Here is a 204,631-nt window from a genome sequence, read left to right on the forward strand (position 1 = left end):
TGAGCCACTCTTGTTGATAGACATTGAAGTCCCCCACCCAGAACACATTCTGCACCCTTGTCACCCTCAGTGCTTCCTCCAAGTGTTCAGCATGGAGGAGCACTGATTCATCAAGCTGAGGGAGGGAGGTACATGGTAATCAGCAGGAGGTTTCCTTACCCATGTTTGGCCTGATGCCATGAGACTTCATTCAATTGTAAAAATGTCGATGACTTTCAGGGCTATTTCTTCCTGACTGTCATCACCTCTGGTGGGTCTGGCCCGCTGATGGGACAGGTCATACACAGGCAGGGTCCTAGGAAGGCAGTTTAATTCAGTGGGGTGCGATATGCACCAGGATGTAACACCAGACATAAAACAAAAAGTGAACAAAGGATTGTGAGAGTCAGTGTAAGAAATAGTAACAAATTGGGTGGGGAGAGAGTAAGAGGAAATACAATAAAGCCTAAATATCATTTACAATGCATGTATGTAAACCAGAAAGCATAGTAAATAAGGTTGGTGGGCTGTAGGCACAAATAGCAATAATGGAGTACTGGCTCAGGACTGGGTACTAAATAATCTTGGATAGGAGGTGTTTCAGGAAGGAACGAAAGGAGGAGGGGTGGAAGTGTTTATTAAGGAGGGGGTGGTTGTATTTATGAAGAAGAATATTACAGGGCATGGGAGAGAGGATGTTCTGGGGGGATTAAGGACAAAATATATTTAGTTAGAGCGAAGAAACAATAGAGGCACCATTATTAAGTTAATATAGATCTCCAACTAGTGGAAAAAATCTAGAGGAGCAAATGCACCTGGAAATGACAGGGGGTGACAAAAGCTATGATATAGTGATAAGGGCGGATGGCTTCAGTTATCTTTAAAAGACTCAGATAATATTGATGCAAAAGACAGAGAGAGAGAGGAATGAGTTCCTAGAGCATGTTGGAGATTTTGTTTTGATCAGTAGGTTTCCAGCCCATTGAGGAAAGGAAAGCTGGAGCTGCTTCTGGGCACTGAGGTGGGTCCAATGGATCAAGTGTCAGTCGGGCAACATTTAGGTAATGCTGATCATTGTATCATAAGGTTTCCATTTTTTATGGAAAAAACAAAGAGCAATCAAGAGTAAAAATACTTCATTAGGTAATTTCAGCAGGATGAGGAGGGATCTAGCCCAAGTAATCCAATCAAAAGAATCAAAAGATTCCCATGAGGGAGAGAGGCAGGGCACCCAAAGTAAGGACTTCCTGAATGATGATAGAGTGTAAGATGAAACAGAAAAGGACAGGTATATGGCAGGTGTTAGTTTGATAATTTTTCACAATTGAAAACCAGGTTGAAATAGAAAGTTGTGGGGGAAATGAAAAAGAAAATAAGAGTGGTAAAGAGAAAGTATAAGAGACTGTCAGCTAAAATAAAAATGAATCCATAAGTCTTCTATAGGCACATAAATAGTAAAAAGAGTGTTTTATATCTGTCTTTGCCAAGGAAGCAGATGTTAACAAAGTCACAGTGAAATAGGAGAGAGCTGAGAAACTGGAAAGGCTAAAAATTGATAAAGAGGGGGGAATAAGGATTGAAATTGCAGAGATATTGAACACAATATTCCAAACTTTGTTGGAGGCTGTGTCACAGAGCTGAGGAATTGAGAATGTTTCAGTCGTGTTCTAAAACTGATGTCAGGGTAAACTCAGAAACTGCTGGTCAGTCAGTTTAACCTTGGTTTTGGGGGATTTTTTTAAATTCGGGACAAAAATTGCAGAACTCGCTGCCCACGGGTCTGGTGGAATCGAAAACAAACAAAAATTTCAAAAGGAATTTGGAGGAGTACTTGAAGGAAATAAACATGAGGACATGAGGGCTGTGGCGGTGGGGGGTGGGGGGGGGTGGGGGGGAGGTAGCATGGCGGGGCAGTTAGTGAGACTAATTGGAATGCTCTGAGGAGAGTGGAATGGCATCGGTGGGCTGAATGGCCTTCTTCTGTGCCATAAATGCAAACAACTCTATTGCTCTTCCCCTCAAGAGGAAACATTCTCTCTGTATCCTCTTGATCAAAACCTTTCGTAATTTTAAAGGCCTCTATTAGGTCACCCCTCAGCCTTCTTTTTTCAAGAGAAAAGAGACCCAGCCTGTCAATCCTTTCCTGATGTGTATACCCAGGCATTTCTGCTATTGCCCTTGTAAATCTTTCCCACGCCCTCTCTGGTGCCTCTATATCCTTGTTATAATGTGATGGCCAGAACTGCACTTGTTCTCTAAGTGTGACATAGGCAAGGTTTGATACAGGTTTAGCATAACTTCCCTACCTTTCAATTCTAATTCTCAAGAAATAAAGACTAGTGGTTGGTTTCCTATTTTATGACCTTGCTCACCTGTGGGGCAACTTTTAGTGAAAGGTGTATTTGTACTCCGAGATCCCTTCGTTCCTCTACCCCACCAAGACTTGCATCTTCCAGGTGCTAAATTTTATTTAATTAATTCATGGGATGTGAGTGTCGCCGGCTAGGCCAGCATTTATTGCCCATCCCTAGTTGTCTTTGAGGAGGTGGTGGTGAGCTGCCTTCTTGAACTGCTGCAGTCCATGTGGTGTAGGTACACCCACAGTACTAGTTAGGGAGGGAGTTCCAGTATTTTGACCCAGCGACAGTAAAGGAACAGCAATATATTTCCAAATCAGGATGGTGAGTGACTTGGAGGGGAACTTCCAGGTGGTGTTGTTCCCATGTGTCTGCTGCCCTTGTCCTTCTAGGGGGTAGTAGTCGTGAGTGACCTCCCTTCTCTTCCTATCAAAATGTATGACTTTATATTTATCTGTGTTGTGTTTCATTTGTCAAAGTTGAAGGATGAGCATGATTCCGTGAGGAACAGCATGTTCAGAAAGGTTCCCTCCTGGACTTCAAGAAAATGCTCACAATCATGCTCACTAATTTATTCAGGTGTGACAAGGCACACAATTCTCACCCAACATTTTAACCAGCGCCTTTACATCGAAGCAGATAACAATAACAACACGACTACATTAATCACACTGATTAAATAGGGAATTCAAGAAATCCATAGAGGTCAGGTCGGAAGTGGAGTCTGGGGCTGAGGGTGAGGTGAGGGGCTGAAGGCGAGGTGAAGGGCTGAGGGCAAGGTCAAGGGCTGAGAACGAGGCGAGGGGCTGAGGGCGAGGTGAGGGGCTAAGGGCGAGGTGAGGGGCTGAGGGCGAGGTGAGGAGCTGAGGGCAAGATGAGGGGCTGAGGGCGAGGTGAGGGTTTTGTATCAAGCTTGGTTTTACAGTGATGTTGAGTTGCCTATATGGTTGGGACTGAGGGTTAAGTAAAAGAAGAGGTTCTGGTCTGTCGGTGAGGGTGAAACTCCCACCAAGTGAGAGGGGGTGTGGATGAATGTTGGGGTTAAGCAGGGGATGAGTATGAATTCAGGATTTAATGTGGAATAATATTAAGTTAAGGTTTGTTTGGAGGAGCTGAGTGTGTGGTGTGGAGGATAACTGATGGAATGATCAGCACTAGCACGAAGGGCGAATTGAGAGCCAGGGTTGGGAATGGATGGGTCAATGGTTGTGGTCATAGAATACAGGTTTGAATGGTGTGGGGCTTACGGTAGGACAGGATAGATCTGAACGGTGTAGCTGGGGATGGAATGGAGTGGGATTTGGGAATTGATCTGAGATTTATGAAGGGTTTGATCTGGGATTTGGGAAGAATTTGATCTGGGATTTGGGAAGGATTTGATCTGGGATTTGGGGATGATTTGATCTGGGATTTGGGAATTGATCTGGGATTTGGGAAGTGTTTGATCTGGGATTTGGGAAGGATTTGATTGGGATTTGGGAATTGCTATGGCATTTGGGAAGGATTTGATCTGGGATTTGGGATGGATTTGCTGGTTAAGAGATTTAGATGGGCTTGGTGTTTAGCATGAGGTCAGAGGTCAGAGTGGAGCTCTCTCAACCTCTGCTTTGCCACTGTTACTGAAATTTATTTTGTGGACTTGTCTCCTCACACAGGAACATTGAACAGACAGGGACTAAATTAATTCAAAACTCAAAACAAAACCAGGAGGAAAACAGCATTGCTGGAAATACTCAGCAGGCCAGGCAGCATCTGCAGAGAGAGAAACAGTGTTCATGTTTCAGATTGTGACCTTTCAGGTTCTGATAAAAGGTATGTTAAGCTATAGAGAAATAACTTGTAGTAACTTTGTTTTTCTCCCCATAGACACTGCCAGACCTGCTGAACATTTCCAGCATTTTCTGTTTTTATTTCAGATTTCCAGCATCTGCAGTATTTTACAAGAAAGACATTTTAACGCCACAAGTTGAACTGAGACTGGAAGAATTGTTTCCTGAAGTCATGCTGAGGTCTGAATGAAGCATTAAAATTTCCCAAAATCAAACAAACATTCAAAAAGGTCTCCTGTTCACTGAACCTACAGCTCAACACGTCAGCTGCTAGATTGTCAGACAGCGAAACCCGATAGATTTGAGTCAGATATCAGTTAAACTCCCTGACTCAGGGAAACAATCACAAGTCAGACTGAGTGGGGCCTCTAGAACATCGATGTGTCTGTCACCTGGGTTACCACCTGAACACTGTCCAGAACTGGCTCTTCAATCACCCACTGGGAGTGATCTGACCCTCAGGCAGGTCGAGTCAATCAGTCAGTTGCTCCTCAAAGTATTTTTTTCTGAGTTTCTGTCATTCCACCTTTGGAATCCACAGCTCTTGACTAATGATTGAATAAAGAAGGAATTTTGCGTGTTGTCCTTGTCACACGTAGCCAGGTTTCACAGCTGACCGTCTGCAGTTCGGACAACCCCTGCTTCCACTGCTTTGTATACATCTGGAACAGGAAGACTCATTATTAGAAGCAGCCTGATTACCTTCGACTCCCCTGTTAGTCAAGAATCTATCTACCTCAGCCTAAAAAATATTCAATGGCCCAGCCTCCACTGTTCTCCGGGGAAGAGAGTTCCAAAGATTCGCAATCCTCTAAGAGAAAAAACTCTCCTCATCTCTGTCTTAAATCGGAGACCTGTTATTTTTTACCTATGTCCCCTAGATCTAGTCCCTCCCACAAGGGGAAACATCCTTTCAGCATCCACACTGTCAAGCCCCTATCCACACTGTCAAGCCCCCTCAGGATCTTATATGTTTCAACAAGATCCTCTCTCATTCTTCTTAACTCCAATGGGTACAGGCCCAACCTGTCCAACCTTTCCTCATAAGACAAATCCCTTCATCCCAGGAATCAGCCGAGTGAACCTTCTCTGAACTGTTTCTGATGCATTTATATCCTTTCTTAAGTAAGGAGACCAAAACTGTACACAGCGCTCCAGATGTGGTCTCACCAAGGCCCTGTACAGCTGCAGTAAAACTTCACTACTTTTATTTTCCCTTCCCCTTGCAATAAACAATGTTCCACCTGCCTTTCTAATCACTTGCTGTATCTGCATGCTGACTTTTCCTGATTCATGTACCAGGACATCCAGGTCCCTCTGTATCTCAAAGTTCCACAATCTCTCCCCATTTAAATAATATCCTGCTTTTCTATTCTTCCTGCCAAAGTGGACAACTTCACATTTTCCCACATTACATTCCATCTGTCAAATTTTTGCCCACTCACTTAACCTGTCTATACCCCTCTGCAGACTCTCTACCTCCTCTTCACAACTTACTTTCCGACCTAACTTTGTGTCATCAGCAAATTTAGCAACCATACATTCACTCCCTTCATCCAAATCATTGATATAGATTGTAAATAGTTGAGGACTCAACACTGATCCCTGTGGAGTTCCACTAGTCTCATCTTGCCAACCAGAAAAAGACCCACTTATCCCTACTCTCTGCTCCCTGTTAGCTAACCAATCCTCTACCAGATACTAACCATCACAGAGACAGAGAGAGAGAGTACTGACCCTCTGACAGTGCAGCACTTCCTCAGTACTGACCCTCCAACAGTGCAGCACTCCCTCAGTACTAACCCTCTGACAATGCAGCACTCCATCAGTACTAACCCTCTGACAGTGCAGTGCTCACTCAGTACTGACACTCCGACAGTGCAGCAGTCCCTCAGTACTGAACATCTGAGAATGCAGCGCTGCCTCAGTACTGACAGTCTGACTGTGTTGCACTCCCTCAGTACTGACCCTCCAGTAGTGCAGCACTCCCTCAGTACTCACACTCTGACAGTGCAACGTTACTACAGTGCATGCTCACTCAGTAGTGACCCTCCAACAGTGCTGTGCTGCCCAATACTGCACTGAAATGCCTGAATGCCTGGCTGAAATGTGTGCTGAAGTCACGTTGGGAGTCTGGACATTTGACTCAGTGTATACAACCTGACCATGCATTGCCAAGGAATTCTGACCGTTAATTCCTGTTCCTCCAATCTTGCTTACTTACTTTAGATGAAAGAGATGGGAACATGGCAGTGCCTGGAGTTGTGAGTTCTTATCTCCAATCGAATCTCCACACATCCCACAGTATAACTCCATGTCTTCCATACACTCGTGGAATTTGACAACGTGCTCCCGGAGAAGTTGCTGGGAGCCCTTTGTGCGATAGATTGTCTCACTCAAACAGTGTGCCTTCAGCATGTACAACTGGAGGGAGAGGGCACAGAAAACAGGCTAGAGCAGGAAGAGAAAACAGAAACAGTCACACACACACGCCAGACATACACACACATGCCAGACACACACACATGCCAGACACATACACACACACACCGGATACACACATACAGCAGGCACACACACACATGCCAGACACACACACATGCATCAGTCACACACAAACATGCCAGACACACACACACACCAGACACACACACACACAGCAGGCACACACACACGCATCAGACACACACACACACAAACCCATATACACACACACACACACACACACATCGTTGTCAAAAATATTGGGTATAGTAGAATCGTGATTATGGTTTGGATTTTCAGAGTCGTGGTGTCTGTGCATCTTTAAATATGGCGGATGGGATCTGGATCCTGAAGTCCCGCCTCCATTTCTGGAAGATCTAATTTTTCTAAGGGGGAATGGGGCAGAGCATGGCTCACATATGAGGGACACTTGAACTTAGCAGGGGAATTTGAACTCAACTGCTGGGTTTTTGCCTTATACTGTAGTGAGGGAGTCACAAAGTTATGGAGGAGGCATAATGCTTGTGAAAAGTGGATAAGGTATGTAGAACTGTCAAGCTATTTAAATCCTTAACACTTTAAAAAATGATAAAAGCCTGAGTTGGAGTTTAGGAAACTCAAGCTGTGAAATTATTTCAATATCCAGCCCTTTAAATATTTGGGAAATATTCGCCTGCCTGTGTCACTGAGAATTGAAAAAAGATCTGTTCTAGCAGTTACAATAACTGTTTGTTGACAATACCCCAAGGGCTGTCATTACATCATAATTCATGGTTGACTGCTTTCCATATCTATAATTATCACAGCAAGTGGGTTGCAAGTTCATAGTTTGGTTGACAGCTCAAAGACTTTATTGAAGAATTAGATGTTTTTAATGTGGGGTTTATGAATAGAAGCCTGTCTGTTTTCAGAAAGGATTAAGTGCTTAAGGAGCTTTTAATGTATTGAATAGCCTTTCATGAGTGAGAGTGAAAGCTATAATACATATTTAGATCTTTATCTTATTTGGTCTCAACATGGCTCCTGAGGCTTGTCCTTGATGGATTCTGGGTGAGTTAAGGGTCATGGGCATGATCTGACATGGATGGGGCATGGGGAGAGAGGGTTGATGGAGTGTGAGGGGTGAGGGCTAGGTGGCTTAACATTTAATTAAACAACTGGGACGAAGTTCCAGAGAAGCAAGGTTGGCCTTTTGTAGAGCCCACTCAGCACTTGGCAGACTCTGTGCTGTGCTATCATTATAGTATTATAAGCTATCATTATCACAGTAGGGGATTTGTAAAGTCACAGTTTGATTGACAGCTCAAAGAGGTTTTTAAAGCATTAGATGTCTTTGATATGTGGCTAAGAATACAAATCTGTTTGTTTTGATACAGGATTACATACATGAGGGGATTTAAATATTTTGAATGGGTTTTAATGAGTGCGAGTGTTTTTAATATACAGTGAACTTTTATAAAAAATATTTAGAACTTTATTTCATTTCATCTCAGCATGGCTCCTGAAGTCTGCCCATGATGGATACTGGATCAGTTGGCATGGAGGTTGTTAGGGGAAAAGGGTGGTGGCATTAAGGGGATTATAAGCTGGCATTAGGATGGCTATAAGGGGTCATGACAGGTGGGTGAAGAGGTGTGTTGAAATGGAGAGTATGAGAGTCATTGGGCTGGGTAGAAGGCCTGGGTTGGCATGAGTTCACATGTATTGGCAGGGGGGGTGGGTGGGGGTGTGAGGATGTGATGGTGAGGGCTAGCAGGTGTGATGTTTAATAAAACAACTGGGACAAAGTTCCAGAGAACCAAAGTGAACCTTATAAACGGCCTGCCTCAGCACTTGGCAGCCCCTGTGATTGCCTCTGATCAGGAGGCATGGTGGGCCCGGCTCCATTCCGAATCCACCCAGCCACCCCCACAACAAAAATCCCACCATTCGGGACACCTCTTCCCAAGTTGTGTGCAGTGAGCCAGGAAATTTCCTGATTCTTGCTGCCCAACTCAGGAGTGCAATCACAAGCGCAATCTGATTATTTGATCATAGAGTGTTAGGCCCTTGCTGTGGTATTCGGTATCACTCGCTCTGGTATCCAGTATCACTCAATCTGGTATTCGGTGTCACTCGCTCTGGTATCCGGTGTCACTCGCTCTGGTATCCGGTGTCACTCGCTCTGGTGTTCGGTGTCACTCGCTCTGGTATCCGGTGTCACTCGTTCTGGTATTCGGCGTCACTCACTCTGGTATTCGGTGTCGCTCGCTCTGGTATTCGGTGTCACTCGCTCTGGTATTCAGTATCCCTCGCTCTGGTATTCGGTATCGCTCACTCGGGTATTCGGTATCGTTCGCTCCAGTATTCAATATCACTCGCTCTGGTATTCGGTGTCACTCACTCTGGTATTCAGTATCCCTCGCTCTGGTATTCGGTATCGCTCACTCGGGTATTCGGTGTCGCTCACTCAGGTATTCGGTATCACTCGCTCCGGTATTCGGTATCGTTCGCTCCAGTATTCGATATCACTCGCTCTGGTATTCGGTGTCACTCGCTCTGGTATTCGGTATTACAAGGTTCCTCATGTCCCTATTTGGTAAACAATTCACCATGGAAACTGACTGCAAACCATTGGAAATGATTTGGCACAAGCCACTGGTGAGTGCACCACCCAGACTAAAAGCTTTTGATAAAATACCAGGCTATGACTTCGATGTCCATTACAGACCTGGGAGCAAAACGGTCATTCAGATGCACTGAGCAGGTTACACAATCTTAAAAAACTGCAGACATCTCGCTAGAGCCACAAATAGATGATGTAGACATTTATGTAGAAGATATACTCAATGTCAATCTGATGGGTTTTGGTTAACACAAATGCAGCCAACTTCATGAGGAAACAGCTAATGACCCATGACTGAAGGCATCATGGACAGTTGGTGTAGAATGTTGGCCTGATACGATATGAGACGCGCCTGACACTCTTGCTGTTTTTGGGCATACGAGGTGAACAAGGTATTTCACGAGGTGTGATTTTCAAGGTAAAACAGGTGCTGGCACCTGAAGCTCTTCAGATTGTCACAGTTACACCAGGGGCATATGGGCAGAGAGCGAACAAGGTGCCTGGGAAGGTATATACTGTGATTTGGCCAGGGAGCAACAACAACATCAAGAAGACAGTGAGGATGTGTGAAGCATGTCAGAGACACCAGTCACATCAACACAAAGAACCTTTACACCCTCACCAAGTTCCATCGTCCCCTTGGTCTAAAATCACAACAGATTTATTCACTATCCATGGTGATGACTTTCTCCTAGTCCCTGACCACTTTTCCAAGTTTCCAATCATCAGACAATCGAAGGATATCTCCAGTGCATCCGTGGCAGACACAATGAGTTCAAATTTCTTCTGAAGGGATCATATCAGATAATGGGCCTCAATATACTGGCAGACCTTTTAGGGACACCTGTGAAAAATGGGATATAAACCATGTGACAGCCTCGCCACACTATCCCAGATCCAATGGTCTCGTTGAGCAAACGCTTCACACTGTTATATCATTAAACATAAAGATCTCTATATCACCATGTTGTATTTAGGAGCAATGCCTTTAGACATCGGCTTACTGTCACCAGCAGAAATCATGTTCCGAAGGCAGATTAGGACAACCTTGCCAAGCCATCAACCTGTCCCGTTTCTCAGAGATACAGGAGAAACTTCTCAAAACAAGGGAGAAGGAACACTGTGTACAACCGACATGTAGGCGTGGAACTGCCTAGTCTGCATGTAGGACAAAACGTGCAAGTCATACATCCTACCCAGGGAACTTGGTGGTCTGCAGGAGTATCCAAAGTGTGCAATGAGCAAATGGAGTACAATATGGGGAAGTGTGAAATTATTCACTTTGGTTGAAAGAACAGAAAAGCACAATTTTTTTTAAAGGTGAGAGGGTCCCTGTGACATGAGAACAACTCCAACACCATATGTTCAAAACTTAATCCTTACTGCTAGTTTTAAAAATGGACTTTATGCCGAACCAAAAAGATGTCTGCTACAAATCACTTGACCACAGGGTTGCCCCTTTGTCTTAGAACTATCACCAGGAGTTTCAAGAACAAAACAATTCTTTGCTCAGCTTCTAGAATCTCACACTTCATTGTACAGAGTGCTTGTGATCACAAAGACCGAGAGGCTCGCACATCTAATGTTGTTTCATCTAGAGTGCTGCTAACAGACTCATTTCACACCTGAGATTGTCCAGATCCACTTCCAAGGGAACCACAGGGATGTGATTTACATCTGAGAAACTCACCCTGCTAGTGGAGTCAGTGCATCTGCCTAGACAATGGCTTTCCAAACATCAGACCCAACAACTAATGACTAGGAAGTTATCAGTCCTGAAATCAAAGCCAATTCCAGACACTGGATAAACATCCCTTTTTGAAGCCATTATGGACAAGGAAGGCCACATGGCTCCAGTGACCATTTTGAAATCCCTATATGCCATTGAGAACAGGTCAGCCTGCTGTAATGTCCAGCTAGGGAACCACCAAGAAACAGGCCCCTCCAAGCAGAGCACGAGCCTATACCTCAAAACCTGTCTCCGCTGGAAGATTTCATAGCAGTGCCTACAGAACTGACCCAGTCGCTGCTTTATCTTGGAGTCAACACCAATTGAAAAGCGAATACAACAACTTCAGTCTTCAGCCAGCTGAACTCAACACCTATGTGAAAGAATTCCTCATTGGATCCTGACTCTGGAAATCATATAAGCTAATATTCATTTCTGTGGTTCTTGTACTTTTTCTGTCCATAGTTTATACCCCCGCCTCAAACTTTACTGTGTGTGAGTGTGTGTGCTTGGAGTAGGGCATTGCAAACACTCCTTCCCCTGGGTTTTGAATGTGGAAAAATAAACTAACTTTCTGACTTACCAGAGTACAATGTAGGAAAATGTGAAATTGTCCATTTTGGCAGGAAGAATGATTATTATCCAAATGGTGAGAGATTACAGAGCTCTGAGATTCAGAGGGATCTGGGTGTCTGAGTGCATGAATCACAAAAGACTAATATGCAGGTACAGCAAGTAATTAGGAAAGTCAATTGAATGTTATCATTTATTGTGAGGGGAATTGAATACAAAAGTAGGGAGGTTATGCTTCAGTTGTACAGGGCACTAGTGAGACCACATCTGGAGTATTGTGTACAGTATTGGTCTCCTTATGTAAGGAAGGATGTAAATGCATCGGAACCAGTTCAGAGAAAGTTTGCTAGACTAATACCAGGAATGGGTGGGTTGTTTTATGAGGAAAGGTTGGACAGGTTCGGCTTGTATCCGCTGGAGTTTACAAGAGTAAGAGGCGACTTGATTGAAACCTTTAAGATCCTGAGGGTTCTTGACAGGGTGCATGTGGAGAGGATGTTTCCTTTTGTGGAAGAATCTAGAACTAGGGGTCACATTTAAAAATAAGGGGTCGCCCATTTAAGATAGAGATGAGAAATATTTTTCTCTGAGTGCTGTGAGGCTTGAGAACTCTCGTCCTCAGAACTCAATAGAGTCTTTGAATATTTTTAAGGCAGGGCTAGATAGACTCTTGATAAGCAAGGGAGTGAAAGGTAATCGGGGTAGGTGAGAATGTGGAGTTGAGGTTACATTCAGATCCGCCATGATCAGATTGAATGGAGGAGCAGGCTTGAGAGGCCTATTCCTGCTCCTAGTTTGTATGTTCTAATGTATGTTAATCCTAACTTGAGTTGCTGCAGGTTATTAGTAAATTGAGGATTGGGAAACCATGCCACCAGATACTTCAAACATAATTCAAAACACCTTCTGCTTACAGGCAGGTGGTGAGAGGAAATTGATACAGTTTGCCTGCCTCTCCCCTATCCGTGACGCTTGTAAATGTTGATGTTCAAAGAGACTTGAGTGGGCTCAGATAAGGGATGCAATGAGTCAGCATGCAGGTGCAGCAAGCAATGAGGAAGGCAAATGGCACGTTGACCTTTATTGCAAGGGGTTTGGAGTACAAGAATAAGGAAGTCTTGCTGCAGTTGTACTGGGTTTTGGTAAGACTGCACCTGGAATACGGTGCTCAGTTTTGGTCTCCATGTTTAAGAAAGGATACACTTGCATTGGAGGTGGTACAGCAAAGGTTCATTAGTTTGGTTCCTGGGATAAGGGGGTTGGCCTATGATGAGAGGCTGAGGAAATTGGGCCTATATTCTTGGAGTTTAGAAGAATGAGAGGCGATCTTTTTGAAAGTGACAATATTCTGAGATGGTCTGATCGGGTAGATGCTGAGAGATTCTTTCTGCTGGTCGGGGAATCAAAAACACGGGGGTACAGTCTCAGGATGAGGGGACAATCACTTAGGACTGAGATGAGGAGAAATTTCTTCACTCAAAGGGTTGTGAATCTTTGGAAATCTCTACCCAAGAGGGCTGTGGATGCTCCATCATTGAATACTGTCAAGGCTGGGATAGACATCTTATAGTGCTGACTTTGTCTGCACAGGAGTGCTGCTTTGGGCTGCAGTAGAGTGCTTAAGTTGGAATTTGGTGACTGAGGGAGTTTGGTGAGGAGGGAAAGAAGTGATCCTTTGAGTACTGTTAATACAGTCGGGTAAGTATTTACTACTTTAATCGCTTGTAGTTTTTAAGGTCTTATTTTGAGGTTCATCGTTTGTAAGTGCTATATTCTTTAACAACAAGGAGCAGGGAAGAAGGGCCCGAGGGTAATTGATATTATTTGATATTAAGTATCTTCCAAAAGGTTTAACTTAACTTAAAGGGGTAAGTCATGGCAGGGGAGCTCAAAGCTGTGGTGTGCTCCTCCTGCTCTATGTGGGAATCCAGGAACATTTTCAGTTCCTGCGGCCAGCATGTGAGCAGGAAGTGTCTCCAGCTGCAGCTCCTGGAAGCCTGGGTTTCGGAGCTGGAGTGGCAGCTGGGGACAATGTGGAGCATCCATGAGGCAGAAAGTATCGTGGATAGCATGTACAGAAAGGTGGTCACACCGCAGGCTAAGAGTCCACAGGCAGGAATGGAATGGGTGACCACCAGGCAGATCAAGAGGACTAGCCAGGCAATGCAGGAATCTCCTGTGCCAATCCCCTGCAAAACAGATATACCACTTTGGATACTGTTGGGGGGAAATGGTCTCCCGGGGAAAGCAGCAACAGCCACATTCGTTGCACCACGGTTGGCTCGGCTGCACAGGGGAGGAGTAAAATGTGTGGGAATGCAATAGTTATAGGGGGTTCAATTGTAAGGGGAATAGATAGGCGTTTCAGTGGCCGCAAATGAGACTCCAGGATGGTATGTTGCCTCCCTGGTGCTCGGGTCAAGGATGTCTCAGAGTGGCTAGAGGACATTCTGAAGGGGGAAGATGAACAGCCAGTGGTCATGGTACACATTGGTACAAACAACAGAGGTAAAAAAAAAGGGATGAGGTCCTAAAAGCAGAATATAGGGAGTTAGGAAATAAGTTGAAAAGTAGGACCTCAAAGGTAATGATCTCACAGTGCCATGTGTTAGTCAGAGTAGAAATATCAGGATATCGGATGAATACGTGGCTGAAGAGATGGTGTGAGGGGGTGCGTTTCAGATTCCTGGGACATTGGGACCGGTTCTGGGGGAGGTGGGACCAATACAAACTGGACGGGTTACACCTGGGCAGGACCGGGACTGATGTCCTAGGGGGAATATTTGCTAGAGTGGTTGGGGAGGGTTTAAACTAAAATGGCAGGGGGATGGGAACCTATGCAAGGAGTCAGAGGAAGGGGAATCAATGACAAGAACAAAAGACAGAAAGGGGAATAAGAAAAGTGATAGGCAGAGAAATCAAGGGCAAGAATCAAACAGGGCCTCAGTGAAAAATAGTGGGAACGGGACAAGTAATGTTAAAAAAACAAGCCTTAAAGCTTTGTGTCTTAATGCAAGGAGCATTCACAATAAAGTGGATGAATTAAATAGCAAATAGACGTAAACAGTTATGATATAGTTGGGATTACGGAGACATGGCTGCAGGGTGCCCAGGGATGGGAACTGAACATTCAGGAGTATTCAGTATTAGGAAGGACAGACAAAAAGGAAATGGCGGTGGAGTGTATTGCTGGTTAAAGAGGAAATTAACACAATATTGAGGAAAGATATTAGCTCCGACGATGTAGAATCTGTATGGGTCGAACTGAGAAACACTAAGGGGCAAAAAAGCATTAGTGGGAGTAGTATATAGGTCCCCAAACTGTAGTGGTGATGTCGGGGATGGCATCAAACAGGAAATTAGAGACGCATATAATAAAGGAACATTTGTAATTATGGGTAATTATAATTAATCTGCATATAGATTGGACAAATCAAATTAGTAACAATACTGTAGAGGAGGAATTCCTGGAGTGTATACGGGATATTTTTCTGGACCAATACATTGAAGAACCAACTAGAGAACAGGCCACCCTCGACTGGGTATCGTGTAATGAGAAAGGAATAATTGGCAATCTAGTTGTGCAAGGCCCCTTGGGGATGAGCCACCATAATATGATAGAGTTCTTCATCAAGATGGAGAGTGATGTGGTTGATTCTGAGACTAGGGTCCTGAATCTTAATAAAGGAAGTTACGATGGTATGAGGCGTGAGTTGTGGCTATGATGGATTGGGAAACATTACTTAAAGAGATGACGGTGGATAGGCAATGGCAAACATTCAAAGAGCACATGGGTGAACTGCAACAATTGTTTATTCCTGTCTAGCACAAAAGTAAAGCAGGAAAGATGGCCAAACCATGGCTTACAAGGGAAATTAGAGATAGTATTAGATCCAAGGAAGAGGCATACAAATTGGCCAGAAAAAACAACAGACCTGAGGATTGGGAGCAGTTTAGAATTCAGCAAAGGAGGACCAAAGGATTGATTAAGAAGGGGAAAACAGAGTAGGAGAGCAAGCTTGCAGGGAACATAAAAACTGATTGTAAAAGTGTCTCTAGGTATGTGAAGAGAAAAAGATTAGTGAAAACAAATGTAGGTCCCTTACAGTCAGAATTAGGGGAATTTATAATGGGGAACAAAGAAATGGCTGACCAAATAAATACATACTTTGGTTCTGTCTTCACAAAGGAGAACACAAATAACATACCAGAAATGTTGGGGAACACAGGGTTTAATGAGAGGGAGGAACTGAAAGAAATCAATATTAGTAGGAAAATGGTGTTGGAGAAATTGATGGGACTGAAGGCTGATAAATCCCCAGGGCCTGATAATCTACATCCCAGAGCACTTAAGGAAGTGGCCTTAGAAATAGTGGATGCATTGATGGTCATCTTCTGAGATTTTATAGACCCTGGAACAGTTCCTACAGATTGGAGGGTAGCTAATGTAACCCCACTATTTAAAAAGGGAGGTAGAGAGAAAACAGGGAATTATAGACCAGTCAGCCTGACGTCGGAAGTGGGGAAAATTCTAGAGTCCATTATAAAAGATGTAATAGCTGAGCACTTGGAAAACAGTGGCAGAATCGGACAGAGTCAGCATGGATTTACGAAAGGGAAATCATGCTTGACAAATCCACTGGAATTTTTCGAGCATGTGACTAGTAGAGTTGATGAGGGGGAGCCAGTGGATGTGGTTTATTTGGACTTTCAGAAGGGTTTCGACGAAGTCCCACATAAGAGATTAGCGTGTAAAAGTAAAGCGCATGGGATTGGTTGTAGTGTATTGAGATGGATAGAAAACTGTTTGGCAGACAGGAAACAAAGAGTAGGAATAAATGGGTCTTTTTCTGAATAGCAGGCAGTGACTAGTGGGGTACCACAGGGATCGGTGCTGGGAACCCAGCTATTCACAAAATATATTAATGATTTAGAAGAGGGAGCTAAATGTAATATCTTCAAATTTGCAGATGACACAAAGCTCGGTGGGAGGGTGCGCTGTGAGGAGGATGCAGAGATGCTTCTGTGTGATTTGGACAAGCTGAATGAGTGGGCGAATGCATGGCAGATGCAGTATAATGTGGATAAATTTTGGTAGCAAAAACAGGATGGCAGATTATTATCTGAATAGCTATAATTTGAGAGAGGGGAATGTGCAACGAGACCTGGGTGTCCTTGTACACCAGTTACTGAAGGTAAGCAAGCAGGTGCAGCAGGCGGTAAAGAAGGCAAATGGTATGTTGGACTTCATAGCGAGAGGATTTGAGTACAGGAGCAGGGATGACTTGCTGCAATTGTACAGGGCCTTGGTAAGACCACACCTGGAATATTGTGTGCAGTTTAGGTCTTCTTATCTGAGGAAGGATGTACTTGCTATAGAGGGAGTGCAGCGAAGGTTTACCTGACTGATTCCTGGTGGTGGGACTGACATATGAGGAGAGATTGAGTCGGTTAGGATTATATTCGCTGGAGTTCAGAAGAATGAGGGGGTTCTCATAGAAACCTATAAAATTCAAACAGGACTAGAAAGGGTAGATGCAGGAAGGATGTTCCCGATGGTGGGGGAGTCCAGAACCAGGGGTCACAGTGTGAGATATGGGGTAGACCATTTAGGACTGAGAAGAGGAGACATTTCTTCACCCAGAGAGTGGTGAGCCTATGGAATTCGCTGCCACAGAAAGTAGTTGAGACCAAAACATTGTATGTTTTCAATAAGGAGTTAGATATAGCTCTTGATGCGAAAGGGATCAAAGGATAGGGGGAGAAAGCGGGAGCAGGCTATTGAGTTGAATGATCAGACATGATCATGATGAAAGGCGGAGCAGGCTCGAAGGGCTGAATGGCCTACTCCTACTCCTATTTTCTGTGTTGCTATGTTTCTATGACAGATTTTTGGTCCTTCAGGCAATTAAGGGATATGGGCGGGAAAGTGCAGTTGAAACCCAAGGTCAACCAAGAGGGTAGGGAGCAGGCTCGATGGGCTGAGTGGTCTGGTCCTGCTCCTCTGATCCTGTGAAACTCCCACACAGCCGACACTGCCCACCCCGTCATGCACCCGACACTGCCCCCACAGTCGCACACGACACTGCCCCCATAACCGCACCTGACACTGTCCCCACACTCGTACCAACACTGCCCACCCCCTCACACCCGACACTGCCCATACCCCCGCACCCGACACTGACCCCACACTTGCACCTGACACTGCCCATCCCCACACTATCCTGACAGTGCCCACACCCACACTCTCCTGCCACTGCCCACCCCCACACTCTCCCGACACTGCCCAACCCCTCATGCACATGACACTGCCCAACCCATCACACCCGACACTGCCCACCCACTCACGCACACGACACTGCCCACTCCCTCACTCACCCGACACTGCCCACCACCTCACACACGACACTGCCCACCCACTCACGTACCCGACACTGCCCACCCCCTCACTCACACGACACTGCCCACCCACTCACGCACCGGACACTGCCCACCCCCTCACACTCACGATACTGCCCACCCACTCACGCACCGGATACTGCCCACCCCCTCACTCACCCGACACTGCCGAACCCCTCACTCACCCGACACTGCCCACCCCCTCACTCACCCGACACTGCCCAACTACTCACTCACCCGACACTGCTCCCAGACTCGCACCCGACACTGACCAACACCTTAATCACCCGACACTGCCCACCCACTCACTCACCCGACACTGCCCCCAGACTCGCACCCGACACTGCCCAACCCCTTACTCACCCGACACTGCCCACCCCCACACGCACCCGTAACTGCCCACCCCCTCACTCACCCGACACTGCCCACCCCCTCACTCACCCGACACTGCCCACCCCCTTACTCACCCGACACTGTCCACCCACTCACTCACCCGTCGCTTCCTACTCCCTCACTCACCTGACACTTCCCACTCCCTCACTCACCTGACACTTCCCACCCCCTCACTCACCTGACACTTCCCACCCCCTCACTCACCCGACACTTCCCACTCCCTCACTCACCTGACACTTCCCACCCACACACTCAACCGAAACTGCCCAGCCCCTCACACTCCCGACACTGCCCACCCTCTCGTTCACCCGACACTGCCCAACCCCTAACTCACCCAACACTGCCCACCCCCTCACTCACCCGAAACTGCCCACTCCCTCACGCACCCGAAACTGCCCACCCACTCACTCACCCGAAACTGCCCACCCCCTCACGCACCCGACACTGCCCACTCCCTCACACTCCCGACACTGCCCACCCACTTACTCACCCGACACTGCCCACCCACTCACTCACCCGACACTGCCCCCAGACTCGCACCCGACACTGCCCCACCCCTCATGCACTCGACACTGACCCCAGACTCGCAGCCGACACTGCCCTCAGACTCGCACCCGACACTGCCCATCCACTCACACTCCCGACACTGCCCACCCACTCACTCATCTGACACTGACCCCAGACCCGCAGCCGACACTGCCCCCAGACTCGCACCCGACACAGCCCATCCACTCACACTCCCGACACTGCCCACCCACTCACTCACCCGACACTGCCCATACCGTCACTCACCCGACACTGCCCACCCCCACTCACCCGACACCGCCCACCCCCTCACTCACCCGACACTGCCCATACCGTCACTCACCCGACACTGCCCACCCCCTCACGCTCTCGACACTGCCCCCACACTCGTACCACCGACACTACTCATCCCCTCACACACCCGACACTGCCAACCCACTCACTCACCCGACACTGCCCACCCCCTCACACATCCGACACTGCCAAGCCACTCACTCACCCGACACTGCCCCCAGACTCGTACCACCGACACTACTCATCCCCTCACACACCCGACACTGCCAACCCACTCACTCACCCGACACTGCCCACCCCCTCACACATCCGACACTGCCAAGCCACTCACTCACCCGACACTGACCCCAGACTCGCACCCAACACTGCCCCCAGACTCGCGCCCGACACTGCCCAACCCCTGACTAACCCAACACTGCCAACCCACTCACGCACTCATCACTGCCCACCCCCTCACGCACCCGTAACTGCCCCCACACTCGTACACCCGACACTGTCCACCCCCTCACTCACCCGACAGTGCCCACCCCCTCACTCACCTGACACTGCCCGCACCCTCAAGCACGCAACACTGCCCAACCTCTCACTCACCCGACACTGACCACCTCCTCACTCACCCAACACTGCCCACCCCCTCATACTCCCGGCACGGCCCACCCCCTCACGCACCCGGCACTGCCCACCCCCTCACTCAGCCGACACTGCCCAACCCCTCACTCAGTCGACACAGCCCACCCCCTCACACTCCCGAAACTGCACACCCCCTCACGCACCCGACACTGACCAACCCCTCACTCAGCCGACACTGCCCAGCCCCTCACACACCCGACACTGCCCACCCTCCCATTCACCCGACACTGCCCAACCACTCACACACCCGACACTGCCCAACCCCTCACACACCCGACACTGCCCACCCTCCCATTCACCCGACACTGCCCAACCCCTCACACACCCGACACTGCACACCCCCTCACGCACCCGACATTGCCCAGCCCCTCACAATCCCGACACTGCCCACCCTCCCATTCACCCGACACTGCCCAACCCCTCACACACCCGACACTGCCCACCCCCTCACACACCCGACACTGCCCACCCCCTCTCGCACTCGACACTGCCCAGCCCCTCACACTCCCGCCACTGCCCACCCTCCGATTCACCCGACACTGCCCACACCCTCACACTGCCCCCAGACACGCACCCGACACTGCCCACCCACTCACTCAGCTGACACTGCCCCCAGATTCACACCCAACACTGCCCACAACCTTATTCACCCGACACTGCCCAGCCCCTCATGCACCCGACACTGCCCACCCACTCACTCACCCGACACTGCCCCCAGACTCACACCCGACACTGCCCCCAGACTCGGTCCCGACACTGCCCACCCACTCACTCACTCACCCGACACTGACCACCCACTCACTCACCCGACACTGCCCACCCACTCACTCACTCACCCGACACTGCCCACCCACTCACTCACACGACACTGCCCACCCCGTCACGCACTCGACACTGCCCACCCCCTGACGCACTCGACACTGCCCACACCCTCATTCACCCGTCAATGCCCACCCCCTCAAGAACCCGACACTGCCCACACCCTCACGCACCCCACACTGCCCACCCCCTTACTCACCTGACACTGGCCACCCACTCACTCACCCGACACTGCTCAACCCCACACTCACCCGACACTGCCCACCCCCTCACGCTCCTGACACTGCCCACCCCCTCACATGCCCGAAACTGCCCACACCCTCACTCACCCGACACTGCCCAACCCCTCACTCACCCTACACTGCCCAACCCCTCACTCACCCTACACTGCCCACCGCCCCACGCATCCGACACTGCCCATGCCTTCACACACCCGACACTGCCCACCCCCTCACATTCCCGACACTATCCACCCTCTCATTCATCTGACACTGCTCACCCCCTCACTCACCCGACACTGCCCACCCCCTCATGCTCCTGACACTGCCCACCCTCTCACATGCCCGAAACTGCCCACCCCCTCACTCCCCCGACACTGCCCACCCCCTCACTCCCACGACACTGCCCACCCCCTCACTCCCCCGACACTGCCCACCCCCTCACACTCCTGACACTGCCCACCCTCTCACATGCCCGAAACTGCAAACACCCTCACACACCCGACACTGCCCAACCCCTCACGCACCCGACAATGCCCACCCTCCCATTCACCCGACACTGCCCAACCCCTCACTCACCCGACACTGCTCAACCCCTCACTCACCCGACACTGCACACCCCCTCACGCACCCGACATTGCCCAGCCCCTCACAATCCCGACACTGCCCACCCTCCCATTCACCCGACACTGCCCAACCCCTCACACACCCGACACTGCCCACCCCCTCACACACCCGACACTGCCCACCCCCTCTCGCACTCGACACTGCCCAGCCCCTCACACTCCCGCCACTGCCCACCCTCCGATTCACCCGACACTGCCCACACCCTCACACTGCCCCCAGACACGCACCCGACACTGCCCACCCACTCACTCAGCTGACACTGCCCCCAGATTCGCACCCAACACTGCCCACAACCTTATTCACCCGACACTGCCCAGCCCCTCATGCACCCGACACTGCCCACCCACTCATTCACCCGACACTGCCCCCAGACTCGCACCCGACACTGCCCCCAGACTCGGTCCCGACACTGCCCACCCACTCACTCACTCACCCGACACTGACCACCCACTCACTCACCCGACACTGACCCCAGACTTGCACCCGACACTGCTCCCAGACTCGCACCCGACACTGTCCACCCCCTCATGCACCCGACACTGCCCACCCACTCATTCACCCGACACTGCCCCCAGACTCGCACCCGACACTGCCCCCAGACTCGGTCCCGACACTGCCCACCCACTCACTCACTCACCCGACACTGCCCACCCACTCAATCACCCGACACTGACCCCAGACTTGCACCCGACACTGCTCCCAGACTCGCACCCGACACTGTCCACCCCCTCAGGCACCCGACACTGCCCACCCCATCATTCACCCGACACTGCCCACCCACTCACTCACACGACACTGCCCACCCCGTCACGCACTCGACACTGCCCACCCCCTGACGCACTCGACACTGCCCACACCCTCATTCACCCGTCAATGCCCACCCCAAGAACCCGACACTGCCCACACCCTCACGCACCCCACACTGCCCACCCCCTTACTCACCTGACACTGGCCACCCACTCACTCACCCGACACTGCCCAACCCCACACTCACCCGACACTGCCCACCCCCTCACGCTCCTGACACTGCCCACCCCCTCACATGCCCGAAACTGCCCACACCCTCACTCACCCGACACTGCCCAACCCCTCACTCACCCTACACTGCCCACCCACTCAGTCACCCGACACTGCCCACCGCCCCACGCATCCGACACTGCCCATGCCTTCACACACCCGACACTGCCCACCCCCTCACATTCCCGACACTGTCCACCCTCTCATTCATCTGACACTGCTCACCCCCTCACTCACCCGACACTGCCCACCCCCTCATGCTCCTGACACTGCCCACCCCCTCACATGCCCGAAACTGCCCACCCCCTGACTCCCCCGACACTGCCCACCCCCTCACACTCCTGACACTGCCCACCCTCTCACATGCCCGAAACTGCAAACACCCTCACTCACCCGACACTGCCCAACCCCTCACGCACCCGACACTGCCCACCCACTCAGTCACCCGACACTGCCCACCCCCTCACACACCCGACACTGCCCACCCCCTCACACACCCGACACTGCCCAACCCCTCACGCACCCGACACTGCCCACCCCCTCACATTCCCGACACTGTCCACCCTCTCATTCATCTGACACTGCCCACCCCCTCACAATCCCGAAACTGCCCACCCACTCACTCACCCGACACTGCCCCCAGACTCGCAACCGACACTGCCCACCCCCTTTCTCACCCGTCACTGCCCACCCCCTCACGTGCTCGACACTGCCCACCCCCTCACACTCCCGACACTGCCCACCCCCTCACACACACGACACTGCCCACACCCTCACTCACCCGACATTGCCCACTCCCTCACACACCCAACACTGCCCAAACCCTCACACACTCGACACTGCCCACCCCCTCACACACCCGACACTGCCCACCCCCTCACACACCCATTACTGCCCACCCTCTCACTCACCCGACACTGCCCACCCCCTCACACACCCATTACTGCCCACCCTCTCACTCACCCGACACTGCCCACCCCCTCACTCACCCGACACTATCCACCCAGTTATACTCCCGACACTGCCCTCACACTGCTGACACTGCCCACCACCTCACGCACCTGACACTGCCTACCCCCTCACTCACCCTACACTGCCCACCCCCTCACTCACCCGACACTGCCCACCCCCTCACACACCCATTACTGCCCACCCTCTCACTCACCCGACACTGCCCACCCCCTCACTCACCCGACACTATCCACCCAGTTATACTCCCGACACTGCCCTCACACTGCTGACACTGCCCACCCCCTCACGCACCTGACACTGCCTACCCCCTCACTCACCCTACACTGCCCACCCCCTCATATTGCTGACACTGCCCACCCCCTCACATGCCCGAAACTGCCCACACCCTCACTCACCCGACACTGCCCACCCCCCCACTCACCCGACACTGCCCAACCCCTCACTCATCCGACACTGCCCACCCCCTCACTCACCCGACACTGCCCACCCCCTCACGCACCTGACACTGCCTACCCACTCACTCACCCTACACTGCCCACCCCCTCATACTGCTGACACTGCCCACCCCCTCACACACCTGACACTGCCTACCCACTCACTCACCCTACACTGCCCACCCCCTCATACTGCTGACACTGCCCACCCCCTCACATGCCCGAAACTGCCCACACCCTCACTCACCCGACACTGCCCACCCCCCCACTCACCCGACACTGCCCAACCCCTCACTCATCCGACACTGCCCACCCCCTCACTCACCCGACACTGCCCCCAGACTCGCCCCCGACACAGCCCACACCTTCGCACACCCAACACTGCCGACCCCCTCATTCGCACGACACTGCTCACACCATCATTCACCCGACACTGCCCACCCCCTCACACACCCGACACTGCCCACCCCCCCACTCACCCGACACTGCCCACCCCCTCATACTCCCGACATTGCCCACCCCCTCAAGCACCCGACACTGCTCGCCCCCTCACTCACCCGACACTGCCCACCCTCTCACTCACCCGACACTGCCAACCAATCACTCACCCGACACTGCCCACCTACTCACGCACCCGAGACTGCCCACCCCCTTACTCACCCGACGCTGCCCACCCTCTCACTCACCGACACTGCCCACCCCCTCACTCACCCGACACAGCCCACCCACTCACTCACCCGACACTGTCCACCCCCTTATACCCCCGACACTTCCCACCCCCTCACGCACCTGACACTGCCCACCCCCTCACTCATCCGACACTGCCCACACACTCAGTAACCCGACACTGCCGACCGCCCCATGCATCCGACACTGCCCACCCCCTCACACACCCGCATTGCCCATGCCCTCACACACCCGACACTGCCCACATCCTCACGCACCCGACACTGCCCACCCCCTCACACACCCGACACTGCCCACCCTCTCATTAATCGGACACTGCCCACCCCCTCACACTCCCGACACTGCCCACCCACTCATTCACCCGACACTGCCCACCCGCTCATACACCCGACACTCCCCACCCACTCACTCACCCGACGCTGCCCCCAGACTCACACCCGACACTGTCCAACCCCTTACTCACCCGACACTGCCAACCCCCTCACGCACCCGACACTGCCCACCCCCTCACTCCCCCGACACTGCCCACCCCCTCACACTCCTGACACTGCCCACCTCTCACATGCCCGAAACTGCCCACACCCTCACTCACCCGACACTGCCCAACCCCTCATTCACCCGACACTGCCCACCCACTCAGTCACCCGACACTGTCCACCCCCTCACACACCCGACACTGCCCACCCACTCACTCACCCGACACTGCCCACCCACTCACTCACCCGACACTGCCCCCAGACTCGCACCCGACACTGCCCAACCCCATACTCACCCTACACTGCCCAACCCCTCACTCACGCGTCACTGCCCACCCACTCATGCACCCAACACCGCCCACCCCCTCATTCACCCAACACTGACCCCAGACTCGCCCCGACACTGCCCAACCCCTTACTCACCCGACACTGCCCACCCCCACACGCACCCGTAACTGCCCACCCCCTCACTCACCCGACACTGCCCACCCCCTCACTCACCCGACACTGCCCACCCACTCACACACCTGGCACTACCCACCCCCTCACTCACCCGTCGCTTCCTACTCCCTCACTCACCTGACACTTCCCACTCCCTCACTCACCTGACACTTCCCACCCCCTCACTCACCCGACACTGCCCACCCCCTCACTCAACTGATACTTCCCACCCCCTCACTCACCTGACAATTCCCACCCACACACTCACCCGAAACTGCCCAGCCCCTCACACTCCCGACACTGCCCACCCTCTCGTTCACCCGACACTGCCCAACCCCTAACTCACCCAACACTGCCCAACCCCTCACTCACCCGAAACTGCCCACCCACTCACTCACCCGAAACTGCCCACCCACTCACTCACCCGACACTGCCCCCAGACTCGCACCCGACACTCCCCCACCCCTCACGCACTCGACACTGACCCCAGACCCGCAGCCGACACTGCCTTCAGACTCGGACCCGACACTGCCCATCCACTCACACTCCCGACACTGCCCACCCACTCACTCACCCAACACTGACCCCAGACCCGCAGCCGACACTGCCCCCAGACTCGCACCCGACACAGCCCATCCACTCACACTCCCGACACTGCCCACACACTCACTCACCCGACACTGCCCATACCGTCACTCACCCGACACTGCGCACACCCTCACGCACTCAACACTGCCCTCCGCCTCACTCACCCGACACTGCCCACCCCGTCACTCACCCGACACTGTCCACCCCCTCACTCACCCGACACTGCCCATACCGTCACTCACCCGACACTGCCCACCCCCTCACGCACTCGACACTGCCCCCACACTCGTACCACCGACACTACTCATCCCCTCACACACCCGACACTGCCAACCCACTCACTCACCCGACACTGCCCACAGACTCGCACCCGACACTGCCAACCCACTCACTCACCCGACACTGCCCACAGACTCGCGCCCGACACTGCCCAACCCCTGACTAACCCAACACTGCCAACCCACTCACGCACTAATCACTGCCCACCCCCTCACGCACCCGTAACTGCCCCCACACTCATACACCCAACACTGCCCACCCCCTCACTCACCCGACAGTGCCCACCCCCTCACTCACCTGACACTGCCCGCAACCTCACTCACCCGACCATGCCCACCCCCTCATGTACCCGAGACTGCCCACCCCTCACTCAACCGACACTGCCCACCCACTTACTCACCTGACACTGCCCAGCCCCTCACGCACTCGACACTGCCCACCCCCTCACTCACCCGACACTGCCCAACCCCACACTCACCCGACCCTGCCCATACCCTCACTCACCCGACGCTGCCCACCCACTCACGCACCCGACACCGCCCACCCACTCACTCACCCGACACTGCCCCCAGACTCGCTCCCGACACTGCCCATGCCCTCACACACCCGACACTGCCCACCTCCTCACGCACCCGACACTGCCCACCTCCTCACACACTCGACACTGCCCACCCCCTCACGCACCCGACACTGCCCATCTCCTCACACACCCGACACTGCCCACCCCCTCACACACCCGACAATGCCAACCTCCTCACACACCGACACTGCCCACCCACTCATGCACCCGACCATGCCCACCCCCTCACACTCCCGACTCTGCCCACTGTCTCATTCATCTGACACTGCCCACACCCTCACACTCCCGACACTGCCCACCCACTCACTCACCCGACACTGCCTCCAGACTCGCAGCCGACACTGACCCCAGACTCGCACCCGACACTGACCCCAGACTCGCACCCGACACTGCCCAACACCTTTCTCACCCGACACTGCCAACCCCCTCATGCACCCACCACTGCCCACCCCCTCACTCACCCGACACTGCCCACCCCCTCACTCACCCACCACTGCCCACCCCCTCACTCACCCGACACTGCCAACCCACTCACACACCCGACACTGCCCACCCCCTCACGCACTCGACACTGCCCACCCCCTCACACTCCCCACACTGCCTACCCCCTCACACACCCGACACTGCCCACCCCCTCACACACTCGACACTGCCCACCCCCTCATACACCTGACACTGCCCAGCCCCTCACACTTCCGATACTGCCCACCCCCTCACACTCCCGATACTGCCCACCCCCTCACACACCCGACACTGCCCACCCCCTCACACACTCGACACTGCCCACCCCCTCATACACCTGACACTGCCCAGCCCCTCACACTTCCGATACAGCCCACCCCCTCACACTCCCGATACTGCCCACCCCCTCACACACCCGACACTTCCCAACCCCTCACACTCCCGACACTGCCCAGCCCCTCACACAACCACTGACCAGCCCCTCACACACCCTACACTGCCCACCCCCTCATTCACCCGGAACTGCCCACACCCTCACACACCCAACACTGCCCACCACCCCACGCACCCGACACTGCCCACCCACTCACTCACCCGACACTACACACCCACTCACTCACCCGACACTGCCGACCCCCTCACACACATGACACCGCCAACCCATCCACTCACCCGACACTGCCCACAGACTCCCACTGGACACTGCCCCCAGACACGCACCCGACACTGCCCACCCACTCACTCACCCGACACTGCCCACCCGCTCACACACCTGACACTGCCAACCTATACTCACTCACCCGTAACTAACCCCAGACTTGCAGCCGACACTGCCCCCAGACTCGCACCCGACACTGCCCAACCCCACACTCACCCGACACTGCCAACCCCCTCACGCACCCGACACTGTCCCACCCCTCACTCACCCGACACTGCCCACCCCCTCACGCTCCTGACACTGCCCACCCCCTCACATGCCCAAAACTGCCCACACCCTCACTCACCCGACACTGCCCAACCCCTCACTCACCCGACACTGCCCACCCACTCAGTCACCCGACACTGCCCACCGCCCCACGCATCCGACACTGCCCATGCCTTCACACACCCGACACTGCCCACCCCCTCACATTCCCGACACTGTCCACCCTCTCATTCATCTGACACTGCTCACCCCCTCACATGCCCGAAACTGCCCACCCCCTCACTCCCCCGACACTGCCCACCCCCTCACACACCCGAAACTGCCCACCCCCTCATGCTCCTGACACTGCCCACCCCCTCACATGCCCGAAACTGCCCACCCCCTCACTCCCCCGACACTGCCCACCCCCTCACACTCCTGACACTGCCCACCCTCTCACATGCCCGAAACTGCAAACACCCTCACACACCCGACACTGCCCAACCCCTCACGCACCCGACACCCCCCCCCCCTCACAATCCCGCAACTGCCCACCCACTCACTCACCCGACACTGCCCCCAGACTCGCAACCGACACGCCCACCCCCTTTCTCACCCGTCACTGCCCACCCCCTCACACTCCCGACACTGCCCACCCCCTCACACACACGACACTGCCCACACCCTCACTCACCCGACATTGCCCACACCCTCACACACCCACCACTGCCCACCCCCTCACTCACCCGACACTGCCAACCCCCTCACGCACTCGACACTGCCAACCCCCTCACGCTCCCACCACTGCCCACCCCCTCACTCACCCGACACTGCCTACCCCCTCACACTACCCACACCGCCTCCCCCCTCACACACCCGACACTGCCAACCCCCTCACGCACTCGACACTGCCCACCCCCTCACACTCCCCACACTGCCTACCCCCTCACACTTCCGATACTGCCCACCCCCTCACACTCCCGACACTGCCCACCTCCTCACACACCCGACACTTCCCAACCCCTCACACTCCCGACACTGCCCAGCCCCTCACACAACCACTGACCAGCCCCTCACACACCCTACACTGCCCACCCCCTCATTCACCCGGAACTGCCCACACCCTCACACACCCAACACTGCCCACCACCCCACGCACCCGACACTGCCCACCCCCTCACACACACGACACTGCCCACACCCTCACTCACCCGACATTGCCCACACCCTCACACACCCACCACTGCCCACCCCCTCACTCACCCGACACTGCCAACCCCCTCACGCACTCGACACTGCCAACCCCCTCACGCTCCCACCACTGCCCACCCCCTCACTCACCCGACACTGCCTACCCCCTCACACTACCCACACTGCCTACCCCCTCACACACCCGACACTGCCCACCCCCTCACACTCCCCACACTGCCTCCCCCTCACACACCCGACACTGCCCACCCCCTCACACTCCCCACACTGCCTCCCCCCTCACACACCCGACACTGCCAACCCCCTCACGCACTCGACACTGCCCACCCCCTCACACTCCCCACACTGCCTACCCCCTCACACACCCGACACTGCCCACCCCCTCACACACTCGACACTGCCCACCCCCTCATACACCTGACACTGCCCAGCCCCTCACACTTCCGATACTGCCCACCCCCTCACACTCCCGATACTGCCCACCCCCTCACACACCCGACACTTCCCAACCCCTCACACTCCCGACACTGCCCAGCCCCTCACACAACCACTGACCAGCCCCTCACACACCCTACACTGCCCACCCCCTCATTCACCCGGAACTGCCCACACCCTCACACACCCAACACTGCCCACCACCCCACGCACCCGACACTGCCCACCCCCTCACTCACACGACACTGCCCAACCCCACTCACACCCGTCACTGCCCAACCACTCACTCACCCGACACTACACACCCACTCACTCACCCGACACTGCCGACCCCCTCACACAGTCGACACTGCCAACCCCCTCACGCTCCCACCACTGCCCACCCCCTCACTCACCCGACACTGCCTACCCCCTCACACTACCCACACTGCCTACCCCCTCACACACCCGACACTGCCCACCCCCTCACACTCCCCACACTGCCTCCCCCTCACACACCCGACACTGCCAACCCCCTCACGCACTCGACACTGCCCACCCCCTCACACTCCCCACACTGCCTACCCCCTCACACACCCGACACTGCCCACCCCCTCACACGCTCGACACTGCCCGCCCCCTCATACACCTGACACTGCCCAGCCCCTCACACTTCCGATACTGCCCACCCCCTCACACTCCCGACACTGCCCACCCCCTCACACACATGACACCGCCAACCCATCCACTCACCCGACACTGCCCACAGACTCCCACTGGACACTGCCCCCAGACACGCACCCGACACTGCCCACCCACTCACCCGACACTGCCCACCCGCTCACACACCTGACACTGCCAACCTATACTCACTCACCCGTAACTAACCCCAGACTTGCAGCCGACACTGCCCCCAGACTCGCACCCGACACTGCCCAACCCCACACTCACCCGACACTGCCAACCCCCTCACGCACCCGACACTGTCCAACCCCTCACTCACCCGACACTGCCCACCCCCTCACGCTCCTGACACTGCCCACCCCCTCACATGCCCAAAACTGCCCACACCCTCACTCACCCGACACTGCCCACCCACTCAGTCACCCGACACTGCCCACCGCCCCACGCATCCGACACTGCCCATGCCTTCACACACCCGACACTGCCCACCCCCTCACATTCCCGACACTGTCCACCCTCTCATTCATCTGACACTGCTCACCCCCTCACATGCCCGAAACTGCCCACCCCCTCACTCCCCCGACACTGCCCACCCCCTCACACTCCTGACACTGCCCACCCTCTCACATGCCCGAAACTGCAAACACCCTCACTCTCCCGACACTGCCCACCCCCTCACGCTCCTGACACTGCCCACCCCCTCACATGCCCGAAACTGCCCACACCCTCACACACCCGACACTGCCCAACCCCTCACGCACCCGACACTGCCCACCCCCTCACATTCCCGACACTGTCCACCCTCTCATTCATCTGACACTGCTCACCACCTCACAATCCCGAAACTGCCCACCCACTCACTCACCCGACACTGCCCACCCACTCACTCACCCGACACTGCCCCCAGACTCGCAACCGACACGCCCACCCCCTTTCTCACCCGTCACTGCCCACCCCCTCACGCGCTCGACACTGCCCACCCCCTCACACTCCCGACACTGCCCACCCCCTCACACACACGACATTGCCCACACCCTCACACACCCACCACTGCCCACCCCCTCACTCACCCGACACTGCCAACCCCCTCACGCACCCGACACTGCCCACCCCCTCACACACACGACACTGCCCACACCCTCACTCACCCGACATTGCCCACACCCTCACACACCCACCACTGCCCACCCCCTCACTCACCCGACACTGCCAACCCCCTCACGCACTCGACACTGCCAACCCCCTCACGCTCCCACCACTGCCCACCCCCTCACTCACCCGACACTGCCTACCCCCTCACACTACCCACACTGCCTACCCCCTCACACACCCGACACTGCCCACCCCCTCACACTCCCCACACTGCCTCCCCCCTCACACACCCGACACTGCCAACCCCCTCACGCACTCGACACTGCCCACCCCCTCACACACCCGACACTGCCCACCCCCTCACACACTCGACACTGCCCACCCCCTCATACACCTGACACTTCCCAACCCCTCACACTCCCGACACTGCCCAGCCCCTCACACAACCACTGACCAGCCCCTCACACACCCTACACTGCCCACCCCCTCATTCACCCGGAACTGCCCACACCCTCACACACCCAACACTGCCCACCACCCCACGCACCCGACACTGCCCACCCCCTCACTCACACGACACTGCCCAACCCCACTCACACCCGTCACTGCCCAACCACTCACTCACCCGACACTACACACCCACTCACTCACCCGACACTGCCGACCCCCTCACACAGTCGACACTGCCAACCCCCTCACGCTCCCACCACTGCCCACCCCCTCACTCACCCGACACTGCCTACCCCCTCACACTACCCACACTGCCTACCCCCTCACACACCCGACACTGCCCACCCCCTCACACTCCCCACACTGCCTCCCCCTCACACACCCGACACTGCCAACCCCCTCACGCACTCGACACTGCCCACCCCCTCACACTCCCCACACTGCCTACCCCCTCACACACCCGACACTGCCCACCCCCTCACACGCTCGACACTGCCCGCCCCCTCATACACCTGACACTGCCCAGCCCCTCACACTTCCGATACTGCCCACCCCCTCACACTCCCGACACTGCCCACCCCCTCACACACCCGACACTGCCGACCCCCTCACACACATGACACCGCCAACCCATCCACTCACCCGACACTGCCCACAGACTCCCACTGGACACTGCCCCCAGACACGCACCCGACACTGCCCACCCACTCACTCACCCGACACTGCCCACCCGCTCACACACCTGACACTGCCAACCTATACTCACTCACCCGTAACTAACCCCAGACTTGCAGCCGACACTGCCCCCAGACTCGCACCCGACACTGCCCAACCCCACACTCACCCGACACTGCCAACCCCCTCACGCACCCGACACTGTCCCACCCCTCACTCACCCGACACTGCCCACCCCCTCACGCTCCTGACACTGCCCACCCCCTCACATGCCCAAAACTGCCCACACCCTCACTCACCCGACACTGCCCAACCCCTCACTCACCCGACACTGCCCACCCACTCAGTCACCCGACACTGCCCACCGCCCCACGCATCCGACACTGCCCATGCCTTCACACACCCGACACTGCCCACCCCCTCACATTCCCGACACTGTCCACCCTCTCATTCATCTGACACTGCTCACCCCCTCACATGCCCGAAACTGCCCACCCCCTCACTCCCCCGACACTGCCCACCCCCTCACACTCCTGACACTGCCCACCCTCTCACATGCCCGAAACTGCAAACACCCTCACTCACCCGACACTGCCCAACCCCTCACGCACCCGACACTGCCCACCCCCTCACTCTCCCGACACTGCCCACCCCCTCACGCTCCTGACACTGCCCACCCCCTCACATGCCCGAAACTGCCCACACCCTCACACACCCGACACTGCCCAACCCCTCACGCACCCGACACTGCCAACCCCCTCACATTCCCGACACTGTCCACCCTCTCATTCATCTGACACTGCTCACCACCTCACAATCCCGAAACTGCCCACCCACTCACTCACCCGACACTGCCCACCCACTCACTCACCCGACACTGCCCCCAGACTCGCAACCGACACGCCCACCCCCTTTCTCACCCGTCACTGCCCACCCCCTCACGCGCTCGACACTGCCCACCCCCTCACACTCCCGACACTGCCCACCCCCTCACACACACGACACTGCCCACACCCTCACACACCCAACACTGCCCAAACCCTCACACACTCGACACTGCCCACCCCCTCACACACCCGACACTGCCCACCCCCTCACAGACCCGTTACTGCCCACCCCCTCACTCACACGACACTGCCCCCAGCCTCGCACCCGACACTGCCCAACCCCTTACTCACCTGACACTGCCCACACTCTCACTCACCCGACACTGCCCAACCCCTCACTCACCCGACACTATCCACCCAGTTATACTCCCGACACTGCCCTCACACTGCTGAGACTGCCCACCACCTCACGCACCTGACACTGCCTACCCCCTCACTCACCCTACACTGCCCACCCCCTCACACTGCTGACACTGCCCACCCCCTCACATGCCCGAAACTGCCCACACCCTCACTCACCCGACACTGCCCACCACCCCACTCACCCGACACTGCCCAACCCCTCACTCATCCGACACTGCCCACCCCCTCACACACCCGACAGTGCCCACCCCCTCACTCACCCTACACTGCCCACCCCCTCACACTGCTGACACTGCCCACCCCCTCACATGCCCGAAACTGCCCACACCCTCACTCACCCGACACTGCCCACCCCCCCACTCACCCGACACTGCCCAACCCCTCACTCACCTTACACTGCACACCCACTCACTCACCCGACACTGCACACCCACTCACTCACCCGACACTGCTGACCCCCTCACACACACGACACTGCCAACCCATTCACTCACCCGACACTGCCCACAGACTCACACCCGACACTGCCCCCAGACCCGCACCCGACACTGCCCACCCACTCACTCACCCGACATTGCCCACGCCCTCACACACCTGACACTGCCAACCAACTCACTCACCCGTAACTAACCCCTGACTCGCACCCGACACTGCCCAACCCCACACTCACCCAACACTGCCCATACCCTCACTCATCCGTTACTGCCCACCCCCTCACTCACACAACACTGCCCCCAGCCTCGCACCCGACACTGCCCAACCCCTTACTCACCTGACGCTGCCCACCCTCTCACTCACCCGACACTGCCCACCCACTCACTCACCCGAAACTGCCCACCCCCTCACGCACCCGAAACTGCCCACCCACTCACTCACCCAACACTGCCCCCAGACTCGCACCCGACACTCCCCCACCCCTCACGCACTCGACACTGACCCCAGACCCGCAGCCGACACTGCCCTCAGACTCGGACCCGACACTGCCCATCCACGCACACTCCCGACACTGCCCACCCACTCACTCACCCAACACTGACCCCAGACCCGCAGCCGACACTGCCCCCAGACTCGCACCCGACACAGCCCATCCACTCACACTCCCGACACTGCCCACCCACTCACTCACCCGACACTGCCCATACCGTCACTCACCCGACACTGCGCACACCCTCACGCACTCAACACTGCCCTCCGCCTCACTCACCCGACACTGCCCACCCCGTCACTCACCCGACACTGTCCACCCCCTCACTCACCCGACACTGCCCATACCGTCACTCACCCGACACTGCCCACCCCCTCACACATCCGACACTGCCAAGCCACTCACTCACCCGACACTGCCCCCAGACTCGCACCCGACACTGCCCCCAGACTCGCGCCCGACACTGCCCAACCCCTGACTAACCCAACACTGCCAACCCACTCACGCACTAATCACTGCCCACCCCCTCACGCACCCGTAACTGCCCCCACGCTCGTACACCCGACACTGCCCACCCCCTCACTCACCCGACAGTGCCCACCCCCTCACTCACCTGACACTGCCCGCAACCTCACTCACCCGACACTGCCCACCCCCCACGTACCCGAGACTGCCCACCCCCTCACTCAACCGACACTGCCCACCCACTTACTCACCCGACACTGCCCAGCCCCTCACGCACTCGACACTGCCCACCCCCTCACTCACCCGACACTGCCCACCCCCTCACTCACCCGACACTGCCCACTCCCTCACACACCCGACACTGCCCACCCCTCACACACCCGACACTGCCCAATCTCTCACACACTCGACACTGCCCACCCCATCACACACCCGACACTGCCAACTGCCTCACTCACCCGACACTACCCACCCACTCACTCACCCGACACTGGACATCCCCTCACGCACCCGACACTGCTGACCCCCTCACACTCCCGACACTGCCAACCCACTCACTCACCCGACACTGCCCACAGACTCGCACGCGACACTGCCCACCCACTCACACACCTGGCACTGCCAACCCACTCACTCACCCGTAACTGACCCCAGACTCGTAGCCGACACTGCCCCCAGACTCGCACCCGACACTGCCCAACCTCACACTCACCCGACACTGCCCATACCCTCACTCACCCGACACTGCCCACCCACTCACGCACCCGACACTGCCCCCAGACTCGCTCCCGACACTGCCCATGCCCTCATGCACCCGACAATGCCCACCCCCTCACGCACCCGACACTGCCCATCTCCTCACACACCCGACACTGCCCACCCCCTCACACACCCGACACTGCCCACCTCCTCACACACTCGACACTGCCCCCAGACTCGCACCCGACACTGCCCAACCTCACACTCACCCGACACTGCCCATACCCTCACTCACCCGACACTGCCCACCCACTCACTCACCCGACACTGCCCCCAGACTCGCTCCCGACACTGCCCATGCCCTCACGCACCCGACAATGCCCACCCCCTCACGCACCCGACACTGCCCATCTCCTCACACACCCGACACTGCCCACCCCCTCACACACCCGACACTGCCCACCTCCTCACACACCCGACACTGCCCACCCCCTCACGCACCCGACACTGCCCATCTCCTCACACACCCGACACTGCCCACCCCCTCACACACCCGACAATGCCCACCCCCTCACTCACCCGACATTGCCCACGCACTCATGCACCCGACAATGCCAACCTCCTCACACACCGACACTGCCCACCCACTCATGCACCCGACAATGCCCACCCCCTCACACTCCCGACTCTGCCCACTGTCTCATTCATCTGACACTGCCCACCACCTCACACTCCCGACACTGCCCACCCACTCACTCACCCGACACTGACCCCAGACTCGCACCCGACACTGCCCAACACCTTTCTCACCCGACACTGCCAACCCCCTCATGCACCCACCACTGCCCACCCCCTCACTCACCCGACACTGCCCACCCACTCAGTCACCCGACACTGCCCACCGCCCCACGCATCCGACACTGCCCACCCCCTCACACACCCGACACTGCCCACGCCCTCACGCACCCGACACTGCCCACCCTCTCATTCATCTGACACTGCTGACCCCCTCACAATCCCGAAACTGCCCACCCCCTTTCTCACCCGTCACTGCCCACCCCCCCACGCGCTCGACACTGCCCACCCCCTCACACTCCCGACACTGCCCACCCCCTCACACACACGACACTGCCCACACCCTCACTCACCCGACATTGCCCACACCCTCACACACCCAACACTGCCCAAACCCTCACACACTCGACACTGCCCACCCCCTCACACACCCGACACTGCCCACGCCCTCACACACCCGTTACTGCCCACCCCCTCACTCACACGACACTGCCCCCAGCCTCGCACCCGACACTGCCCAACCCCTTACTCACCTGACGCTGCCCACACTCTCACTCACCCGACACTGCCCAACCCCTCACTCACCCGACACTATCCACCCAGTTATACTCCCGACACTGCCCTCACACTGCTGAGACTGCCCACCACCTCACGCACCTGACACTGCCTACCCCCTCACTCACCCTACACTGCCCACCCCCTCATACTGCTGACACTGCCCACCCCCTCACATGCCCGAAACTGCCCACACCCTCACTCACCCGACACTGCCCACCCCCCCACTCACCCGACACTGCCCAACCCCTCACTCATCCGACACTGCCCACCCCCTCACTCACCCGACACTATCCACCCAGTTATACTCCTGACACAGCCCACCCCCTCACTCACCCTACACTGCCCACCCCCTCACGCACCTGACACTGCCTACCCCCTCACTCACCCTACATTGCCCACCCCCTCACACTGCTGACACTGCCCACCCCCTCACACACCCGACACTGTCCAACCCCTCACTCATCCGACACTTCCCACCCCCTCACACTCCCGACACTGCCCACCCCCTCACACACCCGACACTGCCCACCCCCTCACACTCCTGATACTGCCCACCCCCTCACACTCCCAACACTGCCCACCCCCTCACACTCCCGACACTGCCCACCCCCACACACACCCGACACTGCCCACCCCCTCACACTCCTGAGACTGACCACCCCCTCACACTCCCGACACTGCCCACCCCCTCACACTCCCGACACTGCCCACCCCCTCACACACCCGACACTGCCCACCCCCTCACACTCCCGACACTGCCCACCCCCTCACAATCCCGACACTGCCCACCCACTCACTCACCCGACACTGCCCACCCACTCACTCACCCGACACTGCCGACCCACTCACACACACGACACTGCCACCCCACTCACTCACCCGACACTGCCCACCCCCTCACACACCTGACACTGCCAACCCACTCACTCACTCGTAACTAACCCCAGACTCGCAGCCGACACTGACCCCAGACTCGCAGCCGACACTGCCCAACCCCACACTCACCCTACACTGCCCACCCCCTCACTCACCCGTCACTGCCCACCCACTCATGCACCCAACACCGCCCACCCCCTCATTCACCCGACACTGCCCAACCCCATACTCACCCTACACTGCCCACCCCCTCACTCACGCGTCACTGCCCACCCACTCATGCACCCAACACCGCCCACCCCCTCATTCACCCAACACTGACCCCAGACTCGCCCCCGACACAGCCCATGCCCTCAAACACCCGACATTGCCCACCCCTCACTCGCACGACACTTCCCAACTACTCACTCACCCGACACTGCTCCCAGACTCGCACCCGACACTGACCAACACCTTAATCACCCGACACTGCCCACCCACTCACTCACCCGACACTGCCCCCAGACTCGCACCCGACACTGCCCAACCCCTTACTCACCCGACACTGCCCACCCCCACACGCGCCCGTAACTGCCCACCCCCTCACTCACCCGACACTGCCCACCCCCTCACTCACCCGACACTGCCCACCCCCTCACTCACCCGACACTGCCCACCCCCTCACTCACCCGACACTGCCCACCCACTCACACACCTGGCACTACCCACCCCCTCACTCACCCGACACTGCCCACTCCCTTACACACCTGACACTTCCCCCCCCTCACTCACCCGACACTGCCCACCCCCTCACATGCCCGAAACTGCCCACACCCTCACTCACCCGACACTGCCCACCCCCTCACACACCCGACACTGCCCACCCCCTCACACTCCCGACACTGTCCAACCCCTCACTCATCCGACACTTCCCACCCCCTCACACTCCCGACACTGCCCACCCCCTCACACTCCCGACACTGCCCACCCCCTCACACTCCCGACACTGCCCACCCCCTCACACTCCCGACACTGCCCACCCCCTCACACTCCCGACACTGCCCACCCCCTCACACTCCCGACACTGCCCACCCACTCACTCACCCGACACTGCCCACCCCCTCACACTCCCGACACTGCCCACCCCCTCACACTCCCGACACTGCCCACCCCCTCACACTCCCGACACTGCCCACCCACTCACTCACCCGACACTGCCCACCCCCTCACACTCCCGACACTGCCCACCCCCTCACACTCCCGACACTGCCCACCCCCTCACTCACCCGACACTGCCCAACCCCATACTCACCCTACACTGCCCACCCCCTCACTCACGCGTCACTGCCCACCCACTCATGCACCCAACACCGCCCACCCCCTCATTCACCCAACACTGACCCCAGACTCGCCCCCGACACAGCCCATGCCCTCAAACACCCGACATTGCCCACCCCTCACTCGCACGACACTTCCCAACTACTCACTCACCCGACACTGCTCCCAGACTCGCACCCGACACTGACCAACACCTTAATCACCCGACACTGCCCACCCACTCACTCACCCGACACTGCCCCCAGACTCGCACCCGACACTGCCCAACCCCTTACTCACCCGACACTGCCCACCCCCACACGCACCCGTAACTGCCCACCCCCTCACTCACCCGACACTGCCCACCCCCTCACTCGCACGACACTGCCCAACTACTCACTCACCCGACACTGCCCAACCCCTTACTCACCCGACACTGCCCACCCCCACACGCACCCGTAACTGCCCACCCCCTCACTCACCCGACACTGCCCACCCCCTCACTCACCCGACACTGCCCACCCCCTCACTCACCCGTCACTTCCCACTCCCTTACACACCTGACACTTCCCCCCCCTCACTCACCCGACACTGCCCACCCCCTCACTCACTCGACACTGCCCACCCCCTCACTCACCTGACACCTGCCCAACCCCTAACTCACCCAACACTGCCCACCCACACACTCACCCGAAACTGCCCAGCCCCTCACACTCCTGACACTGCCCACCCTCTCGTTCACCCGACACTGCCCAACCCCTAACTCACCCAACACTGCCCACCCCTTCACTCACCCGAAACTGCCCACCCACTCACTCACCCGAAACTGCCCACCCCCTCACGCACCCGACACTGCCCACTCCCGCACACTCCCGACACTGCCCACCCACTTACTCACCCGACACTGCCCACCCACTCACTCACCCGACACTGCCCACCCACTTACTCACCCGACACTGCCCACCCACTCACTCACCCGACACTGCCCCCAGACTCGCACCCGACACTGCCCCCAGACTCGCACCCGACACTGCCCAACCCCTCACGCACTCGACACTGACCCCAGACCTGCAGCCGACACTGCCCTCAGACTCGCACCCGACACTGCCCATCCACTCACACTCCCGACACTGCCCACCCACTCACTCACCCGACACTGCCCCCAGACTCGCACCCGACACTGCCCCCAGACTCGGTCCCGACACTGCCCACCCACTCACTCACCCGAAACTGCCCAGCCCCTCACACTCCCGACACTGCCCACCCTCCCATTCACCCGACACTGCCCACACCCTCACACTCCCGACACTGCCCACCCACTCACTCAGCCGACACTGCCCCCAGATTCGCACCCGACACTGCCCACAACCTTACTCACCCGACACTGCCCAGCCCCTCATGCACCCGACACTGACCACCCACTCACTCACACGACACTGCCCACCCACTCACTCACCTGACACTGCCCACCCACTCACTCACCCGACACTGCCCCCAGACTCGCACCCGACACTGCCCCTAGACTCGGTCCCGACACTGCCCACCCACTCACTCACTCACCCGACACTGACCACCCACTCACTCACCCGACACTGCCCACCCACTCACTCACCCGACACTGCCAACCCACTCAAACACCCGACACTGACCCTAGACTTGCACCCGACACTGCTCCCAGACTCGCACCCGACACTGTCCACCCCCTCAGGCACCCGACACTGCCCACCCCATCATTCACCCGACACTGCCCACCCACTCACTCACACGACACTGCCCACCCCGTCACGCACTCGACACTGCCCACCCCGTCACGGACTCGACACTGCCCACACCCTCATTCACCCATCAATGCCCACCCCCTCAAGAACCCGACACTGCCCACACCCTCACGCACCCCACACTGCCCACCCCCTTACTCACCTGAAACTGGCCACCCGCTCACGCACTCGACACTGCCCACCCACTTACTCACCCAACACTGCCCACCCACTTACTCACCCGACACTGCCCAGCCCCTCTCGCACCCGACACTGCCCACCCCCTCACATACCCGAGACTGCCCACCCCCTCACTCAACCGACACTGCCCACCCACTCACTCAGCCGACACTGCCCCCAGATTCGCACCCGACACTGCCCACAACCTTACTCACCCGACACTGCCCAGCCCCTCATGCACCCGACACTGACCACCCACTCACTCACACGACACTGCCCATCCACTCACTCACCCGACACTGCCCACCCACTCACTCACCCGACACTGCCCACCCACTCACTCACCCGACACTGCCCACCACCTCACGCACCCGACACTGCCCCTAGACTCGGTCCCGACACTGCCCACCCACTCACTCACTCACCCGACACTGACCACCCACTCACTAACCCGACACTGCCCACCCCCTCACTCACCCGACACTGCCCACCCACTCACTCACCCGACACTGCCCCCAAACTCGCACTCGACACTGCCCCCAGACTCGGTCCCGACACTGCCCACCCACTCACTCACTCACCCGACACTGACCACCCACTCACTCACCCGACACTGCCCACCCACTCACTCACCCGACACTGCCAACCCACTCAATCACCCGACACTGACCCTAGACTTGCACCCGACACTGCTCCCAGACTCGCACCCGACACTGCCCAACACCTTTCTCACCCGACACTGCCCAACCCCTCACACTCCCCACACTGCCTACCCCCTCACACACCCGACACAGCCCACCCCCTCACACACTCGACACTGCCCACCCCCTCATACACCTGACACTGCCCACCCCCTCACACTTCCGATACTGCCCACCCCCTCACACTCCCGACACTGCTCACCCCCTCACACACCCGACACTTCCCAACCCCTCACACTCCCGACACTGCCCACCCCCTCATTCGCTCGACACTGTCCCCAGACTCGCCCTCGACACAGCCCACCCCCTCACTCACCCGACACTGCCCACCCCCTCATTCATTCGACACTGCCCCCAGACTCGCCCTCGACACAGCCCACCCCCTCACTCACCCGACACTGCCCACCCCCTCATTCACTCGACACTGCCCCCAGACTCGCACCCGACACTGCCCCCAGACTCGCACCCGTCACTGCCCAACCCCTTACTCACCCGACACTGCCCACTGCCTTTCCCACCCGTCACTGCCCACCGCCTTTCCCATCTGACACTGCCCAACCACTCATGCACCCAACACTGCCCACCCACTGACTCACCCGACACTGCCCAACCCCTCACTCACCCGACACTGCCCACCCCCTCACGCACCCGACACTGCCCACCACCTCACTCACCTGACACTGCCCACCACCTCACAAACCCGACACTGCCCACACCCTCGCTCACCCGACACTGCCCACCCCCTCACACACCCGACCGTGCCCAACCCCTCACACACCCGACACTGCCCCAGACTCGCTCCCGACACTACCCACCCCCTCTCTCACCTGACACTGCCCATCCACTCACACACCCGACGCTGCCCACACCCTCACTCACCCGACACTGCCCACCCCCTCTCTCACCTGACACTGCCCATCCACTCACACACCCGACACTACCCACCCCCTCTCTCACCTGACACTGCCCATCCACTCACACACCCGACGCTGCCCACACCCTCACTCACCCGACACTGCCCTCCCCCTCACACACCCGACGCTGCCCATACCCTCACTCACCCGACACTGCCCACCCCCTCACACACCCGACACTGCCCACACCCTCACACACCCGACGCTGCCCACACCCTCACTCACCCGACACTGCCCACCCCCTCACACACCCGACCGTGCCCAACCCCTCACACACCCGACACTGCCCCAGACTCGCTCCCGACACTACCCACCCCCTCTCTCACCTGACACTGCCCATCCACTCACTCACCCGACACTGCTCACCCGCTCACTCACCCGACACTGCCCATCCACTCACACTCCCAACACTGCCCACCCCTTCACCCAACCTAAACTGCCCACCGCCTCACGCACCCGACACTGCCCACCCCGTCACACACCCGACACTGCCCACCCCCTCACATACCCGACACTGCCCACCACCTCACACTCCCGACACTGCCCACCCCCTCACTCAGCCGACACTGCGCGCCCCCTCACTCACACGACACTGCCCACTCCCTCACAAACCCGACACTGCCCACCCCCTCACACACCCGACACTGCCCACTCCCTCACAAACCCGACACTGCCCACCCCCTCACACACCCGACACTGCCCACTCCCTCACACACCCGACACTGCCCACCCCCTCACACACCCGACACTGCCCACCCCCTCACACACCCGACACTGCCCACTCCCTCACACACCCGACACTGCCCACCCCCTCACACACCCGACACTGCCCACTCCCTCACACACCCAACACTGCCCACTCCCTCACACACCCGACACTGCCCACCCCCTCACACACCCGACACTGCCCACTCCCTCACAAACCCGACACTGCCCACCCCCTCACACACCCGACACTGCCCACCCCCTCACTCACATGACACTGCCCACTCCCTCACACACCCGACACTGCCCACCCCCTCACTCACACGACACTGCCCATTCCCTCACAAACCGAAATTTCCGACCCGCTCACACTCCCGACACTGCCCAGCCCCTCACTCACACAACACTGCCCACCCCCTCCCGCACCCGACACTTCCCCCACACTCGCACCCGACACTGTCCACCCCATCTCGCACCCTACACTTCCCCCACACTCGCACCCGACACTGCCCACCCCCTTCCGCACCCGACACTTCCCCCACACTTGCACCCGACACTGTCCACCCCCTCTCGCACCCTACACTTCCCCCACACTCGCTCCCGACACTGCACATCCCCTCCCGCATCGGACTCTGCCCCCAGACTCGCACCCAAAACTGCCCACCCCCTGACTCAACCGACACTGCCCACCCCCTCACACACCCGACACTGCACCCCCCTCACACTCCCGACACGGCCCACCCCCTCACACCCGACACTGCCCATCCAGTCACTCACCCGACACTGCCCCCAGACTCGCACATGACACTGCCCCCAGACTCGCACCCGACACTGCCCAACCCCTCACGCATCCGACACTGCCCCCACACTCGTACCCCCAACACTGCCCACTCCGTCACTCACCTGTCACTGCACAGCCCCTGACGCACTCGACACGGCCCGCCCACTCATGCTCATTGCCCCCACACTCGTACCCCCGACACTACCCACCCCCTCTCTCACCTGACACTGCCAACCCACTCACTCACCCGACACTGCCCATCCACTCACTCACCCGACACTGCCCATCCACTCACTCACCCGACACTGCCCATCCACTCACTCACCCGACACTGCCCATCCACTCACTCACCCGACACTGCCCATCCACTCACTCACCCGACACTGCCCATCCACTCACTCAACCGACACTGCCCACCCACTCAATCACCAGACACTGCCCATCCACTCACTCACCCGACACTGCCCATCCACTCACTCACCCGACACTGCCCATCCACTCACTCACTCGACACTGCCCATCCACTCACTCACCCGACACAGCCCATCCACTCACACTCCCGACACTGCCCACCCACTCACTCACCTGACACTGCCCATCCACTCACTCACCCGACACTGCCCATCCACTCACCCACCCGACACTGCCCATCCACTCACTCACCCGACAATGCCCATCCACTCACTCACCCGACACTGCCCATCCACTCACACTCCCGACACTGCCCATCCACTCACTCACCCGACACTGCTCACTCGCTCACTCACCCGACACTGCCCACCCCCTCACACACCCGACACTGCCCACCCTCTCACACACCCGACACTGCCCACCCCCTCACACTCCCGACACTGCCCACCCCCTCACACACCCAACACTGCTCACCCCCTCAAACACCCGACACTGCCCACCCTCTCACTCACCCGACACTGCCCGCCCCCTCACTCACACGACACTGCCCACTCCCTCACAAACCCGACACTGCCCACCCCTCACACACCCGACACTGCCCACTCCCTCACAAACCCTACACTGCCCACACCCTCACACACCCGACACTGCCCACCCCCTCAGCCGACACTGCCCACTCCCTCACAAACCCTACACTGCCCACCCCCTCACACACCCGACACTGCCCACCCCCTCACACACCCGACACTGCCCACTCCCTCACACACCCGACACTGCCCACCCCCTCAGCCGACACTGCCCGCCCCCTCACTCACACGACACTGCCCACTCCCTCACAAACCGAAATTTCCCACCCGCTCACACACCCGACACTGCCCACCCCCTCCCGCACCCGACACTTCCCCCACACTCGCACCCGACACTGCCCACCCCCTCTCACACCCTACACTTCCCCCACACTCGCACCCGACACAGCCCACCCCCTCTCGCACCCTACACTTCCCCCACACTTGCACCCGACACTGCCCATCCCCTCTCGCACCCTACACTTACCCCACACTCGCACCCGACACTGCCCATCCCCTCTCGCACCCTACACTTCCCCCACACTCGCACCCGAAACTGCACATCCCCTCCCGCACCCGACTCTGCCCCCAGACTCGCACCCGAAACGCCCCACCCCCTGACTCACCCGACACTGCCCACCCCCTCACACACCCGACACTGCACCCCCCTCACACTCCCGACACGGCCCAGCCCCTCACACTCCCGACACGGCCCAGCCCCTCACTCTCCCAACACGGCCCACCCCCTCACACCCGACACTGCCCCCAGACTCGCAGCCAACACTGCCCCCAGACTCGCTCCAGACACTGCCCACCCACTGACTCACCCGACACTGCCCACCCCCTCACTCACCCGACACTGCCAACCCACTCAATCACCAGACACTGCCCACCCCCTCACTCACCCGACACTGCCAACCCCCTCACTCACCCGACACTGCCCGCCCCCTCACTCACCCGACACTGCCAACCCCCTCACTCACCCGACACTGCCAACCCCCTCACTCACCCGACACTGCCCACCCACTGACTCACCCGACACTGCCCACCCCCTCACTCACCCGACACTGCCAACCCACTCAATCACCAGACACTGCCCACTCCCTCACTCACCCGACACTGCCAACCCCTCACTCACCCGACACTGGCCACCCACTCACTCACCCGACACTGCCCCCAGACTCGCACATGACACTGCCCCCAGACTCGCACCCGACACTGCCCAACCCCTCACGCATCCGACACTGCCCCCACACTCGTACCCCCAACACTGCCCACCCCCTCACTCACCTGTCACTGCACAGCCCCTGACGCACTCGACACGGCCCACCCACTCACGCTCGCGACATTGCCCCCACACTCGTACCCCCGACACTACCCACCCCCTCTCTCACCTGACACTGCCAACCCACTCACTCACCCGACACTGCCCATCCACTCACTCACCCGACACTGCCCTTCCACTCACTCACCCAACACTGCCCACCCACTCACTCACCCGACACTGCCCATCCACTCACTTACCCGACACTGCCCATCCACTCACTCACCCGACACTGCCCATCCACTCACTCACCCGACACTGCCCATCCACTCACTCACCCGACACTGCCCACCCACTCACTCACCCAACACTGCCCATCCACTCACTCACCCGACACTGCCCATCCACTCACACTCCCGACACTGCCCATCCACTCACTCACCCGACACTGCCCATCCACTCACTCACCCGACACTGTCCATCCACTCACTCACCCGACACTGCCCATCCACTCACTCACCCAACACTGCCCACCCCCTCACACACCCGACACTGCCCACCACCTCACACACTCGACACTGCCCACCCCCTCACACACCCGACACTGCCCACCCCCTCACAAACCCGGCACTGCCCACCCCCTCACTCACCCGACACTGCCCACCCCCTCACACTCCCGACACTGCCCACGCACTCATGCACCCGACACTGCCCCCACACTCGCACCCAACACTGCCCACCCCGTCACACTCCCAACAGTGCCCAACCCCTCACTCCCCCGACACTACCCCCAGACTCGCACCAGACACTGCCCACCCCCTCACTCACCCGACACTGCCCACCCGACACTGCCTACTCCCTCACTCACCTGACACTGCCCGCCCACTCACTCATCCGACACTGCCCACCCCCTGAAACGCCCGACACTGCCCACCCCCTCACTCACCTGACATTGCCCATCCCCTCACTCACCCGACACTGCCCACCCAGCCTCACACACTCGACACTACCCCCACACTCGCACCCGACAGTGCCCACCCCCTCACATTCCGGACAATGCCCAACCCCTCACTCCCCCGACACTACCTCCAGACTTGCACCCGACACTGCCCACCCCGTCACACACCCGACACTGCCTCCAGACTCACACCCGACACTGCCCAACCACTCACACAACCGACACTGCCTCCAGACTTGCACCCGACACTGCCCACACCCTCACACACCCGACACTGCCTCCAGACTTGCACCCGACACTGCCCACCCCCTCACACACCTGACACTGCCTCCAGACTTGCACCCGACACTGCCCACACCCTCACACACCCGACACTGCCTCCAGACTTGCACCCGACACTGCCCACCCCCTCACACACCTGACACTGCCTCCAGACTTGCACCCGACACTGCCCACACCCTCACACACCCGACACTACCTCCAGACTTGCACCCGACACTGCCCACCCCCTCACACACCCGACACTGCCCAACCCTTCACTCGGCAGACTCTGCCTCCAGACTTGCACCCGACACTGCCAACCCCCTCACACCCCGACACTGCCCACCCCCTCACACCCCGACACTGCCCACCCCCTCACACCCCGACACTGCCCACCCCCTCACACCCCGACACTGCCCACCCCCTCACACACCCGACACTGCCCACCCCCTCACACACCCGACACTGCCCACCCCCTCACATCCCGACACTGCCCACCCCCTCACACACCCGACACTGGCCACCCCCTCACGCACCCGACACTGCCCACCCCCTCAAGCACCCGACTCTGCCAACCCCCTCACACACCCGACACTGCCAACCCCCTCACACACCCGACACTGCCCACCCCCTCACTCGGCAGACTCTGCCTCCAGACTCACACCCGACACTGCCCACCCCCTCACACCCCGACACTGCCCACCCCCTCACATCCCGACACTGCCCACCCCCTCACACACCCGACACTGCCCACCCCCTCACACACCCGACACTGCCCACCCCCTCACACACCCGACACTGCCCACCCCCTCACACTCCCGATACTGCCCACCCCCTCACACTCCCCACACTGCCCACCCCCTCACGTACCCGACGCTGCCCCCAGACTCGCAGCCGACACTGCCCACCCCCTCATCACCCGACCATGCCCACCCCCTCACTTCCCCAACAATTACCCCCCTTCACTCCCAACACTGCCCCCACCCTCACACCCCAGACACTGCCCTCACTCTCGATACTGCCCACACACTCACCCCTGACTCTGCCCACACCCTCAACCCCGACACCACCCACCCCTTCACACACCCGACACTGCCCACCCCCTCACTCACCCAACACTACCCACACCCTAACTCACCCGACACTGCCCACCCCCTCACACCTGACACTGCCCACCCCCTCACAGTCCCGACACTGCCCACCCCCTCACACACCCGACACTGCCCACCCCCTCACACACCCGACACTGCCCACCCCCTCACACTCCCCACACTGCCCACGCACTCGCACCCGACACTGCCCACCCCGTCACACACGACACTGCCCACTCCCTCACAAACCCGACACTGCCCACCCCCTCACACACCCGACACTGCCCACCCCCTCACACACCCGACACTGCCCACCCCCTCACACACCCGACACTGCCCACCCCCTCACGCACCTGACACTGCCCACCCCCTCACACACCCGACACTGCCCACCCCCTCACACACCCGACACTGCCCACCCCCTCGCACTCCCGACTCTGCCTCCAGAATCGCACCCGACACTGCCCACCCCCTCACACTCCCCACACTGCCCACCCCCTCACACTCCCGACACTGCACACCCCCTCACACACCCGACACTGCCCACCCCCTCACTCCCCCAACAATTAGCCCCCTTCGCTCCCAACATTGCCCCCACACTCACCCCTGACACTGCCCCCACACTCACCCCTGACACTGCCCACACCCTCACCTCTGACACTGCTGCCACCAACACATCCCCTGACACTGCCCACACCCCCTCACACCCCAAAAATTACCCCACCCTCACCCCTGACACTGCCCACACCCCCTCACTCCCCCAACAATTCCCCCACCTTCACTCCCGACACTGCCCCCACCCTCACACCCTCGACACTGCCCTCACTCTCGATACTGCCCACACACTCACCCCTGACTCTGCCCAGACTCTCAACCCCGACACTGCCCACCCCTTCACACACCCGACACTGCCCACCCCCTCACTCACCCAACATTGCCCACACCCTAACTCACCCGAAACTTCCCAAACCCTCACTCACCCGACACTTCCCACCGCCTCACGCACCCAACACTGTCCACCCCCTCACATACCTGGCACTGCCCACCCCCTCACACACTCAACACTGCCCACCAGCTCACACACCCGACACTGCCCACCCCCTCAGTCACCCGACACTGCCGACCCCCTCCCTCACCCAACACTGCCCACACCCTCACCCCTGAAACTGCCCCCACCCTCACCCCCGACACTGCCCACCCCCTCACACTCCCGACACTGCCCACCCCCTCGCACTCCCAACACTGCCCACCCCCTCACACTCCCGACACTGCCCACATCCTCACCCCAACACTGCTGCCACCAACACAACCCCTGACAATGCCCACACCCCCTCACACCCCCAACACTGCCTACACCCTCACCCCTGAAACTGCCCCCACCCTCACCCCCGACACTGCCCACACCCTCACCCCTGACACTGCTGCCACCAACACATCCCCTGACAATGCCCACACCCCCTCACACCCCCGACACTGCCCACACCCTCACCCCTGACACTGCCCCCACCCTCACCCCTGACACTGCCCACACCCTCACCCCCGACACTGCCCACACCCTCACCCCGACACTGCCCACACCCTCACCCCTGACACTGCCCACACCCTCACCCCCGACACTGCTGCCACCAACACATCCCCTGACAATGCCCACACCCCCTCACACCCCCGACACTGCCCACACCCTCACCCCTGACACTGCCCCCACCCTCACCCCTGACACTGCCCACAGCCTCACTCCCGACACTGCCCCCATACTCACACCCCTGACACTGCCCCCACCCTCACCTCTGACACTGCCCACACCCTCACCCCCGACACTGCTGCCACCAACACATCCCCTGACACTGCCCACATGCACTCACTTCCCCACCAATTCCCCCACCTTCACTCCTGACACTGCCCGCACCCTCACCCCTGACACTGCCCACAGCCTCACTCCCGACACTGCCCCCACACTCACACCCCCTACACTGCCCACACCCTCACCACCGACACTGCCCACACCCTCGCCCCCGACACTGCCCCGACCCTCATACCCCCGACATTGACCCCACCATTACACCCAAGATGCCCCACACCCGAGAATCCCCACATACTCACACCCCAGCTCCCCACACACTCACACCTCAGACACTGCCCACACACTCACCCCGACACTGTCCCCATCCTCACCCCAGCGCTGCCCTCACTCTATACACTGCCCACACACGCTCTCCCCGACATTGCCCCCACACTCACCCCCGACACTGCTGCCCCCAACACATCCCCTGACACTGCCCACACCCCCTCACACCCCCAACAATTCCCCCACCTTCACTCCTGACACTGCCCACACACTCACCCCAACACCGTCCCCATCCTCACCCCAGGGCTGCCCTCACCCTCGACACTGCCCACACACGCTCTCCCCTGACACTGAACCCACCCTCACCCCCGACACTGCCCACACCCTCAACCCCGACATTGCCCTCACTCTCGACACTGCCCACACACTCACCCCTGACTCTGCCCACACCCTCACCCCGACACTGCCCACACCCTCACACCCGACACTGCCCAGACCCTCACACCCATGACACTGCACACACCCTCACCCTGCCACTGCCCACACCCTCGCCCCCGACACTTCCCAGGCCCTCATACCCCCGACACTGACCTCACCCTTACACCCAAGATGCCCCACACCCGAGAATCCCCACACAGTCACACCCCCAACTCCCCACACATTCACACCTCCGACACTGCCCACACACTCACCCCAACATTGCCAACAACCTCACCCCGGCGCTGCCCTCACCCCTGACACTGCCCACACCCTCAAACCGACACTGTCCTCATGCTCATGCCCCCGATACTGCCCACACCCTCACACCCCCGACACCGCCCCCACTCTCACACTTGAGAATCCCCACCCCTGACACTGCCCCCACCCTCACCCCCGACATTGACCCCACCCTCATACCCCCGACACTGCCCACACCCTTACCCCCGACACTGCCCATAGCCTCACTCCTGACACTGCCCACACCTCCTCACCCTCAACACTGCCCACAGCCTCACCCCTGATACTGCCCACACCCTCACTCCCCTGACATTGCCCACACCTTCACCCTTGACACTGGCCACACCCTCACCCCCGACACTGCCCACACCCTCACCCCTGACTCTGCCCACACCCTCACCCCCAATACTGCCCACACCCTCACCCCTAACACTGCCCAGGCCCTCACCCCCACCACTGCCCACACCCTCACCCCTGACTCTGCCAACACCTTCACCCCCCGACACTGCCCACAGCCTCACCCCTGACACTGCCCCCACCCTCATCCTGACACTGCCCACGCCCTCACCCCCCAATACTGCCCACAGCCTCTGTGCCAGAGCTATGTTCGGAGGGGTATGGGGGTGAGCTGTGTTAGGACGGGTGTGGGTGGTGGGGTGTGTTAGGAGGGGTGTGGAGGGTGAGTTTTATTAGGAGGGGTTTGGGGGGTGAGCTGTGTTAGGAGGTCTGTGGGGGGTGAGCTGTGTTAGGAGGGTTTTGGGGGGTGAGCTGTGTTAGGAGGGGTGTGGAGGTGGGGTGTGTTAGGAGCTGTGTGGAGGGTGATCTGTATTCGGAGGAATTTGGGGGGTGAGTTGTGTTAGGATGGCTGTGGGGGGTGGGGTGTATTTGGAGGGGTGTGGAGGCTGGGGTGTTTTAGGAGGGGTTTGTGGGGTGAGCTATGTTAGGAGGAGTGTGGGGGTGGGATGTGTTAGGAGGGGTGTGGAGGGTGAGCTGAATTGTGGGTGGTGGGCTGTATTGTGGGTGGTGGGCTGTATGGTGGGGGGTGGGCTGTATTGTGGGGAGGGTGGGCTGCATTGTGGAGGGTGGGCTGTATTGTGGGTGGTGGGCTGTATGGTGGGGGTGGGCTGTATTGTGGGGTGGTGGGCTGTATTGTGGGGGGTGGGCTGTATTGTGGGTGGTGGGCTGTATGGTGGTGGTGGGCTGTATTGTGGGGTGGTGGGCTGTATTGTGGGGGGTGGGCTGTATTGTAGGGGTGGGCTTTATGGTGGGTGGTGGGCTGTATTGTGGGGTATGGGCTGTATTGTAGGGGGTAGGCTGTTTTCAGATGGGTGCCTAAGTGGGGGTGAAAAGATTCAGGATTGTCATCGTCTTGCAGTGTTCAAAACTCCAGTTGGAGACTTTAAACAGGCCTCTGGTCTTTTTCTGCCTCCCAAAGGCTAACGTCCAATCAATGCTCCTAAATCGCTGATTCAGTCCAGTAAACGTAATGAGTTTTTGACCAACCCCTTTTGTTTCATTAAGAACAGGTTTTCAGCCCATTACATTGGAAAGGGGGATTTGAGGGAGCAGTGTTCATTTCTATTTAACATTCTCTGTTGAAACCCACAAGATCTCCTACCTTGTTCCCCACAGTTTCAGCCACTTCCTCCACTTTCTGCACAATCTGGAGAGCCTGAAAAACACAGAATGAATCCAGGAGTGAGACACGGGGCTAATCCAGGAGTGAGGCACGGGGTTAATCCAGGAGTGAGACACAGGGTTGATCCGGGAGTGAGACCATGGGGTTGATCCGGGAGTGAGAAATGGGATGGATCCGGGAGTGAGACACGGGGCTAATCCTGGAGTGAGGCACAGGGTTAATCCAGGAGTGAGGCACAGGGTTAATCCAGGAGTGAGGCACAGGGTTAATCCGGGAGTGAGGCACAGGGTTAATCCAGGAGTTAGGCACTGGGTTACTCCGGGAGTGAGGCACGGGGCTGATCCAGGAGTGAGACCCAGGCCCGAGTTCTGCACCCCCTGGTGCTGGGGTGGATGCCAGCTAGGGTGGGGAATATACTGGGAAGAAAGGAGTGGTTTTCCTGTTGGCGGTAAAGTATGGTCCCGCTGCCAGGGCAGTTTAACGATGTGTCAGCTTTCACACTGAGGGTGATCACACCCAGTGCCCACTCACTGAAATTCGCCAGTCCGGGTGGGTGCGTGAGTTCCGCTGCTCCAGACCAGCAAGAATTGACCGACCGACAAAGCCAGCAGGTACACGGTGTGAGAGATCCGAGTTCTTACCTTCAACTAACGGAGCGCCAGCCCAGCCCAGCTCACCCCACCCCACCCCAATCCACCCCAACTCAGCCCAGCTCACCCCACCCCACCCCACCCCAGCCCAGTCCACCCCAGCTCATCCCACCCCAACTCACACCAGTCCAGCTCACCCCACCCCACCCCAGCCCACCCCAATGCAACCCAGCTCACCCCACCCCACCCCACCCCATTCCAGCCCACCCCAGCTCACACCTGGTCTGTGCTGAGGAGAGGACTCTGCCTGGGGGTGGGTGCTGGATGGCACAGCGTGGTGGGGTTGGTGATAAGGATGCATTGAAAGTGAAAGGGTGGGAGTGGGGGAGTTGTTCAGAGCGAAGGGCTGGTGCTGTCACACTGGCATTTTGGGGTGGAGGGTGAAGCAAGGTTACTGGTGGTAGGACAGTGCTGTGTGCGTGAGAGGGGGCAGTGGGATGCAAGCAAGAGGGTGAGGGCCTGGATGTAGTGGGAGTGGTTATTTTTGTGGGGGGCGTTTGTTTATGGGGATAAGGAGTTTTCACATGGATCTGGGGACTGTGCCGGGCTGGGCTCAGTGGGAAGGGAGCCATTTGAAGGGTAGATGGGGGGAGGCTGAAGGTAACACTGGTGGTAAGGGGTGGGGTGGGGGGGAGTTGATGGTAATAAGGCAGAGGGTGGGTTACAGGAGGAGGGTAAAAGGTTTCTGGAAGGTGATGTGCACCATGTGCAAAGGCAGCTCAGGATCATTGTATCATAAGGTTCAGGCTGACGATGGAAGAAGACAAAGAACAATTATTGCTTATAGTTTAAGGTCTTTTTATGGTTTATTTATTGCTTATAGTCATTTGAGGCAGGAAGGGGGTCAACAGGTCAGCTCCACTGAACAGCTAGAGGTGAACACTGATAATCTACCCTGACAGGAAAAGCTCTCTCCATAGGGTCTGGAGGGCAATGGTGCGAATGGGGAATCGTATTTGTACGAGGCTTCTCGCACGTGACTGACACCAAATTTGGCAAAGAGCAATGCCACCTTGCACAGGGTGGTTCAGGGGGGCACAGGGTGGTTTGGGGGGCACAGGCCCAGCCTTGGTCCCCTATGAAGGTGAGGGGGGTGGGGGAGTGCACACCAGCAGCAGCAAGAATAACCCAGGAGACCATTACAAAGTTGAAATGACTATCTACAACGATTGCGCACCAAAGCCACCAGTGTTAACCTAATAATTGTTCATTTTTCCTCGGCTACCACAGTGTCTCGGTGCTTCCCTCGGTGCAGCAGAGGTGGAGGCAGCCCCTCATGTCTGTGATGGTTTTGGTGGGCGTCTTGTGGAGGGCCCTGGCCTTCTTTGAGTCTCTTGCTCTGGGGCAGGTGCACCCTGAGCGGTCTCAGAGGCTGGAGCTGATGGGGTCACAGCCAGAGGCAACTCAGAACGCCTGGGCGCCCTTGCACTGTCCTGGGTAGAAGCCCCAGGACTGTCTGATGGACGCTCCTTTATAGGAGTTAGGAAGGCGCCTTCGGGCACCCAAGGGGAGGAGTAGGGCCTCCTGGAGGGAGGTTGCAGTGCCCCATCTCCCATTTGTCTAGACACTGCACAAGTTGACCCATGGTTAGAGTGATGTAGAGCAGGTCTGAGCACATATCCAGCAGGTCTGAGCATATATCCAGCAGAAACTTCGCATTCTGCTGGACCAGGTCTCCATGGTATCCGCCATCCTCCCCATGGTGACTTCCATGCTCTCACATGTTGGAGCCACGACATCAGAGAGCAGGCGGGCGTGCTCCCCCACCTCCATGCCACTCTGTGAGGACCCCGACACCTCTGCCTGATGTCCCCCTGCAACTCAATGATACTCCAGCATCTTCTCCATGACCGCTCCCTGAGGCTTTTTGTCTGACTCAGGCATATCTGGGGCCTTCTCTCCAGCAGTTCTCTGAGTGCCAGAGACTTTGGCTGTCAGTGCCTCCGCCTTCTGTGGACACCTGTCTGTGCAGCGACTGTCAGACTGTGTACCTGAGCCTAACCTACATACATCACCCATCCAGGTCTGTGTGCCTGGGCTGGTGAGGGTGCAGCTGAAGCTGTGACAGCCCTATAGGTGTGAAGAAGTGCTCATCATTGTCTGAGCTCTCCTGGGGCTGGGGCTTACATCCGAGCAGGGGCTGGCCTCCCCCTCTTCACACTGGTACCTGGAATGGAGAGAACAGAGATTGAGTGACAGCCCAGGTTGGATCCTCCATTTCACACAGCATCGCTCTCTGGTTCCAATCTGTGGAGATTCAGCAAGCTTCCTCACTGGGCCCTGGGACAGGCCGGCCTCGCACTCAACATAGGCATGGTCAAGACCTCCCCTGCCAACTGGCAGCCACTGTTGTGTAGAGGGCCAGATCTTGGGCAGTCTTCACCCTCAACCACCTGCTGTGCGCTGTCTTCTCCTACTTACAGATACATAGATGGATAGGTCATGAGCACTTCTGTGCAGGAGCAGGTCACATGCTGCCCATTCTGTGGCTGATATATGACATTGTGACTCCCATGCTCACCATGCGCAAGGCCCAATGAGTGAATCCTGCCCACTTGCCTGGATAAATGTAGCTCCAACAGCACCGAAGCAGCAAACCATCCAGGACAAAGCAGGCCGCATGATTGACACTCCAACCAGCTCCCTTTACATTCAGTCCCTCCAGCACCGACCCACTGTAACCACTATGTGTGCTCTGTGAATGATGCATTGATGCTAGTCCCCAAGGCTACTTCACTAACCCCGCCCCCCCCACCAGACTTGCAGATTCCAGCAACGAGAAGGGCAAGGACAGCCAAGGTATGGCATCAGCTGATTCTGCAAGTTGCCCTCTACTCCAACCACATCTTCCCCCCACTCAGCCCCTCATCCTCATAATAGTGTGGCTGGGTCAGCAGTCTGCAGTTGCCTCTCTACCAGCAGACCACATGGACTGCAGTGGGGGAACAAGGTAGGACCCCAGCCCCTTCTCAAGGGCTTTTAGGGATGGGAAACACAGATGCTGGCCTTGCCAGTGACAGCAATGCCCCGTGCCAGCTTCAGAACATGGTGAAGTGAGTGTAGAGAGTAGAGGGTTCACTTACACTGGTTAAATCGTTCATCCATTTCCTGTACTGCAAGGCGGTCCTCCCCTGCATCCATGTCGCACTGACCACCCTGGCGACCTCCTCCCAGGCCAGGCATGCCTCCTGCTCCCATCTCTGAGAAAGAGGACATCCCTCCTGTCCTCCATGGCCTGGAGGGAAGTCCCCAGAGAGGCATCGCTGGAACATGGGGTCGGTGCCTGCTGCCTTATCAAGGCCATCTCAGTGCCCCGAATTTCTGGCTGTCCAGATGCCTTTTAAATATGGCACCTGGATATGACTGCGGGCATGTGACTTCCTGCCCATCCCGCCATAAGACGCACTCCAAAATGCACACATACATAATTAATTAGGCAGGGAGCACACGATTGTGTGTAATGGCCATCCTGTACATCAGCGGGTAGCACTTTTGGTTCCTGCTCCTGCCACGGAGCTTAGGGCAGGAGAGGAGAATTCCAGCCAAAACTGGGATAGTAGTAGCGTGAAGGGCAGAGAGAGGCAAGTGTTCCTAGAATGTGTTCAGGATGAATTTTCTACAGCCGTTTGCTTCCTGTCCAATGAGAAAGAAGGCACTGCTAGACCTGGATCTTGGGAATGAGGTCGGCCAAGTAGTTCAAGTGTCAGTAGGAGAACATTTAGGAAACAGCGATCATTGTATCATAAGGTTCAGGCTGACAATGGAAGAAGACAAAGAACAATTATCGCTTATAGTTTAAGGTCTTTTTATGGTTTAATTATTGTTTATAGTTTAAGGTCTTTTTGTGGTTTATAGTTTGTATATTCTTTGGTCACGAGGATCAGGAAAGAAAGGCCCTAGAGTAATTGATTTAATAGGTTTAATTTAAAAGGATAAGTCATGGCAGGAGAGCTCAAAGCCATGGTGTGCTCCATGTGGGAAGCTGGGAACATTTTCAGTACCCGGGACCAGCATGTGTGCAGGAAGTATGTCCAGCTGCAGCTCCTGGAAGCTCGGGTTTCAGAGCTGGAATGGCGGCTGGGGACATTGCGGAGCATCCACGAGTCTGATAGCATCGTGGATAGCACGTTTAGAGAGGTGGTCACACAACAGCTGAAGGGACTTGAGGAAGGGAGGGAATGGGTGACCACCAAGCAGTCCAAGGGAAACAGGCAGGTAGTTCAGGAGTCCCCTGGGGTCCTGCTCGCAAATTGGTATTCCATTTTGGAGGCTGATGAGGGCACTGGTTCCTCCAGGGAGTACAGACAGATCCAAGCTTCTGGCACCACAAACAGCCTGTCTGTAGAGGGAGGGAGAAAGAGAGGAAGAGCAATAGTAATAGGGGATTCTATAGTCAGGGGAACAGATAGGTGCTACTGTGGCTGTCAATGTGACTCCAGGATGGTGTGTTGCCCCCCTGGTGCCAGGGTCCAGGACGTCACTGAACGGCTGCAGGGCAACCTGAAGGGGGACGGTGATAAGGCAGAGGTCATGGTATATGTTGGTACCAGTGACATATGTAGAAAGAGGGATGAGGTCTTGCATCAAGAATCCAAGGAGTTTGGCAGTAGACTAAAAAGCAAGACATCTCGCGTTGTAGTCGCTGGATTACTCCCTGTGCCATGTGCTAGCGAGCTCCGAAATAGGAGAATAGCGCAGATGAATATGTGGCTGAAGGGCTGGTGCAGGATGGAGGGTTTTAGATTCCTGGATCACTGGGACCGTTTTTGGGGAAGGTAGAACCTGTACAAGTGGGACGGTCTACATCTGAAACAAAGTGGGACTAACATCCTTGTGGGCGGGTTTGCTAATGCTGTTGGGAGGAGTTTAAACTAATTCAGCAGGGGGCAGGGACACAGAATGTTAGCAGAATAGGGACACATCATAATACAGTAAAATAATTAAGTCAGAGGGAGTACAGCTGCATTAAGCTTCAATGGATTAAGGCAAGGCTGGATGGCCTCTACTTTAATGCCAGGAGTATTACAGGTAAAACGGATGAGTTAAGGGTGAGGATTGACATGTGGAATTGTAGCCATCACTGAGACATGGTTGAGGGAGGGGCAGGATTGGCAGCTCAACATTCAGGGATATAGAATCTTCAGGCAGGACAGGGGAGTGGGTAAAAGAGGAGGAGGCATTGCATTATTGGTTAAGGAGTCAGTTACTGCAGTAAGGAGAGATGATATCTTGGAGGGGGCATCGAATGAAGCTTTGTGGGTAAAGCTTAGGAATAAAAAAAGGGCAGCCACATTGTTAGGTGTTTATTATAGACCCCCACATAGTCAGCGGGAAATTGAGCAGCAAATATGTGCACAATTTGCGGAGGTGTGTAAAACCAATAACAATAGGGTAATTATATTTGGTGATTTCAACTTTCCCAACATTAATTGGGGTAGACATAGTGTTAAGGGCTTGGATGGAGTGGATTTCCTGAAATGTGTACAGGAGAACATTTTAGGTCAATATGTAGAGAGTCCAGCAAGGGACAGCACAGTGCTGGACCTAATTCTGGGGAATGAAGCCGGACAGGTGGCTGAGGTGGTGGTGGCGAAGCATTTTAGTGATAGCGACCACAACATGGTACAATTTAAGTTAATGGACAAAGAAATAGACAAGTTGCAAAAAAATCCTTTGGATTGGGGGAGGGCGGATTTTAGTAAAATAAGGCAGGATCTGGCCCAGGTAGACTAGGAACAGCTAATTGTGGGGAAATCTACAGAGGAGCAGTGGAGGGCGTTCAAAAGGGAAATGGGGAGGGTACAGGCTCAACATGTTCCCTCTAGGGTGATAGGAAGGAGTAACAAGCCCAGAGAACCATGGATGACCAGAGATATTCAGGATAAGATGAGAAGGAAAAGAGAGGTTTTTAGCAGATACAAGGGAAGCAAATCAGCAGAGGCATTAGTGGAGTACAGAAAGTGCAGGGTGGAGCTTAAGAAAGCAATTAGGAAAGCAAAGAGGGGATATGAGAAAGCTCTGGCTGGTAAAAGTAGGGAAAATCCCAAGATATTCTATAACTATATCAGTGGGAAGTGAATAACCAGGGAAAGAGTAGGGCCCATAAAGGACCAAGGGGGCCATCTATGAGTGGAGCCAGAGGACATCGGTAGAGTGTTGAACGAATACTTCACATCCATCTTCACCCAAGAGAACGAGGATGAAGGTATCGAAATCGGGGAGAGATTCTGCGAGGTTCTTGAGCAAATTGAGATAGAGAGTGACAAGGTATTGGAGGTGTTGGCAGGCTTAAAAGTGGACAAATCTCCAGGTCCGGATGATTTGTGTCCCAGACTGCTGAGGGAGGCAAGGGAGGAGATCGCAGGGGCTCTGACCCAAATTTTTAATTCCTCTCCGGCCATGGGGGAGGTGCCAGAGGATTGGAGAACAGCTAATGTGGTTCCGCTATTTAAGAAGGGCTGTAGAGATACGCCAGGGAACTACAGGCCAGTGTGTCTCAAGTCAGTGTTAGGAAAACTATTGGAGAAAATTCTGAAGGAGACTATCTATCTCCACTTGGAGAGGCAATGTTTGATTCGGCATAGAATGGCTTTGTCAGAGGGAGGTCACGACTAACAAATTTGATTGAATTTTTTGAGGAGGTGACTAGGTGTGTAGATGAAGGTAGTGCAGTTGATGTAGTTTATATGGATTTCAGCAAAGCCTTTGACAAGGTCCCACATGGGAGACTTATAAAGAAGACAAATGCACATGGGATACATGGTAATTTGATAAGGTGGATTCAAAATTGGCTTAGTTGTAGGAGACAGAGAGTAATGACAGAAGGATGCTTTAGTGACTGGAAGCCAGTGTCCAGTGTCGTACCACAGGGATCTGTGCTGGGTCCCCTATTATTCATCATTTATATAAACAACATAGATGACTATGTGGCGGGGGGGGGGGGGGGGGGGGGCGTTTAATAAGTTTGCAGATGACAGAAAGAATCGCCGGGTGGTTAACACAGTGAGGTTGAGTGTCTTGGGCTACAGGAAGATATAGACGAGATGGTCAGATGGGCAGATAAATGGCAGATGAAATTTAACCCTGAAAGGTGTGAGGTGATATACTTTGGAGGGAGTAATTTGACAAGGATGTATTCAATGAACGGCATGACACTAGGAAGTTCTGAGGAACAAAGGGACCTTGGCATGTATGTCCATAGATCTCTGAAGGTGGAGGGGCATGTTAGTGGGGTGGTGAGGAAGGCATATGGGACACTTGCCTTTATCAATTGAGGCATAGATTACAAAAGTAGGGAGGACATGTTGGACTTGTATAGAACCTTGATGAGGCCACAGCTGGAGTACTGTGTGCAGTTCTGGTCGCCACATTATAGGAAGGATGTGATTACACTGGTGGGGGTGCAGAGGAGATTCAACAGGATGTTGCCTGGGATGAAACATTTAAGTTATGAAGAGAGGTTGGATAAACTTGGGTTGTTTTCGTTAGTGCAGAGAAGATTGAGGGGTGACCTGATCGAGGTTTACAAGATTATGAGGGGCATGAACGGGGTGGATAGGCAGCAGCTGTTCCCCTTAGTTGAAGGGTCAGTCACGAGGGGACATAAGTTCAAGATGAGGGGCAGGAGGTTTAGGGAGGGTGGGGGGGGCGGGTGAGGAATAACTTTTTTTACCCAGAGGGTGGTGACGGTCTGGAATGCACTGCCTGGGAGTGTGGAGTAGGCGGGTTGCCTCACATCCTTTAAAAAGTACCAGGATGAGCACTTGGAACGTCATAACATTCAAGGCTATGGGCCAAGTGGTGTTGAATGGGATTAGGTAGGTAGGCCAGGTGTTTCTCACATGCAGACTTGTTGGGCCAAAGGGCCTTTTCTGCACTGTGTGATTCTGTGAATTCAGAGTAAAGGTAATTACCTGGGGGAAAGCCAACTTCAGTGCGGTAAGAACGGATCTGAGCCGAATAAATTGTACTCAAAGTTTGGCAGGAAATCAATAGCTGAACAATCGGCTACCTTCAACGAAGAGAGAGTTTGGGCACAGTCAAGGTATATTCCCTTGAAAGCTAAAGGTAGGACAAACAAATCCAAAGCTCCCTGGATGACAAAAGAGATAGAAATGACAATAAAGAAGAAGTGTGCTTAAGACAGATGTCGGGTAGAAACTATAACTGAGAATCAGGCTGAATACAGAAGGTTCAGAGGGGAGGTGAAAAAGCAAATAAGAGGAGCAAAGAGAAGGTATGAAAAGAGACTGGCAATGAACATAGAAGGGAATTCCGAAGTCTTCTATAGACATGTAAAAGGAGGATTAAGGACTAAAAAAGGGATTTACACATGGAGGCAGAGGGCATGGCTGAGGTATTAAATAAATATTTTGCATCTGTCTTTACTAAAGAAGAAGATGCTACCTGGGCCATGGTGAAAGAGGAAGTAATTCAGGCACTAAAAAGGCTTAACTTTGATCAGGAGGAGGTATTGGATAAGTTGTCTGTACTTGAAGTTTGTAAGGCACCAGGGCCGGATGAGATGCATCCAAAGATAATGAGGGAAGTGAGAGTGGAAAATGTGGAGGCACTGGCCATAATTTTTCAGTCTCCCTTATACTTCAGGATGATCTAGAGAATTGCAAACGTTACACCCTCCTTCAAAAAAGGATGTAAATGTAAGCCCAGCAACTTCAGGCCGGTCAGTTTAACTTTGGTGGTGGGGAAACTTCTAGAAACAATAATTCAGGACAAAATTAATAGTCACATAGACAAATATGGGTTAATTAAGGAAAGCTAGCATGGATTCCTTAAGGGTTTTTAACCAACTTGCTGGAGTTTTTTTTTGAAAAGCTAACAGAGCAAGTTGATGGGGGAAATGCTGTTGATGTGGTTTACATAGACTTCCAAAAAGCATTTGATACAGTGCTGTACAACAGACCTGTGAGCAAAGTTAACGTTCATGGAATAAAAGGGACAGTAGCAACATGGATACAGAATTGGCTAAGTGACAGGAAACAGTAGTGGTTCTGGATGTTTTTCAGGCTGGAGGAAGGTTTGTAGTAGAGTTCCCCAGAATCAGTTTTGGTTTGCTTTTCCTGACATATATTAATGACCTAGACCTTGGTGTACTGAGCATGATTTCAAAATTTTCAGATTATACAACACTAGGAAGCATTGTGAATTATGAGGGGGATAGTGTAGAACTTCAGAAGGACATAGTCAAGATGGTGGGATGAGTGGGCAAATGGCAGATGAAGTTCAATGTGAAATTATTCATTTTGGGACAATGAACATGGAGAGACACTATAAAGTAAAGGGTACAACTCTAAAGGGGGTGAAAGAGCAGAGGGACCTTGGTGTATATGTGCATAAGTCATTGAAAGTAGCAGGATAGGTTGAGAGAGCATTTAATAAAACATACAGTATCCTAGGCTTTATCAATAGGGCATTAGAGTACAAGAGCAAGGAGGTTATGTTGAACTTGTATAAGATACTAGTTCGGCCTCAGCTGGAGTATTGCATCCAGATGTGGTGTCGCACTTTAGGAAAAATTGACAGACGTTGGAAAGAGTGCAGAAAAGGTTCACAAGAATGGTTCCAGGGATGAATGAAGTCCAGTTATGAAGATAGATTAGAGAAGTTAGGCTTGTTTATCTTGGAGAAGAGAAGGCTGAGAGGAGATTCAAAGTCACAAGGGATCTGGACAGAGTGGATGGGGAGAAACTAACCCATTGATGGAAGGGCTGAGAACCAGAAGGCACAGATATAAAATAATTGGCAAAAAAGCCAAAGCGACAGGAGAAAAACCATTTTGATGCAGCGAGTGGTGAGGATCTGGAATGCACTGCCTGAGTGTGGCGGAGACGGTCAATCGAGGCTTTCAGCAGGAAACTAGATGGTTACCTGAAAAGGAAGAATGTGCAGGGTTATGGGGAGAAGGTAGGGGAATGTTACTAGGTGAATTGCTCATTCGAAAAGCCAGTGCAGAAACGATGGTCCGAATGGCCTCCATCTGCATTGTAACAATTCTGTGATTCTGAGATTGAAGCTTCTGGAGAAAACTGGCTGCCTGTCAAAACTGCTCAACATGATCTCCTCTTTCTATGACTACATGATGGGTGAGGTCAGCATGATGGGGCAACATGGGAACCCTTTCAGATCCGCAGTGGGGTCAAACAGGGCTGTGTCTGGCACTGACACTCTTTGATATATTCTTCTGTTTGCTGCTGTCATTTGCCTTTGGTTCATCTACAGAGCGTGTCTACTTACATACCAGAACTGACAGAAAGCTGTTCAGCTTCCCTCACCTGAGATCCAAGACAATGGTGTACCAAGTCCACGTCAGAAAGTTGTTCTACGTTGATGTAACCGCATTAGTTTTAATACCAAGGAACACCTTCAGCAGCAAATGGACAGACTCTCTCATACCCATAAAGAGATTGGTTTGACCATCAGCCTCAGGAAGTCAAATGTCATGGTCTAGTGTATTGCCACAACACCATCTATCAGCATGAACAATGTGACGCTGGAGTTTATTGATGGCTTCACATATCCAGGCTCCACAATCACCAGCAATCTGTCACTTGATGCTGTAATCAACACCCACTTTGCAAAAGTTGCAGCCGTTCTGTCCAAGTTGGGTAAGAGAGTGTGGAACAACAGTAACTTGACTGATAACAGCAAACTGTGAGTCTATCAAGCCTGCGTCCTCAGCACACTCCTCAACAGCGGCGAGACCTGGACAGCATATGCCAGGCAGGAGAAAAGGCTGAACAGTTCCCACCTTCGCTGTCTCAGTCGTATCCTCAGCATCTGTTGGCAGGACAAGGTCACCCACTCGCCCTGCAGTGTGCTAATTCCATCAGCATACATTCATCGCCAATCCAATGGCATCTTCACTGACTCAGCCATGTTCATTGGATGGATGATGGCCATATACGCCAAAAACCTTCTGTACAGTAAATTGGCCACTGGGTCACAACCTCCTGGGCACCCATACATTCACTACAGGTGTTGCAATATTACAATGTCATAATATCTTGGGCTTATTTACCGTATAATACACAAGGCACCAATTGCTCATAAAGGATTGGGTAAACATGTTGTGAGTTCATTTATTCAGATGAGGCACATGAGAACAGTTATACATAGGTATAAAGCTTGAAGACATCAGAGCTGTGAGAATGAGCTCTGCTCAAAGCAAAGGTGAAACTAAGACTGGATGACATGCCACACTTCCCTTCTAGTGGTGTCATGCTGATCTCCCTTAAAGGCATATTACAACAGCAAGTGAGATATGAAGATGGTGGACACTGACACTGACAACTGGGCAGCAGTCGCTGATGGCCATGATCTCTGGAGGCTGACAGTTTGGAAGGGCATTGGAAGAGGTGAGCAGAAACAGAAAGCTCAGCTGGCCGAGAGAGGGCCCAGAGAAAACAGAGACCAGTGAATTGTGCACCTTCTCAGCCCACTGTCTCCCTCTGCAGCAAATGTGGCAGAGACTGCCATGCCAGAGTGGGGCTCCTGAGCCACAGCAAGTGATGTTTAACACAGAGTTGACCATCATGGCACAAAGCAGCGTCTTATGAGACAGGGGGCTGCCACAGGAAAAAGACTCTCCTTCTCACTTCTTCAAAAACTTCATCCTAGTCGGACATGACCTTTCCTTAACAAATCCATGCTGACTGGCTCTGATTAATCTGTGCCTTTCTAAATGAACATTTATCCCTCAGAATTTGTTTCCAGTAATTATCGCAGCCCAGATTCAGCTGACTGCTCTGTAATTACTCAGTCTATCTCTTTCTCCTTTTATAATAGTTGCACAGCATTAGCTGTTCTCCAACAAAGAGCATTGGAAAATGATGATCAGAGCCTCTGCTATTTCTTCCCGCTTTCCCTCAGCAGCCTGGGACATATTTCATTCGGGATTAATCCAATTTCAAAGATGTTAAACCCCTGAATACTTCCTCTCTCATGATGTCAATTTATCTAATGTTTCACTCTCCCCCTCCCTGGTTCTAATGTCTGTATTGTCCCTCCCTTTTGTTAAAAACAGACGCAAAGTATTCATTAAGAACCAAACCTACACCCCCGGCCTCCACACACAGGTCACCATTATGGTCCTGATTTACCTCGACTCTTTCTTTACTTATCCTCTTGCTCTTTGTATTTACAATATCTTGGTGCTTCCCTTGATTTACTTGTCAATATTTTGTGCCCTCTCTGCTTTTCCAGTTTCCTTTTTAATATCACCCCTACAATGGGGCTGTAGATTTGTCAGTCCATTCTTTTTTTTTAAAGGGAACATGCCCACTCTGAACCCTCGCTATCGCTTCCTTCAATGTTGCCCACTGATCAGACATTGTCCATTTTACCTAAATCACATTTCAGCTTCATAAAATTAGCTTTTCCCCAATTGCGAATGTTTAATCCTAGCCTATCTTTGTCCTTTTGCGTAACCATCCTAAATCTAACTGGATTATGATTGCTTTCACCAAAGTGCCCCCCTTAGACTTTCCCAGCTTCATTTCCTAAAACAAAGTCTCGAACTTCCCCCTCTCTTGTTGGGTTTGCTACGTGTGGAGTATAAAATTTCTCCTAACGCATATTAATAATTCTGTTCCTTTAGTGCCTTTCACACTAATTCTACCCCAGTTAATATGAGGGTAGTTGAAATCCCCCACTATTACTGCCCTAATGTTTTGAAATTCTTAGAGATCAGTGTTACATATTTGCTCTCCTATCTCTGACTGTTGGGCACTCCCAGTATGTGACTGGCCTTTTTCACTATTCAGTTCAACCCGTATGATTATTTGAGGATTCTCCTACCCTGTCATCACATCTCATAGCAATCATTGTTCCTTTAATCAATATTGTGAGCCCTCACTCTCCTTTTTATCCCCTTCTCTATCTTGGAAACAGGGCTGGGGGCAATAGTCAATACAGAAGACCAACAACAAATTCCAGGAGGATATTTTTAAACTGGTCACCAGATTATAAAAGGGACAGAAAAGCTCTGGAGAAACATGGAAACAGACCAGAAATGTGGAGGTAGAAATATCAGGGAAACATTGACAGAATGAACCTCTCTTCTCTGGAAAAAAGCAGACTGAAGGTCCTTAAAATTATGACAGGTTTTGACTTCTACTGGGAAACTCCTGGCAGGAGATTTGGCACCTCTGTTGGTTGGCACATCTTTAGTGGGCAAACAACAGTCAATTTCTTGCCTGCTGCTGCTCTGCCAACCCAGCTCAATCTTCATCCACAAGTGCGCCAACCTGCCAGTTGTGCTCACTGCCCCCCTCTATCACTTTATAAATCAGTGCCACCTCCACAGTTTACACTATGCTAAACCTCAGTGCACTTGTGTGTTACAGCAGTGACCAGCCAACTGGTGATGGATCTCGTCTCCTACCTTGTCCTGCTCTTTCCGAAGAAGCCAACACTTTGCGATTCCCATCAGAACCTGGGCCTGTCCCAGGCGGTTCCCAATTTCCACCATGATGCTGAGTGCAGAGTCATAACGAGGCAATGCTTTCTGCAAAAGGCAAGAAAGGTTTCAGTAAGACAGTTCACATCATCACCTCCCAGCCGAGGCTCTGTGTCCCTGATCGGTCAGCGTGGATCTTTGTGGGATATTGTCCCACAATGACGTAGAGATAAGCCAGGGAACAACAGGCCAGTGAGTCTCATGTCAGTGGTAAGCAAGCTATTGGGGAAATTTCTGAAGGAGACTATCTATCTCCACTTAGAGAGGCAAGGTTTGATCAGGGATAGTCAGTATGGCTTTGTCAGAGGAAGTCATGCCTAACAAATTTGATTGAATTTTTTGAGGAGGTGACCAGGTGTGTAGATGAGGGTAGTGCAGTTGATGTAGTTTACATGGATTTCAGCAAAGCCTTTGACAAGGTCCCACATGAGAGACATATAAAGAAGGCAAATGCACATGGGATATAGGGTAATTTGATAAGGTGGATTCAAAATTGGCTTAGTTGTAGGAAGCAGAGGGTGATGACAGAAGGATGCTTTAGTGACTGGAAGCCAGTGCCCAGTGGCATACCACAGGGACCCAAATAATGGGTCCCCTATTATTTGTCATTTATATAAACGACATAGATGACTATGTGGGGGGTAGGATTAGTAAGTTTGCGGATGACAGAAAGATTGGCCAGGTGGTTAACAGTGAGGTTTAGTGTCTTGGGCTACAGGAAGATATAGATGGGATGGTCAATTGGGCAGATAAATGGCAGATGGAATTTAATCCTGAAAAGTGTGAGGTGATACACTTTGGAAGGAGTAATTTGACATTGAAGTATTCAATGAACGGCACGGCACTTGGAAGTTCTGAGGAACGAAGGGACCTTGGCGTCTGTGTCCATAGATCTCTGAAGGTGGAGGGGCATGTTAATGGGGTGGTGAAAAAGGCATATGGGACACTTGCCTTTATCAATCGAGGCATAGATTACAAAAGTAGGGAGGACATGTTGGAGTTGTATAGAACCTTGGTGAGGCCATAGCTGGAGTACTGTGTGCAGTTCTGGTTGCCACATTATAGTAAGGATGTGATTGCACTGGAGGGGATGCAGAGGAGATTCACCAGGATGTTGCCTGGGATGAAAAAGTTAAGTTATGAAGAGAGTATGGATAGACTTGGGTTGTTATTGTTGTAGCAGAGAAGACTGAGGGGTGACCTGATCAAGGTGTACAAGATTATGAGGGGCATGGACAGGGTGGATAGGGAGCAGCTGCTCACCTTAGTTGAAGGGTCAGTCACGAGGGGGCATAAGTTCAAGGTGAGGGGCAGGAGGTTTAGGGGGGATGTGAGGAATAACTGTTTTACCCAGAGGGTGGTGACGGTCTGGAATGCACTGCCTGGGAGGTTGGTGGAGGCGGGTTGCCTCACATCCTTTAAAAAGTACCTGGATGAGCGCTTGGCACGTCATAACATTCAAGGCTATGGGCCAAGTGCTGGTAAATGGGATTAGGTAGGTAGGTGAAGTATTTCTCACATGTCGGTGGAGACTCAATGGGCCGAAGGGCCGCTTCTGCACTGTGATTCTGTGGTACAGTGACGCAGTGCCTCAGTTATATGATTTGAAAGGCCCAGCTACAAAATTCATTAAAACGCTGTTAGTTCACAGGCTAAAGCTGGCAGGCAGCTGAGGAGCGGGAGTGAGTTCCAGGCAGTAAGGCCTGTGACTGAAAAGTGGGATCTATCCTTTTCCACCCTTTGATTGTCACAGTGGAGGGGGCAGGACTTGATTATTTGCAATGGAAGCTGTTGCCATCATTGTTGCCTTTTGCCCTGTCTCTTGTCATCATCAGTGGCTTGAAACAAGTCTGCAAGGCTTCCTGATTTGTGTGATTTGTGTGTCCTGGTGACTCAGTGGACCAACACCAGAGCCACAGCTCTTTGGGCAGAGAGGGTAAGAGATTCCCTGAAGAATGCGGTGGTGTGGGGGCTTGGTGGGGGGAGAGGTGGGGAGAGGGGAGGGGGTAGTTGGGGGTTCCCACACCAGGGTTCTGCTCTCCCTCCTTCCATTTTTGTCACTTATACTCTGCAGCAGAGTTTAAGCGGTCTATCTCCAGCTGTGCTGCCACTTTTTGGATGAGGCTCCAGCGCAGGTTACGGTTTGAGGCAGATCCCTCCCAGGTGCCAATGTCAATTTGTCTGCTTTGCAATGAATCATACAGGGTATCCTTAACATATTTCTCTGTCCTCCTAGGGATCAGGTGCCATCCCTAAGTTGTGGAAAGAGGATCTGCTTGGGAAGCCTCACTGCTATATCGAAGGATGCTTACAACAACAGTCTTGTAGACAAAAGCCATTGTTTTCTTATGAAACTCTCTGTTGTTGAAGAGCTAGTTGTGCTGGTGCCACTGATCCTGTGCTAGATCTGCACTTTGATTCTGACTTTCTAAGAAAGTAGCTGCTGGGATGGGCAAGGTTATCAACGAGTTTGAAAGTCTCCCAATTAATAACAACGGCTGGAGATGTAGGTGCTTGTCTGGGGGAGGAAGCTGGAGGATGTTGGGCTTGTCTGGGGGAGGAAGCTGGAGGGTGTTGGGCTTGTCTGGGGGAGGATGCTGGAGGATGTTGGGCTTGTCTGGGGGAGGAAGCTGGAGGATGTTGGGTTTGTCTGGGGGAAGAAGCTGGAGGAGGTTGGGCTTGTCTGAGGGAGGAAGCTGGAGGATGTTGGGTTTGTCTGGGGGAGGAAGCTGGAGGATGTTGGGTTTGTCTGGGGGAAGAAGCTGGAGGAGGTTGGGCTTGTCTGAGGGAGGAAGCTGGAGGATGTTGGGTTTGTCTGGGGGAGGAAGCTGGAGGATGTTGGGTTTGTCTGGGGGAAGAAGCTGGAGGAGGTTGGGCTTGTCTGAGGGAGGAAGCTGGAGGATGTTGGGTTTGTCTGGGGGAGGAAGCTGGAGGATGTTGGGTTTGTCTGGGGGAAGAAGCTGGAGGAGGTTGGGCTTGTCTGAGGGAGGAAGCTGGAGGATGTTGGGTTTGTCTGGGGGAGGAAGCTGGAGGATGTTGGGTTTGTCTGGGGGAAGAAGCTGGAGGGTGTTGGGCTTGTCTGGGGGAGGAAGCTGGAGGGTGTTGGGCTTGTCTGGGGGAGGATGCTGGAGGATGTTAGGCTTGTCTGGGGGAGGAAGCTGGAGGATGTTGGGTTTGTCTGGGGGAAGAAGCTGGAGGAGGTTGGGCTTGTCTGAGGGAGGAAGCTGGAGGATGTTGGGCTTGTCTGAGGGAGGAAGCTGGAGGATGTTGGGTTTGTCTGGGGGAAGAAGCTGGAGGAGGTTGGGCTTGTCTGAGGGAGGAAGCTGGAGGATGTTGGGTTTGTCTGGGGGAGGAAGCTGGAGGATGTTGGGTTTGTCTGGTGGAGGAAGCTGGAGGATGTTGGGTTAGTCTGGGGGAGGAAGCTGGAGGGTGTTGGGCTTGTCTGGGGGAGGATGCTGGAGGATGTTGGGCTTGTCCGGGTGAGGAAGCTGGAGGATGTTGGGCTTGTCTGAGGGAGGAAGCTGGAGGATGTTGGGTTTGTCTGGGGGAAGAAGCTGGAGGATGTTGGGCTTGTCTGGGGGAGGACGCTGGAAGTTGTTGGGTTTGCTAAAGTCGAGTGTGAGTATGCAGAGTCGAAGAGGTTGAGGAAAGTCTGAATGTTGCTTGCTGTGTGGGACACAACTGCGCAGTCCAGCATATCCACACATTCTCATTTTGCTGAGGTTGAAAAGCTTCTGATCGAGGTCACGAATGAATTCCAGGATCGGGCTCAGTTAGATAGCAATCACACAGCCTTGCTTAATGCCTATCCAGACACGAAAGGGCTCAGTCTTCAATCCATTACAAAGCACAGTTACTGTCATACAGTCATGCAGGAGGCACAGGGTTCTAATGAATTTTGCTGGACATCCAAATCTCTGAAGAACTTTCCAAAAGGCTTTGTGGTTGATGGAATCAAAGCCTTTGATTGATCAATAAAGGCTATGTTTTTATTATTCTTTCAAAGGATGTGGGCTTCGCTGGCTGAGACAGCATTTATTGCCCATCCCTAGTTGCCCTTGAGAAGGTGGTGGTGAGCTGCCTTCTTGAATCGCTGCAGCCCATGTGGTGTAGGTACACCCACAATGCTGTTAGGGAGTGAGTTCCAGGATTTTGACCCAGCAACAGTGAAGGAACGGCGATAGATTTCCAAGTCAAGATGGTGAGTGATTTGGAGGGGAACTTCCAGGTGGCGGTGTTCCCATCTATGTGCTGCCCTTGTCCTTCTAGATGGTCGTGGTTGTGGGTTTGGAAGGTGCTGTCGAAGAAGCCTTGGTGAATTCCTGCAGTGTATCTTGTAGATGGTACACACTGCTGCTACTGTGTGTCAATAGTGCATCAGTGGTGGAGGGACTATGGATGAGGTACCAATTAACGGACTGTTTATTCCTGGATTGTGTCAAGTTTCTTGAGTGTTGTGGGAGTTGCACTCATCCAGGCAAGTGGAGAGTAATCCATCACATTCCTGACGTGTGCCTTGCAGATGGTGGACAGGTTTTGGGGAGTCAGGAGGTGAGTTACTCACTGCAGGATTCCTAGCCTCTGACCTGCTCTTGTGGCCAGAGCATTTATATGGCTAGTCCAGTTCAGTTTCTGGTCAATGGTAACCCCCCAGGATGTTGATAGAGGGGGATTCAGCAATGGTAATGCCATTGAATGTCAAGGGGTGATGGTTAGATTCTCTCCTGTTGGAGATGGTCATAGCCTGGCACCTGTGTAGTGTGGATGTTATTTGTCAGCCCAAGCCTGAATGTTATCCAGTTCTTGCTGCGTTTGGACATGGGCTGCTTGAGGAATAGCGAATGGGGCTGAACATTGTGCAATCATCAGCGAACATCCCCACTTCTGACCTTATGATGGAATGAAGGTCATTGATGAACCAGCTGAAGATGGTTGGGTCGAGGACACTACCCTGAGGAACTCCTGCAGTGATGTCCTGGAACTGAGATGACTGGCCTCCAACAACCACAACCATTTTCCTTTGTGATAGGTATGACTACAACCAGTGGAGAATTTTCCCCCTGATTCCCATTGACTCCAGTTTTGCTGGAGCTCCTTGATGCTGCACTCGGTCAAATGCTGCCTTGATATCAAGGGCAGTCACTCTCATCTCAACTCAGGAGATCTTTTGTCCATGTTTGAATCAAGGCTGTAATAAGGTCAGGAGCTGAGTGGCCCTGGCAGAACCCAAACTGAGCATCAGTGAGCACGTTATTGCTAAGCAAGTGCCGCTTGATAGCACTGTTGATGACCCTTTCCATTACTTTACTAATGATCGAGAGCAGACTGATGGGGTGGTAATTGGCCAGGTTGGATTTGCCCTGCTTTTTGTGTACAGGACATACCTGGACAATTTTCCACATAGCCGGGTAGATGCCAGTGTTGTAGCTGTACTGGAACAGCTTGGCTAGAGGCACGGCAAATTCTGGAGCACAAGTCTTCAGTACTATTGCCGGAATATTGTCAGGGCCCATTGCCTTTGCAGCATTCAGTGCCTTCAACCTGGTGCTGCTCCTGGCATGCCCTCCTACACTTTTCATTGAACCAGGGTTGATCCCCTATGCCAGGACATGCGGTTAAAGACTGTGGTTGATTCTCCTCCTGAGGCAGTCGCTGAAGATCGAGGATGACTCGTTTCTTCTCTGGTTTGATGTGTTCTGAGATGGCCGATAAGTCCAATGTGTGACCTACAGACTCTGACACATGGTGATGCTCGGAGGGTCGATAAATGGGTTGTTTAAGGGTTTATGTGGTCTTTCCAATGTCAGTCAGGTGCTGTCCCGTCACAGCCCAGGCAGCCCCCAGTCAGTCAGGTGCTGTCCCCCATCACAGCCCAGGCAGCCCCCAGTCAGTCAGGTGCTGTCCCCCATCACAGCCCAGGCAGCCCCCAGTCGGTCAGGTGCTGTCCCGTCATGGCCCCGACAGCCCCCCAGTCAGTCAGGTGCTGTCCCATCACGGCCCCGACAGCCCCCCAGTCGATCAGGTGCTGTCCCATCACGGCCCGGGCAGCCCCCCAAGTCGGTCAGGTGCTGTCCCCTATCACGGCCCGGGCAGCCCCCCCCAGTCGGTCAGGTGCTGTCCCCCATCACGGCCCGGGCAGCCCCCCCAGTCAGTCAGGTGCTGTCCTCCATCACAGCCCCGAAAGCCCCCCAGTCGGTCAAGTGCTGTCCCCCATCACGACCCAGGCAGCCCCACCAGTCGGTCAGGTGCTGTCCCCCATCACGGCCCGGGCAGCCCCCCAAGTCGGTCAGGTGCTGTCTCGTCCTGACCTGCTTGCTTCAATGGGTCCTTGGAGCTTAGAGAGTCATATCCCCCCAGGCAGGTCACGAATCCCTGTGCTAGGTGCAAGACAAACTCCACAGAGATGAGTCCAGTCTTCCATATTGCAAGCTGGGATACTCGGCTGATGTGCCCTGGCCTTGCCCACAACCTTCTGCAGCTTGATGACATACGCAGGACAGCTGTGATGGATAAAGACCTTATCAAGCTCAATTTACTGTGCTGTCAGGAACCAGGCTCGCTCCAAGTGGATTCCTGAAATAGAAACCGCCCCCACATCCTTCAGTCAGAGCAAAACCCAAGAAGCAAAATGTGAGTTTGGACTAGGTTTCACAGTAAAAACCACTCTACTTGTGATGATTGACCCCTCACAGAAGGCTCAGAGAGAGTGCTTGCTCCTGACTTGTCGACAAGCCCAGGCCCAGTTAACCCGTGTGCGTCTATTCCCACCTCCGACACCCACCTCCACCTGCCATCAGCAGAATTCCCAGCACCAAGGGACTACACCTTCCAGGGGACTTCAACACAACGATGCATACCAATTGCAATGCTTGGGCAGCGTGCACAGGGCACCAGAGAATCAGCAAAATTAACCCAGGTTGTTCGAGCGATGCTGTTACAATGAAATCTGATGAACAGCTACTTTCAAATGAAGCCATGTCACAAGGTGCCCTCGAGACATCTGAGCCACTGGCACCAGCTAGATCTCATCATCACCAGACATAGCACCCTCAACAGTGTCCTCGTCCCCTCATAGTTATCACATCGCTGACTGTGACACTGGCCACTCCCTGGTGTGCAGCAACGTCAGGCTCCAGTCTCCAAAACTATACTACTCCAAGAAGAAAGGTTGTCCCTGGATCAAGCCCAGAAAAGAGGAGGCTTGTGTTCCCAGCAACCTCCTTTACAGTAGAGGCATGGGCAACTTATACAAGCCAAGAAGATTGGCTGAACAGCTTCCACCTCCGCTGCCTCAGATGGATATTGGACATCTCTTGACATGACAAGATGCTGAATACACCTGCGTGCAGGGATCACCAGCATGTTTGTCCTCTTGAGTCAGTGGCGACACTGTTGGCTGGATCATGTGAGCCAAATGGGTGAAGGGTGCATCTCCAAAGGTGTGCTCTATGGCGAGCTTGCTATCAGCACGAGACCAACAGGTCAGACACTTATGTGATACAAGGATGTCTGTAAGTGAGACCTCTAGTTAGCTGGGTTTTGAGTCAGTGCATGGGAAGTGCTTGCTGCTGGCTGGAGTGCCTGGACATAAGCAGTCAGAAAAGGCGTGGAAAAAACAATGTATAAGAAATGTCCAGACAGCAGAAAAAAGAGCCAGCCAGAAGCAAAAACAGCAGTCTGCCTCGGGAAAACGCTGTTCATCTGTGCCAGCTGCAGAAGGGACTCATGAATTGACCTCTACAGCCACATCAGACCATATTCAATTGTCACCTGACAGATAGATGCCAAGATAGCAACGTGGTAGTGCCACACTACACGATGGATGGTATCCTCAATGTGAAAGTGAGACTTCGTCTCCTCAAGGACTGTGCAGTGGTCACTCCTACCAATACTGTCATGGACAGATGCATCTGCGGCAGGCAGGTTGATGAGAATGAGGTCAAGTATGTTTTCCCTTTTGGCTCCCTCACCACTTGTCACAGACATGGTCCAGCAGAGAGGAGCTCGAGAGGAGATTGAATGGCCAAAATCCACGTTGGGTCTTGGAAAGTATATCTCTGCTGATGGTTCAGGAAGATTCATGTCGAAATCTTTCCCACAGTGAACAGAAAGGACATCTCTCTATAATTCCAACAAACTAACTTATCACCCTTATTAAACAGTAAGACAGTATTGCAGAGGTTGGGAGGTAAGTACCAGCACTCTGATCAGTGAGGTCAGGATGGTTGTTAGAGAGGGGACAATAAATGTTTGCAAACGCAGCTCTCCATAAAGACTGGGGTGTCATAAACAATCCTTTGGGCAGTAAAAAGCAGCGTGGATGATGTAACAATCAAAGAGAGAAGGAAGCAGTCAACACATTTCACTTCACTTGCCTGCAAGATGTTTTGGTGAACAAGCTGGCTGAGAAAATATGTGGAGAGAAACACTTCATTGTTTGGAGGTTTCACAAGCTGGATGGAGCAGCTATATCTGAGCACTGTTAGCACATTACTGTGCAGAAACTAAACATTGTCACGTGAAAACTTGTTTTAACATAGAAATCACGCAATAAAAAGGATGCCTCATTCTAAGGGTTGTATGCTGTATTGGATAAAAATGAAGTGCCAGGAAAAAAGGAATTTTTCAAGAAATATTAGCATTGTTTGTCCAGTAAAGCAGAAAGAATTCTATGCCAAACGAGGAATTGATAAAATTGAACCCTTCGATTTATGGGAAAAAAAATAGCTTTAATTTACACAGCTATTGTAATTAGAAAAAATAGCCGGCTGTCAATGCAATGAATATCAATCTGCTCTGTCACTGCACTGTGTCTGCAGTGTGTAGTATCCAGCTGTTCCCTCACTGCACTGAGACTGCAGTGTGAACTATCGAGCTGCTTCCTCACTGCACTGTCTGTATTGTGTAGTTTCGAGCTGCTCACTCAATGCACTGTGCCTGCATTGTGTACTATCGAGCTGAGCGCTCACTGCACTGTATCTGCATTGTGTACTATCGAGTTGCTCCCTCACTGCACTGTCAGCAGTGTGTATTATCGAGCAGCTCTGTCACTGCACTATGTCAGCAGTGTGTGCTATCAAGCTGCTCCCTGACTGCACAGAGTCTGCAGTGTTAACCATCGAGCTGCTTCCTCACTGCACTGTCTGTATTGTGTAGTTTCGAGCTGCTCACTCAATGCACTGTGCCTGCATTGTGTACTATCGAGCTGAGCGCTCACTGCACTGTATCTGCATTGTGTACTATCGAGCTGCTCCCTCACTGCACTGTCAGCAGTTTGTATTATTGAGCAGCTCCGTCACTGCACTATGTCAGCAGTGTGTGCTATTGAGCTGCTCCCTGACTGCACAGAGTCTGCAGTGTGAACCATCGAGCTGCTCACTCACTGCACTGTGTCCGCAGTGTGTACTATCGAGCTGCTCCCTCACTGCACTGTCTGTAGTGTGTACTATCGAGCTGCTCAATCACTGCACTAAGTCTGCAGCATGTATTATAGAGAGGCTACGTCAAGCTCAGTGTCTGCAGCGTGGACGATTGAACTGCTCCCTCACGGCACTGTATCAGCAGTGTGTACTATCGAGCTGCTCCCTCACTGCACTGTCTGTAGTGTGTACTATCGAGCTGCTCAATCACTGCACTAAGTCTGCAGCATGTATTATAGAGAGGCTACCTCAAGCTCAGTGTCTGCAGTGTGGACGATTGAACTGCTCCCTCACGGCACTGTATCAGCAGTGTGTACTATCAAGCTGCTCTGTCACTGCACTGTGCATGCAGTGTGTGCAATCAAGCTGCTGTCACACTGCACTGTGTCTGCAGTTTGTACTTTCCATCTGCTCCCTCAGTGAACTGTGTCTGCAGTGTGTACTATCGAGCTGCACCCTGAATGCACCGCATCTGCAGTGTGTGCAATCGAGCTGCTGTCACACTGCATTGTTTGAACTGTGTACTATCGAGCTGCCCTCTCACTGCACTGCGTCCGCAGCTTGTAGTATCGAGCTGCTCCCTCACAGCACTATGCCTGCTGTGTGTACATTCTAGATGCTCCCTCACTGCACTCTATCTGCCGTGTGTACTATCGAGCTGCTCCCTCACTGCACTTTCTGCACAGTATACTATCGAGCTGCCCTCTCACTGCACTGCGTCTGCAGCGTGAACTATTGAACTATTCACTCACTGCACTGTGTCTGCAGTATGTACTATCGAGCTGCTCTCTCCCTGCACTGTATACTATTGAGCTGCTCTCTCACTGCACTGTGTCTGCAGTGCTTACCTTCAAGCTGCTCACTCACTGAATTCGGTCTGCAATGTGTACTATCGAGCTGCTGTCTCACCGCACTGTGTCTGCAATGTGTACTTTCCAGCTGCTCCATCGCTGCACTATGTCTGCAGTTTGCAAAATTGAGCTGCATCCTCACTGCAATGCGTTTGCAGTGTGTACTATCGAGCTGTTCCCTCACTGCACTCTATCCGTAGCGTACACTATCGAGCTGCTCTCTCACTGCACTGTGTCTGCAGTGTGTACTTTCGAGCTGCTCCGTCACTGCACTGTGTCTGCAGTGTGTAATATTGAACAGCTTTCTCACTGCACTGTGTCTACAGTGTATACTATCGAGCTGCGGTCTCACTGAACTATATCTGCAGTGTGTACTATCAAGAGGCTATCTCATGCACTGCGTGTGCAGTGTGTTATATTGAGCTCCTTCCTCACTGCACTGTTTGCAGTGTGTCCCATCGAGCTGCTGTCTCACTACATTGCGCCTGCAGTGTGTAATATTGAGGTGCTCCTGTACTGCACTGTGTCTGCAGTGTGTACTATTCAGCTGCTCCCACACTGCACTGTGTTTGCAGTGTGTACTGTCGATCTGCTCCCTCACTGCACAGTGTCTGAAGTGTACACTATCGAGCTTTTCCCTCACTGCACTGCCTGCAGTGTGCACTATCGAGCTGCTTCCTCACGGCACTGCGTCTGCAGTGTATACTAACGAGCTGCACCTCAATGCACTGTGTCTGCAGTGTGTACTATAGAGCTGTACTCTCACTGCACTGTGTCTGCACTGTGTACAATCCAGCTGCTCCCTCATGGCACTGTATCTGCAGTGCATGCTATCCAGCTGCTCCCTCACTGTACTGTGTCTGCAGCGTGCACTATCGATCTGCTCTCTCATTGCACTATTTCTGCAGTGTGTACTATCGAGCTGCTCCCTCACTGCACTTCCTGCACAGTGTACTATCGAGCTGCCCTCTCAATGCACTGCGTCTGCAGCGTGAACTATTGAACTGCTCACTCACTGCACTGTGTCTGCAGGATGTACTATTGAGCTGCTCCCTCACTGCACTGTGTCTGCAGCATGTACTATCGAGCTGCTCTCTCCCTGCACTGTATACTATTTAGCTGCTCTCTCACTGCACTCTGTCTGCAGTGCTTACCTTCAAGCTGCTCACTCACTGAACTCTGTCTGCAGTGTGTACTATCGAGCTGCTGTCTCACTGCATTGCGTCTGCAGTGTGTACTATCGAGCTTTTCCCTCACTGCACTGCCTGCAGTGTGCACTATCGAGCTGCTTCCTCACGGCACTGCATCTGCAGTGTATATTAACGAGCTGCACCTCAATGCACTGTGTCTGCACTGTGTACAATCCAGCTACTCCCTCACAGCACTGTATCTGCAGTGCATGATATCCAGCTGCTCCCTCACTGTACTGTGGATGCAGTGTGTACAATCGAGGTGCCAACACATGCACTATGTCTGCAGTTTGTTATAGTGAGCTGCTTCCTCACTGCACTTGGCCACAGTGTGCACTATTGAGCTGCTCTCTCACTGCACTGCGTCTGCAGCGTGAACTATCGAACTGTTCACTCACTGCACTGTGTCTGCAGCATGTACTATCAGGCTGCTCTCTCCCTGCACTGTATACTATTGAGCTGCTCTCTCACTGCACTCTACCTGCAGTGCTGACCTTCAAGCTGCTCACTCACTGAACTCTGTCTGCAGTGTGTACTATCGAGCTGCTGTCTCACTGCACTGTGTCTGCAGTGTGTCCTATCGATGTGCTCTGTCACTGCACTGCGTCTGCAGTGTGTACTTTTCAGCTGCTCCATCACTGCACTATGTCTGCAGTTTGTAAAATTGAGCTGCATCCTCACTGCAATGCGTTTGCAGTGTGTACTATCGAGCTGTTCCCTCACAGCACTCTATCTGCAGCGTGCACTATCGAGCTGCTCTCTCACTGCACTGTGTCTGCAGTGTGTACTATCAAGCTGCTCTCTTACTGCGCTGTGTCTGCAGTGTGTACTATCGAGCTGCTCTCTCACTCCACTGTGTCTGCAGCATGTACTATCGAGCTGCCCTCTCATTGCACTGTATACTATTGAGCTGCTCTCTCACTCCACTGTGTCTGCAGCATGTACTATCGAGCTGCCCTCTCATTGCACTGTATACTATTGAGCTGCTCTCTCACTCCACTGTGTCTGCAGCATGTACTATCGAGCTGCCCTCTCATTGCACTGTATACTATCGAGCTGCTCTCTCACTGCACTCTGTCTGCAGCATGTACTATCGAGCTGCCCTCTCACTGCACTGTATACTATTGAGCTGCTCTCTCACTGCACTCTACCTGCAGTGCTTACCTTCAAGCTCCTCACTCACTGAACTCTGTCTGCAGTGTGTACTATCGAGCTGCTGTCTCACTGCACTGTGTCTGCAGTGTGTCCTATCGATGTGCTCTGTCACTGCACTGCGTCTGCAGTGTGTACTTTCCAGCTGCTCCATCGCTGCACTATGTCTGCAGTTTGTAAAATTGAGCTGCATCCTCACTGCAATGCGTTTGCAGTGTGTACTATCGAGCTTCTCCCTCACTGCACTCTATCTGCAGCGTGCACAATCGAGCTGCTCTCTCACTGCACTGTGTCTGCAGTGTGTACTATCGAGCTGCTCTCTTACTGCACTGTGTCTGCAGTGTGTACTATCGAGCTGTTCCCTCACAGCACTCTATCTGCAGCGTGCACTATCGAGCTGCTCTCTCACTGCACTGTGTCTGCAGTGTGTACTATCGAGCTGCTCTCTGACTGCACTATTTCTGCAGTGTGTACTATCGAGCTGCTCTCTGACTGCACTATTTCTGCAGTGTGTACTATCGAGCTGCTCTCTTAATGCACTGTGTGTGCTGTGTGTACTATCGAGTTGCTCTCTGACTGCACTGTCTGCAGTGTGTTCTATCCAGCTGCTCCCTTACTGCACTGTGTCTGCAGTGTGTCCTGTCGATGTGCTCTGTCACTGCACTGTGCCTGCAGTGTGTACTGTCGAGCTGCTCCCTCACTGCAATGCGTATGCATTGTGTACTATTGAACTATTCCCTCACTGCGCTATCGGCACTTTGTACTATTGAGCTTCTCCCCCACTGCACTTTGTCTGCGATTTGTAGTATCCAGCTACTCCCTCACTGCAGTGTCTACAGTGTGTACTATCCAGATGCTCCTTCAGTGCACTGTCTGCCATGTGTACTATCGTGCTATTGAGCTGATCCCTCACTGCACTTTGTCTGCAGTGTGTACTATCGTGCTGTTCCCTCACTGCACTGTGTCTGCAGTGTGTACTATCGTGTTGTTCCCTCACTGCACTGTGTCTGCAGTGTGTACTATCGAGATGCCACTGCATGCACTATGTATGCAGTTTGTAATATTGAGCTGCTTCCTCACTGCACTGTGTCTGCAGTGTGCAGTATCCAGCTGCTCTCTCACTGCACTTCATCTGCAGTGTATACTATCGAGCTGCCCTCTCACTGCACTGTGTCTGCTGTGTGTACTATCGAGCTGCTCTCTCAGTGCACTGCGTCTGCAGTGTGTACTATCGAGCTGCCCTCTCACTGCACTGCGTCTGCAGTGTGTACTATCGAGCTGCTCTCTTACTGCACTGTGTCTGCTGTGTGTACTATCGAGCTGCTCTCTCACTGCACTGTGTCTTCTGTGTGTACTATCGAGCTGCTCTCTGACTGCACTGTCTGCAGTGTGTTCTATCCAGCTGCTCCCATACTGCACTGTGTCTGCAGTGTGTCCTATCGATGTGCTCTGTCACTGCACTGTGACTGCAGTGTGTACTGTTGAGCTGCTCCCTCACTGCAATGCGTATGCATTGTGTACTATTGAACTACTTCCTCACTGCACTATCGGCAGTTTGTACTATTGAGCTTCTCCCCCACTGCACTTTGTCTGCGTTTTGTACTATCCAGCTACTCCCTCAATGCAGTGTCTACAGTGTTTACTATCCAGCTGCTCGTTCAGTGCACTGTCCGCAGTGTGTGCTGTTGAGCTGATCCCTCACTGCACTGTCTGCAGCGTGTACTATCGAGAGGCCACTGCATGCTCTATGTTTGCAGTTTGTAATATTGAGCTGCTTTCTTACTGCACCGCTTTTAAAGTGTGTACTATCGAGCTGCTCCCTCACTGCACTGTCTGCACTGTGTACTATCGAGCTGCCCTGTCACTGCACTGCGTCCGCAGCATGTACTATCAAGCTGCTCTTTCACTTCACTGTGACTGCATTGTATTCTTTTGAGCTGCTCTCTCACTGCACTGTGTCTGCACTGCTTACCATTGAGCTGATCTCTCACAGCACTGCAAAAACAGAATTACCTGGAAAAACTCAGCAGGTCTGGCAGCATCAGCAGAGAAGAAAAGAGTTGACAGTTTGAGTCCTCATGACCCTTCAACAGAACTGAGTAATAGTAGGAGAGGGGTGAAATATAAGCTGGTTTAAGGTGGGGGGGTTCGGGGGAGAGAAGTGGGGGGGTGGGGTGTGGCTGTAGGGACAAGCATGCAGTGATAGGAGCTGATAATCAAAAGATTTCACAGACAAAAGGACAAAGAAGTGTTGAAGGTAGTGATATTATCTAAACAAATTTACTAATTAAGAATGGATAGCAGGACACTCAAGGTACAGCTCTAGTTGGGGTGGGGTGGAAAGACTAACAGGGCATAAAAGGTATAGATTTTAAAAAAGTGGAAATAGGTGGGAAAAGAAAAATCTATATAAATTATTGGAAAAAACAAAAGGGAGGGGAATGAAACGGAAAGGGGGTGGGGATGGAGGAGGGAGTTCAAGATCTAAAGTTGTTGAATTCAATATTCAGTCCGGAAGGCTGTAAAGTGCCTAGTCGGAAGATGAGGTGCTGTTCCTCCAGTTTGCGCTGGGCTTCATTGGAACAATGCAGCAAGCCAAGGACAGACATGTGGGCAAGAGAGCAGGGTGGAGTGTTAAAATGGCAAGTGACAGGGAGGTTTGGGTCTTTCTTGCGGACAGACCGCAGGTGTTCTGCAAAGCGGTCGCCCAGTTTATGTTTGGTCTCTCCAATGGAGAGGAGACCGCATTGGGAGCAACGAATGCAGTAGACTAAGTTAGGGGAAATGCAAGTGAAATGCTGCTTCACTTGAAAGGAGTGTTTGGGCCCTTGGATGGTGAGGAGAGAGGAAGTGAAGGGGCAGGTGTTGCTTCTTTTGCGTGCACATGGGGAGGTGCCATAGGTGGGGGTTGAGAAGTAGGGGGTGATGGAGGAGTGGACCAGGGTGTCCCGGAGGGAACGATCCCTATGGAATGCCGCCGGGGGGGTGAAGGGAAGATGTGTTTGATGGTGGCCTCATGCTGGAGTTGGCGGAAATGGTAGAGGATGTTCCTTTGAATGCGGAGGCTGGTGGGCTGATAAGTGAGGACAAGGGGTTATTTCCTTTCTCAGTGACTGTGTGTGACAGTTTCTGCTGTGTGTGCTAAAGAGCTTCTGTCTCACTGCATTCTATCTGCAGTGTGTACTATCCACCTGCTCCTTCGCTGAACTTTGTCTGCAGTGTTTACTATCGAGCTGCTCTCTGACTGCACTGTCTGCAGTGTGTTCTAGCCAGCTGCTCCCTCACTGCACTGTGTCCGCAGTGTGTCCTATCGATGAGCTCTGTCACTGCACTGTGCCTGCAGTCTGTACTATCGAGCCGCTCACTCACTGCACTGCGTACGCATTGTGTACTATCGAACTACTCCCTCACTGCACTATCGGCAGTTTGTACTATTGAGCTTCTCCCCCACTGCACTTTGTCTGCGGTTTGTACTATCCAGCTACTCCCTCACCGCAGTTTGTAATATTGAGCTGCTTTCTCACTGCACTGCATTTGCAGTGTGTACTATCGAGCTGCTCCCTCACTGCACTGTCTGCACTGTGTACTATCGAGCTGCCCTCTCACTGCACAACGTCTGCAGCATGTGCTATCAAGCTGCTCTTTCACTTCACTGTGACTGCAGTGTATTCGTTTGAGCTGCTCTCTCACTGCACTGTGTCTGCAGTACTTACCATCAAGCTGATCTCTCACAGCACTATGCCTGCTGTGTGTACATTCTAGCTGTTCCCTCACTGCACTGTGTCTGTAGCAGGTACTATTGAGCTGCTCTCTCACTGCACTGTGACAGCAGTGTATTCTATTGAGCTGCTCTCTCACTGCCCTGTGTCTGCAGTGCTTACCATCGAGCTGCTCTCTCATAGCGCTATGCTTGCTGTGTGTACTTTCTAGCTGCTCCCTCACTGCACTCTGTCGGCAGTGTGTAATCTCAAGATGCTCCAAAACTGCAGTGTCTGCAGTGTGTACTATCGAGCTGCTGTCTCACTGCCTTGCGTCTGCAGTGTGTATTTTCCAGATGCTCCATCACTGCACTATGACTGCAGTTTGTAATACTGAGCTGCTTCCTCACTGCACTGTGTCGGCAGTGTGCACTATCGAGCTGCTCTCTCACTGTACTGTTCATACAGTGTGTATTTTCGAGCTGCTCCGTTGCTGCACTGTGTTTGTAGTGTCTTCTATTGTGCTGCACTCTCACTGCACTGTGTCTGCAGTGTGTAATATTGAGCTGCTCTCGCACTGCACTGTGACTGCAGTGTATACTATTGAGCTGCTCTCTCACTGCACTGTCTGCAGTGTTTGCCATCGAGCTGCTCTCTCACTGCACTATGCCTGCTGCATGTACCTTCTAGCTGGTCGGCATTGTGTACTCTCGAGCTGCTCCCACACTGCAGTGCCTGCAGTGTGTAGTATCGAGCCGCTCCCTCACTGCACTGTGTCTGCAGTGTATAGTATCGAGCTGCACTCTCACTGCACTGTGTCTGCAGTGTGCACTATCGAGCCCCTCCCTCACTTCACTGTGTCTGCAGTGTGTACTATCGAGAGGCTGCCTCATGCAGTGTCCGCAAAGTGTAATATTTAGCTGCTTCCTCGCTGCACTGTCTGCAGTGTGTAAAATGGAACTGCTGACTCACTGAATTGTTTCTGAATTGTGTACTATTGAGCTGTTCCCTCACTGCACTCTCCACAGTGTGTAATATAGAGCTGCTTCGTCACTGCTCTTTGCCTGCAGTGTGCACGATCTACCTGCTGTCTCACTGCAATCTATCTGCAGTGTGTCCTTTCGAGCTGCTACGTCACTGCAAGGTGTCTGCAGTGTGTACTATCGAGCTGCTCCCTCACTGCACTGTGTCTGCAGTGTGTACTATCGAGCTGCTCCCTCACTGCACTCTCTGCAGTGTGCACTATCGAGCTGCACTCTCACTGCACTCTGTCTGCAGTGCGTCCTATCGAGAGGCTTAACTCATGCACTGTGTCTGCAGCGTGTAATATTGAGCTGCTTCCTCACTGCACTGTCTGCAGTGTATACGAGTGAGCTGCTGTCTCACTGCTTTTTGTATGCAGTGTGTATTATTGAGCTGTTCCCTCACTGCACTGTGTCTGCAGTGTGTACTATCGAGATGCCACCGCATGCAATATGACTGCAGTTTGTAATAGCGAGCTGCTTCCTCACTGCACTGTTTTTGCAGTGTGTACTATCGAGCTGCCACCTCACTGCACTGTGTCTGCAGTGTGCACCATCGAACTGCTCTCTCACTGCACTGTGTCTGCAGTGTGTCCTTTCGAGCTGTTCCGTCACTGCAAGGTGTCGGCAGTGTGTACTATCGATCTGCTCTCTCACTGCACTGTGTCTGCAATGTGTACTATCGAGCTGCTCCCTCACTGCACTGTGTCTGCAGCATGTACTCTCTTGCTGCTGCCTCACTTCACTGTTTCTGTTGTGTGTAATATCCAGCTGCTCCCTCACTGCACTTTCTACAGTGTGTACTATTGAGCTGCTCCCTCACTGCACTGTATCTGCAGCGTGCACTATCATGCTGCTGCCTCACTGCACTGTGTCTGCAGCTTGTACTATCGAGCTGCTCTATCTCTGTACTATGTCTGCAATGTGCACTATCGAGCTGCCCTCTCACTGCGCTGTGTCTGCAGAATGTACTATTTTGCTGCTGCCTCACTGCATTGCTTCTACAGTGCGTACTATCGAGCTGCTGCCTCACTGCACTGTCTGCAGTATGTATTATCGAGCTGCTACCTCACTGCACTGTGCCTGCAGTCTATACTATCCAGCTGCTACCTCACAGCACTGCGAATGCAGTGTGTACTATCGAACTGCCCCCTCACTGCACTATCGGCAGTTTGTACTATTGAGCTGCTCTCTCACTGCACTCTGTCGGCACTGTGTACTCTCGAGCTGCTCCCACACTGCAGTGCCTGCAGTGTGTACTATCGAGCTGCTCTCTCACTGCACTGTGTCTGCAGTGTGTACTATCGAGCTGATCTCTCACTGCAGTGTCTGCAGCCTGTATTATCCATCTGCTCCCTCACTGCACTGTCAGCAGTGCGTCCTATCGAGAGGCTAACTCATGCACTGTATCTGCAGCGTGTAATATTGAGCTGCTTCCTTACTGCACTGTCTGCAGTGTGTACGAGCGAGCTGCTGTCTCACTGCTTTGTGTATGCAGTGTGTATTATCGAACTGCTCACTCACTGCACTGCGTCTGCAGTGTGTACTATCGAGCTTCCACCGCACGCACTATGACTGCAGTTTGTAATATTGAGCTGCTTCCTCACGACACTGTTTTTGCAGTGTGTACTATCGAGCTGCTCCCTCACTGCACTCTGTCTGCAATGTGCACCATCGAACTGCTCTCTCACAGCTTTGTGTATGCAGTGTGTCCTTTCGAGCTGCTCCATCACTGCAAGGTGTCTGCAGTGTGTACTATCGAGCTGCTCCCACACTGTACTCTCTGCGGTATGCACTATTGAGCTGCACTCTCACTGCACTGTGTCTGCAGTGCGTCCTATCGAGAAGCTAACTCATGCACTGTGTCGGCAACGTGTAATATTGAGCTGCTTCCTTACTGCACTGTCTGCAGGGTGTACGAGCAAGCTGCTGTCTCACTGCTTTGTGTATGCAGTGTGTATTATCGAACTGCTCACTCACTGCACTGTGTCTGCAGTGTGTACTATCGAGCTGATCTCTCACTGCAGTGTCTGCAGCCTGTATTATCCATCTGCTCCCTCACTGCACTGTCAGCAGTGCATCCTATCGAGAGGCTAACTCATGCACTGTATCTGCAGCGTGTAATATTGAGCTGCTTCCTTACTGCACTGTCTGCAGTGTGTACGAGCGAGCTGCTGTCTCACTGCTTTGTGTATGCAGTGTGTATTATCGAACTGCTCACTCACTGCACTGCGTCTGCAGTGTGTACTATCGAGCTTCCACCACACGCACTATGACTGCAGTTTGTAATATTGAGCTGCTTCCTCACTGCACTGTTTTTGCAGTGTGTACTATCGAGCTGCTCCCTCACTGCACTCTGTCTGCAGTGTGCACCATCGAACTGCTCTCTCACAGCTTTGTGTATGCAGTGTGTCCTTTCGAGCTGCTCCGTCACTGCAAGGTGTCTGCAGTGTGTACTATCGAGCTGCTCCCTCACTGCACTGTGTCTGCAGTGTGTACTATCGAGAAGCTAACTCATGCACTGTGTCGGCAACATGTAATATTGACCTGCTTCCTTACTGCACTGTCTGCAGGGTGTACGAGCAAGCTGCTGTCTCACTGCTTTGTGTATGCAGTGTGTATTATCGAACTGCTCACTCACTGCACTGTGTCTGCAGTGTGTACTATCGAGCTTCCACCGCATGCACTATGTCTGCAGTTTGTAATATTGAGCTGCTTCCTCACTGCACTGTTTTTGCAGTGTGTACAATCAAGCTGCTCCCTCACAGCACTCTGTCTGCAGTGTGCACCATCGAACTGCTCTCTCACTGCATTGTGTCTGCAGTGTGTCCTTTCGAGCTGCTCCGTCACTGCAAGGTGTCTGCAGTGTGTACTATCGAGCTGCTCCCTCACTGCACTGTGTCTGCAGTGTGTACTATTGAGCTGCTCCCTCACTGCACTCTCTGCAGTATGCACTATCGAGCTGCACTATCACTGCACTGTGGCTGCAGTGTGAATTATTGAGCTGCTCACTCACTGCACTGTGTCTGCAGTGTGAACTATCGATCTGCTTACTCACTGCACTGTATACTATTCAGCTGCTCTCTCACTGCACTGTGTCTGCCCTGTGTACTTTCTTGCTGCCCCCTCACTTCACTCGGACTGCAGTGTTTTCGATCGAGCTGCTCCCTCACTGCAGTGTCTGCAGTGTCTACTATCCAGCTGCTCCCTCACTGCACTGTGTCTGCAGTGCATACTATTGAGCTGCTCTCTCATGGCACTGGGTCTGCAGTGTGTACCATTGAGATGCTCTCTCACTGCACTGTTTCTTCAGTGTGGACTATCCAGCTGCTTCCTCACTGCACTTTCTACTGTGTGTAATATCGAGCTGCTCGCACAGTGCACTGTGTCTGCAGTGTGTTCTATCAAGATGCTCCCTCACTGCACTATGTCTGCAATGTGTAATATCCAGCTGATACTCACTGCACTGCGTATGCAATGTGCACTATCGAACTACTCATTCACTGCACTATCAGCACTTTATACTATTGAGCTTCTCCCCCACTGCACTTTGTCTGCGGTTTCTACTATCCAGCTACTTCCTCACTGCAGTGTCTACAGTGTGTACTATCCAGCTGCTCCTTCAGTGCACTGTCTGCAGTGTGTGCTGTTGAGCTGAACCCTCACTGCACTGTGTCTGCAGCGTGTACTATCGTGCTGTTCCCTCACTGCACTGTTTCTGCAGTGTGAACTGTCGAGAGGCCACTGCATGCTCTATGTTTGCAGTTTGTAATATTGAGCTGCTTTCTCAATACACTGCTTTTAAAGTGTGTACTATCGAGCTGCTCCCTCACTGCACTGTCTGCACAGTGTACTATCGAGCTGCCCTCTCACTGCACTGTGTCTGCAGTGTGTAATATTGAGCTGCTCTCTCACTGCCCTGTGTCTGCAGTGTATACTATTGAGCTGCTCTCTCACTGCCCTGTGTCTGCAGTGTATACTATTGAGCTGCTCTCTCACTGCCCTGTGTCTGCAGTGTATACTATTGAGCTGCTCTCTCACTGCCCTGTGTCTGCAGTGTATACTATTGAGCTGCTCTCTCACTGCACTGTCTGCATTGCTTACCATCGAGCTGCTCTCGCACAGCACTATGCCTGCTGCGTGTACTTTCTAGCTTATCCCTCACTGCACTACGCCTGCAGCATGAACTATTGTTCTGCTCTCGCACTGCACTGTGACTGCAGTGTATACTATTGAGCTGCTCTCTCACTGCACTGTCTGCAGTGTTTGCCATTGAGCTGCTCTCTCACTGCACTATGCCTGCTGCATGTACCTTCTAGCTGCTCCCCCAATGCACTCAGTCGGCAGTGTGTATTATCGAGCTGCTGTCTCACTGCATTGTGTCTGCAGTGTGTACTTTCCAGCTGCTGCATCACAGCACTATGTCCACAGTGTGCACTATCGAGCTGCACTCTCACTGCACTGTGTCTGCAGTGTGTACTATCGAGCCCCTCCCTCACTTCACTGTGTCTGCAGTGTGTACTATCGAGAGGCTGCCTCATGCAGTGTCCGCAAAGTGTAATATTTAGCTGCTTCCTCGCTGCACTGTCTGCAGAGTGTAAAATAGAACTGCTGACTCACTGAATTGTTTCTGAATTGTGTACTATTGAGCTGTTCCCTCACTGCACTCTCCACAGTGTGTAATATGGAGCTGCTTCGTCACTGCTCTTTGCCTGCAGTGTGCACGATCTACCTGCTGTCTCACTGCAATCTATCTGCAGTGTATACTATCAAGCTGCTCTTTCACTGCACTGTGTCTGCTGTGTGTACTATCGAGCTGCTGTCTCAATGCAGTGTCTACTATGTGTACTATCCAGATGCTCCCTCACTGTGCTGTGTCTGCAGTGTGCACTATTGAGCTGCTCCCTCACTGCACTGTGCCTGCAGTGTGTTCTATCCAGCTGCCCGCTCACTGCACTGTGTCTGCAGTGTATAATATCAATGTGCTCTGTCACTGCACTGTATCTGCAGTGTGTACTGTCCAGCTGCACCCTCACTGTTCTGCGTATGCAGTGTGTACTATCGAGCTGCTCCCTCACTGCTCTATGCAGGCTGCGTGTACTTTCTAGCTTCTCCCTCACTGCACTGCCCCTGCAGCATGAACTATCGTGCTGCTCTCGTACTGCACTGTGTCTGCAGTGTATACTATTGAGCTGCTCTCTAACTGCACTGTCTGCAGTGTTTGCCATCGAGCTGCTCCCTCAGTGCACTATGCCTGCTGCGTGCACTTTCTAGCTGCTCCCTCAATGCACTCTGTCGGCACTGTGTACTCTCGAGCTGCTCCCACACTGCAGTGCCTGCAGTGTGTACTATCCAGCTGCTCCCTCAATGCACTGCGTATGCAGTGTGTAATATCGAACTGCTCCCTCACTGCACTATCGGCAGTTTGTACTATTGAGCTGCTCCCTCACTGCACTTTGTCTGCAGTTTGTAGTATCTAGCTAATCCCACGCCGCAGTGTCTACTCTGTGTACTATCCAGCTCCTCCCTCAGTGCACTGTCGGCAGTGTGTACTATTGAGCTGATCCCTCACTGCACTGTGTCTGCAGCATGTACTACCGTGCTGCTTCCACACTGCACTGTGTCTGCAGTAAGAACTATCGAGCTGCTCACTCATTTCACTGTGTCTGCAGCGTGAACTATCGAGTTGCTCTCTAACTGCACTGTGCCTGCACTATGTAATGTCAAGAGGCTACCTCTTGCACTTTGCAGTGTGAACTATCAAACTGCTCACTCACTGCACTGTGTCTGCATCGTGTATAATCGAGCTGCTCTCTCACTGCACTATGTCTGCAGTGCTTACTATCAAGAGGCTACTTCAGCCATTGTGTCTGCAGTGTGAACCATTGAGCTGCTCACTCACTGCACTTTATCTGCAGTGTGTACTATCGACATGCTCTGTCACCGCACTGTGTCCGCTGTGTGTGCTATCGAGCTGCTGACTCACTGCATTGTATCTGCAGTGTGTACTATCCATCTGCTTCCTCACTGAACTGTCTCTGCAGTGTCTACTATTGATGTGCTCAGTTACTGCACTGTGCCTGCTTTGTGTACTATCCAGCTGCTCCCTCACTGCGTATGCAGTGTGTACTATCGAACTGCCCCCTCACTGCACTATCGGCAGTTTGTACTATTCAGCTGCTCCCTCACTGCACTTTGTCTGTAGTTTGTAGTATCCAGCTACTCCCTCACTGCAGTGGCTACAGTGTGTACAATCCAGCTGCTCCTTCAGTGCACTATCCGCAGTGTGTACTATTTAGCTGATCCCTCACTGCACTGTGTCTGCAGCATGTACTATTGTGCTGCTCTCTCACTGCATTGTATACTATTGAGCTGCTCTTTCACTGCAATGTGTCTGCTGTACTTACCTTCAAGCTGCTCACTCACTGCACTCTGTCTGCAGTGTGTACTATTGAGCTGCTGTCTCAATGCAGTGTCTGCTGTGTGCACTATCGAGATGCTCCCTCACTGTGCTGTGTCTGCAGTGTGTACTATTGAGCTGCTCACTCACTGCACTGTGTCTGCAGTGTGTACTATCGAGATGCCATCACATGCACTATGTCTGCAGTTTGTAATATTGAGCTGCATCCTCACTACACTGTTTTTGCAGTGTGTACTATCGAGCTGATCCCTCACTGCACTCCATCTGCAGTGTGCACCATCGAAGTGCTCTCTCACTGCATTGTGTCTGCAGTGTGTCCTTTCGAGCTGCTCCGTCACTGCAAGTTGTCTGCAGTGCGTCCTATCGAGATGCTAACTCATGCACTGTGTCTGCAGCGTGTAATATTGAGCTGCTTCCTCACTGCACTGTCTGCAGTGTGTACGAGCGAGCTGCTGTCTCACTGCTTTGTGTATGCAGTGTGTATTAATGAACTGCTCACTCACTGCACTGTGTCTGCAGTGTGTACTATCGAGAGGCCACCGCATGCACTATGTCTGCAGTTTGTAATATTGAGCTGCTCCCTCACTGCACTGTTTTTGCAGTGTGTACTATCGAGCTGCTCCCTCACTGCACTCTGTCTGCAGTGTGCACCGTCAAACTGCTCTCTCCCTGCACTGTGTCTGCAGTGTGTACTATCGAGCTGCTCCCTCACTGCACTCTCTGCAGTGTGTACTATCGAGCTGCAATCTCACTGCACTTTATCTGCAGTGTGTACAATCGACATGCTCTGTCACCGCACTGTGTCCGCTGTGTGTGCTATCGAGCTGCTGACTCACTGCATTGTATCTGCAGTGTCTACTATCGATGTGCTCTGTTACTGCACTGTGCCTGCTTTGTGTACTCTAAAGCTGCTCTCTCACTGCGTATGCAGTGTGTACTATACAGCTGCTCCCTCATTGCACTGCGTATGCAGTGTGTACTGTACAGCTGCTCCCTCACTGCACTGCGTATGCAGTGTGTACTATCGAACGGCTCCCTCACTGCACTTTGTCTGCAGTTTGTAGTATCCAGCTACTTCTTCACTGCAGTGTCTGCAGTTTGTACTTTCCAGCTGCTGCATCACAGCACTATGTCCACAGTGTGTACAATCGAGCTGCTCCCTCACTGCACTGTGTCTGCAGCCTGTACTATCCATCTGCTCCCTCACTGCACTGTCTGCAGTGCGTCCTATCGAGAGGCTAACTCATGCACTGTATCTGCAACATGTATTATTGAGCTGCTTCCTTACTGCACTGTCTGCAGTGTGTACTATCGAGCTGCTCCCTCACTGCACTATGTCTGCAGTTTGTAATATTGAGCTGCTTCCTCACTGCACTGTGTCTGCAGTGTATACTATCGAGCTGCTCCCTCACTGCACTCTGTCTGCAGTGTGCACCATCGAACTGCTCTCTCACTGCACTGTGTCTGCAGTGTGTCCTTTCGAGCTGCTCCGTCACTGCAAGGTGTCTGCAGTGTGTACTATCGAGCTGCTCCCTCACTGCACTGTGTCTGCAGTGTGTACTATCGAGAGCCTAACTCATGCACTGTGTCGGCTGCGTGTAATATTGAGCTGCTTCCTTACTGCACTGTCTGCAGTGTGTACGAGCGAGCTGCTGTCTCACTGCTTTGTGTATGCAGTGTGTATTATCGAACTGCTCACTCACTGCACTGTGTCTGCAGTGTGTACTATCGAGCTTCCACCGCATGCACTATGTCTGCAGTTTGTAATATTGAGCTGCTTCCTCACTGCACTGTTTTTGCAGTGTGTACTATCGAGCTGCTCCCTCACTGCACTCTGTCTGCAGTGTGCACTATCGAACTGCTCTCTCACTGCACTGTGCCTGCAATGTGTCCTTTCGAGCTGCTCCGTCACTGCAAGGTGTCTGCAGTGTGTACTATCGAACTGCTCCCTCACTGCACTGTCGGCAGTTTTTACCTTTGAGCTGCTCCCTCACTGCACTTTGTCTGCAGTTTGTAGTATCCAGCTAATCCCACACCGCAGTGTCTACTCTGTGTACTATCCAGTTGCTCCCTCAGTGCACTGTCTGCAGTGTGTACTATTGAGCTGATCCCTCACTTCACTGTGACTGCAGTGTATTCTTTTGAGCTGCTCTCTCACTGCACTGTGTCTGCACTGCTTACCATTGAGCTGCTCTCTCACAGCACTATACCTGCTGTGTGTACATTCTAGCTGCTCCCTTACTACACTGTGTCTGCAGCCGGTACTATCGAGCTGCTCTCTCACTTCACTGTGACTGCAGTGTATTCTTTTGAGCTGCTCTCTCACTGCCCTGTGTCTGCAGTGTATACTATTGAGCTGCTCTCTGACTGCACTGTCTGCAGTGCTTACCATCGAGCTGCTCTCGCACAGCACTATGCCTGTTGCGTGTACTTTCTAGCTTCTCCCTCATTGCAGTATGCCTGCAGCATGAACTAAAGTTCTGCACTCGCACTGCACTGTGTCTACAGTGTATACTATTGAGCTGCTCTCTCACTGCACTGTGACTGCAGTGTTTGCCATTGAGCTGCTCTCTCACTGCACTGTCTGCAGTGTTGGCCATTGAGCTGCTCTCTCACTGCACTATGCCAGCTGCATGTACCTTCTAGCTGCTCCCTCAATGCACTCAGTCGGCATTGTGTACTCTCGAGCTGCTGTCTCACTGCATTGTCTCTGCAGTGTGTACTTTCCAATGCAGCATCACAGCACTATGTCCGCAGTGTGCACTATCGAGCTGCACTCTCACTGCACTGTGCCTGCAGTGTGTCCTTTCGAGCTGCTCCGTCACTGCAAGGTGTCTGCAGTGTGTACTATCGAACTGCTCCCTCACTGCACTGTCGGCAGTTTTTACCTTTGAGCTGCTCCCTCACTGCACTTTGTCTGCAGTTTGTAGTATCCAGCTAATCCCACACCGCAGTGTCTACTCTGTGTACTATCCAGTTGCTCCCTCAGTGCACTGTCTGCAGTGTGTACTATTGAGCTGATCCCTCACTTCACTGTGACTGCAGTGTATTCTTTTGAGCTGCTCTCTCACTGCACTGTGTCTGCACTGCTTACCATCGAGCTGCTCTCTCACAGCACTATACCTGCTGTGTGTACATTCTAGCTGCTCCCTTACTACACTGTGTCTGCAGCCGGTACTATCGAGCTGCTCTCTCACTTCACTGTGACTGCAGTGTATTCTTTTGAGCTGCTCTCTCACTGCCCTGTGTCTGCAGTGTATACTACTGAGCTGCTCTCTGACTGCACTGTCTGCAGTGCTTACCATCGAGCTGCTCTCGCACAGCACTATGCCTGTTGCGTGTACTTTCTAGCTTCTCCCTCATTGCAGTATGCCTGCAGCATGAACTAAAGTTCTGCACTCGCACTGCACTGTGTCTACAGTGTATACTATTGAGCTGCTCTCTCACTGCACTGTGACTGCAGTGTTTGCCATTGAGCTGCTCTCTCACTGCACTGTCTGCAGTGTTGGCCATTGAGCTGCTCTCTCACTGCACTATGCCAGCTGCATGTACCTTCTAGCTGCTCCCTCAATGCACTCAGTCGGCATTGTGTACTCTCGAGCTGCTGTCTCACTGCATTGTCTCTGCAGTGTGTACTTTCCAATGCAGCATCACAGCACTATCGAGCTGCACTCTCACTGCACTGTGTCTGCAGTGTGCACTATCGAGCTGCACTCTCACTGCAATGTGTCTGCAGTTGCACTATCGAGCTGCACTCTCACTGCACTGTGTCTGCAGTGTGTACTATCGAGCTGCACTCTCACATTGTGTCTGCAGTGTGAACTGTCGAGCTGCACACACTGCACTGCGTCTGCTGTGTGCACAATTGAGCTTCTCTCTCACTGCTCTGTGTCTGCAGTGTGTAATTTCGAGCTGCTCCCTCACTGCACTGTGTCTGCAGTGTGTACTATCGTGCTGCAGCCGCACTGCACTGTTTCTGCAGTGTGCACTATCGAGAGGGTATCTCATGCACTGTGTCTGCTGTGTGTAATATTGAGCTGCTTCCTCACTGCACTTTCTGCAGTGTGTACTATCGAGTAGCTGTCTCACTGCGTTGTTTCTGCATTGTGTACTATCCACCTTTTCCCTCTCTGCACTATCTGCAGTGTGTACTATCGAGCTGCTCGCTCACTGCACTGTCTGCAGTGTGTACTATCGAGCTGCACGCTCACTGCACTGTCTGCAGTGTGTACTATTGAGCTGCTCGCTCACTGCACTGTCTGCAGTGTGTACTATCGAACTGCTCGCTCACGGCACTGTCTGCATTGTGTACTATCGAGCCGATTCCTCACTGCACTTTCTCTGCAGTGTGTACTATCGATCTGCTCTGTCACTGCACTGTGCCTGCAGTGTGTACTATCGAACTGATCCCTCAATGCAATGTGTCTGCACTGTGTACTATCCAGCTTCTCCCTCACTGCACTGCGTATGCAGTCTGTACTATCGAAAGGCTCTCTCACTGCACTATCGGCAGTGTGTACTATCCAGCTGCTCCCTCACTGCACTGTATACAGTGTGTAATTTTGAGCTGCTCCCTCACTGCACTGTGTCTGTAGTGTGTACTATCGTGCTGCTGCCTCACTGCACTGTGTCTGCATTGTGTATTATCAAGAGGCTACCTCATGGTCTGTGTCTGCAGTGTGTAATATTTAGCTGCTTCCTCACTGCACTGTCTGCATTGTGTACTATCGAGTGGCTCTCTCACTGCATTGTTTCTATCGAGCTGCTCCCGCAATGCACTCTGTCTGCAGTGTGCACTATCGATCTGTTTCCTCACTGCACTGCCTGCAGTATGAACTATCGAGCTGCTACCTCACTGCACTGTCTCTGCAGTGTGAACTTTTTAGCTGCTGCCTCACTGCCCTGTGTATGCAGTGTGTGCTATCGAGCTTCTACCTCACTGCACTGCGTCTGCAGCGTGAACTATCGAACTGCTCACTCTCTGCACTGCGTCTGCAGTATGTATTAGAGAGCTGCTCTCTCACTGCACTGTGACTGCAGTGTATACTGTTAAGCTGCTCTCTCACTGCACTGCGCCCACAGTGCTTACCATCGAGCTACTCTCTCACTGCACTGTGCCGGCTGTGTGTACTTTCTAGCTGCTCCCTCAATGCACCCTGTCTGCAGTGTGTACTATCAAGCTGCTGTCTCACTGCACTGTGTCTGCAGTGTGTACTGTTGATCTGCTCTGTCACTGCACTTTGTATGCAGTGTGTACTATCGAGCTGCTCGCTCACTGCACTATCTGCAGTGTGTACTATCGAGCTGCTCGCTCACTGCACTATCTGCAGTGCGTACTATCGAGCTGCTCGCTCACTGCACTATCTGCAGTGTGTACTATCGAGCTGCTCGCTCACTGCACTATCTGCAGTGTGTACTATCGAGCTGCTCGCTCACTGCACTATCTGCAGTGTGTACTATCGAGCTGCTCGCTCACTGCACTATCTGCAGTGTGTACTATCAAGCTGCTCGCTCACTGCACTATCTGCAGTGTGTACTATCGAGCTGCTCGCTCACTGCACTATCTGCAGTGTGTACTATCGAGCTGCTCGCTCACTGCACTATCTGCAGTGTGTACTATCGAGCTGCTCTCTCACTGCACTATCTGCAGTGTGTACTATCGAGCTGCTCTCTCACTGCACTGTGTCTGCAGTGTGTACTGTCGATCTGCTCGCTCACTGCACTTTGTTTGCAGCGTGGAATATCCAGCTGCTCCCTCACTGCACTTTCTGCAGTGTATAATATCGAGCTGCTCTCTCACTGCACTGTGTCTGCAGTGTGTACTGTCGATCTGCTCTGTCACTGCGCTTTGTATGCAGTGTGTACTATCCAGCTGCTCCCTCACTGCACTGCGTATGCAGTGTGTACTATCAAAAGGCTCCCTCACTGCATTATCGGCAGTGTGCACTATTAGGCTGCTACCTCACTGCACTTTGTCTGCAGTGCGTACTATCGACCTGATCCCTCATTGCACTGTGCCTGCAGTGTGTACTATCGAGCTGCTCTTTCACTGCACTGTGTCTGCTGTGCTAACCTTCTAGCTGCTCACTCACTGCACTCTGTCTGCAGTGTTTAATCGAGCTACTGTCTCACTGCACTCTGTCTGCAGTGTGTACTATCGAGCTGCTCCCTCACTGCTCTATGCAGGCTGCGTGTACTTTCTGGCTTCTCCCTCACAGCACTGCCCCTGCAGCATGAACCATCGTGCTGCTCTCGTACTGCACTGTGATTGCAGTGTGTACTATCGAGCTGCTGTCTCACTGCATTGTGTCTGCAGTTTGTACTTTCCAGCTGCTGCATCACAGCACTATGTCCACAGTGTGTACAATCGAGCTGCTCCCTCACTGCACTGTGTCTGCAGCCTGTACTATCCATCTGCTCCCTCACTGCACTGTCTGCAGTGCGTCCTATCGAGAGGCTAACTCATGCACTGTATCTGCAACATGTATTATTGAGCTGCTTCCTTACTGCACTGTCTGCAGTGTGTACTATCGAGCTGCTCCCTCACTGCACTATGTCTGCAGTTTGTAATATTGAGCTGCTTCCTCACTGCACTGTGTCTGCAGTGTATACTATCGAGCTGCTCCCTCACTGCACTCTGTCTGCAGTGTGCACCATCGAACTGCTCTCTCACTGCACTGTGTCTGCAGTGTGTCCTTTCGAGCTGCTCCGTCACTGCAAGGTGTCTGCAGTGTGTACTATCGAGCTGCTCCCTCACTGCACTGTGTCTGCAGTGTGTACTATCGAGAGCCTAACTCATGCACTGTGTCGGCTGCGTGTAATATTGAGCTGCTTCCTTACTGCACTGTCTGCAGTGTGTACGAGCGAGCTGCTGTCTCACTGCTTTGTGTATGCAGTGTGTATTATCGAACTGCTCACTCACTGCACTGTGTCTGCAGTGTGTACTATCGAGCTTCCACCGCATGCACTATGTCTGCAGTTTGTAATATTGAGCTGCTTCCTCACTGCACTGTTTTTGCAGTGTGTACTATCGAGCTGCTCCCTCACTGCACTCTGTCTGCAGTGTGCACTATCGAACTGCTCTCTCACTGCACTGTGCCTGCAATGTGTCCTTTCGAGCTGCTCCGTCACTGCAAGGTGTCTGCAGTGTGTACTATCGAACTGCTCCCTCACTGCACTGTCGGCAGTTTTTACCTTTGAGCTGCTCCCTCACTGCACTTTGTCTGCAGTTTGTAGTATCCAGCTAATCCCACACCGCAGTGTCTACTCTGTGTACTATCCAGTTGCTCCCTCAGTGCACTGTCTGCAGTGTGTACTATTGAGCTGATCCCTCACTTCACTGTGACTGCAGTGTATTCTTTTGAGCTGCTCTCTCACTGCACTGTGTCTGCACTGCTTACCATCGAGCTGCTCTCTCACAGCACTATACCTGCTGTGTGTACATTCTAGCTGCTCCCTTACTACACTGTGTCTGCAGCCGGTACTATCGAGCTGCTCTCTCACTTCACTGTGACTGCAGTGTATTCTTTTGAGCTGCTCTCTCACTGCCCTGTGTCTGCAGTGTATACTACTGAGCTGCTCTCTGACTGCACTGTCTGCAGTGCTTACCATCGAGCTGCTCTCGCACAGCACTATGCCTGTTGCGTGTACTTTCTAGCTTCTCCCTCATTGCAGTATGCCTGCAGCATGAACTAAAGTTCTGCACTCGCACTGCACTGTGTCTACAGTGTATACTATTGAGCTGCTCTCTCACTGCACTGTGACTGCAGTGTTTGCCATTGAGCTGCTCTCTCACTGCACTGTCTGCAGTGTTGGCCATTGAGCTGCTCTCTCACTGCACTATGCCAGCTGCATGTACCTTCTAGCTGCTCCCTCAATGCACTCAGTCGGCATTGTGTACTCTCGAGCTGCTGTCTCACTGCATTGTCTCTGCAGTGTGTACTTTCCAATGCAGCATCACAGCACTATCGAGCTGCACTCTCACTGCACTGTGTCTGCAGTGTGCACTATCGAGCTGCACTCTCACTGCAATGTGTCTGCAGTTGCACTATCGAGCTGCACTCTCACTGCACTGTGTCTGCAGTGTGTACTATCGAGCTGCACTCTCACATTGTGTCTGCAGTGTGAACTGTCGAGCTGCACACACTGCACTGCGTCTGCTGTGTGCACAATTGAGCTTCTCTCTCACTGCTCTGTGTCTGCAGTGTGTAATTTCGAGCTGCTCCCTCACTGCACTGTGTCTGCAGTGTGTACTATCGTGCTGCAGCCGCACTGCACTGTTTCTGCAGTGTGCACTATCGAGAGGGTATCTCATGCACTGTGTCTGCTGTGTGTAATATTGAGCTGCTTCCTCACTGCACTTTCTGCAGTGTGTACTATCGAGTAGCTGTCTCACTGCGTTGTTTCTGCATTGTGTACTATCCACCTTTTCCCTCTCTGCACTATCTGCAGTGTGTACTATCGAGCTGCTCGCTCACTGCACTGTCTGCAGTGTGTACTATCGAGCTGCACGCTCACTGCACTGTCTGCAGTGTGTACTATTGAGCTGCTCGCTCACTGCACTGTCTGCAGTGTGTACTATCGAACTGCTCGCTCACGGCACTGTCTGCATTGTGTACTATCGAGCCGATTCCTCACTGCACTTTCTCTGCAGTGTGTACTATCGATCTGCTCTGTCACTGCACTGTGCCTGCAGTGTGTACTATCGAACTGATCCCTCAATGCAATGTGTCTGCACTGTGTACTATCCAGCTTCTCCCTCACTGCACTGCGTATGCAGTCTGTACTATCGAAAGGCTCTCTCACTGCACTATCGGCAGTGTGTACTATCCAGCTGCTCCCTCACTGCACTGTATACAGTGTGTAATTTTGAGCTGCTCCCTCACTGCACTGTGTCTGTAGTGTGTACTATCGTGCTGCTGCCTCACTGCACTGTGTCTGCATTGTGTATTATCAAGAGGCTACCTCATGGTCTGTGTCTGCAGTGTGTAATATTTAGCTGCTTCCTCACTGCACTGTCTGCATTGTGTACTATCGAGTAGCTCTCTCACTGCATTGTTTCTATCGAGCTGCTCCCGCAATGCACTCTGTCTGCAGTGTGCACTATCGATCTGTTTCCTCACTGCACTGCCTGCAGTATGAACTATCGAGCTGCTACCTCACTGCACTGTCTCTGCAGTGTGAACTTTTTAGCTGCTGCCTCACTGCCCTGTGTATGCAGTGTGTGCTATCGAGCTTCTACCTCACTGCACTGCGTCTGCAGCGTGAACTATCGAACTGCTCACTCTCTGCACTGCGTCTGCAGTATGTATTAGAGAGCTGCTCTCTCACTGCACTGTGACTGCAGTGTATACTGTTAAGCTGCTCTCTCACTGCACTGCGCCCACAGTGCTTACCATCGAGCTACTCTCTCACTGCACTGTGCCGGCTGTGTGTACTTTCTAGCTGCTCCCTCAATGCACCCTGTCTGCAGTGTGTACTATCAAGCTGCTGTCTCACTGCACTGTGTCTGCAGTGTGTACTGTTGATCTGCTCTGTCACTGCACTTTGTATGCAGTGTGTACTATCGAGCTGCTCGCTCACTGCACTATCTGCAGTGTGTACTATCGAGCTGCTCGCTCACTGCACTATCTGCAGTGCGTACTATCGAGCTGCTCGCTCACTGCACTATCTGCAGTGTGTACTATCGAGCTGCTCGCTCACTGCACTATCTGCAGTGTGTACTATCGAGCTGCTCGCTCACTGCACTATCTGCAGTGTGTACTATCGAGCTGCTCGCTCACTGCACTATCTGCAGTGTGTACTATCAAGCTGCTCGCTCACTGCACTATCTGCAGTGTGTACTATCGAGCTGCTCGCTCACTGCACTATCTGCAGTGTGTACTATCGAGCTGCTCGCTCACTGCACTATCTGCAGTGCGTACTATCGAGCTGCTCGCTCACTGCACTATCTGCAGTGTGTACTATCGAGCTGCTCGCTCACTGCACTATCTGCAGTGTGTACTATCGAGCTGCTCGCTCACTGCACTATCTGCAGTGTGTACTATCGAGCTGCTCGCTCACTGCACTATCTGCAGTGTGTACTATCAAGCTGCTCGCTCACTGCACTATCTGCAGTGTGTACTATCGAGCTGCTCGCTCACTGCACTATCTGCAGTGTGTACTATCGAGCTGCTCGCTCACTGCACTATCTGCAGTGTGTACTATCGAGCTGCTCTCTCACTGCACTATCTGCAGTGTGTACTATCGAGCTGCTCTCTCACTGCACTGTGTCTGCAGTGTGTACTGTCGATCTGCTCGCTCACTGCACTTTGTTTGCAGCGTGGAATATCCAGCTGCTCCCTCACTGCACTTTCTGCAGTGTATAATATCGAGCTGCTCTCTCACTGCACTGTGTCTGCAGTGTGTACTGTCGATCTGCTCTGTCACTGCGCTTTGTATGCAGTGTGTACTATCCAGCTGCTCCCTCACTGCACTGCGTATGCAGTGTGTACTATCAAAAGGCTCCCTCACTGCATTATCGGCAGTGTGCACTATTAGGCTGCTACCTCACTGCACTTTGTCTGCAGTGCGTACTATCGACCTGATCCCTCATTGCACTGTGCCTGCAGTGTGTACTATCGAGCTGCTCTTTCACTGCACTGTGTCTGCTGTGCTAACCTTCTAGCTGCTCACTCACTGCACTCTGTCTGCAGTGTTTAATCGAGCTACTGTCTCACTGCACTCTGTCTGCAGTGTGTACTATCGAGCTGCTCCCTCACTGCTCTATGCAGGCTGCGTGTACTTTCTGGCTTCTCCCTCACAGCACTGCCCCTGCAGCATGAACCATCGTGCTGCTCTCGTACTGCACTGTGATTGCAGTGTGTACTATCGAGCTGCTGTCTCACTGCATTGTGTCTGCAGTTTGTACTTTCCAGCTGCTGCATCACAGCACTATGTCCACAGTGTGTACAATCGAGCTGCTCCCTCACTGCACTGTGTCTGCAGCCTGTACTATCCATCTGCTCCCTCACTGCACTGTCTGCAGTGCGTCCTATCGAGAGGCTAACTCATGCACTGTATCTGCAACATGTATTATTGAGCTGCTTCCTTACTGCACTGTCTGCAGTGTGTACTATCGAGCTGCTCCCTCACTGCACTATGTCTGCAGTTTGTAATATTGAGCTGCTTCCTCACTGCACTGTGTCTGCAGTGTATACTATCGAGCTGCTCCCTCACTGCACTCTGTCTGCAGTGTGCACCATCGAACTGCTCTCTCACTGCACTGTGTCTGCAGTGTGTCCTTTCGAGCTGCTCCGTCACTGCAAGGTGTCTGCAGTGTGTACTATCGAGCTGCTCCCTCACTGCACTGTGTCTGCAGTGTGTACTATCGAGAGCCTAACTCATGCACTGTGTCGGCTGCGTGTAATATTGAGCTGCTTCCTTACTGCACTGTCTGCAGTGTGTACGAGCGAGCTGCTGTCTCACTGCTTTGTGTATGCAGTGTGTATTATCGAACTGCTCACTCACTGCACTGTGTCTGCAGTGTGTACTATCGAGCTTCCACCGCATGCACTATGTCTGCAGTTTGTAATATTGAGCTGCTTCCTCACTGCACTGTTTTTGCAGTGTGTACTATCGAGCTGCTCCCTCACTGCACTCTGTCTGCAGTGTGCACTATCGAACTGCTCTCTCACTGCACTGTGCCTGCAATGTGTCCTTTCGAGCTGCTCCGTCACTGCAAGGTGTCTGCAGTGTGTACTATCGAACTGCTCCCTCACTGCACTGTCGGCAGTTTTTACCTTTGAGCTGCTCCCTCACTGCACTTTGTCTGCAGTTTGTAGTATCCAGCTAATCCCACACCGCAGTGTCTACTCTGTGTACTATCCAGTTGCTCCCTCAGTGCACTGTCTGCAGTGTGTACTATTGAGCTGATCCCTCACTTCACTGTGACTGCAGTGTATTCTTTTGAGCTGCTCTCTCACTGCACTGTGTCTGCACTGCTTACCATCGAGCTGCTCTCTCACAGCACTATACCTGCTGTGTGTACATTCTAGCTGCTCCCTTACTACACTGTGTCTGCAGCCGGTACTATCGAGCTGCTCTCTCACTTCACTGTGACTGCAGTGTATTCTTTTGAGCTGCTCTCTCACTGCCCTGTGTCTGCAGTGTATACTACTGAGCTGCTCTCTGACTGCACTGTCTGCAGTGCTTACCATCGAGCTGCTCTCGCACAGCACTATGCCTGTTGCGTGTACTTTCTAGCTTCTCCCTCATTGCAGTATGCCTGCAGCATGAACTAAAGTTCTGCACTCGCACTGCACTGTGTCTACAGTGTATACTATTGAGCTGCTCTCTCACTGCACTGTGACTGCAGTGTTTGCCATTGAGCTGCTCTCTCACTGCACTGTCTGCAGTGTTGGCCATTGAGCTGCTCTCTCACTGCACTATGCCAGCTGCATGTACCTTCTAGCTGCTCCCTCAATGCACTCAGTCGGCATTGTGTACTCTCGAGCTGCTGTCTCACTGCATTGTCTCTGCAGTGTGTACTTTCCAATGCAGCATCACAGCACTATCGAGCTGCACTCTCACTGCACTGTGTCTGCAGTGTGCACTATCGAGCTGCACTCTCACTGCAATGTGTCTGCAGTTGCACTATCGAGCTGCACTCTCACTGCACTGTGTCTGCAGTGTGTACTATCGAGCTGCACTCTCACATTGTGTCTGCAGTGTGAACTGTCGAGCTGCACACACTGCACTGCGTCTGCTGTGTGCACAATTGAGCTTCTCTCTCACTGCTCTGTGTCTGCAGTGTGTAATTTCGAGCTGCTCCCTCACTGCACTGTGTCTGCAGTGTGTACTATCGTGCTGCAGCCGCACTGCACTCTGTCTGCAGTGTGCACTATCAAGCTGCTCTCTCACTGCAATGTGTCTGCACTGTGTACTATCCAGCTGCTCCCTCACTGCACTGTCTGCAGTGTGTACTATCAAGCTGCTGTCTCACTGCATTGTGTCTGCAGTGTGTACTGTTGATCTGCTCTGTCACTGCACTTTGTATGCAGTGTGAACTGTCAAAAGGCTCCCTCACTGCATTATCGGCAATGTGTACTATTGAGCTGCTCCCTCACTGCACTTTGACTGTAGTTTGTAGTATCCAGCTGCTCTCTCACTGCACTGAGTCTGCAGTGTGAACTATGGATCTGCTTACTCACTGCGCTGTGTACTATTGAGCTGCTCTCTGACTGCACTGTATCTGCATTGCTGAACATCGAGGTGCTCTCTCATGCACTGTGTCTGCTCTGTTCACTTTCTAGCTGCTCCCTCACTGCACTCTGTCTGCAGCGTATACGACTGAGCTCATTCCTCACTGCAGTGTCTGCAGTGTGTACTATCCAGCTGCTCCCTCACTACACATTGTCTGCAGCGTGTACTATCGAGCTGCTCTGTCACTGCACTGTGTCTGCTATGTGTACCAGCGAGCTGCTCTCTTACTGCATTGTGCCTGCAGTGTGTACTATCGAGCTGCTCCCTTGCAATGTGTCCGCAGTGTGTAATATCCAGCTGCTCCCTCACTGCACTGTGTATGCAGTGTGTACTATCGAAAGGCTCCCTCACTGCACTATCTGCAGTGTGTGCTATTGAGCTGCTCCCTCACTGCACTTTGTCTGCAGTGTGTACTACTGAGCTGCTCTCTCACTGCGCTGTTTCTGCTATGTGTACTATCGAGCTGCTCCATCACTGCACTCTGTCTTCAGTGTGTACTATCCAGATGTTCCCTCACTGCCCTGTGCCTGCAGTGTGTACTATCAAGCTGCTCCCTCACTGCACTGCGTATGCAGTGTGTACTATCGAAAGGCTCCCTCACTGCATTATCGGTAGTGTGTGCTATTGAGCTGCTCCCTCACTGCACTTTGACTGCAGTGTGTACTATTGAGCTGCTCTCTCACTGCGCTGTTTCTGCTATGTGTACCAGCTAGCTGCTCTCTCACTGCAATGTGTCTGCTGTGTGTACTATCGAAATGCTCGCTCACTGAACTAAGGGAAGTGCGTACTATTGAGCTGCTCCACACTGCACTTTGACTGCAGTTTGTAGTATCCTGCTGCTCCCTCACTGCAATGTCTGCAGTGTGTACTATCCAGCTGCTCTCTCACTGCACTGAGTCTGCAGTGTGAACTATGGATCTGCTTACTCACTGCGCTGTTTACTATTAAGCTGCTCTCTGACTGCACTGTATCTGCATTGCTGAACATCGAGGTGCTCTCTCACTGCACTGTGTCTGCTCTGTTCACTTTCTAGCTGCTCCCTCACTGCACTCTGTCTGCAGCGTATACAATTGAGCTCATCCCTCACTGCAGTGTCTGCAGTGTGTACTATCCAGCTGCTCCCTCACTACACATTGTCTGCAGCGTGTACTATCGAGCTGCTCTGTCACTGCACTGTGTCTGCTATGTGTACCAGCAAGCTGCTCTCTCACTGCATTGTGCCTGCAGTGTGTCCTATCGAGCTGCTCTCTTGCAATGTGTCCACAGTGTGTAATATCCAGCTGCTCCCTCACTGCACTGTGTATGCAGTGTGTACTATCGAAAGGCTCCCTCACTGCATTATCGGCAGTGTGTGCTATTGAGCTGCTCTCTCACTGCGCTGTTTCTGCAGTGTGTACTATCAAGCTGCTCCCTCACTGTACTTTGTCTGCAGTGTGTACTATTGAGATGCTCTCTCACTGCACTGTTTCTGCTATGTGTACCAGCTAGCTGCTCTCTCATTGCAATGTGTCTGCTGTGTGTACTATCGAGCTGCTCCATCACTGCACTCTGTCTTCAGTGTGTACTATCCAGTTGTTCCCTCACTGCCCTGTGACTGCAGTGTGTACTATCAAGCTGCTCCCTCACTGCACTGCTTATGCAGTGTGTACTATCGAAAGGCTCCCTCACTGCATTATCGACAGTGTGCGCTATTAGGCTGCTCCCTCACTGCAATTTGTCTGCAGTGTGTACTATCGAGCTGCTCTCTCACTGCAATGTGTCTGCTGTGTGTACTATCCAGCTGCTCGCTCACTGCACTATCTGCAGTGCGTACTATCGAGCTGATCCCTCACTGCACTGTGCCTGCAGTGTGTACTATCGAGCTGCTCTCTCATTGCACTGTGTCTGCTATGTGTGCCAGGGAGCTGCTCTCTCACTGCAATGCATCTGCTGTGTGTACGATGGAACTGCCCTCTTACTGCACTGTGTCTGCTGTGTGTACTATCGAGCTGCTCTCTCACTGTACTGTGTCTGCAGTGTGTACTATCGAGCTGCTCTCTCACTGCACTGTGTCTGCTTTGTGTACCATCGAGCTGCTCTCTCACTGCAATGTGTCTGCTGTGTGTACTATCCAGCTGCTCGCTCACTGCACTATCTGCAGTGTGTACTATCGAGCTGATCCCTCACTGCACTTTGTCTGCAGTGTGTACTATCGAGCTGCTCTTTCACTGCACTGTGTCTGCTTTGTGTACCATCGAGCTGCTCTCTCACTGCAATGTGTCTGCTGTGTGTACTATCGAAATGCTCGCTAACTGAACTAAGGGAAGTGCGTACTATCGAGCTGATCCCTCACTGCACTTTGTCTGCAGAGTGGAATATCCAGTTTTTCCCTCACTGCACTTTCTGCAGTGTATAATATCGAGCTGCTCTCTCACTGCAAAGTGTCTGCACTGTGTACTATCCAGCTGCTCCCTCAATGCACTGCGTATGCAGTGTGTACTATCGAAAGGCTCCCTCACTGCATTATCGGCAGTGTGTACTATTGAGCTGCTCCCTCACTGCACTTTGTCTGCAGTTTGAATTATCCTGCTGCTCCCTCACTGCAATGTCTGCAGTGTGTACTATCCAGCTGCTCTCTCACGGCACTGAGTCTGCAGTGTGAACCATTGAGCTGCTCTCTCACTGCACTGTGTCTGCAGCGTGTACTATCGTGCTGCAGCCTCACTGCACTGTTTCTGCAGTGTGCACTATCGAAAGGGTACCTCATGCACTGTGTCTGCTGTGTGTAATATTGAGCTGCTTCCTCACTGCACTTTCTGCAGTGTGTACGATCGAGTGGCAGTCTTATTGCATTGTTTCTGCATTGTGTACTATCGAGCTTTTCCCTCACTGCACTGTCTGTAGTATGAACAATCGAGCTTCTATCTCACTGCGCTGTCTCTGCAGTACGAACTATCGAGCTGCTCTGTCACTTCACTTATGTCTGCAGTGTGTACTATCAACCTGCTCCCTCACAGCACTTTGTATGCAGTGTGTACTATCAAACTACTCTCTCTCACTGCACTATCGGCAAGTTTGTACGTTTGAGGTGTTTCTCACTGCACTTTGTCTGCAGTTTGTTGTATCCAGCTACTCCCTCACTGCAGTGTCTATAGTGTGTACTATCCAGCTGCTCCCTCAGTGCTCTGTCTGCGGTTTGTACTATTGAGTTAATCCCTCACTGCACAGTGTCTGCAGCGTGTACTATCGTGTTGCTCCCTCACTGCACTGTGTCTGCAGTGTGCACTATCAAGAGGCCACCTCATGCACTATGTCTGCAGTTTGTAATATTGAGCTGCTCTCTCACTGCACTGTGTCTGCTGTGTGTACTATCAAGCTGCTCCGTCACTGCACTGTGTCTGCAGTGTGCACAATCGAGCTTCTCCCTCACTGCACTGTGTCTGCAGTGTGTACTGTCGATCTGCTCTGTCACTGCACTTTGTATGCAGTGTGTACTATCCAGCTGCTCCCTCACTGCACTGTGCCTGCAGTCTGTACTATTGAGCTGCTCCCTCACCGCAATGTGTCTGCACTGTGTATTATCCAGCTGCTCCCTCACTGCACTGCGTATGCAGTGTGTACTACCCAGCTGCTCCCTCACTGCACTGCGTGTGCAGTGTATGCTATCGAAAGGCTCCCTCACTGCATTATCGGCAGTGTACTATTGAGCTTCTACCTCACTGCCCTTTGTCTGCAGTTTGTAGTATCCTGCTGCACCCTCACTGCACTGTGTCTGCAGCGTGCAGCATCAAACTGCTCTGTCACGGCACTGTGTCTGCAGCGTGTACTATCGTGCTGCAGCCTCACTGCACTGTTTCTGCAGTGTGCACTATCGAGAGGGTACCTCATGCACTGTGTCTGCTGTGTGTAATATTGAGCTGCTTCCTCACTGCACTTTCTGCAGTGTGTACGATCGAGTGCCCGTCTTATTGCACTGTTTCTGCATTGTGCACTATCGAGCTTTTCCCTCACTGCACTGTCTGCAGTGTGTACTATTGATCTGCTCTGTCACTGCACTGTGCCTGCAGTGTGTACTATCGAACTGATCCCTCAATGCAATGTGTCTGCACTGTGTACTATCCAGCTGCTCTCTCACTGCACTGCGTATGCAGTCTGTACTATCGAAAGGCTCTCTCACTGCACTATCAGCAGTGTGTACTATCCAGCTGCTCCCTCACTGCACTGTATACAGTGTGTAATTTTGAGCTGCTCCCTCACTGCACTGTGTCTGCAGCGTGTACTTTCGTGCTGCTGCCTCACTACACTGTGTCTGCATTGTGTATTATCAAGAGGCTACCTCATGGTCTGTGTCTGCAGTGTGTAATATTTAGCTGCTTCCTCACTGCACTGTCTGCATTGTGTACTATCCAGTTTCTCTCTCACTGCATTGTCTCTATCGAGCTGCTCCCGCAATGCACTCTGTCTGCAGTGTGCACTATCGATCTGTTCCCTCACTGCAATGTCTGCAGTGTGCACTTTCGAGCTGCTACCTCACTGCACTGTCTCTGCAGTGTGAACTTTTTAGCTGCTCCCTCACTGCCCTGTGTATGCAGTGTGTGCTATCGAGCTTCTACCTCACTGCACTGCGTCTGCAGCGTGAACTATTGAATTGCTCAATCTCTGCACTGCGTCTGCAGTATGTATTAGAGAGCTGCTCTCTCACTGCACTGTGACTGCAGTGTATACTGTTAAGCTGCTCTCTCACTGCACTGTGCCTACAGTGCTTACCATCGAGCTACACTCTCACTGCACTGTGCCGGCTGTGTGTACTTTCTAGCTGCTCCCTCAATGCACCCTGTCTGCAGTGTGTACTATCAAGCTGCTGTCTCACTGTACTGTGTCTGCAGTGTGTACTGTTGATCTGCTCTGTCACTGCACTTTGTATGCAGTGTGTACTATCGAGCTGCTCGCTCACTGCACTATCTGCAGTGTGTACTATTGAGCTGCTCTCTCACTGCAATGTGTCTGCACTGTGTACTATCCAGCTGCTCCCTCACTGCACTGTCTGCAGTGTGTACTATCAAGCTGCTGTCTCACTGCATTGTGTCTGCAGTGTGTACTGTTGATCTGCTCTGTCACTGCACTTTGTATGCAGTGTGAACTGTCGAAAGGCTCCCTCACTGCATTATCGGCAGTGTGTACTATTGAGCTGCCCCACACTGCACTTTGACTGCAGTTTGTAGTATTCTGCTGCTCCCTCACTGCAATGTCTGCAGTGTGTACTATCCAGCTGCTCTCTCACTGCAATGAGTCTGCAGTGTGAACTATGGATCTGCTTACTCACTGCGCTGTTTACTATTGAGCTGCTCTCTGACTGCACTGTATCTGCATTGCTGAACATCGAGGTGCTCTCTCACTGCACTGTGTCTGCTCTGTTCACTTTCTAGCTGCTCCCTCACTGCACTCTGTCTGCAGCTTATACAATTGAGCTCATCCCTCACTGCAGTGTCTGCAGTGTGTACTATCCAGCTGCTCCCTCACTACACATTGTCTGCAGCGTGTACTATCGAGCTGCTCTGTCACTACACTGTGTCTGCTATGTGTACCAGCGAGCTGCTCTCTCACTGCATTGTGCCTGCAGTGTGTACTATCGAGCTGCTCCCCTGCAATGTGTCCGCAGTGTGTAATATCCAGCTGCTCCCTCACTGCACTGTGTATGCAGTGTGTACTATCGAAAGGCTCCCTCACTGCATTATCGGCAGTGTGTACTATTGAGCTGCTCTCTCACTGCGCTGTTTCTGCAGTGTGTACTATCGAGCTGCTCTCTCACTGCAATGTGTCTGCAGTGTGTACTATCGAGCTGCTCTCTCACTGCGCTGTTTCTGCTATGTGTACCAGCTAGCTGCTCTCTCACTGCAATGTGTCTGCTGTGTGTACTATCGAGCTGCTCCATCACTGCGCTGTTTCTGCTATGTGTACCAGCTAGCTGCTCTCTCACTGCAATGTGTCTGCTGTGTGTACTATCGAGCTGCTCCATCACTGCACTCTGTCTTCAGTGTGTACTATCCAGTTGTTCCCTCACTGCCCTGTGCCTGCAGTGTGTACTATCAAGCTGCTCCCTCACTGCACTGCGTATGCAGTGTGTACTATCGAAAGGCTCCCTCACTGCATTATCGGCAGTGTGCGCTATTAGGCTGCTCCCTCACTGCACTTTGTCTGCAGTGTGTACTATCGAGCTGCTCTCTCACTGCACTGTGTCTGCTTTGTGTACCATCGAGCTGCTCTCTCACTGCACTGTGCCTGCAGTGTGTACTATCGAGCTGCTCTCTCATTGCACTGTGTCTGCTATGTGTACCAGGGAGCTGCTCTCTCACTGCAATGCGTCTGCTGTGTGTACTATCGAAATGCTCGCTCACTGAACTAAGGGAAGTGCGTACTATAGAGCTGATCCCTCACTGCACTTTGTCTGCAGAATGGAATATCCAGTTTTTCCCTCACTGCACTTTCTGCAGTGTATAATATCGAGCTGCTCTCTCACTGCAAAGTGCCTGCACTGTGTACTATCCAGCTGCTCCCTCACTGCACTGCGTATGCAGTGTGTACTATTGAAAGGCTCCCCTACTGCATTGTTGGCAGTGTGTACTATTGAGCTGCTCCCTCACTGCACTTTGTCTGCAGTTTGAATTATCCTGCTGCTCCCTCACTGCAATGTATGCAGTGTGTACTATCCAGCTGCTCTCTCAATGCACTGAGTCTGCAGTGTGAACCATTGAGCTGCTCTCTCACTGCACTGTGTCTGCAGCGTGTACTATCGTGCTGCAGCCTCACTGCACTGTTTCTGCAGTGTGCACTATCGAAAGGGTACCTCATGCACTGTGCCTGCTGTGTGTAATATTGAGCTGCTTCCTCACTGCACTTTCTGCAGTGTGTACGATCGAGTGGCAGCCTTATTGCATTGTTTCTGCATTGTGTACTATCGAGCTTTTCCCTCACTGCACTGTCTGTAGTATGGACAATCGAGCTTCTATCTCACTGCGCTGTCTCTGCAGTGCGAACTATCGAGCTGCTCTGTCACTTCACTATATCTGCAGTGTGTACTATCAACCTGCTCCCTCACAGCACTTTGTATGCAGTGTGTGCTATCAAACTGCTCTCTCACTGCACTATTGGCAAGTTTGTACGTTTGAGGTGTTTCTCACTGCACTTTGTCTGCAGTTTGTTGTATCCAGCTACTCCCTCACTGCAGTGTCTATAGTGTGTACTATCCAGCTGCTCCCTCACTGCACTGTGTCTGCAGTGTGTGCTATTGAGTTAAACCCTCACTGCACAGTGTCTGCAGCGTGTACTATTGAGCTGCACTCTCACATTGTGTCTGCAGTGTGCACTATCGAGAGGCCACCTCATGCACTATGTCTGCAGTTTGTAATATTGAGTTGCTTCCTCACTGCACTGTCTGCTGTGTGTACTATCAAGCTGCTTCGTCCCTGCACTGTGTCTGCAGTGTGCACAATCGAGCTGCTCCCTCACTGCACTGTGTCTGCAGTGTGCACTATCCAGCTGCACTCTCACATTGTGTCTGCAGTGTGAACTGTCGAGCTGCACACTCACTGCACTGCTTCTGCTGTGTGAACTATGCATCTGCTTACTCACTGCACTGTGTACTATTCAGCTGCTCTCTCACTGCACTGTATCTGCAGTGCTTAATATCGAGCTGCTCTCTCACTGCACTGTGTCTGCTCTGTACACTTTCTAGCTGCTCCCTCACAGCACTCTGTCTGCAGCGTTTATAATTGAGCTGCTCCCTCACTGCAGTGTCTGTAGTGTGTACTGTCGATCTGCTTTGTCACTGCACTTTGTATGCAGTGTGTGCTATCCAGCTGCTCCCTCACTGCACTGCGCCTGCAGGGTGAACTATTGAGCTGCTCCCTCACTGCAATGTGTATGCAGTGTGTACTATCGAAAGGCTCCCTCACTGCATTATCGGCAGTGTGTATTATTGAGCTGCTCCCTCACTGCACTTTGTCTGCAGTTTGTAGTATCCGGCTGCTCCCTCACTGCAATGTCGGCGGTGCGTACTATCGAGTAGCTGTCTCACTGCATTGCTGCTGCATTGTGTACTATCGAGCTTTTCCCTCACTGCACTGTCTGCAGTGTGTAATATCGAGCTGCTCACTCACTGCACTGTGACTGCAGTCTGTACTGTCAAGCTGCTCTGTCACTGCACTGTTTCTGTAGTGTGTACAGTCGAGCTGCTCCCTCACTGCACTGTGTCTGCAGTGTGTACTACCCAGCTGCTCCCTCACTGCACTGCGTGTGCAGTGTATACTATCGAAAGGCTCCCTCACTGCATTATTGGCAGTGTACTACTGAGCTTCTACCTCACTGCCCTTTGTCTGCAGTTTGTAGTATCCTGCTGCACCCTCACTGCAATGTCTGCAGTGTGCACCATCGAACTGCTCTGTCACGGCACTGTGTCTGCAGCGTGTACTATCGTGCTGCAGCTGCACTGCACTGTTATTCCAGTGTGCACTATAGAGAGGGTACCTCATGCACTGTGTCTGCTGTGTGTAATATTGAGCTGCTTCCTCACTGCACTTTCTGCAGTGTGTACTATCGAGTAGCTGTCTCACTGCGTTGTTTCTGCATTGTGTACTATCCACCTTTTCCCTCACTGCACTGTCTGCAGTGTGTACTATTGAGCTGCTCGCTCACTGCACTGTCTGCAGTGTGTACTATCGATCTGCTCTGTCACTGCACTGTGCCTGCAGTGTGTACTATCGACCTGCTCCCTCAGTGCAATGTGTCTGCACTGTGTACTATCCAGCTGCTCCCTCACTGCACTGCGTATGCAGTCTGTACTATCGAAAGGCTCTCTCACTGCATTATCGGCAGTGTGTACTATCCAGCTGCTCCCTCACTGCACTGTGTCTGCAGTGTGTACTATCGTGCTGCTGCCTCACTGCACTGTGTCTAAGCATGTATTATCAAGAGGCTACCTCATGGTCTGTGTCTGCAGTGTGTAATATTTAGCTGCTTCCTCACTGCACTGTCTGCAGTGTGTACTATCGAGTGGCTCTCTCACTGCATTGTTTCTATCGAGCTGCTCCCGCAATGCACTCTGTCTGCAGTGTGCACTATCGATCTGTTTCCTCACTGCACTGCCTGCAGTATGAACTATCGAGCTGCTACCTCACTGCACTGTCTCTGCAGTGTGAACTTTTTAGCTGCTCCCTCACTGCCCTGTGTATGCTGTGTGTGCTATCGAGCTTCTACCTCACTGCACTGCGTCTGCAGCGTGAACTATTGAACTGCTCACTCTCTGCACTGCGTCTGCAGTATGTATTAGAGAGCTGCACTCTCACTGCACTGTGACTGCAGTGTATACTATTAAGCTGCTCTCTCACTGCACTGTGCCTACAGTGCTTACCATTGAGCTACTCTCTCACTGCACTGTGCCGGCTGTGTGTACATTCTAGCTGCTCCCTCAATGCACCCTGTCTGCAGTGTGTACTATCAAGCTGCTGTCTCACTGCAATGTGTCTGCAGTGTGTACTGTTGATCTGCTCTGTCACTGCACTTTGTATGCAGTGTGTACTATCGAGCTGCTCGCTCACTGCACTTTCTGCAGTGTGTACTATCGAGCTGATCCCTCACTGCACTTTCTGCAGTGTGTACTATCGAGCTGCTCTCTCACTGCAATGTGTCTGCACTGTGTACTATCCAGCTGCTCCCTCACTGCACTGTCTGCAGTGTGTACTATCAAGCTGCTGTCTCACTGCATTGTGTCTGCAGTGTGTACTGTTGATCTGCTCGTCACTGCACTTTGTATGCAGTGTGTACTGTCGAAGGGCTCCCTCACTGCATTATCGGCAGTGTGTACTATTGAGCTGCTCTGTCACTGCACTTTGACTGCAGTTTGAGGTATCCTGCTGCTCCCTCACTGCAATGTCTGCAGTGTGTACTATCCAGCTGCTCTCTCACTGCACTGAGTCTGCAGTGTGAACTATGGATCTGCTTACTCACTGCGCTGTGTACTATTGAGCTGCTCTCTGACTGCACTGTATCTGCATTGCTGAACATCGAGGTGCTCTCTCACTGCACTATGTCTGCTCTGTTCACTTTCTAGCTGCTCCCTCACTGCACTCTGTCTGCAGCGTATACGATTGAGCTCATCCCTCACTGCAGTGTCTGCAGTGTGTACTATCCAGCTGCTCCCTCACTGCACATTGTCTGCAACGTGTACTATCGAGCTGCTCTGTCACTGCACTGTGTCTGCTATGTGTACCAGAGAGCTGCTCTCTCACTGCATTGTGCCTGCAGTGTGTACTATCGAGCTGCTCCCTTGCAATGTGTCCGCAGTGTGTAATATCCAGCTGCTCCCTCACTGCACTGTGTATGCAGTGTGTACTATCGAAAGGCTCCCTCACTGCATTATCGGCAGTGTGCGCTATTGAGCTGCTCTCTCACTGCGCTGTTTCTGCAGTGTGTACTATCGAGCTGCTCTCTCACTGCGCTGTTTCTGCTATGTGTACCAGCTAGCTGCTCTCTCACTGCAATGTGTCTGCTGTGTGTACTATCGAGCTGCTCCATCACTGCACTCTGTCTTCAGTGTGTACTATCCAGATGTTCCCTCACTGCCCTGTGCCTGCAGTGTGTACTATCAAGCTGCTCCCTCACTGCACTGCGTATGCAGTGTGTACTATCGAAAGGCTCCCTCACTGCATTATCGGCAGTGTGTGCTATTAGGCTGCTCCCTCACTGCACTTTGTCTGCAGTGTGTACTATCGAGCTGCTCTCTCACTGCACTGTGTCTGCTTTGTGTACCATCGAGCTGCTCTCTCACTGCAATGTGTCTGCTGTGTGTACTATCCAGCTGCTCGCTCACTGCACTATCTGCAGTGTGTACTATCGAGCTGATCCCTCACTGCACTGTGCCTGCAGTGTGTACTATCGAGCTGCTCTCTCATTGCACTGTGTCTGCTATATGTACCAGGGAGCTGCTCTCTCACTGCAATGTGTCTGCTGTGTGTACGATCGAGCTGCACCATCACTGCACTCTGTCTGCAGTGTGTACTATCCAGATGCTCGTTAACTGCACTGTGTCTGCACTGTGTAATATCCAGCTGCTCCCTCACTGCACTGCGTATGCAGTGTGTACTGTCGAAAGGCTCCGTCACTGCATTACCGGCAGTGTGTACTATTGAGCTGCTCCCTCACTACACTTTGTCTGCAGTGTGTACGTCGAGCTGCTCTCTCGCTGCAATGTGTCTGCTTTGTGTACCATCGAGCTGCTCTCTCACTGCTATGTGTCTGCTGTGTGTACTATCGAGCTGATCCCTCACTGCACTGAGTCTGCAGTGTGAACCAGTGAGTTGCTCTTTCACTGCACTGTGTCTGCAGCGTGTACTATCGTGCTGCAGCCTCACTGCACTGTTTCTGCAGTGTGCACTATCGAGAGGGTACCTCATGCACTGTGTCTGCTGTGTGTAATATTGAGCTGCTTCCTCACTACACTTTCTGCAGTGTGTACGATCGAGTGGCAGTCTTATTGCATTGTTTCTGCATTGTGTACTATCGAGCTTTTCCCTCACTGCACTGTCTGTAGTATGAACAATCGAGCTGCTATCTCACTGCGCTGTCTCTGCAGTACGAACTATCGAGCTGCTCTGTCACTTCACTATGTCTGCAGTGTGTACTATCAAACTGCTCTCTCACTGCACTATTGGCAAGTTTGTACTTTTGAGCTGTTTCTCACTGCACTTTGTCTGCAGTTTGTTGTATCCAGCTACTCCCTCACTGCAGTGTCTACAGTGTGTACTATCCAGCTGCTCCCTCAGTGCACTGTCTGCAGTTTGTACTATTAAGCTAAACCCTCACTGCACAGTGTCTGCAGTGTGTACTATCGTGCTGCTCCCTCACTGCACTGTGTCTGCAGTGTGTACTATCGAGAGGCCACCTCATGCACCATGTCTGCAGTTTGTAATATTGAGCTGCTTCCCCACTGCACTGTGTCTGCTGTGTGTACTATCAAGCTGCTTCGTCCCTGCACTGTGTCTGCAGTGTGCACCATCGATCTGCTCTCTCACTGCTCTGTGTCTGCAGTGTGTACTATCGACCTGCTCTGTCACTGCACTGTGTCTGCAGTGTGCACTATCCAGTTGCACTCTCACATTGTGTCTGCAGTGTGAACTGTCGAGCTGCACACTCACTGCACTGCGCCTGCAGTGTGAATGATGGAGCAGAACACTCAATGCACTGTGTCTGCAGTGTGAACTATATATCTGCTTACTCACTGCACTGTGCACTATTGAGCTGCTCTCTCATTGCACTGTATCTGCAGTGCTTAACATCGAGCTGCTCACTCACTGCACTGTGTCTGCTCTGTGCACTTTCTAGCTGCTCCCTCACAGCACTCTGTCTGCAGTGTTTATGATTGTGCTGCTCCCTCACTGCAGTGTCTGTAGTGTGTACTGTCAATCTGCTTTGTCACTGCACTTTGTATGCAGTGTGTACTATCCAGCTGCTCCCTCACTGCACTGTGCCTGCAGTGTGTACTATTGAGCTGCTCCCTCACCGCAATGTGTCTGCACTGTGTACTATCCAGCTGCTCCCTCACTGCACTGCGTATGCAGTGTGTACCATCTAAAGGCTCCCTCACTGCATTATCGGCAGCGTGTATTATTGAGCTCCTCCCTCACTGCACTTTGTCTGCAGTTTGTAGTATCCGGCTGCTTCCTCACTGCAATGTCTGCAGTGCGTACTATCGAGTAGCTATCTCCCTGCGTTGTTTCTGCATTGTGTACTATCGAGCTATTCCCTCACTGCACTGTCTGCAATGTGTAATATCGAGCTGCTGACTCACTACACTGTGATTGCAGTCTGTACAATCGATCTGCTCTGTCACTGCACTGTGTCTACAGTGTGTACTACCCAGCTGCTCCCTCACTGCACTGCGTATGCAGTGTGTACTCTCGAAAGGCTCCCTCACTGCATTATCGGCAGTGTGTACTATTGAGCTGCTATTTCACTGCCCTTTATCTGCAGTTTGTAGTATCCTGCTGCACCCTCACTGCACTGTGTCTGCAGCGTGTACTATCGTGCTGCAGCCGCACTGCACTGTTTCTGCAGTGTGCACTATCGAGAGGGTACCTCATGCACTGTGTCTGCTGTGTGTAATATTGAGCTGCTTCCTCACTGCACTTTCTGCAGTGTGTACTATCGAATAGCTGTCTCACTGCATTGTTTCTGCATTGTGTACTATCGAGCTTTTCCCTCACTGCACTGTCTGCAGTGTGTACTATCGAGCTGCTCGCTCACTGCACTATCTGCAGTATGTCCTATCGAGCTGATTCCTCACTGCACAGTGCCTGCAGTGTGTACTATCGACCTGCTCCCTCAATGCAATGTGTCTGCACAGTGTACTATCCAGCTGCTCCCTCACTGCACTGCGTATGCAGTCTGTACTATCGAAAGGCTCCCTCACTGCACTATCGGCAGTGTGTACTATCCAGCTGCTCCCTCACTGCACTGTATACAGTGTGTAATTTTGAGCTGCTCCCTCACTGCACTGTGTCTGCAGCGTGTACTATCGTGCTGCTGCCTCACTGCACTGTGTCTGCATTGTGTATTATCAAGAGGCTACCTCATGGTCTGTGTCTGCAGTGTGTAATATTTAGCTGCTTCCTCACTGCACTGTCTGCAGTGTGTACTATCCAGTTTCTCTCTCACTGCATTGTTTCTATCGAGCTGCTCCCGCAATGCACTCTGTCTGCAGTGTGCACTATCGATCTGTTCCCTCACTGCACTGCCTGCAGTGTGCACTATCGAGCTGCTATCTCACTGCACTGTCTCTGCAGTGTGAACTTTTTAGCTGCTCCCTCACTGCCCTGTGTATGCAGTGTGTGCTATCGAGCTTCTACCTCACTGCACTGCGTCTGCAGCGTGAACTATTGAACTGCTCACTCTCTGCACTGCATCTGCTGTGTATACTGTTAAGCTGCTCTCTCACTGCACTGTGCCTACAGTGCTTACCATCGAGCTACTCTCTCACTGCACTGTGCCGACTGTGTGTACTTTCTAGCTGCTCCCTCAATGCACCCTGTCTGCAGTGTGTACTATCCAGATGCTCGCTCACTGCACTGTGTCTGCACTGTGTAATATCCAGCTGCTCCCTCACTGCACTGCGTATGCAGTGTGTACTATCGAAAGGCTCCCTCACTGCATTACCGGCAGTGTGTATTATTGAGCTGCTCCCTCACTGCACTTTGTCTGCAGTGTGTACGTCGAGCTGCTCTATCACTGCACTGTGTCTGCTTTGTGTACCATCGAGCTGCTCTCTCACTGCACTGTGTCTGCTGTGTGTACTATTGAGCTGCTCGTTCACTGCACTATCTGCAGTGCGTACTATCGAGCTGATCCCTCACTGTACTTTGTCTGCAGAGTGGAATATCCAGTTTTTCCCTCACTGCACTTTCTGCAGTGTATAATATCGAGCTGCTCTCTCACTACAATGTGTCTGCACTGTGTACTCTCCAGCTGCTCCCTCACTGCACTGCGTATGCAGTGTGTACTATCGAAAGGCTCCCTCACTGCATTATCGGCAGTGTGAACTAATGAGCTGCTCCCTCACTGCACTTTGTCTGCAGTTTGTAGTATCCTGCTGCACCTTCACTGCAATGTCTGCAGTGTGTACTATCCAGCTGCTCTCTCACGGCACTGAGTCTGCAGTGTGAACCATTGAGCTGCTCTCTCACTGCACTGTGTCTGCAGCGTGTACTATCGTGCTGCAGCCTCACTGAACTGTTTCTGCAGTGTGCACTATCGAAAGGGTACCTCATGCACTGTGTCTGCTGTGTGTAATATTGAGCTGCTTCCTCACTACACTTTCTGCAGTGTGTACGATCGAGTGGCAGTCTTATTGCATTGTTTCTGCATTGTGTACTATCGAGCTTTTCCCTCACTGCACTGTCTGTAGTATGAACAATCGAGCTGCTATCTCACTGCGATGTCTCTGCAGTGCAAACTATCGAGCTGCTCTGTCACTTCACTATGTCTGCAGTGTGTACTATCAACCTGCTCCCTCACAGCACTTTGTATGCAGTGTGTACTATCAATCTGCTCTCTCACTGCACTATTGGCAAGTTTGTACTTTTGAGCGGTTTCTCACTGCATTTTGTCTGCAGTTTGTTGTATCCAGCTACTCCCTCACTGCAGTGTCTACAGTGTGTACTATCCAGCTGCTCCCTCAGTGCACTGTCTGCAGTTTGTACTATTAAGCTAAACCCTCACTGCACAGTGTCTGCAGCGTGTACTGTCGTGCTGCTTCCTCACTGCACTGTGTCTGCAGTGTGTACTATCGAGATGCTCCATCACAGCACTGTGTCTGCAGTGTGTACTATCAAGCTGCTCTCTCATTGCACTGTGTCTGCAGTGTGTACTATCGAAAGGCTGCCTCATGCAGTGTCTGCAGTGTGTAATATTGATCTGCTTCCTTACTCCACTGTCTGCAGTATGTACAATAGAGCTGCTGTCTCACTGCATTTTTTCTGCATTGTGTACTATCGAGCTTTTCCCTCACTGCCCTGTCTGTAGTATGAACAATCGAGCTGCTATCTCACTGTGCTGTCTCTGCAGTGCGAACTATCGAGCTGCTCTGTCACTTCACTATGACTGCAGTGTGTACTATCAATCTGCTCCCTCACAGCACTTTGTATGCAGTGTGTACTATCAAACTGCTCTCTCACTGCACTATCGGCAAGTTTGCATTTTTGAGCTATTTCTCACTGCACTTTGTCTGCAGTTTGTTGTATCCAGCTACTCCCTCACTGCAGTGTCTACAGTGTGTACTATCCAGCTGCTCCCTCAGTGCACTGTCTGCAGTTTGTACTATTAAGCTAAACCCTCACTGCACAGTGTCTGCAGTCTGTACTAACGTGCTGCTACTTCACTGCACTGGGTCTGCAGTGTGTACTATCGAGAGGCCACCTCATGCATTATGTCTGCAGTTTGTAATATTGAGCTGCTTCCTCACTGCACTGTGTCTGCTGTGTGTACTATCAAGCTGCTTCGTCCCTGCACTGTGTCTGCAGTGTGCACCATCGATCTGCTCTCTCACTGCTCTGTGTCTGCAGTGTGTACTATCGACCTGCTCTGTCACTGCACTGTGTCTGCAGTGTGCACTATCCAGCTGCACTCTCACATTGTGTCTGCAGTGTGAACTGTCGAGCTGCACATTCACTGCACTGCACTTGCAGTGTGAATGATGGAGCAGAACACTCAATGCACTGTGTCTGCAGTGTGAACTATATATCTGCTTACTCACTGCACTGTGCACTATTGAGCTGCTCTCTCATTGCACTGTATCTGCAGTGCTTAACATCGAGCTGCTCACTCACTGCACTGTGTCTGCTCTGTGCACTTTCTAGCTGCTCCCTCACAGCACTCTGTCTGCAGCGTTTATGATTGTGCTGCTCCCTCACTGCAATGTCTGTAGTGTGTACTGTCGATCTGCTTTGTCACTGCACTTTGTATGCAGTGTGTACTATCCAGCTGCTCCCTCACTGCACTGTGCCTGCAGTGTGTACTATTGAGCTGCTCCCTCACCGCAATGTGTCTGCACTGTGTACTAACCAGCTGCTCCCTCACTGCACTGCGTATGCATTGTGTACTATCGAAAGGCTCCCTCACTGCATTATCGGCAGGGTGTATTATTGAGCTCCTCCCTCACTGCACTTTGTCTGCAGTTTGTAGTATCCGGCTGCTCGCTCACTGCTATGTCTGCAGTGCGTACTATCGAGTATCTGTCTCACTGCATTGTTGCTGCTTTGCGTACTATCGTGCTTTTCCCTCACTGCACTGTCTGCAGTGTGTAATATCGAGCTACTGACTCACTGCACTGTGTCTGCAGTCGGTACTGTCGAGCTGCTCTGTCACTGCACTGTGTCTGCAGTGTGTACTATCGAGCTGCTCCCTCACTGCACTGTGTCTGCAATGTGTACTACAAAGTTGCTCCCTCACTGCACTGCGTATGCAGTGTGTACTCTCGAAAGGCTCCCTCACTGCATTATCGGCAATGTGCACTATTGAGCTGCTACCTCACTGCCCTTTGTCTGCAGTTTGTAGTATCCTGCTGCACCCTCACTGCACTGTGTCTGCAGTGTGTACTATCGTGCTGCAGCCGCACTGCACTGTTCCTGCAGTGTGCACTGTTGAGAGGGTACCTCATGCACTGTGTCTGCTGTGTGTAATATTGAGCTGCTTCCTCACTGCACTTTCTGCAGTGTGTGCTATCGAGTAGCTGTCTCACTGCGTTGTTTCTGCATTGTGTACTATCCACCTTTTCCCTCACTGCACTATCTGCAGTATGTCCTATCGAGCTGATTCCTCACTGCACTCTGTCTGCACTGTGTACTATCCAGCTGCTCCCTCACTGCACTGCGTATGCAGTCTGTACTATCGAAAGGCTCTCTCACTGCACTATCGGCAGTGTGTACTATCCAGCTGCTCCCTCACTGCACTGTATACAGTGTGTAATATTGAGCTGCTGCCTCACTGCACTGTGTCTGCAGTGTGTATTATCAAGAGGCTACCTCGTGGTCTGTGTCTGCAGTGTGTAATATTTAGCTGCTTCCTCACTGCACTGTCTGCAGTGTGTACTATCGAGTGGCTCTCTCACTGCATTGCTTCTATCGAGCTGCTCCCGCAATGCACTCTGTCTGCAGTGTGCACTATCGATCTGTTTCCTCACTGCACTGTCTGCAGTGTGCACTATCGAGCTGCTACTTCACTGCACTGTCTCTGCAGTGTGAACTTTTTAGCTGCTCCCTCACTGCCCTGTGTATGCAGTGTGTGCTATCGAGCTTCTACCTCACTGCACTGCGTCTGCAGCGTGAACTATCGAACTGCTCACTCTCTGCACTGCGTCTGCAGTATGTATTAGAGAGCTGCTCTCTCACTGCACTGTGCCTACAGTGCTTACCATCGAGCTACTCTCTCACTGCACTGTGCCGGCTGTGTGTACTTTCTAGCTGCTCCCTCAATGCACCCTGTCTGCAGTGTGTACTATCAAGCTGCTGTCTCACTGCATTGTGTCTGCAGTGTGTACTGTCGAGCTTCTCTCTCACGGCAGTATCTGCAGTGTGTCCTATCTATCGGCTCCCTCACTGCACTGTCTGCAGTGTGTACTATCGAGATGCTCCCTCACAGCACTGTGCCTGCAGTGTGTACTATCGAGCTGCTCCCTCACTGCACTGTCTGCAGTGTGTACTATCGAGTGCTCCCTCACAGCACTGTGTCTGCAGTGTGTACTATCGAGCTGCTCCCTCATTGCACTGTGTTTGCAGTGTGCACTATCGAAATGCTGCCTCATGCAGTGTCTGCAGTGTGTAATATTGATCTGCTTCCTTACTCCAATGTCTGCAGTATGTACAATAGAGTTGCTCTCTCATTGCATTTTTTTTGCATTGTGTACTATCGAGCTTTTCCCTCACTGCACTGTCTGTAGTATGGACAATCGAGCTGCTATCTCACTGTGCTGTCTCTGCAGTGCGAACTATCGAGCTGCTCTGTCACTTCACTATGTCTGCAGTATGGCCTATCAATCTGCTCCCTCACAGCACTTTGTATGCAGTGTGTACTATCAAACTGCTCTCTCACTGCACTATCGGCAAGTTTATACTTTTGAGCTGTTTCTCACTGCACTTTGTCTGCAGTTTGTTGTATCCAGCTACTCCCTCACTGCAGTGTCTACAGTGTGTACTATCCAGCTGCTCCCTCAGTGCACTGTGCCTGCAGTGTGTACTATCCAGCTGCTCCCTCACTGCACTGCGTATGCAGTGTGTACTATCGAAAGGCTCCCTCACTGCATTATCGGCAATGTGTATTATTGAGCTGCTCCCTCACTGCACTTTGTCTGCAGTTTGTAGTATCCGGCTGCTCCCTCACTGCAATGTCTGCAGTGCGTACTATCGAGTAGCTGTCTCACTATGTTGTTTCCGCATTGTGTACTATCGAGCTTTTTCCTCACTGCACTGTCTGCAGTGTGTAATATCGAGCTGCTCACTCACTGCACTGTGACTGCAGTCTGTACTACCCAGCTGCTCCCTCACTGCACTGCGAATGCAGTGTGTAGTGTCGAAAGGCTCCCTCACTGCATTATCGGCAGTGTGTACTATTGAGCTGCTCCCTCACTGCCCTTTGTCTGCAGTTTGTAGTATCCTGCTGCACCCTCACTGCAATGTCTGCAGTGCGTACTATCCAGCTGCTCCCTCACTGCACTGTGCTTGCAGTGTGTACTATCGAGCTGCTCTCTCACTGCAATGTGTCTGCACTGTGTACTATCCAGCTGCTCCCTCACTGCACTGTCTGCAGTGTGTACTATCAAGCTGCTGTCTCACTGCATTGTGTCTGCAGTGTGTACTGTTGATCTGCTCGTCACTGCACTTTGTATGCAGTGTGTACTGTCGAAAGGCTCCCTCACTGCATTATCGGCAGTGTGTACTATTGAGCTGCTCCCTCACTGCAATGTCTGCAGTGTGTACTATCTAGCTGCAGCCTCACTGCACTGTGTCTGCAGTGTGCCCCATCGAACTGCTCTCTCAGTACACGCTGCAGACACAGTGCAGTATCGTGCTGCAGCCGCACTGCACTGTTTCTGCAGTGTGCACTATCGAGAGGGTACCTCATGCACTGTGTCTGCTGTGTGTAATATTGAGCTGCTTCCTCACTGGACTTTCTGCAGTGTGTACTATCGAGTAGCTGTCTCACTGCGTTGTTTCTGCATTGTGTACTATCCACCTTTTCCCTCTCTGCACTGTCTGCAGTATGTACTATCGAGCTGCTCGCTCACTGCACTATCTGCAGTATGTACTATCGAGCTGATTCCTCACTGCACTTTGTCTGCAGTGTGTACTATCCATCTGCTCTGTCAATGCAATGTGTCTGCACTGTGTACTATCCAGCTGATCCCTCACTGCACTGCGTATGCAGTGTGTACTATCGAAAGGCTCTCTCACTGCACTATCAGCAGTGTGTACTATCCAGCTGTTCCCTCACTGCACTGTGTCTGCAGCGTGTACTATCGTGCTGCTGCTTCACTGCACTGTGTCTGCATTGTGTATTATCAAGAGGCTACCTCATGGTCTGTATCTGCAGTGTGTGATATTTAGCTGCTTCCTCACTGCACTGTCTGCAGTGTGTACTATCGAGTGGCTCTCTCACTGCATTGTTTCTATCGAGCTGCTCCCGCAATGCACTCTGTCTGCAGTGTGCACTATCGATCTGTTCCCTCACTGCACTGCCTGCAGTGTGCACTATCGAGCTGCTATCTCACTGCACTGTCTCTGCAGTGTGAACTTTTTAGCTGCTCCCCCACTGCCCTGTGTATGCAGTGTGTGCTATCGAGCTTCTACCTCACTGCACTGCGTCTGCAGCGTGAACTATCGAACTGCTCACTCTCTGCACTGCGTCTGCAGTATGTATTAGAGAGCTGCTCTCTCACTGCACTGTGACTGCAGTGTATACTGTTGAGCTGCTCTCTCACTGCACTGTGCCTACAGTGCTTACCATCGAGCTACTCTCTCACTGCACTGTGCCGGCTGTGTGTACTTTCTAGCTGCTCCCTCAATGCACTCTGTCGGCAGTGTGTACTATCAAGCTGCTCCCACACTGCAGTGTGTACTATCAAGCTGCTCCCTCACAGCACTGTGTCTGCAGTGTGTACTATCGAGCTGCTCCCTCACTGCACTGTGTCTGCAGTGTGTACTATCGTAAGGCTGCCTCATGCAGTGTCTGCAGTGTGTACTATCTAGCTGCTCTCTCACTGCACTGTGTCTGCAGTGTGTACTATCGAGCTGCTCCCTCACTGCAGTGTCTAGAGTGTGTACTATCGAGCTGCTCTCTTACTGTACTGTGTCTGCGTGTGTATTATACATCTGCTCTCTCACTGCACTGAGACTGCAGTGTGTACAATCCAGCTGCTCCCTATCTGCACTGTGTCTACAGTGTGAACTACCGAGCTGCTCTCTCACTGCACTCTGTCTGCAGTATGTACCATCGAGCTGCCCTCTCACTGCAATGCGTCTGCTGTTTGTACTATCGAGCTTCTCCCTCACTGCACTCTGTCTGCAATGTGCACTATCGAGCTGCTCGCTCACTTCAGTGTCTGCAGTGTGTGCTATCCAGCTGCTCCCTCACTGCACTTTCTGCAGTGTGTACTATCCAGCTGCTCCCTCACTGCACTGCGTATGCAGTGTGTACTATCCAGCTGCTCCCTCACTGCACTACATATGCTGTGTGTACTGTCGAACTGCTCCCTCACTGCACTATCGGCAGTTTGTACTATTGAGCTGCTCCCTCACTGCACTGTCTGCGGTGTGTACTATCGAGAGGCTGCCTCATGCACTGTGTCTGCAGTGTGTAATATTGAGCTGCTTCCTCACTGCACTGCCTTCAGAGTGTACTATCAAGCTGCTGTCTCACTGCATTGTGTCTGCAGTGCGTACTATCCAGCTGCTCCCTCACTGCACTGTGTCTGCAGTGTGCACTATCCAGCTGCTCCCTCACTGCACTGTGTCTGCAGTGTGCACTATCCAGCTGCTCCCACACTGCACTGTTTGCAGTGTTTAAATTCGAGCTGCTCCCTCACACTTTCTGCAGTGTGTACTATCCATCTGCTCCTCCACTGAACTGTGTCTGCTGTGTGTACTATCCTGCTGCTCCCTCACTGCACTGTGTCTGCAGTGTTTACTATTGAACTGCTCACTCACTGCACTATGACTGCATGCTGTACTATCTAGCTGCTCCCTCACTGTGTCTGCAGTGTGTACTATCAAGCTGCTCCCGCACTGCACTGTGTCTGCAGTGTGTACTATCAAGCTGCTCCTGCACTGCACTGTGTCTGCAGTGTGTACTATCTAGCTGCTCCCTCCCTGCACTGTGTCTGCAGTGTGTACTATCTAGCTGCTCCCTCCCTGCACTGTGTCTGCAGTGTGTACTATCAAGCTGCTCCTGCACTGCACTGTGTCTGCAGTGTGTACTATCTGGCTGCTCCCTCACTGTGTCTGCAGTGTGTACTATCAAGCTGCTCCCTCCCTGCACTGTGTCTGCAGTGTGTACTATCGAGCTGCTCCCTCCCTGCACTGTGTCTGCAGTGTGTACTATCCAGCTGCTCCCGCACTGCACTGTGTCTGCAGTGTGTACTATCGAGCTGCTCCTGCACTGCACTGTGTCTGCAGTGTGTACTATCAAGCTGCTCCTGCACTGCACTGTGTCTGCAGTGTGTACTATCAAGCTGCTCCCTCCCTGCACTGTGTCTGCAGTGTGTACTATCGAGCTGCTCCCTCCCTGCACTGTGTCTGCAGTGTGTACTATCCAGCTGCTCCCGCACTGCACTGTGTCTGCAGTGTGTACTATCGAGCTGCTCCCGCACTGCACTGTGTCTGCAGTGTGTACTATCGAGCTGCTCCCGCACTGCACTGTGTCTGCAGTGTGTTATATCTGCAGGATTCACTGGAGCAACTCACACACATTCAGGCCCTACATCCTTCCCGCCTCCCCACTCCCCCAGATTCAGTCCTCCTCCCTCACCCCTCAGATTCGGACCCTCCCCCTTAACCGGAAATTTAACCTCAGCCCCAGATTCAGCCCCCCTGTCTCACCCCCCTGATTCTTCCCCTCCCCCTTACCCCCAAATTTAAGCTCTTCCCCTCAGCCCCAGATTCAGCCTCTCTCTCACCCCCATATTCGTCTCCTCCCCTGCACTCTCCATATGCAGCCCCTCCCCTCCCCCCCCCATTCCCCAAATTTAGCCACTTCCCCTCATCCCTTGTTTTTCCCCTCCCCCTTTCCCCCCAGATTCTGCCCCTTCCCCTCACCTCCCCAGATTCAGCCCCTCCCCCTCAAGCCCCAGTTTCAGCCCCTCCCCCTCACCTCCCAGATTCAGCCCCACCCCCTCACCTGCCAGATTCAGCCCCACCCCCTCACCTGCCAGATTCAGCCCCACCCCCTCACCTGCCAGATTCAGCCCCATCCCCTCACCTGCCAGATTCAGCCCCACCCCCTCACCTGCCAGATTCAGCCCCACCCCCTCACCTGCCAGATTCAGCCCCACCCCCTCACCTGCCAGATTCAGCCCCACCCCCTCACCTGCCAGATTCAGCCCCACCCCCTCACCTGCCAGATTCAGCCCCACCCCCTCACCTGCCAGATTCAGCCCCACCCCCTCACCTGCCAGATTCAGCCCCACACCCTCACCTGCCAGATTCAGCCCCACACCCTCACCTCCCAGATTCAGCCCCACACCCTCACCTCCCAGATTCAGCCCCACACCCTCACCCTCACCTCCCAGATTCAGCCCCACACCCTCACCATCACCCTCACCTCCCAGATTCAGCCCCTCCCCCTCAAGCCCCAGATTCAGCCCCTCCCGCTCAAGCCCCAGATTCAGCCCCTTACCCTCAACCCCAGATTCAGCCCCTCACCCTCACCTCCCCAGATTTAGCCCGTCCCCCTCACCTCCCAGATTCATCACCTCCCCCTCAGATTCAACCCTTCCCCTTCAGCCTCTTCCCCTCCAGATTCAGCCCTTCCCCCTCACCCCCCAGATTCAGCCCCGCCTCCTCAACTCCCAGGTTCAGCCCCTCCCCCTCAACTCCCAGATTCAGCCCCTCCCCCTCAACTCCCAGATTCAGCCCCTACCCCTCACCCTCATCCTTACCACCATATTCAGCCCCTCCGCCTCGAGCCCCAGAATCAGCCCCTCCCCCTCACCCCACAGATTTAGCCCCTCTCACTCACCTCCCAGATTTAGCCCCTCTCACTCACCTCCCAGATTCAGCCCCTCCCCCTCACCTCCCAGATTCAGCCCCTCCCCCTCACCCCTAGATTCAGCCCCTCCCCCTCATGCCCCTCCCCCTCAAGCCCCATATTCAGCCCCTCACCCTCACCCCCCCCCCAGGTTTAGCCCCTCCCACTCACCTCCCAGATTCTGCCCTCCCTCACCCCCCAAATTCTGCCCCCCCTCACCCCCCAAATTCTGCACCCCTCTCACCCCCCAAATTCAAACCCTCTCCCTCACCCCCCAAATTCAAACCCTCTCCCTCACCCCCCAAATTCAAACCCTCTCCCTCACCCCCCAAATTCAAACCCTCTCCCTCACCCCCCAAATTCAAACCCTCTCCCTCACCCCCCAAATTCAAACGCTCTCCCTCACCCCCCAAATTCAAACCCTCTCCCTCACCCCCCAAATTCAAACCCTCCCCTTTAGCCCCTCACCTCACCCCCTGATTCAGCTCCTCCTCCTCATCCACCCCCAGATCCAGTCCCTTGCCCCTGACTCAGTGTCTCACCCACCCCACCCCACAACAACATCCACCCACTGTAGACTCCAGCAGCCATGCTCCTGCAGACCCCGCCCCTTAATTCCCCTCCCAGTCACAAGTCACCCAGAAAGAGATTGGGTGTGTTTTCAGTATGACTGCATGAAACACTGAAACGGCCAATCTGCGGCTGTCCCCCCAGCCCACCCACCGCAGAGGGTCAAGTGGGCAGTTCACACTGCCTGGCTGGGCAAGACATGCCGAGCTGCCAGCCATCATCAAATCCCAATCTGATGTTTGAGAGAGGTTAATGACACAGCAGGGCTGAGTCTGCATATGACAATTAGGGCAAATATCACTAACACGGTGACAGTGCCACCAAATCCAAATTGGTTCACTCACAACGGGAAACAATATCCACTTACTCACAACGGGAAACAATATCCACTTTTTTTCTTTATTCTCTCACTGGATGTGGGTGTCACTGGCAAGGCCAGCATTCGTTGTCCATCCCTAATTGCCCATGAACTGAGTAGCTTACTCGGCTATTTCAGAGAGCATTTGAGAGTCAACCACATTGTTGTGGGTCTGGAGTCACATGTAGGCAGGCCAGGTAAAGTCGGCAGATTTCCTTCTCTAAAGGAAACCAGGTGAGTTTTTACAACAATCGATGGTTTTGGCCACTATTACTGAGGCTAGCTTCCAATTCCAGATTTATGGATTGAATAGTGGTAACCAGCTGTTGTGGTGGGATTTGAAGCAATGTCCCCAGATCATTAGCCTGGGCCTCTGCATTACTAGCCCAGTGACATTAGCACTAGGCCAGTGTCTCCTCTAGCCTTACCAGAGCATCAGTGTGATGTCGATGAATGTCCGCAAAGCAGAGCAGGCAGAGAGCCTGCAGAGGCCGATCCCGGTGCTGGATTGCAATCTTCATCGACTCCTGAGGGAGGGAAACACACGGATACATGCACACAGACACACGGACATACACACACACACGCACACACACACACAAACAGAAAAACACAGAAACACACACACAAACACAGACACACACAAAAACACACACACAGAGAAAAACACAGACACATACACACAAACACACAGAAATACACACAGACACACACACAAAAACACACACACAGAGAAAAACACAGACACATACACACAAACACACAGAAATACACACAGACACACACAGACACACACATACAGACAGAGAAACACACAGATATACACAAACACACACAGAAACATGCACACATGCAGACGCACACGCAAAAACACACAGACATAGACACACACACACAGAAACACACACACACAGAAACACAGACATACACACACACACAAACACATAGACATACACACACACAAACACACAGACATACACACACACAAACACACAGACATACACACACACAAACACACAGACATACACAAACACAAAGACATACACACACACAAACACACAGACATACACACACACACACAGACACACATGCACAGAGAAACACACCCACACAGAAACACAGACATACAAACAGACACACACACACACACACACACAGACATACACACACGCACAGAAACACACACGCACAGAAACACACACGCACAGAAACACACACGCACAAACAGACAGGTCAATAATATCCTGTGTCAAATTCAGCTGCACAACTAAAATATACACAACAGTCTCACACAAATGTCAAAACTGTGAACAAAATCTGAAACTCACATCAATCTTTCCCGGGAACAGTGTCACGCATGTCAATAATGCAGAGGCAACAAGTCCACACGTACAACAAAAACACCTTGATACTCAAAATAATGGGCACATCCCCTGAGAGCCCCAGACATGCCCTACCTGAAAACCCCGGGCATGTTCCCGCCACCCCTAATAACCCCAGGCAGGCGCTCCCCACCCCGATAACCTCATGAACACCGCCCCCTGATAACTCTGGGCACGCCCCCCGATAACCCCAATAACCAGGAGAGGGGGAGGTGTGTGGAGTCGGGAAGGGGGAGAGGAAGGTGTCTGGAGTTGGGGAGGGGGAGGTGTGTGGAGTCAGAGAGGGGGAGGTGTGTGGAATCGGCGGAGTTAACAGGATCCATGCTGGTTGGTGAACTCGCAAATAAACACAGTGACTTTCCACTCATGTAGTTTATTGCCTTTGTTCAGCGTCAACCCTCCTCACCCACAGCCTGTGTCCCAGCTATCCCCTAATTATATCTGTTCAAATATTGATGACCTGTTTCCCTTAGTATAATTGATAAGACATTGACAAGTGAGGGGATGGGTAAGAAGTGAGGGGAGGGGCTTGTCAGCAATGGCTCCTTTCAAAATGAACCCGGCTTGAATTAGTTTCCTAGTTGCTGATCCTATGTTGCCATGATCTAATTTGCACAAGTTTGTGAGTGAGTAGCTCCAGGCAGCCTGCAGCCTTTGCTATTGCTTTGCTGATCTCTCCTTTGCTGGGTGGGCTATTCAAATATTTCCCTTTCAAAATGCTTTGTGGGAGGAAAACAAGTGGCAGGACTATAGTGATAAGGGATTCAGTAGTTAGGGGCACAGACAGACGCTTCTGTGGCCGCAAACGTGAATCAAGGATGGTATGTTGCCTCCCTGGTGCCAGGGTCCAGGATGTCACAGAGCGGCTGCAGGACATTCTGGGGAGGGAAGGTAAGCAGCCAGTGGTCGTGGTACACATTGGTACCAACGACATAGGTGAACTAAGGGATGAGGACCTGCAAGCTCAGTACAGGAAGTTAGGAGATAAATTAAAATGCAGGACCTCAAATGTAGTAATCTCAGGATTACTCCCAGTTCCACGTGCTAGCGAAAGCAGGAATAAGAGGATAGACCAAATGAACACGTGGCTGGAGAGATGGTGTAGCCGAGAGGGGTTCAGATTCTTGAGGCACTGGGACCGGTGCAGTTGATGTAGTTTATATGGACTTCAGCAAAGCCTTTGACAAGCTCCCACATGGGAGACTTATAAAGAAGGCAAATGCACATGGGATACAGGGTAATTTGATAAGGTGGATTCAAAATTGGCTTAGTTGTAGGAGACAGAGGGCGATGACAGAAGGATGCTTTAGTGACTGGAAGCCAGTGTCCAGTGGCGTACCACGGGGATCTGTGCTCGGTCCCCTATTATTTGTCATTTATATAAACGACATAGATGACTATGTGGGGGGTAGGATTAGTAAGTTTGCGGATGACACAAAGATTGGCCGGGTGGTTAACAGTGAGGTTGAGTGTCTTGGGCTACGGACGATATAGACGGGATGGTCAATTGGGCAGATAAGTGGCAGATGGAATTTAACCCTGAAAAGTGTGAGGTGATACACTTTGGAAGGAGTAATTTGACAATTAAGTATTCAATGAACGGCATGGCACTAGGAAGTTCTGAGGAACAAAGGGACCTTGGTGTGTGTGTCCATAGATCTCTGAAGGCAGAGGGGCATGTTAGTGGGGTAGTGAAAAAGGCATATGGGACACTTGCCTTTATCAATCAAGGCATAGATTACAAAAGTAGGGAGGTCACGTTGGAGTTGTATAGAACCTTAGTGAGGCCACAGCTAGAGTAGTGTGTGCAGTTCTGGTTGCCACATTATAGGAAGGATGTGATTGCATTGGAGGTGGTGAAGAGGAGATTCACCAGGATGTTGCCTGGGATGAAACATTTAAATTATGAAGAGAGATTGGATAGACTTGGGTTGTTTTCATTGGAGCAGAGAAGACCTGATCGAGGTGTACAAGATTATGAGGGGCATGGACAGGGTGGATAGGGAGCAGCTGCTCCCCTTAGTTGAAGGGTCAGTCACAAGGGGGCATAAGTTCAAGGTGAGAGGCAGGAGGTTTAGGGGGGATGTGAGGAAAAACTTTTTTACCCACAGGGTGGTGACGGTATGGAATGCACTGCCTGGGAGGGTGGTGGAGGCGGGTTGCCTCACATCCTTTAAAAAGTACCTGGATGAGCACTTGGCACGTCATAACATTCAAGGCTATGGGCCAAGTGCTGGTAAATGGGATTAGGTAGGTAGGTCAGGTGTTTCTCACATGTCGGTGCAGACTCAATGGGCTGATGGGCCTCTTCTGCTCTGTGATTCTCATTCTGTGATTCTGCGTAAGGTGGGACCTGTACAAACCGGACGGGCTGCACCCAGGCAGAGCTGGGACCAGTGTCCTTGCGGGGGCTTTTGCTAGTTCTGTTTGGGAGTATTTAAACTAGTGTAGCAGGGGGCTGGGATCCCAGGCGTAGGATCAGATAGGTCAGATTCAGATCAGAAAAATGGAGGTAGAACATTAGCTAGGGATGTTGTGATAGACATGGAGTCACAGGAGAAGCGGAGTTTTAAAAGTGTCCAGCAAGGGAAATCTGTTTATACTTCAATGCAAGGAGTATTACAAACAAGGTAGATGAGTTTAGGGCACAGGTAGCCACATGGCAGCAGGATGTCATTGCTATAATGGAAATCTGGCTAAAGGAGGGACAAAACTGGCAGCTTAATATCCCTGGTTATAGAGTCTTCAGACATGATAGAGTAGGAGATAAAAAAAGAGGTGGGGGGAGTAGCACTAATGGTTAAAGAATCAATTCCAGTTGTGAGAAGGTATACTAAATGATACTAAAAGATACTAAATGGGTCAACAAACCAGGCTTTATGGATTGAGCTTAGAAATAAAAAAAGGGGCAGTCACACTATTGGGAGTATAGTACAGACCCCCAAATAGTGAAAGGGAGATAGAAGAACAAATATATAGGCACATTTCTGCTTGTAAGAACAAGAGGGCAATAATAGTAGGAGACTTCAAATATCCTAATATCAACTGGGATTCAAACAATATAAGAAGCACTGAGGGAGAAAAATTCATGCAGTGTGTCCAGGAAAATTTTTTCAACCAATTAGTGACAAACTCAAAGAGAGGAGATGCAATCCCAGACCTAGTCTTGGAAAACGAAGAAGGGCAAGTGGGTGAAGTGACAGTTGGCGACCATATCGGGGACAGTGATCACAATTCAGTTAGATTTAGCATTACCATGGAAAAGGACAGAGATAAGACAGGAGTAAAACTTGAACTGGGGGAAGGCAAATTTTGCAGAAATGAGAAGGGATTGGCTGAGGTGGACTGGACAGCACTGCTGGAGGATAAAACAGTGGAAAACCAGTGGGAAGCACAAAAAAGCGAGATCTTAATTGTACAAAGTAGACATGTCCCCGACAAAAATAAGAGTGGTGTTGCCAAATCTAGACCTCCCTGGTTGTCTAGAGGAAATCAGGGGAAGATCAAACAGAAAAAGAAAGCGTACGATAGGCACAAAGAACTAAGCACTGCAGATAGCCTAGATGAATATAGGAAGTGCAGGGATGAAGTAAAAAAGGAAACAAGGAAATCAAAGAGAGGGCATGAAAAAATATTAGCAAGTAAAGTTAAAGATAACCCAAAGATGTTTTACCAATACATTAATGCTAAAAGGTTAGTTAAGAAAAAAGTGGGACCAATCAGAGATGAAGATGGAAACTTGTGTGTAGATGCAGAGGTTGTGGGAAGGGTTTTGAATGAATATTTTGTCTCCGTGTTTACAAAGTAAAGGGAGGACGTAGATATTGTAGTCCAGGAGGAACACTGCGAGATATTGGACGGGCTAGTCATAAAGAGAGAGGAAGTACTCGAAGGATTGAAATCCTTGAAAGTTCATAAGTCACCAGGGCCCAATGGATTGTTTCCGAGGCTGCTGAAGGAAGTCAGGGAGGAGATAACAGATGCTCTGAGGATGATTTTCCAATCTTCACTAGATACAGGGGATGTACCGGAGGACTGGAGAAATGCAAACGTAGTTCCATTGTTTAAAAAGGGATCAAAGGAAATGCCAAACAATTATAAGCCAGTTAGTCTTACATCGGTGGTGAGCAAATTAGTAGAATCAATCCTGAGAGATAGGATTGTCAGCATAGATTTGTTAAAGGAAGGTCTTGCCTCACAAATTTGATTGAATTCTTTGAGGAAGTAACAAGAAGGATTGATGAAGGTAGTGCAGTGGATGTTGTGTACATGGATTTTAGCAAGGCATTTGACAAGTTCCCACATGGCAGATTGGTCAGGAAAGTAAAAGCCCATGGGATTCAGGGTAATGTGGCAAACTGGATAAAAAGTTGGCTTTGTAACAGGAAACAAAGGGTAATGGTCGATGGATGCCCTTGCAAATGGAAAGTTGTCTCAAGTGGTGTTCCACAGGGCTCGGTGTTGGGACCCTTGCTGTTTGTGTTATATATTAATGATTTGGACGTGAACGTGGGGGGCATGATTGGGAAATTTGCAGATGACACAAACATTGGCTGAATAGTGGACAGTGTAGATGATAGCCATAATCTCCAGAACGATATAGATGGGTTGGTGGAGTGGGCGGTATAGTGACTGATGGATTCTAACATAGAGAAGTGTGAGGTCATACATTTAGGGAGGTGAAACAGTTACAGGGATTACACAATAAATGGGAATATACTAAGCGGGGTAGATAAAGTGAGAGATCTTGGCGTACAAGTACACAGGTCCCTGAAGGCAGCAGTTCAAGTAGACAAGGTTGTAAAGAAGGCATATGGAATGCTCTCCTTCATTGGCAGAGGAATAGAATATAAAAGTAAGGATATAATGTTGGAATTGTATAAAACACTGGTGATGCCACAATTGGAGTATTGTGTGCTGTTCTGGTCACCACATTACAGGAAGGACGTATTAACTCTGGAGAGAGTGCAGAGGAGGTTTACAAGAATGTTGCCAGGGTTAGAAAAGTGTAGCTATGAGGAGAGATTGGACAGGTTGGGGTTATTTTGCTTGGAACAAAGAAGGCTAAGAGGTGACTTGATTGAGGTGTACAAAATTATGAGGGGAATAGATAGAGTGGACAGGATAAAATTGTTTTCCTTGTTGGAGAATACTAGAACCAGGAGACATAGATTCAAGATAAGTGGCAGAAGATGTAAGGGGTACATGAGGAGGAACTTTTTTGCGCAGAGGGTAGTGGGTGTCTGGAATTTGCTGCCCAAATTGGTAGTAGAGGCAGAAACTCTAAACTCTTTTTAAAAGTACCTGGATCTGCACCTTAAGTGCTGTAAGCTGCAGGGCTATGGGCTAGGTGCAGGAAGGTAGGATTAGAAAGGGCACCTGGGTGTCCTCGGGCTGGCATGGACAAGATGGGCCGAATGGCCTCCTTCTGTGCTGTAATTTTTCTATGGTTCATGCCCTGCTGGTGCCAAATTAGTATGAAGTTCTCCTTTATTGGAGACATTTTTACAAGAGCTCTGTTCTGTGAATGTCCCAGTGTTGTATCAATGTCTGAATACACCCACACGTTCCAGTAATGTGATATGCTGGGCTGGATGGACACTCGGGTTGTATCAGTAGGTGAATGGATCAATTTACTGTCTGAATGGAAAAACACTTTACAACCTGCCAAACTCAACATCAAGTTCAGATCATTAGCATTGTCCCAGCTACTGCTCAATGATTCTGCTTTTCCCACACACACACACAAACATCCGAATTAGGAGGAGTGGGCCACCCGGCCCCTCGAGTCTGTTCCATCATTCAATAAGATCATGCCTGATCTGACTGTAACTTTAACATCACTTTCCTTCTGATCCCTGATCACCTTTGACTCCCCTGTTGGTCAAGAATCTATCTACCTCAGCCTAAAAAATATTCAATGACCCAGTCTCCACTGCTCTCCAGGGAAGAGAGTTCCAAAGATTCACAACCCTCAGAGAAAAAAAACTCTCCTCATCTCTGTGTTAAGCAGGAGACCCGTTATTTTTAAACTGTGTCCCCTAGATTTAGTCCCTCCCACAAGGGGAAACATCCTCTCAGCATCCACTCTGTCAAGCCGCCTCAGGATCTTATATGTTTCAATAAGATCCTCTCTCATTCTTCTAAACTCCAATGGGTACAGGCCCAACCTTTCTTCCTAAGATAACCCCCACCCTCCTCCCTCCAACCCAGTACAGGTATTAGTTGAGTGAACCTACTCTGAACAGCATCTGACACATTTTGATCCTTTTTTAAATAAGGCGACCAAAACTGTACACAGTGCTCCAGATGTGGTCTCACCAAGGCCCTGGACAGCTGCAGTGAAACTTCCCTACTTGTATATTCCATTCCCCTTGCAATAAACAACGTTCCATCTGCCTTTCTAATCACTTGCTGTACCTGCATACTGACTTTTCCTGATTCATGTATCAGGACACCCAGATCCCTCTGTATCTCAGAGTTCTGCAATCTCTCCCCATTTAAATAATATCCTGCTTTTCTATTCTGCCTGCCAATGTGGGCAAGTTCACATTTTCCCACATTATACTCCATCTGCTAAATTGTTGCCCACCTACTTAACCTGTCTATATCCCGCTGCAGACTCTCTACCTCCTCTTCACAACTTACTTTCCTACCTATCACTGTGTCATCAGCAAATTTAGCAACCGGACATTCGTTCCCTTCATCCAAGTCATTGATACAGATTGTAAATAGTTGAGGGCCCAGCACTGATCCCTGTGGAACTCCACTAGTTTCATCTTGCCAACCAGAAAAAGACTCACTTATCCCTACTCTCTGCTTCCTGTTAGCTAACCAATCCTCTATCCATGCTAATATGTTACCTCCTACACCATGAGCTCTTATCTGGTGTAGTAAGCTTTGATGTGGCACCTTGTCAAATATCTCCCTCTGGAAGTCAAAGTCCACCATCTTACGGATGAAATTTCATGTCAGTCGTGAGTGTCCCTGTGGTCGAACCAGGAGGGGGCGCCATTGCTTCTCGGGTGAAAGCAGCCAGCCAATGAATGAGGTGTGGCGCAGGACCCATCCAATCAGGTGCTGAGGAGGATGGGGGTGAAAGTGATGATGGCGGGGTCGGAGAGAATGGTGCCATTTTGAAACAGCAGCCAGAGGGTGTGCAATGCAGTGGTTTGTGTGTGTGCCTGGAGGAGTCACTATATGATCAACCAGGCAGAAAGCATTGATCAGCTAAACTCAGGTCCCTCGTTGGTTACACTAACATTGTACACTGCCCAGGTCTGCAGTGTCCAGACCAGCTGGGAAATGGCATAGGGCAAACAAAGAGTGGTCCTGAGCTAGAATGCCTATGTCGACCTTAACCTCATTCAAAAGATTGACGAGATTAACCAGCATGGATCAGCTTCTGATTTTAAAAAGAATTTCCCAGGACCTTTCCCTGGGGTGGGGAACTGAAAGCTGCATACAGCATAACACAGAGCTGATGCTGAACACGTGCTTGTTTACAACACAGAACATACCCGACCCGCCTGGAGGGAACACTGAACAGCAACTTCACAAGGTGAGCAAGCTGGGGGTCATCACCACACCACCCAGAAAGTTTCTTCTCATTTTTGTGTTCAAATGTGCTCAAAAATAATCAGCAAGCATTTGACAACAAACGCTTCAATTTGGAATGAGATTTTCATGCAGTCAGCAATGATTTGCCACCTCTAACATCAAAAGCACTCAAAGGGCAAAGATGCTCAAAGGCATCGGGTATGCTCAAAGCTATCCAGTCAGATCAAGTGAGCGTACACAAGTGGGTGAGTGTACACGGGTGTGGTATCAGGGTGAGTGTACATGGGTGAGGTATCAGTGAGTTTAAATAGGTGTACTGTCAGGATGAGAGTAACCGGGTGAGGTGTCAGGGTGAGCGTACATGGGTGTCGTGTCAGGGAGAGCACACACGGGTGTGGTATCAGAGTGAGTGTACACGGGTGTGGTATCGGGGTGAGCGTACACGGGTGTGGTATCGGGGTGAGCGTACACGGGTGTGGTATCGGGGTGAGCGTACACGGGTGTGGTATCGGGGTGAGCGTACACGGGTGTGGTATCGGGGTGAGCGTACACGGGTGTGGTATCGGGGTGAGCGTACACGGGTGTGGTATCGGGGTGAGCGTACACGGGTGTGGTATCGGGGTGAGCGTACACGGGTGTGGTATCGGGGTGAGCGTACACGGGTGTGGTATCGGGGTGAGCGTACACGGGTGTGGTATCGGGGTGAGCGTACACGGGTGTGGTATCGGGGTGAGCGTACACGGGTGTGGTATCGGGGTGAGCGTACACGGGTGTGGTATCGGGGTGAGCATATACGGGTGTGGTTTCAGGGTGAGCATACATGGGTGTGGTATCAGGCTGAGCATACACGGGCGTGGTATCAGTGTGAGCATACACGGGCATGGTATCAGGGTGAGCATACACGGGCGTGGTATCAGGGTGAGCGTACATCGGTGTGGTGTCAGGCTGAGCATAAACAGGTGTGGTGTCAGGGTGAGCGTACCCGGGTGAGGTGTCAGGGTGAACGTACACAGGTGTGGTATCAGGGTGAGCGTACACAGGTGTGGTATCAGGGTGAGCGTACACGGGTGCGGTATCAGGGTGAGCGTACACGGGTGCGGTATCAGGGTGAGCGTACACGGGTGCGGTATCAGGGTGAGCGTACACGGGTGCGGTATCAGGGTGAGCGTACACGGGTGTGGTGTCAGTATGAGCGTACATGGGTGTGGGATCAGGGTGAACGTACACGGGTGTGGGATCAGTGAGCATACACGAGTGTAGTGCCAGGGTGAGCATACTCGGGTAATCCTGACCTTTGTGTCCCTTGACATCCAGGGTTCTCCAGACTTGGTCCCCCACTTTGTCTTTACAGGAACATATTTGCCCTGTGGGAGGTTGAGCTGTGAGGAGATGCTTCAGTGTGATTTGGACAAGCTGAGTGAGTGGGCAAATACATGGCAGATGCAGTATAATGTGGTTAAATGTGAGGTTATCCACTTTGGTAGCAAAAACAGGAAGGCAGATTATTTTCTAAATGGCTATAAATTGAGATAGGGGAATGTGCAACGAGACCTGGGTGTCCTTGTACACCAGTTGCTGAAGGTAAGCATGTAGGTGCAGCAGGCGGTAAAGAAGGCAAATGGTATGTTGACCTTCATAGCGAGAGGATTTGAGTACAGGAGCAGGGATGTCTCGCTGCAATTATAAAAGGACCTTAGTGAGACCGCACCTGGAATATTGTGTGCAGTTTTGGTCTCCTTATCTGAGGAAGGACATTCTTGCAATAGAGAGAGTGCAGCGAAGACTTACCCGACTGATTCCTGGGATGGCAGCATTGACATATGAGGAGAGATTGAGTCGGTTAGGATTATATTCGATGGAGTTCAGAAGAATGAGGGACAATCTCATAGAAACCTATAAAATTCTAACAGGACTAGACAGAGAAGATGCAGGAAGGATGTTCCCGATGGTGGGGGAGTTCAGAACCAGGGGTCACAGTCTGAGGATATGGGGTAGGCCATTTAGGACTGAGATGAGGAGAAATCTCTTCACCCAGAGAGTGGTGAGCCTGTGGAATTCGCTAACAGAAAGTAGTTGAGGCCAAAACATTGTATGCATGTTTTCAAGGAGGAGTTAGATATAGCTCTTGGGGCGAAAGGGATCAAAGGAGATGGGGAGAAAGCGGGAGCAGGCTATTGAGTTGAATGATCAGCCATGATCATAATGAATGGAAGAGCAGGCTCGATGGGCCGAATGGCCTACTCCTGCTCCTATTTTCTATGTTTCTATGGGGTCATTGAGCGTACATGAGAATGGTATCAGGGTGAGCGTACATGGGAATGGTATCAGGGTGAGCGTACATGGGAATGGTATCAGGGTGAGCGTACATGGGTGTGTTATTAGAGTTAGTGTAAACGGATCTTTTGTCAGGGTGAGCGTATACGGGTGTGGTGTCAGGGTGAGCATACACGGGTCTGGGATCAGTGAGCTTCAAAGGGCATGGTATCAGGATGAGCGTGCACGGGTGAGTAATCAGGGTGATCGTACACAAGTTCCAGTTCTGTTGAAGGGTCATGAGTACTCGAAACATCAACTCTTTTCTTCATGGCCGATGCTGCCAGACCTGCTGAGTTTTTCCAGGTAATTCTGTTTTTGATCGTACACATGTGTGTTAACAGGGTGGACATACAGGGATGTGGTATCGGGGTGAGCGTTACACGGGTGCGGGATCGGGGTGAGCGTTACACGGGTGCGGGATCGGGGTGAGCGTTACACGGGTGCGGGATCGGGGTGAGCGTTACACGGGTGCGGGATCGGGGTGAGCGTTACACGGGTGCGGGATCGGGGTGAGCGTTACACGGGTGCGGGATCGGGGTGAGCGTTACACGGGTGCGGGATCGGGGTGGGCGTTACACGGGTGCGGGATCGGGGTGGGCGTTACACGGGTGCGGGATCGGGGTGGGCGTTACACGGGTGCGGGATCGGGGTGGGCGTTACACGGGTGCGGGATCGGGGTGGGCGTTACACGGGTGCGGGATCGGGGTGGGCGTTACACGGGTGCGGGATCGGGGTGGGCGTTACACGGGTGCGGGATCGGGGTGGGCGTTACACGGGTGCGGGATCGGGGTGGGCGTTACACGGGTGCGGGATCGGGGTGGGCGTTACACGGGTGCGGGATCGGGGTGGGCGTTACACGGGTGCGGGATCGGGGTGGGCGTTACACGGGTGCGGGATCGGGGTGGGCGTTACACGGGTGCGGGATCGGGGTGGGCGTTACACGGGTGCGGGATCGGGGTGGGCGTTACACGGGTGCGGGATCGGGGTGGGCGTTACACGGGTGCGGGATCGGGGTGGGCGTTACACGGGTGCGGGATCGGGGTGGGCGTTACACGGGTGCGGGATCGGGGTGGGCGTTACACGGGTGCGGGATCGGGGTGGGCGTTACACGGGTGCGGGATCGGGGTGGGCGTTACACGGGTGCGGGATCGGGGTGGGCGTTACACGGGTGCGGGATCGGGGTGGGCGTTACACGGGTGCGGGATCGGGGTGGGCGTTACACGGGTGCGGGATCGGGGTGAGCGTTACACGGGTGCGGGATCGGGGTGAGCGTTACACGGGTGCGGGATCGGGGTGAGCGTTACACGGGTGCGGGATCGGGGTGAGCGTTACACGGGTGCGGGATCGGGGTGAGCGTACACGGGTGCGGGATCGGGGTGAGCGTTACACGGGTGCGGGATCGGGGTGAGCGTTACACGGGTGCGGGATCGGGGTGAGCGTTACACGGGTGCGGGATCGGGGTGAGCGTTACACGGGTGCGGGATCGGGGTGAGCGTTACACGGGTGCGGGATCGGGGTGAGCGTTACACGGGTGCGGGATCGGGGTGAGCGTTACACGGGTGCGGGATCGGGGTGAGCGTTACACGGGTGCGGGATCGGGGTGAGCGTACACGGGTGCGGGATCGGGGTGAGCGTACACGGGTGCGGGATCGGGGTGAGCGTACACGGGTGCGGGATCGGGGTGAGCGTACACGGGTGCGGGATCGGGGTGAGCGTACACGGGTGCGGGATCGGGGTGAGCGTTACACGGGTGCGGGATCGGGGTGAGCGTAACAGGGGTGCGGGATCGGGGTGAGCGTACACGGGTGCGGGATCGGGGTGAGCGTACACGGGTGCGGGATCGGGGTGAGCGTACACGGGTGCGGGATCAGTGAGCGTACACGGGTGCGGGATCAGTGAGCGTACACGGGTGCGGGATCAGTCAGCGTACACGGGTGCGGGATCAGTCAGCGTACACGGGTGCGGGATCAGTCAGCGTACACAAGTGTGGTGTCAAGGTGAGCGTACCCGGGTAATCCTGACCTTTGTGTCCCTTGACATTCAGGGTTCTCCAGACTTGGTATCGGTGGATGTGGTATCGGAGAGCGTACAGGGGTGTGGTATCGGGACGAACGTACAGGGGTGTGGTATCGGGACGAACGTACAGGGGTGTGGTATCGGGACGAGCGTGCACGGGTGTGGTATCAGGGCGAGCGTGCACGAGGGCGGCATCAGGGATAATGTACCCGGGCGTGGTGTATGGGCGAGCGTACACGGGCGTGGCGTCAGGGCGAGCGTACACGGGCGTGGCGTCAGGGCGAGCGTACACGGGCGTGGCGTCAGGGCGAGCGTACACGGGCGTGGCGTCAGGGCGAGCGTACACGGGCGTGGCGTCAGGGCGAGCGTACACGGGCGTGGCGTCAGGGCGAGCGTACACGGGCGTGGCGTCAGGGCGAGCGTACACGGGCGTGGCGTCAGGGCGAGCGTACACGGGCGTGGCGTCAGGGCGAGCGTACACGGGCGTGGCGTCAGGGCGAGCGTACACGGGCGTGGCGTCAGGGCGAGCGTACACGGGCGTGGCGTCAGGGCGAGCGTACACGGGCGTGGCGTCAGGGCGAGCGTACACGGGCGTGGCGTCAGGGCGAGCGTACACGGGCGTGGCGTCAGGGCGAGCGTACACGGGCGTGGCGTCAGGGCGAGCGTACACGGGCGTGGCGTCAGGGCGAGCGTACACGGGCGTGGCGTCAGGGCGAGCGTACACGGGCGTGGCGTCAGGGCGAGCGTACACGGGCGTGGCGTCAGGGCGAGCGTACACGGGCGTGGCGTCAGGGCGAGCGTACACGGGCGTGGCGTCAGGGCGAGCGTACACGGGCGTGGCGTCAGGGCGAGCGTACACGGGTGTGGTACCAGGTTAAGCATACCACAGGCATGGCATCAGGGGGCGTACTGAGTGTGGTGAACGGGACCATACACGGGTGTGGTATCATGCTGAGCATACACAGGTGTGGTATCAGGGCGAGCGTACGTGGGTGCGGTGTCGGGGTGAGCGTACACGGGTGCGGTGTCGGGGTGAGCGTACACGGGTGCGGTGTCGGGGTGAGCGTACACGGGTGCGGTGTCGGGGTGAGCGTACACGGGTGCGGTGTCGGGGTGAGCGTACACGGGTGCGGTGTCGGGGTGAGCGTACACGGGTGCGGTGTCGGGGTGAGCGTAGATGGGTGCGGTGTCGGGGTGAGCGTAGATGGGTGCGGTGTCGGGGTGAGCGTAGATGGGTGTGGTATCACAGAGCATATACAGGTGCGTTATGAGGCTGAGCATACACGGGTGTGGAATCAGGGGGAGCGTACACGGGTGTGGTTTCAGGATGAGCCTACATGGGTGTGGGGTCATGGGGATCGAACACGGGTGTGGTATCAGTGTGAGCCTACATGGTTGTGGTGTCACGGGGAGCCTACACGGGTGTGGTATCAGGGTGAGCGTACATGGGTGTGGTATCACAGTGAGTGTACATGTGTCAGGCGCATGGTTGAGCGTACACAGGTGTAGAATCAGTGGGAGAGCACGGGTGTGGTACCAGGCTGAGCGTATGCGGGTGTGGTATCAGAGTGAGCCTACATGGGTGTGGTGTCACGCAGAGCATACACGGGTGTATTATCAGGGTGAGCCTACACGTGTGAGATTCAGGGTGAGCATACATGGGTGTGGTATCAGGGTGAGTGCACATGGGTGTGGTGTCGGGGAGCATAGAAGGGTGTGGTATCAGGGTGAGCATACACAAATGTGTTATCAGGCAGAGCGTGCAAGGCTGTGGTGTCAGGGTGAGTGTACACGGGTGTGGTACCTGGTTGAGTGTACCACGGGCGTGGTATCAGGGTGAGTGTACACGGGTGTGGAATCATGGCGAGCGTACCTGGGTGTGGTATCAGGGTGAGTGTACGCAGGTGTGATGTCAGGGGGAGTGTACACCGGTTGTGGTATTGGTGCAGCTTACACGGGTACGTTGTCAGGGAGAGCGTACACGGGTGTGGTATCAGGGAGGGCGTACACGGGTGTGGAATCAGGGGGAGAGCACGGGCGTGCTATCAGGGTGAATGTACATGGATGTGGTATCAGTGAGCGTATACAGGTGTGTTATGAGGCTGAGCGTACACGGGTGTTGTATCAGGGTGAGCGTACACGAGTGTGTTATCAGGGAGGGCATACACGGGTGTGGTATCAGGCAGGGCGTACACGGGTGTGGTTTCAGGATGAGCCAACACGGGTGTGGGGTCATGGGGATCGAACACGGGTGTGGTATCAGTGTGAGCCTACATGGTTGTGGTGTCACGGGGAGCCTACACGGGTGTGGTATCAGGGTGAGCGTACATGGGTGTGGTATCACAGTGAGTGTACATGTGTCAGGCGCATGGTTGAGCGTACACAGGTGTGGAATCAGTGGGAGAGCACGGGTGTGGTATCAGGGTGAGTGTACAAGGGTGTGGTATCAGGGTGAACGTAAACAGATGTGGTATGAGGCTGAGTGTACACGGATGTGGTATTGGGGTGTGCATAGATGGGTGTGGTTTAGTGAGCGTACACGGGTGTGGTGACAGGATTAGCCAACGCGGGTCTAGTTTCGGGGTGAGTGTACACGGGTGAGGTATCAGGGTGAGTGGAAACAGGCGTGGTATGAGGCTGAGCGTACACAGATGTGGTATTGGAGTGAGTGTAGATGGGTGTGGTATCACAGTGAGCGTACACGGGTGAGGTGTATGGGTGAGCGTACACGGGTGTGGAATCAGCGGGAGAGCACGGGTGTGGTATCAGGGTGAGCGTACATGGATGTGGTATCAGTGAGCGTATACGGGTGTTATGAGGCTGAGCGTACATGGGTGTGGTATCAGGGTTGGCGTACACTAGTGTGGTATGAGAGAGAGCGTACGTGGGTGCGGTATCAGGGTGAGTGTACGTGATGTGGTACCAGGGTGAGTGTACGCTGGTGTGGTATCAGGGGCATCGTATACGGGTGTGGTATCAGTGCGGCGTACATGGCTGTGGTGTCAGGGTGAGCGTACACGAGTGTGTTATCAGGGGGACTGTACATGGTTGTTGTAGCAGGGTGAGCTGACATGGGTGTGTTAGCAGTGTGAGTGTAAACAGGTGTGGTATCAGAGTGATGGTACGTGGCAGTGGTATCGGGGGAGCGTTCACTGGTCTGGGATCAGTCAGCGTACACGGCTGTGGTATCAGGGTGAGCGTACGCGGGTGAAATTTCAGCGTGAGCACACATGGGTGTGATATCAGGGTGAGGGTACACGGGTGTGGTACCAGGTTAAGCGTACCACGGGCATGGCATCAAGGAGCGTATATGGGTGTGATGAGAGGGACCATACATGGGTGTGGTATCATGCTGAGCGTACACAGGTGTGGTATCAGGGCGAGCGTACGTGGGTGTGGTAACAGGGGGAGTGTACACGGGTGTGGTATTTTTGCAGCGTATACGGGTGTGGGGTCACGGGGATCGTACACGGGTGTGGTATCAGTGTGAGCCTACACGGTTGTGGTGTCACGGGGAGCCTACACGGGTGTGGTATCAGGGTGAGCGTACAAGGGTGTGGTATCAGGGTGAACATAAACAGGCGTGGTATGAGGCTGAGCGTACATGGATGTGGTATTGGGGTGAGCGTAGATGGGTGTGGTTTAGTGAGCGTATACAGGTGTGGTGTCACGGTTAGCGAAAGCGGGTCTAGTTTCAGGGTGTGTACACGGGTGAGATATCAGGGTGAGTGGAAACAGGCGTGGTATGAGGCTGAGCGTACACGGATGTGGTATTGGGTTGAACGTAGATGGGTGTGGTATCAGTGAGCCTACATGGGTGTTGTATCACAGTGAGCGTACACGGGTGTTGTATCACAGTGAGCGTACACGGGTGTTGTATCACAGTGAGCGTACACGGGTGAGGTGTATGGGTGAGCGTACACGTGTGTGGAATCAGTGGGAGAGCACGGGTGTGGTATCAGGGTGAGCATACACGGATGTGGTATCAGTGAGCGTATTCAGGTGTGTTGTGAGGCTGAGCGTACACGGGTGTGGTATCAGAGAGAGCGTACGTGGGTGCGGTATCAGGGTGAGTGTACGCGGGTGTGGTATCAGGGGGATCATATACGGGTGTGGTATCGGCACAGCGTACATGGCTGTGGTGTCAGGGTGAGCTGACATGGGTGAAGTATCAGGGTGAGCGCAAACAGGCGTGGTATGAGGCTGAGCATACATAGGTGTGGTATTGGGGTGAGCATACATGGGTGTGGTATCAGTGAGCATACACGGGTATGGTTTCAGTGAGCATACATGGTTGTGATATCAGGGTGAGCGTCCGTTGGTGTGGTATCAGGGTGAGCATACGTGGATGTGGTACCAGGGTCTGTGTACGCTGGTGTGGTATCAGGGGGATCGTATACGGGTGTGGTATCAGTGCAGCGTACATGGCTGTGGTGTCAAGGTGAGCATGCATGGTTGTGGTATCAGGGTGAGCATACACAAGTGTGTTATCAGGGGGACTGTACATGGTTGTTGTAGCAGGGTGAGCTGCCATGGCTGTGTTATCAGTGTGAGTGTAAACAAGTGTGGTATCAGAGTGATGGTACGTGGCTGTGGTATCAGGGGGAGCGTTCACTGGTCTGGGATCAGTCAGCGTACACGGCTGTGGTATCAGTGTGAGCATACACGGGTGAGGTATCAGGGTGAGCGTACGCAGGTGAGATTTCAGCGTGAGCGCACATGGGTGTGGTATCAGGTTGAATATATACTGGTGTGGTATCAGGGCGAGCATACATGGGTGTGGTAATAGGGTGCGCGTACACGAATGTGTTATGAGGGAGAGCGTATAAGAGTGTAATATCAGGGAGAGCATACAAGAGTGTGATATCAGGGTGAGCGTACACGGGTGTGGTATCAGGGTGAGGGTACATGGGTGTGGTACCAGGTTAAGCGTACCATGGGTATGGCATCAGGGAGCGTACATGGGTGTGGTGAAAGGGACCATACATGGTTGTGGTATCTTTGCAGCGTACACGGTGTGGTGTCAGGGAGAGCGTACATGGGTGTGGTATCTGGGTGAACGTACACGGGTGTGGTATCGCTGCAGCGTACACGGGTATGGTATCAGGGTGAGCATACATGAATGTGTTATCAGGGGGAGCGTACATGGGTGTTGTAGCAGGATGAGCTGACATGGGTGAAGTATCAGGGTGATTGAACACGGGTGTGGTACCAAGGTGAGCATACAAGGGTGAATTATCAGTGTATGCTTACACAGTTATCAGTGTGAGTGTAAACAGGTGTGGTATCAGAGTGATGGTACACAGATGTGGTATCAGGGGGAGCATGCAAAGGTCTGGGTTAGGTGAGCGTACATGGGTGTGGTTTAGTGAGCGTACACAGGTGTGCTATCAGGGTGAGCCAATACGGGTCTGGTATCAGTGTGAGCGTACACGAGTGTGGTATCAGGGTGAGCGTAAACAGGCATGGTATGAGGCTGTGCGAAGACGGGTGTGGTAATGGGGTGAGCCTACATGGGTGTGGTATCAGGGTGAGTGTACACGGGTGTGGTATCAGTGTGAGCGTACACAAGTGTGGTATCAGGGTGAGCGTAAACAGGCATGGTATGAGGCTGTGCGAAGACGGGTGTGGTAATGGGGTGAGCCTACATGGGTGTGGTATCAGGGTGAGTGTACACGGGTGTGGTATCAGTGTGAGCGTACACGAGTGTGGTATCAGGGTGAGCGTAAACAGGCGTGGTATGAGGCTGTGCGAAGACGGGTGTGGTAATGGGGTGAGCCTACATGGGTGTGGTATCAGGGTGAGTGTACACGGGTGTGGTATCAGGGTGAGCGTACATGGGTGTGGTATCAGGGTGAGCGTAAACAGGCGTGGTATGAGGCTGAACGTACACGGATGTGGTATTGGGGTGAGCGTAGATGGGTGTGGTATCAGTGAGCCTAAATGGGTGTGGTATCAGGGTGAGCGTACATGGGTGTGGTATCACAGTGAGTGTACACATGTCAGGCGCATGGTTGAGCGTACATGGGTGTGGAATCAGTGGGAGAGCACGGGCGTGGTATCAGGGTGAATGTACATGGATGCGGTATCAGTGAGCGTATACAGGTGTGTTATGAGGCTGAGTGTACACGGGTGTTGTATCAGAGTGAGCGTACACAAGTGTGTTATCAGGGAGGGCGTACACGGGTGTGGTATCAGTGTGAGCCTGCACTGTTGTGGTGTCACGGGGAGCCTACACGGGTGTGGTATCAGGGTGAGTGTACACGGGTGTGATTTCAGGGTGGGCGTACATGGGTGTGGTACCAAGGTGAGCTTACATGGGTGTGGTACCAGGGTGAGTGTACCCGGGTCTGGGATTAGTGAGTGTAGACGGATGTGTGATCAGGGACAGCGTAGAAGAGTGTGGTATCAGGTTGAGCATACACGGGCGTGTTATCAGGGAGCGTACACGGGTGTGGTGACAGGGGGCATACATAAGTGTGGTATCAGGGTGAGCGTACACGGGTGTGGTATCAGGGCGAGCGAACGTGGGTGTGGTATCAGGGTGAGTGTACTCGAGTGTGGTATCGGGGGAGCCTACACGGGTGTGGTATCGGGCAGAATACATGGATGTGGTATCAGGATGAGCGTACATGGGTGTGGTATCTTTGGGTAAATGTACATCACAGCATGTAAGCACTGATATCTGTCACTTTTTTTGCCACCTATTTGGTTAAAGTTTGTCTTTTGAGGTAATGTTTGAGTGCTTGAAGATGGATTAATCAGGAAATGGACAGTGGGTCATTGGCCTGCCAGAGTCTCGGAGAGGGAGGAGTTTGTGAAAATGGAAACAATTTCTTTCCTTTTCTTAATGAGCCATGATAATCGAGAAGGGACATGGTACTATCAGACTGCCCACTGCCATGTGGCTCTGTGTGGGTTGCAATGCTCCCTTTGATCTGTGCAGTTGTGCAATGGCACAGCAAGTGCAAAAATCCATTCCTTTACGCTGTGCATATGGCTGCTGATGCCAAGAATGTAAATGTCCCACAGTCTTTATAAAAAATAATGTGCAAACTCCTGAAAGGAAATGAAGATCTCAGATTGTGGGGAGAATCCCTCTCCAAATGCCACACCCATCCCTTCACAAGGTTCTCGAGAACAAATGGGGCAATGTCTGAATATCTGAATAATTTACCTTCCCTTTCTCTGCCCACACTGTTCACAACTGTTAATTGTACAATAGCCGGCATAAGCCTTACCTCACAGCATTCCATAGCATCATCCGAACGGCCTAATTTCCGATAAGCGACTGCCATGTGGTACTGGCCCATTGCCTTATACTTTAGACTCCAGCCCTTCCCATAGTCACTGACCAGCTCAGCCCCTTTACAAGGGAAGAAGAGAGCTTTCTCATAGTCTTTTAGCTGAATGTAGAAATTGCCCAGACTGCAGCAGACCCGACACTCCAGCATCTTATCATCATTGCTGTGTGCATAACGCAGAGCCTTCTCAAAGCATTCGAGGGCCTTCTGGAAGGAACTCAGGCCGAGGTATGCATTACCCATGCTGAGACACACCTGGCCATTTAACTGCAAGCCCACCGTAGTCCCTTGCATGCTCAAGCAGGTCTTGCAATAGGCAATAGTTTTGGGGAAGTCACACAGCTTCTCATTGCTCCGAGCGAGGTTGAGGTAAGACTCAGTGACATAATCAGAGTCTGCGATCTCTCGAGCCACATCGATTTGTGTTACAGCAAACGTCATCATGTCCTTGTACTTGCCCATCTCCGAGTGAGCAGTGATGAGGCAGCCCAGCACCCGGAACCTTCCAGGCAGGTCTGTACTCTTCTCCAAGACTCGCTTCCAGATATCTAGAGCTTTAGCAGTCTCATTAGATTGGTAGAGACGTAATCCTTTCTCGATTTGATGCTTAGTCTGGTCCTGGCCCATGTTACCTTCAAACAGGAGCATAGAAAACTCTCAGTCAACACGCAGCCAGTGTGAGGAGGCACGGGGGACACAGCGGTGGGACAAGGGAGTAAACCTGGGGTGAGTGCTTAAACAATCACCCAAACAGGAAGCAGAAGGAGTGCCCACACACAACAACATTTACTTAGACCCTGAGGCGACTGACAAAGAGCTTCATTGAGGATCGAGATGACAGGGGCTGTCTCAGCTGAAACTTGATCAGAAACAGCCTCACCTCCTCATCATGTCACAAAAATGAAGGAAGAGGATTGGTTGCAGCTGTCGATGTCCATTCTGAACATGTGCGGCTTCAGGAACTGCACTCGTGCTGTCAGTCAACAAGGTCAGTACGAGAGAGAGCTCGAGGTCACAGCACAGCCAGCTGCAGCTCAGCTAAATGGAAAGTCACAATTAGAAACATGATCAAATCCCTGCAAATTAACCTGCCCATCAAAAACCGCCAGAAAACCCCCAAGAAACCCCCTCTGATTAAACCCCCTGAGAAATTCCCCAAAAAACTCCTCTGATTAAAGCCCCTGAGAAACACCCCCAAAAACTGCTCTGATTCAATCCCTGAGAAAACTCCCCAAAACACCTCAGAAAAACCCCCTGAGAAGCCCCCCAAAACCCCTCTGATTAAACCCCCTGAGAACCCCTCCAAAAACCCGTCAGATTAAACCCACTGAGAATCCCCTCCAAAATTCCCTCTAATTAAACCGCCTGAGAAAACCCTGCCTAAAAACGCCTCTGATTAAATCCCCTAAGAAACCACCCAATACCCCTCTGATAAAAGCCCCTGAGAAACCAACCCAAAAAACCCAATGAATGAACCCCCTGAGAATCACCTACAAAAACCCCTCTGATTAAAGCACCCCCCCCCAAAAATCCTCTGATTCAACCCCTGAGAAAACACCCCAAAAACTCCTCTGATTAAACCCTGAGAAAACCCAAAAACACCACTAATTAAACCCCCTGAGAATCACCCCTAAAAATCCCTCTGATTAAAACGTATGAGAAACCCCCACAAAAAGCCTTACGAGAAAACCCCATGAGAATCACCTCAAAAAACCCTTCTGATTAAACACCCTGAAATATCTCCCCAAAAAACCCTCTGAATAAACCCCCTGAGAAACACCCACAAAAATCCCCGAATAAACCACCTGAGAAATCCCGAAAAACCCCTATGATTAAACCCCCTGAGAATCACCCCCAAAAACTCTCTGATTAAACCTCCTGAGAAACCCCCCCAAAAACACCTCTGATTGAACCCACGGAGAAACACCTCCAAAAACGCCTCTGATTAAACCGCGAGAGACCCCCAAAAAACCCCTCTGATTAAATCTCCTGAGAAATGCCCAAAAACCCCTCTGATTAAACCCCCTGAGAATCACACCCAAAAACCTCTCTGATTAAATCCCCTGAGAAACACTCCAAAAAACCCTCTCATTAAAGCCCTTGAGAAACCCCCTGAAAAACTCATCTGATTAAAACCCCTGAGAAACAGCCCAAAAACCCCACTGATTAAACCCACGAGTAATTCCCCCAAAAACCCCTCTCATTAAACCTCCTGAGAAAATGCCCAAACACCCCCTGATTAAATGCCCTGAGAAACCCCACAAGACCCTCTGATTAAACCCCCTGAGAAAACCACCCAATAACACCTCTGATTAAACCCTCTGAGAAAACCACCAAAAAGCCCTCTGGTTTAATCCCTGAGAATCCCCAACAAACCCCTCTGATTAAACCTGCTGAGAAACCAAACCCAAAAACTCTTCTGATTAATCACCCTGAGAAACCCCCCACAAAAACCCCTCTGATTAATCCCCCTGAGAAACCCCACCAAAAACCCCTCTGAACAAAAAAGCTGAGAAACCCCCAAAAACCCCTATGAGTAAATCCCTGAGAATCACCTCCAAAAACACCTCTGATTAAACCCCCTGAATAAAAACCGCAAAAAACCCTCTGAATAAACCCCCTGAAAATCAGCCCCAAAAACCCCTCTGATTAAACATCTTGAGAAACCCTGCAATATCCCCTGTGATTAAACCGCCTGAGAAACACCCCCCCCAAAAACCCCTCTGATTAAACATCCTGAGTTATCCCCAAAAACACCCCTAATTAAATGGTCCAAAAAATCCCCAAAAACCCCTCTGATTAAACCCCTTGAGAAACCCCCTCAAAAACCCTTCTGATTAAACCCCCTGAGAATCACCCCCAAAAACACCTCTGATAAAACCCCGAGAATCCCCCCAAAAAAAGTCTGATTAAATGCCCTGAGAATCACCCTCAAAAACCCCTCTGATGAAACCCCCTTAGAACCCCCCGCAAAAACCCCTCTGATTAAACCCCCTGAGAAATCCCCTCAAAAACACCTCTGTTAAAACCCCCTGAGAATCCCCCCCCAAAAAAACGTCTGATTAAACACCCTGAAAAATCCCTGCAAAATCCCCTCTGATTACACACCCTGAGAATCCCCCCCAAACCCCACTAATTAAACCCCCCGAGAAACCCCCCAAAAACCCCTCTGATTAAACCCCCTGTGAAAACCCCCCAAAAAACCCTCTGATTAAACCCCCTGAGAAGCCCCCACAAACACCTCTGATTAAACCCCCTGAGAATCAAAACCAAAAATCCCTCTGAATAAACCAACTGAGAAAACACCCCGAAAAACCCTTCTGATTAAACCCCCTGAGAAATCCCCCAAAAAACCCCTCTGATTAAACCCCCCGAGAAATTCCCCAAAAAACCCCTCTGATTAAAGCTCCTGAGAAAGCCCCCCAAAAACTGCTCTGATTCAACCCCTGAGGAAACTCCCCAAAACACCTCAGAAAAACCCCCAGAGAAGCCCCCCAAAAAACGGCTCTGACTAAATCCCCTGAGATTCCCCCCAAAAAACCGCTCTGATAAAACCCCCTGAAACCCTCCCCCAATAAACCCCTCTGATTCAACCCCTGAGAAAACGCCCCAAAAACCCCTCTGACTAAACCCTCTGAGAAACGCCCAAAAAGCCATCTGTTTAAACCCCCCGAGAAACTACAAAAAACCCCTCTGATTAAACCCTCTGAGAATCACCACAAAACCCCTCTGATTAAAACCCCCTGAGAATCCCTCCAAAAACCCGTCAGATTAAACCCACGGAGAATCCCCTCCAAAATTCCCTCTAAGTACACCGCCTGAGAAAACCCTGTCTAAAAACGCCTCTGATTAAATCCCCTGAGAAACCACCCAAAACTCCTCTGATAAAAGCCCCTGAGAAACCAACCCAAAAAACCCAATGAATGAAACCCCTGACTCACCTTCAAAAACCCCTTTGATTAAGTCCCCTGAAAGCACCCCCCAAAAAATCCTCCGATTCAACCTGAGAAAAACCCCCAAAAACCCCTCTGATTATACCCCCTGAGAAACACCCAAAAACTCCTTTGATTAAACCCCCTGAGAAAACCCAAAAACACCACTGATTAAACCCCCTGAGAATCACCCCCAAAAATCCCTCTGATTAAAGCCCCTGAGAAACCCCCACAAAAACCCATATGAGAAAACCCTCTTAGAATCACCTCAAAAAACCCCTCTGATTAAACACCCTGAAATATCCCCTCAAAAAACCCTCTGAATAAACCCCCTGAGAAACACCCCCAAAAACGCCTCTGATTAAATTGCGAGACACCTCCCAAAAAACCCTCTGATTAAAAACCCTAAGAAATGCCCAAAAAACGCCTCTGATTAAACCCCCAGAGAATCACCCTGACAAACCCCTCTGATTAAACCCCCTGAGAAGCCCCAACAAAAAGCCCTCTGATTAAACCCCCTGAGAATCACACCCAAAAACCCCTCTGATTAAAACCACTGAGAAACCCACCCAAAAACCCCTCTGATTAAACCACCTGAGAAACTCCCCCAAAAAACCTCCTGATTAAACCCCCTGAAAACCCCCTCAAAAAACCCCTCTGATTAAACCCCCTGAGAAGACCCCAAAAACCACTCTGATTAAACTCCTTGAGAAACCCCCCCAAAACGCCTCTGATTAAACCCCCTGAGAAACCACTCCAAAAACCCCTTTGATTAAACCCACTGAGAAGCCCCAATAAAAACCCCTCTGATTAAAACGCCTGAGAAACCCACCCAAAAAACCCCTCTGATTAAACCCCCTGAGATACCCCCCAAAAAAACCCTGATTAAACCCCCTGAGAAATCCCCCAAAAATCCCTCTGATTAAACCCCATGAGAAACCACTCCAAAACACCCTCTGATTAAATCCCGAGAATCACCCCCAAAAAAAAACCCTCTGATTAAACCCGAGAACACCCCAAAAAGTACTCTAATTAACCCCCTGAATACGCCCCCAAATACCCTTCTAATTAAACACCCTGAGAAATGCCCCCAAAAACTCCTCTGAATAAACCCCCTGAGAAATCCCCCCAAAAACCACTCTGACTAAACCGTCTGAGAAATCCCCCCAAAAGCCCCTCTGATTAAACCCCCTGAGAAACCCCCCAAAAACCCCACTGTTTAAACCCCCTTAGAATCCCCCCCGAAAACTGCTCTGATTAAATCCCCTGAGAAATTCCCCCAAAAATCCCTCTGTTTTAACTCCTTGAGAATCCCCCCAAAACCCCTCTGATTAAACACCGAGAAACACCCCAAAAAGCCCTCTGATTAAACACCCTGAGAAGCCCCTGCAAAACACCTCTGAATAAACCCCCTGAGATACACACAAAAACCCCTCTGATTAAACCCTCTGAGAAACACCCAAAAACCCATCTGATTTGGCCCCCCAAGAAGCTGCCCCAAAAAAACCACTCTGATTAAAACCCCTGAGAACAACCCCCTGAGAATCACCCACAAAAACCCCTCTTATTAAGCCCCCTGAGAAATCCGCTCAACACCCCCACTGATTAAACCCACTGATAAACACAGGTGTTTTCGGTGGGGTTTAAGCCCCCTGAGAAGACCCCCGAAAAACCCCTCTGATTAAACCCCTGAGAAACACCCATTAACCCCTCTGATTAAACCCCTGAGAAACACCAATTAACCCATCTGATTAAACCCCCTGAGAAACCCCCCAAAAACCCCTCTGATTAAATCCCGTGAGAAACACTGCCAAAAACCCCTCTGATTAAACACCCTGAGAATCACCCCTATAAAACCCCGAGTAAACCCCCTGAGAAACCCCCCAAAAACCCCTCTGAATGATACCCCTGAGAAACGCCCCCAAAAACCCCTCTGACAAACGCCCCTGAGCAATTCCACCAAAAACCCCTCTGATTAAACCCCGAGAAATCCCCCAAAAACCCCTCTGATTGAACCCCATGAGAAGTCCCCCCGAAAGCCCCTCTGATTAAACCCCCCAAGAAATCCCTCCAAAATTCCCTCTGATTAAACCGCCTGAGAAGCCCCACCCAATAACGCCTCTGATTAAACCCCCTGAGAAACACGCAAAATCCCCTCTGATTAAACCCGCTGAGAAATACCCCCAACATCCCCTCTGATTAATAGCCCTGATAGTCGCCCCAAAAACCCCTCTGATGAAACCCCCTGAGAATCCGCCCCAAATAAAACTCTTAAGCCCCCTGAGAAATCCCCCGAAACCCCCTCTGATTATACCCACTGATAATCCCCCCCAAAAAACCTCTGGTTAAACCACCTGAGAAACACGCATAAACCCCTCTGATTAAACACCTGAGAAACCCCCCGAAAACCGCTCTCATAAAACTCCCTGTGAAACCTCCCCAAAAACCCCTGAGATTAAAACTCCTGAGAAACTCCCCAAAAACTCCTCCGATTAAATCCCCTGAGAAGACCCCCAAAACACCTCTGATTAGACCCCCAGAGAAACCCCCCTAAAAACCACTCTGATTAAACCCGCTGAGAAAACCCCCAAAAACCCCTCTGATTAAATCCCCTGAGAAACACTCAAAAACACCTCTAATTAAACCCCTGAGAATCACGCCCATAAAACCCTGATTAAACCCCCTGAGAATCCGCCCCAAATAAAACTCTTATTAAGCCCCCTGAGAAATCCCCCGAAACCCCTCTGATTAAACCCTCTGGGAAACCCCCGAAAAACCCATCTGTTTAAAACCACTGAGAAACCGGCCAAAAACCCCTATGATTAAAACCCCTGAGAAAACACCCCCAAAATCCTTCTGATTAAACCCCCTGAGAAGCCCCACCCAAAAATACCTTTGATTAAAACCCCTAAGAAACACCCAATAAGTCCTCTGATTAAATCCCCTGAGAAACTCCCCGAAAAACCTGCTTGAATAAACCCCCTGAGTAACACGCAAACACCCTCTGATTAAACACGCTGAGGAATAACCCCAACATGCCGTCTGATTAAAAGCCCTGATAGTCCCCCAAAAATCCCTCTGATGAAACCCCCTGAGAATCCCCCCCAAAAAACACTCTTATTAAGCCCCCTGAGAAATCACCCCAACACCCCCTCTGATTATACCCACTGATAATCCCCCCCAAAAAACACCTCTGATTAAACCACCTGAGAAACCCCCTGAAAACCGTTCTCATAAAACCCCATGTGAAACTTCGCTAAAAACCCCTGAGATTAAAACTCCTGAGAAACTCCCCAAAAACCCGTCTTATTAAACCCCGAGAGAAAACCCCCCAAAACCCCTCTGATTAAATCCCCTGAGAAACACCGAAAAACCCCTCTGGTTAAACCACTGAGAATCACCTCCATAAAACCCCAATTAAACCCCCTGAGAAACCCCACAAAAACCCCTCTGAATAATATCCCTTTGTAACCCCCACAAAAACCCCTCTGATTGAACCCACGGAGAAACACCCCCAAAATTGCCTCTGATTAAACCGTGAGACACCCCCCAAAAAACCCCTCTGATTAAATCTCCTGAGAAACGCCCAAAAACCCCTCTGATTAAACCCCCTGAGAATCACACCCAAAAACCCCTCTGATTAAATCCCCTGAGAAACACTCCAAAAAACCCTCTCATTAAAGCCCTTGAGAAACCCCCTGAAAAACTCATCTGATTAAAACCCCAGAGAAACAGCCCAAAAACCCCACTGATTAAACCCACGAGTAATTCCCCCAAAAACCCCTCTCATTAAACCTCCTGAGAAAATGCCCAAACACCCCCTGATTAAATGCCCTGAGAATCCCCCACAAAACCCTCTGATTAAACCCCCTGAGAAACCCCCCAAAAACCCCTCTGATTAAACCCGCTGAGAAACCAAACCCAAAAACTCTTCTGATTAATCCCCCTGAGAAACCCCCCACAAAAACCCCTCTGAATAAAAAAGCTGAGAAGCCCCCCAAAAACCCCTATGAGTAAATCCCTGAGAATCACCTCCAAAACACCTCTGATTAAACCCCCTGAATAAAAACCGCAAAAAACCCTCTGAATAAACCCCCTGAAAATCAGCCCCAAAAACCCCTCTGATTAAACATCTTGAGAAACCCCGCAATAACCCCTGTGATTAAACCGCCTGTGAAACACCCCTCCAAAAAACCCCTCTGATTAAACATCCTGAGATATCCCCAAAAACACCCCTAATTAAATGGCCCGAAAAATCCCTAAAAACCCCTCTGATTAAACCCCTTGAGAAACCCCCTCAAAAACCCCTCTGATTAAACCCCCTGAGAATCACTCCCAAAAACACCTCTGATTAAATCACTGAGAGAACGCCCAAACACCCTCTCTGATTAAACGCCCTCAGAATCACCCTCAAAAACCCCTCTGATTAAACCCCCTGAGAACCTGCGCAAAAAGCCCTCTGATTAAAACCCGAGAGACACCCCAAAAACCACTCTGATTAATACCCCTGAGAAACCACACCAAAAACCTCTGATTAAACCCACTGAGAAGCAACCACAAATAACCCTCTGATTAAACCCCCTGAGAAACACCCAAAGACCCCTCTGATTAAACCCCCTGAGAAACACACCAAAACCCCTCTGATTAAACCCAAAAACACCCCATAAACCACTCTGATTAAAGCCCCTGATAAACCCCCCCAAAAGCCCCTCTGATTAAACCCCCTGAGAAATCCCCTCAAAAACACCTCTGTTAAAACCCCCTGAGAATCCTCCCAAAAAAACGTCTGATTAAACACCCTGAAAAATCCCTGCAAAATCCCCTCTGATTACACACCCTGAGAATCCCCGCCAAAACCCCACTAATTAAACCCCTCGAGAAACCCCCCAAAAACCCCTCTGATTAAACCCCGTGAAAACCCCCCAAAAAACCCACTGATTAAACCCCGAGAAGCCCCCCCAAAACACCTCTGATTAAACCCCCTGAGAATCAAAACCAAAAATCCCTCTGAATAAACCAACTGAGAAAACACCCTGAAAAACCCTTCTGATTAAACCCCCTGAGAAATCCCCCAAAAAAACCCCTCTGATTAAACCTCCTGAGAAATTCCCCAAAAAACCCCTCTGATTAAAACACCTGAGATTCCCCCCCAAAGACCGCTCTGATAAAACCCCCTGAAACCCTCTCCCAATAAACCCCTCTGATTCAACCTCTGAGAAAACGCCCCAAAAATCCCTCAGATTAAACCCAATGAGAAACCCCCAAAAACCACTCAGATTAAACCCCTGAGAAACCCACCCAAAAACCCCTCTGATTAAACCCCCTGAGAAACACCCAAAAACCCCTCTGGTTAAACCCCGAGAAAACCCCCAATAACCCCTCTGATTAAACCCCATGAGAAGCCCCACCCAAAAATACCTTTGATTAAAACCCCTAAGAAACACCCAATAACTCCTCTGATTAAACCCCCTGAGAAACCCCCCGAAAAACCTGCTTGAATAAACCCCCTGAGAAACACACAAAAAACCCTCTGATTAAACACCTGAGAAAATCCTCGAAAACCCCTCTCATAAAACTCCGTGAAACCTCCCCAAAAACACCTGAGATTAAAACTCCTGAGAAACTCCCCAAAAACCCTTCTGATTAAATCCTCTGAGAAGACCCCCAAAACACCTCTGATTAGACCCCCAGAGAAACCCCCCTAAAAACCACTCTGATTAAACACGCTGAGAAACCCCCCAAAAACCCTGTGAATAATACCCCTGAGTAAACCCCCCAAAAACCCCACTGATTAAAACCCCTGGGAAACCCCCCAAAAACCCATCTGTTTAAAACCACTGAGAAACCTGCCAAAAACCCATCAGTTTAAAACCACTGAGAAATCTGCCAAAAACCCCTCTGATTAAAACCCCTGAGAAAACACCCCCAAAATCCCTCTGTTTAAACCCCCTGAGAAAACCCCCCCAAAAATCCCTCAGATTAAACCCACTGAGAAATGCCCAAAAACCACTCAGATTAAACTCCTGAGAAACCCACCCAAAAACCCCTCTGATTAAACACGCTGAGGAATACCCCCAACATCCCTTCTGATTAAAAGCCCTGATACTCCCCCCCAAAAACCTCTCTGATGAAACCCATGAAAATCCCCCCCAAAATTGCTCTTATTAAGCCCCCGTGAGAAATCACCCCAACACACCCTCTGATTATACCCACTGATAACCTCCCCCAAAAACACCTCTGCTTAAACCACATGAGAAACAAGCATAAACCCCTCTGATTAAACACCTGAGAAACCCCCAAATAACCTCTCATAAAACCCCCTGCGAAACCTCTCAAAAAACCCCTGAGATTAAAACTCCTGAGATATTCCCCAAAAACCCCCTGATTAAATCTCTTGAGAAATCCCCAAAAACCCCTCTGATTAAACCCACTGAAAAAAACCCCAAAAAACCCTCTGATTAAACCCCCTGAGAAACGCCCCCAAAAACTCCTCTGATTAAAACTCCTGAGAATCCCCCCAAAAACGCCTCTGAGTGAAAGCCCTGAGAAACCCCCACAAAAACCAATATAAGTAAACCCCCTGAGAATCAACTCCAAAAACCCCTCTGATTAAACATCCTGAAATACCCCCCCAAAAAACCCCTCTGATTCAACCCCTGAGAAAACCCCCCAAAAACCCTTCTGAATCAACCCCGAGAAACACCCGCAAAAACCCCTCTGATTAAACCCCCTGAGAAATTCCCAAAAACCCCTGATTAAACCCCCTGAGAAACCCCCCGAAAAACCCCTCTGATTGAACCCACGGAGAAACACCCCCAAAAACACCTCTGATTGAATTGTGAGACACCTCGCAAAAGCCCTCTGAGAACCCTGCCCCAAAACCCCCGTTTAAACCCCTAAGAACCCAAAAATTCCTCTGATTAAACCCCCCTGAGAAACCCGCAAAAACTCCTCTGATTAAACCACTTGACAATGACCCCAAAAACTCCGCTGATTAAACCCTCTGACAAACCCACCAAAAACCCCTCTGCTTAAAGCCACTGAGAATTCCTCCAAAAAGCCCTCTGATTAAACCCCCTGAGGAAAACCCCCCAGAAATCCCTCTGATTAAACTCCGAGAAAGCCCCCAAAAACCTCTCTGTTTAAACCCACTGAGAAACCCCCCCCAAAACCCCTCTGATTAAATCCTGAGAAACCGCCCAAAAACCCCATTTAATTAAATGCCCTGAGAGATCCCACCAAAAATCCCTCTGATTAAATCCCCTGAGAAACCCATAAAATATCCCTCTGATTAAACCCTCTGAGAAAAGCACCAAAAACCCCGCTGATTAAAACCCCTGAGAACCGCCACAAAAACTCCTCTGATTAGACTTCCTGAGAAACTCCGAAATATCCTTCTGATTAAACCAACTGAGAAAACCCCCAAAAATCCCTCTGATTAAACCCCTGAGAATCACCCCCAAAAACCCCTCTCATTAAACCACATGAGAAGCCAAAAAACTGATTAAACCCCAGAGAAACATCGCAAAAAACCCTCTGATTAAACCCCCTGAGAATCCTTCCCAAAAACCCCTCTGATTAAACCCCCCGAGAAAACCCCCAAAAACCCCTCTGATTAAACCCCCTGAAAACCCCGCCAAAAACACCTCTGCGTAAAGTTCCTGACAAACCCTTCCAAAAACCCCTCTGATTAAATCCCCTGAGAAAAACCCAAAAATTCCTGATTAAACCTCCTGAGAAACCCCCCAAAAAACCCTCTGAATAAACCCCATGAGAATCCCCCCAAAAACCCATCTGATTAAACCCCCTGAGAAAACCCCCAAAAAACTTCTCTGATTAAGTCCCCTGAGAAACCTCCAAAAATCCCTCTGATTAAAGGCCCTGAGAAACACCCATAAACCGCTCTGATTAAACCCCTGAGAAGCTCCCCCAAAAGCCCTCTGAGTAAACCCCCTGAGAAAACCCCCCAAAAACCCCTCTGATTATACTCCGAGAAACCCCGAAATACCCCTCTGATTAAATCCCCTGAGAAAACCCCCCAAAACCCCTCTGACTAAACCACCTGAGAAATACCCAAAAATCCCTCTGATTAAAGCCCTTGAGAAACACCCATAAACCACTCTGATTAAACCCCTGAGAAGCTCCCCCAAAAGCCCTCTGAGTAAACCCACTGAGAAAACCCCTCTGACTAAATCCCCTGAGAAACCCCCCCCAAAACCCCTCTGATTAAACCGCCTGAGAAACACCCATAAAGCCCTCTGATTAAACCGCCTGAGAAACACCCATAAACCGCTCTGATTAAACCCCTGAGAAAGCCCCCAAAAACCCCTCTGCGTAAACCTCCTGAGAAACACCCAAAAAACCCCTTTGATTAAACCCCCTGAGAATCCCACCAAAAACCCATCTGATTAAACCCCCTGAGAAAACCCCGGAAAGCCCCTCTAATTAAACGCCCAGAGAAAGTCCCAAAAAGCACTCTGATTAAAGCCCCTGAGAAACCCACCAGAAACTCGTCCGATTATACTTCCTGAGAAACCCAGGAATACCTCTCTGATTAAACCCCATGAGAGAACACCCGAAAAACCCATCTGATTAATCCTCCTGAGAAAACCCCCGAATAAACCCTTTGATTAAACTCACTGAGAAACACTCAAAAACCACTCTAATTAGACTTCCTGAGAAACCTTGAAATACCCCTCTGATTAAACCAACTGAGAAAACCCCCAAAAACCCCTTGATTAAACCCCCAAAAAGCCCTCTGATTAAAGCCCCTGAGAATTACCCCCAAAGACTCCTCTGATTATACCCATAGAGAAACCCCCCAAAAATCCCTCTGACTAAACCCCTGAGAAACCCGCAAAAACCCCTCTGATTAAACCCCTTGAGAATCACCCCAAAAATCCCTTTAATTAAACCCCCTGAGAAACCCGACAAAAACCCCTCTGTTTAAAGCCCCTGAGAATCCCCCCAAAAACCCCTCTGCTTAAAGCCACTAAGAATCCCTCCAAAAACCCCTTTTAAAGATTAAACCCCCTGAGGAAAAAGTCCAAAAATCCCTCTGATTAAACTCCGAGAAAGCCCCCAAAAACCCCTTTTAATTAAACGCCCTGAAAGATCCCACCAAAAACCCCGCTGATTAAAACCCCTGAGAACAGCCACGAAAACACCTCTGAATAAAGCTCCTGGGAAAACCCCCCAAAATCCCCTCTGAGTAAAGCCCCTCAGAGACACCCCAAAAACCTCTCCTGATTAAACCCCCTGAGAAAACCCAAAAATCCCTCTGATTAAAACTTCTGAGAAAACCCCCGAAAAGCCCCTCTGATTAAACACCCTGAGAAAGCCCCAAAAAGCACACTGATTAAAGCCCCTGAGAAACACTCACAAACCTTTCCGATGATAGCTCTTGAGAAAACCCCCAAAACCACTCTGATTGAACCCCCTGAGAAACCCCCAAAAACTACTCTGATTATGCTTCCTGAGAAACCCAGAAATACCTCTCTGTTTAAACCCCCTAGAGAACACCCGAAAAAGCCATCTAATTAAACCTGCTGAGAAAACCCCCGAAAAAACCCTCTGATTAAACTCACTGAGAAACACCCATAAACCCTTCTGATTAAATCCATGAGAATCCCCCCCCAAAAACCGCTCTGATTAAACCGCCTGAGAAATATCCAAAATCCCTCTGATTAAAGCCCCTGAGAAACACCCATAAACCGCTCTGATTAAACCCCTGAGAAAGCCCCCAAAACCCATTTGATTAAATCCCCTGACAAAACATCCCAAAAACCCCTCTGCGTAAACCTCCTGAGAAACACCCAAAAAACCCCTCTGATTAAACGCCCTGGGAAAACCCCCGGAAAGCCCCTCTGATTAAACGCCCTGAGAAAGCCCCAAAAAGCACTCCGATTAAAGCCCCTGAGAAACACCCATAAACCCCTCCGGTGAAACTCCTGAGAAAACCCACAAAACCACTCTGATTAAACCCCCTGAGAAACCCACCAAAAACTCGTCCGATTATACTTCCTGAGAAGCCCAGGAATACCTCTCTGATTAAACCCCATGAGAGAACACCCGAAAAACCCATCTGAATAATCCTTCTGAGAAAACCCCCGAAAAAACCCTCTGATTAAACTCACTGAGGAGCACCCAAAAACCCCTCTGTTTCAACTTCCTGAGAAACCCCGAAATACCCCTCTGATTAAACCAACTGAGAAAACCCCCAAAAACCCCTCTGATTAAAGCCCCTGAGAATTACCCCCAAAGACCCCTCTGATTATACCCATTGAGAAACCCCCCAAAAACCTCTCTGATTAAACCCCTTGAGAATCACCCCAAAAATCCCTCTAATTAAACCCCCTGAGAAACTCCCCAAAAACCCCTCTGTTTAAAGCGCCTGAGAATCCCCCAAAAACCCCTCTGCTTAAAGCCACTGAGAATCCCTCCAAAAACCCCTCTGATTAAAGCCCCTGAGAATTACCCCCAAAGACCCCTCTGATTAAACCCCTTGAGAATCACCCCAAAAATACCTCTGATTAAACTCCGAGAAAGCCCCCAAAAACCCCTCTGTTTAAACTCACTGAGAAAACCCCCAAAAACCGCTCTGATTAAACCTCGAGAACCCTCCCAAAAACCCCTTTTAATTAAACGCCCTGAAAGATCCCACCAAAAACCCCGCTGATTAAATCCCCTGAGAAACCCATAAAATATCCCTCTGATTAAACCCTCTGAGAAAAGCACCAAAAACCCCGCTGATTAAAACCCCCAGTTCTCAAACTGCCACAAAAACACCTCTGAATAAAGCTCCTGGGAAAACCCCCCAAAATCCCCTCTGAATAAAGCCCCTCAGAGACACCCCAAAAACCTCTCCTGATTAAACCCCCTGAGAAAACCCAAAAACCCCTCTGATTAAACCCTCTGAGAAAACCCCCAAAAAACCTTCTTATTAATCCCCCTGAGAAATCCCCCCAAACACACCCTCTGATTAAACCCCCTGATGAACGCCCAGAAACCCCTCTGATTGAAACCCCTGAGAAAACCCCCGAAAAATCCCTCTGATTAAACCCACTGAGAAACATCCATAAACCCTTTTGATTAATCCCCTGAGAAACCCCCCTAAAACCCCTCTGATTAAACTCACGAGAAAACCCTGCAAAAACCCATGTGATTAAAACCCCTGAGAAACTCCCCAAAAAACTCTGTTTAAACCCACTGATAATCGCCCACAAAAACCCCTCTGATTAAACCCCGTGTGAAAACACCCGAAAGACGCCTCTGATTAAACCCACTGAGAAACACCCATAAACCCCTCTGATAAACCCCCCTGATAAATCCCCACAAAAATACCTCTCATTAAACCCCCTCAGAAATCCACCCAATGCCCTCCCTGATTAAACCCACTGATAATAGCCCCCAAAAAACCTCTGATTAAACACCCTGAGAAACCCCACAAAAAGCCCATTGATTAAACCCCCTGGGAAACCCCCAAAAACCCATCTGATTGAAACCCCTGAAAAACACCCAAAAACCCCTCTGATTAAATCCCCTGAGAAAACACCTGAAAAACCCCACTGATTAAACACCCTGACAAACCCTCCAAAAACCCATCGGATTAAGTCGCCTGAGAAACACCCAAAAACCCGTCTGATTAAACTGCCTGAGAAAACACCTGAAAAACCCCACTGATGAAACCCACTGTGAAACACCCATAAAATCCTCTGATTAAACCCTTGAGAAACCACCCCAAAGACCCCTCTGATTAAATCCCCTGAGAAAACACCCCAAAGACCCCTCTGATTAAACCCCCTGAGAAACACCCAAACACCCCTCTGATTAAACCCCCTGAGAAAAATCCCAACAACCCAAATGATTAAACCCCATGAGAAACATCCAAAAACACCTCTGATTAAACCCCCCAAAAAATCCCTGTAAAAATACCACTGATTAAAACCACTGAGAAACACCCAAACACCCCTCTGATTAAACCCCCTGAGAAAAACACCGAAAAAACCCTGATTAAACCACTGAGAAACACCCCAAAAAACCCTCTGATTAAACACGGAAGAAACGCCCTGTGAATATAACCCCTGAGAAAACCCCTCTGATTAATCCCGCTGAGAAATGCCCAACAGCCCCTCTGATTAAACCCCCTGAAAAAACCCCCGAAAAACCCATCTGATTAAACCCTCTGAGAAAAACACAGAAAAACCCTTCTGATTAAACCCCTGAGAAATACCCCCAAAACCCCCTATGATTAAATCCCCTGAGAATCCCCCAAAAACCCCTCAGATTAAACCCCTGAGAAACCCCCCCAGAACACCTCTGTATAAACCGCCTGAGACTCTCTTCAAAAACCCCTCTGATTAAACCCGCTAGGAAACACCCAAAAACCCTCTGATTAATGCACCTGAGAAAACACCCGAAAAACCCCTCTGATTAAACGCTCTGAGAAAACCCCAGAAAAATCACCCTGATTAAACCCCTGAGAAACTCCCCAAAAACACAACTGATTAAACCCCCTGAGACGACCCCACCAAAACCACCTCTGTTTAAACCCCCTTAGAAACACCCCGAACAACTCCCTTGATTAAACCCGCTGAAAAACACTCAAAAAACACTATGATTAAACCCCCTGAGAAATCCCCCCAAAATCCTCTCTGATTAAAAGCTGATAGTCCCCCCCAAAAAACCCTCTGATGAAACCCCCTGAGAAACCCGCTGAGAATCCCCCCCAAAAACCCTCTTATTAAGCTCCCTGAGAAATCTCCCCAACACACCCTCTGATTAAACCCACTGATAATTCCCTCAAAAACACCTCTGTTTAAAGCCCCTGAGAAACACCCAAAAACCCCTCTGATTAAACCCACTGAGAAACACCCATAAACCCCTCTGATTAAACCCCTGAGAAAAACCCCCCTGATTAAACCCTCTGAGAAACCCCACCAAAAACACCTGTGATTAAAGCCCCTGAGTAACTCCCCAAAAACCCCTCTGATTACCCCCCCCAAAAACCCCTCTGATTAAACCCACTGAGAAACCCTACCAAAAACCCCGTGATTAAAACCATTGAGAAATCCCCCAAAAACCCCTCTGACTAAATCCCCCGAAGAAACCCCCAAAAACCCCATTGATTAAACTCCTGAGAAACTCCACAAAACACCTCTGATTAAACCCCCTGAGCAACCTCCCCCCGCCCCCAAAAAACACTCTGATTAAACCGCCTGTGAAACATTCAAAAACCCTTCTGATTAAACGCCCTTGAAAACACCCAAAAACCCCTCTGATTGAACCCCCTGAGAAAACCCCCGAAAAACCCCTCTGATAAGACCCACTGAGAAACACCCATACACCCGTCTACTTAATCCCTTGAGAAACCACCCCCCAAACCCCTCTGATTAAACCCCCGAGAAACCCCCCAAAAACCCCTGTCATTAAAACCCCTGAGACAATCCCCAAAAAACCCTCTGATTAACCCCCCTGAGAAATGCCCCCAAAAACCCCTCTTATTACACCCCCTGAGAAACACCCATCAACCGCTCTGATTAAATCGCCTGAGTAAACCCCCCAAAAACACGTCTGATTAAACCCCCTCTGATTAAACCCCCTTGGAACCACCCAAAAACCCCTCTGAATAAAACCCCCCGAGAATAGCACCCAAAAGCACCTCTGATTAACGCCCCTGAGAAATCACCCCAAAAACCCCTCTGATTAAACTTCCCAGGAAATCCCACCAATTAAACCCCCTGAGAAAACCCCCCCAAAAAGCCCCTGTTTGAAATCCATGAGAAAAACCCCTCTAATGAAACCCCCTGAGAAATACCCCCTAAATCCCCTCTGATTAAAAGCTCTGATAATGCCCCCCAAAAGCCCCTTTGATGAAACCCCCTGAGATAGCTCTTGAGAAACCCCCCAAAATCCCCTCTTATTAATCCCCCTGAGAAATCCCCCCAACACACCCTCTGATTAAACCCACTGATAATCCCGCCCCAAAGACACCTCTGATTAAACCCCCTGAGAAACCCCCCAAAAACCCATCTAATCAAACCCACTGATAAACACTCAAAAACCCGTCTGATTGAACCCCCTGAAAAAATCCCCGAAAAACCCCTCTGATTAAACCCACTGAGAAACACCCGACCCAAAAATCCCTCTGATTAAGCCCCCTGAGAAATCCCCCCAACTCTGTTTAAACCCACTGATAATCGCCCACAAAAACCCCTCTGATTAAACCCCGTGAGAAAACACCCGAAAGAGCCCTCTGATTAAACCCACGGAGAAAGACCCATAAACCCCTCTGATTAAATCCCCAGAGAAACCACCCCAAAAACCCCAGAGATTAAAACCCCTGAGAGAGTCAGAGAGTTAAAAGAGAGCAAGAAGGTGTGAGACTGAGCGCGGAGACAGAGAGTTAAAAGAGAGCGAGAATGGGTGAGAATGAGAGTAGGGTTAGAGAGGTAAAAGAGTGTGAGAAGGGGCGAGAGTGAGAGCGGAGTCTGAGGGTTAACACAGTGTGATGATGGGTGAGACTGAGAGTGGAGTCAGAAAGTTAAAAGAGCTTTAGAATGGGCAAGACTAAGGTCGGAGCCGGGTAGTGGAAAGAACGCGAGAAGGGGCGAGAATAAGAGCGGGGACAGAGAGATAAAAGAGAGAGAGAGAAGGGGTGAGGCTGATAGCGGGGTCAGAGATTAAAAGAGTGTGAGAAGGGGTGAGACAGAACAGGGTCAGAGAGTTAACACAGTGCGAGAAGGAGGGAGAAAGAGTGTATTCAGAGAGATTAAAGAGTGTGAGAAGGAGCGAGACTGAGAGACGAGTCAGAGAGTTAAAAGAAAGCGAGAAGGGGCGAGACTGAGGGCGGAGTCGGAGAGATAAAAGACAGCGAGAAGGTGTGTGACAGAGCAGAGTTAGACAGTTAAAAGAGAGCAAGTAGGGGTGAGACTGAGAGCAGGGTCAGAGAGATAAAAGAAAGCGTGAAGGGGCGAGCCTGAGAGTGGACTCAGGGAGATAAATGAACATGAGAACGGGTGAGACTGATAGCGGGGTCAGAGAGTTAAAAGAGCACGAGAAGGGGCGAGAGTGAGAGTGGAGTCAGAGAGATAAAGGAGTGTGAGAAGGAGGGAGACTGAGAGCGGAGTCTGAGAGTTCAGAAATCTGCGAGAAGGAGCGAGTCTGAGAGCAGAATCGGAGAGTTAAAAGAGTGCGAGAGAGGTGCGACTGCGAGCAGAGTCAGAGTTAAACGAATTTAAGGAGCGAAACAAAAACAGAATTACCTGGAAAGACTCAGCAGGTCTGGCAGCATCGGCGGAGAAGAAATCAGTTAACGTTTCGAGCCTTCATGGCCCTTCGGCAGAACTGAAGCATAGTTAGGAGAAGGGAGAAATATAAACTGGTTTAAGGTGAGGGGGGGGAGGAAGAGAGACGTTGAGGGTGTGGTGATTGTGGAGATAAGCAGATAATCAAAAGATGTCACAGACAAAAGGGTCAAAGAGGTGTTGAAGGTGGTGATATTTGTCTAAGAAAAGTGCTAATTAAGAATGGAAGACAGGATATTCAAAGTACAGCTCTAGTGGGGGTGGGGTGGAAAGACTAACAAGGTTTTAGTTTTAGATTTAAAAGTAATGGAAATAGGTGGGGAAAGAAGAATCTATATAAATTATTGAAAAAAGGGGGGAGGGGGCAGAAACGGGGTGGGGATGGGGGGAGGGGGAGTTTAAGATCTAAAGTTGTTGAATTCAATATTCAACCCGGAAGGCTGTAAAGTGCCTAGTCGGAAGATGAGGTGCTGTTCCTCCAGTTTGCGTTGGGCTTCACTGGAACAATGGCTTGCCTTGGCTTGCTGCATTGTTCCAGTGAAGCCCAACGCAAACTGGAGGAACAGCACCCCACCTTCCGGCTAGGCACTTTACAGCCTTCCGGGCTGAATATTGAATTCAACAACTTTAGATCTTAAACTCCCCCTCCCCCCATCCCCACCCCGTTTCTCCCCCCCCCCTTTTTTCAATAATTTATATAGATTCTTCTTTCCCCACCTATTTCCATTATTTTTAAATCTAAAACTAAAACCTTGTTAGTCTTTCCACCCCACCCCCACTAGAGCTGTACTTTGAATATCCTGTCTTCCATTCTTAATTAGCACTTTTCTTAGACAAATATCACCACCTTCAACACCTCTTTGACCCTTTTGTCTGTGACATCTTTTGATTATCTGCTCATCTCCACAATCACCACACCCTCAACGTCTCTCTCCCCCCCACCTTAAACCAGTTTATATTTCTCCCTTCTCCTAACTATGCTTCAGTTCTGCCGAAGGGCCATGAAGGCTCGAAACGTTAACTGATTTCTTCTCCGCCGATGCTGCCAGACTTGCTGAGTTTTTCCAGGTAATTCTGTTTTTGTTTTGGATTTCCAGCATCCGCAGTAGCTTTTAGCTTTCTGTTTTTATCTTTGAGAAGGAGCGAGACTGAGAGCGGAGTTGGAGAGTTAAAACAGTGCGAGACGGAGCGAGATTGAGAGTGGATTCAGAGATAAAAGGACATGAGAAGGGGTGAGACTGATAACGGAGTCGGAGATTAAAAGAGTGCGAGAAGGGGTGAGAGTTAGAGCGGAGTCGGAGAGTTAAAAGAGCGAGAAGTTGTGCGACTGAGATCAGAGTCAGAGTTAAAAGAGAGCAAGAAGGAGCGAGACTGAGAGTGGAGTCAGAGAGATAAAAGTGTGAGAAGGAGCCAGACTGAGAGCAGAGTCGGAGAGTTAAAAGAGAGCGAGAAGGGGCGAGACTGAGAGCAGAGTCGGAGAGTTAAAAGACTGCGAAAAGGGGCAAGACTGAGAGCGGAGTTGGAGAGTTAAAAGAGAGCGAAATGTTGTGCGACTGAGAACAGAGTTAGAGATAAAACAGAGCGAGAAGGGGCGAGACTGAGAGCAGGGTTAGAGAGATAAAAGAATACGAGTAGGGCCGAGACTGAGAGACGAGTCAGAGAGTTAAAAGAAAGCGAGAAGGGGCGAGACTGAGAGCGGACTCGGAGAGTTAGAGAGCGAAAAGGTGTGTGACAGAGCAGAGTTAGAGAGATAAAACAGTGCGAGAAGGAGCGAGAATGAGCGTGGATTCAGAGAGATAAAAGGACGTGAGAAGGGGTGAGACTGAGAGCGGAGTCGGAGAGTTAAAAGAGAACGAGGAGGAGCGAGGCTGAGAACAGGGTCGGAGAGATAGAGTGCGAGAAGGGGCGATACTGATAGCGGAGTCGGAAAGTTAAAAGAGACCGTGAAGGGGTGCGACTGTGAGCAGAGTCGGAGAGTTAAGACTGCGAGAAGGAGCGAGACTGAGGGTGGAGTCAGAGATATAAAACAACGCGAGAAGGGTTGAGAGTGAGAGCGGATTAGGAGTGTTAAAACAGTGCGAGAAGGAGCGAGAATGAAAGTGGATTCAGAGAGATAAAAGAACATGAGAACAGGTGACACTGATAGCGGGGTCAGAGAGTTAAAGGAGTGCGAGAAGGAGGGAGACGGAGAGCAGAGTCAGAGAGTTAGAAGAGTGCGAGATGGGGTGAGACAGCGGAGTCAGGGACTTAAAAGAGAACGCGAATGGGTGAGACTGAGAGTGGAGTTGGAGAGATAAAATAGAGAGAGAAGGAGCGAGACTGCGAGCAGAGTCAGAGTTAAAGGAGTGCGAGAAGGAGCGAGACTGAGAGCAGAAACGGCGAATTAAAAGAGAGCGAAAAGGGGCGACACAGAGCAGAGTCAGAGAGTTCAAAGAGAGCGTGAAGGGGTGAGACTAAGAGCAGTGTCGGAGAGTTAAAAGAGAGCAAGAAGGGTTGTGACAGAGCAGGGTTAGAGAGATAAAAGAAAGCGAGAAGGAGCGAGACTGAGAATGGAGTCAGAGTTAAAACAGTGCGGGACGGAGCGAGAATGAGAGTGGATTCAGAGAGATTAAAGAGTGTGAGGAGGGAGACAAAGAGTGGAGTCAGATCGTCAAAAGAGAGCGAGAGGGGTGCGACTGAGAGCAGAGTCGGAGTTAAACGAATTTGAGAATGAGCGAGACAGAGACGAGTCAGAGTTAAAAGAGTGCGTGAAGGAGCGAGACAGAGCTGAGTCGGAGAGTTAAAAGAAAGTGAGAAGGGGCGAGACAGAGCGTAGTTGGAGAGTTAAAAGAGAACGAAAAGGTGTGCGACTGAGATCAGAGTCATAGAGTTAAAACAGTGCGAGAAGGAGCGAGAATGAGAGTGGATTCAGAAAGATTAAAGAGTGTGAGAAGGAGCGAGAATGAGAGTGGATTCAGAAAGATTAAAGAGTGTGAGAAGGAGCGAGAATGAGAGTGGATTCAGAAAGATTAAAGAGTGTGAGAGTGAGGGAGACAGAGTGGAGTCAGACGGTTAAAAGAGAGCGAGAGGGGTGCGACTGAGAGCAGAGTCAGAGAGTTAAAAGAGAATGAGAAGGGTGAGACTGAGGGCAGGGTCAGAGAGTTAAAAGAGAGTGAGAAGGGATGAGACAGAGCGGAGTCGGAGAGTTAAAACAGAGCGAGAAGGAGCGAGTCTGAGAGCAGAGTCATAGAGATAAAAGCGTGCGAGAAGGGGCGAGACTGAGAGCAGAGTCAGAGTTAAACGAATTTGAGAAGGAGCGAGACTGAGAGACGAGTCAGAGAGTTAAAAGAGAGCGTGAAGGGGTGAGACTAAGAGCAGTGTCGGAGAGTTAAAAGAGAGCAAGAAGGGTTGTGACAGAGCAGGGTTAGAGAGATAAAAGAAAGCGAGAAGGAGCGAGACTGAGAGCGGAGTCGGAGAGTTAAAAGAGAGCAAGAAGGGGCGAGACAGAGCGGAGTCGGAGTGTTAAAACAGTGCGAGAAGGAGCGAAAATGAGCGTGGATTCAGAGATAAAAGGACGTGAGATGTGGCGAGACTGAGAGCGGGGTCAGAGTTAAAAGAGAGCGAGAAGGGGCGAGACTGAGAGCAGTGTCGGAGAGTTAAAAGAGAGCGAGAAGGAGGGAGACTGAGAGCAGTGTCGGAGAGTTAAAAGAGAGCGAGAAGGGGCGAGACTGAGAGCAGTGTCGGAGAGTTAAAAGAGAGCGAGAAGGGGCGAGACTGAGCGGAGTTGGAGAGTTAAAAGAGCGAAAAATTGTGCGACTGAGAGCAGAGTCAGAGTTAAAACAGTGCGAGAAGAACGAGAATGAGAGTGGATTCAGAGAGATTAAAGAGTGTGAGAAGGAGGGAGACTGAGAGTGGAGTCAGATCGTCAAAAGAAAGCGAGAAGGGGCGAGACTGAGAGCGGACTCGGAGAGTTAAAAGAGAGCGAAAAGGTGTGCGACTGAGAGCTAAGTCAGAGAGTTAAAAGAGAGCAAGAAGGGGTGAGACAGAGCAGGGTCAGAGAGTTAAAACAGTGCGAGAAGGAGCGAGAATGAGCGTGGATTCAGAGAGATAAAAGGACGTGAGAAGGGGTGAGACTGAGAGCGGGGTCAGAGATTAAAAGAGTGCGAGAAGGAGCGTGACTGAGAGCAGAGTCGGAGAGTTGAAAGAGAGCGTGAAGGGGCGAGACTGAGAGCAGGGTCAGAGAGTTAAAAGAAAGCGAGAAGGGGTGAGAGTTATAGCGGAGTCGGAGAGATAAAAGACTGCGAGAAGGGGCGAGACTGAGAGCAGAGTCAGACAGTTAAAGGAGTGCGAAAAGGAGTGAGGCTGAGAGCAGAGTCGGAGAGTTAAAAGAGAGCGAGAAGGGGCGACACAGAGCGGAGTCGGAGAGTTAAAAAAGTGTGAGGATGGATGAGACTGAAAGTGGTGTCAGAGAGTTATTAGAGCTTTAGAATGGGCAAGACTAAGATCGGAGCCGGGTAGTGGAAAGAACGCGAGAAGGAGTGAGGCTGAGAGCAGAGTCGGAGAGTTAAAAGAGAGCAAGAAGGGGTGTGACTGAGAGCAGGGTTAGAGAGATAAAAGAATACGAGTAGGGCCGAGACTGAGAGCAGAGTCGGAGAGTTAAACGAGTGCGTGAAGTAGCGAGACTGAGAGCAGAGTCGGAGAGTTAAAAGAGAGCGAAATGGTGTGCGACTGAGAGCAGAGTCAGAGTTAAAAGAGAGCGAGAAGGGGTGAGACTGAGAGCGGAGTCGGAGAGTTAAAAGAGTGCGAGAAGGAGCGAGAATGAGAGTGGATTCAGCGATAAAAGAACGTGAGAAGGAGTGAGGATGATAGCGGGGTCAGAGATTAAAAGAGTGCGAGAAGGAGCAAGAGTGAGAGCGGAGTCGGACAGTTAAAAGAGAATGAGAAGGGGTGGGACAGAGCAGAGTCGGAGAGTTAAAAGAGAGCAAAAAGGTGTGTGACTGAGAGCAGAGTCATAGAGTTAAAACAGTGCGAGCAGGAGCGAGAATGAGAGTGGATTCAGAGATAAAAGAGAGCGAGAAGGGGTGAGACTGAGAGCAGGGTATGAGATTAAAAGAGTGCGAGAAGGAGCGAGACTGAGCAGAGTCAGAGAGATAAAAGTTTGCGAGAAGGAGCGAGACTGAGAGCGGAGTAAGAGAGATAAAAGAGTGTGAAAAAGGAGACTGAGTGTGGAGTCAGACAGTTAAAAGAGTGCGAGAAGGGGTGAGACTGAGAGCGGAGTCATAGAGATAAAAGAGTGCGAGAAGGGGTGAGACTGAGAGCAGAGTCAGAGAGTTAAAAGAGCGAGATGGGGTGTGAGTTAGAGCGGAGTCGGAGAGTTAAAAGAGAGCGAGAAGCAGCGAGACAGAGCAGAGTCAGAGAGTTAAAAAAGTATGATGATGGGTGAGACTGAAAGTGGAGTCTGGGAGTTTTAGAGCTTTAGAATGGGCAAGACTAAGATCGGAGCCGGGTAGTGGAAAGAACGCGAGAAGGGGCGAGACTGAGCGGAGTCGGAGCGTTAAAAGACTGCGAGAAGGAGCGAGACTGAGAGCGGAGTCAGAGATAAAAGAGTGCGAGAAGGAGGGAGACTGGGTGCAGGGTCAGAGAATTAAAAAAGGGTGAGAATGGGTGAGACTGAGAGTGGGGTCAGAGTTAAACGAGTGCGAGGAGGAGTGAGACTGAGATAAACACTGTAAATTGTAGTATAAATAGGAATTATTCTAAATTAAGATAATTGAAATAAATAAAATGCAAAGGATAAAGTATGCCAGTGCTGCTCGGCCATGTGGAATGTACATCTTGCAGGATGTGGGAAGTCGTGCAGGCATAAAGTGCCCTTGATGACTACAGGAAGTGTCAGCAGCTGCAGAAACTTGAGCTCCAAGTTGCGGAGCTTGAGCGGCAGCTGTAGCCACTGGTACATCCACAAGGCTGAGGATTACATGGATAGCATAGTTAGAGATGTGGTCACACTGCTGCTATGAAGTACACAGGCAGGGAGGGAAGGAGTGACCACCAGAGTTTCTAAGAGAAACAGGCAGGTCATGCAGGAATCTCCTGAGGCTCTCGCTCTCTAACCACTTTTCTATTTTGCAAACTGGTGAGCGAGATGGTTCCTCAGAGGACTGTAGCAAGAGCCAAGTCTGTGGCACCACAGGCGGCTCAGCTGCACGGGGCGGGGAGGAGGAAGAGCGGAAGTGCTATAGAAGTAGGGGATTCCATAGTGGAGGGGCAGACTGGTGTTTCTGTGGCCGTATTCATGACTCCAGGATAGTATATTGCCTCCCTGGTCACGGATGTCACAGAGTGCCTGCAGGACATTCTTTTTGGGGAGGTTGAACAGCCAGAGGTCGTGGCCCACATTGGGACCAATGACATAGGTACAAGATGGGATGAGGTCCTGAAAGCAGATTTTATGGAGTTAGGAAGGGAATTAAAAAGCAGGACCTCAAGAGCAGTAATTTTAGGATTACTCCCAGTGCCACATGCTAGTGAGCATAAGAATAGGAAGATTGAGCAGTTCAACACATGGCTGGAGAAATGGAATAGGAGGGAGGGCTTTAAATTTCTGAGGCATTGGGATCGGTTCAGGGTCACGTGGGACCTGTATAAGAAGGATGGGTTACACCTTGACAGGACTGGGACTAATGTCCTCACTGGGAGTTTTGCTAGTGCTGTTGGATGGGTTTAAACTAGATTGGCCAGGGGATGGTAACCTGGGGGGAAATTCAGAGTGCAGAGGAGAAAAACTGATAACGAGGATATATTAATGAGTTGCATCAAGGTAGATAGAATACTTGGAGAGTTTGATAGAATTAGAGTAGGCATTAAATGGGATCAGAATAAACGGGAAAGTAAAAAAGCCTAAATCAGGGTTAATGTGTATGTATGTGAATGCACAGAATGTGATTAATAAGATTGGTGAACTGCAGGCACAAATTGACAAATGGAATTATGATATTATTGCTATAACAGAGACCTGGCTCAAAGAAGGGCAGGACTGGGCATTAAATATTCCTGGGTACAAGTTGTTTAGGAGAGACAGGAAAGGAAGAATGGGGGGTGGGAGTGGCAATATTGGTTAAAGATGGCATTACAGGACTGGAGAGAGAGGATATTCCAGAGGAAGGACAGAATCTCTCTGGCTAGAATAAGGATTGGGAAAGGTGCAATAACATAGAATGGTGTAGTATATAGACCACCAACTGGTGGAAGGGATGTGGAGAAACAAATTTGCAAAGAAATTACGGAGAGGTGCAAGAGTAATAGAGTATTGATAATGGGGGACTTCAATTCTCCAGATATAAACTGGGATAGGAATAGTACCAAAGGACAAGAGGGCAAGAGTTCCTGGAATGTGTTCAAGATAATTTTCTGCAGCAGTATGTTTCCAGTCCAACAAGAGGACATGCCCATTTGGACCTGATTCTGGGGAATGTGTTGGCCCAAGTGGATCAAATATCAGTGGGAGAGCCTCTAGGGGGCAGTGACCATTGTGTCATAAGGTTTAGATTAATTATGGAAAAGGACAGAGAACAGTTCAGAGCAGGGATAATTAATTAGGGGAAAGCCAACTTCAATGGGATGAGAATGCATCTAAGACGAGCGAAATGGAATCAAATGTTGGCACAAAGGACCATGGCTGAACGATGGGCCACCTTCAAAGAAACAGTATTGCAGGCAATATCAAGGTATATTTCCCTTGAAGGGGAAAGGCAGGACAAATAAACCCAGAGCACCCTGGATGACGAGAGAGATAGAGGTAAAGATGAAAAGGAAGAAATGTGTGTATGACAGATGTCAGGTAGAAAATACAATGGAGAATCAGTCTGAATATAGAAGGACCAGAGGGTAAGTGAAGAAAACAAAAAGCAAGGAGAGAGCATGAAAAGAGATTGGCAGCTAACATAAAAGGGAATCTCAAGGTCTTCTATCAGCATGTAAATAATAAAAGGGTGGCAAAAGAAAGAGTAGGGTCAATTAGGGACAAAAAAGGGGACTTGCATGTGGAGGCTGGAGAAATAATGGAGGTGTTGAATGAGTATTTTGCATCTGTCTTTAGAAAAGAACAACTTGCTGCCCAGGCTGAGGTGAGAGAGGAGGTAACTGGTACAATAGAATAACTTACAATCGAGAGGAAGGTGGTGTTGGAAAAGCTATCTTTACTCAAAAAAAGATGAGGTACCAGGACCGGATAATATGCATCCAAGGGTAGTGAGGGAAATGAGAGTGGAAATTGCAGAGTCACTAGTAATAATCTTCCAGTCTTCCTTAGACACAGGGGAGGTGCCAGAGGACTGGAGAATTGCGAATGTTACACCCTTGTTCAAAAAGGGGTGCAAGGATAAAACTGGCAACTACAGACCAGTCAGTTTGATCTCAGTGATAGGAAAACTTCTGGGATCTATGATATGGGATAAAATCAATAATCACTTAGACAAGTGCAGGATAATTAAGAAAAGCCAGCATGGGAAAATCATGTTTAACTAACTTGCTGGAGTTTTTTGAGGAGGTAACAGAGAAAGTTGATAAAGGAAATGTTGTTGATGTGGTGAATATGGATTTTCAAAAGGCATTTGATACAGTGCCACACAACAGACTTGTGAGCAAAATTCATGGAATAAAAGGGAAAGTAGGCACTTGGATAAGAAATTGGTTGAGTGACAGGAAACAGGACGGTTTATAGTGGAGTTCCCCTGAGGTCACTGTTGGGACGCTTGCTCTTCCTGATATCTATTCATTAGACCATAAGTTGTCGGAGCAGAAGTAGGCCATTCGGCCCATCGAGTCTGCTCCGCCATTCAATGAGATCATGGCAGATCTGATAATCTTCAATTCCACTTTCCTGCCTTTTCCTCATAACATTTGATTCCCTTACTGATTAAAAATCTATCCATCTCAGCCTTGAATATACTTAACGACCCAGACACTACAGCCCTCCGTGGTAAAGAATTCCACAGGTTCACTACCCTCTGAGAGAAGAAGTTCCTCCTCGTCTCTGTTTTAAATGGGCACCCCCTTACTCAGAGATTATGTCCCCTGGTTCTAGACTTTCCCACAAGGGGAAACAACCTCTCAGCATCTACCCTCTCAAACTCCCTAACAATCTTATATATTTCAATAAGGTCGCCTCTCATTCTTCTAAACTCCAATGAGTACAGGCCCAACCTACTCAACCTCTCCTCATAAGAAAAACCCTCCATGCCCAGGATCAACCTAGTAAACTTTCTCTGGACTGCCTCCAATGCCAGTATATCTTTCCTTAAGTAAGGGGACCAAAACTGTTCGCAGTTCTCTAGGTGTGGTCTAACTAGTGCCTTGTATAGTTTTAGCAAGGCTTCCCTATTTTTATATTCCATTCCCTTTGAAATAAAGGCCAACACTCCATTTGCCTTCCCTATTGCCTGCTGAACTTGCATGCTAATATACTACCCCCAACACTTTGGCCACTTATCTTATCAAGTAGCCTCATGTGCGCTACCTTATCAAAGCCTTTTGGAAATCCAAATATATTACATCCACTGGTTCCCCTTTATCTATCCTGCTTGTTACTTCCTCAAAGAATTCTAATAAATTTGTCAGACGTGAAGCCATACTCACTTAGCTTGATTATATTATGACCAGGATTTTACGGTCGTTGGGTGGGCTCGATAGGGGCGAGCAGGAGCCGCCATGAAGCGGACTGTCGCCCGCAATTGGGCCCAAACCTCGATTTCCTCAAAATCGAAATCCACTTAACCTCAAAATAATGGCCAGCCAGCATAAATCGCGCTCTGCCAGGGTGCAGAGGGGAAGAGCGCGAGCGTGGAAGTTTGCGCATGCGGGTGGGTGCGCACAGTAAGAGCTCCCTGAGGCACAGAAGATGATTTTTAAAATAACAAATTTTAAAATGTTAAAACATGTCCCCTCATGTGACTCTTTGGATTTTTAGCAAAACCTCATTCACGGGCGGGATGAGATTTTTATCAGTGATTTTAAAAATTTAAAATTAATTTCTAAAATGTCCCAGCTCATCTGAGCAGGGACATGTTATAAATTAGTTTGAAAATGCTTTTTTTAGTCACTGATCAAAACCTCATCCCGCCCGTGGATGAGGTTTCACTAAAAATCCAAAGGCCGCCTGGCCAATTCGCCTGCTCACCAAGCGTAAGGTTGGCTGGGCAGCGAAAAATCTCTTTTAATTATGACTTTAATGGCCTTAATAGGCCGCTTAATTGTCGGCTGGCACGCTACCGATTCCTGCATGTGCCCGCCAACCAAAATATCACACGAGTGCGCAATGATTTCAGGCCGCTCGCCCAACATCACCACATGCCATTTTATGCTCATTATGGTCAGGTGCATGCCTGCCCGACGAGTGAAATATTCTGCCCTATGTATTTCTAAAAGCTCTACTATAACATCCTTTATAATAGACCCTAACATTTTCCCAATGACCGATGTTAAGCTAACTGGCCTATAGTTACCTGTTTTTTGACTCCCTCCCTTGTTGAATAAGGGTGTTACATTGGCAGTTTTCCAATCCTTTGGGACTTTTCCAGAATCTAAAGATTCTTGGAAGATTACTACCAGTGCATCCACTATCTCCTTAGCTACTTCCTTTAATATCCTAGGATGCAACCCATCAGGTCCAGGGGACTCATCAGCCTTTAGCCCCATTAGTTTCCCTAGTGCTTTTTCTCTGGTGATAGTTATTGTATTTATTTCCTCCCCACTTCTTTGCCCCTTGATTATTCAGTATTTTTGGAATGCTATTAGTGTCTTCTACCTTGAAGACTGATGCACAATATTTATTCAACCCCTCTGCCCTTTCCTGGTTCCCCGTTATTAGAACCATAGAACCATAGAAAAGTTACAGCACAGAAGGAGGCCATTCAGCCCATCTTGTCCATGCCAGACCGAGGACACCCAGGTGCCCTTTCTAATCCCACCTTCCTGCACCCAGCCCATAGCCCTGCAGCTGACAGCACTTTAGGTGCAGATCCAGGTACTTTTTAAAAGAGTTTAGAGTTTCTGCCTCTACCACCAACTTGGGCAGCGAATTCCAGACACCAACTACCCTCTGCATAAAAAAGTTCTTCCTCATGTCCCCCCTACACCACTTATCTTGAATCTATGTCCCCTGGTTCTAGAATTCTCCATCAAGGGAAACAATTTTATCCTGTCCACTCTATCTATTCCCCTCATAATTTTGTACACCTCTATCAAGTCACCTCTCAGCCTTCTTTGTTCTAAGGAAAATAACCCCAACCTATCCAATCTCTCCTCGTAGCTACACTTTTCTAACCCTGGCAACATTCTTGTAAACCTCCTCTGCACTCTCTCCAGAGCTATTACGTCCTTCCTGTAATGTGGTGACCAGAACTGCACACAATACTCCAGTTGTGGCCTCACTAGTGTTTTATACATTTCCAACATTATATCCTTACTTTTATATTCTATTCCTCTGCCAATGAAGGAGAGCATTCCATATGCCTTCTTTACAACCTTGTCTACTTGAACTGCTGCCTTCAGGGACCTGTGTACTTGTACGCCAAGATCTCTCACTTCATCTACCCCTCTTAGCATATTCACATTTATTTTGTAATCCATGTAACTGTTTGACCTCCCTAAATGTATGACCTCACACTTTTCTATGTTAAAATCGATCTGCCACTTTACCACCCACTCTACCAACCCATCTATATCGCTTTGAAGATTATGGCTATCCTCTACGCTATCCACTACTCGGTCAATCTTTGTGTCATCTGCAAATTTCCCAATCGTGCCCCCCATGTTCACGTCCAAATCGTTAATATATAACACAAACAGCAAGAGTCCCAACACTGAGCCCTGTGGAACACCACTTGAGACAAACCTTTCCATTTGCAAAGGCATCCATCGACCATTACCCTTTGTTTCCTGTTACAAAGCCAACCATTTACCCAGTTTGCCACATTACCCTGAATCCCATGGGCTTTTACTTTCCTGACCAATCTGCCATGTGGGACCTAGTCAAATGCCTTGCTAAAATCCATGTACACAACATCCACTGCACTACCTTCATCAACCCTTCTTGTCACTTCCTCAAAGAATTCAATCAAATTTGTGAGGCAAGACCTTCCTTTAACAAATCCATGCTGACCATCCCTGACTAGTCCATGCCTTTCCACATGACAGTTAATCCTATCTCTCAGGATTGATTCTACTAATTTTTGCTCACCACCGATGTAAGGCTAACTGGCCTATAATTGTTTGGCATTTCCTTTGATCCCTTTTTAAACAATGGAACTACGTTTGCATTTCTCCAGTCCTCCGGTACCTCCCCTGTATCTAGTGAAGATTGGAAAATCATCCTCAGAGCATCTGCTATCTCCTCCCTGACTTCCTTCAGCAGCCTCGGAAACAATCCATCTGGCCCTGGCGACTTATCAACTTTCAAGGATTTCAACCCTTCGAGTACTTCCTCTCTCTTTATGACTATCCCGTCCAATATCTCAGTGTTCCTCCTGGACTACTATATCTACATCCTCCCTTTCCCTTGTAAACATGGATACAAAATATTCATTCAAAACCCTTCCCACAGCCTCTGCGTCTACACACAAGTTTCCATCTTCATCTCTGTTAGGTCCCACTTTTTCCTTAGCTAACCTTTTAGCATTAATGTATTGGTAAAACATCTTTGGGTTATCTTTAACTTTAAATTATTATTTTTAAAATTACTATTAGTATTATTACCCCAGCCTCATTCTCTAAGCGGCCGATGTTACTTTGGCACCTCTCTTCCTTTTTACATATTTAAAGAAGCTCTTACTGTTTATTTCTATATTACCTGCTAGTTTACCCTCAAAGTTTATTTGTCCCTCTTTATTTTTTTTGGTCATCTTTTGTTGGTTTTTAAAACTTCCCCAATCCTCTGGCTTACCACTAATCTTTGCCACATTGAATGTTTTTTCTTTCAATTTGATACTATCCTTAGGAAAGAATTTTCCCCCCGTTTGGGGTGGGGGGGGGTGGAGTTTAGGAGTGGGCGTGCCACCACAATTTTACGCAATGCGCTCCCTGTGCGGGCAGGGGGGAATCCCTAAGCTGAGAGTGCGCTCTTTCGCACATGCACACGAAAGAGCGCACTCATCTCCCTGAGGCTACGTGCTGGCTCAGGGAGATTGGCGCCAAATTCAAAAATGTGAAATATAGAAAAGTAAAATTTCCCTGCCGTGTCCCCTCATGTCACATGAGTTGGGACATGTCCATCACTTATAATTAAACTTTTATTAAATTATTTATTCCATCTTGTACTAACAAAGCTACCCCACCACCCTGTCCTTTCGAAAAGTCACATACCCCTGAATATCTAGTTCCCAGCTTTGGTCTCCTAGTAACCATGTCTCTGTAATGGCTATAAGATCATAACCATTAACCTCGATTTGTTCAGTTAATTCATTTATTTTGTTCTGAATACTAAGTGCATTTAAGTAAACAGCCATTAAATTTTGCCTTTTTTACCATTTTTTTCCCCTTTGACCCTATTTGCTTTTTTTTTTAATGTTTGTACACTCTGTCCCTTCCTGTCACATTCTGTGTATCATTACCTAAATAGTTGCCCTGCAAGGCTGCCATATCCTTTTGCTTTGTAAGCCTACGTATCCCCTCTCCAGAACCTTCCCCTTCCTCCCGCCTATTTAGTTAAAGCCCTCTCTACATCCCTAGTTATTCAATTCGCCAGGACACAGGTCCCAGTATGGTTCAAGTGAAACTCGTCCCACTGGAACAGCTCCCTTCTACACTAGTACTGGTGCCAGTACCCCATGAACTCCACTGCAGATCCTGTTAGCACAATAGATATGGATGACCTAAATTCAGGAAACCAGGATGTAGAAGTGGTTTGGGTAGAGATGAGAAATGATAAAGGCAAGAAGCAACTTGTGGGAGTGGTATACAGGCCCCCTTAACAGTAACCACATGCTAGAATGGGGTATAAAGGAAGAAATAATGGGAGCTTGCCAGGAAGGTACGACGATAATCATGGAGGATGTTAATCTACATATAGATTGGAAAAATCAGATAGGCAAAGGTAGCCTAGATGAGGAATTCATAGAATGTTTTTGAGATAGGTTCTTAGAACAGCACATTCTGAAGCCAAGCAGAGAGCAGGCTATACTAGACGTGGTACTGTGCACTGAGACAGGATTAATTAATGACCTAATAGTGAGGGTGCCCCTAGGTAGCAGTGATCATAATTTGGCTGAATTTTACATTCAGTTTGAGGGAGTGAAAAGTGAGTCTAAGACTAGTATTTGAAACTTAATTAAGGGCAATTATGAGGACATGAAAGCAAAGCTAGCAAAAGTGAAATGGCAAATTAGGTTAGGGGATAGGTCAGTAGATATGTAGCAGCAGAAATTCAAGGGGATATTTCAGAATACACAGAATAGATACGTTCCAATGAGAAAGAAAAATTCCAAGGGGAAGAGGACCCACCATCTAAAAAAGTTAAACATGGTATCAAATTTAAAGAAAAAGCATATAATTGTGCAAAGATGGACGGCAGGTCAGAAGATTTGACAGAATATGAAAAACAGCAAAGAATTAATGGATTAATAAGGAGGGAAAACTTAAGAGTATGAGAGAAAGCTAGCTTGTAAGATAAAGACAGATAGTAAGAGTTTGTATAGATATTTAAAAAAAGAGAAGAGTTAACAAAGTGAGGCTGGTCCTATGGAGAGAGAGAGAGAGTCCGGGGACTAAATAATGGAAAAAAAAGAGATGGCAGATGAATTGAACTGGAATTTTGCATTGGTCTTCACTATACAGGATGTCGGTAACATCCCAGAAATAACTGTAAATTGGGAAATGGAAGGGAGGATCTCAAGAAAATTACAATCACCGAAGAAATGGTATTGAGCAAGTTGTTGAAGTTGTGGGCTGACAATGCTGAGGTCCTGGTGGACTTCATCCTAGGATCTTGAAAGAATTGGCTAGTGAAATAGTAGATGAATTGGTTTTAATTCTCCAAAATTCCCTAGATTCGGGGAAAGTTGCATTAGATTGGAAAATAGAAAATGTAACTCCTTTATTCAAAAAGGGAGGGAGACAGAAAGCAGGAATCTATAGGCCAGTTATCTTAACATCTGTCATAGGGAAAATGTTAGAAGCTATTATTAAAGATGTTATGGCAGGGCACTTAGAAAAATTCAAGGCAATCAGGCAGAGTCAATATGGTTTTATGAAAGGGAAAACATGTTTAACCAGTTTATTAGAGTTCTTTGACAATGTATTCTGTGCTGTGGATAAAGGAGAACCGGTACTGTACTTAGATAACCAGAAGGCATTTGATAAGGTGCCATATTAAAGGTTATTGCGGAAAATAAAAGCTCATGGTGCATGGGGTAACCCGAATGGGTAGAAGGTTGGCTAGCTAACAGGAAGCAGAGTTGGTTGAGCGTTAGAGTAGAGTGTTATTGTTTATTGTGAGGGGAATTGAACATAAAAGTTGGGAGGTTATGCTTCAGTTATACAGGACACTGATGAGACCATATCTACAGTATTGTGTACAGTATTGCTCACCTTATTTAAGGAAGGATGTAAATGCATTGGAAGCAGTTCATAGAAAGTTTACTAGACTAATACCTGGAATGGGTGAGTTGTGTTATGAAGAAAGGTTGGACAGACTAGGCTTGTATCCACTGGGGTTTAGAAAAGTAAGAGGTGAGTTGATCAAAACCTTTAAGATCCTGAGGGGTCCACAGGTGGATGTGGAGAGAATGTTTCTTCTTGTGGGAGAATCTAGAATTAGGGTTCACTGTTTAAAAGTAAGGGGTCACTCGTTCAAAAGAGAGATGAGGGGAAATTTTTTTTCTCCCAGGCGGTTGAGAGTTCCTGGAACACTCTTCCTCAAAAGGTGGTGGAAGCAGTGTCTTTGAATATTTTTAAGGCAGAGCTAGAGAGATTCTTGATAAGCAATGGGGTCAAAGGTTATCGGGGGTAGGCAGTAATGTGGGCTTGAGGTTACGTTCAGATCAGCCTTGATCTTATAGAATGGCGGAGCAGGCTCGTGGGGCTGAGTGGCCTCCTCCTGCTCCTAACTTGTAAGTGTGTATGCATGTACATAATCACTTTCTGTACCTGCACAATGACTTTTTCTGACTCATCACTTCTGTTCCCAAGAAGTCTCATGGTATCAGGTCAAACATGGGCAAGGAAACCTCCTGCTGATTACCACGTACAGCCCTCCCTCAGCTGATGAATCAGTGCTCCTTCATGTCGAACACCATGTTGAAGGAAGCACTTAGTGTGGCAAAGGCACAGAATGTACTCTGGGTGGGGGTCTTCAAGGTCTATCACCAAGAGTGGCTCGGTAGCACCAATATTGACCGCGCTGGGCAAGTCCTAAAGGACATAGCTGCTAGACTGGGTCTGTGGCAGGTGGTGAGGGAATCAACAAGAGGGAAAAACACTTGACCTCATCCTCACCAACCTGCCTGCTGCAGATGCATCAGTCCACGACAGTATCGGTAGGAGTGACCACCGCACAGTCCATGTGGAGACGAAGTCTCGCCTTCACATTGAGGATACTCTCCATCGTGTTGTGTGGCACTACCACTGTGCTAAATGGGATAGATTTCAAACAGATCTAGAAACTCAAGACTGGGCATCCATGAAGTGCTGTGGGCCATCAGCGGCAGCAGAATTGTATTCAACCACAATCTGTAACAAAGAACAAGAACAAAGAAAACTACAGAACAGGAACAGGCCCTTCCGCCCTCCAAGCTTGCGCCGATCATATTGCCTGTCAAACTAGAACATTTTGCACTTCTGGGGTCCGTATCCCTCTATTCCCAACCTATTCATGTATCTGTCAAGCTGCCTCTTAAACACCACTATCGTACTGCTTCCATCACCTCCTCTGGCAGCGAATTCCAGGCAGTCACTATCCTCTGCATAAAAAACTTGCCCCGCACATCTCCTCTAAAGTTTTCTCCTCTCACCATAAATCTATGTCCCCTAGTAATTGACTCTTCCACCCTGGGAAAAAGCTTCTATCTTCTCTGTCCATGCCACTCACAATTTTGTAAACTTCGATCAACTTGCCCCTCAATCTCCGTCGCTCTAGTGAGAACAATCCGAGTTTCTCCAACTTCTCCTCATAGATAATAACCTCCAGACCAGGCAGCATCCTGGTAAACCTCCTCTGCACCCTCTCCAATGCCTCCATGTCCATCTGGTAATGTGGCGACCAGAATTGCACGCAATATTCCAAGTTGGCCTAACCAAGATTCTTTCCAGCTGCAGTATGACTTCCCAGCTTTTATACTCAATACCCCTGCCGATGAAGGCAAGCATGCCATATGCCTTCCTGACTACCTTATCCACCTGCATTGCCACTTTCAATGACCTGTGGACCTGTACACCCAGATCCCTCTGCCCGTCGATGCTCTTAAGGGTTCTGACATTTACTGTATAATTCCTACCTGTATTAGACCTTCCAAAATGCATTGCCTCGCATTTGTCCGGATTAAACTCCATCTGCCATTTCTCTGCCCAAGTCTCCAACCGATCTATATCCCGTTGTATCCTTTGACAATCCTCTTCACTATCTGCAACTCCTTCGACCTTAATGTCATCTGCAAACATACTAATTAGCCCAGTGACATTTTCCTCCAAATCATTTACGTATACTACAAACAGCAAAGGTCCCAGCACTGATCCCTGCGTAACACCACTAGTCACAGCTCTCCATTCAGAAAAGCACCCTTCCACTGTTACCCTCTGTCTTCTATGACCAAGCCAATTCTGTATCTATCTTGCCAGCTCACCTCTGATCCCGTGCGGCTTTACCTTCTGTACCAGTCTACCATGAGGGACCTTGTCAAAGGCCTTACTGAAATCCATGTAGATAACATCCACTGCCCTTCCATCGTCGATCATCCAGCCTTTGGAATCAGCCTCCAGAATGGAATACCGATTTGCGAGCGGGACCCCAGGGGACTCCTGAACTACCTGCCTGTTTCTCTTGGACTGCCTGGTGGTCACCTATTCCCTTCCTTCCTCAAGTCCCTTCATCTGCGGTGTGACCACCTCTCTAAACATGCTATCCACGATGCTCTCAGACTCGCGGATGCTCCACAGTGTCCCCAGCCGCCGTTCCAGCTCTGAAACCCGAGCTTCCAGGAGCTGCAGCTGGACACACTTCCTGCACACATGCTGGTCCCAGGCACTGGAAATGTTCCCGGCTTCCCACGTGGAGCACGAGGAGCACACCATAACTTTGAGCTCTCCTGCCATGACTTATCCATTTAAATTAAACCTTTTAAATCAATTACTTCTTTCCTAATCCTCGTTTCTACAGAATATACAAACTATAAACCACAAAAAGACCTTAAACTATAAGCGATAAAAGTAGTAAGTAGTAGTACGTACCAGTCATTTCTCTCCCTTGTAGCCTCTACTGCTACAGCAGGGCAAGACCACTCTCTGAAGATTTAAGAAGTTGGATAGCAAAGAAAAACTGCAAAGAGCACCTCTTCCCCTATGCACCAAATTCCCACTGTGCACCAAATTGCCAATACCCACACTCACTCTGGCTGTGTTTCACTCACGATGAGGTCTCTCCCCTGTTCGTGTGCAAGCACACTGTCGTGTGTTTCTAAATAGTCCCTCTCTTAAATAAAGCTGAGGTGAGCTAAGATGACTCACACTAGTTAAGCTTCAAATAGTAATTAACACCTGTTCAGGCCCTAATCAGGCTTCAGGTGATTGACAGCTAACTGTCACACAGTCAGCTGAGTCAGCTACCTTACCAACCTTTTAACTAGACTGCTGAACTTACAACAATTAAAGAGAAAGACGTACCAGTTCAATTCCCACTGTGCACCAAATTGCCAATACCCATACTCACTCTGGCTTTGTCTCACTCAGGGTGAGGTCTCTCCTCTGTTTGTGTGCAAGCACGCTGTTGTGTGCTTCTAAATAATCCCTTTCTTAAATAGAGCTGAGGTGAGCTGAGATAACTCACACTAGTTAAGCTTCAAATAGAGAAATATATATAAAGGAGAATGAAAGGCTATGTGGAAAGAGGAGGTCATGTAAGATCTAGCAGGAGAGTGTGCAATAGCCTTAATGAAGCCTCCAGTATTTGTGCATAAGTCTGCCAGGTAGCGAAGCTGAAGTTTGGGAAAAGCTATTGGGAATTCTACTGTCAAGTGGGTATTGTATTAACTTGCTGGATCTGTTTTAAATCTAAAATCTATTTTGGACTGTTGTCTTAAAGGGGGTGTAACTGGGACTCAGGTTAATTTGGAATTTTAGGAGTTATTAAAGTAGTAAGTAATCTGTAGTCTTATGTATGTGCTTGAAATCTTTTATATTTTGTTAATAAATATTTTAATTTAATTTTTAAAATCTGTAAAGGTCTTGGTGGGCTTATTACTACTGAATTCAGTGCACACATCTCGTAATAAATACAAATTGCAGAACCGTTGTGATAGCGCGACCAAGATTCCCTTCTGGCCTTGGTCTGCCTGGCACACATCATCTGCCACATCATAACAAAGCATGTGAATAATAAAATGGTGGTAAAAGAAAGAGGAGGGACAAAAAAGGGGACTTGCACGTGGAGGCTGGAAAAATAGCGGAGGTGTTGAACGAGTTCTTTGCATCTGCGTTTACAAAGGAAGAGGATCCTAACCAGGCTGAGGTGAGAGAGGAGGTAACTAGTACACTAGAATAACTTACAGTTGAGAGGAAGGTGGTGTTGGAAAGGCTATCTTTACTCAAAAAAAGATAAGGTACCAGAACCAGATGAGATGTATCCAAGGGTATGGAGGGAAGTGAGAGTGGAAATTGCAGAAGCACTAGTGATAATCTTCCATTCTTCCTTAGACACAGGGGAGGTGCCAGAAGACTGGAGAATTGCGAATGTTACACCCTTGGTCAAAAAGGGATGCGAGGATAAAACTGGCAACTACAGGCCAGTCAGTGGTAGGGAAATTTCTGGAAACTATAAAAAGGGATAAAATCGATAGTCACTTAGACAAGCACAGGATAATTAAGGAAAACCAATGTAGGTTCATCAAGGGAAAATCATGTTTAACTAGCTTGCTGGAGTTTTTTGAGGAAGTAACAGAGAAGGTTGATAAGGGGATGTTAGGAGGTATATACAGATCAGGAAGGTCAATGTGTGGCTGACAAACTTGATTTAGAAAAGGTGGGGGTGGGGATGGGGGTGGGGGTGGGGGGGGTTCCATTTCATTAGCACCCAGCTAATACAGGCTAGCAAATGAAGAAGCTGTACCACTGGGGTGGACTCGAACTGAATCAAAGTAGGACGTGATTCACAACCCTTTGAGTGAAGAAATTTCTCCTCATCTCAGTCCGAAATGGCTGACCCTATATTCTGAGACTCTGATCCTATGTTCTAGACTCCCCAGCCAGGGGAAACATTTTCTTGGCATCTACCCTGTCAAGCCCCTTAAGAATTTTATGTTTCAATGAGATCACCTCACATTCTTCTAAACTCCAGGAAATTTGGGTTTAGTCTACCCAATCTCCCCACATAGGACAAGTCCCTTGTCCCAGGAACCCAGTCTTGTGAACCTTCATTTCACTCCCTCTAGGGCAAGTCGTTCCTTAGGTAAAGAGACCAAAACTGCACACAATGCTACAGGTGTCATCATTTAATTTCTCCAGGTGCGCTCTCCTCAATGCCCTGTACAATTGTAATAAGATTTATTCCCTCTTATACTCCAATTCCTTTGTAAGAAAGGCTAACATACCATTTACCTTCCTAGCCTCTCACTGTACCTGTCATGTTAACTTGCTGTAATTGATGTACAAGGACAGCCAGGCCCCGCTGAACCAAAACATTTCTCTATTACTCTTTTTGAATTTTCCTACTTAAGTGGGTAACTTCACACTCGTTCCACCTACCATAGTCTTACCCAACCTGTCTATATCCTTCCCCAACCCCTTGCGGTCTCCTCCTTTAATTTCCCAATAACTTGGTATTGTCAGTAAATTTGCATACATTACACTCAGTCCCCTCATTCAAGTAATTTATATAGATTGTGAATAGCTGGCCCATGTACTAATCCCTATGGTACCCTGATTGTCACAGCCTGCCACCCAAAACACATCATGTTTGTTGCTGCTCTATTTTTTGACCATTAACCAATCCTCAATCCATGCTGCTTAATATATTACCCCCAATCCCACAAGTTTTAGTCTTCTATAATAACCTCTATGGGGGCCAGTTAGCTGTGCGTGATACTTAATAATGCCAGCAGTTCCCATACCAGCTGAGGTAGCTGTTAAGAGTCTACCTCTTCTCCTTGCCCCGTTGTGAAACCCTGGTGCAGAGATGTGTGAAGAGCCACAATGAGCAAACCTCAGATAACAAGTTTCTAGCATTTTACCTCCTACTGATATTAGGCTAATGGCCTGTGGTTTTCCTGTTTTCTCTCCCTCCTTTCTTAAATAGCAAGGATTATACATTCCAATCCTTTGGAACTGTTCCAGAATTGAAGGAATCTGGGGAGATCAAAAGCAATTCATTCACTATCTCTGCAACTACCTCTTTTAAAACCTAGGATGCAGTTCATCAGGTCCAGGAGACTTGTCATCATTTAATTTCTCCTGTACTCTCTCTTTATTTACACTGATTTCTCCAAGTTCCTCATTCTCACAAGACCCTTGGTTCTTTGTTATTTTCACAGTGTTTTTGGATCTACTGCTCTGAAGACAGATGCAAACTACTGGGCCATAACTTCCGGTGGAGTGACAATTGAGTCGGATCACCACTCCACTCGTAATTACTTACCTTAAAATCCAGCCACTCCCATCTCGGCTGGCCTTCCGACTCAGGCTCCGGACAAGATCTGTGCAGCACAGCGGGTTCTCAAGGCCTACAGTCGACGGGAGCTCTGCCAAAGGTAAGTAAGCCACCAGTAAGTATGGCACCAGCTGCCATAAACTGGTCAAGTTTAAAAGTCCAGCCACTATGACAAGCCAGGGAGAGGGTGAGTGTACGTTAAGTGGGTGGGATTTGGGGGAATCGTTGTGTCAGGAGTGGAGGGTTGGGGGTGGGGGTGGGCAAGTCACATTTTTGGATGATTCCCAGCTTACACTTCCTGGACAATTGCTGTGCAATCGTTACCTGGGAACTTCCCGGGGCGGGGGGGCGGGTGCAGGGGGAGCATTTCACCCCACAGATATTGTACACTGACTTGGAGTTCAGAAGTTACCACTGCATTCTCGATTATTTATAAATGACTTCGATATTGGAATACAAAGTAAAAGTTCATAATTTGCCAATGATTCCAGAGCTGGAAGTGTGGCAAACATTGAGGATGATGTCAATCCCCTGCAACTGGACACAGATAAGCCAGCAGAATGGACAGACAAATCGTGCATCCATCTCTGAAGGTGACACAGCATATTAAGAGAGTGGGATCTTGGGCTTCATAAAGAGGTATAAAAAGCAGGGACTTTTATAAAGCTCTGGTTAGGTCACCACTAGAGTACAGCATCTAGTCACCAGATTTTAGGAAGGATCTGAGGGTCCTTGAGAGGGTGCAGGGGAGATTTACCAGATGGTTCCAGGGACAGAGGGTTTTATTTACAAGGTCAGGTTGGAGAAGCTGGGGTTGTTCTCCTTGGAGCAAAGGAGATTGAGGGGAGATTTGATAGAGGTGTATAAGATTATGACAGATTTGGATCAGTTAGACAAGGAAAAACTCTTCCCATTAGCTGATGGTATAAGGACTAGCAGACACAGAATCACAGAATTTTAACAGCACAGGAGGCCATTCAGCCCATCGTGTCTGCACCGGCTCTCCAAATGAGCATTATGACCTAGTGCCATTGCCCTGCCTTTTCCCTGTACCCCTGCACATTGTTTCTATTCAAATAATCATCGAATATCCTCTTGAATGCCTCAGTTGAACCTGCCTCCACCACACTTCCAGGCAGAGCATTCCAGACTTGAACCACTTGTGTGAAAAAGCTTTTTCTCACATCACATTTGCTTCTTTTGCGAATCAATTAAATTCGGTGCCCTCTCATTCTTGATCCTTTTACAAGGTGGGTACAGCTTCTCCCCATCTACTCTGTCCAGCCCCCTCATGATTTTGAGCATTTCTATCAAATCTCCTCTTAGCCTTCTTCACTCCAGGGGGAACAGTCCCAGCCTCTCCAATCTATCTTCGTAGCTGAATTTTCTCATCCCTGGGACCATTATTGTAAACCTCTTCTGCACTGTCTCCAATGTGTTCACATCCTTCCTATAATATGGTGCCCAGAACTATACACAATACTCTAGCTGAGGTCTAACAAGTGTCTTATATAAATTCAGCATAACCTCCCTGCTCTTCTACTCCATGTCCCTATTAATAAAACCCAGGATACTATATGCTTTCTACTCTCTCCACCTGCCCTGCCATCTTCAATGATCTATGCACATATACACCCAAGTCTTTCTGCTCCTGCACCCCCTTCAAAATTTCACCTTATTTTATATTGTCTCTCCATGTTCTTCCTACCAAAATGCATCACCTCACACTTCTTCACATTGAACTTCATCTGCCACCTAACTTCCCACTCCACCAACTTGTCTATGTCCTCTTGAAGTTCCACACCATCCTCCTCACAGTTCACAACACTCCCAAGCTTCGTATCATCCGCAAAGTTTGAAATTGTCCCCTGCACACCAAGATCTAGATCATTAATACACATCAGGAAAAGCAAGGGTCCCAACACCGACCCCACTCCACTTCAAACCTTCCTCCAGCTCGAAAAATATCCATTGACCATTACTCTCTGCTTCCTATTTTTGAGCCAATTTTGTATCCATGTTGCTACTGCCCCTTTTATTCCATGAGCAATAACTGTTCTCACAAGTCAGTTTGTGTGGCACTGTATCAAATGCCTTTTCAAAGTCCATGTACACCACATCAACAGCATTACCCTCATCGACCTTTTCTGTTACCTCTTAAAAAAAACTTCAGCAAGTTAGTTAAACAAAATTTCCCCTTTAGAAATCCATGCTGGCTCATCCTTATCAACCCACATTTTTTCCATGTGACTACTAATTCTATTCCAAATAATTGTTTCTAGAATCTTGCCCACCACTGAAGTTAAACTGACTGGTTTGTAAATGCTGGGCTTATCCTTCCAACTTTTTTTGAATAAAGGTGTAGTGTTTGTGATTCTCCAGTCCTCTGGCACCTCCCCCGAGTCTAGGGAAGACTGAAAGATTATGGCCAGTGCCCCTGCAATTTCTACTCTCACTTCCTTCAATATCCTTGGATGCATCTCATGCGGCCCATGTGCCTTGTCAACTTTAAGTACCAACAGTCTATTCAACACTTCCTCCTTATCAATTTTGAACCCTTCTAGTGACAGAGTTTCCTTGTCTGTCACCATAGCCTGGGTAGCACCTACCTTGGTAAAGATTGATGCAAAGTACTCATTTAACACCTCAGCTATAGCCCCTTCGTCCATGTGTAAATTTCCTTTTAGGTACCTAATCGGCTCTCCTCCTCCTTTTACTATTTATATGGATGCACAAGACTTTGGGATTCCTCTTTATGTTGGCTGCCAGTCTTTTCTCATAATCCCTCCTCGCTTCTGTAATATGCTTTTTCACCTCCCTCTGAACCTTCTGTATTCCTCTTGTACACCTGTCATAAGCATGCTTTTTCTCCATTATCTCAATTTCAATCTCCTTTCCCATCCAGGGAGCTCTGGATTTGTTTGCCCTACCTTTCCCTTTTGATGAAATATATCTTGACTGTGCCCTAACCAATTCTTTTTTGAAGGTAGCCCATTGTTCAGCTACAGTTTTTCCCGCCAATTTGTCGTTCCAGTCTATCTGGCCCAGCTCCGTTCTTGCCCCATTGAACTCGGCTCTTGTCCAGCTAATTATTATTACTCTGGATTGTCTATCGTCCTTTTCTATCATCATCCTAAAACGTACAATACAATGATCACTGTCTCCTAAATGTTATCCCACTGACACTTGATCTACTTGGCCTATCTTATTTCCAAGAACTAAGTCCAAGTGTGTTGCTTCTTGTTGGATTGGACACATACTGCTGTAGAAAATTCTCCTGAACACAATCTAGGCACTTTTAACCCTCGCCACCCTTTACAGGACCATTGTCTACATTCGGGTAATTAAAGTCCCCCATTATAACTACTCCATAATGCCTGCATAATTTCCCTGCAGATTTGATCTTCTACGTCCTTCTCACTATTTGGTGGCCTACAGACTACACCGAGCAATGTAATTGCTCCCTTATTGTTCCTTGGCTCTAGCCAAATTGATTCTGTCCTTGAACCCTCTGGAACATCCTCTTTCTCCAGCACTGCAATGCTCTCCTTAAACTTTACCTCTACCCCTCCTCCTTTCCTTCCTTTCATATATTTTCTTAACACCTTGTACCCAGGAATATTTAACAACAAGTTCTGCCCTTCCTTGAGCCAGGTCTCTGTTATCACCACAACATATTTCTACATGGCAATCTGCACCTGTAACTCCCCAACACAAAAACAAAAATACCTGGAAAAACTCAGCAAGTCTGGCAGCATCTGCGGATAGGAGCACAGTTAATGTTTCGAGTCCAATGACCCTTCAACAGAACTGGTGAAGGGTCATTCGGACTCGAAACGTTAACTGTGCTCCTATCTGCAGATGCTGCGAGACCTGCTGAGTTTTTCCAGATATTTTTGTTTTTGTTTTCGATTTCCAGCAACCGCAGTTTTTTGCTTTTACCTGTAACTCCCCAATCTTATTTACTGTACTTAGTAAATTCACATACATGCATAAGTAACCCTGATTTAAATTTCACAGAGGGGCTGCAGGACATTCTTCTGGGGGAGAGTGAACAGCCAGAGCAGACTGGTACAGAAGGTAAAGTCACATGGGATCAGAGGTGAGCTGGAAAGATGGATACAGAATTGGCTTGGTCATAGAAGACAGAGGGTAGCAGTGGAAGGGTGCTTTTCTGAATGGAGAGCTGTGACTAGTGGAGTTCCGCAGGGATTAGTGCTGGGACCTTTGCTGTTTGTAGTATACATAAATGATTTGGAGGAAAATGTAACTGGGCTAATTAGTAAGTTTGTAGACGACACTAAAGTTGGAGGAGTTGCAGATAGTGAAGAGGATTGTCAAAGGATACAACGGGATATGGATCGGTTGGAGACTTGGGCGGAGAAATGGCAGATGGAGTTTAATCTGGACAAATGCGAGGTAATGCACTTTGGAAGGTCTAATACAGGCAGGAATTATACAGTAAATAGCAGAACCCTTAAGTGCATCGATGGGCAAAGGGATCTGGGTGTACAGGTCCACAGGTCACTGAAAGTGGCAACGCAGGTGGATAAGGTAGTCAGGAAGGCATATGGCATGCTTGCCTTCATCGGCAGGGGTATTGAGTATAAAAGCTGGGAAGTCATACTGCAGCTGTATAGAACCTTGGTTAGGCCACACTTGGAATATTGCATGCAATTCTGGTCGCCACATTACCAGAAGGATATGGAGGCGTTGGAGAGGGTGCAGAGGAGGTTTACCAGGATGCTGCCTGGTCTGGAGGTTATTATCTATGAGGAGAGGTTGGAGAAACTCGGATTGTTCTCACTAGAGAAACGGAGATTGAGGGGCGACTTGATAGAAGTTTACAGAATTATGAGTGGCATGGACAGAGTAGATAGTCAGAAGCTTTTTCCCAGGGTGCAAGAGTCAATTACTAGGGGACATAGATTTAAGGTGAGAGGAGAAAACTTTAGAGATGTGCGGGGCAAGTTTTTTACATAGAGGGTAGTGAGTGTCTGGAATTCGCTGCCAGAGGAGGTGGTAGAAGCAGGTACGATAGTGGTGTTTAAGAGTCAGCTTGACAAATACATGAGTAGGATGGGAATAGAGGGATACGGACCCTGGAAGTGCAAAATGTTTTAGTTGACGGGCAATATGATCGACGCAGGCTTGGAGGGCCGAAGGGCCTGTTCCTGTGCTGTACTTTTCTTTGTTCTTTGTTCTAGCTCGTGGTCCGCATTGGCACCAATGACTTAGCTTGGAAGGGGGATGTGGTCCTGCAATCAGAATTTAGAGAGCTAGGCAGAAAATTAGCAAACAGGACCTCAAACGTACTAATCTCTAGATAACTCCCAGTGCCATGTGCCAGTGAGTACAGAAATAGGAGGATAAGGCAGATGAATGTTACTTTCTCCCTCATCCCGACTTCATCTATTAATTTACTATTCTCTCTACTAGTGCTATCTGCCCCTCCTAGTATTTTGTGCACCCTGGTATTCCTCTCTAATATTTTCTCTAGGTTCCCACACCCCTGCCAAGTTAGTTTAAAGCCCTCCCAACAGCACTACCAACACACCCCACAAGGAACTCAGTCCCAGCTCTGTTCAGGTGCAACCCGTCTGGCTTGTACAGGCGCCATCTCCCCCAGAGCCAGTTCCAGTGTCCCAGGAACCTAAAGCCCTCCCTCCTGTACCATCTTTTCAGTCATGCATTCATCTGCCTTATCCTCCCATTTCTGTACTCACTGGCATGTGGCACTGGGAGTAATCCAGAGATTACTACATTTGAGGTCCGGTTTGCTAATTTTCTACCTAGCTCCCTAAATTCTGATTGCAGGGCCACATCCCCCTTCCTACCTAAGTCATTGGTACCTATGTGGACCACGAGCTCTGGCTGTTCGCCCTCCCCCAGAAGAATGTCCTGCAGCCGCTCTGTGACATCCTTGACCCTGGCACCAGGAAGGCAACACACCATCTTGGAGTCACGCCTACAGACACAGAAATGCCTGTCTGTCCCTCTAACGAATGAATCCCCTATCACTATAGCTCTTCCTTTCTTCTTTCTCCCCTCCTGTACAGCCGAGCCGCTCGTGGTACAACAAACCTGGCTCTGACTGTGCTCCTCTGAGGAACCAGAGCCCTCACCAGCTTCCAAAATGGAAAACCAATTTGTGAGCAGGACCCCAGGGGACTCCTGCACTACCTGCCTACTTCTCTTGGACTGTCTGGTGGTCACCCATTCCCTCTCTGCCTCCAGGCCCTCAAGCTGCAGTGTGACCACCTCGCTGAATGCTCTATCCATGTAGCTCTCAGCCTCACGGATGAGCCACAGTGACTCCAGCCGCCGCTCAAGCTCAAGTTTCTGCAGCTGGCAGCACTTCCTGCACATGTGGTCAGCTGGGACACTGATAGTGTCCCTGTCTTCACACATACTACAGGACACGCATTACACTCAACTAAGCTGCCCTGCCGTGTCTTAATTCTACTTCACTTATGTTAACTTTATTTAACTTTGGATTATTTACATTACTTTATTATATTGGCTTTTCCTTTATTCCTGACATTTCTCAGTCAAATCCAAGTATAGCTACTTGTTCAAAAATCTTACACTTTTCTAATTTACTCACCAGTCCCTACTTACCAAGGCTGCCGCTCTTCTTTGAGTGAAGGTAGAAAATGAAAAGAGCACCTCCTCCTTCAGTCACCAAACACCAACTGAAACTCTCTACTGCAGCCAAACACAGCACTCCAGTGCAAACAAAGTCAGCACTATAAGATAGCCTATTTTTATACTCTCTGAACCTAGCCTCTGAAAACCTGGTTAAGATAGTTATCTAATTAACTAGTTACAGCTGCAAGCTGAACCCAGATGGTGGTGACGGTCTGGAATGCACTGCCTGGGAGGGTGGTGGAGGCGGCTTGCCTCACATCCTTTAGAATGTACCTGGATGAGCACTTGGCACATCATTACATTCAAGGCTATGGGCCAAGTGCTGGTAAATAGGATTAGGTAGTGAGAAAGAAAATATTACAGGATAGGAAACAGAGAGGTAAGAGGAAGTAAGCTAAGAAGACAGCCAGTTTTCCTGTAGCCTACCGAAACCCACCACGGACAAGGAGGAAGACATGAAAATGTTAACAATCCTGACTATGTTTAACTTGTACCTTATGTGCGTGCAGATAAATTTTAAAATGAAATTGTAAGCTTTGTGGGAAAACCAGGAAAGTATTCTTAGAGCATAGCCAGAATAAAATGAACTTTGTGCGTGATTAATTACATAAGTATGGTGGCCAACTTGGCTTTTTAACTTCCCTGTTCTTTGTATTCTGTGTTTCGTAAACTGTTGATTGTGTTCTAATTTGATGCAACATGTCTTGCAAACTGTCTTTGTAAAACTGTCTGTCTTGCATCTGATGTAATTACTTAGTTAACTTACCGATTACCTGACCTATTGTGAGATATAACTGCATGCACTGATAACGGTTGATGTATAACTACCTGATTGTTACATGATTATGACTCAGATAAAAAGGATCAGATGTTGTCTCATGGAATGAATAGTACATTGCTAAGGGACATAGATAAGGGACAATCAAGAAACTGTCTGGGTAAACAAAATCAATTAGCTAACATAGATATAATTATAAGAGAATAAAGAAGGGCAAGTTAATAAAATCACTCAAGTTAATAAAATCACTCAAGTTAATAGGATCACTGTGTGAATATGCTGGAGCCACTGTATTGCTTGTTGAATGCTTTATCGTTGAGCAGATTTATTGTGACCTGCTCCCAATGGCCATTGTACTGTTTAGCGCTAAATAAATTGTACTTTTTCCTGAAGTAACCTGCAGTTGCTGATTTATTCTTTGACAGTAGGTAGGACAGGTGTTTTTCACGTGTCAGTGCAGACTCGATGGGCTGAAGGGCCTCTTCTGCACTGTGTGATTCTGTGTGACTCTGTGAACCTGTATGAGCCCTGTTTTAAGGCTGCACTGAAACCCACCTTCTTCCAGCCCTAACAGGTTTAAGGTTTTGGGTAAGAGATGCAGGGGAATGTGAGGAAGAAATTTTTACACAGCGAGTGGTAATGACCTGGAACTCACTGTCCACGAGAGGGGTGGAAGTGGAGATAATGAATGATCACAAAAGGAAACTGGATGGACAGCTGAGGGAAATAAATTTGCAGAGATACAGGGATCTAGTGGAGGAATGGGACTGACTGGGTTGTTCTACAGAGAGCCAGCATGGACTTGGTGGGCTGAATGGCTTCCTTCCGTGCTGTACTGAATTGGTGACTGTTACAAATATATAGAATTCATTAGAAATGGGAATAGTGCCAGAGGGCTAGCAGGCATCTAATGTTTATATCTAAAAAGGGAGAGAGAATGTGTCCATGGAAGTATAGACCAGTTAGCTTAATGTCAGAGATTGGTAAGATAATGGAATATTTACTCAAAGGTATAATCAATAAAAGAATCATAGAATTGTAGCATTGTAGAATTCTATTCTCTGATTCTGTGTAATGATAAACATCAAAAGTTTACACATTTTCTTTCTTGAATTCAAGTTCCCAAACAAAGGCTTGTTATTAACAGTTCGTAGTCATCTGCCATTGCTGCAGCCTCCCTTATCTTAGAAACTTTATGGACTTCCAGGTGGAACCTTATTCCCAAAGGGACGCTAATTTTAAATTCTTCTCAGAATCACCTCTCTAAGAATTTCAAAGTCTTCTTCAGCATTCATCGATCTATACTATCTATCAAACACCATTTTCTTTCATGGAGAATGTGGAGTCAGGACAGTCAGCAGAATGAAAGAAGACAGTTTAGGCATTAAATGCGTTACTCAGACAAGCAAAATGTGGGCTATTCACGTTCCACAGGAATTGGTGCTGGGAACACTGTTGGTCATTTTTATATAAATCTCAGGAATCGGAATTTCAAAATTTGAAGACAACACAAAATTTTGAGGTGTTCTAGTCAAAACATAAGGACAGTGACAAAACACAAAGATCAAAGAAAGTACAGCGCAGGAACAGGCTGTTCAGCCCTCCAAGCCTGCGCTGATCATATTGCCTGTCAAACTAAAACATTTTGCACTTCCGGGGTCTGTATCTCTCTATTCCCATCCTATTCATGTATTTGTCAAGCAGCCTCTTAAACACCACTATCGTACCAGCTTCCACCACCTCCTCTGGCAGCGAATTCCAGACACTCACTACCCTCTGCGTAAAAAACTTGCCCCGCACATCTACTCTAAAGTTTTCTCCTCTCACCTTAAATCTATGTCCCCCAGTAATTGACTCTTGCACCCTGGGAAAAAGCTTCTGACTATCTACTCTGTCCATGCCACTCATAATTTTGTAAACTTCTATCAAGTCGCCCCTCAATCTCTGTTGCTCTAGTGAGAACAATCCGAGATTCTCCAACCTCTCCTCATAGCTAATAACCTCCAGACCAGGCAGCATCCTGGTAAACCTCCTCTGCACCCTCTCCAACACCTCCATATCCTTCTGATAATGTGGCGACCAGAATTGCACGCAAGATTCCAAGTGTGGCCTCACCAAGGTTCTGTACAGCTGCAGCATGACTTCCCAGCTTTTATACTCAATACCCCTGCCGATGAAGGCAAGCATGCCATATGCTTTCCTGACTACCTTATCCACCTGCATTGCCACTTTCAGTGACCTGTGGACCTGTACACCCAGATCCCTTTGCCCATCGATGCACTTAAGGGTTCTGCCATTTACTGTATAATTCCTACCTGATTGGACCTTCCAAAGTGCATTACCTCGCATTTGTCCGGATTAAACTCCATCTGCCATTTTGCCGCTCAAGTCTCCAACCGATCTATATCCCATTGTATCCTTTGACAATCCTCTTCACTATCTGCAACTCCTCCAACCTTAGTGTCGTCTGCAAACTGACTAATTAGCCCAGTTACATTTTCCTCCAAATCATTTACGTATACTACAAACAGCAAAGGTCTCAGCACTGATCCCTGCGGAACACCACAAGTCACAGCTCTCCATTCAGAAAAGCACCCTTCCACTGCTACCCTCTGTCTTCTATGACCAAGCCAATTCTGTATCCATCTTTCCAGCTCACCTCTGATCCCATGTGACTTTACCTTCTGTACCAGTCTGCCATGAGGGACCTTGTCAAAGGCCTTACTGAAATCCATGTAGATAACATCCACTGCCCTTCCATCGTCGATCATCTTTGTCATTTCCTCGAAAAAATCGATCAAGTTAGTAAGGCACGACCTCCCCTTCACAAAACCATGTTGCCTCTCACTAATATGCCCATTTGCTTCCAAATGGTAGTAAATCCTGTCATGAAGAATCTTCTCCAATAAGTTCCCTACCACTGACGTAAGGCTCACCAGCCTGTAATTTCCTGGATTATCGCTGCTACCCTTCTTAAACAATGGAACAACATTGGCCATTCTCCAATCCTCTGGGACCTCACCCGTAGCCAGTGAGGATACAAAGATTTCCGTCAAGGCCCCAGCAATCTCCTCCCTTGCCTCCTCAGTACTCTGTGGTAGATCCCATCTGGCCCAGGGGATTTATCCACCTTAATATTCTTCAAGATGCCTAACACCTCTTTTTTGATCTCAACATGATCCAGGCTATCTACAAACTCTTCCCTAGACAAAGCGACCGCTAAGTCCTTCTCTTTGGTGAATACTGATGAGAAGTATTCATTTAGTATCTCTCCCATTTCTTCTGGCTCCACACACAGATTCCCACCTCTGTCCCTGAATGGGCCCACCCTTTCCCTGGCTACCCTCTTGCTTTTTACATATGTATGAAAGGGCTTGGAATTTTCCTTAATCCTGGTTGCCAATTACTTTTCATGACCCCTTTTAGCCCTCCTGACTCCTTGCTTAAGTTTCTTCCTACTTTCTTTATATTCTCCATGGGTTTCATCTGTTCCCAGCCTTCTAGCCCTTATGAATGCTTCCCTTTTCTTTTTGACTAATCTCACAATATCCTTCATTATCCAAGGTTCCTGAAACTTGTCAAACTTATCCTCCATCCTAGCAAAAACATGCCGGTCCTAAATTCTTATCAACTGATGTTTGAAAGCCCCCCACATGTCAGTTGTTGATTTGCCCTCAAACATCCGCCTCCAGTCTAGATTCCTCAGTTTCCTGCCTAATATTATTATAATTAGCCTTCCCCCAATTAAGCACCTTAACCCGAGGACTCCTGTTATCCTTATCCACCAGTACCTTGAAACTTACTGAATTATGGTCACTTTTCCCGTAATGCTCCCCTACTGAAACTTTGACCACCTGGCCGGGTTCATTCCCTAATACCAGGTCCAGTATTGCCCCTTCCCTAGTTGGACTATCTACATATTGTCTCAGGAAGCCCTCCTAGATGCACCTTACAAATTCTGCACCATCCAAACCCCTAGCACTAAGTGATTCCCAGTCAATATAGGGAAAGTTAAAATCACCCACTACAACAACCCTATTGCTTTTCCATCTTTCCAAAATCTGCCTTCATAACTGTTCCTCAATCTCCCGCCAGCAATTGGGAGGCCTATAGTAAACCCCCAACATTGTGACTGCACCCTTCCTATTCCGGAGCTCTACCCATGTTGCCTCGCTGCATGAGCCCTCCGAGGTGTCCTCCTGTCGTACAGCTGTGATATTCTCCTTAACCAGCAGTGCAACTCCCCCACCTCTTCTACATCCCTCTCTATCCTGCCTGAAACATCTAAGTCCTGGAACGTTTATCTGCCAATCCTGTCCATCCTTCAACCAAGTCTCTGTAATAGCAAGACATTAATAAATTTACAGAATGTGTGTGTAATTGGCAAATGCATTTCAAAGAGCTTTGTGTGAAACGGTGTATTTTGGTATAAAGCATAAGAAAGCCTATGGAAGAGAGTTGAAGTGAGATTGAGGAGCAAAGACATCGAGTTATACAAATACACAAATCATTACAATTCGTGAGGTAGATTAATAAGGTCATAAAAATTTAAGCAAATCGCTACTTTTTTTTCTAGATGGATTCAATTGAAAAGCAAAGAAGTTATGTTAAACTTGTATCAAACACACTTGGGAATGCTCTGTACAGTTTTGGTTGCCATATTATAAAAAGGATATAGAGATACTAGAGAAATTGCAAAATAATTTACAAGGTCTTTTTTATTTATCCTTCCCTGTTATGTGGGTGTTGCTGGCAAGGCCACGATTTGTTGCCCATCACTAATTGCCCTTGAACTGAGTCGCTTGTTTGGCCATTTCAGAGCGCAGTTAAGAGGGTCTGGAGTCATGTGTAGGCCAGACCAGGTAAGAACGGCAGATTTCCTTCCCTAAAAGGCATTAGTGAACCAGATGGGTTTTTACGACAACTGACAATGGTTTCATGGTCACCATTACTGAGACTAGCTTTATATTCCAGATTTATTAATTGAATTTAAATTCCACCAGTTGCCATGGTGGGATTCAAACCCTAGACCCCAAGGCATTAGCCTTGGCCTCTGGATTACTAGTCCAGTGACATTACCACTACACCATCATCTCCCCAGCGAGGCTCCAATTGAGGCCAGAACTAAGAGATTATACCGATCAGGAAAGCATGAACAAGTTGAGTCTTTCCTCCCTCGAAGAGAGCAGGCTGAGGGATGACCCAATAGAGGTCTTAAAAATTCTGAAAGGTTTCGATCGAGTGGATAGAAAAAATGTTTCCTCTTGTGGAAAAGAGCATAATTAGAGGCCATCAATATAAGATTATCACCAAGAAATCCAATAGGGAATTCAGAAGAAACTTCTTCACCTAGAGTGGTGAGAATGTGGAACTCACTGCCACAGGGAGTGGTTGAGATGCATAGTATGCTACATTTAAGGGAGGCTGGACAAGCCTTTGCAAGGAACAGAGAGTTAGATGTAGATGGGAAAAGACAGAAGGAGGTTCAAGAGCAGCATAAACAGTGGTATGGGCTGGTTAGGCGGAATGGCCTGTTGCTGTGCTGTATATTCTATGTAAGGTGTTTTCACTTGCAGAGAAGATCAAAACTCGGAACCTTAAATATAAGATAGGGAATTCAGAAAAAAATGTCTTTCACCCAGGGTGTGGTTAGATAGTGCAACTCAGTTCCACGGGGAATACTTATGAACAGCAAAGATGGATTGAGGGGGAAGACAGATAAACACATGAAAGGAATAGAAGGTAATGTTGATAGGGTGAGATGAAGAAAGGTAGGGAGGAGGCTCGTGTGCAGTATAAACACTGGCATGAACCAGTTAGGCTGAATGTGCAAATTCCATATTGATTCTTTCAAACTGTGGAACTAATAAACTGCTTGACAGCAAAGTGACAGGATCAAAGTGGCTTCATCAGGCCAGATTGGGAATAAAGAGTTGGGATTCATACTGAGCAGTTAATCTAAATTTATCCTATTTTACCAGAAGAAAAGATGTTTTGAAATTAAATGCTAGATGTTGCAGCACAGAAATAGCCACTCAGCCAGAAACTACACACT

General features: G+C 51.0%; 1 protein-coding gene across 1 annotated transcript; it reads right to left on the reverse strand.

The window, feature by feature from the left end:
- Window positions 1–4,039: 4,039 nt before the first annotated feature.
- rapsn (receptor-associated protein of the synapse, 43kD) lies at window positions 4,040–150,714 on the reverse strand. Its single transcript, XM_078548778.1, has 6 exons — window positions 150,025–150,714; window positions 129,938–130,036; window positions 67,752–67,874; window positions 53,679–53,732; window positions 6,390–6,589; window positions 4,040–4,827 (listed from the first exon to the last, which is right to left on the reverse strand). The coding sequence occupies exons 1-6, from the start codon at window positions 150,712–150,714 to the stop codon at window positions 4,755–4,757; spliced, it is 1,239 nt and encodes a 412-aa protein (XP_078404904.1). The 3' UTR covers window positions 4,040–4,754.
- Between the last annotated feature and the right edge of the window lie 53,917 nt (window positions 150,715–204,631).

This window comes from Cetorhinus maximus, chromosome 9, assembly GCF_964194155.1.
Source record: "Cetorhinus maximus chromosome 9, sCetMax3.hap1.1, whole genome shotgun sequence".
Lineage (NCBI taxonomy): Eukaryota > Metazoa > Chordata > Chondrichthyes > Lamniformes > Cetorhinidae > Cetorhinus > Cetorhinus maximus.

What these genes read in the sequence shown, in the direction of transcription:
- rapsn (XM_078548778.1), bottom strand. Translation starts at nt 150,714, where the DNA reads ATGGGCCAGGACCAGACTAAGCATCAAATCGAGAAAGGATTACGTCTC. An exon ending in ATGCTATGGAATGCTGTGAG is followed by an intron (nt 130,037 to 150,024) that starts GTAAGGCTTATG and finishes TCCCTCCCTCAG; the next exon opens with GAGTCGATGAAGATTGCAAT. An exon ending in TTCGGAAAGAGCAGGACAAG is followed by an intron (nt 53,733 to 67,751) that starts GTAGGAGACGAG and finishes TGTGTTTTTCAG; the next exon opens with GCTCTCCAGATTGTGCAGAA.